At 38.7% G+C, this 288358-nt stretch overlaps 12 protein-coding genes and 2 pseudogenes across 16 annotated transcripts; 5 read left to right on the forward strand and 9 right to left on the reverse strand.

The window, feature by feature from the left end:
- Positions 1 to 10254: 10254 nt before the first annotated feature.
- On the forward strand, positions 10255 to 39215 carry lrrc52 (leucine rich repeat containing 52). Its single transcript, XM_028445487.1, has 2 exons — positions 10255 to 11358; positions 37708 to 39215. Exons 1-2 carry the CDS (start codon positions 10710 to 10712, stop codon positions 38031 to 38033), a joined length of 975 nt encoding a protein of 324 aa, XP_028301288.1. The 5' UTR covers positions 10255 to 10709; the 3' UTR covers positions 38034 to 39215.
- A 32801-nt stretch (positions 39216 to 72016) lies between these two features.
- mmachc (metabolism of cobalamin associated C) lies at positions 72017 to 82217 on the reverse strand. The gene is made up of 5 exons (XM_028444597.1): positions 82103 to 82217; positions 80458 to 80655; positions 78229 to 78381; positions 73507 to 73683; positions 72017 to 72773 (listed from the first exon to the last, which is right to left on the reverse strand). The coding sequence occupies exons 1-5, from the start codon at positions 82190 to 82192 to the stop codon at positions 72591 to 72593; spliced, it is 801 nt and encodes a 266-aa protein (XP_028300398.1). The 5' UTR covers positions 82193 to 82217; the 3' UTR covers positions 72017 to 72590.
- Positions 82218 to 85251: 3034 nt separating this feature from the next.
- LOC114461874 (THAP domain-containing protein 6-like) lies at positions 85252 to 88923 on the reverse strand. Its single transcript, XM_028444347.1, has 4 exons — positions 88772 to 88923; positions 87830 to 88022; positions 87570 to 87677; positions 85252 to 85977 (listed from the first exon to the last, which is right to left on the reverse strand). The coding sequence occupies exons 1-4, from the start codon at positions 88849 to 88851 to the stop codon at positions 85813 to 85815; spliced, it is 546 nt and encodes a 181-aa protein (XP_028300148.1). The 5' UTR covers positions 88852 to 88923; the 3' UTR covers positions 85252 to 85812.
- Positions 88901 to 104324, forward strand: LOC114461870 (GRIP and coiled-coil domain-containing protein 2). Of its 2 annotated transcripts, XM_028444341.1 has the most exons (12): positions 88901 to 89214; positions 89337 to 89523; positions 91658 to 91703; positions 91855 to 92015; positions 92105 to 92186; positions 94725 to 94908; positions 95609 to 95676; positions 95819 to 95895; positions 95977 to 96077; positions 99997 to 100088; positions 100172 to 100318; positions 103541 to 104324. In XM_028444341.1, the coding sequence occupies exons 2-12, from the start codon at positions 89458 to 89460 to the stop codon at positions 103726 to 103728; spliced, it is 1212 nt and encodes a 403-aa protein (XP_028300142.1). In that variant the 5' UTR covers positions 88901 to 89214; positions 89337 to 89457; the 3' UTR covers positions 103729 to 104324. The 2 variants fall into 2 exon arrangements, with proteins under 2 accessions (XP_028300142.1, XP_028300143.1); XM_028444342.1 differs by having other exon boundaries at positions 88901 to 89523; positions 100175 to 100318.
- A 5155-nt stretch (positions 104325 to 109479) lies between these two features.
- On the reverse strand, positions 109480 to 128736 carry LOC114461871 (DNA-directed RNA polymerase II subunit RPB1-like). The gene is made up of 5 exons (XM_028444343.1): positions 128486 to 128736; positions 122141 to 122341; positions 119301 to 119801; positions 117000 to 117157; positions 109480 to 112369 (listed from the first exon to the last, which is right to left on the reverse strand). The coding sequence occupies exons 1-5, from the start codon at positions 128553 to 128555 to the stop codon at positions 112325 to 112327; spliced, it is 975 nt and encodes a 324-aa protein (XP_028300144.1). The 5' UTR covers positions 128556 to 128736; the 3' UTR covers positions 109480 to 112324.
- A 4615-nt stretch (positions 128737 to 133351) lies between these two features.
- On the forward strand, positions 133352 to 171692 carry ipo13b (importin 13b). Of its 3 annotated transcripts, none has more exons than XM_028444325.1 (23): positions 133352 to 133553; positions 134327 to 134413; positions 146374 to 146499; positions 146584 to 146940; positions 147928 to 148181; positions 151480 to 151620; positions 152998 to 153139; positions 153869 to 154035; positions 155225 to 155345; positions 155537 to 155684; positions 155778 to 155959; positions 156111 to 156137; positions 156323 to 156457; positions 157895 to 158047; positions 159683 to 159763; positions 159839 to 159976; positions 161278 to 161374; positions 167724 to 167776; positions 169108 to 169174; positions 169286 to 169344; positions 169455 to 169544; positions 169631 to 169812; positions 170984 to 171692. In XM_028444325.1, the coding sequence occupies exons 1-23, from the start codon at positions 133551 to 133553 to the stop codon at positions 171078 to 171080; spliced, it is 2907 nt and encodes a 968-aa protein (XP_028300126.1). In that variant the 5' UTR covers positions 133352 to 133550; the 3' UTR covers positions 171081 to 171692. The 3 variants fall into 3 exon arrangements, 2 of the variants coding, with proteins under 2 accessions (XP_028300126.1, XP_028300127.1); XM_028444326.1 differs by having other exon boundaries at positions 133381 to 133491; XR_003673878.1 differs by lacking the exons at positions 167724 to 167776; positions 169631 to 169812; positions 170984 to 171692 and having other exon boundaries at positions 169455 to 169534.
- A 2233-nt stretch (positions 171693 to 173925) lies between these two features.
- Positions 173926 to 192452, forward strand: pfas (phosphoribosylformylglycinamidine synthase). Its single transcript, XM_028444324.1, has 28 exons — positions 173926 to 174100; positions 175314 to 175436; positions 175514 to 175649; positions 176960 to 177065; positions 177139 to 177337; positions 180087 to 180192; positions 180288 to 180428; positions 180499 to 180623; positions 181494 to 181622; positions 181809 to 181946; positions 182455 to 182583; positions 182710 to 182783; positions 182969 to 183125; positions 183207 to 183268; positions 183793 to 183954; positions 184086 to 184319; positions 184399 to 184629; positions 185265 to 185445; positions 186771 to 186854; positions 188464 to 188619; positions 189027 to 189146; positions 189244 to 189389; positions 189472 to 189679; positions 189875 to 189966; positions 190064 to 190178; positions 190254 to 190403; positions 191222 to 191362; positions 191494 to 192452. The coding sequence occupies exons 2-28, from the start codon at positions 175316 to 175318 to the stop codon at positions 191802 to 191804; spliced, it is 3954 nt and encodes a 1317-aa protein (XP_028300125.1). The 5' UTR covers positions 173926 to 174100; positions 175314 to 175315; the 3' UTR covers positions 191805 to 192452.
- Positions 192144 to 197435, reverse strand: LOC114461872 (E3 ubiquitin-protein ligase RNF170-like). Its single transcript, XM_028444345.1, has 5 exons — positions 197372 to 197435; positions 195871 to 195979; positions 194384 to 194457; positions 194186 to 194296; positions 192144 to 193170 (listed from the first exon to the last, which is right to left on the reverse strand). The coding sequence occupies exons 1-5, from the start codon at positions 197384 to 197386 to the stop codon at positions 192835 to 192837; spliced, it is 645 nt and encodes a 214-aa protein (XP_028300146.1). The 5' UTR covers positions 197387 to 197435; the 3' UTR covers positions 192144 to 192834.
- Positions 197436 to 202156: 4721 nt separating this feature from the next.
- LOC114461859 (protein Hook homolog 1-like) lies at positions 202157 to 221038 on the forward strand. Its single transcript, XM_028444328.1, has 22 exons — positions 202157 to 202288; positions 204298 to 204383; positions 205695 to 205767; positions 207125 to 207175; positions 207408 to 207540; positions 207714 to 207781; positions 211008 to 211070; positions 212335 to 212418; positions 213533 to 213696; positions 213773 to 213913; positions 215949 to 216150; positions 216219 to 216329; positions 217337 to 217424; positions 217501 to 217567; positions 217627 to 217767; positions 217840 to 217927; positions 218064 to 218095; positions 218193 to 218275; positions 218795 to 218895; positions 219066 to 219167; positions 220046 to 220114; positions 220196 to 221038. Exons 1-22 carry the CDS (start codon positions 202244 to 202246, stop codon positions 220352 to 220354), a joined length of 2151 nt encoding a protein of 716 aa, XP_028300129.1. The 5' UTR covers positions 202157 to 202243; the 3' UTR covers positions 220355 to 221038.
- Positions 221039 to 223320: 2282 nt separating this feature from the next.
- LOC114461869 (cytochrome P450 2J6-like) lies at positions 223321 to 230499 on the reverse strand (annotated as a pseudogene).
- A 3886-nt stretch (positions 230500 to 234385) lies between these two features.
- LOC114461864 (cytochrome P450 2J2-like) lies at positions 234386 to 237559 on the reverse strand. The gene is made up of 9 exons (XM_028444334.1): positions 237291 to 237559; positions 236515 to 236680; positions 236285 to 236437; positions 236044 to 236204; positions 235775 to 235951; positions 235555 to 235693; positions 235081 to 235268; positions 234870 to 235011; positions 234386 to 234771 (listed from the first exon to the last, which is right to left on the reverse strand). Exons 1-9 carry the CDS (start codon positions 237480 to 237482, stop codon positions 234596 to 234598), a joined length of 1494 nt encoding a protein of 497 aa, XP_028300135.1. The 5' UTR covers positions 237483 to 237559; the 3' UTR covers positions 234386 to 234595.
- Positions 237560 to 244282: 6723 nt separating this feature from the next.
- On the reverse strand, positions 244283 to 247690 carry LOC114461862 (cytochrome P450 2J6-like). Its single transcript, XM_028444332.1, has 9 exons — positions 247422 to 247690; positions 246648 to 246813; positions 246418 to 246570; positions 246177 to 246337; positions 245908 to 246084; positions 245688 to 245826; positions 244965 to 245152; positions 244754 to 244895; positions 244283 to 244670 (listed from the first exon to the last, which is right to left on the reverse strand). The coding sequence occupies exons 1-9, from the start codon at positions 247611 to 247613 to the stop codon at positions 244495 to 244497; spliced, it is 1494 nt and encodes a 497-aa protein (XP_028300133.1). The 5' UTR covers positions 247614 to 247690; the 3' UTR covers positions 244283 to 244494.
- A 10632-nt stretch (positions 247691 to 258322) lies between these two features.
- Positions 258323 to 261986, reverse strand: LOC114461865 (cytochrome P450 2J6-like). 2 transcript variants are annotated; one of them, XM_028444336.1, is made up of 9 exons: positions 261780 to 261986; positions 261006 to 261171; positions 260776 to 260928; positions 260535 to 260695; positions 260266 to 260442; positions 260046 to 260184; positions 259324 to 259511; positions 259113 to 259209; positions 258323 to 259014 (listed from the first exon to the last, which is right to left on the reverse strand). In XM_028444336.1, the coding sequence occupies exons 1-9, from the start codon at positions 261969 to 261971 to the stop codon at positions 258839 to 258841; spliced, it is 1449 nt and encodes a 482-aa protein (XP_028300137.1). In that variant the 5' UTR covers positions 261972 to 261986; the 3' UTR covers positions 258323 to 258838. The 2 variants fall into 2 exon arrangements, with proteins under 2 accessions (XP_028300137.1, XP_028300136.1); XM_028444335.1 differs by having other exon boundaries at positions 259113 to 259254.
- A 6649-nt stretch (positions 261987 to 268635) lies between these two features.
- On the reverse strand, positions 268636 to 275149 carry LOC114461866 (cytochrome P450 2J2-like; annotated as a pseudogene).
- Between the last annotated feature and the right edge of the window lie 13209 nt (positions 275150 to 288358).

Genomic DNA, 288358 nt, shown 5'->3' on the forward strand with positions numbered 1-288358 from the left:
ACCGCACCAAAACGAGTTGCTCTCAGAAGCACATCAGAAAAGGGGCCCGTGGAGCTATAATAATGAGGAATTCAGACCCAAGCATTGCAGTTCCGCTTTATATAGACCACAACTGTATGATTTATTTATTTATTTATTTTTTTTTTTTGGCTCTAGTGGCCTTTATATGACAGTTGCTAGACAGGAAGGGGGTTAGAGAGAGCAGGGAATGACACGCAGGAAAGGGTCCCAGGCCGGGAATCGAGCCTGGACCCGCTGCAGGTGAGGAGCTACAGCCTCCGTACATGGGGCGGGCGCTCTACCCACTGAGCTACACACCGCCCCACAACTGTATGATTTATATGTAAAAAGGAAGGATTTAAAACCATGATATGTCCCCTTTAAGTATGACTTAAACGAACCAGCATGGGGAATCCTGCATGTGTCATTGAACCATAGACTGTAGAAAGAATGCACAAATAAAACATGTGTTCTTTCACTTTGAAGACAAAAATAAACAAAATTGAATACATTTTTTTTACCAAAAAAATATTTTTTCGATTGTGCCCGCATGCGCATATATGCATGCGGGTACAATGTGAACTCAGACCATGACACCGGTGTCATGTACTGAGTTCGCATCATACTGCTTTGCGCATATATGTGAATGCGTGTACATGCACACTACCGGAAAAAAACATATATATATATATATATATATATATATATATATATACAGTCTATATATATTTATTTTTTGTTTGTTTTGTTTTCAAAGTGAACGGACACGGGTTTCATTAGTTTATTGGATTGGGTTAGGGTTATAATCTCAGTACGGAGATAAACTCAGTAGGCGAGACCGGATTAACGCAAAGGAAAACTAGGCATGTGCCTAGGGCCCAATTTGCAGGGGGCCCAGACAGAGGGACCAAAAAGGGGAGTTTTTTAGTGATGTGCAAACACAAGAAATCACAACAATGAAGTTAAGGAAGACAAAATGATTGTCTCCAGCAGCTTTAAGATATTAGTTAAATCAATCAGAAGGATGCATCAGGTGAAATGAGAAATGTTTGAAATATTAACATTCAGCATGCAGATCTGACCAGATCAGTTCATGGATTCACACTCGTCACTGCTTTTGTTGCAGTGGGGTGAAATATCACCTGATGGTTTTTGGTGAGCAGGTTTCAGTTTGAGAACTGGTTTGGTTTGCAGTCTCCTCTCATGTGAGCTTCCGTGTGGAAAATGAGCCTCGCGGTTTAGGGGTGGGTGGCAGAAACAGAGCCTTGGTGAACTCCTGCTGACGCAGACAAGTAGATACCTGACACGACTTTCAGCTGGATCAGACTGTGAGACAAACAGTCTGGGTCATCTCCATTATACTCGCAACAATTCTCATGAAGGGATGCCCACAACTTTTTCCCTCCAGTCCAGCAGGGGTCAGCATGGCATCAGATAGTTTTAACTGTTGCTTTCTTCTTCCAATGTTCTGTCCCTTTATTTCATTCTTTGTTGAATGCATCATGTCACAAATTTTCCCCCCCAGAAAATCCTCTCCTTAAAACATCACTCCTTATGTCAGAAGGTGAGGTGGATGTGTCAGACATGCATGCACTGATCAAAGCAGGGTTGAAGAGGCCTGCAGTGAGTCACAAACTGCCTCCGAATAGTCCCTCCTATCTCCTTTACTATCCCCTGTTCTTTCACCCAAGGAAGTGTTTAAGTGGTGGCCATGATAAAGAGCGTCCAAGTTCTCTATGAGCTCAGGAAAATAAGCTGAATGCTCCCTTTTTTACCTCCTTTAGCCTTGGAAACTCTGATGCATCCTTTACCAAAGGAGACGAGATAATGCTGACCCACAATTCCTTGCGGCGACAACATTTAAAGGGACACGCACACCCGAGCGCTTAAGGAAACTCACAATTACCGGCAAGGAACGGAGTCAGAGATCATGTAAGTTACCAATGCAATAATATGCTTTGAACAAGTTTAAATAAATAATTTAAAACCCATATCCTATTATACAGTGGGGCAAAAAAGTATTTAGTCAGCCACCAATTGTGCAAGTTCTCCCACTTAAAAAGATGAGGGAGGCCTGTAATTTTCATCAAAGATATACCTCAACTATGAGAGACAAAATGAGATTGTAGGATTTTTAATGAATTTATTTGCACATTTTGGTGGAAAATAAGTATTTGGTCAATAACAAAAGTTCATCTCAATACTTTGTACCCTTTGTTGGCAGTGACAGAGGTCAAATGTTTTTTGTAAGTCTTCATAAGGTTTTCACACACTGTTGCTGGTATTTTGGCCCATTCCTCCATGCAGATCTCCTCTAGAGCAGTGATGTTTTGCAGCTGTTGCTGGGCAACACGGACTTTCAACTCCCTTCAAAGATTTTCTATGGGGTTGAGATCTAGAGACTGGCTAGGCCCATCCAGGACCTTGAAATGCTTTTTACGAAGCAACTCCTTTGTTGCCCGGGTGGTATGTTTGGGATCATTGTCGTGCTGAAAGACCCAGCCACGTTTTACCTTCAATGCCCTTGCTGATGGAATGAGGTTTTCACTCAAAATCTGACGATACATGGCCCCATTCATTCTTTAGTTTACACGGAGCAGTCGTTCTGGTCCCTTTGCAGAGAAACAACCCAAAAGCATGATGGTACCACCCCCATGCTTTCCAGTAGGTATGGTGTTCTTTCTTCTCCAAACACAACGAGTTGATTTTTTACCAAAAAGTTCTATTTTGGTTTCATCTGACCATATGACATTCGCCCAATCCTCTTCTGGGTCATCCAGATGCTCTCTATAAACTTCAGATGGGCCCAGACATGTACTGGCTTAAGCAGGGGGACATGTCTGGCACTGCAGGATTTGGGTCCCTGGTGGCGTAGTGTGTTACTGATGGTAGCCTTTGTTACTTTGGTCCCAGCTCTCTGCAGGTTATTTAGTAGGTCCCCCGTGTGGTTCTGGGATTTTTGCTCACCATTCTTGTGATCATTTTGACCCCACGGGGTGAGATCTTGCGTGGAGCCCCAGATCGAGGGAGATAATCAGTGATCTTGTATGTCTTCCATTTTCTAATAATTGCTCCCACAGTTGATTTCTTCACACGAAGCTGCTTACCTATTGCAGATTCAGCCTTCCCCACCTAGTGCAGGTCTATAATTTTGTTTCTGGTGTCCTTTGACACCACGTTCTCTAAAATCTATGGAAAGGAGGGTCAATGCTTCCTTTATGACCTCCTTATGACACATACAATTTCATAAAATCATACTTATTTTAGATTGATGTTGATTTCTGAGTGAAAGGTGAGTGTGAGCAACCATTCTCAATTACGTTCTTTTAGTTTCACTTTTGTTTCTCGTAGCCTCTTTTCTTTTGATTTACATTAAAACATTGTGATATTTCAGAATATATCAGGGGTTAGAGGCACAGGGAAAAGTGTTATAAATGTGCTTTTAGTTGTCAGTTTTTGAAAATTTGTAGTTCAAGTTCAAGTTCAAGTTTCTTTATTGTCAAATATGCCCCATGTTAAACATACAGCACAGATGAAATTGCAATCCCCCCCCAACCCCCAGTGCAAACCTGCAGTGCATAAAAAGAGCACTTAAAACACAAAACACACAACAAACACACAAAAAAAACAACTAGCAATACTATACAACAAATAACTTAACTAAAGACATAGTATTTTTTGCCCAAGGCAGACGTCACTAACCTTTGCCGTCATCGGATTATTATGTCAACTTTTGTAAGTGTATCTGATAGTCAAAACCTTTCCTTAATATACAGTATTTAGGAAGTCTCCTAACACCTTTCCTTAACCTTGTGACGTCATCCACAGGGTTAAGGGAAAGTGGGTAGGATAGGAAAGGAGATAGGAGTGACTATTCGGACGCAGCCATCCACTCTGAGTTGCTCAAAGATCTCCATCATTACACACACTGCATTGTTTCACCAACTGATGTCTTGGGAAAACCAAACTAATAATTACTTGTAAAATTAAATCTGTAAAAAAAAAAATTATGATAATCAAGGATTTTTATGTCGACTTTAATCTACCAAAGAAGCTCTGCCATTTATTCTGGACTCATACACACACCTGGAGGAAGAGTGTGTTCTGGAAAAATATAATCACTTTGTTCTGTCCTTGAAAGATGTTGCTTTTGGCATCACTGAAATGGAATTAAACTCCAAACCGAACGTTAGTTTTGTTTTGTTACCTGGTGGAGTAACGGTTAAGGAAACAGGGCTTGTCAACGGTTTGAATCCAACCAGGGGTCATCACTGTGGGATGTTGAGCAAGTCACTTAACCATATTTGCTCATGTTCTACATCGCTTTGGATAAAACAAAATTAAAATGTAATCTTGCGATCTCAGTGGTCCCTCCCGCTTGGTCTAGAGAGGTGTTCTTCTCCAGGTACTTCCTGGTCTCCAAACTAGGGGGGTCCGGGATCCATCCCATCCTGGACCTACGGGCCCTGAACAAGTACCTCAGGAGGAAATACACCTTCAGGATGCTCGTACATTCCTCCCTCCAGCGTCTGGTGCGACAGGGCGATCGGTTCTCATCTGTCGACCTCAAGGATGCGTATTTCCACGTTCCAATACATCCCCCTCACAGAAAGTACCTAAGGTTTGCTTTCAAAGGAGTATGTTACGAATACCGCGTTCTCCCGCTCGGCCTCTCTTAGAGCCCGAGGATGTTTGTGTGCTGCATGGATGCTGCGATCGCTCCGCTGAGGAAGCGGGGCATTCGCCTGGCTACGTACCTGGACAATTGGCTGCTTTTGGCACAATCAGAATTGTAGGCTAGGGCGCACATGCACATTCTGCTGGATCACCTGTCAAATCTGGGATTTGTGGTGAATGCGGAAAAGAGCGTGTTGTCCCCTACACGGGGAATAATCTTCCTGCACTCGGTGCCGTTCACCCCGCGTCTTTCACTAGAGCGGGTGAAGTTTCGGTGAATTGTTTTGAACGGGGAGATCAGTTCAGATTGTGTCTTCACATGGCCTCACATGGGCTCAATCCTGTCTGTCATGGCGCACGGAGGGTCTTGGTTACGCCGGAGTTCGTTACGGATGGGCAGAGGTGGACCTGTTTGCAGTGGAAGAAAACACGCAGTGCTCAATGTTCTTCTCCCTGCACAACACGGAGGCTCCCCTCTGCGTAGACGCACTAGCACACGATTGGCCGTGCGTGCTTCTTTACGCGTTCCCCCCATTGGCTCTGATTCCTTCCACCCTGTCTGGGGTGAGGGAATGTGGACACACTGATCCTGGTGGCTCCACTGTGGCCAGCCATGCACTGGCTGGTGGAGGTTTACCAGCTGCTGTGTGAACGTCCCTGGCAGCTCCCGCTGCACAGGGGCCTGTTGTCACAGGGGAGGGGCACAGTTTAGTGGCTTAATCTGTCAACCGTGGAATTATCAGAGTGTGATCTCCACCATACAGAGTGCTCGAGCCCCCTCCACTAGGTTTCTTTATAATTGTAGGTGGAGGCTGTTCGAGGGGTGGTGCTTCCAGTGGAACCACATCCCTTTTCAGTGCCCGGTGGGAGTGATTTTGTCATTTCTGCAGGACCTGATTGACAAAAACAAAGCTTTTTCCACTGTGAAAGTGTATTTGGCTGCGATCGCCGCCTGTCACGTTGGTTTTGGGGATAAGTCGGCCAGTCAGCACCCACTGATCTGCCGGTGTATGAAGGGAGCACGAAGGCTCCTCCACGTGTCTAGACCACTGGTACCACCCAGGGATCTGGCGGTGGTTTTGGAGGGACTTAAACGTCCTCCTTTCGAACCACTGAAGAAGGCGGGCCTGAAGTTCGCCTCTCTTAAGGCTGTCTTGTTACTGGCTCTGGCTTCTGCCAAGAGGGTCACTGACATCTATGCGCTCTCGGTTCAACCTCAAGTTTTTTAGTTGTTTTTTTCAATATAACATTTTAATTAAAAGTAGAAGGTATCCATTCCCACTCATGTGAAGTAGCAGTTTGAGTGTGTTAAACTAAAGACGAGACCCTCCTTTTCTGTTTTTGTTAGAAGTGACCCTGGTGCTGTGCTAAGTGCCTGAGTGTGTGTGCATGGGGATTAAACGGGTAATGTTGCTTTGTTAATGTACTCTCTTATTTATGAGCACAGAGCAGGTTAGAGTGGATAAAAAGGCTCCTGTGATGCCTTAGATCAGGGCAAGAATTACCTTTACTGCAAAATTAACAGATCTCAGTGGGTTAAAGTACTGTAGATGCTAATTATCAATCACAAGCGGCTCAAACCAAGGCAATATGTTCAGTAATCGAATGCTAAACCCTTCCTTCAAGGCTACTAAAACAGAGATGAGCTGAACCTTCCTGATTAAAATTGATAAAACCATAAAGCTGTAATAGAAACACTAAATACCTCCAGAGGGTTTTACGAGCGTTTTGTTACCTTGGCATTGATGCATGATGAATTTCTACACCCTATTTCACAAGCACTTCACCCTTATTGTGTTCTTCATTTACAGGGCCTACCCCTGATAGGCCCAGAAAATATTGCAAGCAGTGTTTTAGTTTTACTTTAGAATTACTCACAATGTATACACATCAATAACTCAAATTTCAAGGTGAGGGCAGCCCAATAGCCTGTAGTCCTTGTCTGTAAAAATGAATAGATAAAAGAATATCAAGTGATTACGTTCACTCGGTGACACTTTCTGTTGATCTGAATATGATTTTGAGTGGAACCATGGGTTCATTGAGGTTGGGACTCTTAACAACTTTATGCTTCATAAATCACCACTGTGAGTTTTGAGCATGTGATTGTTTAAAGACTAAAATAGGCTTTTTTTTTTTTTTTTTTTTTCAAAACTAAATCAACAATAGCCAAATTAAATTAACAATATGGGAATAAACTACACACAAATGATCTTAAAAGCTAAAACTTTAAAAGCTAAAACTATATATATATATATATATATATTTAAAGTTCATTTTTAATTAAAGCTGATATCATACGTAAACATAGATTTCTCAGAAACTGTGTGAGGCCGGTTTCAGTCAACCTCTGGTTGAGGTGCCTCTCACCTTAGGTTGGGTATCAGTCTAACTGTCTGACATTTGACAGGCGATACTGAACACACCCCTATTAAAAAATAATGTGGTTTCACTGCTCAACCTGGCCAACACGCTTTACCCAGGCATGGTTTCACACAAGCATGAATCACACAACTCAAACATGCACACACAGAGCTACACTTCAGACGTCACTAAGGACATGCAGTGTTCATCAGATCAGCTCACAGGCTGCATCCCCTCCTGAAGGTCAAGTGTTTGGAGCCATTCAGGGAAAAGAAAGACATGAAAGCTGTGATGGTCAGGATTTATCCTGTCAGTTAGAAACCAACATAATCCAGCAGGTCATGCAGTGGAGAACGCTACACAGAGGGTGCAGACAGGCCTGGTCAAATAGGCTCATTTTTCTTCATGCTGCTGACTGGAGCTCTGCTTCCACAGAGGCATCAGACTGAGATAAATAGCAGGGCATGACCAAAGCACATCTGATGTAAAAGGATGTTGCGGTCAAAGTGGGAATACTGTATTGCCTATTGCACTGGTAACCCATTAAATCTCTACTGGCCACCAGTGGCAATTTTGGTATGGAAATTCTGGTGGGCCCACACAATATTTATGCAAGAAAATCATATTCAATTCAAACATATTATATATATATATACAAACAGTATTAAAGCTCTCCCAAGATCAAATACTTATGTTGCATTTCTTACTGATTTTTTTTTAAAATTGCAGTAATGTACTGATTTCAGGTCAGCAGTTTATGAAGGCACATTGAACATAATCTATTTGTTCTGAGTCGTACCATTTCTGATCAACATCCAGCCACGTTCTATGGTTCAGGTTGGGTTTTCCACCTATTACTGTATGTTGTCACCCACATTTGGCATGGCACTCTTTTAAGTTCATACATTTCACAACATTTTTAGAGCCTAATATTTTTTTTTAATTATTTTAATTGAATTAATTGGTGTTATTATATTTAAAAAAAGACAAACCTTTTATTGTATGCAGATGCCTTTGTAAAAAATAAAGTTACAATTGTGCAAGATTTTATACATGAAATGTTTACTGTACTCAAGGGAACCGTGGCAAGATTTATTACCAACAATAAACGTGGGGGGTTGAAAGTCATTACTTTTTACTTGTACTTGAGTATTTTAAGTATTTCTTCAGTGTACTTGTACTTGAGTATTTTAAGTATTTCTTCAGTGTACTTGTACTTGAGTACAATTTCAATCAAGTAACAGATAATTTTTATGAAAAGCCAAACAGGACCATTGGCTGTATACTTTGTGACTATGGCTACAGTTTTTGAGGTTTGTGCACCAATCATTTTTTATGGAGTTTGCATGTTCTCCTCAAGTGAGCATGCAACCCAATTCATCTCAGTCCAAAATCATCACTGTCAGGCTCTAAAAAGCCTATGAGTGAGGAGTTTAAATTGAGAATGCACAGAGTAATGGTCAGCTCAGACAGAAGGTTATTGGTTCTGGCCTTGTAAAGGCGTGAAAGTCTCCATCCTTTGACATAATAACTCCACTATTATCGCCCCACTTTGACTTTCTTCATTTAGAAAACAAATGGGCCTCATATTCCTCAACACAGTCAGAGGACTGATTTAATCTGCTTAAACCTCTTTAGGAAAAGCAGCAAAGTTCCAGAGGCAGTGCTCAACATCCTGTCCCTGTTAACGTCTATAATTAGACAAAAACAACAAAAAAAAACAATGACGAATGAAGACACGAATTAATGAATGCATGATGTCACTGGCTGTCCAAATGAAAAGTTGTCTGTGGGAAAACATGAACAGCATACACACTCTCCCACACAGACACACACACACACACACACAAATACACACAACTCAATGTGAGGGCATTATGTTGTCACCAAACAGCTGGGGGACAAAATGCTGAGAAATTAACCAGTGGACCAAATGAGATAAGGCCTGTTTAATCTGAGCACCGCTAACAGGCTTCTGCAGGCAAGATAAGGATTGAATTGTATTCACACACACGCACACACACACACAATTCAATTATGATTACATTCACCAGCATTTGTTTTCAAATTACAATAAAATTACGATTATGTCCCCCCCCTAAAAGTCAATTACAATTACGCTCTCAATTACTAAATGTCTTAACCATATCTTAAATCAGCTGTAAAAAAAAACACTAAAATAATTATCTATCATCTAATGTGTTTCTCATTTCTTGGGTACCTTGTTTGGCTTCTAATCAATGAAAATATTGGTTCTAATATTTTTGGTGTTGGCACCTGAGCCTTTTTTGTGTCAGCATACCCCTTGATTATTATTAAAAACAATTTAAATGGTAAAATGTGTACTTCATACTGTATATAGCATAACTTATGTCCTGATTGGACACAGCCTTCTTGGCCTGGTTGGAAGAGACCGTGTTGGTCACACATGTATTTAATTGTAGGACACAAAAATGTGATCTTCTGATCCGAGGACCACGTTATCAACATTCGTGTCAGCATTTAGAATAATGGCCGATCTGAGCATTAACACAGAGAAGAACAATATGTGTTGTCATTTCATGTGTTTTTGGTCATTGATTGTCTTGTTTTTTGTGGTCATTTTGTGTATTTTTCTGTTATTTTGCACTTTTTGTTATTGTCTTGTCTTTTTTACTCTCGCCTTTGTTGTTGTTGTTGTTGTTGTTGTTGTTGTTTCGTGTGTTATGAGTCAATTTGTGTATTTTTGTGTATTCATTTCCTCTGTTTTTGCTGTCATTTGGAATTTGCCTGTGTGATTTTGGAGTCATTTTGTGTATTCACTTTGGGGGCCTCTCAAAATTAGAGCGAGGGGCCACATGTGGTCCCTGCCCCGCCATTTGCCCATGCCTGCCACAGAGTAGTTTTTATTGGAAATCCATGCCAATTACAATTAGAAAGTAAACTTAACTCACTTACGATTACAACAGCGACACATTTTTTCCAAGTACAATTCCGATTACGCCATAATTGTAATTATCAATGATAATTGACCACAAGTCTGACACACACACACACACACACGCACGCACGCACACACACACACACACACACACACACACGCACACACGCACACACACACACACACAGCTGAGAGAGAGAGAGAGAGAGAGAGAGAGAGAGAGAGAGAGAGAGAGAGAGAGAGACGCACTTTGTGCCTCACTCATCAGAGCGTCTCACATCCACCAAGGACGCATGAGCGCAGATCGCAGTCCTGCTGCTGGGAAGATTTCAGGAAGTCTGCATCCTCAATAGTGGATTTGTGTTCATGTCATGTGTTTGGAGAGTCTACTATAGACAGGATTCCCTCTGTTGGAGACCAATAATAAGTGATAAAGATGAGGCACAGAGCGGGGGGTCGCCATCACCCAGAGCCTGAGGTCCTGTGGTCTTCTGAGGTGGGACAAAGTCCGGAGAACAGCGCGCGCCTCCTCCTCCTCCTCCTCACTCCGCGGGTCACCTTCTGATGTGATGTGATGTGTGTGTGAGTGAGTGACTGACAAATAGTCATTTAGAGAGAAAGAGAGAAGAGGAGGCTGGATCTTCTCACTGCTCCACCAGCTGCTCTGACCCATGCAGGATGCCCGGGGGGCGCCGGGGACTCCTGGTCCAGCTCAGCCCGACTTCATGACGCTCTGGGCGGTCTCGTCATGCGTCTCCTGCCCGAGCCCAGCGCACAGTCCCTCCGACTCCTCTTCCTCTTTATCTTCGTGATGGGGGTGGCTCCCTCCCCGGCGCTCACAGCCGGATGCCCGGACAGGTGTGTGTGTGACGACCAGCTGGTGGTCCAGTGCGCCGGGCAGGATCTCAGCCTGTTTCCCAGTGACCTCCCCCTGGCCACCAGGCAGCTCATCATCTCCAACAACCGCATCGGTGACCTGCCTGCTCTGCAGCTCAACTACCTGTCCGATCTGGTCTACCTGGATTGTAGCAACAACTCTCTGACTGAGATCTCAGAGTCCACCTTCGGAAACTTGCGTAAACTCGCCTACCTGGACCTGTCGTTCAACACCTTGCTGCAGATCGAGGACCGGACTTTCGGGCCCCTTCCGTCCCTGGTGATGCTCCGGATGACGGATAATCCCAGTTTGGCGGAGATCCATCCGGATGCCTTCGCGGAGAACATGGCTCTGCAGGTGCTGGATGTGAGCCGGAACAACCTGACGGTCCTGAACATCAGCAGCTTGATCGCCCTGCCTGCTCTGCGCTCTCTGGGGCTCAGTGGGAACCCCTGGAGGTGCGACTGTGACACGGAGGATCTGTGTCTGTGGGTGCAGATAGAAGGCTTCAAGTTCCAAGGTGAGGATCGGGCTCTCATCTACATCCACAAAGTTAACATGTGTTTATTGTTCCAACAGTCATTGTTATACAGTATATACATTTTATACTATTAGAGATGTTTTAAATTCAGTGGCGGATTTATCAGTTTGGGGGCCCAAGGCAAACTTTTTGAAGGGGGCCCTCCCACTGGTATGATCGTGAAATATTTGGCATTTTAGAGGTCAAGCAATCATTTGTTTTGTAATATTATTTTTATTTTTTAACACTTTCAGTGCTAAAAATAAAAATTCAAAGTCCTAGACTTTTAAATTTTGAAAACGGCTTTTTGAATATTGTTTAATTTTTTAATTATTATTGCCTTATTGCAAACAACAAAAACAACTGTGAGGTATCAAAAATAGGGAGTGGGCTTTTGGGGACCCCTACTGGTTTGGGGCCCAAGGCAAGTGCGACCCCTTGCTTAATGGTAAGTCAGCCTCTGCTTAAGTCGTATAATTTGTTGTCTGTGGGTACGAGGACTTTGTTTCTGATGGTTGACCGCTCACTCTGATGATTTGACCTTTATTACACAATTAATAAGGTTTTCCTCCTTTGTCTCTTGTGCAACAAACAGAATCATTCCTCAAAGTGCACCCAAGAGATTAGCAGGGTGACCTTGAGTTACCGCTACAGCAGCTGTAGCGATTCTCAAACTGGGTTCCTCAAGCCATAGCTTAGGGGTCCATGAAATATTAAAAAAAAAATCTATGGTCACGCTTTATTTGAAGTTTAATACATAAGGCTAACATTATGCTGTCATTATCTGTCATTAGCATGAATAAGGTGTCATGAAGGCTGTCATTAAGTGAGTGCTTGCTTAACTATGACACGTTTGGAGCTATGTTGGCATTTTTTGTTAGGTGGAGGAATCTAGTGGGGTTAATTAGGGTTAAGGTTAGGGTAACTAACAACACTTAATGACAGCCTTCATGACATCTTATTCATGCTAATGACAGGTGTCATGTCATAATAATGACAGCGTAATGTCAGCCTTATGTATAAAACTTCCAGTATTCATGTTGTGTCATTACAAAAGTGTATAACTATGGGGACGTGTACAGCATAATGCACTGCCGTACCTCTGAAGTGTGATGGCCGCCTCAATGGCTATAAAATTTTGCAAAAAAAAAAAAGTACAGTAGAACTTTTTTTTTTCAAATAAATGTAAACATATTTTGTTTATTGTTAAGATGTAAAAAACTTTAAAAAATGTTATATACAAGACTAGTGCATTTACTTTATAGGTTCATTGCTACTACAATGTTATTAAATAAGTTGAAACATTAAAAGAATAAATAATTCCGATGGCACTTAGGGCTACAAATGGCAGTAAATTGTGTTTAATTGACGTGAGGATATGAGGGGTCTTTGAAAAATGTTCTCTCCTGAACCGGTCCCTGGAAAAGTTTGAGAACGTCGGCCCCCAGCAGCACATTCCTCCAAACTGTAAAAAGCTTCGGTATTAAAAATGTTATAGGAGCAGTCAATACACTTTGTATTTATATCTCAACACGGCTTGGATCTTCAAAAATCAAGAAATTATCAAAAATTTAGAGGGACAGTGAACCGTGTTAGTTGCTGTAAGGCTACGTTCAGAGTGCGGGAAAATGCGACTCAAATCTGATTTTATTTGTCCATATGTGACCCGTATCCCATCTGGTAAAGACAGTTTGAACAGCACAAATATTATATATTTTTTTCAAATCTGACCCCGGCCACTTTCATATATGGTCCAAAATCAGATGTGTGTCTGATATTTTGCAATACAATTGCTGTCTGAACGGCCGCGTCACATTCTATCTGACTTTTACGCTATCAAAATGCGATAAACGTCACCATTCTGCATCCCAGGAGGACTAGAACGTAGACAGTGTAAGGAGAGTGAGGTCCTAGAATTAGTAAATATTTATTATATTATACACACATATTAACTTCCATAAACACAGAGCATGCTGTGTGGTCACGTAATACCTCAGGACCTCTTTTTGCTCATGTGGGTCACCTCAGGGTCACATTCAGTTCATACTCTAACTGATAGAAGACACATTTAACGTGTAATACTTTTCTAAAAAATTGAATTGTTCTCTTTGTTCCTCCCAATCATCATGCTGCATTGTTACATGTGAGGCCTGATAGCGCTAAGTGGTTGATTGTATCCTTTAGTAGCTGTGTGCGCACGCACCTAAATGAACACACACACACACACACACACGCTAACAGCATGCAATGCCTCTCCTGTTATTCTCTGGCCCTTCAGTCCAGATGGTTGTTAAAAAACCAAACTCTAGTGCCTCAACAGAGGACAAGGTGTGTGTGCGTGCGTGTGTGTGTGTGTGTGACTGAGGTGTTCGGGTGGGTGACATAAACACACACACACACACACAATTCCTCACAAGCTGCTCACACTCAGCTCCTCATCTCCCTCCAAGCACCGTGCTTGAGTGTAACACATTTCTCCAACCAAATCAGAGCACGGATTTTGACAGAAGGGCTTTTGGATTGCAAGTGACATGACGCAGCACCCACAGCCGTGCCACTGTGCGTTACAAAACTCACAGCTGCACTGCTTTAAATCACAACCACGTGAATTAACCATCTTTGTCAACACAACACAAGTTGAGAGCTACAGTCGTTGAGGAACAAACGACCCACACACGCAGACCCTCGATCTCTATTGTGTGCAAATGATGAACTAAAAAAGTCTGAATGGGCCTAATAAAGTGAGTATAGTGAAGTTTGTGTAAGTGCATCAGGGCACATAGTGTGTTTTTGTGGTGATGAAGGTCCACTGGAATGACTGCAGGGCTGTGAGTCCATACTGTAGCTGTCGCTACGTCTCAGAGCCAATGTGGACTGGGTGTGTGTTTGTGAGGGATCACATTCTGCACACATTAATAAATGTACAGCTCCTTTAGTGTGCCCGTTAGTACTTAAAGAAACTGTGGGACTTTACTTTGGTCTTATTGCTGTTAAATATTGGCGTATACTTTTAGTGGTGTCCCGATCCGATATCAGATATCGGTCCGATAAGCCTGAAAACGAATATCAGATAATTTTTTTTTCAATTTATTTATTATTTATTTTATTCAATTGTAGAATACTGTAGATATTATGTTGAAGTTTATAATGTATGTAACCAGTTGGTTCATAATAAATGGGTCAGTTTTTCTCATACCTACTGTTGCTGACTATTGTTCTCTGTTTGAGTAACATCACTTGATCAAGCCTTTTCTAACATTCTACACTACAAAATGAGTAATTAAATATATATATAAGTATGTATGATTCATGCTGATATCGAATCAATATCGGTATCGGCCGATATGCAAGGCTGCAATATCGGTATCATATCGGAAATGAAAAGGTTGTATTGGGACATCTCTAGTTACTTTCTGTTCCTGAGTTGGTTTTTCAGTCACTGGCTGTAGCTGCTGTCAGAGATTCATAAATACATATAAAAATATTTCATATAGATGTTAAATAAATAAAGAAGTAATAATTCAGTTAATTCATGTAGATATAATTTGTTTATTTGGGTAAAAGTACGGAGAGACACAGGGGGAGAACTTATGTTTTGTTCCGTTTTATTGGGTTGCTGGGGGTAATACCAGTAAGTAGCACATGGTAAAGGAGAGCCTACCTGAAGTGTCTGAGAGAAGTTGATAAAAAGGATATCAGAAGTTGTCATTTAAGAAGAAGACTTATGAAACGCGTAAAGTGTGTGCGTCTTTATGTGCGTTTTGTAGGGATGTAATGATTCACTCAACTCCCGATACGATTCGATTCACGATACTGGGTTCACGATACGATTCTCTCACGATTTTTTCATTTACAAAATAGGACTGTAGACAAATACTGTATTATTTTCCTTATATTTTTCATTGTCAAAAGAATTCCTTGATAAACTATTCAAAACAATGCAATTTAACTAAAAATAAATCTTGAATTAAATAAATAAAGGAATAATACAAATGAAAATGAAGCCTATTAATTTAAATTCTGGTTCTATAATAAACAATGCAAAACTGCGTAATAGTTCTTTTTCTTTTAAAAGTGCAACTGAAAATGTATTTTGTGCCTTAACAATTAGACTTGGACAAAAAACCGTCATTGCACTGATTACGTCATATTTGTTTGGACCAGCAGAGGGCGCTGGTAACCCAGTGGTCGGTTGGCATGCAGATATCTTGCAGTGAAGAAGAGATGCTATGCTAGCAGACAGAGCTAATAGAAAAACGTGACTTTTACAGATATTCAAGTAATATTACAGATATTCTTTCGGTGCTAAAGGGGTAATGAATCATTTATTAACATATTTAAGAGTAGAAGGCAGCCAGAAAGAAAGTATTAGCAGACTCCGCCCGCCGCCTACACTTCCGGTACTGCGATTCAATTGTCAGAAAATCAACCGTGATACCTATGAATCGATTTTTAACTGCCTTACGATTAATCGTTACATCCCTAGTGTTTTGTAATTTATTTTATTTTTAACTGAATATGAAAACTATGAATGGCATTTTACAAGAGAATCTCTAACGGCAGCTACTTGGGGCGTGTTAGTGAGAAACGCTGAAATGAACTGACTCTTGCAGCCATTAAAGTGAGTTCCTGTCCTCAGGAAAAGTGTAGGACTGGCTGCTACATTTAACCTGTCTTATTTCAATTAGGAGAGAGAAAGTCAAGTAATAGGGACATTGTGAATGGAGATCTCTACGGAATCCTAATACATAAAAGTCTATAAGTAAACCACACATAGTGTCACCTATTTACCCCAATCAAAACCAAACTTTACAAAATCTGAGCGAAATCTGTACCAGCGTGGGAAAATTACCAAAAGAAACTGTTGATGGTCATTCTTATTGACAAATACATGATATATAACTGTTATACATATGTAATAATGCACACAGAAAGTTAGGAAATAATAATTACTTAGCTGTACTAGTAATTACTATAGCTGCATAAAGATGGGAAAAATGCTTGACTGCTGTTCTGTTGTATTTACCATGTTTTTGGTGCCTTTGGGGGCTCAAAACAAACACAAAACCTATACAAAATAACTCCAAAACACAGAAGACGACTATACAATATACAATATACAAACCAAAAAGAAAAATACACCAACAATCCCCCAGAAAAGAACAACAAACACACATCAAATGAGAGAAAAACATACAAGACGACGACAGAAACAGAGTAAAACCGTTGTTCTTTCCTGTAATGACTGGTTTTAATGACACTGTAGATGTCTGAGAATATATAAATGAAAACTATTGGTAAAATATTATAATGTAATAACACTTTTATTGGTAGAATATCTGTAGTAATTTACTGATACATCCATTAGCAAAATGTGTCCTAAAAATAAGCTAATGTATAAATGTTGACATGAGTGACGTAAGTTTGAGGTGATAGCCAGTGACACCAGTCACCAATGATGTGTGAATATTAGTGTTAATGGGTAAATGGGACTGATTATGTAAAGCGCTTTGGGGCTAATTAGGTGATAATGAAAGCTCTGTATAAATCGAAACAATGTACGATTTATTTGCTCAGACAGATTTTAATGCTTGAATTAAAACACTGTCAAAGTTGTGTCACTTTAAGGAGTCTAATGCTGTGATTTTTTTTTTTTTTAATGCTCTTATACATTGTTAATTAATTTGTTTGAAAATTAATGAATTTAATTCAAGCTGATTCCCTAAAAACCTTGCAGTCCATAAACCTCATAACATTTAGAAAAAGTCATATGTACTTAGATTTTATGATAAATATAAACAAATACTTCATTTCTGCCACAAAGCCAAATGCCAGTCAGCAATTTAATAAGTCAAACATGTGTACATTTAATTCTGTGTATTTTTTTTTTTTAATTTGATCTTTATTTTAAACCAAGTAAATATATATCTCTAAAGAAATATTAAAATGGCTGTATTCCTAAATACAGCTGTATTCTAAATAATTTAAACCCTAATATGGCTGTGAACCACTTCAATAAATGGATGCATTTAATATTCATCCATTGTTTTTTTTTTTGGATCTACGGAGAAAGCTGCACATGAATAATGTCTCAAGCAGATACGCACACTTAAGCCAAAAGCACTTTTTTCTGCTGAAAAAGAAAAGTAGTTTTGTTGATTGATTCTTGTCCAACTCTTCACATTTTAGTCAAAACATTTGGTATATGTTTTTGTAGAAATATAAGTGACTGCCTTCTATGGATTGGAACTCAGCTATTACAATAAAATCAGCTATTGGCTGAGAATGGTGGTTGGTGTTGTTTTAGTGGTTTTTTATGTCACTAACGAGCACTTTTAACCCCACCCCTTTTTAAAGAACTAGTACCTGTGAACTCTTCAATCTGTGGTGAGTAGGTTGGATTGATATACTATATCTAGACTAGACATGGGCAACTGGAGGCCAAAGAGCATAAAAAAATGACTGAAAGATACAAACAAATAGTCTGAAAAACACACAAAATGAAACAAACAAATATATACAAAATGAGAGTAAAATATACAACATCCAATGACTCCAGCAACACATAAAACAACATAATAAAAATATACACAAAAAACCAAAAGCAAACAAAACATGAAAAAAAAACAAAACAAAAAAAAAAAACACCCAAAACCCTTTGATCTTCCCTGGATTATTGATTTCTCATTATTCTAAATGTTGATTATGACAATGACTATTGAGTAGCTTGTTAGCATAGCATAGATTGTTCTTTGGAGGCATTTTTTTGAATCTCCATCCTCGAGTCACATCAGGGTTTAGTTGCTCTTTAAGTAAGTTTGTGCCTATTTACATGACATGGAGGACTTAAAAATGAAATATATAATGTGTCATGAAATCAGTAGAATAACATAAGTTAACAACAACAGGCTTGCAGACCTCCAGCAGTACCATAAAGCCCAGTTTAAGAAAGTTAGAATTAGAGAACAAGCAGAAAAGCTGAATTACTTTAGTTAAGCTTTGGCTGTGAATGGTCCTGCGATGGAATGGCACAATATGTCCAGGGTGTATCGCTGCCTAGCACCCAATCACAGCGAGGCAACAGCAGACCCCCGCAACCATACAAAGGAGGAAGCAGGTTGGAAAATGGATGGATGAATAGTTGTGAATGTTAACTGGTAGGTCAAAAGAAGCTTTGTTGCCAAATCTGCAGTTTTTTCAGCCTGCTTTACCCATCAGCTGTATACAGACATTTAAGCCGATCCAAGATAAAATACTAAGTGTCATTTATACTTTTGCTCAGAGATGTCCAGATTTTTCATTAGAAGATGACGCAGCTGTTTATAGTTTAAATGCTAGAATTGTGTTGAGTCACACAAAAAAAGTCAACATAATGGGCAGTTTACAAGAGCAAACATCATCATTTGAGAGTAAAACACAGTTTAAGTGGATAAAACCTCCTAAAGGGAGCGTGGCCATCTGCCGCGATCTCATGCACCATGTTGGAGAAAGATGAGAAAATAATGCTGAAGAAACAACAAACAAACTAGAGTCGGCCAATTATTGAGCGAGATGGGACACTGCAGATTCCCAGTCCTCTACAGCGAGGTGCAGAGTGACAGAGGACAGGAAATGAACGAGACAACAGGCATGTTCTCCTTGTTTGTAGTAAATTCTGCTTTTTCAGGGGTTGATTGAGCCCTCTTTGTCCAGCGTCATACATAATAAATTTATATATTATTAGGGGTGTCCTGAGCCGATATTGATATTAGATATCGGTACAATATCAGCACAAAAAAAAAAAAAAAAAAAATCAAATGATATGAAACTGCATCTAACATCTTTGATATAAGCACTCCAATACATCATTTATTTTTACTGGATCTAATGAGGTTAGTTATTTTGCACTTACTGTAGTTTTTTGTTTTCATTGGATATATTGAAGTTATTTTTCACGGCTCTTATTACCTCCACCAAGGAGGTAATAAGACGTAGGGCTTAAGGCAGTAAAATGAGATACTGTACATCTTTTGCTAGTCCATCGCAAGGCTTGACAGAGGGGGCCACCTTTGGGTACTTGAACCCACAATGCCTTCACTGAGAGGCAGCAGTGCTCACCAGTGCGTTACAGAGAGACCAGCTATTAAAGTGTTAATGATCATTGTACCAAGATCAGGATCACTGGCTGAGGTTTTCACCCTCTGAGTGCTCTTGTTTTTTTTTTTATAAATCTATTTCATTCAATTGCAGTATATTCTTATGTTAAGTTTAAAATGTATACAACCCATTGGTTAATAATAAATGGATCAGTTTTTCTTATACCTCTCTCATAATAATAATAATAATGGCTTAGATATAGTTCTTTTTTCAAGGAGATTCAAAGCACATACATAAACCATTATTCATTCACATCAGTCACACCAGTGGTGGTTAGCCACAGCTAGCCTAGTGCATACTGACAGAAGCGTGGATGCCATTTTGCCCCTACGGCACATCTGACCACCACCAACATTCATGCCCAATTCAAACCCATTTATATGTGGGTAAAGTGCCTTGCCCAAGGACACAACGACTTGGATAGAGCAGAATTTGAACCCCCACAGTCAACTAGGCAGAAACAAGCAGTAGGACCCAGATGCAAGGACTCAATCAGACGTGGAATAGTGAGTAAAGCAGTCTTTATTTACAAAATCGTAAATGCAGGCAGTCTCCTGGTGTGTAATCCAGCTCTGTGCTGTAGCACCTCAACGGGCTCCTCTGAAGGAAAGGGAAGAGAGCTGAAACTCTCACTGAAAGCAATGGACAGACTGAAGAAACTAAACTTGACACTGACTGGATAACGCTACAGTGGGAACAAAGGCTGACTGACAAACCCTGGTGTAACAAAGAGGCGTCCTGACACCAGGCAGTGTCACTTGTCACTTGTTGCAATTAATACTAAACATCATCAAAACAAACAAGAATCCGCTGTGCATGGCAACATCTAACTAGGCACAGATCAGAGACAGAATACACATACACACAGACGAGGTACGCACGCAGACGCAGACAAGCAGGGAGACGCACAGATGATACGCACACAAGAACACACTTCCAACATCCAAGATCAGACAACACAACTAAACTAAAAGGAACAATAGAGAAGTAACTGGAACCAAGGCGAGAGACAGTAATCATGACAATACCTACGGTTGTTGACTAGTGTTCTCTGTTTGAGTAATATCACTTGATCCAACCTCTTCTAACATTCCACAGTTCAAAATTAAAAGTATGTACTGTATGATCCGAACGGATATCAGGGCAATATTGGTATCAGGATACTCAAGGCTGCAATATCAATATTGTAAGGCTGTGCAATTAATCAAAATTTGATTTTGATTATTACACTGAACGACTACAAAAATTACATAATCGAGAAAAAAACTATTTATTTAATATATATCTCTCTATTAAAGCAAGGAATCTCAGTCTGTCTGTCTGTCTGTCTGTCTGTGCCTCAAATATTTCTGGTGTTCAAAGACAGACAGAGCTCATACTTGCAACACGGCTGCAGCTTGGTTCAAAGCTGGACAACAACACACGTGACTCCACTAGAGTCACGTGTGCACCCAGAGCCATTCACTGTACAGCTCCGCTGCGGTGCATGCCAGTGCCAATCACAGTGGTGAACTAGAGTCTTGTGTGCGGCCAGAGCCAATCGCTGAAGAGCTTGAGTAGCTATGTGAGCACGCACCAGACGTGTGCGCACACAGCCAAGCAGACACACGAGTGAGAGAGAGGAAGATAGTTTAAGGCTCTTTCACAAGTTTTGAGCACCTATTGACTTCTGTTTTGAGAAAACATACTTTTTGACTGTTCCTTATTTGGTGGTTATAATTCAAAATGTTAATTTTCATTTTATTTTGAAATCACCGGAGAGGAGGGATGGCTGTCTGAGCAGTCGCACTCACAGTAGGAAAGCTCTCAAGTCTCACTCATTGGGCGTGAGACACACGCATTTCAACCTGATGTGAGTCACTGAGTGCGTGCATGTGCGCGGCTGAAGCGTGTCCGTGTGTGTGAGCCCACGGAGGAGTAGCGAGACACAAACACACACACACAACATATTTCCTCTGGAAGTGTGAGTCACACACATGACTTATAGATGAAGTTATTCTCAGTCTGCTCGCTAAGTTACATCTGTTTGTATATTAATTACTAACCTTGGATGATAAGCACCCTTGCACTAAGAAATATTAAATGCTAAATCAATAGTTTTGTTTGTACGAATTTATGTGTCTTTTATAAGACTCTACCTAAACAACAGCATTGGTGCAAACTTTATCAATTTATCATGCGCATGCCCGATAGAATTAAACCAGGGAAATCACACTCGGTATTTTACTTTGCACCCACAAATGTACCCCTTCATAACATTAGAGTATGTACACCTCTTTGTACATCCACCCTTCAAACACATACTCATTTGGCCATAATTGACAACTCTACTAAAGCTCCCACATGAATACATACTTCCGACGGGCACTGTACTAGTATATATGTATATATATATATATATATATATATATTTGTATTTGTTTTATTTGCTAAATAAAACCAACTTCCACGATTTAGGAGCATGGAGCATTGCCATTCCAAAACAAATCTAAGAAAGTACATTTTTAAGGTACTGACCACACCATTATCATGGAGACAAACAGTAAAAGAAAAAAACTGTGTTCAACCAGAAGAGCTTTTAAATGAGGACTACACAGCTTTTAGTGTGATTAAAGTTTAAGAACTGGGTGGGAAATGTCTTTCAGGGTGTAAAAGAAAAATATAATTTAAAGTGCAGACTGCTTCAGATCTGGTGATGTCTGAATGAATCCGATGGTACTTCATATAGCTCTTACTCTAAATGCCTGAAAGCTTGTCACCATCAGAATGTAAGAAACACTAAGCAGAACCTTTTCCTTTCATGTTAAATGGAATTCCAGTTTGCTGAACAGTATGTCTTACACAGTAAGTTGATTTTGAGAGTCACCTCAGGTAAAATCATAAAATGTAAGTAGCTTGTCCTGCTCAGGGTTAGCAGAAGTTTACCATGTCATGGCACTGTTACAGGAGGAGGGGAGGGAAAGATTTTTGGCTGCTCATCAGTGCCCTTGACAACTCACATAGTTTTGTACTCAAGACCACATGTTCGAGACCAAGACTGGCTCAAGACCAAATTGGATTGCGACCAAGTCAAGACCAAGACTTTTGGGAGTCGAAACCAAGACCATAAAAAACTATTTTAAAAACCATGACATGGTTGAACAGTTTAAGAGAATACTCTCCTTAATTAGTTTTCTTTTTAAATACATTTGACAGACTAAAACAAGGTGTCTGCAACTTTTTTATAGCACAACTTGAAAAATTTCAAACCCTGAAAATGTCTTCAACTAAAATCTTACAAAAAGTAAATGCTTATATATATTCAGAAGTCGTTGATATGTCTAGAATATTTTTGAATATCTGAAAATAAGATTTGTCAGGCGAATGAGGCCTAAAGTAAGTATTCAGAGGTATTTTTAAGTAGAAATAAGATGGACTGATGTGTGCAGGTTTCTGACACACAAGCACTCAATTAGTGAGCTAACGCTAAATGTTTGAAGTCAAACATGAATTAATCAGGAAGGGCTTTGCCTTATTATCACATCAATGGAGTTGAAGAATAGCAGATCAGAGATCAGTGCTGGTCCTGTAATTCAATTCAATTCATTTAAACTTTATTTGTATAGCGCAAAATACAACAAAGTCATCTCTATGCGATTATCAAAAGTGCATTGAGTAAGATTAGCTTTGTCTTCTTTTTGAATAGTATGTTTTGTTTATTCAGACTAGGTTTTTCAGGAAATTTTTAATCATTTTGTCAGACAAAATTAATCTTTCTAGAACTATTAAACTGAATTAATGTGAAATTTAATAGGAATCATCAAAGGCGATCAGCCCAACTCCTCTGACAAAGACTGGCAGTTGACAGTCGAAACATGTCAGAAGATAAAAAGTCTTGAAAAACCTTGTATAAATAAAGAAAACCTTTAAATCCAGAGACCGAGACAAGACGGAGTAAAAATGCTCTTGAGTCCAAGACAAGAGCACAAAATGTGGCCTCAAAACCGGTCTTGAGTGCCTTAACACTAAACTCACAGGCTCAAGGCAAAGGGCCAAAGCAGGGATCCATGCACTGGGCTAAAGAGTTAAATATTTATATAATAGAAAGCCAAAAAACAGGACAGTGAGCTCAAACTAAAGCAGAATGACAGGTCATACTTTATTTTAACAACCACTAGATTTGATTTATAATGGATGCAAAGAGATTTAAAAGAAAAAGTTAGGTGATAAAAAAACATCAGGATGGCCTCAGACTTTGAGCAAAGAAAACACCACGCAAGAGACCCAAGAGTTCCTAACCGTCTGCGCCCCAGATCTGTCATTCAAATCCATTAAAACATTCATTATGACAGGGAGGCATCGATTCAATTTAATACAGGTAGATGATAAATTATTTATCAGCTGGAAACATTCCCCAGACCCATCTGGTGTGGAGAAGCATATCAAATTCAGCTGGTCTCCTCGTGTTGTGTAGCCTCGATATGTTTCTATGTCTCTGTGTGTATTTTGCAGTCAGAGGATTGATAAGAAGCTATAGCGTGGGTGGGTGTACTTGTGATGTGATCACCTGAGGCACATAGCTAGCACAGATAGCTCAGGTGTGTGAGTTTGTGCGCACGAATGCGTGTGTGTGTGCGTGTGCCAACATCCAGGCCACGAGAACAAAATTGCAAAGGAGAGCCGAGAGTGTGAAAATGACTGAGCAAAACTCAGTGATAGGATGACACAGAGGAAGAGGGGAAGAGGAAGATAAAGGATGGAGGGAAGACACGAAGGGAAATAAATGCAAACGTGTCTGAGTGGGAGTGAAAAGTGGTATGTGATAAAGAGAGCAAGACTGATAAGACAAAGCGATACAGAGAGAGCGAGAGAGAGAGAGAGAGAGCTGACCTTCACACTCAGTCTTCACTCTGCAAGAGGAAATAGAGATCATATGGAGAAATGATGGAAAGGAGGGTGGTGGTAATCTGACTAATACTGCATTTGAGTGTGATGGCGTGGGTTATTCAGCCTAAATGGGTGTGAGGGAGAAAAGGTCAGCTATTCTTAGTCTCCACCAATCCCAGAATGATGCGTATAATTGGATAAAGAGTGAAAATACTCCAGCTTCCTCTTTGGAGATAAAGAGCTCCGACATGTCTTCCTCTGTAATACTTTGGCTTATATAAACACGTTCTTAGAAAATTAGAGGAGACACAATGACAAGCATCAGTTCTCTAGTTCTTCCGTGTCTGAGTAGGGTTTGCATTGCATTGACAAAACATGGGATTTTTACAAGCTGAAGTTGTTTGTCTTTGAATGTTTTTATTGTAGAATTAATGGGTTAAGCTCCATGACAGCACCCTTGGACTTTATCGTTACAGCTTTGTAGAGTTAATTCAAGTTCTCCCCTGTTTGAATAATAGAATCACAACTCCATGACTGTAAACTCTGACTGTCACAACACAACAAACAGGATTATCTGACCCTCCGGCATCTGTTTGTTTCTTAACACTCACTGGTGTCAATATATAAGTGTTTGGATTGTTGTTATGGTTTCTGCTCAGTTAGAGGGAAGTGTGGTGGAGACGTGACATGTTAAAGATGAGGTTCTTGCCTTAAGGCAACGCTGTATCAAAGCAGGTTTAAGTCCCTGTACTCGCCTGCATTTTAATCCAAGACTACGTAGCACTTTGTGATAGACTTCGTGAACATCTTATAATGCACTTGACTGCGTTTCTCATTCATGTTCACCTCTGTGGTTTATCAGTACTTAGATTGAATTTTGCCATTTTAAATATATATATATATATATATATATATATATATATATATATATATATATATATATACTGTATATATATATGTATATATATATATATATATATGTAAGAAGAAAATACACAAAAAAAGAAAGAAAAATGACAACAAAAATACACACAATTAATAGAAAATATTTAAAGTGACAATACAAACTCACAAAATGACAACAATTATACACAAAATTAGCAAATTTACCATTTCACTTAGCAGATGCTTTTATCCAAAGCGATAGCCCGCTTCCTTAACCGTTATGCCACGACTGCCAAAATGACTCATAAACACACAGAAACCCAAAAACACATTCATTTATTCTATAAACACACTAAACGATAACAAAAAGACACAAAATTATTATTATTTTTTACAAATACAAAGAAACAGAAAAACAAATACACAAAATAACAACAAAGCCTCACAAAACCCCTGTGTTTTTTCCTTAATGCTCGGATCTGTCATTATTTATGATGCCATCATGAATGTTGATATAGTGGCCCTCGGAGCAGACAGTCACATTTTTGTGGCCCCCATTCTAAATGATAACAGAATCACCTATGACAATGTCTGTTGACATTAATGAACTCTTGCCCTAAAAATGATTTGTTGAATGAAAAATGAACCCAACAACATGTTTGGTCCTACTTGTACATGTCACAGAGATATAAAAAATTCTAAACTTTAATGCACAGAAGTTACATTGCATTAACCTACCATGATATCGGTCAAATTTTTAGTAGCTCCACTCTCAAATAAATCTATTTTGGGCAGAGGTGTCAAACTCATTTTACAGTAGTTCAGGAACCAAATACGGAGCAGTTTATCTTAAGTGGGCCGCAAATTTTAGGTGAGAAAATCAGTAATTGAATCATTATTGTGCTCTAGTTTGCACTGCACATATAAATGAATGATAAGATATACTGTATATGGCACCAATAATATTAAAGCAATAAGTGACATAGATCAGGCCTTGCATGATCTTCACTTTCAATTTGTTTGATTTTGCAACCGATTTTTATGTAATTTGGGGAAATTTTGTGGTGTAATTTGAAGAAAATTGCAGGATTTAGGAAAAAATGAGAGTTCTTTTAACAATTTGTGATTAAAAATGGGGTAGCATGGGGAAAATGTGAGCCCTGCTAATATTGCAGAGTTTCATTGAATTTGTGTATTAACTTGGAGATATCTACAACTGAATTAGCTGCTAATTTACTCAAGGATTCATGGTTTCTCTGACTTTTTTTTGCTTTTTACTGCGGGGGCGAATTGAATCCTCTAAAGGGCCGGATTTGCCTCCTGGGCCTTGAGTTTGACACGTGTGATCTATGGAGTTGGCAATCGTAACCTTGTCATCTAGTTTGCATATTATTCTGACTGTGTTCAATCAGAAGATAAACAGTTGCCTCTAGTTAATTTTCTGTGATGAAGGTTTTTGAAGTTGCTTGTGTCTACAGCTTAAATCCTCCGCCTCTACATGAGACCACAACCATGGTGATGATTACCATATGCAATGGAATAATTAATCTGCTTATAAATCCCAGATCACAAGACTGGCTCTCTGCCCTGCAGGTTAAGTCCCCATATCTCTGATCCTGTGTGTGGATAATCAGAACTTTCTGCGCACACACACAAAAAGTAAACATACCCATGCAGCTAACACTCTAATGCTGCGTTCACAACGGATGCGTCACAAAATGTCCGTATGTCCAGATTACATGCAAAGTCAATGGATAGATGCATCCCAGATGCAAAATCTTTCCTGTGCGGCGGTGTGGTCCGTTCCGCACATTGAGTGTGTTGGCCGTGCGAGCGCGCTCCCAATTTTACACATATCCGCACATTTGCAAGAAAATATTGAACTCCTGCGACACTTTCGCATGATGAAAGCCAATAAGAGTCTTTGTTGACGATGACGTCAGGCCGTCAACACGGACACCGATCTGTTCACCCATTCAATTATGGAGTAGAAGCTGTGTGTGACCACCTGGAGCTGTATGACATGGCCTTTATAACCGGGACCGGACTAGGAAGGATTTGGTGTGGAGGAGAATCAGCGAGGAGGTGGTAATAGCAGCTAAAAGTTCTTTCTGTAGTTTTCATCTTTGAAAGTCGCCACTGAGCTAGGATAGCATTTTCACTGGTGGTTTATGTTTGTGAGAGGAGAAAAAGGAGCGCAGCTCCTCGCTTCAGCAGGCAGTGAAACTCACCAAGTTGGATGTGTTGCTGGTGGGCGGGGCTTCGCTTCAGACGTGCGAATGAAGCGACATTTTTTGATCCTGCGGACCCTGCGGTACGTTTCATGCGTCCGGTGCCACAGAAGACGCATTCGGTGTGACCATAGCATAAATACAACTTGTTTTTGTGTGTTTAGCTGCAGTTTAACACTGAGGTTTTAAATCCTGTGCTCATCGCTTTTCAACATGTGTGTGAGAGAGGATGGAAAAACAGTGTGAAGTTAATAAAAGAGTCAATACTCATGTTCAGGTGCGCCTCACCCTCCAGGGAGACGATGAGTCCTCCTCTGTCAACGTGTGAGCGCTCAGCTTGGAAACTGTCCAGCTTGAAGAACTGACACCAGGATTGTTCCACACAGTCACAGCAAGAGCCAATTCATATTAAGGATGTTTACACAAGCGCTTAAAAACCTCCATCATTCACCGGATTGTCAGTGTTAGATTGATTGTGTTCTTAATCGAAGGAAACAATAACAACTCCGCCTTCACCATCCTTGGGATGTACTTTGTTAAAGTGAAGGTTTAGATAAATGTTGGCTTGTGTCTTCAGAAGGGTGACCTTTGATGCTATGAGTAAGTAAGGCGCTGTGTGTATTATTCTAATTGCTTCTGCGTAAAGGACTATTTTTATGCTCTTAGCCGCTGGGGCTGCAGTGTCACAGAGCTGAGAGGTCGTGTGAAAAGATGGCCTGCGTCATGTCACAGTGACACCACTGACCATAAGCATCGTGTCACCACCCTGACACAGTGACATCAGTGAAGGAGGAGCACGAGTCATAGCTCAGAGGATGAACAGATGACCACCATGCTCTGACTCCTGCACTGCTACAAATGGACGAAAAGGTCACTCACACATACAGACATCTTACCAGCCACAGTATTACAGTCTAAATGCTGCATTGCCAAGATGAAATATAAAACAGGTTCACATCATAGGCAAAGTTTGAGATTCTTACCAGGGGAGGGGCAAAAGAAAAAATAGAATTAAATATATAGACCGTCTCGAGATTTGCGCCAAACACAATGTGTGTAGCATATACAATAATGCAAAAAATATTAGTAACATAATTGGTAATGTTGAAATCTGTGTCAACGCGTCGTTTAATGTTGTAAATCTATGATAAAATCAAGCCGGCGGCCAAAAAATTGACGAACAGAAGAAGACGATGGTCACATGACTCGAGCGTCAAAAAATAACTTGTATTTTTAAAAGAACAACAAATGAATTCATGTATATTTTGTACAGTCACTGTGTTTTATGACACTTAAAATATTTGTGTACTATGTACATTTTATTTTTTCGAATGAATTTTGTAAAACTGTAATGAAACCCTTGTAGCGGCTCTTCCTGTGATTGTGAAGAAGTTTTCACCAATCGTTGGATTGTTCACCCACTAATAGGTAACTTCACTATGAAACAGGTTAGCTTTACTGGTAACACTTTGCTTGAAGTTTGATACAAAAGGCTGACACTACGCTGTCATTATCTGTCATTAGCATGAATAAGGTGTCATGAAGGCTGTCATTAGGTGTTGTTTGCTAAATGATGACACCTTTGGAGCTATGTTGGCATTTTTTGTGTCAAAATGTTTAGTGGGGTTGGAGTTAGGGTTAGGGGATAGGGTAAAGGATTATTGGTTAGGGTATCAAACGACACTTAATGACAGCCTTCATGACACCTTATTCATGCAAATGACAGGTGTCATTCATAATATGACAGTGTGATGTCAGCCTCATGTATAAAGCTTCAAGCAAAGTGTTGCAGTTTTACCTTACTGATGATGTGTTGTTGAAATAGTAATCTTGTTTTGAGCTCATTAACCATCACCATCAACAATGGGGTTGTTGTGAGATGCTCATGTGACTTGAACTTCGGAAAAGTTTCACCGATTGCATTGTGGGATTTGGAGTCTTGTAAAAGAATTCAAAGACTGCGTAGAAGAAGTGATTTTGCTTCTTTCTTACGGTTACTTCTTGTGTTTCTTCGCTAGACACAACAATGCTTGGCTTGACCTAATCTATGTTCCGGCTTGTGTGTGCTGTTCGCTGCAATATGCGGCCACTCAAATTTTGGCCATATTTGGGCGTTTCCATGGAAACCAAATATCAACATCGGCCAGAAATTTCAGTTTAGTATTGTTTTGAGCATCAGTAGGGGATTGAAAATATTTTTGGATTAAATACATGGTCCAGTTTAAAAAGGTTATTTATCATTCATGGCCATACCAGCCTGTCATTGCCCGATCTCGTTAGATCTGGGAAGCTAAGCAGGTCTGGGCCTGGTTAGTAGTTGGATTGGAGACCACTGAGAATTCCAGGTGCCACAGTGGGGGACAGTCGCTCTAGTGCTATCTGTCATTGTGTCCTTGGGCAAGACACTTCACCCACATTGCCTGGTATGAATGTAGTGTGTGAGAGAGTGTTGGTAGCCTCCCTTCCATCAGTCTGCCCCAGGGTATCTGTGGCTACAATAGTAGCTTACCACCATTAAGTGTGGAGTGAAACAATAATGCCTTAATTCTGTAAAGCACTTTGAGTGTCCATGATAAAGTGCTATATAAAATCCAATGCATTATTATCATTATTATTATTATTCCCAGCAGCTTTAAGTCACATGCTGTTGTGTTATTTCCTCAGTAGATGCTGCTTGAAGTGAAGAAAAAAGGAAACTTGACAACCTACAAGGTAGGCTGTAGTATTACTGAAATAAAAATCTCTGCACACATTTGTACATACAGAAAAATAATCGGGGACTGTGAAATACAGCCACATCCAGTGAAATGTCAAGGGCATTCTGCCAGACTGATGCTTTCCCGGCTGAGTGACGGCGTGAGTGAGAAAACAGTGAGTGACAGAGAAACAGATGGTGAAGAAGGACTGAATCATCCCTTACCTCAGCTTCCTCTTCTTCTACTGTCCTCTGCACTGAGCTCTTTCTTTGACTACAGAAAGTGATTGTGTTAGAAGAACTGCTTTTTAGGTACGTCACAGTATAGTTTTGTCATATTTGAATTGGATCTAGAAGGTTTGTACATGCTGTCCGGGAGTTGAACAATGTCACAAGTCCAACATGGGCTTATAGACCAAATAGATTAGATCATGACCAAAGGCTGCCACAATGTGGTTATTGGAGGTTTATTCACAGTTTATATGTTATGTTGTTTTACATATCTCATACTCAAAGATTAACTTATAGAGAAAACCTATGGAATGCCCATAAACCATATTAGGAGGTTGTGACTCATGTTCTAAACCGAGATGCCTTCAGATCAGAAGGTTACAGTTCAATCCCAGGCTATGCCTTTCCATGTCCCTTTGTGACCTTGAGCTAGAATAGAATAGAATAGAATACACATTTATTGATCCCCAAAGGGGAAATTCACATTAAGAGCAGAGAGTAAGTCCAAAAATAAATACTACCATAGGATTATAGTCCAAAAAGTAGGACATACATAAATGACAAAAACAACAACAGCAGCAAGAAAAAGAGCAAACGTGCAAATGACAATTGGTTGTGTGTGTGTGTCAGTGTGCGTGCGTGCGTGTCAATGTGGTTACAGTTATAGTTAGACCGTGGAGTTAAACAGTCTGATGGCAGTGTCTTGCACCGTGGTGGTATGATACGTTGGCTGAAGGAGCTTCTCATGGACCACAGCTCCTCATAGAGAGGGTGAGAGGAGTTTTCCAAAATCGCTAGAATTTTGTCCCTTGTCCTCCTCTCAGCTACTGTCTCCAGGGAGTCCAGGTCCAGTCCAAGCACAGAGCGGGACTTCCTCACCAGTTTATTGAGTTTGTTTGCCTCACCAGCGCCCCTCTTAACCTCACCTGCAAGATGGATTCTCCTGGTGTTCACAAACACCAGAATCCATCTTGTGCTGTTCCCGCTTTTGCCTTTCAAATTCGAACCAATCATGAGGCAGTGTTGTGGTTTAGGACGGGATATCCGGGTGTTACGAAGGCAGAAGCACCGAAACAAAACTGGCGCATGCGCAGTTGCGGGGAGAGGAACCAGCTGGGCTACCGCTATTAGCATAGCTTCGAATCAAAACATATGTCGACGCAGGAGGATGAACATGTGGAAGCTGCTATAAACTCAGTTTTAGAAGAATCCAGCATTTTCTTTTTGAAAGAGCAACAGCGAGAGGCGCTTTGTGTGTTTTTGGATGGTACCTTGTTGTTGTTGTAGAAGCGTCTCTGCGACGCATGCCGATGACGACATCAACATTTGTTACAGTGTGACTGGCTAAAACAAATCATGGTGGACAGGCGCTACGCCCAATCAGCTTCAAGCATTCTGTTCATGTCCTTCCCTGGTTCCGAAAGGATTCGCCAGACACAGACCCAGATTGATGTGGAGAACTCGAGTTAGAGGGAGGGGCTACACATCAATCTGGCCCTTGCCAGGTTAATCCCCCCCCAGTACACTACTGTATAGAATAGTGCACTGGCCACCACAAACTGGTAGAAACTCTTCAGCAGTTTGTTGCAGACACTGAAGGATCTGAGTCTCCTCAGGAAAAACAGCATGCTCTGTCCTTTTCCTGAAGACGTCTTAGTGTTGTTCGACCAGTCCACTTTATTGTTGACGTGGACCCCAAGGTACTTATATGAGTCCCCCCTCTGGGTCAATTTGGGTAACATTGTAAAGTGCTTTGGGACTGCTATAGTAGTAATTATATAAATTAAATAAATTTACCATTTACAAATTAACACGTTGAAGGAAAGAGAAAAACATGGGTTGCACACTTTGAGAAATCTTTGGGAGAGATACCTAAAACTGAGCAATAACAAAGTGTGTCACGCAAACTGTATCAGTTGTGACTGAACAGCTCTGCACCAATGAAACATCACAGATCAATCAGTGTGAATGCTTACCTATAAACTGAACCTTCTGCAAAGGAGGCAAAGTCTTCCAGAAACATTGACAATCGTGTGACTCCTACTGTGCTAGGGAAATGGATGGCTTCCTTTCTTCAGGCCCAGCAGGCGTGACACTGCAGCACCGCTCTGATCGGCCTCATCGACCCCAGTCTGACATTTGAGGAGATGCTACAGTCAGCTTGATGCACGATTGAAACCAGTGACTATGTGGAGATTCACAAGTATTTCAGTGGTTACAGGAGGCTTTGGGCAGGCAAACTAAACTGGGCAGTATATGGTAACTTAGGACAGTGTAAAAATAATAACAATATACATTATTGATCACTTTACAGTGAAGCTCCATTTAAACCAAGTGGAGGAATAATACTGAATGCAGTTACAGTATTCTGCAGTAGGGTCATTCCATGACATTTCACAAATGGCCTATGCACTTCGGTCTAAAAAATTGTATTTCAAAAGATTGAATATTGAATAGCCACTCTTAACATTTTTAGTTTGATCAGATGAATACTTTTTGAATGAGGTGTGTATGTACTGTGTTCATTTTTGCTCATCCTTATTTTTTTCCCCCATTTTTAGCTTCCAATATCTCAGGAACTACATCACATTGGAAACTGAAATTTGGCATAATAATACTACTTCACCTACTCTCTCAGAATATACAAAACAATCTGCTATAAATCCTATCTGATGGACATGCCAGCTCCTCAAATTTGGAAAAAAGTTTGTTGGGGTTTGGGACTGGAACATGTTTGGGCCTTCAGTAAACAACTTTTCATATGTCTCAGCTTCCTGTATTGTGATCAGCTTTGAGCTATGTAGATAGACTGTTCACATCACTAATGATTAGTCACATATATGAATTGGTTCTTGGGTGACAGTCTCTTGAAATTTGAAATAAACACTTTTTTTTAAGATTTTCATTGGCCCATAACTGCATGTGGGAATGGAAGAAAAAAAATCTGATATCTGTTTTCATTTATAGTATAAAGAATAATCTTTTTTGCGATTTGAAACTATTTTTTTTTTATGTGACTTGTTCATTTTTATTTTGGAACCCAACTTTGATCGCTATTTCACCACTCGATATTGAAAATCCTTTACATGAGGCCATTGTAGCTTGCCTCTGTGTCTTATAAACATTTGTTGTTTATTCGTTTTTCAGTTTCCTATGTTGTGTATTTTTTGAGATGTTGGAAGCTGAAAATTGAAGAAAATGAAGAATGCATTAAAATCAACATATACTGTAGCCCCCTCACTAAATTGTGTATATCTCAAAAAGTGTTCATCCAATCAAACTAAAAATGTACAGTGTGCCAATTGGTAAACATTTCTGACTTTTTTGAAACTGAAGTGCATGGGAAGTCCTGAGAATGTGTTCTGTGGTGATGGAATGACCCAGAAATATTTATGTTAAAAAATCTCCTTGTTATATTAAAAGTCTACGTTAACCACAATTCAGTGTCTGTTTCTGAGCTTTGCATTTCTGTTCTAACCTGCCTGCTGTGGTAATAAAATAACTAATTTTAGTTATGTTAGAGGGGATCAGCACTAGTGATGTCTACAACCTGGAATTGTGTTTTATGTATTTCAAATAACTAAAAGACACACATTTGAGTACTTTTATTTGTTGAATTTCACCTGAGGGTTGAACCAATGGCGAGCAGCTTTTGTCCGCTGGAAGTCTCGAAAAGTCGATACTTCTGTTAGCTGGTGCGAGTACAGTGCACTGTATAGCTTGAGGTCCTACTGTATGCGACAGTGTTTGAGTGTTCAAGCCAGGAAGGGACAATGTTTGTGAGGACAGTGAGTCAAATCACATTCTAGTGATTCTGAGGAGGAGAATGCCTCCAGAGATGTGCATTTCAGCCAGATCCAAAGTGGCTATACTGTCACATGGTGCCAATGTGGGCACTGTTCCGTCCTGAGAACGAGACACGTCATAGGTAAAACAACATAAAACATGTGACCCCAGAGCTTAACAGAAAACTCTTCACAGTTTCCTCCCATAGTTTCTGGAGTAATTTTCACCTTTTAAATGGGCTTCACACAGAATTAAAGAGTACGTAAGGAGGTATTTGGGTCCATTAATGAGAGAAGGCAGGAGCTGCTCTCTTCTGCAATGTCCTGGAAAGCCGTGTGAATATAGATCAAATCCCATCATCAAAAGTACATGACTGCAGTTTAATTAATACTGCTAACAGCAATAACTTATCAGAGGAGCAAACTGTAGCCAAAAATCTAATTTTTTTAAGCTTACTCATTTTACTCCGCACTTCAGTGTTCTAATTATTCCTTCTGTATGTGTTTTTTTTTTTAAATCACGGGTGAATGGATGGATAGATATCTATCTTTCCATTCTCTCCTGACTAACATTTCTTTTGTTATCGCAGGCTGAGGCTGCCTATTTATCTCCTTTCAAGCTTTCTTATCTCACTCATTGTTCCCTAACCCTCTGCCCTTTCAGGAGAGTGCAAACCCAAATAGGAGAGCAGGGAGGATGGGAATGAAGGAGCATGGGAATTAGCAGCACTGGTAAAGGTAGATCAGCATAAAAACCTGCCCATACTGTTAGCTCACATCTTCTGCACTTTGCACTTTCACACTGGTTGAAACACAAATGGAGGTTGTTAAATCTAATGAAGCGATGTCACAGTAACAGACTAGAATAAAAAAGGACAAAAACTGTTCACCTTGTGTGTTTAACGTTGACCTTTGATAATTTTTTTTATTTATCTGACTGTGTGGCTCTTTTTGCCTGTCAGTGTTTGGCTGATTATCATATTCGTCATTATGATGAACAGATGTTTTGTCATAGAGCGCTCATCTCCTTATCTCTTAGCCGCTGCACTGGGATTTGTTTGTGTATGTAGGAGGAGGTGGCAGGGTGGACCATGCAGTCAGAGGCTTGCAGTATTGCGCCTGCACATGTGCATGGCATAATAATGTTTGCGTGTCCTCCAAACCACAGACTAACAACATATATTACACATGAAGGACCTACAGTGTCACTAGGCAGCCTTTAGCACAAAAGTGATCACTGGTTGGTCAAAAAGAAAGCGTGGTGTATGTGCAGCAGGGGTGCAGCACCACATTTTGGACCCTGGGTACAAACCATCTTGTTGGGCCCCTACTGTAAGTATGCGCACATAACTTATATATATATATATATCAACAGAGCAAATGTGTACAAAGAAGGTACATCACAAGTGTATTAACATGCATGAAAACAACCAAGTTACCATTATGAAATCTATTTGCTTGCTAATTGATCCAATATCTTTAAAAGTATATTGATCATATTGTTATATTTATCCTGCTAATAAAAGGTACATATAGAATGATTAGAATAATGGGGACACTCTGGCCACCTACTTAAAGCTGCAGTTTGTAAGGATTTTTTTGGCATCATTTGGTCAAAAATCCCTAATCATCTTTGAGCATATTGTAATTTTTTAAATTTATTTATTCAGTTTATTTCCGACATGGTTACATTCACTTTTTTTTTTGTACATACCAAAAAAGGAGACGAGAGAAGCAGTTTGCTTATCGAGGTCCCGTCCCCTGTTTTGTACACCGAAAATTTACATCAAAGCTTGTCTCTCTGGTTAAATTCAAAGTGGTCTGAGTGGACAGTGAATCTCATCTCCTTCTCCTGGCCCCGTAAAATGACATTTAGAAATCCAGGAGCGTGATGCTCCGGGAATCTGGATGTCAGCCAATCAGAGATCTTTCTACAAACATGTGTGCTCCATAAGCTGTTTTTTGGCGTTACTATTGGCTGCTTGACTGAAGTCAGGCGCGTTCACGGACCATCAGTAGTAAAAGTGTAATGACAGACATCCAAGCAGAAATCTCCATCTCAGCGTTAAGGTGTGTTCACACCAAATGTGACTGAAGTGACTGAAGCAACTAGATTACATTCAAGTTATCTCCCCTCAAGCGATGTGAATTGAGCGACTAGGTCAAGCTCAACCTCGTCACTCAGAGTTGAAAAATTGTAACTTTTTAAACGACTTCAAGAGACAACTCCACCAGCCTTTAATATCTGTAGAGAAGAGGCAGCAGCCCCTCCCTCCCGCTACAGTGCAGACAGCTGCAGCGGAGGGCTGTACTACACTTCCTCAATTTATCGGGGCAAAATTAAAGCGGTTAACTTCTTGAATAAGCCTACATTCACAGTGAACTCATCCATTAGTGACTCCGTAAGTTGATCATTTAAACCGTAAAAGCGGAGCTGTATATGATACATAAACATACGGCCGGAGAAGAAGGAAAAGAAGTGATCAGACATCTCTGTCTCTCCTCTGTCACCGCTTCTACACATACACTCACCCACCCACACACACACTGTTCCCTGGTCATTGCGTCAGTGGAGCGATGAAGTTATGGAGTGACCAAAAAGCACCAATATGTTCAAGCGACTCATCAGGGGCGATTGATGTGACTGCAGTCGCTATAGTCGTGTTCGGTGTGAACGCACCTTTAGACACAACAGTTACACAGCAAATCAAGCGAAAAAAGGCAGACTGAGGTGGAGAACCAACAGTTTAAAGGCACAAACACTGAGAAGGAATGGATCGCTTTGTGTTCTCATGGATCCCCTGCCCCACACACACAGGTGTTCAGTTTTACTTTTGGTTTCAAAACGGAGCGGAGAGAGGATTCTACAAACTGGTGGCAGCAAAATTTAGTCTTCAAATGATGAAATGTTTCAGCATTTAAATGCGCGACAGTGCACTTAGTTAATTTCAATCGGAAAAATATATTGCCGAAAAAAGCTCACCTCTGAAGAAGTGAGTAAGCAGTTCCTTCATTTCACCTTCTCGCCATCTCCTTTCTTTCCTTGTGTTTTTGACAACCTGGTTTGACTTCCTTGAGGAAAGACATGGTTTCCTGCTGCTGTCTATCTCCCGCTCCTTGTCACATCCACAGTTCTAGACCACCTGTCACAGCGTAGCAGCAGAAGCACATGCAGGTCCTACCATTTGCACTGTTTCAAAGGTGGTTGTAGCTGGGGCCCTGATGCAGCATGAATAATTGTTTTTAGTGCAAAACTGTGCTTCACAACCAGCTTATTTTCACACAGGGCCCTTTTCATTCCAATACAAATAATCTAAAAAGGTTTAAAATGCATTTCCGTACATAAACCGCCTTAGTCCTTGGGTACTCAGTACACTTCACCCCACCAGTTCGACGTCCATGACTTGCAGTTGTGTACATGTGTGGCCTGATACCCTTCATCTCTTTTCACATGTGCTGATTACCTTCTGTTACATCGTTCCCCATTAATCTCTATCTTTTTTATTTGCTTCTCCTATAGATGAAGGACTGACGGTTTGCCACAGTCCAGAGGAGCTGGCGGGCCAGCGGCTGGCAGAGGTGGGCATGCAGCTGCGGACGGACTGCCATCAGGGCCTGGGCTACTGGGACTACCTCTTCTTCATCGCCATTGGCTTTGTCATCTTTTCAGCGGGCACAGTGTCAGCCTGGGTGATGGGCGTGCTCATGGTGCTGTACGAACGCTACAGCAAGCGGAAGAGCGAGCAGCTGGACAGTGACGACGAGGACGATAGGGGAGGGATGGGCGAAGGAGGGGACGGGGACCATGGTAATGGGGATCTGAGTAAGCCCAACATGCAGGTGTGAAAAAACCTTAGGTGAGACGTGAGAAGAGGATGGACAAAAGGAGAAAAGACAGAGAGGAGGAAGCAAAAGTGAAGAGTGGTGTCTGAGAGTGAGTGCAAGAGTTCTGCCACGAACTCTGACCTCTGCACATCTCTGTTACTGGTTCAGAGAGAGAGAGAGAGACTATGACAGTAATAAGAATGACTATGCCTTCACTTTCGAAGAACAGAATGACCTCTGAAATATTTTAGAGCAATAACCATAGACACACGCAAACACACACACGCACATGCACACACACAGACACACAGTCACAAAGAGTGATGCTTTATCTCTGCTACAATCAAAAGCAGGAACTAGACCATCTGAGTTCTTAATGGGGTTTTCATCAATGCCTTGAGGCAGCTCACTGTAACGTAACGTACGCGTTTTTACTCCAAACAGAATCTTTGTGAATGTACACCTAAAAATAAACGTCAACAAAGATTGCTCCGAGTTAGGATTTGAATTTGTGCCCTATAGTGTTTTGCCATTGAGTGAGTGCTTGTTTTTGCAATATGCCATAAGCATCAACTCAGTATAGAAAATCTATTTACCTGCCGCCACAAGAAAATAAGCACCACCATTTGATGGACACTGCTACTTTGTGCCACCCATGTAAAACATAGAGCTATATAGAGAGAAACTCCACACACCCTCGTGATAGAAGATCATTTCTGCAGCAGCAGTATGTAAAACCTCCACTTCTTCCATATCACAAGAGTGGGAGAAGAGTGTCTGAAGGTTCCAAAACTAAACAAATTGCATACACAAATGTCTTTCATTTTAGTGTGCAGAAACTAAAGAATGAATTATAGATGGTAGGTTTTCAACGCTAGATGCACATGAAAGTAGCTGGTTTGTAAACAATTATTGCTTTTTTGTGGCGAAAAAATAGATTTTAACTGGACTCATCCATTTTGAATGTAAACTTAGCTGGTTCTGTAATAATCCATACTGTAAAAACAATACGAGCAGGGAGAAAAATAAATAGACACATTGATATCCATGCTTACATGGAAAATAAATTTGACTAAAACAGGGCACTGTGAAGATCACATTCATTGTGATAATTCTAGAGAGAGACTCAATGACTGCGCTGTGTTTAGTTTTATGATCTATCAGGTCAGGGGTTCTCAACCTTTGGGTACGGACCCCACTTAGGGTGGCAAGACATTGAGAGGGGGTCGCCAGATGCCTTTAAGAATCTAATAATTTCGAACAATTTGAGCCAATTTTTGCTTATTTTTACTCTTTTTTGTCATATTTTAACCTATTTTTATTACGTTTTCTTGCCATATTTTTGCTCCTTTTAATGTATTTTTTCTACATTACTCCCATTTCTGCCACTTCTCCATCAACATTTAATGACTGTTCTGCACATTTTTTCCAATTTTAAGATATTTTCAGCAACAGTTTCCAATACCTTTCCACCTAATGTCACATATGTTTACCCATTATTGTCACTTTTAACTTCTTTTCACCATAATTCCTGCTTATTTTTGCCAATTTAACCACATTTACGATTTGTCATGCCCATTATTTGCCAGTTTAAACTAATTGTTCCTACTTATTGTTCCAATATTGACAATTCGAACCCTGTCCATTTTTAACCAATTTCTGTGGTTTTTAAAATCCCATTTTACCACATTTTCCACCATTTTTGGTCACTTTTAACCCGTTTTATTTCTGATTAAGACAAGGATTTACATCTTTAAGATGAATATATACTGTGGCACACATAATACTAAACTTCCTGGATAACAGTGGATATTATTCAGATAAATAAATAAATGTGGTTATCACAGATTCATAGGACAATTGACCATCATTTTGCTGACTTTATGAATGGATCTTAAAAAGCTCTTGTCGTTATTCCCCCTTATTGGCCCTGTCTCCACATGACTGTTCTTCAATGTTCATGTCTGTGTTGAACCACCTTCAGGTTTCAGTGGGGGACCGGTCCCTGGGGGTTGCAGGCTGAAAAGGTTGAGAACCACTGTATTAGGTGACAGGGGAAAGTTACCTCCACAGAGACTAAATTAGAACATGATTATGCTTTTCTTGACATTTTTATGGACAACCATTTTTTCTTTATTAACCAGGGTAGTCCCATTGAGAATAAGAATCTCTTTCTCAACCCTTACATCTCACATTGTTGACCTCTTGTTATAGCAGTGCAAATCTTGCTGTGGTCTGTAACCCCACCAGTGAGGAAGGGTTGAGTCGTAGTAGTAGCAGCAGCAGTAGCAGTGCTGGTGTGTGCGTGACTGTGTGTGTGTTTAAGTGGGGCAGAGTGATCACAGAGCATCTCTTTGAGCAGCATAGATGAGTGATTCACGAGACAAGAACGATCCAAAGACTTCCTTCTCCACCCGTGCTCTGCTTCCGTCCTGTCAGTCTCAGCATGGATGGGCAGTTAGAGACGATACAAGACAAAAGTGCGAAAGAAAGTGAGGCTGGAGATAGAGTCAGGTCACCATCCCAGGGAGGACTTCTCTGTGATTGATGCACAGAGTTGCTTTAATAAAGCACTGATTTATAGCCAGGCTTTTATTCATGTTTGGAGCTGAGTGCATACAAATGCTGGTGATGAATGGTTAAATAATGACTCTCTAAAGAGCACGCCAAAGGGCGTCACTGTGTGCTTGTGTGTGTGTACAAGCGTGTGTGTTTATGGTTTTTGTCTGGCTTGCTTAAAATGGTCACGACTGTAATACCTAATGTGGATGCACAACAGCACCTTTCCACTTGTTAGAAAAGGGATACAGGTGATCAACACGAGCACACACACACACACGAACACGCATTATTACTAGAACACAGAAATCGACCTGCTACCTCGTCCTCCTGCACATACACACCATCCTGCACACATGCACAATGCATCTCAAGGGCAATGCTAAAGTCAGAGCCACGGGACACATTAACACTGATGTTTTGGTTTGTCTTACCATGCGTAACGACATCCTATCATCCTCCTCCTACTCCTGACTCCATTATCCACACATAACACACACACAAACGCACACACACGCACACATACAATAAGACACACAAAACCTGACATGCAATCTTACAAATGTTGAGGCTGTGCTTCAAAACTTCAAAGGGACACTCAACCTAACTTAATTAACTTCAATTAAATTCAACTTTATTTGTATAGCTCAATTCACAACAAAGTCATCTCAATGTGCTTATCAAAATATAAAATTCATAATAAGTAAGAGAAAACCCAACAAGATCCACATAAACAAGCATTTAGCGACAGTGGGAAGAATCAACTCCCTTTGAACAGGAAGAAATCTCCAGCAGAACCAGGCTCAGAGGTGGCAGCCATCTGCGTCGACTGGTTGGGGTTAGTGGACAGAACGACCATCAGAACAGGATAGAGAGATAGAACATCAGAGTGTCTCAGACTAGTTGAACCACAGATCAGGAACTGTCATCATCAGCTTCTCGACACCTGAAACAGAGCAGAGAGAGAAGGACGAGGAGAAGGCACTGACTGCAGAAAAACATGATACAGTATTATAAAGTCAGCCTGGCTTGGCCTTGGGCCTCACTCCCAGTGGCCTAGTCAACACTTATTATAAAAGTGACAAATCTATTGCCGTTTAATGGTAAGCTAACAGCGACTTCAAGATCTGTAAATGCGACCGTTCACAGACGAGCCGATGTCCGCTTTAGGTTATGTTATGATTCAGTCCTAACCACTTACAAAAACAGCTTCACTGAAAGACTATTATATGTAAACTTTACATGTAGGAATAAGAGGCAATTCAGAAGCTGCATATGCAATAAAAAGCACTTTAAACCATACGCAGAGTTTGTGGAATTCATTCAAAAAAATATATAAAACTGTTTTCTGCTGCTACTGTTAGTTTCATGTCACAGATGTTAGTTCTACCTCAGTTGTGTAGTATACTTTTTCAGTGAAATAGTCCCAAGCTTTTGAGACTTCTTCTGTTTTGCAATTCTTCTTCACAATGAAGTCTGTTTTTGGCTGTGCGCTATTCTCCCCCTTTACGTAAGTCAGTCGCTGCGCACCTCCATCCCAGTTACGCACTCTGGGTGGAGCGGTCCTGAAATGTGGATGTTCCCATTCAAATCTAGCCTTGCTCACATTCTCCCGTCTGCTTAAAGGAGAAACCCCTGACTGCAGCCTTCAGTCCGGGGTGATGCTCAACTTTCGGGGTGGCGCTCAATGTTCAATAAACCAATTGCGTTCAGACTTACTCTAACCCTAACCCTAACCCATATCTATTTTGTTTGCCTATAGAATTATGTAACACATACAATTATTTATATGGCACGATTTATTTATTTTGAGGTTGATTATTTTTAACTGTATAAAAATCACACAGCACAATAGCATGCCGCATTGAGCTCCGCCCCGAACTGCGGACTGCAGTCAGGGATACTTCGCTTAAGGAGTAAGTACACCCCTGCCTTCTGCTGGCCTACCACTAGGAGGGAAATTAAAAAAAAAATGCCTTGATTATGGGCGTTACTGCTGTAGCAGTAAGACACGCCCACTCAGATAGCCCGGTCAACGCTGTGCGCAGAGACAGACTGTAATGCACACAATGACGTGTCTGTGCACACATATAGTGCGTTCATAAGCTGAAATTTGTCATAACAACTACAGGCACACACAATCATGACGTGAAGCACACACACAGCCTTACAGGCACCACTGAGGGCCTTGCTCTCCCACCACCCCGCGCACACTGAGATAAGACGGACATGTCCGCGCACACGCAGTAGATGGGAAAGAAGGAAATACGCACACTGTGTCTGTAAATACATACATATCTTGATGAAGTCTCTGAGAAACGCGTAACTGCAGGTGCATAAAAAAGCACTTAAGTCCATATGGGAGAATAGACCCCAATGTAAATGGTGAAACAACACTGCACCCAGCAGGTCATGTATGGTGCTGCAGCAAAAAAAAAAAAAAATTATGCACATTTTTGTAGTCAACATTATCAAGTATGTTACTAATCATTTTTACATTATTGTATATGTTCCACACGTTGTGGTTGGCACAAATCCCGAGACGGTCTATATATTAAATTCAAACTATTCTTTTGCCTTCCCTGGCAAGAATCTCTGCCTAAGCCTTAATGCATGAGTAGGCAGTGTTTGACAAACTGTGACGTGAACGCGATTACTCAAGGACGGAATACAAAGTAGTTTCATGAGAGTCTTATACTTACTTAAAAGACGTATACACTCATTGTTCAACTGGAAGGCATGCATGAATCTGTAGTAAGATTGCTTATCGTGGCATTCGAATGCGGCATTGATCTGCACTTTTAAAGCCTGATTTCTTATTTCCTGGTCAGTGCAAAGCCAAAATCCATCCACTGTAATCCTCTTCTTGCGGTCTTCTTAAGAATAACATCATCACTACCACGGAACTGGATGACAAGTCACTAATCAATAAAAAGTCATTTAAATACTGAGGTATTTAAAGTAAAGTAATATCTGACATGTGAAGTGCACGAAATCAAACTGGTCATTTCAAGGAAGTTGCACAGGTGTAACAAATCTGTTAAATGAGCTGATTATGAACCACATACTTTTCACCTGATGGAGGTAATGAACAGGCTTGAATTGAAATGCAGAAATCAATAGATAGTTCAGGTGGATTAGTGTTCATTTTAATGATCCAATCAGGGTATTGATAAAAGAATGTATGTAGTTTGGAAAACATTTCAGCAGGTTCTTCAGAATGACTGGGGAACATAGACTGTTATGTGTGAAAATGAATGAAAGTAACAAAAGACCAAAAACACTCTAAGCACTTCTTAGATGGACACACTCAGGGTAATTAAAAACACCTGGTAAACACAGCAGGGCAAAGCAAAAGAGCAAATGTAAAGCACACATACTGTACAACCAAACCCCCAAAGAAGCTCCTCAGCCCACAGGAAAGGACCAACTAAGATGCAGAAGAAACCAGACTATAATCATATTCAAGGATTAGCGTAACATGGATAATACGAGCCCAAACACCTCGCTCCAATTTGATGACGCCTTCCTACTTTGATGACGAATTTGACGCAGCACTGAGCTGGAGAAGCCGCGCCTCCAGGAAGCTCTCTGCCGTGATTGACATGTAAACAGACACGCCCACAAAGGTGAGCATTTCAGCATCCTTCGCGCAGTGCTATGTATGTATTTTCTATGCTCTATGTATGTACCGGTGAACACCCCGCCCCCACACTCTCTCATGTTTATAAAGCAGCATGAGCTTGGCTATGGAGTGGGTGGGAGGAGGGTGGGCCGTCCTCTGCCCCTACGTCACCGTGCGGGGAGGAGGAAGTTAGTGTCGCGTCTACAGACACGCCCACTCAGCCTGTTTGTGTAGCGTTGCTCAGAAAGTGAGGCTAAAATTGTGCAAAACAGGCGAGTTTGGGAAAATAAACCTCAAATACTATGTTTTTGCGGTTCTTAGAACAAATGGAGATGGGTGAAAAATAGCATGATATGGGGCCTTAAATTACTCAGATGAAGAGCAGATAAATCATTGTTTCACCAAAATTCAGCACATAATGCAGAGAAAACCAATAAACATAGATAACAAATCAAATCATGGCAAACAAGTCCCAACAAACACAAACAAAAAATCAAAATAGAGAAGTCCAACAAAAGAACCCATATATTCATTTTAAATAGGAAAAGTGAAAAATTGCAAAAGACCAGGTTTTGACAAACTAAGGATACATTCAGACTGCAGGGAAATTTGCCTCAAATCCATCCATATACGACGCGTATCCAATCTAATCCAACCCAGGCCACATTCATATGTGCTCCTAAATCTGATACGTGTGTGATCATTTACAATGCGACCGCTGTCTCAAAAGCATTTTTCCAAACTTTCCGTTATTGAAATGCGATGAACATCATCCATTATGTTACGAATCATTTTTGCATTATTGTATAAGTTACACACATGTAGTTGGCACAAATCCCAAGACGGTATATATATGTAATTATTTTTTTTCTTTTGGCAAGAATCTCAAACTCCGCCTATGATTTTTTGTCAACAAATACAAAGTTGATGAAAATGTCCCTCAGGGGTCAGGTATCATGACGTGAAGTCAGCCAATGGGATTTGAACTTAGAATGATAAACAAACTGTAACAATTAAATCTTTAATTTTTTTTTCTCTGAAGACTTTGAAACTTTCTGCCAAAGTCAACACTGAGAACTTGTCCTCTGCGTCCGTCCTCTCACTCTGCTTCTACCTGCTTGGCTCAGTGCTCCATCCGTCTCCATCCGTCTCTTTCTTCTGACTGAGAACCAAATGTCAGTTGTGCTGCCAGCTGCTCAGCCATTCTTCTCACACTACTGGCTTTAGGCGAGCTCTAATCCTTCACTCAGTGCCCCAAACTCTGCCTGCTGAATCCTGCTGCTATGGTGCTCCTGAGAGCCCCCATGAGGGAGACTTTAAAGCTTTGCAGGAGGAGGATGTACAGTATGTGCAGGGAACGACGGATTGACAAGTGGACAAACCTGGAGAAATGGCGAATGTATACAAGACCGTGAACACAAAGCCCCAGTTGGACAAATTGTGATCCAACCATTAGTGTGTTTGTGTGGGTGGGTGTGTGCGCGTATGGCTTGTGTGCCCCGCCTGATCTGATCCCGTTATTTCTCTGAGGGCAAAGTTAGAGCATGAGCATAAAGCATGGAGACCATCTAATGCAATAAGTCAATAATACAGCCCATCATTGCACAACACACACACAAACACACAAACACACAAACAAAGCTAAGCAAACAGCCCGAAATAGCCTTCTGGAGAAAAACATAATATTTTCCTCTTTGTAAACTTCCTCTTTTTAACCAGTTCAAGTTTTTTTTTATTTTTTTTATGCTCTTAGATCTTTATCTTTACTTCCCGTTCATCATTAAAGGTCGTGCTGCTGCGCACAAAGCTGAAAAGATGAAATATTACTCTTTCTTATCTTATTCGTCCTGCATCAAATGTTGTAATAAAAGGCATAGAGTTAAATTCAGCAACTGTTCATGCATCACTTTCTGTGTGACCCTACTTGAAGACATTTTTTTATACACATGCACACACACACAGGCACACACACACACGCACACACACACACTCTGTTTCTATCATAAAATAATTTTTGCAGTTGACATTGTGAAGGAAACAGAGGAGAGTGTGTCTGTCAGCAGGATTCCCCCATACTTGCTTGTCCTTGCATCGTTGTAAAAAAAGAACATCCTAGAAACTACCGCCTCATCCCCACAGTTAGCATGAGCATTAGCATTAGCGTCAATTAAGTGCATTCCACTGATCAGTTCAGTCCCTCACATGATTTGATGTTCATTTTGGCTTTTGTTGGGAATTGTTTTCTGAGATAACACTATGTGTGACATTGAGAGACAAGCACATTGTGCTAATAAAGCACAAAGTTAAACCTGGTTTATCCTGTGACATGCTAGTGCAATTATAAAAAGCTGCAGCTCTGTAGTTGCTTTTTAATTTATAATAAGTTAGAAAAAGAGGATTTGATTGATTTTGTCGCAAGATCCAAATTGAAAACAAATCTTCAAATACTGCTCATCCTACAATGAGCATCATTTTCTGTCTTCAACATTTGAATTAATCCAATTAAAATGTCATGGAATTATCAATTATATACGGAGCCCCTAAAGTGACATGAACCATTTTTATTATATAAGTTTTACATGCTCACATAAGTCTGCTACGCAAGCACATGCACGGGTTTATGCAAGTTTTGTTCAATCGTTGTAAATACGTAGAATATGTTTCATGGACGTGATGTTGCAGTGTTGCACCCAAATCTTTGATCAGATTCTGTGACTGCTGGTGCCAAAATTTCACCATTTGAATTTTCCACCAGATTTGGCGCACGTAGAGGTGAAATTTACTCTTCACCGGAAATCACCGGAAGTCCACAAATGGTCTATAACAGTATGATTAATGCTACATACAAAAACACATGGGAATCGACAATTCCAGGGTAAACCTTTGATTTCCTTCAGCATCTCTGCGGCACATGCCGATGACGACATCATCATTTGTTTTTGTGTGATTGGCTAAAACAAATCATGGTGGTCAGGCGCTTCGCCCAATCAGCTTCAAGCATTCTGTTCATGTCCCTCCCTGGTTCCAAAAGGATTCGCCAGACACAGACCCAGATCGATGTGGAGATCTTGAGTTAGAGGGAAGGACTACACATCATTCTGGGTCTTGACAGGATACGTTCCAGACGCAGCATGTATAAACAAAAGAAACATGGCTGACCAAGATAATATTTAAGATAAAGACGCTAATGTTTGTGCAATTTCTGGCCCTCTAATACACTTTTCAATCAGGATGTCGGAAAATCCAGAGGTCCGAGTTGCCTTGAACCCAGCATTACTGCTCCATCAGGTATGGCTCTGTTTCCACACATTTACACGCCCTACTTACTCCACGCCCCCTACGCTAAAATCATGGCCACATTTTTAGCCTGACGTCATTCAATACAGTGTCCCTTTAATGTGTACGTGATCAACATCAGCCAAAGACAAGAAAGATCACTTTTATGGAACCGACTGTATTTACACACTGGCATGGAAAAAAAAAACAAAAAAAAAACACTTGCATAAAACATAAAACTGTAATTAGTTTTACACATTTAAGTAAAACTACTGTAATACACACGCACATCAAAATATTTCAAAAATATATTTAATGTCCCTTGAGAGGCTCCATAATTATAATATCATTATCTGTACTGTTAGACTGTTTATGTATTTACAGTTAAGTTTTTGTGGTTTTTACCAGTACTTTTGTTTTAAATATAATTTTAATTTCTGTTATATTTATTTCTGTATTTATTTTATGGTGTTATGAAACAAATGTTTAACTAATTTGACAAAAACATACAAACTGAAACATTGGATCTCGGCCCTTATTTTAGGAAGATTATGACGGAATGTGCTCATAATGGCAAAAAAAAGGTGTCTCAGTGAGAAGATGACGTGTAAGCAGTTGGTAGCTATATTATTACACATATCCACTGAGAAGAAGATTATATCAGATGTTTCTTTTTTTAGTATGAATAACAATTTGTGCAGTATTTTCTGAAACCGAACTACAGCTGTACTGCTGGAGGGTGAAGTGTGTGGACTTCACTAATAATCAACGCATCGGTGAGAAAAGCACAGCAAGCACCTTTTCTCTAGGTTGTCCGGATGCGGAGGTCAAAGGTCAAAAGATGGTTGAAGACAGATGATTTATAATTAGATCAACATGACACACTGCCTATACGTTAGACGCCCACCATGTGCGCTCACAGTCACAAAGAGACACACAAACCACACACTGCAGGATACACACACACACACACACACACACACCATCATTACTGACTTCAACAAATAATAATAGCTCTATAGTTGTGTCTTAGGTTCATAGACAAACACACACACACACACACACACACACACTGGAGCTCTTGTATGAATCTACACAGAACTTGCCTCTGTATGACTTGCAGTTCTGGCTATTTAAAATGCAGTAACTTATATTAAGTAACGTTTTATCTTTTACTGTTCATTAAAATGTAGACTGATGTTTAACTGATGCCTGTGTTTTGTGTCCTTTTCAAAGCATGCTTTTATTGGCTCTTGTGTTTCCAACAGTGACGAGAACGGCAAAAATGACTATGTCAGCATATCTGTAATGACAGTGATTGATTTAGCCTCTGCACTAGGACTTGGCAATGGTGTGAGCGAGCCATCGCTACACTATGTACTGTATGTCAACCTTTCCGCACACTTCTGTCTTATATTTCTTCCTTTTGCCACAGCTTTGGTGATTCTTCCTTATCTCTGCTTGACTTGTAGGCAGCAGCAGTGGAGATATACTGTACTCTCCAAACTCTACTCTTCCGGGATGCTTCCGATACTGCAGTGGAAACTTTTCACTTGGCATTTAATGTAGGGGAACGAGAGACAAAGACTCATGGGAAAGAAGTTGAGAGAGTGAAACGGAAGAGGAGAATTTACTCACCGTCGGTGTAAAGGTTCTGCCTGGGAGTCAACATTAACGCTGTAAAAAATTTGTGTTTGTGTGTTTTGTTGAGTCGACTGTGTGTGTGTGTGTGTGTGTGTGTGTGCTGTGAGAAGCGTGTGTTGCAGCTTCACTTGGTTCGCGATGCGTCACCGTGGCTGTGGGCTTTCTGTGAAAAGGGTTGGTAGACCAGACATGGCACGCTGATGCCAGGATGCCAGGCCTGGTCTCCGCTGCCAGCTTCGAGGAGCCTCAATCGATGCTGACAGCTCACTGTGTCGTCAGGTCACGCTGACACACTGGGGTAGAAATTTTAGATGTTTCTTTTAACATTGATTTATGCGAGCAGATTTTTTATTAGACGGTGGAATTAATGAGCTTTGCTGTGGTATGTTGCCTGGTGTTGATAACTTTCTTCTACGACAAAGGACTTTCTGATAGGATGGTGATTGTCAATCATCGTCATGTCTAAAAATTGACCTAATCAAACTTGAAATTAAGTTGAAAAATAAAGACTTGAGGCATTAAAAGGCTTGACATGTTCTGAATTGAATATTTTCAGACAGTTTTTCTGAATTGAAGAGTAAAATAAATGTAGAGTGACAGGTTCCACATGTGTGTTGAGTCACAAGAGAAGAAGCCAATAAAAAAGCGGATTTCTGACCATCATGAGTAAGATCAAGCTTAGAAATACAGTCATTTTATTTTTAATAAAATAAATTATATTTTTATTTCCAAACTTGAAGTAGTTGAAACTGCTTAAATGCAAAAAAGATTAAAGTTGTGTTACTTTGTTGATCCTGCAGTGGGGAAATTTACTGTCATGACAGCTCAAATAAAGTGCAAGAAAAAAACAAAAACAACAGAAGTCAACACACAAATACCCAAAAAATAGTGCAATGAAGGAGATAAAATAAAATAAGACAATACAATATTAATAGAGGCTACTGTATAAATAAAAATATAAATAGAAAAATAATATGAAGAATAAAAAATATAAATTATATATTCTTAACCTATAAGAATATAGATATATGCATAATTACAGGCTGGGGCAAGGAGAGATATATACATATTTACAGGTGGTGAGAGAGACCAACATCCTATAAGATCTGAGATGTGAGTAACAACCACTTTTCCTTCTTTCACTTTTACTGTTCCTTAGATTAAATGAGTTCAAATTAGATTAGAGTTGCACCGTCAGCTTCTTTATGTGGATTTCACTTAAATGGTGCTTAATGACCACCTGAGTAGTCTCAAAGCTCAAAGGATCCAGTGGGCAAACAGTTCCCTTAACCACCTGAGTCATGGTCCAGCTTTGGTGCTGGTGTTGATGTGGATTAAGGATGATCTAATTATACTGGAGGCCTTTTGGCAAACCATTACCCTGCTTTAGTAAAATCCATATTAGAATATGAAGATGTTTTTGTAAAAAAAAAAAAAAAACACTTATCAAAAATATTCATAGAAATATAACAGTAGAACCATGTAGGATTAAAACAAAAAAAGATGATGTAAAAGTCCCCTGGAGACAAATCACTCTTCAACCTGCTGAACGGTCATCAAATGGCAAATCTCCTTCAGAACTGAAACTTTGAACTTGTCAAGAAATAAGGGTGTGATGCGTTGGAGCTGCATAGAAATCCTACTAAACAGGATTAAAAGTATGAATTTACAGTAGAAAAACATTGAATGCTGAAAAATGCTGACGTACTGCACCCATAAATGTTGAGAAAAATCATCATATCCACTCATACACATGTAATTAAAATTTGTATAAAAATGTGACAATATTAGTATAAAACAGTGGTTCCCAAACAGGGGTATGTGCCCCCCGAGGGGTACAGCAGCACATTGCAGGGGGTACTCAGAAAGATTTCACAATTAATTAAAAAAATAACCGGGAAATGTTCCTAGTTCTTTTTTAGGCAAATTTTTGTACCAATTCACCACAAACTATCAGTACTATTGCTCGATAAAAAACTATGTTTTCTTCTAGTTTATTGAAACAGGATTATTTCATGCTGTAAAAGCCATTTTACCACACTTCTGACAATAAGAAACAATAAGCTACATTTTACAAAGGAGACGGTATTTACTTACTATTGAAGTAATCACATAAAAGTAATTTTTTATTATTATTTTTAATTTACACTTTAAATTACACTCATTATTTTGAATTTGTAGATGAAGCCTTAGGGAACCAATGTTCAAGACACAGTTAAGGATTTAGGAGAACCCGCTGTTCCATACAATTATGGAGAGGTTACTTAAGAGGGGTACACATGATTTGGCAAAAATGCAAAGGGGGTACACGAGACAAAAAAGATTGGGAACCACTGGTATAAAATTCTCTCTGATGCCTCAGGACCAGTGAGTTGTTCTGGTCTAAGAGTATTAATATATTTGCTGAAAGTTTTTATACCAGTTGTTTTGGACCAGGAAAAGAAGAATGAAATGACAAAGGCATCTTGCGGAAACAAAGCAGTTTGACAAAAAATATAATTCCCTGAGTGTCAGACTAGATCAGATTCAACACAATCTTCTGCCATGTTCTCCTGATCAGACTCACCAAACTCAGGCTGACATAGTCTGAATCTGTGCTGAGTGGCATTAGAAGGTGAACCAGCCAAATTAAACTCAGAATAGCAGCTCTTCAAATAAAACACGTCTTCCTCTGAGACTAACAGCTCATTACCACAGGACCGCCCCCAAGGACCCCCACTATCGTCAGCCACTTCTTTACCATGACCTCCACCATGATGGAGCCTCCATCTCTGGGTGGAGGAGAGAGCTCCCACGTCTCAGGATGGAGAAAGACGACCCACATTGTGACGCAGGACTGCGTAAATACCCACCTACCTCCTTTAATCTGCTATTCTTAGTGAAGTTAACGTAACACTCAATCCTGCCATTGGTGTATTTCATCGTCCTCTTCAGCACCCTAAGTGCCGTCCTCTTGTCAAACATGAAACTCTTCCGTTGTTAAAAAGATCTCCCCCTCCTTTGCCTGTGTTTGCCTCGGTCCCCTCGCAGCATGGCTCTGATCGACACCTTTCCTCATTTGGAAGTTTTTGATGAGAGTTTTCCACCTCAATCTTATCTGTTTCCCTACTTAACCTTCCCAAGAACTCTTTTCTCTCTCCCTCTCACTCTCTCTCTCTAGACTGCATCATGCTCACACAAACTCAGGCATTCGACTGCTGCAATGAAGCCTTAATGAGGTCTCACCATGTCAGCTTCTCTCCTCAGTGTTTGTCCTTTTTCTTGTTGCGAAGCGCCATGATTGTTATTCTCATAATCTGCTGATGCGTCCAATAAAAACAGCGAAGACAACTCAACACATTTTTGGTTTGTTTGAGTAAAACGTTATGTGTTCAGACTCTTCTAGGAATTTACCAAACAAAGCCTCTTTTGAGCATAGGTTGGTAAATACATGGAGGAAGAAAGACACGTTGAGTGTGTTTTGCGTATTGAGTGCACTATAGAAAGAACACCAGACTTTTATGCTTAGCTCAGCAGTGTTTCTTATTAAAATGTGAGTGTGATATAAATCTTCATCCCTCTGACTGTAGAAAGGGAACAATGTCAAAAATGTCAAACTGTGAGATTTATATTGTATGAAAAATAAAATGGGTGAGCATGACCAGCAAAAGTAATGCATTAACACCTACACAGTGCAGGGTCATAGCTACCGATCCATCATCTTCAACACACATTTGGGCTCATCTGGCCTACCTAAGCCTATCTAGGACACAATGTCAAGACAATGCAGGACCTTCCATCAATAAAGAGGCAACATTGAGATACGTTTTATCGAGATGGCGTGAAATAGGCCAACATAGAATAACATTTGAACTTTTACTGCAGTTCGACAGCTTGAAGGTTGAGCTCTACTGGACTTTGATGGTTCCCATGACCTTTGGTTTTCTGTTACAGTCCAAAAACATGAAAAAACATGTCTGTATGGTTGGATAGAGTTTCCACATCTTATATGTGTGGAGTGATAATGTCTATTTCTGTGATGGGTATCACCACTTTTTATTATTTTTCTTAACAGACAAAGATACCCCAAGCCTTTCCATCGTTGCTACATCCATCCCAAGTGAGCATTTCTTTTCAACTGAGGAAGACATTGTCAACTTCCAAAGGTCTCAATTGCTGCAAGAAATTGTAAACATGCTAATATTGTTGAAAAAGAACATGCCCTTATCTTAAATCCGGGCTGTGTAGACTGTTCTAGTTTGACTTGCACAGGTTGTGATATTTGTTAAAGAATGCCATAATGATGACATGATTTGGTTATAATTTTAGACTGGCATGAATATTCAGTCTCTGTTTTTAGGTTGTATTTGGAAAGTTGGGATTTTTTTTTTGCACTTTAAATAGGAACATGTTGTCTTCGGTCTGTTATTGTTTATTGCATATCTTATATTCACTTTAGTGGAAAAGGTCATACCCAGAGTGTATGTAAATATACCAAGAGTTTAAGTCAAATAATGGGGAGCTATAAACTGCTGTCATTAATATGGAGGAGGATCAGGGACTCAGAGAGGTGGGTGGAGCAGCTTCAAGGGACTCAGCTTATCATTTGCCCATGAAAAAGACAAAAGCAGTCCATATGTGGCACTAACATGCCATCTGTGTGTCCCGCATCTGAACTGAAAACTGGAGTCTGCAACCGTTTGCTTTGACAGTGAGTGAATCTAAAGAGTGTCACTATGTAGACGTCTGTGTACAACCCTTCCAGACTGTGAATAACAGGAATATTTATACAAAATTGTATTTATCATTAGCAGTAATTTAGAGAAAGAGAGCTGCTCTTTTCTGTAGTAGTGCTGTGCCTCGGCAGCAGAATGTAAAAGAGCAATAGTTTATGTCTGAACAGATTTGAATGTTCAAAGTTGAAATTCATTCTGCAGTTCTCTCATATTGACACTGGGATTTTCTAAACCAGCAAGTTTGATTTTTGTTGTGCAGTTTTTAATAGACTATCTTAGTTATTTGTAAATGTTTAATTATGTAATATGTTTAGTAATGACAAAATGGCGTTTAACAAAGACAAAACTTTTGAGATCTGAAAGTTCTGAAACACATTTCACTTTAATAAATGAAATGTTTCAGAATAAATACAAACCCTGTGCAATAGATGATTCACTATTTTGTTTACAAATTTGCATTACGCCATTAATCATGATTAACTATGGTCAGATACCCCTTTTATTTCATCTACTACTGACAACGTGTTGACTTGCTCTCATTTTAGGGACCACTAATAGTACTGAACGTCCTGAACATAAGTCAGGATAAAGCTGATGCTTATTGCAATGATGCTTATTGTAGTCCAGATAATGTTTGTTTTTTAATTGAAAGGGTAATTCTGCATTATTCAGAATATGCGGTATGGTACCTACTACCTCACCTGTCAGGAAATCAAGCAAAGAGTTTTTTCCTTTCCTTTGTTTCTTCCAGATGAAGCCAATGTTACAGTAACTCATCCTCTCTGTAAGTGCTTGCTCAGTGGTCTCTAAGTCCAGTTACTGTGTCTGTACCGTTAAGACAAACGGTCATGTGATACTGATACAGGTGGACATGAACCAAGTTGTAACTCACTTCGAACAAACAGGGCAGTAAAGGTCACTGACTGAGAGTGATGTTTATAGGACTTGGCCATATGGATAACATGAGCTACACCCCTCCGGAAGAGATTACTATTTTACTGGAAACAGTTTGAGAGCCACGAGAAACTCAAACACAGCAATCTGATGGCTTTGGCTTCAGTTTTAGCTTTTTTTTTAAAAAGAAAGAATATAATGCACTTTTTGTCATTGTCATCCATCTCCTAATAATAATAATAATAATGATAATGAAAACGACTTGCATTACAATACGGTCCTATGCACCATTGGTGCTCAAGCCCTAATAATAATAATAATAATATTTGTGTATAGTATGTGTGGACTCTAATCGATCAACACCATCCAGATTTGAACACTCGAAAAAAATAAAAAATAAAGCAATGCAACCCATTCTTTCAGCTTTGTATTCTCATTGGTCGTCATTATTATGATGAACTGTCACATTCTATTTGTACAGTATGAGGTGTTTGTGTATTGAATCCAATCATCAATGTCTTCAACTGTAGTCATGCAGTAATAGTTAAAAAGGCCACAGGTAGGCAGTGTTTGGAATAACGGCGTTTAAAATGTTTTTTTCAGTAAAGGGGTAATCTAACCAATTACTTTATACACCGTTACAACACCGTTAACGTTACTGAACGTTAAATGCGGTGCGTTACATGCATTGATTGAATAAACTGTTATCCGAAAGCACCCCTGGCTTCATACGCAGCTGTAGTGAGGAGGTGGGTTAAAAACGAGGTGAGCGATTATGATTGGCTAAGGCGGCGTCATGTTTCATGGTAGCCAATCATGTGCCAGCACAGGCGCCACACACAACCACTCCAGATTGGATGAAGCAGCAGAGAAGGCGAGCGTGGAGCAGTCTGATGAAAAGTTGTCATTTTTAAGGTGACGATACAAACACTACTTTAAATTAATTGTGGTCAAAGGCAAGAATGTGCATGTGAAGTGTTCATTATATCCAGGAGTGAAGACTTTGTCGACATCAGTTGTAAGCAACTCAAATTTAATGAAGCACCTCACAACACACGCATTTAAAAAATCAGAATTCTTTGACATATAGCAACTTTTTTTTTTAACAGTAACGCATATAGTTACTTTCCTTGGTAATGAGTTACTTTTATTATAGAGTAACTCAATTACTAACTCAGTTACTTTTTGGAACAAGTAGTGAGTAACTATAACTAATTACTTTCTTAAAGTAACGTTACCAACACTGCAAGTATGTGAAGTTTGGCAATCCATTGTTTCTGTTTACTGAAATGTTCCAGTCCAAATGTGAACTAAACCATGTCAAAAATGGTAAGAGACAACTGGGTGACGGAGGGTAAATTGATATGCCTGGAAGTAAGATTTCCGCTCTCATCAAAATTAACATGCATGAATTTTCTTAAACAGACAATCATGCCTTGAAGGAATGCGCAAAGTTACTTGAGTGACTGAGTTGATCAGAATACCCAATGACCCGGATCACTGATAAACTTCAGCAGTCATCACATCAACTGGGATAGTCTCTGAGGGAACCCAACAACCTGGACAGGATAAAAGGGGTTTAAGAAGATGAATAAAAGATCTGCAGTTCTACTGTCAGAGCTAGCCTTAGCCTTGCTCCTCTGAGAACACCAACATGTGAAGATTAGCAGCAAGAATATAAAGGTTCTGCAGTTTATCCATCAGTAGTTCCTCAAGCAGGTTTAAACTAGATCAACTTCCCCAGAAAGCAACAAAGTTGTCCTATACATTCTTCATCTTCGTGGGCGTTTAGGAGAATTTGCGCATTCAAATCTACTTTATTTGTGATTCCGCATTAGACTTTGGGTTTCAATTTCAACTGAAATCATCTTAGAGTAGGAGTCTTAAGGTCTTACTTTAACCCTCTTTTCTTGTTCACCACTCCACACCACCACAGCAATACAGCTCAGCATTAATCACTCGTACTTTTTCTTCTACTCCTTGCGGTTTGTTCTCTGAATTACATTCAAACCAGACCCCCTGAAACTGGTGTAAGTAGGAACCATAGTCTACAGCATGCATTAAAATAGTGCACTCATAAATAGTGCACATAGAAACAGCCATCCATCCATCTTCATACCCGCTTATTCCCCATTATCAGGGTCGCGGGGGTCTGCCGGTGCCAATCTCCGGCTCTCATAGGGCGCTGGGCGGGGGTACACCCTGGACAGGGTGCCAGTCACATAGAAACATAGTGACATAAAATAACAGTCACAATACTGAAGAATTCTAGAGCGGTTAAAATGCTATTTAGGCTTCTAGGCAGGATACCAAACAAATCATTAAAACCATCATAAGCACGGCAGCTTGTTGCTGTTCTATTTGTGAATGTTGTGAAAGAACAAGTGTAGAAAGCAGAATTTTTTGCATGCTCTTACGTGCTTAGTTGAGAACCTCTTCTTCTCATTTGTCTTTCTTGTTTGTCCGCCCAGAGAATTCTCTACTCGGATCAAAAAGTGTTGTGTGAAAGCTGCTCAACAGTGCTTCTCCCATTGGTTTTCCAAAGTGTGAGGATCGGGCCAAACAAGGTATCAGGGGAAAGGTCTACTCCGCCCGAGTCCGAATATTTGCATCTCTCCGGGTAGAACTGTGCCTGCTAGAGGCGAAACACACAAAAAGAAAAGTGCTCATTTCATGGAAAATGTGGCACCAGCGGACGCATTTTATTCCCTCGAGTCTGAATATGTGGTTTGTTTCTGGCTAGGGGCCGAATTGCACACCCTGGAAGTTTGGTGTGCTTCAGCAGCAGGGTTGGGTTTACGCTAATGACGGCTTCGTTACGTAACGTGACCCACCCATTAAATCCTGAACACAGAAATTTAAAACACAGTTTGTAAAGCCAAGCTCCACAATTACATTCTAAATGGTTGAATGGCTTTTTACATGTTTAAAGGAATACATTTGACCTATTTAATGTGTTTAAAAGAAAATGGCTGGATTAGCTTTTCGCAAACTTTAATGTGATACGGCAATAGTACGGCCGTGGCTCATGTGGTAGAGGGGTCGTCGTCTGATTGAGAGGTTGGAGTTTTGTTCACAGTGCTATACCTGTCTATGTGTCAAAGTGTCCTTGGCTTGGGCAAGACACTGAACCCTAAGTTGCTCCCATTGGTTGACTAGCCCCTTGCATGGCAGTTCTGTCCCATTGGTGCATGAATGTGAGTGTGAATGAGCTGATATTTTGAAGCGCTTTGGGACTACTTCGGTGGTTATAAAGCCCTATGTAAATCAAGTCAATTTACCATATGAGGAAACAATACAAGGTATCATGGTGGATTAGTGGTTAGCATGTCCGCCTCACAGCAAGAAAGTTCTGAGTTCAAGCCCTAGGATGGACACTTGGGTCCTTTCTTTGTGGAGTTTGCATGTTCTCCACGTGCTGCATGGGTTTCCTCCAGCTCCCTACCACAATCCAAAAACATGACTGTTAGGTTGACTAGGATCTTGAAAATGTGAGTTGTTGTTTCTCTGTGTGTTGCCCTGCGATGGACTGGCACCCTGTCCAGGGTATACCCTTGCCTAGTGTCGATTGAGAGCTGGAGATATGTACCAGAAGACCTCTGCAACCCTGAAAACAGGATCAAGCAGGTCACAAAATGGATGGATGATGGAAGCAATGCAACAAGAACTCCCACTGCTTCTTTCACACTTAACTCTGTTTTAAAGTTGTGCTTCATTGGAGCAAAACCTTAATTTATATATTCCGTTCCCTTCTAACGTGAAGAAATTAGGCAATGTGATAAGCCAAAAACCAAATCCTTTGAAAATCTTTGGGGACCATGTCCGTTTAAGTTGGTTTGGCTGCATCTATGATATCAAAGTCATCTGTTACTATTTTGAAAGGCCTTCCAGGTTAATGTAGGCGTAGTGGAGAGTGGTTTTCTCTGTGTTGTGTTAGGTTCAAGTGTACTCAGGAGGGTTCTTCAGCTGTTTTCAACACCAGCACTCTTTTTTATAAAAAGAGCAGTGAAGCGTGGGAGGACAGCATTATGTTGGGTCAATATTTCCAATGGTAGAAACCACAGAGATATGTTACTTGAAGCATTGGAGAGAAGAACTTCCTGTACATCCAGGCACACACACACACACACACACACACACACACACACACACACACACACACACACACACGCACACACACACACACACACACACACACACAGAGTAGCCTGTGCTGAAAGTGTTTCTATTTAAACTGATAATTTGCTCTCCCACAGGTGCCTCACTGTGTTCGGGGGCTACAATGCTCGGTCAGTGTGAGTGCGATGAGTATTTCTGTTCTCCCAGTGCACTTGTCAAAGCTGAATGCTGGATGACACCATCCATAACTATGCCACGTGAGCTAATTTGTGACATTAAGGTCAAACACTGAATACAAGCAGCACTCGCGCCATAAAAAGGATTTATTTCACTTTATGTGTGCCTGCACAACACATCGACCAAGTAAAGCTGGATAATAGCCATGCTGCTTTCATGGTGGAGATAATTTACATGCAAATACATCAAAAAGGCGCACACAGAGTTACTGTAGTGTAAATAAAAGCTTCTGATGCCTGCAGCTCATTTGGAGTAATACAGCAGGGGAAATACCAGATAAAATATGATGACGTAAACACGCAAACACAAACAAAACCATATGTTTCAGGTTTATTAACACTGAATATTAATTTCCGATTGTTAAAAATGAACACATTTTATCTTTACATATGTGATTATCAGTATAACGTCCCTCTTTTCTGACACAAACTGGCTATTACTGAAGTTGTTAAACAGTGATACATAAGAATTGAGAGACGAAAAGAGGAATACATTTAGGATCAAGCCAAAGGGAATGTAAATGTGGCTCCTATTTCTAGCTGGAAGAGTTGGGTGTAATCTCATATAAGTGGCAGATTTAGCCTTCATTGGCAGATGTGACGTAGCACTTAATGCATGGATCTAATGGAGCTCATACAGTTGTTAAGCCATATGAGGTTTTACTACAGAGGAAAAGGAAATTCATGAAGGATGAAGCTTTTTACATTTATTAAGAGAGCTGAGACACCCCTCCTCTATCCACCTTATATTGTTAGGGTCATGGTGGAGATTTGTAGGCCTAGTTTCAGTTTTGAGCCGTAACCAGAGTTTACACCATATTGGTGACTTAAAATTAAGCTGGGTTAGGTTTTTGTGCAATCATTATAAGTTGCTGGTTTAAAACAATCAAATTAAATTTAACTTTATTGATATTGCGCCACTTACAACAAAAGTCATCTCAAAGAGCTTTCAAAATATAAAATTCGTAATAAAAAGGAAAAACCCAACAAATCCACAAAATATTGTCCAGTGTCCTTTTCATTTAGTATATAATATTATTTTATGTCACTTGTTTACATTTTTATACTTTCTGTAAATATTATTCATGTAATAAAATATTGTTTAGCTTTTTATTTATTTTAAATGTGTTTTTTTATTATTCTATGTGTATTAGTTTTAGGTAACCATTTGGACTGAGTTCTTGTTTTCTAATAATAAAATAACTGGTTATTAAGTCATGTTTTATACCTATACAGTGTCACAATGGTTTACTGGAACATATCCAAACTGACATCAGATAATAATAATAATAATAATAATAATAATAATAATAATAATAATAATAATAATAATAATAGGCACCGGTACTTCTACTCAAGTAGAAGTACTATTACTTGATATACTCAATTACAAGTAGAAGCAAGTCATACATTAAATGCTCAAGTATAAGTAAAAAGTAGTTCAATTAAATAGTACTCAAAGTAAAAGTTACTAGTTACTTTCACCCCTTACGGTTCCCTCGTATACAGTAAACATCTCATGTATAAACTTTAAAAAGAAGAGACCAAATCTTGCACAATTGGAACTTCATTTATTTTCCACAAAGACATCTGCACAAAATAAAAGGTTTGTTACAATGCACAATTCTTTTTTAAATAAAATAACACTAATAAATTCAATTCAAAATTTAAAAAAAATATCTGGCTATAAGTACAGCTACATCTTTTAACTCTAAAACTGAAAAAATAAACTCCATTCAATGCTGTTTTTTGGCGCCATGCATTACGTTTAATCTGATTGGTCGGCTATGAGGTGATGCATTTCATTGTTGTCTGGTCATTTCATTTTTGTTGTTCCACAATATCCGTTGATCATTTTAAACAAAAAATATATAATTTACTCAGTAATGGTTGGGTGTAGAAATGTAATGAATCACTTTACTTATTTCAAAACGTACTTAAGTACAAGTAAAATGACTGATTTAGAAATATACTAAAGTACCCATAAAAGTAACTCAATTAAAGTAACGTGAGTACTTGTAATCAATTACTTTCACCTCTGATAATAAGACAGAGGAAGATGCAGCGAAGGAGACAGAACAGAAAGCTTAATCATAGCAGCGCAAGATCAAGCATTGAGGTCAAATTACAGGAAGGCCAGAATAGAAGAGTACCAACACGTCAACATGCAGACTATGCAAAGTTAATGACGAGACCGTGAGCCATTTGGTAAGTGAGAGCGGTAAAATCTCAAAAACAACACAAACGTCAGTATGACACAGTGGCAGCAGCGGTCCACTGGAGCACATGCAGGAAATATGACCTTCCCAGTACAGCAAAATGGTACGACCTGAGGGCAGAGCCGGTGTTAGAGAACAGAAAAGTAAAATTGTTGTGGGATTTCAACATCCAAACAGATAAGGTTATTGAGGCAAGATGAGCGCACCTACTGTTACTAAACAAAGAGACAAAACAATGTCAGATAATAGACGTGGCAATCCCTGGCGATTTCAGGGTTTTGATAAAAGAGGATTAGAATGTGGTGAAATACAGAGTGATATCTACCAAGGTAATACCGATAGCAAAAGGAGCGCTTGGTACAATAACAAAGAGATATGTATCATAGCTGGCAGAAGTCGGAGCCGATATGTACTTTGAGACAATACGGTAACACTTTATTTTAATTTTTATTCATAAAGGCTGACATTACAATGTCATTATTATGACATGACACCTGTCATTAGCATGAATATGGTGTCATGAAGGCTGTCATTAAGTGTTGTTCATTACCCTATCCCTAACCCTTCATAACCTAACCGCTAGCCATAACCCCTAACCCTACTTAATTCCAACTCCAACTAACCCAAAGATATGCCAACATAGCTCCAAAGGTGTCATAATTTAGCAGACAACACATAAAGGGCCCATGTTACTCTAAAACAATTTTTCTGTGCTTTAAACATCATAAAAGTGCTATTAGGGTTTCATACACGTGCCCAAAGTGTTTTTTTTCATTGATTCCCTCAATCGTTAGTTAGAGGGTGATTTGTTCCTTTCTTACTACAGGGTGAGCTCTAACACCTCGCTCCAATTTGATGACCCGTTCCCACTTTGATGACGAATTTGACACTGCACTGTGCTGGAGAAGCCACGCCTCCAGGAAGTTCTCTGCCGTGATTGACAAGTAAACAGACACGCCCATGAAGGTGAGTAAGTCAGCGTCCTTCGCCCAGTGCTATGTATGTATTTTCTACAGTTTCTACTTATATGTATAAGTAGGCCGCAAATCAGCCTGTTTGTGCAGAGTTGCTCAGAAAGTGACTTTTCAGAGGCTAAAACTCTGGAAAACAGGCAAGTTTGGGAAAATAAACCTCAAATACTATGTTTTTGGGGTTCTTTGAACAAATAGAGATTGGTGAAAAATAGCATGATATGGGACCTTAAAAGCTGATATCTGGAGTTTCTGAGAAATCTATGTTTATGTATCATTCTTTTGAAATGTAAAGAAATACCTAACTAATCTTTTACTATGGTCCACTGCTGGCGGTCATTCATATACATTGATGTACATACTGTAAGTCCCTCCTTCGTCCTATAGACACCTATACAAATGGAAACGATCGCCAAGTGCACCCAGCCAATAGGCTTTGACTTCCTGTTTTTGAAGCTGTCAATCAAAGTAAATGCGGAACTGTGCAAGGAAACTAGGCCGCGCGTCAGAACAGCAAACAGGTAAATATGATTTTAGCTCTTACCTGACCCATAGACCTATAGCAATGTGACGCAATGCGACCTTGATATGTTCCGCGATACGCGTGCAGAAAAGTAGAGGCGTGGCTTTTGGTAGATTGCAGAGGCAGTGGGAGGAAGTGGAGCTGTTGAGGGCGGGACATCGAGACATTTTTCAGAAACTCCGGATAGCAGCTTTAATGACAGCTTAACGACAGCCTTCAAGACACCTTATTCATGCTAATGACAGCTTAATAGGGATGTAACAATTAATCAAACGGCAGTTAAAAATCGATTCATAGGTATCACGATTGACATCGATACTTTGAAAATTGAATCGCAGTACTTTTTATATTTATATATTTATCCCTTCTCTTGTCCAGCAGTGTACGTGGTGGGCGGAATCTGCTACTATTTTCTTTCTGGCCGCCTTATATTCTTAAACATGTTCATAGATAATTCCTTACCCCTTTAACACCAAACGAATATCTGTAATATTACGTGAATATCTGTAAAAGTCACGTTTTTATATTAGCTTTGTCTGCTAGCATAGCATCTCTTCTTCACTACAAGAATATCTGCATGCCAACCGACCACTGGGTTACCAGCACCCTCTGCTGGTCCAAACAAATATCTGCCGTAAATCATTGCAATGACGGTTTTTTTTAAGTCCAATTGTTAAGGCACAAAATACATTTTCAGTTGCACTTTTAAAAAGAAAAAGAACTATTATGTAGTTTAAACCAGAATTTAAATTAATAGGCTTCTGCATTTGTATTATTCCTTTATTTATTTCATTCAAGATTTATTTTTAGTTAAATTGCATTGTTTTGAATAGTTTGTCAAGGGATTCTTTTGTCAATGAAAAATAAAAGGAAAATAATATCAATCAGTCATTCAATCAATCTTTTATTTGTATAGCGCCAAATCATAACCAATGGTATCTCAAGACACTTTACAGTAGAGCAGTCTTAAGGACGGACTCTTCATTTTATGGATACACACATATGCATATATACGTATATACACATACATATGTATCCCACACCCAACATGAATTCATCATGGCGGCAAGGCATAATACAGTATTTTCTACTTTTTTTTTCCAAAAAAAATAAAGGAATATTTTTCAGTCATTATTTGACTACAGTCCCATTTTGTAAAATAAATCGTGAGAGAATCGTATCGTCAAACCAGTATCGTGAACCGAATCGTATCGGGAGTTGAGTGAATCGTTACATCCCTACAGCGTAATGTCAGCCTTATGTATAAAACTTTACCCAATACATAAAACAGTGATTCTTGGGACAGCATATACTGTATACTGAGAAAAACGCTATGGTATCTAATGAAATAATCTCCTTTGGGTTTCAGAGAAGTCTCGGAATTATTTGTTGTTTTTATGGTTAATATCAGAACTGTGAAAATTCGATTTCAACCATAATAATAATAATAACAATAATGAATCACCAATGATTACAACAGAAGCCCAGTCAGCAGTACTTCTTTGTAGACAACATTTAAATACTAATTCCATAAGTGAAAATACAGATAGCCATGCTTCCTGTGAGGTTGCATATTGGCTCTGTATTTTGAACAGTTAAATATATCACCCTCAGCGGGGGATAAAGTTAATCTAAAAAGGTGGATTATGTATGATGAACCTTAGCTCAGGCTAATCCTTTCCTTTCCTCCAGTCAACCTGCCACACAGCTCTTTGATGGTGAGTTTTAAGTTATTATGATGATGCTCCCTGAGGAAGAACAGGAAGCAGTTCTAGCTCTCGCCAACCCTAAACAATCATAGTTGTGCTTGAGTGGTGTGGATTTCCTTCACTATTTCTTTCATAGAAGAAAACATCTCTAAAGAAATATTATTGTTAGATTCATCCACCATCCACATACTGTATGTAGATGTTCCATAGCTCTGAGGTCACTCGTAGCATTTACCACTCCGTGAACATCCATGATCATCCGCCGTGTTATTGTTACCTGTTACACTCTAGTGACTAGGCCTGCCTTTTAATGGGATGACTCCCATTTGCGCAGACACTCAGAAGCAAAGCTCTTTTAAACTTGCTCTAAGTGAATGTGAAGGTGAGGGGAGGAGAAGAAAAATTGTGGCGGATAGACTTTTCTGGCTGATCGCCATGCTTGCATCAAACTGCAGGAACATCACCAACAACTGTGTGGTTTGCTGCAGTCGACGCAGAGGAAGCAGGCTTGTTAATTATGCTAAGCCAAGAAAACTGATAAGGAAATGGGATAAAGATTCCAAAAGCTATGGAAACACAGGCGTATGCACTGGAGTGAGTTAATGAGTGTATATGGTCTGTGAGAAAATATAAGAAGAAAGGAAGTGAAGGAATTAATGGGATTTTTTTAGATTAAAGTAACACTGAACTTGAAGTTTTATATATAAGGCTGACATTACGCTGTCATTAGCATGAATAAGGTGCTAAATTATGACACCCTTGGAGCTATGTTGGCATTTTTTGGGGCAGGTGGAGGGATCTAGTGCAGTTAGGGGTAAGGGCAGGGGTGTCAAACTCATTTCAGTTCGGGGGCCAAATTCGAAGTGGGCCACAGATCTTAGGCTGGAAAACAAGCGATTTCCACAATAATGTCATACATAAAGTACCAGCATGTAAGGCGCCAACAATATCCAAGCAGTAAGTGACAGATGTCAGTCTCTGCAGGATTTTCTCTTTGAAATATCCATTGATTTTAGGACCAATTTTTATTTCCTTTGCAGAAATCATGTGATATAATTTCAGGAAAATTGAGTTCTTTGAACACATTTGAAATTTAAAACGACAGCAATCATGTGAAAATTGCGACCCTCCAAATATTGTGGAGTTTCATTGAATTTGTGTATTTTGATAACTGAGCTGATTTATCTCCAACTGAATTATTTGGTAATATGGACAATAATTTATGTTTTTTCTGTCTTTTTAACATTATCCTGCGGGCTGAATTTGATGGTCTAAAGCAGTGGTTCCCAAACTTTTCACAGTCCCGTACCCCTTCAGACATTTAACCTAAAGATATGTACCCCCTACTTCTTCACTTTAAAAACATAATAATGTGATGTCATGTACAATGTAGCCCTACAGTGAATTTTAGCCATCCTGTTGAGGAATAATATATAATAATAATAACTATAATATTTGCATTTCCTGAAGAAAATGCAAGCGAGGATGCAGGTGCTGGCCCATGTCACACTGCATTAGCTTAGCACTGGCATTAGCATTATCTAGCATTAGCATTAACCTAGCATCAACATTAACATTATCACAGCAAAAGCATTAGCCTAACATTATTATTCACCTAGTATTAGCTTTAACATAGCATTATCAGCACAGATTTTGCGAAGAGGCCTTTATGATCTTACTTGGACAGATATTCCTAAAGAGGCTCGTACTCAACCTATTTTCAACCCTGTTGAAAGCTGTTACTCTCGGAAGTCTTTGATATGTAGTCATTGTATTGGTAATTCTTTTTATAATCTCTTGTTATTTAATAACATTTACTCTTTATTCATGTGTTTTCGTCTTGTTTGTTTTTAGTTTTTTTTTTTTTCTTGTTTCTTGTTGGTTGTAGTTTTTGCTTTTTCTTGCCTGTATTGTTTAAAAAATGATAATTGATGTAAGTGTTTCTTGCTTGTCTTTAAATTTAAAAACAGTAAAGATAAATTTAAAAAAAAACATAGCATTGTCATTAGCCTAACATGTCATTAGCATTAACCTAGAATTAGCAAAAACCTAGCAATATCATCAACCTAGCGTTAATGTAAACATAGCAATACAATAAGCCTAGCATTAGCATTAGCCTAGCATTAACCTTGACCTAGCATTAGCCTAACAATAACATTAGCATTAACCTAGCATGAGCCTAGCAATAAAAATAACTTAGCATTAGCCTAGCAATAGCATTAGCCTAGCAATAGCAGTAGCATTAACCTAGGATTAGCAATAACCTCGCAATAGCATTGACCTAGTGTTAACATTAACATAGCAATAGAATTAGCCTAGCTTTTAGCATTAGCCAAGCATTAACATTGACCTAGCATTAACCTAACAATAGCACTAGCATTAACCTAGCATGAGCCTAGCAGTAAAAAATAACCTAGCAATAGCATTAGCCTAGCAATAGCATTAACCTCGTATTAACATTAACTGCTCTATTTATATTTTTTTATATTTATTCTATATATTTATATTCCAATGTTGTCATTGTTTTGAATTTTCATTCACGTACCCCCATGACAATTTTCGTACCCCAGGGGGTACCCGTACCCCACTTTGGGAACCACTGATCTAAAGTGATGGATTTGGCCTCCGGGCCTTGAGTTTGACACATGTGGGTTAGGGTAACGAATGATACTTATTGACTGTCTTCATAACATAAACACGTAATGTCAGCGTTTATGTATAAAACGTCAAGTAAAGTGTTGTCAAAAAGTCTTATTATTAATGCAACATGTCGAACACCAAAAGCCACATTAAATGAAATAATTCTGTAAAGTCTATGGATGCTGTGGTTCCTCTCTCCCTCCCCTCAGCTCCAGCTGCCTCCTCATGCTGCTGCTGCATGGTGCTGCTGCGCTGCTGGCCTTTCCCCTCTCTTCTAGTTAGCTGATGTGCGTGGGCTGAAAACCCTGCTTCACTGATCCACAACTCATGAAACGCAACTCATCTTTTTTTTCTCCCTTCATTTTCGGTCTTCTCCTTTTCATCTCAGCCCAAAACTATTGCAGCTTCATAAAAATCGTATCCTAAAACAGATGAATCGCAACTCTTTTTTTATTGATCATCCCACTCCATTGGCTTCACAGGCTTTGCTTCAGGAGCTTTGATGACAGAAATACGGATTCACTGCACATGCACGGTACGAATATTTGTTGAAATACTTTTGCAATTTTCATTCAGTATATTATAGAAACAGTCTTCAGCTTGTAGTTTACAGTCCACAGCAGTAAAATAGTCAATGTCAACATCAACCTCTGCAGTCCTGACGAACAAGAGCTGAGCGGTGCATCTCTGACTGCCAGAGCTCAAGCTGCACTGCTAAAGTGGACGCCTTCCAAGAAAATACAACACACGAGCATCGGGAATGTCCCCCTCTACTCCTGGCATCCTATTGTGTTCCCACAGTAAAACAGTCGTATTCCCAAACCATCAGACTTGATAGTGAAACTGTCCTCCTGCTTTAAAACAAACTTGTCCCATTAAGTAAAAGGAAAAACATGACAAGGACAGGTTGGTGTTGCTGCTGCCAAGGGTTTTTGGAGCAGCTAAAGTTCTTGTTATCAGGGTTAGTGCCAAATATATTTGATTTGCTAAAAAGCTCCTGGAAAATGCAGCAAAATATGTGAGTCACTCACCTTTTGGTTATGCAACGATGCCTCATTGACTTAATCTATGCATGCATCACATAAAACTGCAGTTTTTACATTATCTGACAGAGTTATTATTGGGATTCTGCAATTATGGTTAATGAAGGTCCTTCAGAAACTTCTACTAAAGTTAAGCATCGAACTGCAGAGTTTACTGACACATCAGAATAAGAGAGAGAGAAAGAGAGAAAGATGGGATGGAGAACAGAGGAGAGGACAGAGGAAAGACCAAGTGTCTGTGGGAGTGTAATTAACTTGGTGGTCTGGCTCTCTGCAGGCCTGCGGCACACGACTCTGAACTGCTGATTCAGTACAAGCATAGAATAGCACGGGAGGGAGAAACAGGGTGAGGGAAGGGATGCAATGAGTGAGAGAGGAATGAGGTGTTACAAAAGATTTAGTAGATTGTGCAATAATTAAATAATAATAATAATTAAACTGCACACACAAAAAAAAGAGTTACAGCTGAAAAAGGTTGTTAAACAAAGGCAGAGTCACAGACAGGGTTGGGGTCAATTCTATTTTTTGATTACAATTAAGTTTTCATTTATCCATGTTCGATTATAAATCACTTATGATTACGATAAACATAATTTTTTTCCCAATTACAAATTAATTAGAATTATTATTTTCCCCCTGAATGTCAATTACAATTATGTTTTCAATTACTAAAATTCAATTACAATTTTGCAAACTTTTATCCATATAGCGTTGTGATGATTGTTTGCGTTTTTTTGTTTTGTTTTTTGTGTGTACAGTTTTCATTTTTGCATCTTCCTTTTTTTTCCCTTGTCTGCACATGCTGTCAAAGGTCAACGTTACAAGAAGTGCAATCATTATGAGACAGCAACGCATGTTTTGTTATTGCAATTAAATAAATTAATTCATTTTATTGTGACCATCACCAGCCATGCCTAAGAAAGAGCAAGACACATTATATTATAGGGATGATATAAATAGGGAGAGCAGTGTTACACCTAGGTGGAGGGGGGGGGGGGGGGGGGGGGGGGGAAGGGAGCAGGGAGGAGAGACTCAAGGCAGGAAATAGAAAGGGTGGGGAATAATAGATTATTTTACAGTGAGTGTGAGATGTGAAGTTGTAGTAGAACATATTGTGCTTATTATGTTGTGTAATCAAGCCAGTCTGGTGTGAAGCTTAGGTTTAATGGTGGTGGCTGTGGACATAGGGAAGGAGTGAGTGGTAATACCTAAAGCTGGTATTTGGGATCAACGTGTCTAAAGTTAAGCCCAGTATGAGTTGTATCCCACATCCCAAGGCGTGCCAGTGCATCGTAGATCAGTGTATGTGCAAAAACCGCTACCGCAAACCCAGTAGCCGCCACAGGTCCGCAGATGCAGCCAGGCCAGCAGAAAGAGTGGGGGCCAAGGAGCCCCAGTCCCCCCCACGGCCGAGCAGCCCCCCAGATCCCAGGCCAAAAAGCAGCCAACGCCTCCCACACACACATTCGAGAAAGCCCCAAGGAGCCGAGCACCCAGCGCATCCAGCCACCGACCCCAACCCCCAACCCCAAGGCTCCCCGCACCCAACCCACCGAGGGGAGGGCCCAGAGAGCCCCCTGCCCGAGACCCCAGCAGAGGACCCAAGGCCCAAGTGCATTTATTATAACTAGTACAGTGCCCATCAGAAGTATGTATTCATATTGTGGGAGGAGCTTAAGTAGAGTTATCAATTATGGCCCAATGAGTATGTGTTTGAAGGTTGGATGTACAAAGAGGTGTACATACTCTGTACACTGTAGTGTTATAAAGGGGTTTATTTGTGGGTGCAAAGTAAAATAGTGACTGTGATTTCCCTGGTTTAATTCTATGGGACATAGAATTGCTGCGGTTTAGGTAGAATTGATAAAAGACTTAAATTCGTGCAAATAAAACTATTTATTTAGCATTTGAATTTTTTTAATACAGGGGTGCTTATCATCCAAGGTTAGTAATTAATATACGTACAGATGCACACACTCAGGCTATGTGGAAGCTGTTAAAAAAGTTTCAGGTCGAACAGACGCGTCACGCGTTGGGGACAAATTTGCTCCACAAACACACACACATGCACGCAGACCTTTCTTGCTTTATAGATAGATAGATAGATATCTAATGTAAGTAGGGACAAGAGCTGGAATTTAGCAATAGCTATAATAAACTATTTGTATAAAACATCAGCTATATTCATACTACTGTTCCTCTATAAAATTGTATCATCCCTATTAAAAAAAATATTAATAATAATTAAATATATCCTAACTTTTACCACTAACCCCTAACTCTTCTAACCCTTACCACCTGTATGAGTGTGAAAATTCACTGACTGGTAGTGGGAACTTAATACGAAACACATCTTTTTAGTTTAATGGTTTTATGTATAATTAATTGTAGTTTTAGTTATTTTCCATTGTAATTACAATTACAAAGTCAATTATCTTAACTCAATCACAATTCAATTATGATAAAAACGATGATAGGTTGTTAAAATTACAATTACGATTATAATTACGTCATAATTTTACTTCATTCAATTACGCGATTACGATTAATATTATTGACCACAACCCTGGTCACATAAACATTCAAGCAGTTGTTTGAGCTTTACTGAACAGATCCATTGTGATAGTGTTTTATTGTGCATAATGAGACACTTTTCCTGTCCTATCGCCCTGACAGTGCTGAACAATAACAGAATAATGCATCAGTCAGCATCAAAGGACAACAGTGACAGGCAGAGTTTGGTGGAAGTAAAACCTGCTTTCACATTGGAAAACTTTGGATGAAAGATTATTTAGAAAAAATGAAATAAAAATATTCACATTTAATTTATCATGTTTTCAACAGAGGTGAAAGTAACAGATTACAAGTACTCACGTTGCTGAAATAGTATATACAGTATATATTTCTAAATCTGTCATTTTACTTGGACTTAGATATATTTTTAAAGAAGTCATTTGTTACATTTCTACACCCAACCGTTACTGTGTAAATTATTGGGTTTTATCGCAAAACTGTTGTGTTATTTTGCAATAGTATTGCGTTATTTTAAAATAGTGATTGCATTTTATTGCAAATTATTGTGAAATAACACAATAATTAATTTCCTCGTGATGTCCCCAGGCGGGCTCCGTAAAATGCAACTATACTTAGTGCCTGAAAATTTTTAAAATTCTTATTGAATTAATTGGTGTCATTTTATTTATGAATAATTGTACATTTTGACAAACCTTTTATTTTATACAGATGTCTTTGTGCAAGATTTGATTTCTTCTTTTTAAAGTTTATACATGTTTACTGTATGCAACCGTGGCAAGATTTATTAGTAAAGTAAAGTAACTTTTACTTTGAGTTCTATTTAATTCAACTACTTTTTACTTGTACTTGAGTATTTTATGTATGACTTGTACTTTTGTTTCAATTTCAATCAAGTAACAGTACTTCTACTTAAGTATAATATCAGTACTCTTTACACTTCTGTTTTTTTAATGTTACTGGACTGCAACAGATAAAAAAGGGATAAATCCATAATTATGCCCAATTATGGTACATGTGCTTTTGTGGATTGCATGGTCTGGATGGTTCCAGATACTGCAGCACGCATCAGACGTGGAGTCGGATGGGTCAGGCCTGCTTTAGGGGGAAAAAGTAGGAAGTACATTATATTAGGCAGGGCAGCCGATTATCATCATTTTAAGTAAATTAAAAAACAATTAAAATTTCATGGTTTTATTGGAAAAAGGGGCACAGATGTTGATGCTTTTAAATGACAAGGACTGTCATTCTATTTGCATTTTTTCATCAGTCGTGAATAAAAACACCTTAAACAAAACATTAGGTCAAACAGGTATTTATTTAAAAAAATAAATATACAAAGTATGAAACCAATGAAAATATATTGCCGTATATAATATCTTCCAGCAGGCAGATAACAATAGTGTCTGTAAACTACTGCTAGCCTATGGCATTCGTAAAGTGAAGACAGATTTCCTGCTTCTCCTTTGAAAACTGTTGTATTTACTTTGTTCAGGTTTTAATTTGTCTAACAATCCATCCTTCAGCCCACACAGGGAGGCAAACCAGTGCTGCCATCCCATAAGTCAAAGAGTTAAGCTTTTGTATATTACTAGATGCATTTCTTTAGCTCATCCGACAGGAAGTTGCACTCATAATCAGGAAGTAGCGCCCCCAGCAATGAAATAGATAAGCTAGTGCGTTGAAAACAGACAAAAAAAGGATTGTAGGAGGGTGTACACAAAAAAGAAAAAAAATGTCTAAAATAAGTTCTAAGGTAAACTGTTTTTTTTTTTTTCTTAGGCCAAATTTTTTTCAAGCCTGATCCATCCATCAAAGAACAATCCCAGTGTGATTTTTACAGCTAGTAGAAGATGAAGAGTCCTCCCACAGGTCAGCCGTGCCCACTGAGGGGATTTTGTGAGTCTGCAGAAGAATCCAATTCGCCATTTTCCCATGTGAGTAAACCCCAAGTCCTTAGCAGATCAAAACGCTGGGCAGGTGGAGTGGAAAAGTAATCCATTTGTTTCTGTGAGTACGTCTGGACTGGACGAACAATGCCTCTGTAGCTCCAGTCCTGACGATATAAAATGGAAAGAAAATTTAACAATTACAATCTGATTCATAAGAACATTTAGTGCATGTTTTTAATCCGTGAACCCTTCGTTCTTTGGTTATTTAGTTTCAAAACCAAATGAAAAAAATAGAAAAAACTGATTTATTTTAATTTTATATATTATTTATTAATGTAGAACCAGAAACAGGAAAATGAAAAACCAACAACCAAACAAGCGGCGTTTTTCTGATTTAAAATGAAATCTGGTTCTGTTTGTGTGATATTTGGATATTTACAGGGAAACTAGGACGAGAGCTTCATTCATTTCACCACACAGAGGGGACACACAGATGTACTTTTACTCTTCTGTGTTTGATAAAAATTATCTTGTATCACGTTGTCCACCTCACACTGATGGCAGAGGTGTAATTTGTGTGTTGATGACGTTTTGTTAAAGAAGAATTATTGATGATGGAAGTCCGAATCTGTGAATATCTGCCAACTTTACCGAACAGTGTTACGGTCCAAACAAGTTTAAACGCAGCTTATCTGGTTTTTGGTTTTTCTGTATTTCTGTTTTGGTTTTAAAACAGTCAAAACTAAATAACCACACTTTTTATTTGTTATTTTGACTTGGTTTAAAAACAGAATAACCACAATCTGTGAATCAAAACGAGGAAACTGCAAAAGTGTATTTTAATTTCACAGTTGACAGATGACACAGCACAGCTGCCTCATATTATTGGTGCCGTACCTGCCAGTGAAAGTTGAACGCCTCCAGCAGCTGGATCCTGTCTTCTCTAGATGGCACACAGTCTGGAGGAACAGGCTTCACCAGCTCAGCACCGACCTCTACGTCTACGAACACCAACAGGGCTCTGATGGCAAACCAGCCCCCGAACCTCGGGTGCACACACACGCCAAACATTTTCTGCAGGCAAATAGATGGAGAAAAAAAATGACTGTGAAGGCACTTTAATCGCCTCTTTGCAGAATTGTTTTATCTCAGCCAGATTAGAGCCTTTTAGATGATGAACGATTAGTTATAGGCCATACCACACCTTCCTAAAGGCTTTTTAGTCTTTTAGAGCAGTGTTTCTCAGATGGGGGTACGTGTAGTCGTGTACCCCTAGAGCAGAGGTGGGAAACTTTTATCACAGCGGGGCCACAATAAAGTGATTTTCTGATCTGAGGGCCACATTATCAACATTCATGTCAGAATTTAAAATAATGACAAATCTGAGCATTAATACAAGGAAGAACAATACATTTGTGTTGTCATTTCATGCATTTTTTGTTTTGTTTCATCGTTTGTTGTCGTTTTGTTAATTTTTTTTCTCATTTTGCGCCTTCTGTTGTTGTCTTGTGTGTTTTTCTGTTGTTTCACGTGTGTTTTTAAAGTCATTTAGCGCAGTGTTTTTCAACCTTTTTTGAGCCAAGGCACATTTTTTTCATTGAAAAAATCACGAGGCACACCACCAGCCAAACATGTTAAAAAATGATACTCTGTAGCCTATATTAACAATATAGCCATTCTCATCAAAGTGTCTTGAATAGGAATCAAATAAACACAAAGAATAAAGGACTTTATCATCATTTGTATTTCTTCTTTCAAATAAAAAGTGCACTTAACATGTCCACTTCAAAAATACAGCTTGAACATAACAAATGAAACAACAATGTGGTCTTAAAGGTAGTAGAAAACGTCAAAGTGTTTTGCAAACTCTAATTCTGTCCAAAATTATTAATTACCAGGAATACAGAAATATCGTGCTTATTATGACAGAAGCAATAATATTTGGGAAAGATTTCACTGTTCTACACTGAGAATCCAAATGAAACATAACTCTCGCTGTATTGCCTCGAGCTCACCGTCTTTGCTTTCTTTCCTCCACTCATACTAGGGCCTTCTTCTGGGTCCGAATTTTGTCCAGGGCCCAGTTCGGAATTGGTATTTTTCCTCTTCAAAAACTTCTCCATCACTGTCACCGTAGTTTCGCTTACCCACAATGCTTTTACCGCCAGCTGTCACTTTCATGCCTCACTAATTCTCTTGTCTCAACGGACAATGCAATTCGCTACCTGCTGCCATCTAGTGTTATGGAAGAGTTTTACATGATTACGCTCTCAAGGTGGGTTCACACCGAACGCGACTGAAGTGACTGAAGCGATGCGATTACATTAAAAATCAATGTAAATGACGCAACGTCAATTTATCCCCCCCTCAGCGACGCGACTTGCATGATCAAAGTTGAAAAAATTTAACTTTTTAAGCGACGTGAAGCGATATCTCCCGTCCTCCACTGTCTGTAGAGCGGAGGCAGCAGCCCCTCCCTCCCTCCCGCTCCCGCTTCAGTGCTGACGGCTGCAGCGGAGGCTGTTCTACTTCCTCAAAGTATCAGGTTCAAAATTAAAGCGGTAAATTTCTTTAAAACCACAGTAACTACTGATCAAACACATTCTGAGTGAAGTCATCCTTTAATATCTCCGTTAAGTTGATCATTTAACCGTAGAAGCGGAGCAAGAAGGGAAAAAAAAGACGTCATCAACACACACTCTCTCTCTACCCTGTTACCGGGGCGCCACACACACACACACACACACAAACACACACAGACACACACACAGACACACACACACACACACACACACACACACACACACACACACACACACACACACACACACACACACACACACACACACACACACAGCTCCCTAGTGATCGCGTCGCTGGAGCGATGAAATGATGGACTGACAAAAAAGTACCACTATGTGCAAACTACCGATCAGGGACGATTTAAGGCAACGGCATCGCTTCCGTCGCGTTCGGTGTGCACGCACCTTTAGTCACTACTGCAACACGGACACTCGACAATGGTATATTATTTGCAGATAATAATTAATATGTTTTCAAATTTTTTTTTTAGACCAATTAGGTGAAATTGGATAATTTCCCACGGCACACCTGACGATCTCTCGCGGCACACTAGTGTGCCGCGGCACAGTGGTTGAAAAACACTGATTTAGCGTATTTTCCTCTCATTTTGTTATGCTGCTGACATTTTGTGCATCCGTTTTCTGTGTTTTTGTTGTCGTTTTGTAACTTTATAAATTTTCTCTCATTTGGTGTTTTTTTTTTTTTTTTGCCGTTGTGTGTTTTTGAAGTCATTTTATGAATGTATGTTGTCTAGTTTGTATTTCTATAATTCTACATGTGTTTTCAACTTATTTTGTGCATTTACTTTAAGGGCAGCTCAAAATTAGAGCGAGGGCCGCATGTGGCCCCCAAGCCACCAATTGCCCATGTCTACCCTAGAGGTACGCGATGGCACTAAAGGAGGTACTTGAGAGAGCGAAAGAGTGGAAAATTAACAAATGAAAGCATGAAAAAATATCGGGTTTTATAATGTTTATTTTTAGTTAAAAATAGGGATGTAACAATTAATCGTAAGGCAGTTAAAAATTGAGTCATAGGAAAATTGATTCGCAGTACTTTTTTTAAACAGCAGAGGGCGCTATCTATTAATCCTTCTCTTGTCCAGAAGCATAGGCGGCAGGCGGAATCTGCTACTACTCTCTTTCTGGCTACCTACTACTCTTAAACATGTTCATAAATGATTCCATACCCCTTTAGCACCGAAAGAATATCTGTAATAATACGTGAATATCGGTAAAAGTCAGGTTTTCCTATTAGCTCTGTGTGCTAGCACATAGCATCTCTTCTTCACTGCAAGAATATCTGCATGCCAACCGACCACTGAGTTACCAGCGCCCTCTGCTGGTCAAAACAAATATCTGATGTAAATACAGTGCAATGACGGTTTTTTTTAAAAGTCCAATTGTTAAGGCACAAAATACAGTTTCAGTTGCACTTTTAAAAATAAAAAGAACTACTATGCAGTTTTGCATTATTTACTATAGAACCAGAATTTAAATTAATAGGCGTCTTCTTCATTTGTATTATTCATTTATTTATTTCATTCAAGATTTATTTTTAGTTAAATTGCATTGTTTTGAATAGTTTGTCAAGGGATTCTTTTGACAATGAAAAATAAAAGGAAAATAGTACAGTATTTTCTATTTTTTTCCCAAAAAAAATAAAGGAATATTTTCAGTCATCATTTGTCTACAGTCCCATTTTGTAAAATAAATCGTGAGAGAATCGTATCGTGAATCGAATTGTATCGGGAGTTGATTGTTACATCCCTACTTAAAAATGATAATCAGAATAATGTTGATGGAAATGATCCCGATTATAACATGAACTGAAAATACATCCCACATGAGGCGGGAGATAAATCTATTCAGGAGGCACTAAATACTGTTTCATTCCACTTATTTACAAATTGAGATTCTTTAAAATGTGTTATCACTCATTCATCCCATCGTTATGCTGTATAGTTTTTTTTTTCATAATATTCTAAGTAAAATGTTGTAGTATAGGGGGTACTTGTGCCAAAAAAAAGTTTGAGAACCACTGTTTTAGAATCACTTGGAGATGTACTTGCTTGTGTGCTTTGCCTCCAACTGTGTCTGGCCTAAAGTCACAATATTTGTCTTTGAAAGTATCAAATAATAAAATAATACTTTAATAAAATGCTTTTTTAAATTATTATTCTTTTTACAAAATGCACATAGGTATTTTATTTATGTCCACAAGGTTCTTCTGAGATCTCACGGACGAGATGGTTGGATGCACAGCTGGAGGTGATTGGCTTGCATCTAGAAACAGTTTACTCCATGTTTTTCTCCATGTGAATAAAAAAATTGAGTTCATTGGAGCCTCAAAGAGGAGGAAAACACCTGATCCAAATGTAGAGATATCAGTGATTTTCTTCAGTGTGGCAGGTTGTGATGTTTGCAGATATTAAGCCTACTTTATGCTGTTAATGTTTTCCTATTTATGCATTTCTTGTTTATTTGGAAGGGACAATGCATATTAATGAATGTACAGGTATGTAAATACACCAGATTTAGTACATTAGCTGATCTCCATACGTAGCCCCCTTTAAGTCCAAATATATAAACATAGAAACATAGTTAGAATAAAATAAAAACAATCAATAAAATAAATACAAAGAGCTGCATGCAGCATGTAAAGTGCAGACGACTTAGCAGTATAAATGTAAAGTGCTTAGGAAGCAGCGGTATAAGTAATAAGTCATACATTTGCATCTAATGTAAAGTGTATAAATGAATGGCTTTAAACAAGTACAGTCCCCATTAGTGTGTACAGGTCTGACTCCTGACTCAGCATTCACCAAGGCAGTGTGTGGTAAGTTGATTCTTAATGATTTATTAATGAAATTAAACTCAGTTGCTGTTAGGTTGGGTGTGTTTTTTTAAACAGCAAGATCAGATGTGACCGGATTTAACCGACTCGCAGCACAAGCTTTATAGGTTGTGTATTAAAATGGAGATAAATGTGAACAGAAAAGCTCAAATTGAACGGAAGAAGCAAATGTGGTGTCACCTTTTCAGCCCAGGGCTGTTGTGTGACATCAGCCTGTTGGTAGTAGAAAGCAGCACCAGAGACGTGCGCTGCAGTCTGAGCCAAGAACTTAGGTTTCCTGCTGGGCAGCAGCTCAAAGTCGTACCTCACATCCACCGTCATTCCAGGAAACGACTGCAGGGACGACACGGAACACACAAATATATAAACGCTATCCTCAACTGACTGAGGAATGACTCAGTCATGCTAAACAAATAAAAGCTTACTGTACAAAAAATGACTTGCAGCAATAAAATTGCAGAAATAAAAGCTGAGGCCAGCTGTCGCTTTTCTTCCTTTCATCCTGTACATTGTCTGGTTGTTGTTGTTGTTTAGGTTTTGTGTGTCTACTTGTATTGTTTGACTTGCAATAAAAAATTCAAAACAAAACAAAACAAAAATTGATTTTCAAAGTTCATGAATCGATTCAGAATTGTGGATGATTAGAATAGTGATTCTTATGTGAATCGATTTTTCCCCCCCCTCTGGTCCTAATTTAAATGATAAGTTAAATTTTAATATTAAAAGCTTGTGTGGGTGTTATGATAGATTACTGAACTATTTTGGTTGGAAAATAGACAGAGTTCATGATATGATACGATAGCTGATAAAAAGCTCACAATAACAATACAATACTTAAGAAACACCTTCAGAAAAACACATTTTTTATGATGTGGACCAAGTGGATCAGATATGTTAACCCTTTACAGACAAAAGCAATGGATGGATGACTGTAATTCTGCATGTATACTCTTTATTGTCAGATGTCCTATTGGGCCTAATTATTGGTTTGAATTATATATATATATATATATATATATATATATATATACATATATATATATATATATTTTTTTTTTGTTTTCTAAAGTAATTCACTTGACCCTCTATATTTTGTTCCTTGTTTTGTAGCGTAAATCTTAATTGTGAGCGGCATAAGACGTACCAATGTATGTCTGAAAGTGTGCACTGTATTGTAATGTTCTTACAAAATGAAAATAAAAAATGTGAACAAAAAAAAAAAAAGAAAGGGAAAAAACAACAAAATTGCTGTTGGAAAAAATAACCATGCTTTTATTTGACTTTAATTCTGGGCAGTGGGAATACTTACATAAAAAAATATAGAGCAGCTAATGATAATGCTAGGTTAATGCTAATGCTATTGTAAGGCTAATGCTAGGTTAAAGCTAATGCTATTGTAAGGCTAATGCTAGGTTAAAGTTAATGCTAAGTGAATGCTAATGTTAAGCTAATGCTATTGCTAGGCTAATGCTAATGCTCAGTTAATGCTATTGCTAGGCTAATGTTAATGCTAGGTTAAAGTTAATGCTAGGTCAATGCTAATGTTAGGCTAATGCTATTGCAAGGCTGATGCTAGGTTAAAGCTAAAGCTAAATGAATGCTAATGTTAGGCTAAGGCTATTGCTAGGTTAAAGTTAATGCTAAGTCAATGCTAATGATAGGCTAATGCTTGGTTATTGTTATTGCTAGGCTAATGCTAGGTTGATGCTATTGCTAGGCTAATGCTACTGTTAGGTTAAAGTTAATCCTAGGTCAATGGTAATGCTAGGCTAATACTATTGCTAGGCTAATGTTAATGCTTGATTAATGCTAGCTAATGCTAAGCTAAGGCAGGACAATATGGGCCAGCACCTGCATCCTCACTTGCATTTTCTTCAGGCAATGCAAATATTCTAGTCATTATTATGTATTATTCCACAACAGGATCAGTACAATTCAGGGACAAATTTCACTGTAGTTCTAATATTGTATATGACATTATGTTTATTAAGTGTGCAGGAGTAGGGGGTACATGGCTTCAGGTTAAAGGTGTGAAGGGGTACGGGACTGTGAAAAGTTTGGGAACCACTGCTCTAGAGAACACTCTACACAGCCCAAATGTAACATATGAACCTGTTCCTTTTCAATCATTGTAGCAAATGGGACCTTTGCATATTGACGATGTCTCCTGCAGTTGAAAACATAGGCTGTTTAAGGGACAGATGTAGCAGCAATAGAAACGTATGCTTCGTACCATTGATGATAGCCTTTGTGAAGTTTTAAATATTGTCACAAGATATCGTGCCATCTTTACTCTACTCAAATCTTTGTTGTAAACTTCTGAACAATTCATCAACCATTTCATTGTAATGATGATGTCTTAACTCATACCTTCTAGTTGCAGACACAGATAGAGAAGTGCAGCCTCACCTGTGAGACAGCAGAGTGCACACAGTGCGTCACACACTGGTCTATGGGGTCCGTCAGACCCTGGCAGCCTCTCTGTTCTAAGAAGGGCAGGAAGGCCTGTTCAAACATGGCAGGAGTGCTGAGCACCAGCACAGCCAAGGTGTCATCTGGGTGAGACAGGTGGAGGGCAGGAGGCAGCACCGAGTTATACCAGCCCACCTACACCACAACGACAGATAGACAATCACAGAGCAGAGAGGTGAGAATGAGCCACTTTGGTTGAGCTTCATATCTGGGTTACTTTATGTAAGTAACCTGTGCGTAATGATAGCTATAGCTGATATCTACCAATCAAATCCAAGAAGAATCAAAAGCATTAGTCAGTGTTTAAGGCTCCACTGTAATAGGGAAATTATTTTAATATATAGTAACTTCCAATCCATATGAGGGCCTGAAGTGGTAACCACAGCAATATAAAACTATTAAAATAAAATAAAAAAACACCAACAAACATCAAAGTTTTGCTCTGTCGACATTCCTTTATTTTGTCTTTAATATATTTTATTATCATTTATTTTTTTCTCTTTAGTTAAAAGTTTAAATGTTAGGGATCAATCTTCTTCAAGCTAGGGCTGGGTAAAAAAAAAAAAAATCAATTTAATCGATTTATAGAATTGGAAGTAAAGACTATTTTTATTTTGCAAATTTGGGTTTAAAAAAAAAAGTTTTAATTAATTTATTTTTTTTTCCCCAACAGTTTTTTCCAGACTTTTTTGCGTTCCATCCTTGTGGGTTACCGTAGCGTGATGTGTTGTTTACCCATTGAGTAGGCTATGCGTGTGCCACAGGCACGTTTAATTTTTTTATTCTCACTATGCTGAGATGCTAAGAGATGAGTTTATTTTTTTTAATTGTAATGTTATATGTTGTAAAACATAACGTTATCTGATTTCTTAATCAGAAAATTGAAGCTACTGTGAAGGTGCTGTTGCACTTTTCCTTAAACCTGGGTTAAAGCTTGAAATTGTTGAACGACAGCCTCATTTACTTTTTATTTTAGAATTTTTCTATGCATTTTAACTCTTGAGGACAATCACAGCAATAAAGTCGTACTTTTGACATTATATCTGATGTCTTCGGTCATTTTTAAGTGCAATGAAAAAATAAAAAGAAATCGAAAATCGAATCAAAACTTGAATTTTACTTTAAAAAATTCAAGATTTTTTTTGTTTTTGTTTTAGGCAAAATCGCCCAGCCCTACTTTAAGCCCATGGAGGGTTTTTTGGGGGGTTTTCCATGGCATGCCTCTAAAGCGTATTGATTTCTGTTAATGTCTGTCCATTGTTGGTATTATTGTTTCACTGTATTTCAAACTGTGCCAAACAAAAAAAATAAATAAACAAAAACATAAATAAACACAAAATAATTACATATTAATACACAACATTTGAAGACTTTGTGTAAAAAAAAAATAAAAATAAAAATAAAAAAAAGTACAACAAAACATCCTTTTAAAAAACACACGCACGCACACATATATATATATATATGACCCTCAATGAATTCAGCTGTTAGTTACATTGTCTCAGTCCCGGTGTCAAAGCTAACATTAAAGTGTAAAACAAAGATTATTACGGCCTGAAACTACAGATAAATCTCACTCTACCTTCAGTGGATACACTTCAAATCCCAGCTTGGACAGGCAGCTGTCTAACTTCTCTGTAACACTCCCCACATTCACAGAGCATGTCGCCATAGTTGAATGTCAACATAGCGCATTGGATTGTGGGAAATTGTGGATCCGATTCTTCTACAAAAAACCTTCTAGTTGTTGCGATTGGGAATTTATTTTTTGCAGCCTGTAACAGAGTAACATTCAATTTTAATACAATAAAAAAGTGCAGTGCTTTTTTTATTTTTTAGTTTAAACTAAGGAAGACCGTTTAAGTATCCGGTTGACTACAATACCCAGAATGCATGTTGTAACTTTTACGTCACTGTTGTAGCTCTGACGTTGCCAGATAATAATAAATCCCGTTCCAATGGCGGTTTTAAAATTCGGGATTACGGGTGAAATTAAATTTGTTCTGAATTCAATAGTTGGTAATCTTGTAAAATTCAAGTGAACATGTAGTGTTAGTATTATTATTATTATCATTATTTGTTTATTTTGAGTGAACATCTAATTTAGCAGCAAGGGGTGTTAATATGCCGGATTAAATCAGAAATGCTTATTTTCAACCACAGTCCCAAGGCAAGAAATAGAATATATAATAAATAACAATGAAAATACATGACAGAACAGTACACAAATAAGTTAAAAATCAATGGAGCATTAGATTATGATACACATTATTTTGGGAAAATGACACAGTATGTGTGAGCAGACAGTACATTATTTTAATATCAATTTTAAAAGAGGCAGAATTGCTATTAATCTGTTTAATCTACTCCCTGAATTCTTCAAAATGTAATATTGTTAAATGTCTTGATTTGAGTAATTGATTTCATTACAATGACATATCTCCAGTACTGTTAGTAGCATCACAGCACAGCACAGTTGGATTTTAGTGTCTTGAAGTGTTTGACCTTATTTGGCAACCCATAGTGGGACGCTGGATGCTGATGCGTCCACAGACCAAATGAACAGAGCGGGTTGGTCCATTGCTAGGACACGTCTGCGTGGCCGCCATATTGGTAAAGGCAAAGCTTCCCTGTAAACTAATGCAAGTGAATGGACCGAAGTTAGTATAGTGCCTTTCTACAAAGACATCAAAGTTATTACTTTTTATACAACCTTTTTACACACACATTAATATATCTGGGAAACAAATATGCGTCAAAACAATGTATTTAACTTTGATTTTGATGATTATATTTAATGCTTACTCCTACTGTAGGTTTAGGACATAGGTAAGCAATAAACCACCTTATTTTTCTAATGTTTTTACACCTGCTAATGTAGGCAACACTCATTTTGTGGATAAATATTGAAATATTTACATTATTTATTCTGGAAATAATCTGGTTATAACTTGATCTTGGGGCGTGAATGTGATAGGTGGATTTTCTGAATAAAGAAGACAAATGTTTACATTTAACTGATTTTGATTTATCATTTTATTATTAATTGATTGCTAAAAATATTTACACACAGATGTCTGTACGGGGGCATTTATGAACATATATCTTCATCATTTATATATATACTTAAGTATACACCTAAACACACACACATATACAGTATATACAGTTGTGTGCGAAAGTCAGGGCACCCCTTTAAAAACAGCATATTTTATATATTTAAAAAGTTATATTCATATTTACTGTCTCTCTGGTATATGTGAAAAAAGACAATATTGTCAGGAAACATTAATGCATAGTTACATTTTATTTTATAAATTGAACAAAATTACAAAAATGAAAAACAATTTTGGCATGTGCAAAAGTCGGGGCACCCTACAGCATCAGTACCTTCAGTACTTAGTAACACCCCCTCTGGCAGATATCACAGCTTGTAAACGCTTCTTATAGCCAACAACAAGTCTCTGGATTCTATTATTTGGGATTTTTCCCCATTCTTCCTTGCAAAAGGCTTCCAGTTCTGCAATATTCCTAGGACGTCTTGCATGCACAGCTCTTTTAAGATCTACCCACAGATTTTCGATAATGTTTAAGTCGGGAGACTGTGAAGGCCATTCCAAAACCTTCAGCTTGCGTTTCTTGAAGTAGTCCATGGTGGATTTGGAGGTATGTTTAGGATCATTATCCTGTTGTAGAAGCCATCCTCTTTTCAGCTTTAGCTTTTTTACAGATGCTGTGATATTTGCCTCCAGAATTTGCTGGTATTTAATTGAATCCATTCTTCCCTCCACCCGAGCAATGTTTCCTGTCCCACTGGCTGCAACACAACCCCAAAGCATGATGGATCCACCCCCATATTTAACAGTTGGCAAGGTGTTCTTTTCATGAAATGCTGCTCCTTTTTTTTCTCCAAACATACCTTTGCTTATTGTGGCCAAAGAGTTCTATTTTAACTTCATCAGTCCACAGCACTTGTTTCCAAAAGTCATCAGGCTTCTGTAGATGTTCTGTTGCATATTTTTGACGTATTTTATCATGAGGTCGTAGATAAGGTTCTTCCATGAAGGTCTTGTTTGTGCAAGTATCGGCGCACAGTGGAAGGGTGCACCACCACTCCTGAGTCTGCTAAATCTTCCTGGAGGTCTTTTGAAGTCAAATGTGGGTTTTGGTTTACCTTTCTGACCAGACTACGAGCTGTTCTCTCCAAGAGTTTCCTTGGTCTTCCAGATCTCTTCTTGACCTCCACAGTTCCCCTCACCTGCCATCTCTTAATTATGCCTCGCACTGTGGAAACTGCAAGCTGAAAACGCTTTGCTATCTTCTTGTAGCCCTCCCCGGCATTGCGGGCATCAATTACTTTCCTTTTTTCTGTCTTACACAGCTTCTTAGAGGAACCCATGGTTGCTGAGTGTTTGTACAAGGTTTGTGGAGTCGCCGTATTTAAGAAACCCTCAAATTGGCACCAGCTGGCACTCCCTAATGACAATTGTTGACACATGCTTCAGGACCAATGAGCTGGTAGAGGTCTGAGCTTGTAAAAAGAATCTGACACTTTGAAACTGACTTTTGCACATGCCAAAATTATGTTTTTCATTTTTGTAATTTTGTTCAATTTATAAAATAAAATGTAACTATGCATTAATGTTTCCTGACAATATTGTCTTTTTTTCACATATACCAGAGAGACAGTAAATATGAATATAACTTTTTAAATATATAAAATATGCTGTTTTTAAAGGGGTGCCCTGACTTTCGCACACAACTGTATATATACACATATATTTATATTTACACATATACACAGTATAAGCTAAAAACCTTGAAAAAGAACGGTCTTGCACAGCTTTTTACGTGTGTTGCCATTCTTCAACTGAAGAGTGTTCAGTTTGGCGATGTGGTGCAGCCTCAGTTTGTGGAAGACAGACACAACTAGTGACATTTGTCAATCCCAAACTGTGTGTCTTGAATGTGCCCCCCAGAAAGAACACATTCTCGCAACCAATCTCAGCCCGAACAAACTGACAGATCCAGGCCACTTTGACAGCTTGCTCTGGCATTGACCGGCGAATAAACCGCTCAGCTGATCTGACCACTTTAACTGTATCCTTAGTGGTATCTTTGATCGAATGATGTGGGAAACGCCTCAGTCACCAAGCTACTCCGGCACACATCACAGGTGAATTTTTTCAGAATTTGGCACACAACAAACCCTGAAATGTACACCAGTGCATTGTCCACAAGACCACTGAAGAGTTGGTAGATAGTGATGGTCGCTCACTGAGGCAGAAATATTCACAAAAGGTGATGGAAGCTCCTCTGATTCTTCTTCTTCTTTGCCCTTCTCTCTCGGTCCTTCGCATTCCTTCTCTCTCTTTCCAGATTCTCCACCCTATCCAAGGCTTCCCTGAGTCTGGCCTTCAGATCATCATGTGATGAAGACAGAGCATAGGAGTGGTCCTAGTACAAACAAGCAGGAACATATTATAAGTCATGTTTATATAACATCACTACTCAAACAATGTGCAGCCATTTTTACTGCTGTATATGGTATTACCATGACTAATTAAACACACACCGAACGCAACTGTGTGTGTGTGTGTGTCGACAAAGCCGAGTGACAGGAGAGAGAGAAAACTGATTGCACTTATCATTAACAGCGCCGCTTTTACGGTTTAAATGGTCAACTTATGGAGTTATTAAGGGATGAGTTCACTCAGAATGTAGGCTTATGGCCCCAGTATTGAGGAAGTGTCTAGTGGCAGCCTCCCGCTGCAGCAGCCGTCTCACTATAGTGAGAAGGAGGGGCTGCTGCCGGAGACTCAATACTGACATGTTTCAATGTATGTGCACATGTTTATGTGATTCAGAAAGAGTGACAGAGAGTGGGAGGCATTTTGTTGAGGAGCCACAAAACACATTTGACCCTGTTTACTCTACATCAGCAATTCTCAACTGGTGGGTCGGGCCCCAAAAGTGGGTCGTGGACCTGTAGTGGGTGGGTCGCAGACAGCTGGTCAAAAATAAATAAATAATGTCTCTCATGTTGGACTTCTCTTTTATTTTGAAAGAAACTTTTCTATTGACAGGCATGCTGTGAAATGCATGTTGCACAGGAAAATACATAGATTTATGTTTTACAAAATATATCAGGGTTCCTACAGCTTCAGTCAAATTAAATTCAAGACTTTTTATTGCCATTTGAATTTAAATTTAAAACCAACTTCACAGTAAACACAATTAGGGGGGGGAAAAGCACCACATCAATTACTTATAGGGTTAGGGTCACTTTTTTCCAGTGTCTAGTGTAGAAGGGCAACTGTCGGCCTCCCAAAGTAAACACACAAAAATACACAAAATTACAGTAAAATACACAAAAAAACTTAGACTAAAATAATCAAAATCACTCCAAAAACACATAGGATGATGACAAAAATACAAAAAAAAAACTTGTGTTAAAAAGTAAGACTTTTGACACATTGATTTAAGACATTTTAATGACAATTAAAAAAAAACAAAAAGAAAAACTAAATTTGGTTGTTGAATTCTACAAAAAAAAATGATCTAATGACCGTGGCAAAATGTGGGTCACAGGGTGAGACCAGTTGAGAACCCCTGCTCTACATCACTATAATGCGATTAGATTTTCTATAATGAGTAGGGGTGTCCCAATCCAATATCGGTCCGATATCAGCCTGAAAAAGAATATTGGATTCAAATCTCCGATAAATTCTTTTTTTTTGCAATTCTTTTTTATTTTATTTTTTTCAATTGTAGAATACTGTAGATATTATGTTGACGGTTAAAATGTATGTAACCAATTGGTTAACAATAAATGGGTCAGTTTTTCTCATACCTACATATCAGATTAAAATTGGTATCGGCCAATATGCAAGGCTGCAATATCTGTATGATATCGTTAATGAAGAAGTTGTACCGCGACATCCCTAATAATGCGTCACATTCATTTTGCTGTTTCAACTTGGCAATATAACCAGGGTTTTAATGAATGCTTACAGGTGTTTCAGGCACAGCTAGCACTTATTACTTACAACATTGTTCTCAGGCAGAGGTTCAGTGTTTTGGACACATTGGGAAAAGTCCAAGGACGAGGTCTCCTGTGCCTTCTTTGAGGTCTGAGACTTCTTGGTAGCCACAGGCTAAAGTGAAGGATGAAATACAGAAACTGTCTCATAGTGAAAAACAAAATACATCGGTGACTCTTTTACTTTCACAAAGGGGAAAAAAAACAAAACATTTTCAGCAAAGTCTACCATTGAATGATGTAATCCTTACAGCCTGTTCACCTTACCCTGTGGAGATGAGGTGGGAACCTAAAGACTGAGGGAACAGCTCCAGGTCTGATCCGGACTTTCTGACCTGTCCTGTCAAAGTCCTCCTGTCTGAAGTGCTCACTGCAGATTATGGATGATGGACTGGCACAAAACCCCTCCTGTCTGATAGCTGTCTCCCACTGTTTTCTGAGCTCTCCGTCCCTGGGAAACCTACATAGAATATGAAAAGTTAGCTAAACAACTAACAACAATCAGTCAATAATCCAGTAAAATAGGAAATAAAGTGTCTGGAGGTACGTTAAACGTAGCCGTAGCCATGATGTGAGTTCACATCGTGCAGAGATTGTATATGCGCAAAAATTAATTTTTGATTAAAATAATGTTATTTTTGTTTCCAAAGTGAAAGCACACGTGTTTTATTTGTTTATTGGATTATGTTAGGCTAGGGTTATAATCTCAGCACGGAGGTAAACTCAGACCGTGACACCAGGATACTAGCTGAGTGGTGGCGCCGCACTCACCGCTAACATGGGTTCGAATCGCCCATTTGACTTTTTTTTTTAATTATTATTATTTGAACATATTTAACACAAATTCCACCTTTAAATTGTATATGGGATAGAGTTAGAGTTAGGGCTAAATCAAAAGGGTTAGCGGGGTAGCTAAAAATAAATATGAGCTCAAATACAAATTAGGGAACTTTAAGTCACGTGGTGCACCTATCACGTGACCTACACTCGCCAATGAGGGGCGCTGCTTATACATAGAGTAGCAGTCTACGGATACGTTTAACGTACCCGTAGCCATGGCCAATAGGATAGACTTCTTGGTTGTTTGGAGGCTGGATTCACCAAGGGATCTACGGTACTACATAAAATGAGCCACAAAGTCAACAAAATCTGCTCGTAAAGTAATTATATAATGGCCAAATACAAGCAAAGGTATTTTTTCAGTCATACCTGTGAAAGGTAATCCCATGAGATCTAGTTTGGACAGTAAATCGGCTGTTACAATTCAACGCAGCACAGGAACTAGGCATCTTCTTCGTTGGCTTTTGCCTTCTCCAATATGGCGGCGACGTTGACGTGTGGTCCAGCGTTCAATGAGGAGTCGAGTGTTCGTGCCTATGGCGATGGCTGGATGTGTTGGAGTTTATCCAATCGGTGCTCGACCTGCAGGTTGTGAGGAGTGATTGACACGGTGTAGAGCCAATCAGAGAGGAGCGGAGGTTCCCGGTCCCAGTATCGGTCCTGGATTTAAAAGTCGAGTCCGTCAGCTTTTCTGTAAACGGATGTAATCACTGTCACTGACTGAAAATGTGACTAATTTGAATACTACACGTGTTTTAACAGTCAGTTGTTACTTCATATTCATAAAGCAGACGTATTTTCCAGTTTTAAAGGTAAGGAGTAGGTTTTGTGCTCACTAAGAGAAGTCGGTAAAGCACAGCTGCTAACAAACATTAGCTCAGCTCGCTGCCTGTATCTATTAGCAGCTTTAGGTGTTTGTTTGCTCCCAGCACAGGTGTGTAAGTGAGCAGCCTCAGTCAGAGCAGGTCTACGGTTACTACTAGGTGTCATCCTGGTGGTTTTAGGTGTAACCTAATCTCTGCTGATTGAGTGATGCAGTGAGCCTGAGGTCAGACATGAACTGGGACCATCAGCTCAGCTCCGTCCTCTCACTGGCTGATGGCAGCGTGGCGAAGATGAGGGTGAGAATACTGATCAATACTCTTTGATTGACCGTCATCAGTATTAAGTGACTAAACGTGCATCTATTCAGTCGGAATAGATGCAATCATTTCCTTTATTTAGTGGTTCTCAACCTTGGGGTCGGGGCCCCATTTGGGTTCGCGAGATCATGCCTTTAAGAAAACCCTTTTTCTCAAACTACACCAAACTTGCCATATTTTAACCTGGTTTCATCACTTTTTGTTGACATATTTTTGCTCATTTTAATGCATTTTTGCTACATTATTCCTATTTCTGCCACTTCTCCATCAAATTTCGTAGCCTTTTCTGCACATTTTTTTTCCACTTTCAAGACATTTTCGGCACTTATAAACCCTTTCCACCACCTTTCCCACCTAATGTCACATATGTTGACCCATTATTGTCACTTTTAACTTCTTTTCATCATATTTCCTCCATATGTTTGCCAATTTAACCACATTCACAATTTGTCATTCCCAGTTTAAGCTAATTGTCCCTACATTCTTCTGCCACTTTTAAGGGAGATCAGGTACTAGAACCCGGCAACATTTTGGAGACATAAGGCTTTATTTACTGAGTAGTTTCTACTGCTAAATATTATTTTATTAGTGTGAATACTAGTTCCTGTTATGAACATATATGTAGGCTACATCTGAATGAGGAAACCTTTTAAACACTAATAATTAAAAAATACAACTGGTTTCCAATTGTTTCCGACCAGTAGGAACTATACTCGCTGGTAAATAAAGCCAAATAAAACTCTGTAAAACAATTAGAAGGATAACATATTTTCTCCCTGGTGAAAGTAGTATTTCTAAAAACTGGTACAATGTTAAACTTGGTGATATTACAGACTGTGCAGTGTGCAATGCAGTTCAGGGCAGAATTTACTCTGTCTCCAAAATGGTTCTGGATGTTTCCGGGTTTTAATATCTTCCCACATTTAAGCCAATATTGACACTTTGAACCCTTTTCACCACTTTTTCTGTCTGTTTTTGCCTACTCTAATGTGCAATTTTTAACCAATTTTTGTGGTTTTTAAAATCCTTTTTCACCATTTTTGTCCACATTTAATCAATTTTATTTCAGATTAAAACAAGGATTTACATCTTTAAGATGACTATATATAATGATAATAATAAATGATAATAATAAACTTCCTGGATAACAGTGGATATTATTCAGATGAATAAATAAATGTGGTTATCACAGATTCATAAAACAATGGACCATCATTTTGCTGACTTTATGGATGGGCCCCAAAAATCTCTCCCCTTTATCCCCCCTTATAGATGACCCTGTCTCCACATGATTGTTCTTCAATGTTCATGTCTGTGTTCAACCACCTTCAGGTACAGTGGGGGTCCCCGGTCTCTAGAACCTTTATTTTGGGGGTCGTAGACTGAAAAGGTTGAGAGCCACTGGACTATTTTATTATTCAATCTTGCTCGATGGCTTTTCAAAGCAAAGTAATTATCCTTATGGTCAGTAGATGGCAGTATTGTTTATTATTAATGATTTATCTGGTTATCTGTAAACCAGAGGTGGGCAACTGTTATCACAGCGGGGCAACAAAAATGGGATTTTCTGATCCGAGGGCCACATTATCAACATCCATGTCAGCATTTAGAATAATAAGCAATCTTAGCAGTAATACAGGGAAGAACAATATGTTTGTCTGGTCATTTCATGTGTTTTTGGTGTAATTTATTGTTTAGTTTCTTTTTTATCGTCATTTTTTGTAATTTCTTTTCTCATTTTATGTGTTATTGAAGTCATTTAGTGTATTTTCCTTTTTTTTTTCATTTATTTTTTTTATGTTATGAGCCAATTGGTGTTATTTTGGAGACATTTTTCATCTATTCATTTTGGTGTTTTTATAATGTTTCTCTCATTAGGTGTTGGGATTTTTTGTTGTTGGTGCCGTTGTGTGTTTTTGGAGTCATTTTGTGTATTTATGTTGTCTAGTGTATAGTTCTGTAACTTTGTATGTGTTTTTAACTCATTTTGTGCATTTAATTCATGGGCCGCTCAAAATGAGAGCAAGTTGCCCATGTCTGCCGTAAATGGTAAACTGGCAGTGTGGTAATAGCATTTTTTTAACTGCTATTTTTTGTTATTACACATTCACAGGAAAGACTGACTCCATCTGTGAATTTGCCCAAAGGAGGAGGACCAGGTGGGTTTATCAGTGAATGTTGTCATCTCTTTCTGACCCTGTCCAAACCATGGACCTATTTCCCAACTTTGCTCATTTTTAATCCGAGTTTCCAGTTGACGGTTATTGTGCAATTAGATGCAGTTGGTTAATTTATCACATTTATTCTCAGATTTATTCTCCGACAAAGACAGATTTCACGATTACGACCTCAAACCTCCGGCTCTGCCCCCGCGATCCCCACTTTTCCGACAGCCGACCCCATCTCTCAGTGAGTTTGTGCAATGGGCTGATCTGGCCTCCATCCAGTCTCAGCTCCGCCTACAGAACCAGGTGTGTGTTTAGTCGCTAAACATGAGAAGAAAAATATAGTGAAGCCTGTTTAAAAGATGTTAAACTGATATATTTCTTTCTCCCTCAAGATGATTGAATCCCTCACCCAGAGAGTCCACGATCTGGAGAAAGGGAAACAAACCCAACATTCTCACATTCAGACTCTTCAAGGTATGTACCACTGACGCACACTGATCTACCTCAGTTTATTAGAGTCAGTGTTGGGGTCAATTATAATTGTAATCAAGTAATTGATAATAATTGCAATTATGGCATAAATATAATCATAATTGTAATTTTAAGAATCTGTTGCCGTTGTAACCATAATTGTATTGGAATAGAGTTAAGATAATTGACTTTGGAAATTCAATAAAGAAATTTCGATTACAATTTAATTGAACGCAAAACAGTTCGTAAAATGTGTTTCATATTAAGTTTTCCCACTACCAGTCAGTGAATTTTCACACTCATACAGGTCGTAAGGGTTAGAAGAGTTTTATTTTAATAGGGATGATACAATTTTACAGAGTAACAATACTGTGATATTACATTTTTTGTACGAAGAGTTTATTTTAGCTATTGCTAAATTCCAAGTCGTGTCCCTAGTTGGGATTTTACATAAGACATTATAATAAATGCACTAAAATGTAAATGTACGGATGCTAAAATGTCTTTTCATTCATCTTGTTCTTTTTGTTTTTCAATGTAGAGAAAGGAATTTGTTTTATTGTCTGAAATGAAATATAAAAACAAACATCGTACACACAAAAAACACACACAATCATCACAGCACTATATGGATAAAAGTTAGTAAACTTTAGTAATTGAGTACATAATTGTAATTGACTTTCAGGGGAAAAATAATAATTGTAATTTATTTGTAATTGGAAAACACGCTGGTTATTGTTATTATAATTTAATTGTAGTTGAACATGGATAATTGAAAATATAATTGTAATTGAAAATAATTAATTGACCCCAACCTGGTTGAACCACTGACTAAAAAACAAGCATATAGGGTTAATTTTAGGGTGTGAATGTGTGCTTACACAATAGCATGTTGGCCTGTGATTTATTCCTATTCTACACAGTTAGTGAATGTTTCAGTCTAACCTCCTAAAATGTCTAATTGCCTTCGTCTTTGGTTTATTGATATTAACCTCACCTTGTTTGGCATTCTCTTATCAGTTTTCAATATTTTGTCAATATTGCAAATAATATTGGAACTACCATTCTCAAAATTTTATTTATGCTGAAGCGTCAAAAGTTCTTTTCACTGAAATAAAGGAACCAAGGCTGACCCTTCAATAATAACCTCAGACTATACTGACACCAAATTGGCACAATCCAGTGCTAATGCCTTAAAAGAAGTCTCCGATTTTTTTAAAGAAAATTTCTATTTTCGATTCAGCTTTCGATTTTTTTTTCTTTTTTTTCAGTGCACTTAAAAGTGACTGCAGACATCACATACATTGTCAAAAGTGCAACTTTATTGCTGTGATTGTCCTCAAGAGTTAAAATGTATAGAACAATCCCAAAATAAAAAGTAAATGAGGCTCTGTTATTCAACTATTTCAAGCTTTAACCCAGATTTAAGCAAAAGTGCGTCAGAACCTTCACAGTAGCTTAAATTTTCTGATTAAGAAATCATATTTTATAACGTATAACATTACAATTAAAAAATAATAAACTCTTCCCTTAGCATCTCAGCATAGTGTGAATAAAAAATGAAACATGCCTGTAGAACACATATAGCTACTCAAAGGGTAAACACATGTAAACAAAGAGGGGGCTGGCTCACATCGCACTACAGTAACCCACAAGGACGGAATGCAAAAAAGTCCGAAAAAACTGTGGTGGAAAAAATAAAAATAAATAGAAATAAAATTTAATTTTAAACTTGAATTTTCAAAATAAAAATTGTTTTTATCTACAAATTTGATCAATCGATTAAATCGATTTTTTTGCCCAGCCCTACTCTCACCTGTTTTAGAGGGCTGCCTAATCAAGAATACATTTTATTAATAACAAAAAGCTTTATTTAAAAGGGAATAAGTTCATGCAGCTCTAACTTTCTACCAATAGATGGCGACATTGTTCTCTGGGTTTTACAGACTGAAAATCTTAATTTGAGCCTTCCAAAACACTTCTCTGATGCTGTCAATCTATGATTTATATAAGACAGCTGAGTCTGACGTTACTGTACTATTATATAATCTTTAATATACTACTTTATTCATTTTTTAACTAAAGAGGGATATTTGAGCGTTAATGTGACCATTCTAGCTTCAATATTGCTGGACATTTTGATTTACCAACAAAGTGTTTCTATTTTATAGTCTTACTGTTACAGCTCATCTTGTCCCAGGTACAGGTTGCATCATATTTTTATCAAATGATTTACAAAGTAGAAAACTTTCCCTATTGTGCGTCATGACTTGTTTTTACCAGTTATAAACTGCTCCAGGAGCTGAACACAGTTATTTGGCAATGGAAAGCTACTCTTTGTGAGCCAATCTGAAGGCCATGTAAAGTCTTTTATATTTGTAGCTGCTGCTGTGCTTTCTGTTCATGTTCATTCCTACTATGTACATAGCTGAGTTGCTCTTTTCCTGAGTGGCGTCTCATTGATCAGGAAACATGAGATACAGTTGTTGGAACAACGAGCAACAACCTTAAAGCGAGTATGTTGTGGCTTTTCTTTACCAGAGGAGGTGCTGCGTCTGCGTGAGGAGCTGAGGGACAAGGAGCAGGTGTGGGATGAATCAGTGCAGGGACAACGTCCAGGTGTGGAGAGGAAGATGGAGCAGTGGAGGAGGGAGGTTGGACGTGAGCTGGGGAGTCTGCGCGGACACATCACCAGAGCCACATCGCTAGGCAACCTGGATGGGAGGTAAGCGCTGTAACTGCAGGTTAAAAACTGGATATGAAGTTTGATACGTCGAGATTGGGCTGGGCAATATATCGTGATTGAAGATATATCAAGTTTTTTTTTATTTTGGTGATATAGAAAATGACTATCGCCTATATTGACATATATAGTTTTTTTTAACTTGCTTTTATTTATACAATCACACAGTACAAATCACATTATACAAGTATTTAATATTATTCATAGAGTGCAATCAAACAGTGTCCTTATGTAGATATATATTTGTATAGCTTATTTTGTATTAAAATACTCGTTTTAGGAGTCACTCCTTTTGTTACTTCTCAGAACATAAAAAGCACAGTTGGATGGATTTCTCAGTGCGTCCTAACCCAGACCTTCCCCTAAACAAGCCACACTACAGAACTCAGTCACACGTGCTGTCCCTTACATGAGAAAAAGCCAAAAGTGGAAACATATTGTGCAATTGTTTGTTAATAAATGTGCCTGTGTGGCGTTTTGCATCAGAAAATTTAACTTAATTCAGACTTTGAATTAAAAATATTGAGATTAATATCCTATGTCGCCATTTTGAGAAAAAATATTAAGATATGAGATTTGGTCTATATTGCCCAGCCCTAGTTGAGAAATTGTGTACATGTTTGTGGTCATGACAAGATTGACAATAGCAGTAAAGATATTTTTCCTCTTGTTCTCCCTCCAGCTCCAGGCTCTGCAGAGAGGAGCTGGAACACCTGCGGAGGGCGTTGGATCAACTTAAAACACGTTTAAGTGAGTCACAAACACACAGCACGCACAGGGCCAACCGAGCGTCTCAACGGGACTGCACTTGTTCTCGCACACCGTTACTCTGTTTGGAGAAGGCATGCTGGATCTTGCTCACAGCATCTGCTCTTTAATTTCATTGTGACAGGGAGGCAGGAGGAGGACATGTTCCTTCAGCAGACGGAGGCAATGGAGAGCAGGAGGCAGTACGAGCGCAGCTGCAAGGTGCAGCACACACTTTATCAAGCCAATTATATGTTTACTTTCAGATTCCTTTTAAGCTTTTCTTTTATACGCGTTGTTTAGACGTTGGAGGAGCTGACAGAAACTTACCGAACTCTCAGCACTGACCTGACAAAGACTCTCTCCCAGTATTCTGACACTCAGCAACAGGTTCACCAAATCAGGTATTCACACGTATGCATGACCAGACACATGCTATAGCAGGGGTTCTCAACTTTTTCTTTATTTTTTTTTCTTTTTATTTCTTTTTCTTTTTTTTTTTCTTTTTCTCAGGGGTTCTCAGCTGGTCTCACCCTGGTACCCACATTTTTCACGGACATTAGATCACGACACACTTTTTTTTTTTTTTTTAAATTCAACCAACCAAATTTTAATTTTTCAAAAATAGCTGTTGAAAACACATACATATATAATCTTTTTTAAAAACATAAATCTAGATATTTTCCTGTGCAACATGCATTTCACAGCATGCCTGTCAAAAAAAAAGTTTCTTTCAAAATAAAAGGCAAGTCCAACATGAGAGACAGACAATAAGTATTTATTTATTTTTGACCAGCTGTCCTCGACCCACCCAGTACAGGTCCGCGACCCACCAGTTGAGAATCGCTGTGTTATATGTATACCGTAATGAGCTACAATCACACAAGTTTCTAGAAATAGTATAAAATCGTCAGTGTTAATTAATGATAATGATTAAACAGTTCAAAGCTCGTCTGTCATTTATTCCCTTCATTTTTTAAGCGATATCTGTCATTATGCCAAAGCCAACTCAGGCTTTTTGGATTAAAGGTTGGAGGTAACCATATAGCATTGTATCGTTTGATTTAGAATAGGTTCTTCAACTTACAGAAGTCAAAATGTCTTCAACATTTATTCCAGTTCTGCACAAGGTTTACAAAAACGTTAAAACTCTTATCCCAGTCACAGCAGTCCATCTGTGCCTGATCTATAATTACTGGGAGGCTGTTTGAGTTGAACCTGTGCGTAGTCTCTTGTTATAATGTCAGTGCTGATCGGTTTGGTGCCAAAGAACAGAAAGATAAACACCTGTTCTGAATGATGTGTACTGTAGTGAGTCAGAGATCACGATGTGAACTTGACACTCAGAAGAACCAGTGTTATGAAATTTGTTTCAGGGTTGGGGTCAATTACATTTTTAAATTACAATTACATCTTCAAATAATTTTGCTCAACTCAATTACAATTACGCTGACCAGCATTTTTTCCAATCACAATTCAAATTCGAATTATTATTTTCCCTCTGAAAGTCCATTCTCAGTTACTAAAGTTAAAATACAACTAGTCACAATTACTGAGCCTTTAATAAATACAAGCTCATGAAACTTAACGTTCCTTTTGTGTTAGCTTTCTGTTATCATATCTTATGATAGAAGTCAGCTGTAGAATACACTTAAAAATATGATTTAAATTCTTATTTGTTTTTCATCTCTTGGTTATGTTGTTAGGATTCCTTATACATGAATATATTGGATTTAATTATTTCGGTGTTGGCGTTTGAGCCCTTTTTGAGTCACTATACCCATCGATTTAATTTTTTTTCTAAATGGTAAAATGATCCTCAAGAGAACTGACAGGTAAACTTGATATTAATTTAATATTCTAATAATTGTTAACTACATACAGTGGGGCAAAAAATGTATTTAGTCAGCCACCAATTGTGCAAGTTCTCCCACTTAGAAAGATGAGAGATGCCTGTAATTTTCATCATAGATATACCTCAACTATGAGAGACAAAATGAGAAAAAAAAATCCAGGAAATCACATTGTAGGATTTTTAATGAATGAATTGGTAAATATCTTGGTAAAATAAGTATTTGGTCACCTACAAAGATGCAATATTTGTGGCTCTCACAGCCCTGTAACTTCTTCTTTAAGAGGCTCCTCTGTTCTCCACTCATTACCTGTATTAATGGAACCTGTTTGAACTCGTTAGTATAAAAGACACCTGTCCACAACCTCATACAGTCACACTCCAAACTCCACTATGGCCAAGACCAAAGAGCTATCAAAGGACACCAGAAACAAAATTGTAGACCTGCACCAGGTTGGGAAGGCTGAATCTACAATAGGTAAGCAGCTTGGTGTGAAGAAATCAACTGTGGGAGCAATTATTAGAAAATGGAAGACATACAAGACCACTGATTATCTCCCTCGATCTGGGGCTCCACGCAAGATCTCACCCCGTGGGGTCAAAATTATCACAAGAATAATGAACAAAAATCCCAGAACCACACGGGGGGACCTAGTGAATGACCTGCAGAGAACTGGGACCAAAGTAACAAAGGCTACCATCAAGGCCAGACTGCAGCGTATCATCCACTCTGCAGAGAAGGTCATCAGCTGCATCTGCCCTCCCTCCAGGACCTGTACGCCTCCAGGATTTTGAGGCGTGCAGGAAAGATTGTGGCCGACCCCTCCCACCCCGGTCATAAACTGTTTCAATCTCTCCCCTCTGGAAGGAGGTTTCGGTCCATCAGGACCAGAACCTCCAGACACAAAAACAGCTTCTTTCCCTCTGCCACCATCCACATGAACACTGTACATGGCCATTAAAAGCATTTCTGATTCTGATTCAGTAATACACTACGCCACCAGGGACACAAATCCTGCAGTACCAGACGTGTCCCCCTGCTTAAGCCAGTACATGTCAGGGATCATCTGAAGTTTGCTAGAGAGCATTTGGATGATCCAGAAGAGGATTGGGTCAATGTCATAAGGTCAGATGAAACCAAAATAAAACTTTTTGATAAAAACTCAACTCATCGTGTGTGGAGGAGAAAGAACACCATACCTTCTGTAAAGCATGGGGGTGGTAACATCATGCTTTGGAGCTGTTTCTCTGCAAAGGGACCAGGACTACTGATCTGTGTAAAGGAAAAAATGATGTATCGCGAGATTTTGAGTTAAAAACCTCCTTCCATCAGCAAGGGCATTGAAGATAAAACGTGGCTGGGTCTTTCAACACAACAATGATCCCAAACACACTGCCTGGGCAACAAAGGAGTGGCTTCATATGAAGCATTTCAAGGTTCTGGAGTGGCCTAGCCAGTCTTCAGATCTCAACCTCATAGAAAAACTTTGGAGTAGGATAGGGCACCGAGAACCGGTTCCGTACGTCCGGTTCCAGAACTGTTACGAAGATGTTTGCATTTCGATTCTTTTTTTCGATTTCTAAATACCCGCACTAGTTTGTTTCCGCGGCTTGCTCTGTTTGTTTCCGCAGGGTTTGTATAAGATGCGTTCAGAACGTGTGCGCGTTTGTGTGTGGATACGGTTTCAGTTTGGACCACGGAGTGCAAGGGAGATAGAAACTGATCACCGATAAAAAGCCCAGTAAAACTCCGGAAAACAGTCACCAGGAATAAATATTTGCTCCCTGGTAAAGATAGTAGCTCTAACAACAGGTAAAATGATAAACTTGTGATCATACAGTCTGTACATGCAGTATGGGGACGCATTTACCCCGCCTCTGCCGTCCGGTGAAGCCTGTTCCGTTTACCGAGGTCCGTGTGTGTCCGTGTGAAAGTCTGCATGTTTATGCTTCTATCCATCCACTCTTTTCATTTTATCCATGTCTTTTAAGGCTTTTATTAAATAGTGTCGGCTGTAGTCAGGGCCGCCGTCATCTTTGATTATGTCGTCACCAGCGCGTCATCGCCGCAAGTCCCGCAAGCGAAAATGACCCAAATAACTGTAAAGAGGTCTTATATCAGTCTATTTTCTATAACACGGTTCCCCAGTTTTGCGATTAATTAAAGTGTGACAGTTTTTAAATAATTGTCTTGCCAATTACAAGTACAAAGTAAATTATCTGAACTCAATAACAGTTCAATTATGATTACAACAAACATTATTTCAGTTACGATTACAATTATAATTACATCATAATTGTAATTAATTACAGATTACGCAATTATAATTGACCCCAACCCTGATATTTATTTGCAGTGTTTTAACAGTGGAATGCTTGATTAGTTTTTTGAATGGATGTTGTGCATACCTTTTATTGTTCAGCCGTTTTTAAGGTTTTATAAATCTGATTCAATCATTTTCTTACATCAGAGCAACTGTGTCTGATATAAAAGCGGAGTTGAGAAGTCTCACGCTCCGAGAGCGTGAAGCAACACCTTTCCTGTCAGCAGCACACTCATTGGGTAAGTTTAATTTCCCTGCTGCTCGTCTCTCACTAAAGCAAAGCTCAACATCCCAGTAAGTTATTTTCTGCGCTTTGATCCAGCAGCTTCTCCACCACAGCTCCCTCACTCTCCCAGCAGAGGGGTCAGAGTGGAAGAGGCAGACTCTGAGTCAGAGAGCTTCAGTCCTACTCCGAGCCTGGCTGAAATCAGCTCAGATGATCTGTCATGGCTGGATGACAACGACATTGGTAAGAATTAATCTTTTTTTTAATTATTTATTTATTTTATTTTTTTCAAGTTTCACTCTTCAAATATAGTTCTCTTCTGCTTGTGCAACACTCATTAAAACATGCACAGGTAGTTATAACAGAGGATTCAAACAATGGGTATATAAGAGAATCACTGCATGGTATACTATAGAGAAGGACAGGGAATTGGAGAGTTTCCAAAAGTTGAGAGAAAAATATAAGTTGGACCATGTGGTTGCCCAAATGTTACCTCAACTGAAAAGTCGTGGAGATTCTTGCACACTGTTCGTTTCCTCTTGCTTGGGTTGATACCGGTCACTGGATCAGCATCAGCAGCCGTACCTGGAGGAGCTGAGGTCCCACAGTGTGTCAAAGCCTTTTTTCTGTGCACAGTTTGATTTAATGTTCACTAGCATCACCGCTGTGTACAAGTCCAGATTTTTGGCTTGTAGTAGTCTGTTACGCGCACTAAATAAAATGACGTGACTTCCTTTTCGACTCGGCTGTTGCTGTGTAGGTTTACATCAATTAAATTAAAATCACACACAAACACTTTCTTTATATTTTTAATGATAATAATAAATGCAAACTTACAATAACAAAAAATAGCTATTATCATATTTAAAAAAAAAAAAAAAAAACGTGTCACAAGTCGTTGGGCACAATGCTTGCGCTGGGCGTTGGCGACGAGCTGAACTCCAGTGATGCGTGCATTCATGTCAGAGTCTATAAAACACCAGAAAAATCTCCACTAACACAAGATGAAGTCCATACACTTGTCACTATGTCTCTATTCTCAATAGAGAAAACAGTCACTAAAAGTGTTCACAAAATACAGTATACCTTTAAAGTTGTTTTAAAATGGAGCGGAGAGGATTTTTTTTTTCCCACACATTCAAAAAAATTACATAAAGGAATTAAGATTAACATCATATCTACATGTCAAACACTGGTTTTAAATAAGCATTCAACTCAATATATAAAAGAAAAGTGGGAGTTGGAATTTCATATAACAATCTCAGATGATGATTGGTAAGATGTGGAAAACACCTCAAACATCCACCAACTCACGGACATAGAAGGAATTCTCTTGGAAGAATTTGGTCCATTTTTTTTTTTTTATCACACCCCAAGTCAAGAGTAAATATGTCAATAAGAGTTTAACATGCTGGAGAGAACGTGGGGTTCATTCACACATTTTCTGGAAATGTAAAAATCATATCCTAGGATATGATATTCCATTGAGCTTCATGATACTTTATCTGGGTAATTTTAATTATCCTCATGGGTATATCAGAATAAAGACAGGTATTCCTCTGATATCTGCAAATAAATCTATCGTGAAGTGCTGCAGAGCGGATCCTCTTACCCACGACCAATGAATAGAAACGATGGAGAAATCTTCATCATGGAAAAACTGGGACATTGCTTGAGACTACAAGAAGTGCAGATGAAAATTCAATGGGAGAAGTAGATGTTATTCAAGGTTAAACAAAGCGACAAAGACTGAAAGAAGGAACTGGAAAGGACTCGTGTGGAAACTGACAGAATGCAGGAACTGAGACAAACTCTCAAACAGTATATCTGAATTGGTTCTTTTTGTTTGTGTATTAGTGTTCCAAATGTACCCAATAAAATTTTAAGTTACTAAAAAATCAAAACATGCACAGGTGCTTTAAACAAGATAAACACACCTAAGCATCATCCAAGTGCTGCACCTGCAGGAATATCAAAGCCATGTGTTTTTCTTTTTAATGAGCCCTTTGTCCGCCTACATCTATTCACCAACACCAAACATGAATTTTATGCACCACTCGGCAAAAACAAAGGACCACAAGGTGCTCGAGATTGCAAGATTGGGCATGTAGCTCACCCTGCTGGTCCTCCCCCACACATCGACCTCCACCTGTCTGAGTCATACAGAAGGAGAAGGCAATGAAAAGTGTGACAGTGTGGCCTTCTAAGCTCTAAAAGTTAAAGATAGGTTGATTTTTTTATTTTTTTTATTTTTATTTTTTTTTACTTTAAAAGAAAAGTGTGTTAATGTTAAAAGGGATCTGCTTCAATGGAAGTCACCACTAAAAGAATGAGGAATTCACCTTTTACTTTGGTTTAAGTCAGTGGTTTCTCAACTTTTTAAGCCCACGACCTTCAAAATAAAGGTGGCAGAGACCGGGGGATCCCCCCACTTTACCTGATCACAGACATAAACATTCAAGAACAGTCATGTGGAAACGGGGCCATTTATAAGGGGAAATAAAGGGGAGAGTGAAAGTGTCAATATTGGAATAATTAGTAGGAACAGTTGGTTAAAACTGCCTAATAATGGCCATGACAAATCAAAAATGAGGTTAAATTGGGAAAAATAAGCATCAAATATGGATAAAAGAGATTAAGTGGCAATAATGGGTCAATTTGCCATTAGGTGAGAAAAGTGGTGGAAAGGGTTATAAGTGCCGGAAAATGTCTTGAAAGTGGAACAAATGTGTAGAAAAGGTATTGAAGTTTAATGAAGAAGTTGCAGAAATGGGAGTAATGTAGCAAAATGAATTAAAAGGAGCAAAAAAATATGGCAAGAAAAGGTGATGAAAATCGGTAAAATATGGCAAGTTTGATGTAGTAGCAGAAAGAGTGAAAATAAACAGAAGTGTGCTCAAATTGTTCAAAAAATATTCTTAGTTTCTTCAAGGCATTTGGTGACCCCTTCCCAGTGTCTTGCAACCCCAGGGTTGAGAACCCCTGGTTTAAGTGATAAATGCAGAAATCAGCAGTAAAAAGAAAAAGGGCAACGTTAGAAAAAAGAAGTGAGGATCTGACTACGTCACCGTCAGCATGTTAGTTCTTTATCTGCAGATGAATAAAGATACTAACAAACACTCATTTCCTTTCAATAAGTGTCTGTAAACTAGTTTTTTTCCCATTCAAATCTGTAAGCTTGAGTGTGCGTGCATCTACACCTTACCCTCTGAGAATCACTGTAACAGAAGGTCAATGGTTCCGGAAGAGATTACAATCAGTGGTTTAATGTTTTCCCAGAGGAATGGAAGCCATTGAAGTCGGGATAATTTGACAAATGTGCTCCCACTGACGCACACACACTTTGGTTCACAGTTGTTGTGGGTTTTTTTTTAATGCTTTCCAACCTAATACCACATGGTAATGCAGCACACAGCCTTTGAGCCTCTCACAGGCTTTAATGACCGTGCTGTCTGTGATCCAAAGGTCTGCCTGATCGTCATCACAAACCACCTGCACGACTCAGCGTTCAGTCCAAAAGGAGCCACTTTGCTGTCTCAGACCTAGAGGAGGGAGATGATGATGACGACATAGATAACTGTGGTGACGAACGTCTTGATGACCTCAATCCAGACTCGGGATCTGATCAGGAGCTGAGTCTTGGTGACCTCTGACCTGCTGCCTACTTAAGTACTTCATGTACCTGGGAAGTATTACACAGGGAATGGACAGTTTTTGTTTTATTTTGACTCTTTAGTGGAATTTGAACTGTGCTCAGTGCTTTTGTGTAACTTACGAGATATGTTTTTTGTTTTTTTTACTTCTTCCGACATCATTTTCGAACAGAATCAGGTTTTGTAAGGATAAGCAGTAGTAGAAAATTGCTTACTATCATATTTTCTATTTTTGTTAATATGTATATATGTATACAGCGGTGTGAAAAAGTATTTCCCCTTCCTGATTTTTTTTGCTTTTTTGCATGTTTTCCCCTCTTAAATGTTTCAGATTATCAAACAAGTTTAAACATTAGTCAAAGATAACACAACTAAACACACAAAATGCAGATTTAAATGAAGGGTTTTATTAATGAGGAAGAAAAAAATCCAAAGCTATATGGCCCTGTGTGAAAAAGTGTTTGCCCCCAGGCTCCTGTTAAAACATAACTGTTGTTGATTACAACTGAGTTAAATTTCTGTAGCCACGCCCAGGCCTGATTACTCTCAATTTAGAAATCACTTAAATAGGACCTACCTGATAAAGTGAAGCCAACCAAAAGATCCTCGAAAGCTATAGACTTCATACCGAGATCCAAAGACATTCAGGAACAAATGAGGAAAAAAAAAGTAATTGAAATCTATCAGTCTGGGAAAGGTTATAAAGCCATTTCTAAAGCATTGGGACTCCAGTGAACCACTGTGAGAGTCATTATCCACAAATGGCACAACACTGAACAGTGGTGAACTTTTCCAGGAGTGGACGGCTGACCAAAATTACTCCAAGAGCGTAGTGACGACTCATCCAAGAGGTGACAAAAGACCCCACAACAACATCTAAAGAACTGCAGGCATCACTTGCCTCATTTAAGGTCAGTGTTCATGACTCCACCATAAGAAAGAGAATGAGCAAAAATGGCCTGCATGGCAGAGTTCCAAGACCAAAACCACTGCTAAGCAAAAAGAACATTAAGGCTCGTCTAATTTTTTCCAGAAAATATCTTGATCCCCAAGACTTTTGGGGGAAATGCTTTGTGGACTGACTATACGAAAGTTGAACTTTTTGGAAGGTCTGTGTCTCATTACATCTGGCGTAAAAGTAACACCACATTTCAGAAAAAGAACATCATACCAACAGTAAAATATGGTGGTAGCAGTGTGATGGTCTGGGGTTGTTTTGCTGCTTCAGGACCTGGAATACTTGCTGTGATAAATGGAAACATGAATTCTGCTGTCTACCAAAAAATCCTGAAGGAGAACGTCTGGCCATCTGTTCGTGACCTCAAGCTGAAGCGAACTTGGGTTCTACAGCAGGACAATGATTCAAAACACACCAGCAAGTCCATCTCTGAATGGCTGAAGAAAAACAAAATGAAGACTTTGGAGTGGCCTAGTCAAACACCTGACCTCAATCCTATTGAGATGCTGTGGCATGACTTTAAAAAGGCGGTTCATGCTCAAACCCTCCAATGTGGCTGAATAACAACAATTCTGCAACGATGAGTGGGTTAAAATTTCTCCACAGCGTTGTAAAAGACTCATTGCAAGTTATCGCAAACGCTTGATTGCAGTAGTTGCTCCTAAGGGTGACCCAAACAGTTATTAGGTTTAGGGGGCAAACACTTTTTCACACAGGGCCATGTAGCTTTTTTCTCCCTCATTAATAAAACCCTTCATTTAAAAACTGCATTTTGTGTTTACTTGTTTTGTCTTTGACTAATGTTTAAATTTGTTTGTTGATCTGAAACATTTTAGTGTGGAAAACGTGCAAAAATAAGAAATCAGGACAGCGGCAAACACTTTTTCACACCACTGTGTATATGAATGTTTTTTTTTTTCTTCTGTTTTTTCTTTTTTCTTTTCCTCATTCAAGTTTGAAATAAACACTATCTAAAATACCATTTGGTCTCTCACAGGCAATAGGCAGCGTTAAGCACCAGTATTCATTTCTCTATAAAATATCCTGTTGGGAACCTGAAAGGGCTCTATGGGTGATTTTTAGTTTGGTTTATCGTCATTTTATTTTTACTATTTGTTTCTAAATCTATATTTCTTTTTGTTTTATCTATAGATAATTTTAAATTACATCCCCTTTTTATGTTAATTGTTCGTCCATTTAGATTTTTCCATGAGACATTGTACAAAGACGGTTAATCCATCATAACAAATTAAGAGTTTTACATCAGTTTCATAAAGGCTGCTACTTAACACCCTTCAATTTTACTTGGTTGAACCAATGATGTGTTTTCAAGGTCATTATTGTAAATATTCTGCTTTATATTACAACACCATCAGTAACTTACTACTGCTCCATATCAATAGGTGGCAGTATGTAGGTAGCAACATGCTGAAGTATTGCATACCTTTTTTAAAGGTGTGCAATATGAAGTCTTAAAAGTACGAGACAAATTTTATTTTAGATCCATAATCCACTCCGAGGTTTATTTAGCCAATTTAATCGCCAGTTTTCCCCGAAACTCTGTTTATGCTACACTGAAGCCAGTCGATACATAATGCCAAGGGTGAAGGATGAAGTGTATTTCTATATCTACATTAGAGCTGGAAAGGTCCAGGATGTGGTGAGATTCCCCTAAAGATTAACAGAGCTGTGTGTGTGTGTTTAAGTAGGACTGTGGGAGATCACTGTACAGCATGTTGGAGCGACGCAGGACTTTGTACATTTATGGCTCCCGTGCGTGTGTATGGATAATGCAACAGCTGGATTATGATTGGCCTATCCCACAACAACACAGCAGCATCATGTACCAGGCTGCTGACAAGCCATCCAGCTACTCAAACACCGTGGAGAGAAACACAGATGCACTGGGTTAGAGAATTACTGTATTTTGGTATTAACAGGGCTACTGTAGTAGCTAAAAAGACAACTAACATGTTTTCTAACGCTAATTTTTTTTGCTGCAGGAATTCTATTGAAAGTATTGCAACTTTTTAGGTTGTATTGCTTCAGATTGGGAGTTTTGGTGCTGCCTGAGGAATTGATAAAGCTCTTCAGAGGCTGAGTACCATTATTTTTAGTTTGGACAGACAGACATCAAGTAAAGTGTTTTTAATAGCACTGTACAAAGTTTATACATCCGTCTTTAGCATAAATAAGGTGTCATGAAGGCTGTCGTTAAGTGTTGTTCGCTAAATTATGACACCTTTGGAGCTATGTTGGCATTTTTTTGGTTAGGTGGAGGGATCTAGTGGGGTTAGGGTAACAGACAACACTTAATGACAGCCTTCATCATGACACCTTATTCATGCTAATGACAGGTGTCATGTCATAATAAAGACAATGTAATGTCAGCCTCATGTATAAAACTTAGTGTTACTGTGTTTTTTTAAGACTAAAAATCATAAAACTATAAACAAATGCTGAGCTATACAGTATTATAAGGTATTTAGATCTTTAAAAAAAAAAAAAAATAGTATTGTTGCACTTCTGTTACGCTGCTCATACATTGGCATTTCAATGTTCAATGAGCCATGTGGCTTATTTCATATAATGTTCCCTGAGGGAGCAGGAGGAAAACAGACATGGCATTGCAGCCAAATCATTTATACATAACAGTAATTGACTTATCGTCATCATTAGTGTCATTAACACTGCTACACAGACCTGCTTGAATACAATAGTTCTTATATTGTAGAAAACATTTTTAATACTGTTTTTTTTTTTTTTTTTTTTTTTACGTTTGCTTGTGAGTGTAGCAGAATTTTTGGACTTTAGCCAGACCTTACATTGTGAAACTGCTTTAATTTGTTGTTCTGTTATTTATATTTGCGTAGTTAGTGTTTAAAAAAAATGCCTGTCCCTATGTGACACTCTTGTATGGTAACCCGGTAATGACTGTTTGAATTATAGATCATCAAAACATTAACCTCTCAGTGACTTTGGTGTTGTCTTCCCCATTTTGAATAATGCTCTTTAACTGCCTGCACATGTACAGACTGTTAGGAACAAACTGTGAGGTCAGGAAACTGTTTAAAGACTATTTTATAAGGACTCCTCTGTCAAAAGGCAGCTTGTTTAATGCTACTGGGGTTAATGCCTAACGTTTTTCCCCCTCCACACATCATTTGTTAATATATTCCAAACAAAGAAGTACAACTGCCGCACCCTCTGCTTAAAATGTGCGCACTGCTTACAATAAATGGCGGTTACTAAAAAAAAAAAAAGACTAAGAACAGCTACGCTAGCCTACTAATAGGTCGGTAAAACCACAAGGTTTGGTCCCAGGCAGGGGATTAAAATAGTTGTCTTTGGGTTTTTCTTATGATGACAGATTGTTGGGGTGAGTCGGTGTTTTGATGTGGTTAAGGGGTTGATTGGCCTTTCATCTTTTTCCACAGCCATAATAGACACAACTGATCACTTTGCTATTCAGAGCCGAGCGTAGGCTTAAGCAGTTTGTCTAAAATACTATTTTGGTAAAGAGGTATTGTAAGAAAACCTTTATTCTGAAACAATATGGGTGCAAATCTTCACAGTGACAAAGGGCTGTATATCTAGGGAGGTAATGATGCTGAAAGTTGCTTTGCCTTCTGAAGGGTAATGGTTCTGTGATAGATTTTCCCCTCCTGGCTTAATGCATTCTTCATTCCCGGTAATGCAGCTTGATGCATGAATCACAATCACAATTCAATAAGGAGAATGAGGCGCCAGTGCTGTGATCCTCCCTTACATCACCTGGTGTGGTGTTAAAACATTTGATAACACTTTACTTGAGGTTTAATACATAAGGCTAACATTATGTTGTCATTATTATAACATGACACTTGTCATTAGCATGAATAAGGTGTCATGAAGGCTGCAGCTGTCATTCAGTGTTAATAATAATAATGCATTGGATTTTATATAGCGCTTTACAGAATTAAGGCATTATTCTTTCACTCCACACTTAGTGGCGGTAAGCTACTATTGTAGCCACAGCTGCCCTGGGGCAGCCATAGTGCGCCATTGGCCCCTCTGACCACCACCAACACTCACTCACACACTACATTCATACTAGGCAATGTGGGTGAAGTGTCTTGCCCAAGGACACAATGACAGATCCCACTGGGGTGACTGCCACCCCACTGTGGCACCTGGAATTCTCAGTGGTCTCCCATCCAACTACTAACCAGGCCCTGCTTAGCTTCTGATGGGACAATGACAGGCTGGTATGGCCACGTGTTGTTCGTTACCCTAACCTTAACCACACTAAATCCCTCCATCGAACCCAAAAAATGCCAGCATAGCTCTAAAGGTGTCTTGATTTAGCAAATGGCACTTAATGACAGGATTCATGACATCTTATTCATGCTGATGACAGCGTAATGTCCGCTCAGCTTTATTTATAAAACTCTAAGTAAAGGGTTACCGAACATTTTAGTATTCAGATTGCAGCTCAAATATCCCAATCTGTTGTGTAATAGAGCTAGTGTGATGTGTAAAAGATAATAAAAATAAAGACCTCTTTTCATTCCACCACACCTAAATAGACCAATGTGACTAAAAGGCCCTACAGTGGTGTACAGATTGTAATAGTGCAGTTAATGGGACTTTTAATGAAGAAAAAAGCTCCTTTGTGTGTTTTTGTAGCCACATGAACTTGACTTGTTTTTTATTACCCAGTAATGGTCAGTTGTTTTGTCGCAAAGCAGGGCATTGTCTTGTTCACTGAGGGTAGTTGTTTTTTTTTTGTTGTTCAAAACAATAAAAGTCTGTATCTAAAGAGAGTTTTAATTGTGATTTGTCCAGCGCTGATGTCAAGAGTTGTTTACAACAAAGCTCTCAAATGGAAAACACAAAAAGCTCACATACAAAAAAAGTTCATTTGGCAGGACAGCCTCACTTCTTCAACAAAGAATACAGGACTTTCAAATTTCAACACAACATTTGAATCTTCATGGCTTTTACGTGAACCAGATCCCAAATGAAGCTTTGTATGTAGTGTCGTCCTAAGTATCTGCAAGTGCGTAGTTTTCTATTTGTTGAAAAGGGTATAACTGTTTTATCAATTTGAAGTGTGTTGTTTTAAAAATGAAAGGATTTGTTGTAGTTATGATCAAACAAAAATATTGTCAACAATAACAGATTTATTTTAAGGCACAGAATAAAGTCACAAAGCCAAGTACAGTATCCACCTTATTCTTATCTTAAGTGATTTCTGCTTTACTGAGCTACAGATAACATCTGAACCAAAAATGTAGAAAGATAAACATTATCCATGATGTATGTTTTACACTGATAAAGGGAGAACAATCTGAAGAAGAACACACACAATTAAATAGGTAACTACTGGAAAAGCCTCATCAGAATGTCACGGTATGGTCACCATAGCTCCACAAATACAACTATTTGGCTTCTTATGAACTTTTACCTCCCTTACTCCTGGTACTGCTGTTAATCCCTTTATATCCTCAGTGTCCATTTCCTCTGTCAACTCATGTAAAGTCTTCACCCACATTCCTCTGGCTTCTTTGACTGAAGGAAAGTATCCAATCTGTAATCAAGGTGACCCTCGTTTGCTATGGGAACAAGTTGAAAACGCTAAGCTACAAAGTTAGCTTCCACTGTGGTTGTTAGCAGAGCTTCAAACAACACAACAGCAGTCTAAAAAGAGGGTTTTCATTAAACTCGCTCAAAGAAAAAGATGGATACTGTGATTGTCACACTACTAATACTTGGAAGAATTGTGGCATATTCATACAAGGCAGAACCTAAGTCACATGTGTCAAACTCAAGGCCCAGGGGCCAAATCACGCCATTCAGAGCATCCGATTCGGCCCGCTGGTTAAAGTAAAAATGACAGAGAAACAAATAATTCAGTTTTAAATTGTTGTTGAAAGAACTCTAAATGTTTCCAAAAATACTGCAATTTGTCTCAAAATACTCCACAAACTCTCCCCAAATTAAAGTTGGTTAAAAAAAAAATCAATCAATCAAAGGGTGTTTAAGTATCTGTCACTTATTGCTCAGATAATGTTGATGCCTTCCATTTAAAACTGGAAGTGCAAACGGGCACATTATTGTTAAAATTGTTTGTTTTCCAGCCTAAAACCTGGGGCCCATTTGTGATCCAACTGGTCCTTATTTGGCCCTTGAACTAAAATGAGTCTGACACCCCTGACCTATGTAGATGACTGTGTGTACTTATAGACGTGATAAAATACCATCCTGAAAATGCCACATAGACAAAAGGAACGTATGGGAGACGTTTGCATCGTCTCAGATTTTGTAGCATTTATTTGCAAGAAAGCATGAAATCTGTTTGGCAGCTCACTGCGTCACAAAGGCAACTTTTTTTTTTACACTTTGCTACAAGCACAAACAAATGAAGCTAATAGCATAAAAGCCATGGATTTGAATGAGTTTAAAATCAATCAGTCCAACACTTGGGCTGTATTGCAAATACAGTGGTGCTGTATTTGTTTTCGAGTCATTTTGAGTGATTGTGCCTACTGCTACATACACAGTATAGTGAAAAGATTCATTAGTTCATCTTAATACTCACAGATACTGCATGTCTGTGTGTCAGTGGATACTAAAGCCAAATGTCAAACAATAACAATGAAGGGTCTCAAAAGACTTATTTTTTCTGCATGATGCAATCATCAGTAGTAGGACAATGGCAGCTCTGTGTGAGAGGGCCACTGGCCAACTCCGTCTGCAGCTGTCATTGTATGAAGCAGTGCCTCATGGTGAGCATGCTCCAAGCTAATCTCCAAACGTGGGGCAAGTCAGAGCAGCTACTTGGCCCTGACAGTGCATTTAAATGGGAATCCCACAAAGTCCCTGGAGTGAGTGGTAAATTTGTGGGTTAGTTTGCTTGGACTGTAATTACACTAAGAGCTCTTCCTCCACGGCATAAGGCACTCTCTCCTGGACTAAAGGAAAGAAAACAAACAAAACCCTAGCACACAGCAAAAAAAAACAGGCTTCAAGGCAGCAGGACCAGTGACAGAGAAGAACTTTAAATAGCCCCTCATTAGCACACATACACATAATACAAGCACACACAAAAACTTCTCACACGCACACACAAAAAGTTCTTCTATTTTCTGTGCAACCTTGTTAACACTATATTCAAGTTGTTTGTTTAGTCTGACCTCTCAGACTGCCAGCGTTATTTTTTGCCAGACTTTAAATTAGGAATAGTCCCAGTATGAGAGTCCATGAGGACCCAACTGCTGATGTCACCACTTTCCCCAACCCACTCACTCTCTTTAAACTCAAGAAAACTCTAAACACATGTCACGTCCACAAAGCCTTCAGATGGGCTGAACATCATCAACTGTGCAGCTTTGTACAAAGGACCACTTTAGCAAATAAACACACAAAACGTTGCCCGTCCTGGTCGTGGTCTTCATTGTCCTTTTGCAGTTTCCATCATGTCTTTCTTGACATTAATAATCTGGTTGAATGCAAGCAGTTCCGAAAATGTGCTTGCACCTACCCAGGGGTCTTTGTGTTTGCTGCTGCTCATTAAAAAGGGGGCGACAGCAGCCTGAGTCTGGATTGGAGGACGGGTTGGGCATACATGGGTCCAGAAATCACATGGGGCCTCCATCAGTAGCTGTACATAGTCAAGGATGTGTCCTCCATCATGTCATCCTAGAGAGGAAAAACAGATTCATATAATTATTCCCAGGCTTAAAGGCAGAAGGACAGTCTGTTTGCAACAAGAGGGAATGTAAGCGACAGCAGATCACATTAACTGTAATGTCAGCCTCCTGGATCCTGATTAGATCCTACTGGGTGTTTTTTAATGTCTCATCACGACAGAGCTGTTTGCATTAAGCATCTGTGTGTTTGTAGATAAGCTGACACAGTCAAAGAAAAAAATAGCCTGTTATTTATTGTCACTGTCATAAGCACGGTAATGGTTTTGTCCTCATATAGCTGTCTGATATATAGACAGTCTGATTTATTTTGAAGTGGATTTTCAAATAATTTTTACTAGAAAGTGTGATATAACGCTTAACAAATGATCAGACCTTATGGTACCAGCTTAGGTTAACCCTCCTATCATCCTTAGGGTCAATTTGACCCCATTCAATGTTTATCATTTGTTTTCTTTTGCTTCATATTTCATGACTTTTCCTAATTTGATGGGTGCAATTGATTAAGCATAAAATGATCATGATGATTTTTGTTCAATCTGCTGAACACATATTGCACGCATTGGTGTTCATCTGGGGTCAATTTGACCCCAAGCTGTTTTTTTAACTGTGTAAAATGTGTGTCTGTGCGTGACCTTACGTCCTCACACCTGTGGGTGCAGAGTTGATACTTTTGAGTTGATACATTGACAAAGTAGAACTGATATTTCCTGTGCTGTGGAGGGCAGGGCATTAAAAATAAGGAAATAAATATTTTTATGAGAGGAAGAGGGGGGTCACCAACATCAGTTAATATGGTCAATTATGTGAGCGCAATGAATGAATGTGCACCCCAAGTTAGAAAAGATTTGGATGAAAGATAACTCTAAAATTGAACGTTTGACCTGATGGTGGCGCTGCAGGAGAGGTCATTGTTCATTATGAATGGATTATTTATGTATTCAACAAATAAACAAAGTGTCTGAGACAAAAACAACAATTTTCTGGAAATCATTTTCTGGAGGCAAATATCCCTGGGGTCAGATTGACCCCAAGGGTAAAATGTGTTGGTAATATTTGAGGATAATAGGAGGGCTAATGACCCAGATGTCCCAAATCAATGTTGAATGTGGTTATTTTCTTGCATTCTGATAAAGAAAAAAAACCTTGATGTTTAATAAAGTGCTGCATGTGAACAATCCTTTTTCTATTCACCACTGTAGCCAGGGTAACCAAAAGTCACAGCTCTGTAGAACCTTCTATTTCCATTAACCGCCCCTGACCTTCTTCAATAATAACATTTCAACAAATACAGATAAAGCTAATGTCCTCTCTGCAGCAGTGATCAACGATGTCTTAAACACAGCAGCTCTGTAAATAACTCCAACACGCAGCTTTTATCTATAAAGTTTCACTCCTATTGTTCTGTCTGAGCTGACTTTAATAGTTACTGCTTCTATATCAACAACCTGATCCTGACTCCACTGTTTAAGAATGTTTATCCTCTGATCAGCACCAAAATGGGATCAACCTGTCCTTAGTAACAGGTTGTGTGCCACAGGCTTGTAAGACAGCTGTAATTAAACCTCTCCTTAAAAAACCTTCTCTTCTGAAGGACTTGGTAGGAAAGATGCCTCCCTCCTGAAAATAGTCAGAATAGCAAGTCAAAAAGCTATAACTAAGGAACACCCCCAACCTTAAGACTCTATATAAACATAAACTCCATCCGCAGCGTGGAGAAAATGACTTTCACATTGACCATGTTTTAATTCCTCTTTAAAGCATAATAAAAGTTAATTCCTCTTCAACCTGACCTTTGGAAACACTTCATTCCTAATGCTAGTTTAATTCCAAATTAAACTTAATTCCGAATTAGGTGGCTGGTTTATTCCGTTTTTAATTCTGAATTAAATAATTCCTTTTTCTTGTAAACAGTTAACAACACTTGATCCGCTTTAAGTTAATTCCCGTTGTTCTGTGCATGTGCGACTTGCGGCGATGACGCGCTGGGTGAAGACATAATTCAACATGGCGGGCCCGGAATGGAGCCGACACTATTTAATAAAAGCCTTTAAAGACACCGATATAATGAAAAAGGGGATGGACGGAGACATAAACATGCGCACATTAACACGGACACACAGACATATCACACACATGGAAAGCAAATGGAACAGGCTTCATCGGACGGGTGATACTAAGAGCCCATACTGCTGCACTGGCTTAATATCACCAAGTTTATCATTGTAACGGTTGTTAGAGCTACTATCTTTAACTGGGAGCAAATATTCATACCTGATTCTTGTTTTCCAGAGTTTTACTGGGCTTTATTTACCGGTGATTAGTTCCTATCTCTCTTCAGCTCCGCGGACCAAACTGAAACTGTGTGTTATTGTGGAGCTGTTGCTTCAAAACTAGAATGAAAATAAAGGTGAAAACAGTTCCCATGTGGTCTTCTGCGTTACAGCCGACAGTAAAACGTTTATTGTGTGTGTTTCATGTCCGCCCCCTGTCCAATCAGAGCCTTCTCAACCCCCAGACCTAAAGCGGAATTAACTAAAGCAGAATAAACCGGTTTTCCATGTAAACCTCAGATCGGGAATTACTATTACAATGTAAACACGAAGCAGAACTCTTTAATGCCAAATTCTAACTAAAAACATCATGTAATCGTGGCCATTGAGGCTTCAAATGAATAAAGGAGACGAATATTGGGAAAAATGGGATTGCCACAAAGACATGAACAATACCTGTGCCAAAAATTGTAATGTGATACCAAACCTTTGTGTTTATTTAATCTTTGTATCTATTTGTGTGCCTTTTTGTACAACCCAGTCCTTTGTTTGTTTAATATAATGTCACATATTACAAAATTAAAAAAAAAAGCCTCCTCTTCATCCAAGTAATTTAACCAATTGAAAAACAATATCCAACGTTCCTTTTGTTTCCAAAATTCTCGATAATAACCATTGCAAGTCGACTATGTGACCATCTTCACACAAATAATGTATATGAGAGCCCATCATAGCAACAATACTAATAAAGTTAACATGAACTGGATTGTAAGACTCGTGTCTTGTCCAATTTTTCCATGCATCTGCCCAAGATCATCGTGTTCAGGGTTGTCGTGTGTTGGAGCCTTTCCCTTGTTTTTTTAATACTCAGGGTTAAGTATCACAATGTGCGCTTGTAAAAGTGAAGACGTCCTGATTTTGTAGCTGTGATTCATAGCTTTGACCTAAGATTAAGAGAGTCACATAACAAGTGTACATGTCACAGTATACTCAGGCTTTAGATTCACAAACACCCCAGGATTTTTTTCCTGACTTTAAACCAGTTTGTTAGGGTTTGAAAGTGAGAGGATGGAAGGATTACTGCTCTGTGGGATGAACAGAAATAGAAGATGAATAAATGACTCACTGCATTTCAGTGCCAGAAAGGAAAGGATTCATTTCACAAACCTTGTACTGTATACCAGATCTTTGTACTTCAAATTGTATTGTCTAAAACAGTGTTTCTCAACTGGGGGTACGCGATGGTACGACAGGGGGTATTTGAGAGAGAGAGAGTGGAAAGTTAACAAATCAGCGTTAAAAATATGGGGTTTTACAATGTTTATTTTTAGTTAAAAATTACAATCATAATAATGATGATGGAAATTATTTTAATTAGAGCATGGACTGAAAATACAATGTCAGTCTTGGTCCCACACCTGGCAGGAGATGACCGGATACGATGAAAACTACAGAAATAAATCAAATCAGAAGCCACTAAATACTGTTTCATTCCACTTATTTAAAAATGTGATGAGTTAAAATGTGTGTTTTCACTTATTCATTCCATCATTATGCTCTATGGTTGTTTTTTCATAGTATTCTGAAGGGGGTACTTCAGCCAAAAACGTTTGAGAACCACTGCTCTAAAATATGTACAGTATGATGTAAATCTAATCAATTTATTTAAAAAAAAAATGTAATGTGATTTGTATTAGGGATGTCCTGATACAACTTTTTCATTTTCGATATGATGCCGATATTGCAGCCTTGCGTATCGGCCGATACCGATATTGATCTGATATCAGGATGAATCAGACATACTTTTCTCTCTCTCTCTCTCTCTCTCTCTCTCTCTCTCCCTCTCTTTTCTTTAATAAAAATAATTATGATTTATTTTGTAGTGTGGAATGTTAGAAAAGGCTTGATCAAGAAGTGATGTTACTGTAACAGTGAACAATAGTCAGCAACAGTAGGTATGAGAAAAACTGACCCATTTATTATTAACCAATTGCCTACATTAATGTTAACCTTCAATATAATATCTACAGTATTTTACAATTGAATAAAAATAAATAAGAAATAAATTGAAAAAAAAATAAAACAATTGAAAATAATTGGAAAATCCGGAAATTTGAATCCGATATTCGCTTTCAGGCTAATATTGGACCGATATTGACATCAGACGGGGACACCCCTTCAGTGTTATTGAATGCTGTCAACAAGTGGAGTAAATGTTCCATTGTCCAGATACAGCACATCTAACAGAAACGTTTCTCCTTGCATGACTGAACGTCTCCATGCCTGTGTAACATCACAAGACGAGCAGCAGAGAGTTTACACTTGAAGTGTGACTTAAAGCGCACTCACCATGGGAAGGTCCTGCAGCCTGCGGAACTCGGGCCTGTTGTCTCTTCGGCGCAGCTTGAGGAAGACGAGCAGAGTGAAGATGACAGCAGTGATGATGAAGGCCGACACCAGGCCTGCCAGGAGGGGATCTAACTTGGGAGAGTCGTGTCGCACTGTGGCTGCAAACAAAGGAAGCACATGAGAAAGCCAACGTGGACGCTGCCTGGACATAAACAGGCTCTGCCAACGCTGTCCACTACGATGGATGGTTGGGTTTAACACTGTGCAGCTCCCACAGATACATCTGCTTAAATGGTCTCTTACATGTTTGACTGGGACTAGAAATAGCAACATGTTTAGTGTTAATCATGGGGCTCGGGACAGAAATGTCAAACAAGTTGGTGATGTTTTATTTGTCTTTGTGGGTCCTAAAGTCAAAGATAAATCTGAGCATTTTATGCACTTCCATGTTAAAGTCTCTTGTCTCTGATTAGCGTCTTTGTTTTAAAAGCCTTTTTATAGGATTGTTGCAAATTCAAAATTGGGCCAAATACTACAACAGGCAACAACACAGTGAACACTCTGTTTGTCTTTGGCTAAAGAAAACACAGAAACAATATAGTTTTATATAAATGGTAGTTGGTCAGGGAGAATGACATATTCTTGTTGTTAACCCTACAATGCCATTGAAAAACCCAATGTATACAGTGATATACTGTACATGCAACTCTACAAGATGATCATTAATGAGGAAAGATGCACGTGTGGTTTTAGAGGAAAAACTTCTTCCAATTTTGAAAAAATTAATGTATGAAAGAAAATTAACATTTTTTGACTGAAATATCAATAGGGAGAGTTACTGGGTTGATGCAGTGTGATATTAGTTTATATTTCATCATCTCTGTTTTCGTAAAACCGTGTTAAAAATGGTGTGTATCAGATTTGATACAGCAGGTCTATGAGGTCATGTAACTCTAAATCAGTCATTTGTCATTTTATTGCATTTCACGCATTTTACATATCATCAAGCAACAATTTAAAAAAATATATCTTTCTAGTAAATTAAATAAATGTTTAAATAGCATAATTTATTATTATTATTATTATTATTATTATTATTATTTGGTCACTCCCTGCTCTCTAATGTTCTGTATGCATTATTGTTTAAAACTATAAAAACTCATAAATAAAGAATTAAAATAATAATAATAAATAGCATAATTTGGTAACCAGCATGGGAAACAGACAGAAATGTTATCCCTGTGCAGACCACTTTTCCCATGTGTACTGTGAGTGCATCTCTGTCTGAACAAGGACAGGAACTGTTTTCAGGCCTTACTACCGCCATGCAAAATAAAAAGTTTGTGATCCACAAAATGAGGAAAAATAAGTAAAACGTTATGTGTTATAGACTTCACTCTGATATCTCATTGTTGCATGAAAATAGCACTAAATAATGTTCTTATGTATGTATGGAATTACCAATCTGTTGTCATGTTGGTTATTTATTATGTTTTTGTTGATTAAAAAAATAATAATAATAATAATTTATATATATATATATATATATTTGAGCATTGAGACCAGATGTATCAAATATGATACAAATTATTAAAACTCATAAATGGAAATGGAAATTGATGATTGATTTTTTTCTCTTTTTTTGAAAGCATAAAAAATATGTGGTTTTATAATGTTTATTTTTAGTTAAAACATTATAATGATGAAAATTATCTTGATCAGAACATGCACTCACTGTTAACACAAGGCTCAGTCTTGGTCCCACACCAGGCAGGAAATGACCAGAAATTATAAAAACTATAGAAATAAATCTATTCAGAAGCCACCAAATACTGTTTCATTCCACCTATTTGCAAAATAACATTCTTTAAAATGTGTTATCACTCATTCATTCCATCATTGTTCTCTATAGTTGTTTTTCTCCACAGTATTCAGTTCATGTTTTGGTTGTTCATAGGGACCAATAAAGGCTCCAGTTTCAAAACGTTGTCATTTTCTGACAAAGATTTAATGATTCAGGCTTTACAAGGTTACATTGGTTGCCTTAGATCAGCCAAAACCACAGAGCTGCAGCTCCGTAAAATGTGGTGCAAACAAAGAGAAGAAACAGAAACTCTCTCTCTGTGGCTGTTCATAAACAAACCCATGACTGTGGAGTGCTTGGTGGTGACAGTGTTGTGGAAAGTGTGCGACTGTGTGTAGAAGCAGAGGCTGACTTGTTTTTAGAAAAACAAAGAACAGAATGGCCTTTGTAAAGCTCTGCTAATGTTCCAGCACAGTGAACCAAAGTCAAACACTTACGGTCCTCTCCCACGTTGAGCTGAGATGGGTTGTCGCCGTGGGTTTTGGCCTGTAAAGATGGACTGTTTGACAGGGTGCTGCTGGACCACGGCTGGGCATCACCTGTGACCTCAGTATGGAGGTCAGACGGGCTGGAGCTTGTGTGTGAGCCGCTGGGCTCTTGGGGGGAGATGGATCCTGATCCTGATGTTGAACGGGACTGGTTGCCTGATGTAGCGATGGGAGTCTCAGGTGCAGGAGCAGATGTGGGGGGGGCAGTTGGACCTGGATTACCTGTTTGTTTTCCCAGATTTATTGTAGAGTCGGAAAGAGGGGGCGTGGTGTTATGGGATACGTTGTAATCTGGAGAGGTTGGCGGGATGTTCGGTACATCTACCGAGGAGGTGTGAGCTACATCTGTGGTGCTGATAATAGCTGGGGGGTGAGAGGGGGAGGAGTGGCTTTCGGCAGTAACGACTGGCAGTTCTGACGGTGACTCATTTGTTGTGTGAGCGCTCTTCTCTGGAACAAGAGAGGCAGATGGAGGGAAAATAATCAGCAAAAATATTTCATTTATTATGAATAAAAGATGGGATGAATGGGGTTTTGAAGAACAAAAGAGGAAAATAGAAACTTACTATCAAAACGCTAACTGCTAACTCCCCCAGTAAAAGGGATTGTAAAGAGCTTTACTTAGAAATGTACAGTATGTTCTTGACGTATGGACACTTTTACACAATCATCTAACTAGTATAGAAAACAAATCAAACTGAAAAAGAATAATCTTATAATGTCCCACTTTTGTTTCTTTGCCAACTTATTAGTAACAGTGAATATTTAATAACTGCACAGAAACACCGAATACAATTAATTACAATTTTCCTCCACTGCTATGACTGAGAGGGAGATCTTTAATCATATTATTGTTGATTTAATGTTTTTATTACTGATTTGAATGTTTTTATTGATTTTTAAATTGTTAAATATTTTCTGTTGTACTTTTTAATCATGTAAAGCACAATGAATTGCCTTGTTTATGAAGTGCACTATACAAATACATTTGCCTTGCCTAAATAGCCTATAATTTACTATAGTTATTATATTATAATATTCACTGGCGTCTGAATACTGTAGATGGTGATCGATCTAAGTATTATTATGGAGAAATAAAACATTTTTGATTGGTGATCCTGATTTTAAATTAGGTATAATTTAAAAAGTTTAAACTTCTTCCTACTCCTTTTCATGCATGTAAACTTGATTGATGACTACTGTACTATCTCTGTTTTTGTCATTGTTGTTGATGTTTTCTCTTTTTTCTTTCATGTTTGAAATAAATACATTTTAATTCCATTCAAAAACATTACAGTACACGCCACAGTGCAGTTAGTAGGTTAGTGAAATGTTTCCATGTATTGTTATGTGATGCCAGCTCTGCTCTCACAGACAGTCTGCCACCTTTTGCACTTCCATGAGAAAAGTCACACTGCTTTTAATCACTTCTCTCCTCTTGTCAGCACCATCTGTGTTGTTCAACCACTTCCTACCTCGCTCACTTCTTCTTTCCAAGAATAACTTATCACCTTTTTATTTATGCGAGTCTTTTCCTTCTGTTGTGTGCATTGTTCCTGGTATGGTTGAAATCTCATGCTATCTTTGCACGCATTTAATACACAGCAGTAGCTGCATTACTTAAATTTAACAAATACAAGTTTATGATGGAAAAGATAACTAAGGTCACTCTGACACAACTTTTATGTGACATATGCGTATTTATTTACCCTTGCTTTGTCATAGTAAGTATGAGGCGCCGATTGTAAAGTTGTGCATGCTCAAATAAACAGCAACTTTTTGCAACAAACCACGTTTAAAAAAATCTGCGTGAATTTTTTTATATTACTTTTGACCAGATTTACAGCAATATTTGTGAAATTTCTTTTCTCATAAAAATATGTAATGTCAATGTTAGATCTAAATCTAAATTATAAATGTTAAATCTAAATGTTGAATCTAAATCTAAATATTAAATCAATCTAAATGTTAAATCTGAATGTAAAATCTAAATGTCACAGGTAAATATTTAGCTAATATGCAAATTCGGAGGTGACATTTAGTTTTAGATTTAAGATTTAGATTTAGATTTAACATTTATATTTAATATTGACATTATATTTTTATGAGAAAAAAAATCACAAATTTCACAAATACTGCTCTAAATCTGAACAAAAGTAACATGAAAAAAAATTGCGTACAGTTTTTAAACGTGGTTTGTTGCTGAATGTTGCAAAAAAATTACTGGTAATTTTAACACTCGCAACTTTATAATTGGTGTCCCATAAGTGAGGAGAAAATTGTTGGTTTTTTAAACTTGAAACCTACTTTATTGGATTCCTTCCCTGAGTCTATTTCCAATACAAAGAGTGATCTCACTTGTGTGTTAGGATGAATGTATTTGTATGACCCTAAGGTACTTCCATACCAAAGAGGACCTTTGCATCATGAGTTGAAGTCAAATGCCTTTGGGCTTAACCTCACTACTTGTATGGCGTAGAACTACTTTCACTGCACAGTTAAAGCAGACCCACTCTGTCCATGTGGTGAACCCTGAAATTAGGCTTCAGACCACTTCAGAACAAGGAAAAACAATGATAAAGTCTTGGTTAAAAATAGCTCATGTGCTATGAGCCTCCTGTTGTTGGGCTTCCGACTGAACTCTTCTAAAGAGAGTCAAAACTTCCTGTCTGGCAATCCTCAAACAGACAAAGAATAAGCCTGGTATCAGATTATCTCTGCGTGCATGTTTTCCAAAGATAACAGCTTTCTTTCACCTACAGTTACATGAGAGGGAGTTCCTTACTTACCATCGTTGGAGGTCATGATGGTGGTTTCCTCATCTGTTGAAGCATTGTTGGTTAAACCTTCCGTTCCATTAGTACTCGTAGCGGAGTCATTAAGATGAGCATTTACAGAGTCCAGGCTTAAATCAGGGACAGAGACTGCAGGACTGGCCTTAGTACTAACATCACTGTGTGCAGCAGCATGGACAGCACCATGGTCTCCATCTGAAAAGACAAAAAGTCATTATCATGAGAACACTTGGGGATCAGGTACACACCTGAGCATACTGAATACTCAAAACCAACCATGCAATTTGTAAATATGTACATTTTTAATGCTGAGCAAACAAAGTCAGGAGGCATTCATTCATTCCCTCTACCCATGCAGTGATCATGCTGGTGTAGTTAAGAGAGGGTAAGAGGCAAGCTACACTATGGATGAGTCAATAGGCCACATTTACATGGTAGCCTTAAAGCGGAATACAAGTTCATTCCTCTTTAACCTGACCTTGTAAACACTTAATTCCTAATGCTAATTTAATTCAGAATTGAACTTTATTCCGAATTAGGTGGCGGGTTTGTTCCGTTTTTAATTCCAAATTAAATAATTCCCAGTTAACAATGCTTGAATTTGCTTTAAGTGTATTCCAGTTGTTCTGCACATGTCAGATTGTCACACTTTATTGTTTGGCCAGAACGGGAAGTGTTACAGAAAGCCATGCCGCTTTCATTCAGACAGTCATTTGGGAATAAGGTTGCTGTCGTCATAGACTGCATTGAAGTGTTTATCGACCGTCCATCTACATTGTCAGCTAGAGCCAAGACATGATCAAATTACAAACACCATAACACTGCTAAATTTCTCATAGGGGTCACGCCACAAGGGTTGATTTCCTTCATCTCAAAAGCATGGGGCGGCCGTGTGAGTGACAAACATATTACGGAAAACTGTTCAATATTAAAGGTCCCATATCATGCTATTTTTCACCGATCTTCATTTCTTCTAACAACCCCAAAAACATAGTATTTGAGGTTTATTTTCCCAAACTTGCCTTTTTTGCAGAGTTTTAGCCTTTGCAAAGTGACTTTCTGACCAACTCTACACAAACAGGCTGATTTGCGGCCTACTTATGCATATTCACGAGTGGGCGCGTCTATAGACGGGACAATAACTTCCTCCTTCATGGGCGTGTCTGTTTACATGTCAATCATGGCAAAGAGCTTCCTGCAGGCGTGGCTTCTCCAACTCAGTGCCGCGTCAAATTTATCATCAAAGTGGGAACGCGTCATCAAATTGGAGCGAGGTGTTTGGGCTCACCCTGTAGTAAGAAAGAAGCAAATCACCCTCGAGGGAATCAATGTAAAAAAACACTTTGTGCATGTGTATGAAGCCCATATAGCACTTTTATGATGTTTAAAGCACAGAACTCCACTAGAACTCCAGCGGCGGGGAGAGGAGGGGCGTGGCGGCTGCTCCTCCAGCCCATAGACTGTAGCCACGGCACGAGCCCAGCCCCGCTTCGCACACCTGAGAGCCAATCCTTATCCCGAAGTTACAGGTCAACTACTGTCTGCATACACAATCAAAAGACAAGGGGGGCTGGCACAACTGACTGTTGATTTTTGCCACAGTGCTGCGGCGCTTGTGGCCACTAGGGCCGCTTGAGTGAAAGATACCGGTCTAGCGCCCCTAGTGGCCAAAAGTTACAGAGTTTGGCTTTAACTAAAGCCGAATAAACCGGTTTTCCATGTAAACCTCAGTAACGGGAAGTACGATTACCATGTAAACACGAACCTGAACACTTTAATTCCAAATGATTTAATTAGGAATAACTAATTCCGAATGAAAAAACATCATGCAACCGTGGTCACAGGCAATCACATCCACATTCATAGACAATTCAGAGAATCCACATGTTAATTTCATGTATTGTGAGAAGAAATAAAATACAGAGACGGACAAATATAAATAACAGGATTTGAACCAAGAACTCTCAAACTGTGATTTTTTTATATATGAACAGTGGAAAATCTAAATCACAGAAACATTTTAATTTTCACATTTCACGTGCATTAGTGAAGGACATAATGCACATTAAAAAATCTTTAGGATCTCCATCTTTTTATAACTATATATATTTTTTTAATCAAACACTCTCAAAGTTCTTCACATTCATTCATTTTCTGTGCCCACTGAGCCTGTAGAGATCAAAACATTCACTACAAAAGACCATTAAGAAACTTTTATCATTGTAAATGCTTTTGGGACGTTTATGTTTTAAGTTACAAAGCACTACATACACCAGCATGCTGCCCATACTACTAATAAATATAATCTTTAAAGTGATTTAGTTTTAATGAGCGCCTTATATCTAGGGCTGGGCGATATATCGATAATCAAGATATATTTTTGTTTTCCATTTTGGCCATATAGAAAATTACAATATCGCCTGTATCGATATACAGATTTTTTTATAGCTTATTTTGTATTTTATCTTCTTTTTTAACAGTATACATATGTTACAGCGTTCCTTTTGGGTCACAACAACATACTGTTCAAAAAGTGAAATGAAATGAATCTTGGTGGCGCTATTACATGAAAGTCAAGTGAAACTTCAAAGGAACCATCAAAGGCAATCAGCAGAACTCCTCTGATGAAGACTGGCAGTTGACAGTCGAAAAAAAACATCAGGATATAAACGTTTCCTGAAGAACCTTGTCTAAATAAATGAAACCTCAACCTAACATGCTATTCAAAAAGAAAACAAATTGAATTTTGCTGGAACTAAACCCAGAAGTGTCTTTCTAGTCAGACTTAATTTGAATAAAATGTATCAAGATTTACATCGTATATCGGCATTTTGAGGGAAAAATATCAAGATATGAGTTTTGGTCCATTTCACCCAGCCCTGCTTACAGCACTCTCTCTCTCTCTGTCCAAAGCTTGATGTCCATTTCTACCTGCTTCCCTCTGACCCACCAGTGCACTGATGCAATATAAAGTCATTACCGCTGTGTAACACAGTGCTCTGACGCCTTAAATAACCTCTGTAATCACTCACACAGCTCATCAGCACCAGCAGACGCTGTGAGGAGGAATCAGTCAAAGAGATAGAGAGAGTTACTCAATCAAACTCTAATAGACGTGCCCCTGAAGAAGACAAGATGTGCTGTGCCATAATACTGGCTTTGTTAGCTCCATTAGAGACGCTCAGGTCAACTGCTGAAGCACTTACTTCATAGTACCCGTAGCTGTTTTCTTATGTGCGTTTCTCACTGGGAGTGTGTGTAGAGTGGACTCATAAAGAGAGTCACTGTTTCCACTGCTGCTGCACGCTCCCCTAACCATATACATTAAAGGACTTCCAATCTGCCCGTGCACTGCAGCGTGTATACCTTAGAGCAGGGTTTCTGTTCAGTGCCTCTGTGATAGTCTGTTTCACAGCCACCGAATAATGTGCATCAGTGCTCCAGTCACTCCAGTGACTCTGCTGATACGTCACACAACAGCACAGTCTATTTTCAACTGGCAAATACCGGGCATGACAAATCGTGAATGTGATTGAATTGGCAAAAGCATAAAATATGGTGAAAAGACGTTAAAAGTGACAATAATGGGTCGACATATGCAACATTAGGTGGGAAAAGTGGTGGAAAGGGTTTATATGTGCCAAAAATGTCTTGAAAGTGGAAAAATGTGCAGAAAATGCATTAAAAATTGATACAGAAGTGGCAGAAAGCAGTAACTTGGCAAACAGCATTAAAAGGAGCAAAAAATATGACAAGAAAACGTGATGAAAATAGGTTAAAATATGGGATGTTTGGTGTAAAATGGTTAAAGAAAAATAAGCAAAATTGGGCTGAAATTGTAGAAAAAAATTATTTGTTTCTTAAAGACATCTGGCGACCCCCTCACAGTGTCTTGCAAACCCTAATGGGGTCCTGACCCCAAGGTTGAGAACATCTGGTCCAGTGATTAGAGCTGTCACGATACAACTTTTTCACTTCTGAAACAATAGCGATGTTGCATCCTTGGGTGTTGGCCAATACAAATATTGATATGATGTGATATCAGCACGGATCACACATACGTAAACTTATTTAGTAGTGTGGAATGTTAGAAAAGGTTTGATCAAGTGACATTACTCAGAGAACAATAGTAGCATTAGAAGATATGAGAAAAACTGACCCATTTATTATTAACCAATGGTTTAATTTTTTATTTTTTTTACCTGAAGCATTAGAATATTCTACAATTAAATTAAATAAATTGAAAAATAATTTAGACGACCCAGACAAATACCTCAATAAATCGAATAAAATTGCTTATATGAGAGATTTTTTTTGCTGATATCTCACCAATATCTGATTTCAAGATCAGATCAGGACACCGTCAGTGGTTATTATCACTGCGCCACGTAAAAATGTCCAATTTCATCAGTTCGATCCAAATATCTGTATCTCGCTGCAATTATTTTGCTAAAAATGTTCTTAATATTTTTACCATTAATGGGCAGTGCAAATAAATTCTATAGGTGGCAGTAAATACTAATACCAAGTGAGGGTCAGGTTTAAATGTGGTTTAAATGGTTTGATGGTCTTGGTTAGAAATTGAACAGGCTTATGTTTTCTTTTTTCAACCGTTGTTTATGGGATGACATCAAAATACCAATGAGATACACACACTGTACATTAAACAGTATTTCACAGAGTACGCTACACCGCTCCCATTTGACAACAATGTTATTATGATGTTAATAAATATATTATTTGGTCAGTTTAGATGTGACACACTTTCTGTGTGTAAAAGTCTCCAACGCCTAATGAAGGAAATACAAATGTAAAGAGGGGAGAGGAAACACAACAATGTTTTTTCTTTTTTAATCCAATTTTAACAAAATATTTATTACTCATGTAACAAAACATGACAACTTTGATCATGCCTATGTAATGTGGTGTACTGGCAGCTTAAATGTGTATGGCTGGGGTATATATATATATATATATATATATATATATATATATATATATATATATCAACTCAGTGCAGTAGTAGTCATAAACTGGCTGTTTATCTATGGCTGCACTCCACTCTGATGTGATGGCATGGAATGGAGAGGAAACATACCATACCATCCATTAGGGATGTCCCGATATAAGTTTTTCACTTCCGATACGATACCGATATTGCCGCTTTGAGTATTGCCCGCTACCGATATCAACCCGATACGATATCAGCACGAATCATACATACTTTTATTACTTATTTTCTAGTGTGGATTGTTAGAAAAGACTTGATCAAGTGATGTTATTCAAACAGAGAACAATAGTCAACCATTCAAGTTCACTTCAGTTATTATTTACTGTCAGTATATGGTGGGAACAGCTGAGGGCGGGGACAAAAACAACAAAAAATGATCAGAGCCTTATATCGGAGATTTTAGATGCTGTCTGATAAAATCCGATATTCATTTTCTGGCTGATATTTGTATTTTGCTTTGTTGTTTGCTTGCTCGTTGTGTCTTTGGCTGCTTTAGTGTGTGAATTTCCCCACTGTGGGATAAAATAAAGGATAATCTAATCTAATCTAATAGTTCTATACATAATACTATTATTACCATGCAACTGTATATGTAAGCTTATTTTTATTTTGCTGATTTTAGTAAATGAAAAGTAGAAAATCATAATTTTGTGGCACTCCAAATTAGCCTTAGACGTAGTAAAAACACAAGTGCTGGATGTTTCTATTGATCTCTCTCTACTTTGAAAATGTAGGGGTTAATTATTCCTAAAAACTGAAAGATGGCCACCGTGTCCTCACCTTTCTATCCACAAACATACGAATACATAGAGAAGTCTGTCATAAAGTCAACACACTGCACTGCAGAGGCAAACCCATTAGCAGCAGCTCTAAAGTGACAATGTGCTGCTGTCATGTATTACTATACTATATGTACTCCTCCACTTCTTTGCTCACCAGGGGCCCCTGGCCTTGATGTTTTCCATTAAACCATCTCTAGTCTGGAGGAGCTGATGGAACACATCACCACAACCAAATCTTTCCAAATGTCATCAGTGTCACTGGGCTCTATAGTGTGGGAGGTGCTGATGCAGGTAGAGAAAGACAGACAGTGGGTGAGTGGAACATACACAGCATTATATGTGAGAGGCTGTGAAAGAACAGAAGAGGAAGGATGTGGTGGTGGTGATGATGATGAGCTCTGAGAAAGAAAAGAAAACTATCTAGATGGAAAGTAATTCACTGACATGAAGTGAAGTGAACCCATGTTAGAACTCTAATAGAAAGGACATAGAGTGTGAGGTGTATTTTTTTTTTTTAAAAATGAACCTATAAAATGAACATCTTACCGTGTTCTGCAGATCCTGAATGAAAGAGAAGAAGCACACAGAGGTAAAGCCACAGTTTGGTCTCCATCATCTCTTTGGTTTACAGTGACAGTAAATAAACGTATGTCCTATTCTTATTCTTCTAATTCTAGAATCACTATTCCTAATCTATTTCCTACTCTTCACTAAGTAGAAGATTTTTCCCAGATTAGATGTCTTCTAGGTCCAGAGGCAGAGGACTATATAGGTCTGCTACTGTGTGCGTGGCTGAGGCAACTGAAGAAGGGAGTGGAGTGCTCTCTCTCTCTCTCTCTCTCTCTCTCTCTCTGTGCCACGTGTTTTCTCCCCTCCCTGTCTATTACCGTTACTGTTACTTTATATCCAGTGGGTAGACTGACACCTACTGTACCTACACAGCATAATAGGGCATCATTTGATGATTTTGAAAAATGTAATGCTTGGATAGTTCAAAGTTGTTTATCATTATTATTATTATTATTATTATTATTATTATTATTATTATTATTATACATTTTAAATAACATTATTTCATTTTATTTAAAAGCACCTTTCAGGCCACCCAAGGAAACTTTACAATGAAAACAGAATGATAAAAACAGTGCAATACAATGAATGATACAAAAATAAAATAAAATTAAATTAAAAAAGAACATTGTAGGATAAATTATACAATGAGATGAAATATTGAATTACATGGAATATGCAGTTTGATAAAGATGGGTTTTGAGTTTAGATTTTTGGGTTTTGTTGTTGTTTTTTTGTTTTGTTTAAATTATCATGGTAATTTTGAAAACTTTAGATTTAACATTGTTTTTATTTTAGCGTCTGAAATGAAATGTTTATATATATACATGTGGTTGAGTTGACAATAAAGAGCTTGAATCTTGAATGTATCTTGCATAGAAATCATTGTGTTTTATACACTACTCTAGCTTGTAAACAAAGTAGGATTCATTCATTCAATCATTCATTCATTCATCCATTCATTCATTTAACTGTACCTGTCTTACAGATTTGACATTGTAAAACAAAAAACACTTTTTCCACCAAAAAAAGGCGATCAAATCAGATTTATTGCATAATCAATTATTTATTTAATTGCAATAACAAAACATGCATTGCTATCATAAAAACATTGCACTTCATGTAATGTTGACCTTCGGCAGCATGTGCTGAAAAAGCAAAATAATAATAATAATAATAATAATAATAATAATAATAATAATAATAATAATAATAATAATAATAATAATAATAATAATAATAATTAATGTTATCAAAGTGTTGTATGTGGCAAGTGTAAACTTGACTCTTTGTATACTGCTACAAAATGGTATGTATCTGCTTCAAAATCTAATGTAAACCATGATTTTGGCTGTGGATGAGGTAAATAGGTTCAATTAGCAGCTAAACAAAGGAAAACTGTTCCTTTACCAAAATAGTGAGTACCCTGATGAATGTTGGTTGAGTTATAAATGAGCACAAACCCCGAAGCAGAAACGAAGCACAAACTAACCCCGAAACACAAATGAAGCTCAAACGAACCCCCGAAGCACAAACAAACCTCAAAGCACAAACGAAGCACAAAGCAGAGATGAACCCTGAAGCCGAAACAAAGCACAAACAAACCCTGAAGCAGAATTAAACCCCAAAAGAAGAGAAAAATATATAGAAACAAAAAAAAAGAACACAAATCTCCATAACATTGGGCCCAAGGTGTACAGGAGACAGACAATCTCACTCATATTCATGTAACATTTAATTATTTTTTATTTTTATTTTATTTTTTACTTTATCCCTCTTATTTTAGAACAGGAAACCCACAACATCCCACATGACATGACAGGTGAAGTTTGGGGAAAGTCTAGTTTGAAGATTCTGGCTTTGTGATGCAACATAAGATGGTTGGTTGAACATTTGTTAGGAGTAAAAAAAAAAAAAAATCATAATTCAATCCAGTTTTGTATCAAGTGTTCCACAACAACAGCTTCAAAACCTCACGGATTTAAAACGAATGGTCTGGAAAATAAATCAGTTGTGTTGTGTGATGCAGTCAGTCGTCCACAGGGAGGTGCTGTTGGTCCACTTACAATAATCGGTATTTCTATATTTTCATTAGGGGTGCAAAGAGTAAATGTCTGGATGAATGGTTAATGATGAAGAGGCACATCTGATCGGTTTGTTTTCATTTTGGTTTAACTTAATATCAAGGCTTAATTCAAGCATTTCAACTTCAAAAAACTCACATTGTTCTACAATGTAGGATCCCCCAGTGACTCATTCAGCAGCAGATTAAACATCTTACAAAATTGTTAAATTAAATTGGGCTTTTTGCCTTTATTGGTCATATATATATATATATATATATATATATATATATATATATGTTGGTACACATGCATTGAAATTTGTCCTCTGCATTTTAACCCATCCCTGGGGAGCAGTCAATCAAAATATAAATTAAGTTTCACCATCAATCAAGCATTTTGTTGAATTTTCTAGCCACCCAAGCGAGACATGTTTTATTATACAAAGCCACACAAAGATGAAATATCTACTGCAGGTGTCTTTGAAGCTAAATATCACAGCATGATAAGGACGTGTCTTGACAGGTAAGATTGTTTTCTGAGGCAAATGGCTTCCACACAATGCCATACAGAGGGACGATCATTAAGAATTAAACTGGGCTTTAAGCCTTTATTCGTCATGTATGTATGTTGTGTAACCCATCCCTGGGGAGCAGTCGGCAGCCATTTTGCGGCGCCTGGGGACCTGTTCGGGACTTGCTCAACATCCCGGGTGAGGCTTGAACCGGGATGTTGAGTTGTTGGATTACAAGGCCAGCGTCCATAACCACTAGGCCACCAAGTGCACCATGTGCACATGTTTACAGAGCGAATAAAAAAGGGGGGAAAAACCTGTAGTGAAAAATTTAAAAAGCCCCAAACAAAAAATGTTTCAGTAATATGTTAAGTTTAATTTATTCAGACAACTGTTCCTTAGGAAATCCACTTTGATCTCCTGACATATTTCAAAAGACAACAGCCAGTCTTTGTCAGAGGCGTCTGCTGATCGCTTTGATGTTTTCTTTGAAGTTACCTTGACTTCTGCGTAATAATTTTCAGCAAGATTCATTTTGTCTTTGTTGTCTTCAAATTTCCTTTGAAATTTCCTTGACTTCCACGTAAACATTAACACATTATTCGGAAACTTCACAAAAAGAATCTTGCTGTAAGCGGAAGTCAAGGAAACTTCAAAAGAAACATCAAAGCGATCACCAGATGCCTCGGACGAAGACTGGCAGTTGTCAGTCGAAACATGTCAGGAGCTCAAAGTGGATTTCCTGAGGAATAGTTGTCTGAATAAATAAAACCTTAACATTTTATTCAAAAAGAAGACAAAAAGAGTCTTGCTGGAATTAAAATATTTCAGGTAGGATAATGTATGGCTTTGTGACTTATTATCAGGGCTTTATGAACACATTAATCAATGTATTCTTATGTAATAGATATGTTTCTTAATCTCTCCATGGAAATAACAGATTAAAGCTACTTTTAATGTGATGCAAAATAAGAATACTAACTCAACTTTAGTAATTGAAAAAGTGCCATATTCATTTTGTTATGTTTTCTCAAACAACAGCATATATTGTTTTTTCATTATCTGTGGGAAAACCAACACCGATGTAGACCGATATTCCATTTTATGGCTAAAATCAGCCAATAATATCGGTGAGCCGAAAATATTGCACATCTTTAGTTTTAACAAAGCAAATACGTAAACGTGCTCATAATGTCAGACGAATAGAGGGCTGTAATTATGTTGTGAGCAGAGGTCATCATAGCCTGAAACACATGAGTATCATTACAATCAGTAGAAGTAAAAGCTCAATTAAATAGTACTCAAAGATCAAATCTTGCACAAATGGAACTTAATGTATTTCAGACAAAGGCATCTGTATGAAATAAAAGATAGAAAGAATAATTTAAAAAATAATATAAAATAACACCAATAACTTCAATTTAAAATATATATTTAAAAAAAAAAAAAAAAAAAGGCTGAATTAACCTGCATTCAATTATCTGGTTGGTTGGCTATGATGTGATGCGTTTGATTGTAGTCTCACAATATCCGCTGATTATTTTAAAACAATAAAATATGTAATTTACTCAGTAATGGTTGGGTGTGGAAATGTAACAAATTACTTTACTTCTTTTAAAACGTAAGTACAAGTAAAATGACTGATTTAGAAATATAATGAAAAAAAGTTCAAGTATTTGTAAATACAACTAAATTACAGTAACGTGAGTACTTGTAATCCGTTACTTTCACTTGTCTGCTAAAAACAAATGTCATCTAATTTCTTTCCTATCTATTGGTTACCTTGTTAGGCTTCCTAATCAAAGAAAATATAGGTTTTTAATATTTTTAGTGTTGGCGTCTGAGCCTTTGTTGTGTTTTTTTTTTTTTTTTTTTTTCAAATGGTAAAATGTGGGAAAGCTTGATATTAAATATATTTTAATAACTGTTAACTACATATGTGTAGAACTATACATCGAATACATGGTTCTCTAGTTTAGGGATAAATTATAATTGAGAATTTCTATAGAATTTTCTTGGTAATTACAATTACAAAGTAAATTGTCTAAAGTCAATTACAACTTAATTACGATCACTACAGCAACAAATTTTTAAAATTACAATTATTATTACGCCATAATTATATTATCCATTATACGATAACAATTATAATTGACCCCAACCCTGGTACCAGTACCAGTATTAGACAATAAAGGTTGGGAAGAACTGGCCTACATCACATCATCTTCTTCGTCCAGTCATGATTGTCATATTTCCCACAGCACTTGAACGTGTCGGCTCTGTGCAGACTCGAGACAGCCGCAGAACATCGGTGTCAGCTCGCAGCGTCCCCGGACTGGAAGGTGCTGACTCCCCGCTACTATCTGCTCTGGACCGCCTGCAAAACACAGCCAGGAGCGGCCCAGGTGCATCACTGCTGTCACTCCCTGAGAACCATTACTTTAACTGTGCAGCCGTCGGCTCAATGGTAAAGTTACATCATTGCGCTGGGCTGGTGTACTGTTAGCATAGCCGCGCTAGCCGCTACTATGGTGTTTACCAGTGTAATGTAGCAACGAGCTAACTTTAGCTTGCGTGTGTTAGGGTTCAACTGGGGACCAATCTATTTGTTGACTGACTTCTGATGGTTCAACGTGAAACGTTGATAAATATTTCTCGAAATTAGTTTGTTTTTATTGTTCAGCCATTAGGTTTAGATTAACTTAAGCAACGCCGATGCTTCATCTTTGCCATGTATGATGCTTGCTCATCTGGAAATGTTGGGTTTTTCCCATCACCATTTTCATTATAATTCTATATTTTGTTGAGTGCTATGAGATGACCTATTGTTGTATTTGGTGGTATATAATTGAAGTTGATTTGAATATTAAGTGGTTTAAAAGCTTCATCCCGTGTGAATGAGTCCGAAATACAGACACTGACTGAAACAATTTCTAATATAATAAGATTTCTGATTAGGACTTTTCTTTAAGCTGTATATTTTTGCTATATTTATTTATATTTCATTGTAGTTATTGTTGGATTGCTAGCAAACACTTATTTAATGTACGATGCTTATGAAGACTGGTGACCTTTCTTTAACCATTGACGCAGTCGGAAGCCTGTCACCAGTTACATTGTTGACCATTTGAAGCAGAGCACCGCTAACCTGTCACAGACTAAACCCTTTGGTCACTGCTGTGTAGTTGTGATTGAAACCTAAAATGAGGCTGTGGATGAACGTTGTGTGATGTTTTACAGCTCCGTGTCAGCGGTCAGATGGAGACACCGGGGAGAACAGCAACCGCTCCGGACGCCCTAGACTTCACCGTGGACAACGTAGAGAAGGTGAGTGTCTTCAGTTCTTGTCCGTGGTCCATCAGCTCCGATGTATGGAACACAAATGTGGATTTGTCTCTTTCTTTCGCTATTTTTTGTATTTGTTTATTAACCTAATCTTTACATAACTGATCTACAGAAGCGTATTGCATTCACTTGGGGAAAAAAAAAAATAATAATAATTTTTTTCTGAATAGTTAATTTTTTGGTTTTGTTTTTCAGGCTGTTTTTTCATGTTTTTTGTACTAATGTTTTTCTTCTGTTTTTTGGAGTAATTTTTTTCTGTTTTTCCGATTTTTTAAATTTTCATTTTTGCTGAGCTTCGACGGCATTTGAAACAACGGATGCATTTATTCCTTTATGGCTGTAGCTCTTGATACGAAAACGTATCAATAGACTGTCATTCTATGCATACGCAGCGCCTCTCATTGGCCAGTTTAGGTCATGTGATAGGTGCGCCACGTCACTTAAAGTTCCATCAGTTTTATTTTAGCTCATATTATTTTCAGCTAATCCCGCTAACCCTTTTATTTTATCCCTAACCCTAACCCAGGAAATACCCTAAAATGTTTTTTTTCTTCGTAAATGTATTATTAAAGGTGGAATTTTTAAATATGTTAAAATGAAAAAAAAAAAAGAAGAAAAAAAAAAAAAATATATATATATATATATATATATATATATATATATATATAATCCAAAGTGGGATTCAAAGCCACGTCAGCGGAAGGAAGAATTCTTGAATCAGACGCATAGATCACGCAGCCGTCCTGACACGGTGAAAATACAGGCACATTTTGCTTATGAAGAAAAGGTCCGGAAAACGTACCCATGGTCCCGGGGGCTATTATTGATATGTTTCTGTATCAACAGACACTTCCTTCATTTATTGTGAGCAAACGTTTCTCCAGGATCAGTTGGACAGATATGGCATGTTCCATAGATATAAAATGATGCCTTTGAAGTGCATTCAGGCTGGCTACATGGTATTTCAGTATATGATCAGGAGACTGAAGAACCTTCATAGTTGTAGTCTGGGTTTCCTCCGTGGAGAAAAAATTACTTAGGAAAACAGAAAGAAAATTACTTTGAAAAAAAATTGCATGAAAAACAGAAAAAAAATAGTCAGAAAAACAGAAAAAAATTAACCAAAAAACAAACAAACAAACAAAAAAATATTCAGAAAAAGCTGTTGTTTTTTTGGTTTTTAAAGTGAATGCAAAATGCCTCCGAATTGATCAGCTGAGTGAGTTCTAAAATAATTCAAGAGCATGTTGACATGTCTGTAATTTGTTTCATATCTGTCTGCATTTTCCTTTGGATACATTTGTCTGTGTGTATTTTTGTGAGTATATGGCACTGCTGGCTGCTAGGTCACTAGGATGAGTGTCCCTGCTGGAGGCATGCTGGGTGATGAAACAATAGAAATGATGGAGAGGGCCTGAGAAAGGTGCTTTTACTGAGGCACAGTCATGATGTGATGAGATTGATTTGAGGCTGTGGGAGGACGGGAAGAAGGGGTGGTTGCCCATGACTGTGTCTGTAAAGAGAGAAGAGGCAGTAGGAGGGGGTCGATGTTATGACACAAATGATTACAAGCAGATTTAAAGGAGAAAGGCACATTGTTGTGGGAGGGAGGATGGGCTTGATTTCAAGATTTCTGACATTGTAGAAGAAGAGGTTGAGCAATTATGGGATTGTAATTAAATAGTGACAAAGCACGCCCTATAATTGGACAGCTTTGTGACTTGGTGCTTCTCTCATTCAGTGTTTCACACCCTGAAGTCCTTTATCAACTGACTCAACCAGTAACACTTGAACTAAAGGTGGAACGTATATACAAAATATGAATTATATTTTTACCATTTATACTGTGCAATTAAATCCTACACATGCAAGATCTTTGGGTTTGACAATACATCAGGTTGTATTTGTATTCAAATGTGTACATATTCATTATTGGGACCATAATATTCCAAGTATGTTAAGGTTTCATTTATTTAGGCAACTGTTACTGAGGAAATCCACTTTGATCTCCTGACTTGTTTTGACTGTAGACTGCCAGTTTTCGTCAGAGGTGTCTGCTGGTCGCTTTGATGTTTTCTTTATAGTTTCCTTGACTTCCGTGTAGTAATTCCAGCAAGTTTATTTTTGTCTTCTTTTTGAATAGTATGTTAAGGTTTCATTTTTTCAGACAACTGTTACTGAGGAAATCCACTTTGATCTCCTGACATGTTTCGACTATAACTGCCAGTCTTTGTCAGAGGTGTCTGGTGATCGCTTTGATGTTTCCTTTAAATTAAACCATAACATGCTATTCAAAAAGTGGACAAAAATAATCTTGCTGGAATCATGATTTGAAAAGTTTATTGGGTATTTAATAGATTTTATTCGGCTTTAAGAGCCTTGCATGCAACTATTTTTTCATCCTTTTTTTCTAAATGCACATTTTCAAGCTCAGCACAAACTGAAAAGTAGCAAAAGGAGGTAAAATCAATGTGCTTAATGTGTTGTGACTTTTAATGTCTGTTAGGCTGTTTGTTCAGCAGTATAACCTCATTTAGCATTATGCTTAGGCACGCATTAGATACGATTGCGATAATGGGAGCTGCGATATGATTATCAATGCATTATTAGATTTTTCTCACCATGACCACTTTTATGAAATAAATGGCTTTGATGCAGGAGTCAAATTCACCTTTTTTTTTTAACCTTTTTCTTTTAAACAAGCAGAGGGTATTTGTAAATGGTTCAGTTGTAACTGCATGGCAAAGTGCCAAAGTACAAATTTACAATACAATGACCAACTACAAAACAAAAAGAGCAGCTGTTTCTATTAATATGATATATATAATTAACTTTGTATGTATGTGTGTGTATATATATATATATATATATATATATATATATATATATAAATAAGCAAGCAGCTCAACCATAGATTTTTTTTTAAAGGGGACATGTTATTGAATTTTTCACCCATCTCCATTTGTTCTAAGAACCCCAACAACACAGTATTTGAGGTTTACTTTGTTTTCTGGAGTTTTAGCCTCTGAAAAGTAACTTTCTGACCAATTCTAAAACCGGGCTGTTTGAGTGGGCGTGTCTATAGACGCAGACTCCACAAAACAGTTGATCACTAGCGACTTTCTTTTGCTATTCATGCACTCTTGTTATTGTTTTCAGCCAAAAAATTGCCCAGTACAGTAAAACACATGGCTATTTAAGCGGCTATTGTGGTTGTAAGTCAGAATAACACTGTTTGATGATGTGTATGAGCCGTGTAGCAACAGCAGCTTCAACAGCAAAAGCAGCTTCTTCAAACACTTACCGGAGCTGCTACTTTGCTTTATTGTCATCATTTCATGTAGAGATTACAGGAATAGTCCATTCAAGGTGATAGTCCACTGTTTTGTCTGAACAGCTGCTTTGTATTGTCACAAACAGTGTTGCCAGATTCGTGGTTCGTGTTTGAACTGTTTTTATTGGAATGGGCGGGTTCTAAGATGTAATTTGGCTGAAAATTGTCAATCTGATCTGGCAACACTGATTCCCATTTTCACTTGTGATGTCACAAATGTAGAAATATTGAAACGGAGCAATTTTCATTGTGTTTTAAAGGGGCCATATCATGGTTTTAAATCCTTCCTTTTTACATATAAATCATACAGTTGTGGTCTATATAAAGCGGAACTGCAATGCTTAGGTCTGAATTCCTCATTATTATAGCTCCACAGGCCCCTTTTCTACCCCTTTTCTGATGTGCTTCTGAGAGCAACTCGTTTTGGTGCGGTCTCGTTAAATGCAAATGAGACACTGCATACCCCGCCCCCTCTTCAGGTGACACTCTGTTCAACTCCACCCTGCTCGGCCATTTTTGTAGTTTGATAGAAGAGATACGGCTATGGAGCGGCGCATAAACTTTTTATTCAGAGGTTATTTACAAAATGTCAACAACGGAAGACTTGTCCATCCAGCCTTACATGTTCGAGCCAGAGTCGGACCCGGCGGAGCGAGATGAAAATGAAGATCATGAACCTGCAGAACCCTAACAAGTGAGCTAACACAAGCACCGAGCTAACGCTAGCGCCAAGCTAACGTCACGAAATGCATTTTAATAGTCTTTTCAAAGACAAAAACGGCAAAATGAAATGACTAATGAAAACTTTAGACTTAAATTAAATCACGTAGGCCATATCATCAAGGATCTAAAACGAGCCCACAACGCTAACATATGAAGTCTGAAGATGGTGCAACTGCTAATGCTAACAAAACAATGACAGAGACGTCTTATCATTACACTTTTTAGCGTTATTTACAGCTTTCCGAGGTGCTCTGTTCGTCGTCTCCAAAGATAGAAGGAATTGACCCCTCAATCAGACAAAGTCTTTCGGCAAATCCTTCTTTATACTGGCGAAGCGCTCATCCTTGAAGTGCTTTGCGCACACAAAAATGACCTTACCCACAGATGTGGGTACATTTCTGTAAAAAATAAAACTCAACCAGGCACTTCGAAAAGGTTCTGATGCTGGGAAACGGTGTAATGAAGCGTGTGGGTTACTACATCCAACAACCAAACATTTTGACTTATCCTCTCGTAACTTCGACATCGTTGAGCTTGGACTACAAAATAAAAGTGAGAAATAAAAATGGCGGATTGCTTGAAGTGTTGGACCTGGAGTTGATGTTGATGGCAGTTCCGCTGCAAATACTGTGATGTAATAGTTCATAAAACGTAATAGAGAATAGAAAAATCGAAACAGATTGAAAAATATGAGCTAAACAGAATATAAAGATATCTACGGAGCACCTGAAGAGACTAATTTGATTTTTTCTGTACTTCTAAGCACTCTAAATATACAACAAAATGCATTTAAGGGCTAAAAAAGTGGATTTAGCATGATATGTCGCCTTTAAGACTTACACTGACCACAAACAAATGACTGGATGGTTTTATTTCACATTTTGTGTGCTGGTGGACACAGAAGTTACCTCATGTGATTTAAAAAAAAAAAACTGCAAAAGTAGATTTTTCATAATATGTCCCCTTTAAAATATCCATTACCATTCCTTCTACAGTAGTCTCCCACCACTAACTATGACCCGTTTTTCAACAAACAGTGAAGGCAGCAATGAAAAGTCACCTTGCAATGGTAATAGTTATAAAAATAGATCATGTATCATTTCATACCCATCCATGCAAAGGCAATAACTGCAGCTGCTGAAAGAGTGACAATAAACATAGATTAGGAACACTGCCCTATCTTTTCAGTAGGTCAGGAATTGTGTTGTTTTCGTATATTGTGGGGCAGATGAGAGTTCCTGGTCCAGTGTGAGTGTCCAATATAACCCTCTTTATGCGCAATCTCTTCAATGAAACAAAGTACAATGTTTTCACTGTCTTTCAGTATAATGAATGGCCTCGTATACGGCTTCATGTAGCCATCTATTTATAGATGGCTATTATATCATGAGGAACAAGATTGTACTGAAAATTCCCTTTTTATTAAAAAAAAAAACAGTTTTTTTTACTTCATTTCTTTCATTTTTATAAACCATACTTTCTATGAGAAAAAAGGCGCAGCAGATCAGCAGCGTGCTTAAAGGCACTCTCATAAGGTCTGTTCTCTATAAGAAACATTCAAAAACTAGAGACTTATAGTCTTTTGTGACTCTGCCAACTGAACTATATGACATAAGAAAGGTCTATTTTCAATTTATCTTGTCGGGGTTGAATGTTCCTAACAAAAGAAAAGTGAAATTCGAAACAAATCTTTCATCTTGCTGCATGACATATCAAAGAAAACCAAGGAACATCAAAATCTATCAACTATTATACAGGGTGTGTTCAGTAGTTTTTATAGTCAGAGAATATTCTGGGTCACTTCAAAGAATATCATTAGTTTAAAGTACAAGACTGTTCATATTGCTTTCAGAAATCCATCATGTTCCCGTGCGTGTGGTATTTTCACTTTTTACATTGAACGGGTTATAATACCATGTCCATCGACCTGATTTCTGCAGTGGTGCGAGGGAAGCATTTATTTATTTATTTTTCCTCTCTGTGCTGGGATTTCATTGCTATTGGCAACGTGAACTTTTTCACCTTTTGTCTTGACTCAAAACTGTCATCAACCACACACACACACACACACACACACACACATGCACACATGCATTCACACTGAAACGGACAACATACATTCACAATCTATCATTCTTTGTTCTCATTAGCCATCATGCCTCTGCACAGTGTCACGATGGGACTAACTAGTATTACTATAGCTTAGTGAAATTGTATTTATTTATTTGTTCATTGGATCCCCATTAGCTTCCACTGTGGTGGTTGCTAGTCTTGGTAAAAAATGTTGGTAAAATATGATTTTTAAAGCATTTTTGGATATTCAATTCAAATCAACTTTATTTGTATAGCGCAATTTACAACAAAGTCATCTCAATGCACTTATCAAAATATAAAATTCATAATAAGAAAGAAAAAACCCAACAAGATCCACATGAACAAGCATTTAGCGACAGTGGGAAGAAACTACTCCCTTTTAACAGGAAGAAATCTCCAGCAGAACCAGGCTCAGAGGTGGCAGCCATCTGCCTCGACTAGTTGGGGTTAGTGGACAGAACGACCATCAGAACAGGATAGAGAGATAGAACATCAGAGTGTCCCAGACTAGTTGAACCACAGATCAGGAACTGCCATCATCAGCTTCACGACACCTGAAACAGAGCAGAGAGAGAAGGGTGAGGAGAAGGCACTGACTGCAGAAAAACATGATACAGTATTATCAAGTCAGCCTGGCTTGGCCTTGGGTCTCACTCCCAGTGGCCTAGTCAATACTTATTGTAAAGTTGACAAATCTATTTCCATTTATTGATAAGCTAACAGCGACTCCAAGGTCTGTAAATGATTCAGTCCTGTTTATGCGGACTGTAAATCATAACAGCGACATCAGAATTTGAATCTCTTCCTGTTTATTTGAAACCTAACAGCGACTCCAAGGACTGTAAAATGCAACCGTTTACGGATGAGCCCATGTCCGCTCTAGCAGTTAAGTTAATGCTATTATACGGTATACGCTTCAGCATATAAGTAGGTTTTGAGTTTAGCCTTAAAGGTGGAGAGAGTAGCAGCCTCCCATACTGAGACTGGAAGCTGGATCCAAAGGCGAGGGGCCTGATAGCTGAAAGCTCTTCCTCCTGTTCTACTTCTAGACACGTTAGGAACTTTGTAAATAGTTGGTATTAGGACATTGGTGACTAAGTTGGAGTTTGAAGCAAGTCGAGTATTTTACAAGTGGATATGAATATGATGGGAGTATTTGATTTTATCTTGAAATAATCTCGGTTGGCCTGTCAAAATAATAATTTTTAAATATTAATAAATTACAGTGTGAAGGTCATCATACAGCAAGACTTATTTTAGGAAACAATCAGTCATGTTCATTTTTAGCATCTTTTAATTAAAAAATGGTACTTGGCTTTAAGTAGACGCTGGTAATTTGTCTGACTTTAATGGTGAGTGTTAAATGGGGTATACATTAATATGATTTGATACATGTTGGGAGCAGATGATGAGGCTGTCTGACGGAGTTATATTTTTTCCTTCTTCAATCCCACCTCTCAATGGAAAGCACTCCACAGAAGATTAATAACCTTTGACAGTTTTTGCCAGAAGCCTGCTATTCTCAGGTGAAGGCAGGCAGTATAGACAGTTTCCCACAATCTGGATTTACAATCGGCTGCCTCAGTGCAAGGTTATGGTTAGGAGACTATATGTTTTTCTCAGCTGGGATCTTTTAAATTGAAAAAACATTTTTTTTTATACAGCCCCGCAAGCAGGTCAGAAAATGGGTGGATGGAAATTTTATACAGGCTGGTTTTAAGTAGTGGCCAACTGGTATTTTATTATGTCATCTTATCTTTTTTAATAGATTTTTTCAGTTTTTGAAAAGGGCTGTGCAAATTAATGTTAATTAATAGATTGTAAATTAGAAGTGGATTGTTGTATTTTTTGGAGATGCAATTAAAAGATTTATGTTGAGATGTGTCATATGACTTTAAGGAAAACTCTGGTGTTTTTCTGGGAAAACGTAAAAGCAGAGAAACGAACGGATTGTTTTGCGCCCTGTGCTTTGATAATGAGCTTCACAAAGGAGCCAGACATGCTGGCATACAGCTCTGGTTAAAAAAGACTGGAATGGGAAAGGTCTGCAATCACAGTGGACCTGCAGTAATGATCAGCTGCAGCTTTGAACTGCGATATCACAGCCTTGTTAACGGAGAAGACGGTGCAGAGCCAAGTACAGCCCCGGCCTCCTGTCCTGCATATGCCTTTCTCAAAGAGAAGGAATAATAATAATGATACAGAGGAGGATGGAATCACACCCTCACAAAGACCTTTTATATTATTCGTTATGTTTTTATCTAGAACAAGCTGATAAAAAAAACAAAAAAACCCTCATGAATAATATTTTGTTTTTGTTTTTTTTATCAAAATGTCCTTGGTTGGAAATTAAACACACACAGAATCGAGTCAAAGCAGCCAACGCTGTGATTTCCCGCTCCACTAATATGAAGCTAAAGCTCAATTTCCTCTCTTAAGAAATATTTCCTGATTTCCACAGCAACCAGCTTGTTAGCGGAGAACCAGTCATGTTCACAGCCTTAAACAGGCAGTGGAAACAGAAATGTTTCAAGGATGGCAGGGATAACAAGAACACCACCAAAGGCTAGGCTTCCTTTTTTTTTTCAGCCTGTTGCTTTTCAGAGGTTTTTTTTTGTAATTGTTCATCTAGAAATACACGTGATTTAAAGAAAGAAAGGACTTATGAACGCTGATGGATATGATAACATATGAGATCTGAAGAAGCGCGTTGCATCAGTATTAGATAAATTATGTGTAACTCTGGGGGGGAAAGAGTCAAGACTCTCATACCACTCATTAGTATAATTGGGGTTATATGCAGTATATAACTCTATAGATAGAGATGGGCAATGTAATCTGCAGATATTTGCCATAATATATATAATCGATCAACATTGGTATCAGTTTTTTCACAGTAAAAAAAAAAAAAAAGGCCGTTCTGCCTCAAGCATTGTGCTCGTGAATTTCCTTTATTTATGGTGTCAGTGCTATTTAGTAGTCAAATAGAAAATTGTTTGAGTTTCAGCCACAACTTTTCTGCACAGGTCATTTCCAGTCAAAACTAGAAGTACCGACACGGTAGGGGTGTTGAAAAAAATCGATTAGGCAATATACCGCGATATTACGTGGCGCGAATCTCGTATCGATTCTAAATCCATCCATATTGATTTTTTTTTTATTTAAAAAAAAATAAAACGATAGTCTTTTTTTTTTTTTTTAAAACCTTTATTTAACCAGGAAAGTATTTTCCACTGCAGGAGACATTATAACTGCACAAAGAAGTGCTGAAACCTGGGCATGTTGACCAGCTTGTGTTTTTTCAAAAAAATCTAAAAAGAAAGTACTAACTTTCTGCATTTATTTGTTGTTTTAGTCATATACCTCAGTTAAGTTGCACTAAAGTCAAAGTTGGTTTAAAAGCCACAGGCAGATTGTATTTTAGTTTTTTTATTTTAAGTTGTTAGCACATGGCATGTTAACGCCAATGTTTTGAGTGTAAAATTTGCCAATAAAATATATTTCATACATAATGTTCTCATGAAGGTGTACACCTTTACAGATTAGTTGTTTCTTAAGTTCAATTCAATTTCAATTCAACTTTATTTGTATAGAGCAATTTACCACAAAATAATCTCAATGCGCTTATCAAAATATCAAATCCATAATAAGAAAGAATTTAGCGACAGTGAAAAGAAACAACTCCCTTTTAACAGGAATAAATCTCCAGCAGAACCAGGTTCAGAGGTGGAAGCCATCTGCTGCGACTGGTTTGGGTTATTGAACAGAAGGACCAACAGACCAGGATAGAGAGATAGAACATCAGAGTGTCTCAGACGAGTTGAGCCGTGAACCACTAATGAGGAACTCCTATCATCAGCTTCACGACACCTGAAACAGAGAAGAGAGAGACGGACGAGGAGAAGGCACTGACTGCAGAAAAATGATACATTATTATCAAGCCAGCCTGCCTTGGCCTTGGGCCTCACTCCTAGTGGCCTAGTCAGCACTTTTTGTAAAGGTGACAAATCTATTCCCGTTTATTGATAAGCTAACAGAGACTCCAAGATCTGTAAATGCGACTGTTCACAGATGAGCCCATGTCACTCTAGTGGTTGTTATGTTATGATTCAGTCCTGTTTATGCGGACTGTAAATCATAGCAGCGACATCAGAATTTGAATCTCTTCCCGTTTATTGAACCAGTAAATCCGATCGTTTACAGATGAGCCCATGTCTGCTCTAGCGATTAGATTATGTTATGATTCAGTCATATATTGAAAAAAAATCCCAATAATCACCTTATACTTTAATATCAGGATATATTGTATCGTAACGTGACCTATGTATTCGGATACAAATCGTATCGCCAGATGCCAGGCAATACACACCCCTATGATACGGTCATATATTCTAGAAATGTCTTGTTAACCTCCATTTTCTGTGTGATACAGCAGTCTCTGTAGTTTTTTTCAGTTGTTAGACAGTCATTTCAGTCATTTTACATGGTAATATTAATAGTTGTTTCCTGTTTGGTACATGTTTAATTAGCTCACCGGCTAACTGCTAATGATAACTTGCTAGCTATCAATTTCCCCCATCGTATACAAACTATATAACAAATGCTACATCTGTAATATTTGTTGTACACTATTTAAATGTTGTAATATACATTAACAGATAATAGATATATTATCTATATCAGTGTTTCTCAAATGGGAGTACGTGTACCCCTGGGGTACACGATGGTACTACAGAGGGTGCTTGAGAGAGAGAAAGTGAAAAATTTACAAATGAAGATGTTGAAAATATGGGGTTTTGTAATGTTAATTTTTTTTTTTTTTAGTTTAAAATGATAATCAGAATAATAATGGTGATTGGAATTATCTTAATTAAAACGTGAACTGAATATACAAGGGTCAGTCTTGGTCCCACACCAGGCAAGAGATGACCAGAAATGCTAAAAACTAGAAATATATTAATTTAGGAGACACTAAATACTGTTTCATTCCACTTATTTACAAAATGAGATTCATTAAATTGTGTGTTATCACTCATTATTTCTATCATTATGCTCTGTAGTCTATAGTTGTTTTTTCATAGAATTTTGAGCAAAATGTTGAAGGGGGTACTTGAGCTAAAAGAGTTTGAGAACCACTGATCTATATCATTATTATCTATATATTATAATAGATAATGTAAATGGTTGTTTCCAGTTTGGTCCATGTTTAATTAGCTTACAAGCTAACTGATAATGCTAACTTGCTAGCTATCAATTTCCCCCACCATATACAAACTATATAACAAATGTTACATCTGTAATGATTGTTGCACACTAATTAAATGTTATTTTATTCTGTTTTGTTTATTATTTATTTGTTTATTGTGGACTTCTTACAACTGTGTAACCATTACTTTGGACTGAGAAAGTTGTTGTTTGAGACAAACAATTACAAATGAATGTGGCACTAGTTCCATTACTGAATTTCATAAAAATTAATGTATTGCACAGATTTAAAAGTAGGCTTAACTTGTCATTTCCATGGAGATATGGAGATGGTTGTGTTGATATCAGTATCTGTAATTTAGTGTTGGACAACATGGGAGTCTTGGACATTGCCAAAAAAGTAAATATGGAACATCTCTAATATTAAGATATTGTCAATACTTAACAGTTTTCTCCACCCAGTTATTGATATGTTACGTTGTTCCTGTTTTTTGCCTTTTGTTATACTCTGTTAATTAGTCCCTTAAGGTTCCAATTTATGGTCTTATTTGTCTTTTATTTTGTCTCTCTCCTTTTTATTTTCCAGGCCCTACATCAGTTGTATTACGATCCTAATATAGACAACAAAAACCTGGCTCAGAAATGGCTGATGCAGGCACAGGTCTCTCCCCAGGCCTGGCAGTTTTGCTGGGTTTTACTAAGCCCGGAGAAGGTACCGTAGCCACTCTCACTTAAATAGCAGCAACAGACACATCTTATGTCAGTCATATAAAATAATTATGTAACCTCCTCACAGGTTCCAGAAATCCAATACTTTGGTGCGAGTGCACTTCACACAAAGATTTCCCGATACTGGTCGGATATCCCCACTGACCAGTACGAGTCTCTGAAGAGCCAGCTGTTCTCCCAGATTGCCTGCTTCTCCTCTGGCTCCAAGATGGTGCTCACCCGTTTGTGTGTGGCTCTGGCCTCTTTGGCACTCAACACAATGCCTGAGGCTTGGCCTGGTGCCGTTCCAGAGATGGTGCGGGTGTTTCAGGAAGAGGGAGGAGGGGTGGATGGGAGAGCTCGTTGCCTGGCCTTACTGGAACTGCTCACAGTCCTGCCTGAGGAATTCCAGACCAGCCGCCTGCCACAGTACCGCAAAGGACAGGTACTGGACATCAACATTCACCACACTCTTCCTGCTTAATTAGTTCAATGTCTGATTCTAACAGGTTATCTTTGATTAGTTAATTCATTTAAATGCATTAAACAAATGCAGGCAATAATGTGTTTTACTATTAAGGCCAGTCTATTACTAAAGCATTTGTACATTTTATATTTGTACAATAAAGACACATTTTAATTGTGATTCAAAGAATGAATGAAAAGCATGAAATTCAGTTTTCTAGATGACTCTGCCATTTACATTTGTTGCAGTTTTGTTCATGCTTCAGGCAGCATGCACAATTTATTTTATAATTTATTATTAATGATAATAATAACACATTTTATTTAAAAGTGCCTTTCAAGCCACTCAAGGAAATTTTACAATAAAAACAGAATCACAAAAACAGTGTAATACAATATAAAACAGAATAATAGAAAAAAAGATGAAAAGATGAGAATGTGCAATAAGTTTCTCCCCAGATTTTTTTTATGATTTATTGGCTAATTTTATTGATCCACATATCAATCATTAGAGGGTGAGGTTAAATATTTATTATTGTATGTTAAGTATAAATAAAATACAATATGTAAAATGTAAGTAATGTGTCTTTTATTATGGCTAAATGCTACACCGCTGCCAGCTTGTTAACAAAAATGAAAAAAAAAAAAGCATTGCAAATAAAAATGTCTGCATATAGTTTTTATTCAATGTTTCTCAGCTGCAAAATGTTTGCTTAATTTTTTACAAACTTTCTAGAATCTCCCATTAATCTGCATAGCTGCATGTTATTATTTTGCCTGTTATATTTTACAATTAGGTCATTTTAAAGGACCAAAAATTTCTTGTGGCTCCAGATGAATATTAGATCAGAAAGGGGCAAATGATTTTTTAACTGTAGAGGTCAACAACCCTTGGGCTTTAGCCCTTGTCATCAAACAAACATTAGCCATTCTCCGACAGCAACTCTCATTATCTTCTTCCCTTTAGGTCCGGGGTGCCCTGGGTCGTGAATGGGGGTCAGTCTGTCCGTTACTGCAACAACTGCTGCGCAGGACGGACAGCCCGGGGGCAGTGAAAGCTCGCGTGCTGCGCTGCTTGTCATCATGGGTGCTGCTGGATGTGCCCCTCAGCGAGAGCGAAGCCCTGGTGCACGACTGCTTCAGTGCCCTGCCTGACCCAGAGCTCTTTGATACAGCGGTGGAGGCAATAGTTAATGCCATCTCGCAACCTGATTCCCAAAGGTAGGAGTCGTGTGTGTGTGTGCTCAAAAACATCTGGGCATAAAGGCCGTAGCACTGTTGGCAATGTTAAGACTTGGGTGCCAGTTAAAGTAGAAGAGAAATGCATTTGTCAGATCAAGGAAGCAGACAGGGGTGGGCACCTGGGGGCCATCCAGGAATGATAAAGAAGAAAAAATGAGAGTAATGATTTATACAGGGCTAGTTTGACGGGCAGGAAGAACAGCATTTTTCGGTTGGCTGGCGTTGCTATGGTAACAGAGATTAGAAGAAATGTCATCATGGCCTGGTTGTTTCAGACATGGCTGAGAGAGGACGGTGCAACGGCATGCTGCAAAGACCAGGGAGAAGGAAGGGGGAGGTGTGAAAGTATGCATGAATTAAGAAAAAAAAGCTTCATACCTCTGTGGGGGGTAGACTATTAAAGATGCTGCTGACAAGTCAATTTAAGCTCATTGACAAGAGGAGCAGATGGTAGAATGAATTCAAACCAGTTGAGGATCAGGTGGAGCATCATCAGCAAAACACACAAGCAATAGTTTCAGGGCTTAAGAAGATCCGTTCCTTTGCTTTTATTAAGGAAGCATGGATTGGTGGAATTTCTGCTCCTGAGGTGCAAAGAGTACTGAATTATGCTACTCAAGTAGAAGTATTGTTACTTGATTTAAATTGTACTCAAGTACAAGTAAGACATACATAAAATACTCAAGTAAAAGTAAAAAATAGCTCAATTAAATAGTACTCAAAGTAAAAGTTATTAGTTACTTTCACCCCCACAATGTTTATTCTTGGTAATAAATCTTGCCACGGTTCCCTTATAAACAGTAAACATCTCATGTATAAACTTAAAAAGGAAGAGATCAAATCTTACACAATTGAAACTTAATTTATTTTCAAAAAATGCATCTGTATAAAATAAAGGTTTGTCAACATGTAATGAAAAATAAATAAATAACACCAATAAATTCAATTCAGAATTTAAAAAAATCTCAGGCTCTATGTATAACTAAACTCTAACTTTAACTCTAAAACTGAAAAAATAACCTCCATTTAGTGCTGTTTTGGCATGGTGCATTATGTTTAAGCTGTCTGGTCATTTCATTTTTTTGTAGTTTCACAATGTCCGTTGATCATTTAAAAACAAAAAATAATAATTTCCTCAGTAATGGTTGGGTGCAGAAATGTAACAAATTACTTTACGTCTTTTAACACATACATAAGTACAAGGAAAATGACTAATTTAGAAATATATTCAAAAAAGTACAAGTACCCATAAAAGCAACTCGACGACAGTAACGTGAGTATTTGTAATCCATTACTTTCACATTTGTCATTTACTCAGCGTATACAGGCAAGGTAAATGATAAAAAGCCATTAAGTCAAATAATAGATAGGAATAAAGATAAAATTAATGCAAGTATTTATGTTGTTTATATATTGTAATATAATAGAAATCTATAAAGAATTTGGTGAGAGGTTGTGTGTGTGGTGTTGAAGGCGCTAAAGAAATCGATACCAAGAATTTTCACTGCTCCGATTCCCTGTGGAGAAATGTGAGGGCACATTGCTGCACGTACAACAGCGTGTCCTCTACTCCGCCACTCCTCCCATAGCCCAACTGAAGGAAGGGTCTGGGTAGCCACTAGTGCTGTGTATGGGTTAAAATGTGTGAAGTCCACAGAGGTCTAATGCTCTCATTAGTGGCATGCTGAAATCACTCGTGGCTTCTGTTTTTGTCACTGGTTGCTCATTAGCACCTGCAGCATACTGTGTGCATCTTGTGAATGGTAATGAAGGATGGGAGAAAACAACAATTGCTCTAATCAAAGATTTGCATTCTGATTATTTTCCCTCAAAGCTCAATTTATCAATGTGTTGCTGTTAAGCCCCTTTGTTTACCTTTTGTACAGCTCCAGTCCCCTTTTTATATCTCTCACTGTTGGCACCAAGCCCACCTCTCTCTCTCTCTCTCTCTCCTCTCACTGTTTAAACACATTACATTCAACTTATTTGGGGCAATGCTATTGGTCCAGCTGGATCCTGTTGCTATGCAACCCATTTCCCCTGTCTCCAAGTGTTGCAGTAATTGCAGCGGGGCTCAGAGGTAGGGAGAGGGATGTATGTGGGGGAGGGAGGCGGTGGAAAGAGAAGAAAGGAGGAGTCATGACGGAGGCAGGAGGGCAGAAACAAACGGCTGATGTTGGACAACTGAGTTCAAAGTGAGTGAAAGGAAATGGGTAAAAACTGAACTCAGGGTGCATGACCTGCATCAGCAGAGAACCTGATTAAAAATACATGTTTTCCTGAGTGCGGTACACACATTAAGTCTATAACACTTGTACCGCTGCCACAGACGGCCTCACACAGGGGATGGAAACCAACAGACGTATAAGCATCAGCTTATTTCATGGAGGCCAGACTTGAACACATCAGCAGGATGTTTTCAGAGCCGTCAGAAAGGGCTGAATCAGCTCGAGATGCCTGAATTTTTACCTCGTAACTGTAGCCTGCGGGAAAATATAATAAGAAAAAATTTCCAGGACAGCAGGAAGAGGTCATGCATTTAAACTGCACTACTTTTTAATATCTGACCCGAAAGAACCCGTCAGGAACTGATGAGTCGTAAACGGCTGGGAATGTCACACCAACTTTATTATCCTTTTACATTAATCTCCGTGCAATAATGTGCATTCTAATGAACGATGAAGCAATGCATATATACTGTAAACCCCCAGATACACACACAAGATGATTTCCTTCTATTCCATTCACACATTCATGTTACCATCTCCATGACATTCAAATGTTCGCACACATGCCCTTCATCTCCAAATGTCAGTTGTCCTCTTGCTGTCATTAAGGCTGACACACGAGCGCTAATATTATCTGATGTCGTCACTCCGGCTCATCTGAGGAGTGCGTACACGTCTGTGTGCGACTGAACGCCTGTCAGTCCATGTGTGTGTTTTTCAGCCAGAGGGATGGATAGTGGTAGAAAAGGCTGAAACAGCAGGAAGAAAGCACAATAACAACAGCAGGGGAACTGTGAGGATGGAGTTTTGAATAATTTTTCTGTTTCTCTAAAATAATTGTGGGGGTGTTCAGCAAATGTGGTGTTGATTATATAGGCTGGGCCAACTCAAACTGGAATTTGATTTGAAATAAAGACCTTTCTTTGAGATGTAGCAATAAATGTGTCGACCCAGCTTTGTAGCTTATTTTAGTGCTGTATTAAGCGATTTGGAATCATTTTAAGTCTAATCTGAAACCTCTGTGGATGTTTGTGGTTGTGGATTCACAGATATGTTAACACTTTGCTGAAACTCGTTCCTCAAGTGCTGGCCCTCCAAGAGCAGCTCCAAGAGGCTGTGCAGAATGGAGACATGGAGACATGCCACGGGATCTGCAGGATTGCCGTCACATTAGGAGAAAACCACTCCAGGTGAGTTTTTTTTTTTCCTGTATTTTTTGTTTGGACAAACACACAAAGTTTACAAAGGGTGGCATACAACACAATTAGGCAGATAAAATAATAAAGTACATAAATGCTTGTGGTCTTTACAAGTCCTCTTTCTTAAAAAAAACAAAGAAAGAATTATTGATGCTTGAAGTCCGAATCTGTGAATATCTGCCAACTTTACCAAGCAGTGTTACGGTCCAAATAGTATCCAGATAAACTGGTGACTGGGTGGACTTTCTTTCCTGGACATAAAAAGAAGCAATGCATAAGTCACATTACTGGTGTATTGAAACATTATTAATACATAAATAAATCAAAACCAAAAATGAATGTTACACAATGTGGAACCAGAGGTGGTGTAATGAATCTACTGGTGCTCCTCGTTTCTTCTGATCAACTTCCGTGTTTGCTGACGACTGCTGTTAGCTGTATTTATAACGTGCAAAATAAACATTTTTACTGCCCTCAAAAAAGCTGTAATTGTTTTTGCAAAAGTGTCAAACGGTTGAATTTCTAACTTCTATTGTTCCTCACACCAGCCTCACAGTTGATAGTCAGTCACCAGTTTATTTGGATACTATTTGGATCGTCACACCGTGAAACAAAACTTAAACTTGAGCAGCTTTATATGAGCTAAAACATCCGAAGACTGAATGAAAACAGGACCAGAAAACTGCTGAAATAAATCCTAAACAGGAGGAGACCTGGGGAGGGAACCCAGGTGCAGTGGACTTCAGTACTCGCTCTAATTTCCCCGTAAATATAAAAATATCACACAAACAGAAGTTAAAAGAAACGACGACTAAAAACCAACAGAAAAACAGAAGTGCTGCTTATATGGTTTTTCTGTATTTCTGTTTTTGTTTTAAATTAGTAAAACAAAATAACCACACTGTTTGTTATTTTGATTTGGTCTTAAAACGAAATAACCAAAGAACGAAGGGTACACGGATTAAACTGGCCAGTGTGGGTCATGTCTTGTTTTTATCTTATATCAGTCCAGTCATCAAACCCTTTGAATTATTATTTTTTTCAATGGAATAAAGCACTGTAATTGCATTAGTTTGCCTAAAAGGTATTGTACAAGTAAAATTGGATTTATCGTAGGTTGTCATCTGTGTTGCTGTATTATCAATTGATTGTGCATTTCTACTTGTTCATCAGTTAACATTGGCAGAAAATTATATTCGGAAGTACAAAAAACATTTCATACACTTGATTCACATTATTCTGTAACATCAATTCATGTTAAGCAGTTCAAAAGATAAAACTAAATAATACTTATCCTGTCTAATAATATGAGTGTCTGTATAAATCACACTTTTTTTCCATCTCTCATCCTCCCCCTTTCTTCCCAAGGACCTTGTTGGAGCAGGTGGATCACTGGCAGAGCTTCCTGGCCTTGGTCAACATGATCATGTTTTGTACTGGCATCCCAGGTCACTACCCAGTCAACGAGACCACCAGCTCTCTCACCCTCACCTTCTGGTACACACTACAAGTAAGCGAAGTTGAACCACATCTGTAAAGTAACAACAAAAAGCTCTTTTAGGACTATCGAAAGCACCAGCCTCAAACCCGAGGCCCGGGGGCCTAATCCGGCCCTTTGGAGCATCCAATTCGGCCCGCAGGAGAAAGTAAAAATGACAAGAAAAATGACAACTTATGCAGTTGTAGATTTCTTAGTCCCATCCAATTACATGAATTCAATGAAACTCTACAACATTTGCAGGGCTCACAGCGTAATTGCTACTATATCACATGATGGCAGTCATTTCAAATGGCAAACTATTGAAATATATCTACATTTTTCAAAATTTCTACAATTTCTTTAGAAACTTCCTCTAAATTACACAGAAATTGGCTACTAAATCAAATAATTATGATCAATATGATCATGCAGGGACTGATATCTGTCATATATTGCTAGGATTTTGTTAGTGTCTTATATACTGGATTTTTAATTTTAACCTGGAAATGGAACTACGGCACAATAATGTTGAAATTGTGAATTTTTCCACCTAAATTCTGTGGCCCACTTTAGATCAAACTAATCCATATCCAGCCCTTGAAATGAAAACAAGTTTGACACCCCTGATCTAAAGGATGGGGTAGCTATAGAGACGTATTTGTTCATAAAAACATTAACATAGTTGTTTGAGGGGGGTTAATGTTTTTGTTAACAAGGGTATTATGGCGATTAAATATCTTCATGGATGTGTTTGTTTAGGATGAAATCATGTCCTTTGAGTCGGAAAAGCAGGCGGTGTATCTACAGGTCTACAGGCCAGTGTATTTCCAGTTGGTGGATGTCCTGCTGCACAAAGCACAGTTCCCCTCTGATCAGGAGTATGAATCCTGGTCCTGCGATGAGAAGGAGCAGTTCAGGATTTACAGGTGCTCGCATTTTCGTTTTTTTATTTAAATGACAATTTGCAGTTATATTATTTACGAGTAAAAAGATGGCTGCACCAGTTTAGCACCATGCTAATTTCTATCTGTAGTCCTTTATACATTTGTGAACATCCATGTACACAAATGTATAGTGAAATGTGAAGTTTTTTTTGTGGTGCATTGTTGTGTGTTTCAGAAGTACCTCACTGACAGAGCGATATGTAGGGCCTTATAAAATCAATTTTATTTTTCCCAAATTCTGTTTTATTTTTTTCCCAAATTCCGTGTTTTCCACTTTAATTTTAAAAAATTTATTTTTTAAATTTTTTTTTTTTTTTTTTTTTTTTTTTTTTAAAAATATTAGTTTTTGACTCCTTTGAGGAAACAAAATAAATACTAATAAAAAAAAAAAACATACTTCAACAAAAATGTTTGTAAAAAATAAAGTAAGATACTATTAAAAGGGAGATTATTCTGACTGCTCTTTTTTTTAAATTATTTATGTCATATAAAAAAGTGTGAGAACAGCATTAATTTCAGCCAATTTCCCCTCAGGGATCACTGGTTTACTGAATCTGAGCAGGTTTATTGTTTAAGTTTCAAACTCTACAATCCCTGGCATCCATGGTCTCGTCCACAACAACAGAACAATTTTTTCCAATGGATTTTCTGTAGCTCTGATGAGATGCTTTTCAAACGCTCTGAGCAGGTGAAGCTGATTAAAGCTGATCACGTTTCACGGAACGATGCAGTGCTACACGAGAATCGGACAGAGTTTTACAGGCACAGCAAAGTTAAACGGGCATTGGTGGCTCTGTATTTTAGGAGTCAGTGATGATTTGCGTAGTTTTTTTTACAGTTTAGACGGTGTTTGTGGTGGTTTAGGCAGTGCTTATTGGAGTCAGGACAGGAGGGGGGAGGGCGGTGCACATAATGAGCACTCCGCATAAAAAAACGTTCCTTGTTTCACGGTGACGGCGTTTCATGTTGATTCTGTCCATTTTTCTGCGTTTAACCGTTTTCATTGGTTGATTCCGTCCACAATAACGTTAACGCAGATTTTATAGGGCCCTACGATAGCTCAGCAAATAAGGGTGTTAGACTTGCTGATCCAATACCTGTCACGCAGTGAATGAGTGAAGAAGGTTTTTAAAATGCACTCTCCTGAAACGTGTGTTTTGTTACCTGGCAGGGTTGATATCTCCGACACTCTCATGTACGTGTATGAGATGCTGGGATCAGAGCTGCTGAGTAATCTCTATGATAAACTGGGAAGGCTTTTGACCAATACTGAGCAGCCTACGTCATGGCAGGTGGGCGACAAACAAACGGAAATCTGCTATTTTTAAAATGAAATTGATGAAGAGATTACTTGTTTAAGTTTCACTTCTTACTTTTTGTGTAATTTGTCAAAACCTTAAAACTCTTTATCTTTTGTTTTTAAATACAAGCCTTTTTGAGAATATTACTGTGCTGTTTACTGATGTGTTCACTCTCCTTACAGCACACAGAAGCTCTGCTGTATGGCTTTCAATCCATAGCGGAGACAATAGATGTAAATTACTCTGACGTCATCCCAGGACTGATAGGACTCATCCCCAGGATCAGCATTAACAACGTCCAGTTAGCAGACACAGTCATGTTTACAATAGGTGAGATATTCACAAATTGGAACAAAAATTGAAGTATATTTGGGCCTGGGGGGATCTTTTTTGTGTGTGTCTAAATGTGTGAATGCTCTCTAGGTGCTTTGGCTGAATGGTTGGCGGACCATCCAGTGATGCTGAGCAGCGTCTTGCCGTTGGTGCTCCAAGCTTTAGGAAACCCAGACCTTTCTGTGTCTTCTGTCTCCACGCTCAAGAAAATCTGTCGGGAGTGCAAATATGACCTGCCCCCCTACGCCACCAACATTGTAGCTGTCTCACAGGTGCTGCCACGTTTACCTCTATCTGGATTTTTCTAATCCATTCTTTCATCCTTTTCAATGTTGCTATGGAGAGGCAGACTTTAAATTTGTATTTGCAGTTATTTCGTTTCAGAAAATTAAAACATAATTTGTTTCCCCCCCATTTCTGAAGGAGGTGCTAATAAAGCAGATCCACAAGGTCAGTGTGTCCACATTCCACATTTTGTTCAGTCGCAGCACTCTTCCTTGCTATATTTTTCCACTGACAACCTATAATTTATTCTGAAGAATGAAGTTGGCAGTGTCTGTGTATAGCATATTTGTTGATTGATGTTTCCTGTGACTTCAGCAAAAATGTAACCATCCAATTGTGTTCGTTTACAGACGAGTCAGTGTATGTGGCTGATGCAGGCGCTCGGCTTCCTGCTCTCTGCTCTCCCGGTGGAGGAGATCTTACGAAACCTTCACTCTCTAATCACCCCCTATATTCAGCAACTGGAGAAGCTCGCTGATGAGACGGTGCGTGAGCAAATCAGCATCCAGCAGTGTACACACACACAAACACACACTCGCACAAAGCAGTCTCAGCTGGACTCTGGCCAATAGAAACAGTCCTTGTGTCTGCATGGTGTCACTGCAGTAGAACATATCTCTGCAGGACCAGATTGGATGTGACCCTGCCACATGGGCTAGTGACACACACACACACACACACACACACACACACACACACACACACACACACACACACACACACACACACACACACACACACACACACACACACACACACACTTCTGTGTCCACTTAGGTTAATCTATAGTCATTGAGACGGTGTTTCATCAAAAGGCAATTCATTCAGTATGAATTTCATCTGTATGCCTGGAACTATAAATACAGAACTGGTCTTTATCTAAGAATAGTTTTTTATTTCCTTTATTTAGAAGAAAATAATATCTCTGAACATCTTTTGTTTTCATGTTAGTGAATAAAGAAGTTGGAAGTGTTTTTATGCCCGTCACACTCTGATTCATCTACCCTCACTTCCTGGCTTTCTCACTTTTTCATCGTCTTCTGCCCGTTTTTTCGACGTACTGGCATTACATCAGACTAGGAAATCAAGTTCTCTGACTGAATAAACAGTGGCACCTAGTGTTGAGACCTTTGACTTAACTCACATCAGGGAGCAACAATCAGTGTCTGAAGGGGTTGGCTAAAAATAATCCAAAATTAATTTGGCTATGCCATTGAGTGGCACATGCACCACTTTTATCACCGAGATGTTGTTATTGTCTGAGAGAGATGTTGGCTTCAAGCAGAAGGTTCGTGGCTTTCCAAGGGTGTGGCTGCTACATTGTTTTGTTTTTTTTTGAAGACTTTCAGTGGTTTTACATCACCATGGAAACAAAGCAGCAGCTTAAATCATTGTTTTATGGAGAAGAGGCTGATGTGTGCTCCTGAACCATTTGCCTATTTGGTTCATTTATAATAAAGGAAATCTACCATGTAGATATGTTTTTGGTGATGGTCGATTAAACTTTTCTTAATGTTTTTACTTAGTTTAGTAGCAATGAGAGGCAACTCCAAGATAATTTTACCAACAACTGTACAATTGAGTCATACAATAATGTGCTGTGAAATTTCAATGTATTTTTCCTTCATGTTGAATAGATTTTTGTTTTTTAACCAAAAAAACAATAATAATCAGGTTTAATTTAATTATTGAAGCATTTCTTCCTTGTTTTAACGGTGCCTATTCAACAATGCATGCCTAATACATGAGAGCGTAGCAACTAATGTAAATTAATCTAATCCAATTTACCATATTTAGTTTTTTGATCCTAATTAGAAGATAATGCTTTTCCAAGATGTACATTACTAGGCTTATTTTTTTTGATGGACTAAATATTTAAGATTTCCACCCAAAAATCCCTCTGTATTCTTTTTCTCCTTCAGCCCAATCCTTCCAACAAGTTAGCCATCATCCACATCCTGGGTCTGCTGTCCAACCTGTTCACAACACTCGACATCAGCAAGCAAGATGATGAGTCAGCAGATGGATCTGCTCCACCAATCAAAACAACTCCACCCACACCTGGACCAAACCCGGTCAGTCACTCACAGCACATGTGTTCCTTTCTGATCAAGAATCTTAAGTGACAGTATTTTGGTGATCAGAAATAGAGGGAAGCTAATGTACGATTATTAGACAGGACAATAGTCGCTGCAGTTTTGAACGTATTCACTGCAGTGGGGAGTATACTCTCACAGCCAGTGGAGCACTGCCCCGTCAGCCCCAATGAGTGCAGTGGCTTTACTGGTCGGAGGCGTCAGCGTAGCCAACAGGAAGGTTTTTGCTCATTCACTGAACCATAGTGATCAGTAATCCCACTGACACATGCATTCATGTATAAATCCTTAAAGCTGCACTACCTGATTTTTGAACCATGACAGAGGGGCATGGCTGAATTTGAACCGTAAATCCCGTCCCCCACTCTGATAATCCCTTTCAGTCTCCTCCTTTCACGATAGTGCACGAAATCGCGCACGAGAGCTGAACGTGCACGTCGCCACGCAAAAGGATGCGCACAAAATACTGTATAGGAAAAGGGAACATTAGATTACCTGTCTAGAAGGAAAACAGTCACATGTGTATCCAAAGTTAGTCCAAGACTGAAAACAAGTTCGCACCGTACACACGCTTCACTATATATCGCAGCAGCCAATGAGGAGGCTCCTTCGTGGGCTCTGCTCACCCCTCCTTTCTCTAGATCCTGTGATTGGAGCTGGAGGGGGTGACCGCCGAGATTTTGTTAACTAAAATAATTAAATATAAGGCGCAGAAATACAATTTTTTCAGAAATGATTACTTTTTCGATATACTATATGATGCTAATAAGAATTTTTTTTTAATCAAAGAAAATAAATCGAGTAACCCAGCTTTAAGACTTATGTATCAAACTCAAATCCGGCCCATTGGAGCATCCAATTCGGCCTGGAGGATAATGTCAAAATTACAGGAAACATGAATAATTGTGTGAAAATACCACGTAATTTAATTGTAGATATCTCAGCCCTTCCAAATACGTAAATTCAATGAAAATCCACATTATTTGCCAGGGAATTTTGTGATTTTTTTTTTTTATTATGTTTTTTTCTCGTTTTATGTGGGGTTTTTGTTGTTTTGTGTATTTTTATTGTCATTTTGTGTTTTTGTTGTCGTTTTGTTGAAATTATGTGCATTTTTTTTGTATGTTTTTGTTGTTGTTTTGTGTGTTTTTACTGTCATATTTTGCGTTTTTCCTTTCTCATTTTATGTGTGTTTTTTGTGTTTGTCGTTTGTTAATTTCGTATATTTTTCTTAATTTTTTTGTGTTTTTGATGTCATTGTGTTTCTCGTGTAATTTTTTGTGTTCTTGTTCTTTGTTTTTGGGTTGTTGTCAACTGTCAGTGCACAGTTTTCCCACACTTATATCACTTGATAGCAGTCATTTTTAATCGCAAATTTTTGAAAATTATTCCAAGATTGAATATTGTGTGTAACTTCTATTACTTTGCGTATATTTATTTGCCAGAATATTGTTGAAATTGCTTGTTTCCTGCCCAAAATTTGCGGCCCACTTGAGATCAAAGTTGTCCATATTTGGCCCTTGAACAACAATGCTTTTTAACACCCCTGCCTTAAGAAGTGTTACAAAATGGAAAGTTTTTTCTGATGTTATGTTCTCTTTTTTTCTGCGTTAGGTGGTGGTTGTTTTGCAGCAAGTGTTTGCTCTGATACAAACTGTTCTAAGCAAATGGCTCAACGATTCACAAGTTGTAGAGGTGGGTCTTTTCTATGTTTATCAAAAACAGTCAAACTAAAACTCTGTTCCTAAATCTGACAATGATGACCCTCAGGCGGTGTGTGCAATCTTTGAGAAGTCGGTGAAGACTCTCCTTCACGAGTTTGCTCCAATGATTTCTCAACTTAGTGAGATGCTCGGGCAGATGTACAGTACGATTCCCCAGGCCTCAGCCCTGGACCTCACACGACAGGTACACACAAACTTACACAGTCTAGCTAAAATAGATTTTAGTGTTTGGTTAGCAGGAAATTTATATCTGGAATTAGCACTCAGAACTTCCTCACTATTTCGTGTACAATTCCAAACTTACACAAAGTAAACTCAACTCTCTAACTAATATTATAATATGGACTGAACATGAGTTTTTTTTTTTTTTAGATCAAAGTCTGTCTTCAAGCCCGATTCAAAATACATGTTATATGATTTATTTTGTATTTAAGCCGTTTCCTACTAACTAATTATATTAAAGTGAAATTTCTCTGTCAAATCAATTGATTAATCAAAATTGTATGAATCAAAATTGCTTATTCCTACTTGAATATTAAGCATGATGAAAAATATTGAGATTTTTTTATTTTTTTATTTTTTAAAATTTGTTTCTTCCCAGAATCAATTTTATTTTATTTTATTTTGTGTGTGTTTTTTTTTTTAAAGAAACATTTACCATGTCTGCATATGTAGTCAGGTTAATACATAGGTTCTTCTTTGCACCCAAATAACTTGAATATTATTGTCCTACATTTTTAACTGATTTTGTTGAAATGTAGTTATGATGGTGGGGCCTGAAAGTTTTTCATTCTTCAAAGGGGGGCGCAACAGGAAACGTTTTGGAACCAGTGGGTAAACACAACATAGAGGGTAGTGCACTTTTATGTGCAGTTGAAATAAATGTCAGACTGACTTGTGATGTGCATTGTTTTTTAGAACTATGACTCGTATATTGTTTCTTGAAGCATATGATTCAACTCTAGATTTTGGACAAAGGAAAATAAGGAATTTAAAATAGCAATAATCATTACTAACAAATCGCACTATTTGTAGAATGGCAATAAATCAGAATCACTATATACAGTAAATCGAATCGGCACCCAAGCGTCTTGATAAAATTGAATCTGGACAAAAGCATATTGTCCCAGCTCTGATATATACACAACTATAACTCAATAGTATCGATGAACAAATAGTAAACATAACATGCTAAATATATCATAACTAGTTATAGGTAAATAAAACTAGTGAACTGGTCTGACTTTTGCTAAAGAAACAAAGCTGAGATGCCTCAGATCATAAGAATTATCAAGATTTAAGAATGAAAGAATTAACTTTTTTAGAAATGTTTGTTTAATCTGTGCATTATCAGAAAGCAACTTTTTACTCTGTGTAAATGAATGAAGTTGTTCTTTTTGTCTTTTTTTTTTTTTTTCAGTAATAACTTCATTGTGTTGTGCAAAAACCAAAATGGTGCCTAAAATTCACACCCTGCTGTTTCAGATGGTGCATATCTTTGCCAGCGAAACAGAACACTTTCCTCCCATCAAGGCTCTTTTTGAGCTGGTTACCTCGGTAACTTTGTCCATCTTCCAGCAAGGTAGGGGGTCCAGTAGGGGGCGGGAGTGTCTGAACTGTGAACTTTCTTGCAGTAGATGAGAAAGACATGTTTGTGGTTATTAGTGAATTCACAAGAATACAAAATTGTATCTTGGTGCAAAAAAAAGACAAGTGTGAAGAAATGAACAAATTCTAACATTGAAATCTGCTTTGCCAATGAGGCCAATTACTCGCAACTTTTTTTTAATCAAAATGTCAGTATGAAGTATTTATGTAGTGTTCATTGCTGGTCCAAAAAGCACCAGTTTAGTGATCGAGGCACCTCTGTTTTCACTGGAGTCGACGCTCACTTTTTTAATAATATAAACGGAATGAACTGTGTCTTTCTTCTTTTTGTGTCGAGTATGAACTGTGTCCTACATGTAGACTTAATCTTTTCTGACCTCAGTTTACATTTAACTAAAATTTTTATTTTAACATTTAAAACAAAACCATGTTCTCATTTTTTGTGTTTACAGGTTTGTTTATAATCTTTTGTTGCCTTCATCAATTTTGTCTGAAAATATCTATATATTCTTTGCAGGTTTTTGTTCATGTCTGACTCTGGGGTCTGGTTAAAATACTGTTTTGCCAAATGTATTGGGACATCTTCTTGAATGCACACAAACTGATTTATCCCAATTGTACCCTACCAATATGAAGTTGGGCAAGGAATAGTGTAGTTCTTCCACAACAAGCTTGCTTTTGTTTGTTTTTTTTTTGGATTTCACTTTGTGCACTGGTGCAGAGACATACCATACCACGCCCAACATTTGGAGCATGAATTGAACCCCTCACTAATATACTCCCTCTAACAGACTTTTATATCACTATATTTGGAACCAAGTGACACCAGGAGGTATTTCATCAAAGTACGATTAAAATAACCTGTTTAGCCGAGCTGTCTCTGACCACACTGGCTTTATACTCTAAGTGCACATCTTCAGAAGACCTGCAAAGTTGATCACAGAGTTAATGATCAGACAAATGAGGTTGAGTGACAATTTATACCTTCGACATTTGTTTGAGTAAACCCTATCAGTTAGTCTAAGAGAACTTTTGGGTGACATAGAGGTAAATTTTTCAAAATGTGCATTAGGGTCATTCACAAAATTAAAATGATCCCCAAATTTTGCCAGATTACTTTTTGCCTTGTGTACTTTTTTCTACTTTCATAAATGGTGTTTCAACTGATCAAATGTTCTTACTCGTTTAGTATAAATACAGGGAGAGACTATTAATAAGTTGAGCAATAAAAATAGTGAAAAAGTGTGCCACCCTTTACTGACATTATATTGGCTCAACTTTTGATGCGGATGCTCAAAATGTCAATAGGAACGAAGCAAACTGCGCATCATATTGTGAACCACCCTAATGCATTATGTGGTTAAATAGCTTTAAAATATTCTGAAGGCCAGTTTTTGATTCATGCACCTATGCAACCACAAATGATTAAATACTGTATCAGTGTTGCAGAATGTCATGGCTGGGCATATTGCAAAGGGGGTGACTTTTCCTGAATATGCTCACGTTTACAAATGTCTGCATACTAAGGGTTTGATGTGTCTGTAGCTGAAGGGGTGATAGGATTGGACTCCAACTGTTTGGAGGGTGTCCCAATACTTTGGCAATACAGTGCAATACGCATCAGTGAGATATGAACCAATCTCTTAACAACTAGCTCTGTCTAATGCTATTTTTATTTTTTGGTTCCCCCCACATTGTTTCTCCCTTTTTTTCTGCTTTGCTTGATCAAATCATGGCTGCCTCTTCTCCTGCCTTTAAAATCTTTTCTTTTCTGCCGCCCATTATTAGACGTTCCACAGTCACAGCTCAGGGGTTATAAGCTAGTGCAGTGTGCTGACAAAGAGGAAAGCATTAGAGTTTGGAGTCAGCCTCTCCTTCACAGCCCTTTAAATAACTGTGTATCCTTTAAATCAGTGGTCTCCAACCTTTTCAAGCCCAAGATCCCTGACCTCCACCCTGGTGACTGGTGACGGCAAGATCAACCCAATGAAGTGTAAAAAAAAACAAAAAAAAAACGGATTTTACTTCCACTTTCTTGCTTTTTATTCAGGCTAACTTTTTCGAATTACATGAAATGCTTTGGTCCAACATTCAAAAATAATGAACCCAAAATGCTATCTGTAACTAACATATTAAACTAGCCATATCATTTGATCCTATTGGTCAAATTAATCTGCCTGTTATGCTGAAAAAATACAAGGACTGGATCAACAGAAACATTAATCAGCCATAACGGTTTTTTTTTTTTGTTGTTTTTTTGCGATTATTATACATTTCCTATGTTTCAGTTGTGTTCCGGTGGTTTTGTTCAGGCATCTAAACAGGCAGCTATTGTTTTTTACACCTTTGTATTTTGGATCGACAGAAACTGAGAAAAAAGGTGCGCTCGCAATAGTGAACATTAAATAGCGATAATGTATATGTGTGATGTTTTTATTTATTTTTTACGATTATTATAAATTTCCTATGTTTCGTTTGTGTTCCCGTGGTTTTGGCATCTAAACGAGCAGTTATTGTTTTTTTACACTGTTGTGTTTGGCCGCTAAGGGGTCCTGACCTGTTGCGTAACTGCACTGTAACTGCTGCGAAACAGCAACGCAGCTGATAGGTTTCCATTAAAGTCAATGTGTCCATTTCCACCACATGGTAATCTGCTCCAGCACAGCACCGTCACTGCTGAGTCATGCTGCTGCCCTCTGCAGCAAATACGCAGCACTTATATTTTTGCTGGACGCTGGAGCTGTGCTGCTGCAAGTTAACAAAAATAAACCCGTGTCTGACAAGAAGTTGTACATAGACACAGAATAAAATATCTGTGTTCAAGGGGGAAAACGCCAACCTTCCGGGAACTCCGCGGGGCCCATTTTGGACTTCATCCAAAAATCGAGCACATATTCGGACTTGGGAATGAAACCTGTCCGCTGATACCACATTTTCGAAAAAGTTAACACTTTTTTTTTTTTGCATTGAAATTGTGCGTTTCGGCTCTAGCGGACGCAATTCAGACTCCAACTAAAAACGCCATATTCGGAACGGGGGGACAAGACCTATCCGTTGTTACCAGGGTTGGCACGATCCAAGCACTTTTAAAATCGTATTTCACATATACATTGGGGCAAAAAAGTATTAAGTCAGCCACCAATTGTGCAAGTTCTCCCTCTTAAAAAGATTAGAGGCCTGTAATTTTCATAATAGGTATACCTCAACTATGAGAGACAAAATAAGAAAAAAAATCCAGAAAATCACTTTGTAGGATTTTTAATGAATAAGTATTTAGTCAATAACAAAAGTTCATCTCAATACTTTATAATGTACCCTTTGTTGGCAATGACAGAGGTCAAATGTTTTCTGTAAGTCTTCACAAGGTTTTCACACATTGTTGCTGGTATTTTGGCCCATTCCTCCATGCAGATCTCCTCTAGAGCAGTGATGTTTTGGGGCTGTCGCTGGGCAACACGGACTTTCAACTTCCTCCAAAGATTTTCTATGGGGTTGAGATCTGGAGACTGGCTAGACCACTCCAGGACCTTGAAATGCTTCTTATGAAGCCACCTCTTCATTGCCTGGGCGGTGTGTTTGAGATCATTGTCGTGCTGAAAGACTTAGCCACGTTTTATCTTCAATGCCCTTGCTGATGGAAGGAGGTTTTCACTCAAAATCTGACAATACATGGCTCCATTCATTCTTTCCTTTACACGGATCAGTCATCCTGGTCCCTTTGCAGAGAAACAGCCCCAAAGCATGATGTTACCACCCCCATGCTATACAGTAGGTATAGTGTTCTTTCTCCTCCAAACACAACAAGTTGAGCTTTTACCAAAAAGTTCTATTTTGGTTTCATCTGACCATATGACATTCACCCAATCCTCATCTGGATCATCCAAATGCTCTCTAGCAAACTTCAGACGGGCCCGGACATGTACTGGCTTAAGCAGGGGGACACGTCTGGTACTGCAGGATTTGAGTCCCTGGCAGCGTAGTGTGTTACTGATGGTCGCCTTTGTTACTTTGGTCCCAGTTCTCTGCATGTCATTCAGTAGGTCCCCCCGTGTGGTTCTGGGATTTTTGCTCACCGTTCTTATGATCATTTTGACCCCACGAGCCCCAGATCGAGGGAGATAATCAGTGGTTGTGTATGTCTTCCATTTTCTAATAATTGCTCCCAAAGTTGATTTCTTACCTATTGCAGATTCAGTCTTCCCAACCTGGTGCAGGTCTACAATTTTGTTTCTGGTGTTCTTTGACAGCTCTTTGGTCTTGGCCATAGTGGAGTTTGGAGTGTGACTGTATGAGGTTGTGGACAGGTATCTTTTATACTGATAACGAGTTCAAACAGGTGCAATTAATACAGGTAATGAGTGGAGAACAGAGGCGCCTCTTAAAGAAGAAGTTACAGGTCTGTGAGAGCCAGAAATCTTGCTTGTTTGTAGGTTACCAAATACTTATTTTACCAAGATATTTACCAATTAATTCATTAAAAATCCTACAATGTGATTTCCTGGACTTTTTTTTCTCATTTTGTCTCTTATAGTTGAGGTATATCTATGATGAAAATTACAGGCCTTTCTCATCTTTTTAAGTGGGAGTACTTGCACAATTGGTGGCTGACTAAATCCACATACACGTGAATTAGCGGGATCTCCTGAGTCCTTGCTGCCCTCTGCTTGCTGCAACAGATGCGCAGCATACAGAAGCAGTGGGGATTGTTAGACTGCAGATTGCACTAGAGTCATGCAGCGGAGCAGTTTTGGTGCAGATACGCATCCAGTGGAAATCTAGGGTCACACCCCGCAAATGTTTGGCGCTCATGAGGAAAATACCATTTCACCATATGGTTTATCCTTTACATCAGTGAACTAATGAACAGTTCATCACCGTTGTCATGCTGTGGCTGTGTGCTCTCTGACTGGAGCAACTGTGTGGATAAGGTGTCCCAGCAATCACACACTTTCATACATGGGAGATGCGATCTACAAGGAATGTTTCAAAGATTGACCCATCGATCTTGATCGACGGGTTGGCGACCACTGCTTTAAAGGCTGGTGTGTGAGTGGGTTATTGAGTCAGAATCTAGGTTGGAGTCTGGGAACGACTTAATGATGGCTGCTCAGTGCTCACCTTGGACAATTGTTTGGTCTTATTCCAAGTTTTCAGATAAGAGAGGTTTTAGATTATTCAGCCATCCAAATTATCCAGAAAAAACTGAAGTTGTCAACTCTACTTTTCAGCGCACGCTTGGGTGGTTCACAAAATACATTTTTACCAAATTTTGCCAGATTGCTTGTTATCTTGTTCCTTTTGACGTTGCAAGCATCTGTACAGAAAATGCAGTCAATTGCTGCACCTTTAGGGGAGGCGAACGTTTTTCCTATTTTCAGGAATATTGTTTCAACTATTCTAATGTTCTTACTCATTTAGTGTCAATACAGGAGGAGACTATTAATGACCGGACTTGCCTTTATATCTTTTAAGGTTCTGATATCTGTTAAAGTTGTGCATTCTTTCGATGAGCTGAGCAATAAACATAGTGAAAAAGTGTGCCACCCTTTACTGACGTTATATTGGCTCAATTTTTGGTGCATATGTTCAAAATGTCAATAGAAACAAGGTGAAATGCAATATGGCATTTTGCTTTTACTTATACCATCATATTGTGAACCACCCTCGCGCATGTCTTTTCATTATGTGCACCATTTGTTGTTTATTTGAATTTCTCAAGTCGAGCATAAAGGACGCAGTAATATCAGAACCTGGTGCTGATTGATCCTATAATATGGATGCTGATGCCCTTAAACTGCATAGGGGATCTCTCTGACCCGTGCTGAATGAACCCTTTAATGTAAAGCCTCCATCTCTGAGTGACACCTTAAATGTGCTGCTTTATTCAAAGACGATAACACAGGCGGTGCCTCCTGAGATGGAGATATCACAGAGGGTTCATTCAGGTTTGGTGCCTCTCCTCCTCCAAACTGTGACAGTAATAGAGGTGCCTCCTCTGTTCCCACTTTAAGTTATTTAGGTTGGTTCCTTTTTTTGCTTGGTACTTCTTTCTTTGATTCTCTCCAAACGGACTCATGTCTTTGTCTTCTGCCTGTTTTTGTGTTTTCAGTTGTTGTTGTTTTTTTTTCCTTCCAAGACTGCCAAAATTTCATGTACCTTCCCCTTCTTCCCCTTTGTTCCTTACTCACATATGAATTATTTCAATGAAAATATTTTTACGTTCTCTTTTCTTTCCACATGACTGTTGAAACTATTAAGTTGCTGTTTGTATCTTATTATTCTTCTCTTATGATTTGTTAAGTTTCATCTTTATTATATTTTAGGACCCAGGGATCATCCTGATATTGTTGATTCATTTATGCAACTCCAAGCTCAGGTGTGTTTTTGTTTTCTTATTTCATTCACTTTGGGTTTCTCTGCTCTCCTCCTCTTCCTCTCTCTATTTCTCTATCTTCTCTCTCTCTCTCTCTCTCTCTCTGTGCCTCATCCTATTCTCTCTTACTGGGTCCTAAGGTGACCCATCACATAGACGAGGCAGTGGAATGAAACCCATGAAGGCCGGAGTTCTAACAGTCACCTGATTAATTCATACAAAACAGAATTAATTACAATGCAGGAGCCCCTTTAAAAACATAAAATAAAATAAAAATAATTTAATAAATGCATTCGGGAAAAATTAACGCGTTCTCTTTACAGGAGTTTTGATATTTACATTCATTTTTATTATTATTAATTTATTATTGTTATTGTTGTGCTATCAAAACAGTAATTTCGGTGAATAGGAATCATTATTATTGTGTGAAAACCAGTTTGGAGATGACAAAATAAGCTGCTAGATTTAGATTGAGGCTTTATATATATATATTATTTATTTATTTTAATTTTTTTATTAACTTAAAGCTGACCAAATATTTCACCTTTTCTTCTGTGATGTTAGTGCTAAAGCAGTTTCCCATAAAAAAAATAAATAAAAAATACATATAAGCATTTTCAGCCTTTCTTAATCCAGTGCTTCAGGGAGGTATGAGCCATGTGGTCTCAGGTGACTGCTTAGTCTCTGCACTCCGTCCTCCTTTGAAGTCATTCCAGCCCAGAGCCAATCAATGCCCGAATGAATTAATATTCAACTAATATTAATCAGTTTGCAAAAATTGGCTGATGGCTCTCCTGTATTATATTTTTGTCTTTTGTCTTCATTCTTCCTCCTTTGTTTTCTATCTTTGGATAGAGCTGACCTTCATCTCTCTCCCTCTCTCCTTCCATCCTGAATGAGTTCATTATTATGAGGAGTTGTATTTATCTGCACATGTTAATTACTTGCACACTTTTTTTTGCATATTCAATCCAGTCAACCAAAAGCAAATAAAATGTAATATTTTTTTTTATACAATTAATTTCACAAAAATTAAAAATCACCATTACCTTTAGTTTGACTTGAGTTTCAAATGATTTTTACAGTTTAATTTGTTTGTTATACCTGCTGAGTTCTGCATCGGAGCATCTCTTTATGAGTTTGGAAAGAGCACAACAGCCTGGTAGGGGGATCTGGTTCCAGTCCTGTGTTGCAGTCGGATCCAGCTACCAGGCTTAGCGGGTATTGTTGATAGTAGTATTTTAAAGAAGCGTAGGCAGAGGAATTTTGGTGAAACAGTGCCGGACAAGCTGCACCAACACAAACACACTGCGAATAATGCTTTTATCTTTTAGGCTCTCAAACGGAAACCTGCTTTGTTCTTGTCTGAGAATCTGGACGTGAAAGCAGTGTTTCACTGTGGTAAGTCATCATCACCGCACAGCCTTCACAGTCCTGTTCTGTTGTTAATGTATTAAATGAAAGCCAGGTTGTCAGATGCTTTAAGCTTTTGTTTCTCTCTTCTACTTGTAGGAGTTCTGTCACTCAAATTCCCAGAAGCTCCGACAGTCAAGTCAACGTGTTTGTTCTTTGTAAGCAGACATGCTTGCTTTTTTTTTTTTTCAAATAAAAACAAAAAAAACCTGCCTCTTACTTTTCTGAATAACATATTTTAATTCAGCTCTGTTTCTTCCTGCCACAGACTGAACTGTTGCCACACTGCTCTGATGTGCCGCCATTAGCCAGGGTAGTGCAGGAGGACGGAAAGCTGTTGGTGCAGGCTGTGCTGGAGGTCAGAGGATCCAACATTCAAACCTTCTCTTATCTTCCCATTGCAATCCATTCTGTCATCTAAACATTGCTTTTTACACTTCTCAGGGTATTGGAGGCGGGGCCTCGCGGAGTCTAATGGACCAGTTTGCAGAAGTGCTTTTCTCCATGAACAAGCACTGCTTCTCACTGCTCGCCATGTGGCTGAAAGAGTCCCTGCAGCCTCCAGGATTCCCCTCGTCACGGGTCACTGCCGACCAGAAAGACAACTTCTCACAACAGATACTCAGGTAAAGTATTTGACATTCACTGATCCATCTTCAACGCCATATACTGTATTTTTGTACTGTAGATCAGTATACCTGCAGCTTTTTGATCAGGAAGTGCACTTTTTGAGTTTATTTACTTCTGCTGTGAATCTTTCCCTGTGCAGAGAATGTTAGGGCTGTCACTTCATTGTGTTAATTGTGATTAATTACAGTTAAAATAACGCACAAAAAAAACAACACATTAAGAAAAATAACGCTGTTTTGCACTCCAAACAGTGTGGATTCTTTCTCATTCCACGAGTTCTTGGTGTACCCATAATACCCATTTGTGTGCAATTTGTGCAAGAAAGAGTTTGCCAATCACCGGAGCTTTTGCAGCCTCCGCTACCACCTCAATGCTAAACACGTAGCAGCTAGTGCGGACACTCGGACAGTGCTAGTTACAACATGCTGCGAGCACGCGGTGTCTCTAATCCACACTGAACAAGATGACAGGGTTCTGAGCCAGAAGGAATAAGTCCATGAGTGACAAATGACCAGTCACTGGTGTTCAATAATTGTATTGTTCATAAATGAGTTATTTTCTATCTTTACAGCACTACATATGGACCTGATGTTTTTTACATTATTTTTGTATTTTCTATTATTTAGAGATTGATAAAAGTACACATCAATATTCCCCCTGATAGTCAATACTAAAGGTGTCAGCAGCCCTTGGGACGAGTCTCACATAATGTAATAAATATGAATAAAAATACCTCAAGTTTAGGGCTTTTCTCAGCAATTTTTAGGTGAGATTAAAAAATAGGTTAATTAGAACATATTTAATTAATAGCTACATTTTTTAAATCTCTTAACAGCACGAGACAATAATAATAATAATAATAATAGTAATAATAATAATACATTTTATTTGTAATGCACTTTACATTTGATACCAATCCCAAAGTGCTACAAGATTAAAACAATACAACATAACATATATTAAAAGATATGAAAACAAGCATTTGCTGTTAAAAAGAGACAGGACTAAAAAGAGGCATTAATGTCCTTATCATCTGCAAACAAAAACAACTTCAGTCCTTCTAATATTTGGAATTGATTAATAAGAAAGTAAGTTTTAACTGTCAAATAATGGATAATTGTCTCTTATTGCTGCTGTTCTTTGTTGTCACCATGTTCCTCGGTGCAGAGAGCGAGTGAACAAGAGGCGGATGAAGGACATTGTGAAGGAGTTCACGTTGCTGTGCAGAGGGCTCCATGGGACAGAGTACACCGCTGAATACTGACACTTTACTCACCCCAAATCTCACCAAATCATGACCCCTGTACTCAGTGCGAAACAGCAGGGTCACATGAAGGGCGGTGGTCTCTGAGACCCAGATCAGTAAAGACATCATAAAATGATTGTAATGACTACCCAACCTGCCACAAGACAAGACGACCTTCCAGCTCAGATCTGCCATCGGAGTGACAGAAAATCACGACTTCACTGGACAATATGGAGGAGCATCTCTGCTCCTCTCCTCCATCTTCTCTCGCTCTCTCTCTCTCTCTCTCTCTCTCTCTCTCTGTCTCTCTCTCTCTCTCTCTCTCTCTCTCTCCTGCTCGGCCCCTTCGTCGCTCTTTACTAATTCAAAGTGTTTTTGTTGGAAGAGCTGTGAGCAGCCCTTTAGCATGCTGCCTCATGTCTCCTCTCTGTCTCGTTCTGCCTTTCTAGATCTTTCTGTGGTTTGGAGGTGGTTTCCTGGTGATTAGCATCCATATGAAATAATAGTGTATCATACGTAGCTACTTGGACACTTTTTCCAAATTAATCAGAGTACTTATGTCTATGTATGCACATACAGAGAATGGCTTTCAGTCCTGCTGCTGCTAACAATGAGAGCCAAGGACCAATGGTGGGGTGGGGTGGGTGGGTGGGGGAGAGACTGCAGGAAGAAGGAAGAGAAACACATAATCACATGGATCTGTATTTGTACTCCTATTGAAATCAGTTTAATTTCATTCAAACCATTTTTTTTTTTTACAAAGCTGTACCTCATGTACATACTGTTCTAGCCGGTTACACTGCAGTCTCCTCAGGGAGAAGAGAGGTTTTATGTTGTGTTGTTCTGGGGAGGGGGTGGTGGTTTAAAAATTGATAATGAGAAGAAGGCTGGACGATGAAACCGATTTATAATCCAGATTATGGACGCTAAAGTCACTGTAATAGTGCAAAAATATTCATCTAAGTTGTGCATACTAACAGTTATTGCTGTGTGTGTGTGTGTGTGTGAGCGCGCGTGTGTGTGCGTGCGTGTGTGTGTGAGCGCGCGTGTGAGAGTGTGTGTGTGAGCGCGCGTGTGAGAGCGCGCGTGTGTGTGTGAGAGCATGTGTGTGAGCGCGTGTGTGAGAGTGCGTGCGTGTCCCACCTGTTCAGTGCACTTATATTGGACCTACTGTACACACGTGCATTTTTTTTCCTTCTGTATTTCAAAGATCTCGTTCATCTTTTTATTAATTCAGGTTACTTTTTATAAAGACTGCTAAGAAACATATGCTTTGTTCAAAGCTGCTGCTCACAGACACAACCACACCCATTCACCTATCTCATCATCATCATCATCTGGATGGTTGCTGACCAGGATCATCCATCCATTTGTCATCATCACCAACTATTGCTATTAATAACACACTTGTGAGCAAAACTACCCAGAGTCCTTACATTAGCTCTGGGTCAGCGCTCATGAAGGATTAGACAACCCAGTACCAATATTATGTACACATCCTGTGCTCGCCCCCTCATGGTGAAGGCTGTATCATACACTGTCTAGTGAAACAGCTGAAATTTAGGGAAAAAAAACGCAGCATCAAAATGTACTGTGTGGTTGCTAATGAATCTTATCTCAGTCTAATCCTTCTGTCTTATCTGAGGTGCCTGCAGACATGTAGCATGTGTGTTTTCGGAGGGTATTGTGTGTCCTGGAGACAAATGTAACCAGAGTAGGGGAATAGTCTGCAGGACAAAATGTGCTTGTGACTGGAATCCGATGTGGTATCAGCTGTTGGTGTGAGCGGTGCTGCTTCAGTGTCAGTAATGACTTGATTTGATGTTGAACACTGATCCTAGATCGTTGTCGTGGTCTTGTTCTTGAGGTGTTAACATGAACATTGCTCGTCACAGGTAAATGAAAGAGTTGGAGCTGAAGGAGGGAAAGAAGTGTGAAATGTAAATTGTCTTTTTTGTACCTTGGCTTTAATTTATTAAATATATCTAAGACTGAAGCTGTGTTGTGTGCCAGAGTTTTATTTCTGTTATTGTATTTCATTAATCAGTCCAGACCTCAAAGAAATGTATTGTCTGGTCATAAATATTTGGACTATAAAAAATGTAATTCTGCACCACCACTAATGCATCTTTAAAAAATTAAATGTGTGCTTGAAAAGATGATTTTTCTGACATCTACACACACCACATAAATTGGTTAAAAGTTGCAAATTAGAGTGGCCAAAAACGGACAGAAAAAGTGGTAAAAAGGGTTGAAAGTGTCAATAATAGAACAATTAGTTTAAAATGGCAAATAATGGGCAAGACAGATGGTTAAAAGTTACAATAATGGGTCAACATTTGTGACTTTAAGTGGGAAAACTGGTGGAAAGGGTTTATAAGTGCTGAAAATGTCATGAAAGTGGAAACAATGCAGAAAAGGCATTGAAAATGATGGAGAAGTGGCAGAAATGGGAATAATGTAGCAAAAGTGATGAAAATAGGTTAAAATACGGCAAGATTGGTGTAGTTGCAGAAAACGGGCAAAAAATAGCTAAAATTGTTAAATAAAAATAAATTAAAAAAATCTTAGTTTTTTGCAGGCATCTGGAAACCCCCTCTCGGTGTCCCGACCCCAAGGTTGAGAATTCCTGCCTTAACCAACCAGAATCACTTGTTTCATTGACAGATTATAATTTATTTATTTCTATAATTCAATTTCTTATAGAACTAGACAGAGTGGAGGTTCTACACAACTGAAAACAAAACTAAGTTAAAAAAAAAAAAATGTTATATAGCGCCCCCTAGAGTCTCATAGCCGCTGTTTTGAAGACTTCCTGAAAAGTGTTACTTTCGCGCATGCGTGGTTCTGTGTGAAAGGCTCCCACGTGGGTGCTGAGGTCCATGCATCCCTGTGCAGTCAGTCAGTCAGTCAATATTCAGTCTGTAGCTCAGACAGACAGACAGAGGAACCACTTCAGTGTGTCTGTGGACAGGACGGCCCAGCACAAGAGGAACAGCTGATATTTATCCTTCATTTAACTTCCGAAGCTGCTGCATGTGAGTTTAATTCGAGCTGCTGTGTAACTTTAGCATTTAGCTTCAGCTTCAACATGAAGAACTGCAGCAGAATCATCACAGCGCACAGCAAATGATGTTTAGCTAATTAAGAACGTGCATTATTAGTTATCATGTGTATAGTAAATAATATGTCATCTGCGTGCACGTGTGTATACAGTGCATGGAGAAGCTCGTGACTATGTGATGTGGTGTTTAGTGTGACCTGCATTGTGCACACAATCAATGAGATGTTTGACCATAGTCTGGAGGTCATTTAAAGCTAAACTCTATAGCTGGTTATTTAAAATATATAGTAAAACAAAAAAACAAACTGAGTGTTTCATGTATTCTGTACCAGCCACCATGACCACAGTGACAGATGAAGCTTTTATTTTATTCTGTGTTTTTTTCTTCTGTTGGTGAACATTTTATGCTTAGGATTATTAATATCATCCCAAATCTGAGCTGTGTACAAGTTGTTGCAGTGAATGATGTACAGTGAAAATCAAGAGTCATTGTTGATGCAAAAGCCTATCAATGTGGATCCAGTAATGTATGGAATTAAAATCTTGCCTAAACCATAAACACACAGGCTCACACAATAAAAATAAAAAATAAATAAATCACATTTTACTCGGGGCCCAACAAATCACAAACAAACTCAGTGTGGTTTGCATATTCAAAACATTATTTTCAAACTAATGCATTTGTTTTTGCAAATCAGAAACATACCTATCAAACATAAATAACTCATTTTTCACATAGGAAGAAACATCAGAATTAGAAAAAAAAACTTCATTAATACCCGAGGGGTCATTGGTCAAAAAGTGGCATATTAAAGAAAAAAATTTTTTTTAAAAACAGTACTAATATTAATAATACATACACGCAGAAAACTAGGAGCAAGACTACACAAAGACAATAACGACGTGCAATATGAATGACAAGGTGCATCGATGGCCATGAGAGTGGCAAATGCTTATGTATAAGTTAGAAATAATAAAAATATAATACATTTGTAAACAGATTATTTACATTTTAAATTTTAAACACGCCTTCAATTACAAAAAATAACCCTCAGTACAAAAAATGTCAACATTATGGTGCCCTAGTCTGCACTTCACTGTATAAATGATATACTGTACGCGACATCTAAGGCACCAACAATATCGAAGTTATGAATGAAGACTTGTGTCTATCTTTTCACCCTCAGTCATGGCCGTGGTGAGGTTCTACAGTAATGAAGCTCTGACCAGCCGGGCCTTCCACAGGGCCATCAAGCTCTACCCACATCTGCTGATCACCACTGAGCTGTGCTACAATGTGGAGCTGACAGGTGCGTGTGCACCAGCATCCAACGTGCTGACGTAAATGCTGAACCATTATAATGACTGTCCTGGCTTTATGGTGCAGGGTGTGAGAGCCTCAGTGCGGAGGAGAAGGAGGTTCTCCGGTGGCTGTTCAGACGTCCTCTGCAGACGGAGCCGCTGACTGATAAACCAAACCTCTCAGAAGGCAGCGGGAGGAAACTGGTAGAGATTGGACCCAGGTACCAATGAAGCGGGCTGACTGGTTATTACCATAATTTCCGGGTATAAAGCGCACTGTGTTATTGGCTGCATTACGATAATTTAGCAGTTTTCAAAGAAAAATCCACACCGCAGCCTAACGTAGGCCACACACTATTGGCTGATGAGGGTGCCCGTCAGACGTCTCAAGCAGGTAGGCGGGCTGCTGTACTCAAGTTAGGTTTTACGAAAACGTCCGTGTTTCAACTGATGTTTCCTTTACTCCTTGAAGTCTCCTCCTCACTGCCCCACGTCTACATATCAGTCCATTTACAGCTTCTTATGCTCACTTTTTACTGGAACCAGACTGATGCACCGCTTTGTCCGCTTCTTACCGTGAACTACCGCGGAGCGATCACAGCGAGTCGGACTCAGTCAGAATACGGACGCGATCGCTTGTGAACAAATCCTATGTGGTGATTTGGTAACTTCATGCTGTTCTGCTACTATTACAAACTGGCTGACTTCTACTGTAGCGTCTCCATTAGCCTCAGAGTCCAGAACACCGATCAATCCTGAACAAACCTAACGCTGTGATTTAACAACTTTATGCTCTTTATCTTTCTGTTACAAACTGACTGACTTTTACTTCATTTACGCTGCTGCTGCTTTTCTCTCTCTCTCTCTCTCTCTCTCTCTCTCTCTCTCTCTCTCTCTCTCAACATTTCTCCACGTTGTTGCTATGATGAGGGAATGTGCATCATGACAAAATGAGTGATCAGAATAATTGAGTGCGAGCAAGAACAATTTAATGTTAACAATTTCATTGTTCCGTCTAGTCTAATGTGACGGAGCTCAATTTTGTGGTGGCATGAAGCTTATAAAACCGGGAAAAATCCACAATTTAGTCGCGTCTTTGTTTAAGCCGCAGGGTACAAAACGTGAGAAAAAAGTAGATAAATAGTTTTACTTTAAAGTAAGTTCATATGTTTAATAGCACGGCTAAAAAAGCAGATAATTAACGTGTGCTCGATAAATAATTATTGATTATGCCTGTAGTAGTGGTCAGTACAAAAAAAAAGATTAAAAAGAGAGTTTAAACAAGCCGTGCACGCCTGGAAGTCCCTTTTGTGTCCAAGTTTGCCACAATTATTATAACGGTACTGAATAAAAAAGGAAAAAAAAACAGAAAAGCCCCCCTACGCTGCTGAAAACACACCGTAGGGGGCGACACCGCACCATAGGGGATACAAATTACAACGTCTGGAGCCCCTACGCTCAACAGCGCTGGCGAGAACTCTGCACTGAAAGAAGTTTGATGGAGGTTCTCTTCATGTTGTTGCGTTTTCAGGTTGAACTTCTCCACTGCCTGGTCCACTAATGCCGTGTCCATCTGCCAGAGTGCCGGCCTCTCCACCGTCACCAGAGTGGAGCTGTCTCGCAGGTTTCTTATCGAGGTATTACCACACACACACATGAACACGCACACCTCTTAATGCCCCTGATGTGACCTGTGTGTGTTTTGCTCAGCCCAAGGATGGAGAAAGCATGAACAAACTGAATGGAGACATAAACAAACTGACTGACTGCCTGTATGACAGCATGACCGAGTGCATCTACCAGCAGCCCATCAGCTCGTTCACCGTGGAAACCAAAGCCCAGGAGGTGTTTGAGGTGGACATCCTGGGAGAAGGTCGTAGTGCACTGGAGAAAGCCAACAGTGACCTGGGTGAGGACGGCTTTTCTCAGAGCTCTGATCAGTTCCAGGTCTGACTCTCAGAGTCCTGTAGAGTTGACCTGTGTCCTTCTCTATCTCTTTGTTCTTTTCCTCTCTGCGCTCTCAGTCCTTCAGCTGTCTGTGAGTACACTGTGTGTGTGTGTGTGTGTGTGTGTGTAAGAGCGTCACATGATGCATGATTGTTTGGATGCCTAAAGTCACATGATGGCAGTGATGTTACTGATTTTCTCCTGTGTCTGTGATGTCTGCTTTAAGAAATGCAGTTACAGACTCTTAACTTAACTCTGCACATGTAAACTGGAGATACAGTGTTTAAAAAAGACTTGAAGTTCCCTTGACATTGTTATGTAAATGACACAGTTCTGTGGCAATTCATTAGTGTCCGTAGCAGTTCAGCTGCAGTGCACTGCATTTGTTTACTAAAGGGAGCACACTTGAATAATATTTTCATTAATAGTTTGCGCCTTTTTGTTTATTTGCATTCAAATAATATAACTTTTTAATATTTTGTGTTGTGCAAACATAGTTGATTTCAGTGTTTGAATTATTTTATTTACAGTGCATACGGAAAGTATTCACAGTGCTTTGCTTTTCCCACATTTCATCATGTTACAGCCTTATTCCAAAAGGGATTAAATTCACTTTTTTCCTCAATATTCTACAGATAAGACCCCATAATGACAACTTAAAAACGTTTGTTTGAGATTTTTGGCAAATTTATTAAAGATAAAAAATGAAGAAATCACTTGTACATAAGTATTCACACCTGAACTCCGCTTTAATGTACCTTGACTCTTATCTGACCACACATTTAACATACACACCACAGATGTGCTCACATCATTACTAATGTTGTCACTTTACTTTTTTTTTTTTGCAAACTAGTTTTCTTTCTTTAGGGAAAGACACTGAGAGGTTGATCTGTATTAAAACGCCTACTAACGTCTTTTGTGAAGTTCCCTGGATACAAACCTGTGGCAAATTGCTCTTGTGAGCATAGGGTCGGGGGTTCAATCCCAGGCTCAGTTTTTTTTTTTTGGACGTCGATGTGACTCTGGCGACTATATTACATTAAAAATCAATATAAATGATGCAATGTCAAGCTGCCTTCACTGTCTTTATAGCCATTGTAATGGGAGGGCTCTCTTTGCATGAGCCCTCTTCTGCTGCCACGTCTCAGACACATTTTATTAATATTATTAAACGGTCGTCATGTCCCTGGCGTGATGAAACGACCAAAAAGCGGGACTAATCACAGGTGATTTAAGCGACTATAGTCACTGAAGAACGGGCTCATATTCTACAAACGCTGGCTTATTTCACCCATCAGGGTGAGCTCTTCTGGGTGGTTGTCATGGTAGCTCGAGTAATCTCTGCTCCATTGATGATGGCTTTTTATCGCGCGGGTGCACTAAAGTAACCCAAGGTTTACATACTCGGGGTTGATTGACCCTCTTCGTACCAGCTGTAATGGAATCAGATACCCAGAGTTTTCCATTGTATGTGGACCCAGAGTTTGTGGATAAACTCAGAGTTTGTTAACCCTCCTTTATGGAATACCCCCAGTGCAGTGAGGTCAGTAATCACTCAGTCAACATTGCATGACTGTATTCAAATAGTTTTTGATTGACTGCAACATGCATCTTCACCTCTCACAGTCCTAATGATTTTTGTGCAGACTGCTGCAAATTCTGCCTGACTACAGTAGAGATTGTGTTCAAAATGGGGGAACAAAATCTAGTGGTACCCTGGCCTAAAAAGCCTCTAGTCAACCCAGTTGGCTCAGTGACAGATAATTTAAGGTTTTATTTATTTAAAAGAAGTTTCCTGAGTGTTAAAACTAGGTTATAATCAGACACATCTCAGTAAATCAGCTGATTTCCTTCATCAATGTAGACAAACAATTGGCCTTTTTACCTAATGTCACAGTTACATCACATGACCTAATGAAAGGCCTCAAATCAATACAATCACTGTCACAAGACCAGGTAAGTTATTATGTTTGTGTCTAATCAGAGGATTGAGTGTCCATCTAATGACTGAGGTCTACAGTGCAGGGAGTTGTAGTTTATTTAATAATTGCCTGGAAAAAAGCTTTTAAAGTGACTCTAGCATCAGTGATGAAGTGTGAATTGTTCTCTGTGAACCTAAAGACTTAGTCTTATTTAAAAAGGGACTAACACTCAATGTTTGACACAGTTTTACAATTAGAATTCACACTGTGGACTTTTCATTATTATTATTTGATTTTTTTTCCCATTTATTTATATTTTGGTCTGTTTATTATATACCATCTGTATTTATTAATGGTGCGTGTAGATTTTACTGTGTTTCCAAGAGAAGATTGTGCATTTTTGCGTAGTGTTACTAAATATTATATTCCATTATGTTAAAGTGTGTATAACAACTAGTTCATGTTAATGCTGCATAGGTTATGTGAGTACCAAAGCTAACTTGGTTATGTTTGTGTGATATGGTTTTTGTGGTGCTTGTGCATTTACTGTTGATTCACTGTGTTTTTTTTTTTTTTTTCTTTTTTGCAAATGTTTGGTTCCTGCTAAAGTTTTTTCATGTGGTTAATATTGATCAGCAGAATATTTTACATACCTCTACATATCCAAAGGGAGCAAGAAGGAGGACAATAATGCTGAGTATAATGAAGTTGAAACTAACATATTGGACAACACGAGTAAGAGGTTGTTTTCTAATAGTTAAGCATGTCCTTGTTGGTTTATGACAGGATTGGCCTTTGACTCCTGGGATCTGGACTATTACACATCAATGTTCCAGAGAGTCAGAAGAAACCCCACCAGTGTGGAGTGTTTCGACCTGGCCCAGTCCAACAGGTAAGGCTTCCTGTTTGCAGCAGTCTGTGGTTGGTTTGTCCGATGCTGTTCAGCTCCACAGTTAAGTTTTTTTGTGTGTCTCCTCTGGTTCCAAGCGAGCACAGTCGTCACTGGTTCTTCCGAGGCCGGATGGTGATTGATGGGCAGGAGCAGAAGGAGACGCTGTTCAGCCTGATAATGGACACGCAGCTGCACAGCAACCAGAACAACGTCATCAAGTTCTGTGACAACAGCAGGTACAGCAGACACACACATGTTGTGAAGCTGTGTTTGTAGACTCGCTGTGAAAAGTGTGTGTGTGTGTAGTGGCATCGAAGGAGTAGAGCTCCAGTGTGTCTACCCCAAAGACCCGACCCAAGCAAGCGTGTACGAGACACGCCGCTCACTACGACACGTCATCTTTACCGCAGAGACGCACAACTTCCCCACAGGTACGGACGCACTAAACATAATGGCCCTCATTTATCAACCTTGCTTGAAAACAGGTGCAAATCTGAGTGCACATTGTGTCGTACGACAGGATCAACGTGGGATTTATGAAACATTTATATCTGACCAATCCCAGCGTACAAATGATCAGGTGTTGATAAATGCGACGGATGAATTTGATCGTCATTAACATGTTACACCCTCAAATATTCCTAGTTCGGAGACACCGCCCACTGAGGGCAAACAAACATTTATACAAAATGTAAAATAAACGTTCCACAGATGAAAGACAGCATCCTCACAGCTGAGGTGAAGAAAAACAAAGATGTGCTTTTTGGTAGTGTGAAAACTGGATTTTAAGGAGCTCTTTTTAAACGCTCTATGGAAGATTGAAACAGCGTTTCCATATTGGAATGGACTCGGGCTGAGGTTTGAATTTTATTCTCAATAACTAACGTAATCAACACCTAATGATGATTTAAATGAACATTTACTCACCCACAGCCTAAAAGCGTTAATCCCTGCTATTTGATTGAGACAATTTTTTACATTTTGGTCAACAAAAGGTAGACGAGTCAGGCTAGGTAGCACCTGTTTAATACTTTATTTTCAGAATCAGATTTTGCTCTGCTACAACACAAATCCACTCACTCATGTTTGTGGACACGAGGTCAGACCTGTCGAGAGATCTGATCGTAGCGTACGTTCACATCAGAATTGATAAATACAAAAGCTTGCGTGAATTTGGTCGAAAGCACGTCGTACGCTCAGATCTGAACGTACGAACTGTTGATAAATGAAGGCTGATGTGAGCACTTCAGACTCTGTTGGTGGAAATACAGATTTTCACTCTGGTGCGATTTTATCTTCAGGTGTAGCACCGTTCAGTGGTGCCACCACAGGAACCGGAGGTCGAATCCGTGATGTCCAGAGTGCTGGAAAAGGAGGACACGTCATTGCTGGAACTGCAGGATACTGCTTTGGAAATTTGCACATTCCAGGTTTTTTTTTAATTTTACAGTAAAAAGCTCCCATTCATAAATCCATGGGAATGTTTCAAGGTTAAGGTTTTTGACAGGGTTTTAATTTGATGGGCAAATCCTGCTAACTTCATAGTCAGTGCAAAAGTAAAAAGACTTTAAATTCAACAAATGAATCACTTCACTTGACACATCCCTTGTTCCCAGGCTACTCCCTGCCATGGGAGTGTGAAGGGGACGGGTGGGAGTATCCATCCAGCTTCGCTCCTCCTCTGCAGGTGGCCATCGAAGCCAGCGATGGAGCGTCAGATTACGGCAACAAGTTTGGAGAACCTGTGCTTTCAGGTGGGAATCCTGTTGGTGTTTATAAGTTAAACGCAATAAATGGAGTAAATATTAATTATAAGGGATGACTCATGTTTTAAACAAAGGATTAAAAGTAATGTTACCAGATTTATGTCAAACGTTTTTGTTTAAATTACATCAAATGATCAAGATCAATTAATATGTTCAAAAAGAATGTGAACTGTATTGAGACAGAAGTGTAACTGTGTTGTGATTTTAAATTGTTTGTGGCAATGACCGCTTTGCAGTTTGCCTTGGTTTAATGTAATCATTTTTTTATAGTGGAGGCAGGTGTTATACGTTTTACTTCTTTCTGCTCCTTTTCATTCATATTGAATTTTTTTTTTTCAATGTGGAGGAGAAAGAAATTTGTTTTAATGTCTTGAATTAAATAAATAAACAAATATGGAAAACGATTAAATCACTTTTTATTCCTTAACTTGCTTTTTGTAAAATTGTGAGGCTGGTAAAATTCCGGCCTCTTAAAATCTCTCCTACATTTTGTCAGGCTTTGCTCGATCCTTTGGGATGCGACTAGCTAACGGCGAGCGGCGCGAGTGGATTAAGCCAATCATGTTCAGTGGTGGCCTGGGATCAATCGAAGACACGCATGTGAAGAAGGACGAGGCCAAATCTGGTAATGAATTTACACTCCGTGTGAGATACAAGTTAAATTAATTCAGCCGTTATTTATAAACCCAAATCAATTGCTGAATCAGAGCTTCTCACAGTCTCTTTGCTCCTTTATCTCTTTGGTCGATAGGAATGGAGGTGGTGAAAATTGGAGGGCCGGTGTACAGGATTGGAGTCGGAGGTGGAGCGGCGTCTTCTGTTCAAGTACGGAGATAAAATAAAACACTTGCCTGAGCCTAAGGAAATGTGAAAGTAACTGTACAGACCAAAGGGAATAAAAAAAACATGTTTTTGGAAATTCAAAAAATGTAACCATCAATCATTATTTTAAAAAAATGTTTCTGTTGACATTTTTATGCAACTATGATTTTTTTTTTTTTTGCTTGTAGGTGCAGGGTGACAACTCCAGTGACAGGGATCTGGGTGCCGTTCAGAGAGGAGACGCTGAGATGGAGCAGAAAATGAATCGAGCTCTGAGGGCGTGTCTGGAGAGGAGTGATGGAAACCCAATCTGCAGCATACATGATCAGGGGGCGGGAGGAAACGGTACAACAATATATTTTTCAGTTGTGCAACAGGACTTTAAATGAGTCAAAACTGAAAGGATTGAATCTTTCTGGTTTTTAGGAAACGTCTTGAAGGAGCTGAGTGAGCCAGCAGGAGCTGTCATCTACTGCAGCAGATTTAAGGTAAATTAGCAAGTAGGGCTGGTTGATATATTGAGACTCTAGATATATCAAATTTTCTGTTTTGACGACATAGAAAATGACAATATTGCCTATATTGATGTTTTTTTTTTGTAGCTTATTTTGTAAAAAAAAAAAAAATACTCTCATATCAGCATGAAAAGCTCAGTTAGATGAATTTTTGAGTGCATTCTCACCCAGAGCTTCCCCTAAACAGGCCACGCTACAGAACTCACTCACACGTACTGTCCCTTAGAGGAGAAATAGCCAAAAGTGGAACATATTGTGCAACTGTTGGTTAATAAATGTGCCTGTGTGGAGTTATTCTTTAGCAAATTTAACCCTGAATTGTCTTTCTGTTAAGACTTCATTTGAATTAAAGTTATTTAGATTTATATCGTATATCACCATTTTGAGTAAAACTATGGATATATGATTTTTGCTCCATATTACCCAGCAATAGCTGCAAGACATGTAAAATGGAGCCTGAGTGAAAGTTCTCTCTGTGTTTCTTTCTTGGCATTTAGAAAGGCGACCCCACCCTGAGTGTGTTAGAGCTGTGGGGGGCCGAGTATCAAGAAAGCAACGCTCTACTGCTCCAGCCGTCAGACCGGTCCTTCCTGCAGAGAGTGTGTCAGCGGGAGAAGTGTCCCGTTGACTTTGTTGGGAACATCACAGGAGATGGCAAGGCGAGTTCCCACCCATGTTCTACTGACATGCACAGCTCCTTATTGATCAGTTCTCTGTAGTGACAGTTGTTGGTGACAGAGTTCCAAAGGTAGAGCCTTGAGTTTTATTCTCCATCTGAATCCTCACACAGATCGTGCTGGTGGATGATGAGGCGAGCCGTGGCGAGCAGGTAGAAGGACGTCATCCAGTTGACCTGCAGCTGGAGTGGGTTCTTGGGAAGATGCCGCAGAAGGAATTTAGGATGGAACGACTGTCCCGAGCTCCTGAGCCGCTGACTCTCCCTGCAGGGCTGACTGTGAGGGACGCTCTGCACAGAGTTCTACGTTTGCCTGCTGTGGCGTCCAAGCGTTACCTCACCAACAAGGTCTGCACCTGCCATCCATTCACTGTCATATGGTTTAAAGTGAATCATGACTGTTTGATTTCATCTGTCCTGCTGTTAGGTGGACCGATCTGTGACAGGTTTGGTCGCCCAGCAGCAGTGTGTGGGTCCTCTCCACACCCCGCTGGCTGATGTGGCCGTCGTCGCTTTGTCACCTTTCAGCCTGCAGGGGGCGGCCACCGCCATTGGAGAGCAGCCAATCAAAGGGCTGGTGTGTCCCGCTGCTGGAGCTCGCATGGCAGTCGGAGAGGCTCTGACCAATCTGGTATTTGCAAAAGTCACTGCGCTGAAGGTGAGCCGTTAACAGAGACGTACTGTATGACAATATGAACCACTGACTGGCAAATCACTCTCACGTTTTGCACGAAACCCAGCACAGCTGTGTGATTGGAGGTGCAAAGCTTCTGCTGTGATGTGATGTCATCACCATTTTTATCAAAACTCATAACAGATAAACTTGTCTTTGTTCTAGTCCATCTTTACATTTGAAAGCGGTCATGATAATCTAAACCACTTTTCCACACAACACATTTAAAATACCGTTCTCTGCATCTTTTTCAATCACATGATAACATGATCACTACTGGAAACATAACACGTAGTGCGAGAACTTGACAGTGTTATGGGTAGAATTGCACATTTTTGTCCTTTTGTTACTTTTTCTAGACATTCAATCACCTGTTATGCGTGAGAATGTCCCACACATGCAAGTCGTGCATTTCCGTGTCATGTTAAGACGTGATTTTAAATAAAGAGAAATGAATAAAAAAGTTGTTTGATTGCTTTCTCCGATTCAGATTGTTTTTTTCTGTTTAAAATTGCCAATTCCGCTTTTCCGTCCATTTTTCACGATCACAGAAAATCTCAGGCCCACACTGGCTACTTGTGTTGTGTTTGGATTTAATTGTGTGTTGTTGTGTGTTTCAGGATGTAAAGTGTAGCGGTAACTGGATGTGGGCTGCCAAGCTGCCGGGAGAGGGGGCGTGCCTATGGGAGGCCTGTAAAGCCATGTGTGAGGTGATGGGTGAGATGGGAGTGGCCATCGATGGAGGAAAGGACTCACTGAGCATGGCTGCAAGGGTGGGCAAAGAGACGGTCAAAGCTCCAGGTACGCTCACACAGTAAGAAGCACATTATTAACACGTCTCATATACAGTGTTTGGTTCTTAATGCTTAAAACTGAGCCATCGCTCACAAAAGGTCTAACCATGTTTAATAGTTTTCACGCACCATCCTGTGATTAGTGTTTATCCTCAGTGAGTAACATTATGGGGTTGGATATGGTGAAAACTTTAATTCAATCAATTCAAATGTGTCACTGTTCACATCAATACTCTGAAATTTAAGCGCAGTAAAAAAAAATAATAATAATAAAATATAAATATATATATTTATATTTATTTACAGCAAAGGGCGCATTCTATTTCGAATTTGAAATTCAAGACGCACCACCGTGTTTTAAATCAGAAGTGTGGAAGCATTTTGGCTTCCCCAAGACAAAATGAAAGAGGTGAGAAAGAAAGAACATGTGAAATCCAAGGTAAGAGGGGCTCAGAGAGGAAAGAGAGAGAATGAAAGCCATAGTTTGTTTATTTATATTATTTGTTTGATGCAGGATTTGTTTTAAAGTCCAATTGTTAAGACACAAAATACATTTTCAGTTGCACTTTTAAAAAGAAAAGGAACTATTATGTCGTTTTGCATTGTTTACTGTAGAGGCAGAATTTAAATGAATAGGCTTCTTCTTCATTTGTAATATTTCTTTCTTTATTTCATTCAGGATTTATTTTTAATTAAATTTCATTGTTTTGCATAGTTTATCAAGGAATTATTTTGACAATGAAAGATAAAAGAAAGTAGTACAGTATTTTTATTTAAGAAAAAAGAAATGAATATTTTTATATATCGAATATTGAATCATATCGGGAGTTGAGTGAATCGTTACATCTCTAGTTACAACAGATGTATAAGACTGTGCTGTGGTGTACTAAATACTGTCACAGATTATCAGTGAAAAACTGTGTATATTGTACTCTGTTGTTCCAGAGATGTGCAGTTGTAATTACTTTGCTGTAGATTACAGTCGCAGCTTTTCATCAGTGATTAGTGTCAGAGGGTGTCAGAAGGAAGCACATTAAAATTTCTCTTATTTTGTGCTTTTCTTTCATGTAGAATGTGTGCAGTGGCTCAAATACGGTCAGAAAAAGGCTGAGTCAAATACTCTATCAGTCATATCAATATAATGTCACCTAATGGCAACAATTAAGGATTACAGGACATCAAATAATACTGCAGCTTGCACACTGCTGGTCTAATTTTTCTTTTTTTGCCTACCAATATTTAAAATGTATTTGTCATATTCTATGACGCATTGGAGAAATGGAGCTAAGATGGTGTGTGTTCACTGGTGACCTCTTCTCTGCTTTTGTTTAGGAGCTCTGGTGATCTCAGCCTATGCAGTTTGTCCTGACATCACTGCCACTGTGACTCCTGATCTGGAGGATCCAGGTGGCGAAGGTACCGTCTCTTATCAGAGAAAACTACGTTCTAGGCCTGAAATGATTCTTCCAATAAACCGATTAGGAAAGTGAGTCGATACAAATGATCTGAGTCGACGCATTGTTTAATTAGTGTTGCTGGGCTTGATTTTTGCACTCCGCCTTGATCGCTGCCCTTGCTTGCGCTATTGAACCATTGCCTTATTACTCAAAGAAATGTGGTGCAGTGAGCTTATGTTTATGGAAAAGAAAAAGACACCAACTCTGAGGGACCACTACACACTGAACAAAAAGACAGCTCTGTGCAGCGTGTTCATTGTAATGCAGCATTTGCTTCAGCAGCACCTGAACAGTAAGCATCCATTAAAAGCATTGGACTAAAGTGACCAACTTACCAACAGGTCAGGTTTATTTTCTCTGCAGAACACCTTTACTCTAAATCAAGGCAGAATTCAACAGGTTTCAGTGCATTTAACCAGGGACAGTTCAACCGTATAAAATCCCACACAATCGCTGTAATTTTAAACATTTCAAAACAATGTTTTATATGCTGATATATTGAAAAAACATTTTTTTAATACAAAAATGGAAACCTAATTGCATAAATCTTGATAAAACTCTTAGAAATTGATAGCAAGAACTGTTACGAACTGTTATTTGTGCCTAATGTTTAAAGGAAGCTCTGTTTGTGATTGAAACATTTTGTGGTTATACACGCCCCTATTTGATATTGGTGTTAAAACTCTAGCTTCAAACATTGCATGTTATCACAGCCAAAAAAAATGTCAAATTTAAGTTGTGTTTTACTGCAAGATAAATGTCAAATTTCAGAATGGAAAACAAAGCGTGGCATATTAAAAAAACAGCAATAATAAACACGCAGAAAACTAGCAAGACTACACAAAGAGGTTGTTAGGCAAATTTAAAGCTGATATCCGGAGATTCTTTTGAAATGCGAAAAAATACCTATCTAGTCTTTTACTATGGTCTACTGCCAGTGGTCATTCATATACATTAATGTATATAAGTCCCTTCGTCGTCCTGTAGACCCTATACAAATTAAAACGAGCGCTGTGATCATCCAGCTAATAGGCTTCGACTTCCTGTTTTTGAGACTGTCAATCAAAGTGAATGCGGAACTGTGCACGGAAACAAGGTGTCACAACAGCAAACAGGTGAATATGATTTTGGCTCTTACCTGACTCATAGACCTATATCAATGTGACCCGATGCAACCTTGTTATGTTCCGTGATGCGCTTGCAGAAAAGTAGAGGCGTGGCTTCTGGTAGATTGGGAGAGGCAGTGGGTGGAAGTGGAGCTTTAATGTTGCTTATTAGGAATTAAAAGTAATACAATTTAAAATGTTGTGAAATTAATTTGTTAGATTGTTGTTTATTTGTTTTGTGCAGTAAAAAGAGCTCAAAATAAAATTTGTGTCATGTTAATCTGTTAGTTATGGAAGAACTGCAAAAACTGTGATTTCTCTTACATGATTAATTAGTTAGAAAAATGGATGGATTAGTTGATTACTAAACTTACCTTTCCCTCCTACCTGAACTGCTTTCATCCTAAGGTGTAACACTCAGTAATGGACAGTCTGACACTGGCTTTGCGTCCTCACCTGCAGGTGTGTTACTGTGGGTTCCTCTCAGTCCAGGACGTCATCGTCTTGGAGGATCTGCCCTGGCTCAGTGTTACAGCCAGCTGGGAGACTGTTCTCCTGACCTGGAGCTGCCAGGACTGCTGACGGCTGCCTTCAACACCACACAGGGACTCATACAAGGTCAGATTGTGCTACATCATGCCCTGTAACTGGTTCTTTAACTGTTATCAGTCTAATGTCCTGATGCACAGCCATGTTTTTGTATGTTGAGAGCCACCTTGTGGTTAAACCAGGGTTTTTCAACCTTGGGGTCTGACCCCATGTGGGGTCGCCTGAAATTTAAATTAGATCGCCTGGAAAACTGTATTATATACTTTTACTTTCTCAAATATAAATTTAGTTAAAATGAAATGAAGAAAAAGAAAAAAATCAGGTATAAAAATATCTGAGCTGGTGCATCTTGTCGCTTTGTGTGCTAATCCTGGCTAATCTGTATTTGTTACACAGTATAACAAATGTGATAAAAACTAATTATAGATAAACATTTGTGATATAAAAATGGTTTGGCTTGGTTTTTGTCCTTTCAGATGGTCTTCTGAGTGCAGGGCATGACATCAGTGATGGAGGACTTATCTCTTGTCTCCTGGAGATGGCATTTGCGGGAAATCGAGGAGTTAAAGTTGAGCTTGCATCAGGAGGAGCTGGAGGTTTGTGCTGTTGTCGTTATAATGTAATTAGCGCAAGCAAAGAATTCATTCTAGAGTTTGATGTGTGAACACGTGCTGCTTTTTGTATGTTGTGCAGTGATGGAGCTGCTGTTCAGCGAGGAGCTGGGATTGGTCCTTGAGGTTTCTCAGTCTGACTTTAAAACTGTGAATCAGAGATACAGCGATGCAGGCGTGCAGTGCCATCGCATCGGTTCCACCTGCGGCTTTGGACCCCAGTCTATGGTGGGACATTTTATTCAGCACAGATTGTCTTTCTTCTTCTTTTTACCTGACCGTTGTCCTCTGTTTTTTTCTATTTTCTCAGGTTAGTGTCCATGTGGATGGTGAGGAGGTGCTGAGGGAGCCACTGCCCGATCTCCGAGCTCTGTGGGAGGCCACCAGCTTCCAATTGGAGCGTCTCCAAGCTAATGAGCTCTGTGTAATAGAGGAAGAGGAGGGGCTGGCCCACAGGATGCAGCCCTTCTTCAAACTAACATTTGACTCCTCTGAAATGACCGCAGTCAAAGACCTCAGTAAGAAAAACGCATTATTGTGTTTTCTGTATAATTGTTTTTATATACCAATTATTTCTATCAGTTAGCTGCCTTATACAGTATTTACTTCTAAAATCATACATAAGTGTTCCACAGGTTTTTCTCCACACTGTACTTGTTGCTTGCGATTGTTTTATTTCTCTTTAATTTTTTGGACCTCATTTCTGGTTTCAGTTGCAAAGCAGCCTCGTGTGGCCGTAGTCAGAGAGGAAGGCAGCAACGGAGATCGAGAGATGTCCGTCTCTCTGTTCATGGCTGGCTTTGAGGTCAATTAAGCAAAATTCAGACTGTCTCACATTAGTTTATTTTATTTGTCGTTGTTAATCCATTTCTATTATTCACCTTTAATAAACGTGTGTGTAGGTCTGGGACGTCACCATGCAGGACTTGTGCACTGGTTCCCTCTCCCTGGAAACGTTCAAAGCTGTCGTGTTTGTCGGTGGATTCAGCTACGCAGACGTGCTGGGATCAGCTAAAGGTATTCAAACTAACACCTAAACACACAGAGAGAAGCAGATCATTCTCTTGCCTGACACCATCATGTGTCCCTAAGGTTGGGCTGCTACTGTCGCCTACAACCCAAAGGCCAAAGCTGAATTCGAGCATTTCCGGCAACGAGACGACACTTTGAGCTTGGGTGTGTGTAACGGTTGCCAGCTGCTCGCACTGCTGGGCTGGGTGGGCGACGGTGAAGATGGTGGAGGCAAGTATTGATTTGATATTGTATTTTGGTTCTATTGACTAGCAGCAGTGGTTCCCTAACTTTTGTACACTTAAAAACATAATATGTCATACACAATGTAGTCTTACAGTGAAATTTGTCTCTGAATTTTACCTATCCTGTTGAGAAATAATGTATAATAATAATTAAAAAAAAAGATTAATAATAAATAAAACGTCTTATTCAGTAATTAACCTACTGGGATTTTTTGTGAGAAACCAATCCTTTTTTTTTGGGTAAAATAAATCTATTAAACGTTTGTTGTTCATTACTTTAAAACTGTGAAATACAACTCACTGAGAAGGGTGAGGTTTGGAGGATGCACAGAACTCTGCAATGTTTGGCTGAATTTGAGAGTCTGAGTTTGAAATCATTCTCCACGTGAAGTCTTGTTCTCTATTTTGTTTTCATGTTTGTCAAAGGTGAAAATTCTCTTTCACACAAGTACGTGGTGGCAACTGGAACCAAAGTCCTGACAGCACGTTTGGCTCGTGCAAAGCAATGCACCTCGTCATATTTGTGCTTTTGTGATGAGATTGCCTCTCTGTCACCACTAGAGGGTAGTCTTACAAAGTCAATGTGTAATTTGTGGCAATGCATGGAGGCTCCTGACTACTGCTCTATTTATATTCTAGTTTCCAGTTGTCATGCCGTTTTTAATTTAAATTTAAGCACCCCATGACAATTTGTGTACCCCTGGGGGTACCCGTAACCCACTTTGGGAACCTAGGTTGATGGACTTTTGGAAATCTTTTTTTCTCTTGCTCATCTAATTTTGTCTTGTTGCTTGATCACCTCAGAGTCTGAAGTAGTGCTGACTCACAACAAATCGGGCAGATTTGAGTCGAGGTTTGTCAGCGTTGGGATCCAGAGTTCCCCGTCGGTGTGGCTCAAAGGAATGGAGGGCTCAGCTTTGGGTGTCTGGGTGGCACATGGAGAAGGTGAAGTCCAAACAGCCCTTTTGTAGTGTCAAACTGTGCACGTGATCAGTGTCACCCTGTGCACGTTTCACTTGAGAAAGGTTACTCTGCTGAACGTGTAGGTCACCTTGTTTCATCCCTACCTCCTGCAGGTCAGATGCTATTCCGTAGCGCTGAGGCCAGGGATGCGGTTATTTCGGGTGGGCTTGCCCCTCTTTGTTACCTTGACGACCAGGGCCATCCAACTGAGCAGTACCCTCTGAATCCCAACGGCTCCCCTCAGGGCATTGCCGGCCTCTGCTCCAGGGATGGGAGACACCTGGCCATGATGCCTCACCCTGAGCGCTGCACTCTGGGATGGCAGTGGCCGTGGGCACCGAGGGACATGAGACGGTCCCTCACACCATCGCCGTGGTTACGTATGTTCAGCAATGCAGCCTCCTGGTGCAGCAGCACTGAGTGACAGACACTAGCTACTTTATAAGTGTCGTTCACAGCCAGATGTAACTGTCAGCCATGTTTACAATGAGAAGAAAGCATTGTCCCTGTTACAGAGAAACTTTCTACACTTCCCATTGGCTAATTTATGTATGTAACAATTGTTTAAATTTAACATATAAACCAACTGTCACATTTGAGCATCATCAATGTTTTACTGAGACATTTGAAGCTGAGCTCGCCAATGAACTAATGAACAAATTAAACGTAACAATTAAACAAAATAAGGAATAAATATTCCATCATGTATTTACAGATGTTGCAGTACTGACGTGTCATATTTGCTTAATAAATGTTTGTAACCGTTTTCTATTTCAGAGATTATACTGTTGTCCACATGAGTCAAACTCAAGGCCCGGGGGCCAAAAACGGCCCTTTGGAGCATCAAATTTGGCCCGCAGGAGAACGTGAAAATGACAGAAAAACACGAACCATCGTGTAAACGAAACTCAACAATATGTGCAGGGGGTCTCACAGTTTTCCCGGTGCTAATATTGCATGATGGCAGTCAATTTTAATGTTAAAGTGTTAAAAAAAACATAATTTTTTTACAAAATCCTACATACATAACATTGTCCTTATTTAAATAGAATCTGGTCGCAGATCAAGGAAATTTAAAGTCAAGACCCTGTTGGAACTGATATCCGTCACTTATTGCTTGGATGTTATTGATTTCCTACATATTTTTTATTTTATAGATACGTACAAGTGCAAACTAGGGCACAATAATGTTGGAAGTACTGGTACTTGTTTTCCTGCAAAAATCTGTGGCCCTCTTAAGATCAAAATGCTCTGTATTTGGCCCCTGAACTAAAAGGAGTTTGACACCTTAAAGTTCCTATCGTGTGTGATACAATATCTGAACCACATATTGTCATTTAGACAGATAACTATTGACATCTTCTCTGTGTCAAACAGAGCAAGTGTCAATAGTTTGCATCAACTGAGAGAACAATCCAATAAAAGTCCATGTCACACAGCGTGTACAGCATGTCTCAGGCTGCGTCTGTCTGTAGAGGAATCCCTCCCGCTCCCTCCATCTCTGGTGCCATTTGCTGATTGACATTGATCACACAGATGAGCAGCAGGATTACAACCACCAGGTCGTCCAGAAGCCCGAGCAGCCCCCACAGGGAAGGGTGTGGGTGTGATTCTCTGTGAGTGGATGATGAAGACAGATTCTCCAGGGTAGGGGAAGAGATGGACACCACCGTCCCCACGCAGCAGAGAGCCACCCTGAACAGGAACATCCACACCAGCCCTCTCCTGGTGCCCAGGCCTCGAGCCAACAGGAGGAGGAGGAAGGGGGCGTCGCAGAGGTAGTCTGTTATCTAGAGAGGTCAGTGAGCATTTTTATATTTGTCATTGGGAAACAAAATCGGTAAAGAAACTTTTACCCAAATCAAACTTTGTTCAAACGACTGGTTGATAAAAGATAGATTTCAATTTACCATTAGATCTAAATAATTACTGTATAATTTCAGCTGATGTAGACTATTTGTTTTTTGCATCTCTCGATAACAGGTTTGCATGTTTATTTAATAATGCAGATAAAAAGTAGCATGTTTGGGCTCAAAAACTGAACAAAATAAAAAAGTGAATTTTAAAGCAGAACTAAGTAACTTTTTCGTAGTCCCTATGAGGGTAATACAAGTGTTTATGGGGTGCTTTGGGGGGGTTTCATCTCTCCCTGCTGTCTGACTAGAAAACAGCACTTGCAACTTTCCCTGCCTCCGACCCGGTGGCAAGACGTACTGCTTTACGGCAGCCCAATACAAACTAATGCTAGATTATGACCAGCCCCGTGGCTGCACACGGTTGTCTACAAATTCACTTGAGCCAGCAAAAAAAAAAGGCAGAAAAGACCTTTGTCCGAGGAACGGAGCAACTCCATGCAGTGACAGCTCAGAAGCAACACTATGCAATCACTCACACTGTAGTCGCGGCAACAGGCATGCACACACTAGCAAACCAGTGCCCCATCAGGCAGCACACACACAAATATCCATCCATCCATTTTCAGAGCCGCTTTGCCAGCACACACATTTCCACACTCCCTTTCGTATTACTCCTACATCATTTATTTTACTTGTCTCTCTTCCTCATACTGTTCACATGGTCACATGGGTCTATATGTGTGAAAGCACCCTTAGTGTCACTGTTGTATTAGGATTTTTCAGTGATCGGTTGCTACTGTGGGGTAGGGCAGGTGTCGGGGGTGTGGAGTGTTTACGACAGTGACATAACCAAAAGGGACCTTTAGGGGGAGCTCTAAGCACAAGTTACTTAGCAATGCTTTAAAGAAATCTAACTGATCTTAAGAGTTAGACACAATGAAGCACTGACCCCTCTTGGAGCTCCAGAATAACGTTTGTTGTAATCCGTGATTTCCCCGAGAACTATTTCTGACTGCTGATCTGATCGACTGTCGTTAAAAAGAGGACAGAGCAGGCTGACCTGCCAAAAATCACAGCCAGGTTCATTAATGGCAGCATTGAAACCAAGTCAGGTATAGAGTGAAGAGTCTTCCAGCTGCAGCTGTACCTTCTGTCTGCAGAGAGGACAGCTGATGGCGTCCAACCAAGACCCATGTCTCCAGTAGGTCATCAGACATGGAGCTGCAGATACAAACACACTTTAGTTTTTAGTTTTTTCTGACAGAATATCTGCTGAAAACTACTATTAACAAACAAGTCTTAAACATTAATGGGTAATACTTTATTTAAATTTTAATACATACGGCTGACATTACACTGTCATTATCTGTCATTAGCGTGAATAGGGTGTCTTGAAGGCTATCGTTAAGTATTGTTCAATAAATATGACACCTTTGGAGCTATGTTGGCATTTTTGGGTTAGGTGGAAGGATCTAGTGGGGTTAGGTAGGGGTTAGGCCAGAGGTGTCGAGCTGATTTTAGTTCAGGGGCCAAATATGGACCAGTTTCATCTCAAGTGGACCGCAGATTTTTTGATGGGGAAAAATAATAATTTTAACATGAATTTTGCACTAGTTTGTAATATCTGTCCCTGCAGGATCTTCACTTTAAAAAAACTATTGATTTTGTAACCAATTGTTGTGTAGAGAAATTTCATGAAATTGATTTGACGAAATTACAAGAATTTAGGAAAAAATTAAGAGTTCTTTCCACAATTTGCAATTAAAAATGACTGTATTCATGTGATATAAACAAAGGAAAATTGCAAATTGGTGAAGTTGAGATATCTACAACTGGATTATTTGGTCATTTACACAATAATTCATGTTTTCTCATTTTTACTTTCTCCTGCGGGCTGGATTGGATGCTCTAGGGCCAGATTTGGCCCTCGGGCCTAGAGTTTGACATGTGGGTAGGGTAAAGAACAACACTGAATGACAGCCTTCATGACACCTTATTCATGCTGATGACAGGTGTCATGTCATAATAATGGCGACGTAATGCCAGCCTTACGTATAAAACTTCAAGTAAAGTTACAGATTAATGGTCTGGTCTCAGTGTTAGCAGTGGTAAACTGGGTCAAGGGTTAAAGCAGGTAGTTTATAATATGGTGTGTGTTGACTGTGTTTATTGTGTGTTGTGTTTTAGGGCACAATGAGTTCACGCTGCATTTGAAAGATGCAAATCTTTAACAGATGTCCGGGTCAAATAGAGTTTGTACCCTAAAGTCAATCCTATCTGAAGTGGGTCTGATTACAGCTCAAAGGGAAGGTGTGTGTTTGGAGGTTCAATCTATTCAAAGGTAAATAGTTTGTAAAAGCACAACTACACTGTTTACCATCTACACATTGGTATAATGTGTTCTTTAGAAATGCACCAGGAATTTATGAGGTTAAGTTTGGATTAGTTCAGTTAAACTTAAAGACCTGATGTTTTCTTGTGCATGTGTGAAGAACTAACAATCATAGATCAGTCTGATCGTTTGGTTGGCTATATGCAACCTGGGTTACCATGGCAATAGTTAATGATTGAATGACATTTTGCCTTAAGGCTTTATTTACACTGATATTAGTGTGTGTGTGTGTGTGTTCGTACCACAGAACACATGCCCACAGTTGGTTTGAACTGGGAAACTAGCCATCTGCAGACACACTGGGCAGTGCATGGCTGTCCTGCTTGTGGACAGACACGACTGCAGTGACTCCTGAACAGATAAATAGAATAAAAAGACATGAGAGCAAACTTAGAAACCAACACTGCACAAATCACAGACAGCAGTTTGAATAGATGGGATGTTACAACAGTGCTATATATGCTGCTATATATAATGTGCAGAAATGCATCTATTCGGGTTCACCACTTACTTTGTAGTCCCAAACAATGTGGCCATTACTATTTGTTGGTGACAGTAACGAGCCTCAATTCAACAATAATCCTGACATTCGTTATATTTATTGCTATTGTGTTCTTTTTGGATCAAGAATCATCACTTAGCACACACCTGAAATTGGTTTACCCTTATCAAGATAGATTTTAATGTCAATAGAAGGATTTGACCCAGATTTAATTTCAGCTGACTTTCAATAATGATTAGTAGAGGCTTATCAGACAACGCTGATATAGCACGTATCAAAGACACTCTAGTGTGTTTTGATGTGCATGTGACTGTTTAACAGTGTTGGGGTCAATTGTATTTTTCAATTACAATTACATCTTTGATTATTCATGTTCAATTACAACTGAATTACAATTATAGTGAACTGCCTTCTTTCCAATTATAATTAAAATTACAATCATTTTTCTATAAAAATATTGTCATAAATATTTTTTGTGGTGAGCGTTTGTGTACCCCTCAATTTCAATTATTTAAAAAATGGTAAAATGACCCTCGAGAGATCTGACGGATGAAGGAAAACTTGATATGAAATGTTTTAATAATTAACTACGTATGTGTACGCCATAGACTTATAACATGGTTACCCAGTTTTGTGTTGATTTAAATTGTAATTAACGGTTTTTATAGAATTCCCATGCCAATTACAAAGTCAATTATCTTAACTCAATTACGATTCCAACAGTTACAGATTTTTCCATTAAAATTAGAAGTATAATTATGTTATAATTGTAAAAAATGATCAATTACATGATTACAATATAATTTACCCCCAACCTTGGTCGTGTAAACTGCATTTTAACCATTTAAACACAAACGTTTCAATTAATTTACACTAGGATAGTAAAATTGTCATTGTTTGATTAGAATAAGACATTTTTTTTTTTTTTTTGGGATAAAACAATCCTTTAGTCATTCTTTTTTTTAATATACTTTTTATTTCCAATTTTATGTTACATGAACAACAAAGAGAAAAAAAAAACAAAAAACACACAAAAAAATAAATATATAAGTGAATAAATAAATAAAGAAAAAGAAAAACATTAGGGGGATAGTGCTCCTTGTGAATATTCAGTCCTTCAGGACCAAAATATATAACATTTTTAAGTAGATAAATAAATAATAAACAATTAAAAAGCTAAATGTCAGTCAATAAAGACCTTCATTCATTTTCATAAACATCTACATTTGATATGAACTCACCTGGTGACAGCTCATGGATGTGTGTGTGTACTGTTGACGTTTTTTCCTTTCGATGACCTTATCTGACTCTGAAATTTGCAGTGTGACACAACGCGATGAATATTATTGTAAACGGATGAATATTATTATAAACAGATGAATATTATTATAAACAGGATCGCTGGTCAGCTTTTAGGTAATCAAATGACAGTAATTAGATACCATTGAATAAAAAAACACTTTTTTCTGAAATACTGATTGCCAGAATTTGAAAATGTATCTAAATTTAATAGTTGTCATTAATCTTCTTAATCCTGGAAAAACAAAACAAATCTGCATTGTGAAACAGCAGTGAATTAACTTATTAGAAACCTTACACTTCAATAAGATCAAATAAAACCAAAAGACACTTTAGTTGAAATAGTTTTAACAAATGAAATGATTTCTAGAGACAATAGAGACTCACCTGCAGAGGCACACGTGGTAAAGTGATGAAACCCTTCTCACTGCAGCTGTTTCAGAAGCAGATGCAGTAGAAGTAGAAGTGCTGCCTGAACAACATAAATGATCTACCTGTCAATGATCAACTCAAACCCACAACATCAGCTGCTCTGGGAGGCTCTGGTTGAAGGGAGCAGGGTTTTTTTTTTTTTTTTTTTTTTTTTTTTCAATAAATGTTTGCTTTCTACACCCACTCAGGTGGCAGGAGGACACAATGAGGTCGTGCCACCACTGGAGTAAACTTTTAAGGTCGAAACTTCATAACGTGTGTTTACATTGGCCGCATCTGACCTCGTCAATAATTGACTCAAAGTTGCCTCATTTTTCTCATCCTAATATGGTAGTCAAATTATAAACATTAAATACTAGTGCTGATATGGCGAAGAATACAGAAATATTGAAGTATTTGCATTAGCTTCTCATTAATTTTTGACGTACACAGCCAACATGTTTGCTCTTCAGCCTTTGGTTATCAAGAAATAGCCCAGGGAGAGTTTGTCAGACATGCACGAACTAGGAGACGAAACATAGGACAGGTTAGTACTAGTCAGTGACTTATTTATTTATCTGATAGGGACAATGCACATTAATGAGCATCTGCATTGAAACAACAAAACAGACGTAAACATGCCGGATTATAGCCACAGGGCTAAATTACATCCGTAGTCCCGAGGTCAGACATTGGCGGTTGGCAGCCCAGGGGCCATATTTGGCCCTCAGTCTAATTTTTATGGGCCCCAAAGAAAATCACAAGTTGGAAGGAATATACAGCCTGACATTATACACTGAATAACTCCCAAAATGCAACAAAGTACACACAAAATACATAAAATGTCTCAAAAAATAGGACAACAAAGACAGACAAAGCTACCACTTAAGATGACTACAAAAACATTACAGAATAGCTGCAAAGACAAACTGTCAACCCAATTACACAAAATGACAGGAAAATACAGAAAACAACAACGAAAATACTGAAAGTGACCCCAAAAATGCACAAATTGGCAGCTACAATGTAGGAAATGACAGAAAAATACTGAAAATTACGACAAGAACACAAAAAAATTACAAAAATACGCATGACAAATGACCAAAATAGACAAAACACTGTATTAATGCTCTGAATGGTCATTATTCTAAATGCTGACATGAATGTGGATCATGTGGCCCTCGAATCAGATACAATCACATTTATGTGGCCCCAGCTGTGACAGAGTTGCCCAACCCTGCCCCAGGCAGATTACAGAAAATACAACAAACAGTGTAACAGAAATGAATAAGTACAAGAAAAGTAAAATAAGTGTCACTTAATGTGCTTTAAGCCACACTTTGACTGCTATTTCAGTCCATAAAGTTAAGGTCTCGTGACTTCATTGCAACCCTGGGTAATAGTTTATGTGAGGAGTGTTTGTTTCTCTCTTTCACATCTTAATGCTTTAGCCACTTTTCCATTTGGAGTTAACCTGAATGGAACGTCTCTTATCATGGATTTGGCAACAGTGCACACACCCAATCTCACGCCAGGCATATTAATGGATAACGTGGCATGTAATACATTCATGAGAAATGATTTACCTTCAGACAATTGTCATAAAAAAAAGCTTTTTTTAAAAATTGAGTCAGTGAGTGAGCAGTTAGTTTTAAATAATAAAAACAAAGACATATTTTCAGGAGCAATGGTTTGAGCTAAGCGGATTATATGACCATTTAAAACATTGTATCTGAGACACTGTAACTGTATTAAGCCTCATACAACACTAACTGAAATATTTCAACTCTCTTTTCTCTGTTGAATTACATTATGTTATGGGTTTGCTCTTATTTTTCTGTATATCCTGACTTCCTAAATATTGTCCCTCTGTTGGCTACGCTATTACAGATCATAAAACTAGAATCTTAGCATTTACCAAACAAAACAAGACTAAAAGAGTGTTTCGAAGCAGATTTGGTGATTTTCATGCCAGCTTTGTCATTTCTCAAATCCATATTTCTTACATAAGTTTAAAAAGAAGACAATGGCTTTAGGATAGTATGAACTTTGTCATAATTAATTTTCACACCAAAAAAATCACATACTCTTGGACTGGTTGCATTTAGAGTTCAGTTGCGTTATTTTGTTTTATGATTATAATTTCCATTTTTGATAATCAGTCATTCTGATTATTTAATTATACTATTATCCACGCAACATGACTACACCAAGGATTTGTTTTTGCTATTTTGTATCGATAAAATATATATATAAAAAAAAATACTTTATACAAATATTCTTGAAACACATTTTGAATAGACAGGCACTAAAGTATAAATATGGCACAACTTTAAATCAACAAAGATCTTTTTCATGAATTCTGAGGTTTGTATTTGAAAATAATTGTAGATTAAAGTACGACAGAGACAATTTGGTTCTGTCCAACTACATTTCTTTCAGTTAAAAAGGGTTTAAATGCATAAAAACATAACATATATACAGTACATTAGTATAAATGCACTCACCTTGCTTATAAAAAACAACAACAAATAAAAATACTTATCTGTAATTTATTCTGTTTAAGTGTCAAAATATGTGGTGTGACTGTCTGGCCATGACTGCTGTTTTAAAAACATCTTTCAGATTACGCTAAATCTATTCAAATTTATTTCACTATGTTGTATGATTTCCTAAGTGTTTTGTAGTCCTGTATGGAAATTAAAAGTATTTCTATTGTAATTCTATAATAATCTTCATACAAACTTAATTCATAGTACAAAATTTTAACCACATGAAATTTAGTTTGTGTAATATAATTTCACGTCATTGAACCTGATGCAGAAGTTATAGAGAAATCACAAAGAGAGGCTCCCAAGCGTTAGACATCAGGGTTGGGGTAAATTACATTTTTCAGGGTTTTCAATTACCCATTTTCAATTACGATAACATTTGCCAGCATTTTTTCCAATTACAATTAAATGACAATTATTTTGTATCCTCAAAGTCAATTACAATTACATTCTCAACTACTAAAGTTCAGTTACAGTTAATCACAATTACTGAGCCTGAAATAAATAACCGAACAAGTTAACATTTCTCTTGTTAGCTTTCTGTTAGCATCTCTTATGATAACAGGTTTTAAATCAGCTGTAAAATACACTAAATACAAATATCATCTAAATTCTTCAATATTGGTTACCTTGTTAGGCTGTCTAATCAATGAAAAAACAGGTTTTATAAAAAAAAAATTTAAATGTGGGAAAGCTTGATATGAAACATATTTTAATAATTAACTACATATGTGTAGAACTGTACATAGAAATGTAACATGGTTCCCCAGTTTTGCGTTAAATTACAAATAACAATTTTTGTAGAATTTTAATGGAAATTACAATTACAAAGTCTATTATCTGAACTCAATTACAATTTAATTACAGTTACGACAGCAACAGATTTTCAAAATTAGAATTACAATTATAATTACACCATAATTGTAAGTAATTATCAATTACACATTTACAATTATAATTAGTAGACATTAAAAAACATTGACAATGCTCAAACAAAAATAATATGTCAAAATTGTTTACGTCCAGTGTTGGGTAAGTTACTCTAAACTTGTTAATATATTTAAATTACTAGTTACTGGGATAAAAATGTTATATATTTGTTTTACAATATTACTGTTTTTTAGTGTTTTTTTTTTTTTTTTTTTTTTTTTTTTTTTGGGTAATGTAACTGAGTTACACTACTTTGAGTTACTTTTGGTCCAGAACGCTAATTCTAACTGTTTCAGGAGCAGAAAGCTCTTTTTTGTTCCCTATAATTTATGTATATTTAACTATAATGATTTTTTTTTTTCCTCAAATAATTGAAAACAGTGAAAAAACAAAGCACTTAAATTAAATTTGCATGTAACTTGAGTTACTTTAATTGTAACTACAAAAGTGGTAATAAATTACTAATGAGTTACTGAGTTACTTCAAAAAGGGATATATTACAAAAATAACTAGTTACTCCTGACACTGTTTATGTCTCACTCATGAATCACAACTCTGTTTTTATGGTGAAAAACATGTACACGTTTGCCTGATATTAAAAATGTACATGTAGCAGTCAGCTGCTTTCTGATTGGTTCATTCCTACTATTCTACCCGTCAATCTTCAACGATCTCAACGCTGATTGGTCTAGCTGCACCAATACTGCTCTGACGTCACGACACTAAGAAGATGTGGTATTCACGTACAGTTAACGTCATTTCTCGACGTGAATGCGTGTAGTCCTCCTTGGACTACGCATTGGTCGTTAGAGGTTTACCTTTGGCAGCAGGTGAGGTCAATGAAGAGGAAGGGGAGCGGAGGAGCGTCATTGGCAGGTGGAGGAATAAACTTAGCATTTTTTTTTTGCTAAAAGTGGACCGATGGACGACAATAAGACGGAGCTGGTTGAGAGTCTGATCATATGGGTGAGTTTAGTTGGTGTTTATTGAGCACTGCGGACTGTGTCAGTGTAATGGAGCTGTTATAGTCGGTTCTGGCGGTGAAAACCAGATGAATGCTAACATAACTAATGCTGAAGCAGGTGGAACAGCCTGAGGAATGATCAATGCACAGATACACAAACAGCACAATAATATATATCTGTTTATCTGATCACTGAGATTAGACCTCAAATCCTATTACAGGGGAGTTATTTACGGAATGTGGCTCTTTGGAGGGTTTATTTGATGACGTTATGTAAAGTGATTAAACTGTGATCTCACAGTAATAATAATGGTTAAGTATTGTTGAGTTCCTGAATAATGATCATGTATTGTTTATTGTCTTGTTACTCTGTGTCCTGTCTGGCCCATTCAATCTCTGCTTATTTTGGAACTACAGTCAAATTACATATATAGATAAATCCTCATTTAGTAGGGCTGGGTCTATACACTGAGTTCATAATATGATACGATACATACCAGGGTTTGTGGACAAACCCTGGTATGTAACCCATTACTTGATAATAAATTGATTAGTTTTTCTCAACATTCCACACAACAAAATTAGTATAGATACACCGAAATTAAAATTCTTGGCCGAAACCAAAATCTGAAAATGAAAAACAGAAATTATTGTGCAAATTTCGATTCCCTTTGCATTTACGGGTATAAATGTTACGGGTGTCCCGACCCGATATTGATATCGGATATTGGTTCGATATCATCCAGAAAAGGAATATCAGATTTTATCGGACTGCATCTAAAATCTCCGATATATATTATATTATATTTATTCAATTGTAGAATACTGTAGATATTATGTTGAAGGTTAAAACGTATGTAACCAATTGGTTAATGATAAATGGATCAGTTTTCTCATACCTACTAATGTTCTCTGTTTGAGTAACATCACTTGAGCAAGGCTTTTCTAACATTCCGCACTACAAAACAAGTAATAAAAGTATATACGATTCGTGCTGATACTACATCGTATCGGTATTGACCAATAGGCAAGGCCGCAATATCGGTATCTTATCGGAAGTGAAAAAGTTGTATCGGGACATCCCTAATAAATGTGTACTAACTTCACTAAAATTAAAACCTTGCAATTGCAAATTAATATTAATGCTTCAATTAATAAATCAATTCAAAATATGAAAATATTCATTTAGCACTGACTGTCATGGACCAAACAGCAAGAAGGCCTCCACACTGACATTCCAACAATGCACAATATTAAATAAAAAAAAAAAAAAATGTTTAACTTGTCCCCACTCTCACATGAAATAATATTGTATAGACCTATAACAGACTGAGCTGCTGAAAGAGAGTCACATGATATATGTTCCCTCATTAAAAACACAAAGTGCATTGTCGTACCATGCATCTGCGTGTGCTTTGAATACACTGCATAATTTCTTGTGCACGCTGCTTTAAACCCATCCAAGTAATGATACATTTATAACACGGACCAAGTACCGTTGTGATGTAGTCAAGAGCATCTCTGGTCACGTTCACACTGCAAGCCTTAATTTTCATTTATGATTTTTACATTAAGGAGTCCTCAGTATGCAGTGTTTCTAGTTTAACGTACATTACACTAAACCACTGCCCACATATCAGAAAAACAGAAGTCAAATATTTATAGTAATGTTGGAAGACTATGATAGTCTTTATTGGAGGCTAGATTCGAGGTAAATCATATCCCTTACAAATGAAAAAGGTGGTGTTTTTCTCCGGGACAATATATTACCAAATGGGCCATGTTAAAAAATAAAATAAAATAAAAATCACTAGAAAAGTAACAAGATACATTTTGAATCAACTTAGATTTAGTACTCATTAACTTAATGTTTCTTTAAAATCATTCTGAGGGCCTGATTGCACATTCTGATGGGATAAATTTGGCCCATGAGCCTTAAAAATGCTGTTTTTTCTATAGATGACTGACTAGTCTTCTCAGTGGTGCTGTTCTTTCTCTCTGCCTTCCACAGCTTCAGACCTTCAACACTCCTGCAGCCTGCAGAACAGTGGAGGAGCTGACCACTGGAGCTGCCATGTCACAGGCCCTGCATCAGATGTGAGAAAGACGTTGCATCCTTTAGTTAAATGTTTTTGGGTCGGATTGACTGCATCTAAAATCTCCCATATTTATATTGGTTTTTTGGATTTATTTCTTCAATATCTTCTATTTTATTTTTTTTTAATTTATTTTATTCAATCATAGAATATTCTTATTTTAAAAGGTTAATTATATGTAATTCATTGGTTTATAAAAATCTGGTCTGTTTTTTTAATAATCAAGCATTTTCTAACATTCCATACTACAAAATAAGTAATAAAAGTATGTATGATTTGTGCTGATATCGCATCGATATCGGTATATATGCAAAGTTCAAAGTTGTATTGGGACATCCCTACTCTCCACTAAGGCTGGACGATTAATTGCATTTGCGATATTATCGCAATATCATAAAACACAATTTTCTAATCGCAAAGGCTGCAATTTATGTATTTTTTTTATTATTATTGATTTTTTTTTTTTTTTGGAGTTTGATTTACCTAAAAAACGTCCAATTGGTTGAAGCAGATATTAGTTCTTACTTTTCCTTTAGTATGTGTGATGTCACTGACTGGATATTAGTAAGCTTTTCATATATATATATATATTTTATTTATTTATTTATAGCCTGTCCCGTTAAGTTCAGAGAGTGTTTAAGAAGTGCAGTCCACATGTTACATGTTTAATGAAAGATGAAGTTAGTTAGATATGTTGAAGAGGTAAAGCCACAGATTTGTTTGTTTTATTGTTGTAATCTGTGCTTTAAAATGTACATCTTATATTTCTTTAAAGTTTAAATAAGTCTGAAATTGTTTATTATAAAACAGATTGATTTATCGCTTGTGTTCATTGAAAAATACATGACAAGAGGCCCTTGAATAAATAATCGCATATTAAATCACAATCGCAATATTAAGAAAAAAAAATCACAATTACATTATTTTTCAAAATCGTTCAGCCCTAATATGCACCAAACTTATTAATAAATAAATGGAGGTTGGGAAGAATTAGACAGTCACCTATATAAGTTTGTGTGGAAATGTTTGATTGACAGGGCTAAAATGTATTTACTGTTACACAGTATGTGTTGTTTAATATACAATATTTATTATATCCAACGGTGCCTTTGATGTGGTTTTGTTTTTATTTATCTATTGTATGCAACAGTGCCTGTTTCTCCAAAGTACATTATTCTACTTGGAGACAAATAAAGGTTAGGGTTAGGGTTAAAACTGGAGTTTTACCAACATTGAAATATTTACGAAACCCTTAAGCCAAAACATGTACTGTAATCGAATTCTGATTAAAGTTGGTATCTTTCTGCTGCAGAGACCCAGCATGGTTCACAGAGGGATGGCTCAGCCGCATCAAAGCCGATGTAGAAGACAATTGGAGATTAAAGGTAGAGAGCACAAGTCCTTTCCTGTTTCAGTTATTATCATTATTTACATTATTTCTTTTTCCCACTTCTTTCTCCTGAACTCACTCCAGCCAAACATCTTCTGTGTAACCTTTGACCTTGTGCTCTGACTTCTCTGGTGCAATGACTTCAGTCTTTTTGCTCAAACTAAACATGCATAGTTGTTGCAAAAATATTCAATTACGTATGGTGTTAACCTTTGACAACATAAGTAGACATTGGAGGAAGCAAAAAATTAAGATAAAAAACATAAGAAATGACTCCCTTTCCATTGCCAGTCACAGAAAACTCAAAACAACCCCGAGTACTTTAATGTAAATCCTACAGTGCTGATAGTTATCTTGTTAGATTTTCCTCTTTGATTTATCAAAGATGGAGCAGGAAATCTAATGTGGAGTCTAATCATGTAGAAATGTCTCACATTTGACCAATGAACCAATCCAATCCCCATTTTTTGGCATCTCCTACACTCTCTTCATCATAATATGTTTGTGGGCATCACTCCACCTCAGGTTTTGGGGTCACCTTTCTATCAGATGTTGTGTGCTGTAAAGTAACCTGAACATTAGTGTCAGCATAGTTACATCAATTTGAAATAAATTGAGCTATTGGAGCAATAAAGATGTCTGCACGGCTTGTTGAGTTCAATGTAGATGATGTAATTATTTGCTGCATGTTATTTCCTCTTGGGATTTGATGATTTAAAGGTCAAAATAGCCGTATATTCCTCTGACTGAGGCAGGGGATGAAATAAAGAAAATATTATGGGGGTGATTAAGGCCCTCGTAGTTTAAAAAATGGGGGCATTTTAAAAATTATTTGAGGTCATGGAAAAAAACGTAGAGCTTTGATATTTTGATAGATTAAAATGCACTATGCAAATAGAGGAAAAGCTCACCCTTTAATATCGTATTATGGTAGCTGTTACTGAAAGTAGACAGATGTAGGGAAACTATAGGTTATTTAGCTTTTAACAGCCTGTCAATATTATACAAAAGAAAACCTTAAAAACAAAACAGAAGTGTAATGGGAGTCTAATAGACCTACAGTTTCTGAAGGAATTGATACATACATTATATCTGGAGAATACTAAGTTGTTGATAAAAACTTGAGGTCCATTTTAGCCCATGGAACAAGGTTTTTGGGGGCACTCTTGGCTAAATTAAGGGCATAATTACCCGTGGCCCTTGCTAATTTCTGACACCGGACTGAGGTCACTCACATCATATATCATATTTTCTAAGCATATATTATCATTAATGGTCCAGCGGACCAATTTATGTCAATTAATTGAAACATTATTGTATTTAATTTGACGTTTCATAATCTGTCCCCCCAGATGAACAACCTGAAGAAGATCCTTCAAATGGTGGTTGATTATTATAATGAGGTATGATGTGCAGCTTTCATCAGAGGGTGTTACTCTATCACTTCTGTAGCATGGCTCTGTGACTGATTAAAACACACAAGTCAACAGGCTGTTTTACATGGAAACAACATGCAAAACTCTATTATCATGAATTATTTAGGCATAAGAAATGTATTTAGTTTGGTTACTGCGTATATTACTCCATCTTCACGTGTGCCATTCAATTTATGAATACTTTTTTGTGCTTTTCAAGGTTTTAAACCAGGAAATCTCAGACTTCCCGTTGCCAGACGTGTCCCTGGTGGCGGAGCATTCCAACTCAGGGGAGCTGGGGAGGCTGCTGCAGCTCATCCTGGGCTGTGCTGTCAGATGTGAGCGCAAACAAGGTACACTCACACCTACTGTGTAAATAAAGGGGAGACTTACTGCAGTAATTTAAGGCCTCACAATGTTTACTGATATCAGTCAAAACACTGAAGCCTGCCTGGCTTAATGTTACATTTAAAACTGATGATAACAAAGCATTTCTGTGTGACTCTGTCTGTCATTACACCAACAGAGTATATTCAGATCATCATGACTTTGGAAGAATCAGTCCAACATGTTGTCATGATGGCCATCCAGGAGGTCAGTCTATTCACTATTATTCATAGCACTGGTATGGTGCATGTAAGGGTAAAACAGAGGGACTCCAGTAAACGCTGAACAGGAGAAGATAACATGTGATGTCTTTATCAATGCAATTCTCTGGACAAAAGTTGGCATGCATGCAGGTTTATTCTTAATTCTATTTACTGACCTGTGCAGTCTAACTGTGTGCTTGGTATTTTACTATTATTTAGTAGTGTTGTGGTGGTCAAGACCGGTCTTGGTCTCGAGACCGGTCTCGAGACCAAATTTTAAAGGTCTTGGTCTTGTCTCGGACTCTGAAGCATTTTGACTCGGTCTTGTCTCGGACTCGGGCTGCCCGGACTCGGGATTTTCCGTCAAGACCGTTCGAGACCAGCACTAATTCCTGCTATTTTTAAGCTTTCTTATAATGTGATAATAACACGGAGAAGAACGGGATAAAACAATCCTTTATTCATTATTTAATCCACACCGTATAATGACCACAACCTTCCTTAATGTGACTGAGTGACGTGTGTGTGGCTACGGTGTCAGTTTGGACCGCGGAGCGCAAGGGAGAAATGAACTAATCACCGGTAAAAATCCCAGTAAAACTCCAGAAAACAATCACCAGTAATAAATATTATCTCCCTGGTAAAGACAGTAGCTCTAACAACAGGTAAAATGATAAACTGATGATATTACAGCCTGTGAAGGCTGGATAGGGGACGCACTTACTCTGCTTCTGGGTCCTAGTGCCAGCCGAGCGGTGAAGCCTGTTCCGTTTACCGTGTTGACTGAGGTCCGTGTGTGTTTAATAAGTCCGTGTGTGTTTAATAAGTCTGTGTGTGTTTAATAAGTCCGTGTGTGTTTAATAAGTCTGTGTGTGTTTAATAAGTCCGTGTGTGTCCGTGTGAAAGTCTGCATGTTTATGCATCTGTCCATCCACTCTTTTCATTATATCCATGTCTTTTAAGGCTTTATTACATAATGTCGGCTGTAGTCCGGGCCGCCGCCATCTTGGATTATGTCGTCACCAGCGCGTCATCGCCGCAGAGTTGCACAAGCCAGAATGAGTCAAATAACTGTAAACAGGTCTTATATTAGTCTATTTTCTTTTTAAAGTGGTGTTTTTTTTTGTGGCTTTAGACTCCAATTACATGTTGTGTATATAATATGTTCCCCACAATATGAACAGGTTCACAATATAATTATTTTTATAGTTTCTGTTTCCACTGTATCCAGAATAATAATAATATTTCTCAACAATAACTATTGATTGATTTGTCACATGACTGTTCCAGGGTTTGAGTTTGTTTTATTTAGTTTCACATCTACCTGTAGCTCTATGTTTTTTACACTGCTGACAACTTGTTTGTAGTTTTATTTCAGAAAGTTTCACTTTTACAGTTACAGTTGGAAACCTTTGTTAATTGAATATCCTAGTTACATTACAGAAACCAAATTAAACTATATCAACTAAGTGAATTAATAAAAATAACCTGTGTAAAGGCTTTTTCAAATAAAAAAATATCTTATGAAATCTGTGACCTGTTGACCTGCACAACTCAAAGAATCAGAATCAAGAATCATTATTTCTTGGCAGAAATACTTTTAAACACTTGCTGTACATTCAGCTGACATAAAAATATTGTTTTTAAATATGTAGAATAATTGTGAATTTATCAGTAGCAGTAGTAGTTTTAATATTTTAGTTAATTTTTTGCAGGCACCTTTTTTTTGTCCGTCAAATGTATTTAAAATAAACTAAAATTAAAGAGAGAATCTTATTTAACTGTTGAACCTTGCCATAATTTTATTCATTTATTTATTTTTTTAAATTGAAAAAAAAATGTTTATGGTCTTGGTCTTGGTCTCGGTCTCGGCTTGTCTCGGTCTTGGTCTTGACTCGGTCTCGGCTCCCGAAAGTCTTGGTCTTGTCTTGGTCTCGGTGCATTCTGGTCTCGGGCAAGTCTTGGTCTCGGATAGTGCGGTCTTGAACACAACACTATTATTTAGATTTAAGCACTGACAACTTCTCATTCATAATTCTGACATTTCCATCTTCTTTTGTCTGACGGCTCATAGGTCAATGCTCTAATAAAACTTCTTTGTTAACGGATGATTTTCTGATCTTGGATCACAGTTTTGTAGTGTACGTATATCTGTGGATGACTGAATACTGTCAGTTCTATACTGTTCTTTTCATGCTGCAGCCATCGTGTTTAAAGCTATTCTCACAGAAAAACATTTTTAATCTGAGTAAGGTTTGGCCACATACAGTTTTTTTTTTTTTTTTTAAATGATGCAATAAATAGGGGAGCGCAAACATCCGCCAAACTCCAAATCTCCTCTTTGCCAGATATTCAGTTATCTGGATCAGTGATCCTAATCATGTTACCATGATCATTCACACTTAAAGAGTTAAAAGAAACTCATTAGTAACAATACAGTAGGTCCAATTGTATGGACACTTACATCCATCCATCCATCCATCCATCTTCAGACCCACTTATTCCTGTTTGTCAGGGTCGTGGGGGTCTGCCGGTGCCAATCTCCGGCTCTCATTGGGTGCTGGGTGGGGGTACACCATGGACAGGGAGCCACTCCATCGCAGGGCAACACAGACAGACAACCACTGACACTTACATTTAAATAATAATAAATAATCATAATTGTGATTCAGATCTAATCTGGATGAAACTTGTTGGGGTAATTGAGGAACCAACCTCACATAACTGGATCAAATTTATTAAAGATTAGTCAGTAATGAACCGAGATATGGATTTTTTTTTAAATTTGGCCAATGATGAGAGATAGGGATTTTCTATTTTTCAAACTGATCCAGAATCAGTATATTGATATTGAAATGTAATGTAATCTTTCATGGCGTAAAGTCTATTTTTGGTTAAACTTTTGTCAAACTCCGTTAATTATTTTTGACATAATCCTGCTAAAAGACAAATAGATAAACACCAGTGAAAACATTAGCTCCTTGGCAGAGGAAGGAATAAGATATTTTCAGTGGTGCAGACATGACTGAATATCTATAATTGATTTTGACGCATCTTCTTATATACAGTATACAGTAACTAATCAATTTCATGGCTTTTTAACAATTATTCTGGACGGAATTCAGAAAACAATCAAACACAAATGTACAGTCAAACCTTTTCAGACTTCATTAGTTACATCTGATTATAGGAGTTGGTTTAACAAACCTTGTGGTTTTTGTCTTTTTCAGCTTATGAGTAAAGAGATCATGGCTCCGTTTGGAGCTGAGCTGTCAGAGAACACGGAGCAGCAGGTCAGTGTTGTCACTACAGGGGCTTGCAGCATGTTACACTCATTCATGCATTCATTAATACATTTTTTAAGTCTTCATTTTGTCTGTGTCAATTATTTTTAGCCAACTATTCGATCTGTGAACCATTAAACGTGTGTAAAACTTGATTACCAAAATATTCAATAACTGCAGCCCTATTTAAGAGTTAACATTTACACATGAGCTAACACAAGTAACCATGGAGAAGTTAAAAAAAAAAACAGAGACAGAGACCGTCAGACAGAGAACATCTGTCTGACGGTAGTGTTGATGGTATAAGGAGAACAAAAATTGCAGAGAGAGAAAACATCAGAGTGTCACAGGCTGCCTAAACTGTGAACCAGAGGTCAGGAACCAACAGTTCTAAAGCTAGTTCATGTACAGTAATAAAGCAAGAGAAGACGGGAGAGGAAGTTGACTGCAGATGAGAGAAACATGGTTAAAGCATCACAAATTAAGATCTTAGTGCACTTGAAAAGGTTCCCCGGCAGCTTAAAGGTCCAGTATTATGCTATTTTTCATCCAACTCCAATTGTTCTAAGAACCCCAACAACATAGTGTTTGAGATTTATTTTCCCAAACGCTTCTAAAAACAGGTGGTTTTGGGGCCTTCATGCATATGCATGAGTGGGCGTATTTGTAGACGCAGACTCTAGCCTCGCTCTTGGAGAGGACTTGGCTTGCACTAATATTATACTGCGTCTGTGTTTGATGTGTTGGAGTCCAGCAACTCATCACCATAGCGGTTGTCTTTTGCTATCCACACATTGCACATTACAGTAAAACTCATGGCTATTTATGATTGTGAGTTTGACAAACACTGCTTCAGGGTGTGTGTGCGCGTGCGCGGCAGTAGCAGCAGGCGTAAACTGTTGTCTGGGTGACCTCTTTAAAACACTCAACGGAGTGTTAGGTTGCTAAGTCCCTTGCTCGTCCTCTTCACCTCTTCTGACCACAGGAATAGTGCTTTTAAGGTGATTGTCGACTGTTTTGTCGAACCGCTGCATCGCATTGGATAAAGGACAGTGGTGGCCTATTGGCTAAGGGAGCGGGCGTGTAATAACAAGGGAAGGAGGAAACTGAACATTTTCAACTTTTACCCTCTCAATGAGGCCAAAGCAAAACCATTATAAAGTGATTTTTTCATAATACTGCCCATTTACAGCTAATGATTAATTGATAAGAGTGAAAGCATCATGACACAGGTTAGTTTTGCCCTATGATGATGTGCTGTTCCTCTTTTTAGCTAAAAAAAGCTCTGCAGGACTGCTCTGAACTTCTGGCAGAAAAGGAATCTCTGGCTCAGCGCTGTCAAGAACTAGACTTACAGGTAAGTAAAGACCTTATAGGCACGCAAACAGACACACAATTACAGCTGGGCTCACTGCGTCTGTACGCACACACGCGCACACACCATTTGGTGCAGCCTAAACAAGAGCTGTGTAATTCGCTGTAATGCTGGGCTCCATTGTGCGGAGCCGCTGTGGCAGAAACACTGCAGGCTTCCAGTGGGAGCTCTGCTGGTCTGCATGTGGTACGCAGCACTGCACAGGCAGATAACAGTTTAGCACAGGCACTGATCAGCTCTTCCACTGGACTCTCGACAGATTGATTCATTTCCACACTCTTCATCGCTCACTGCAGCGAGGTAAGTCCCACATGTCCGAGTGCTGGAAAGAACTAAACCCGTCTGAAACTACTGCTCACCACCTTCTAACTCAGAAAGCCTGTCAGTGTGGGACAATTACTTATTACTTATTATTTCTTATTATTCAGGCTGTCTTATTAACCATTTTAATTTTTTTTGTTTTACTGAGAATTTATAAAGATATACCTTGTCTTTTAGAGAAATTTAAATTGGAAATGTTTCATTTTAGAAGGAATTGAAAGTGAAAGAAAGGAGTGACTCATCCATACATTTACAATTGGAAATGCAGCCAATGTCAGTGGAAGGATGTTCATAATTCACTCACACACACGCACACACACACACACACACACACACACACACACACACACACACACACACACACACACACACACACACACACACACACACACTGTTTCTAGTAGTTTTAACTTTTTATTGTGTTGTGAAGCTGCATTTTAAAGTACATGCATCCCTCTGGTGATCTGCTGTTAAACTAAAGAATCATTTTAAAAGAGGAAAGAACTAACTATGTATTAACCAGTGTGCTTTAAGTGCACATTCTATGTGCTCTTCTTCCAGCATGGATTAACTGCACTGCTTTAACAGCTTGGAGGGGAGGAGTTGTTTTTAAAGGACAGGGCGTTTCATTCCCTGTGTGACTTTTCTGCTGCGCATGCAATAATTGACCAAGAATGTCAATCTAACGCCTCACATTTTCCTGCCTACTTCTAATAAACCCAGATTTTAAAGGCTCTATGGTAATTGTATGAATGGCTTGATATTCCCTGGACAGGTGGCAGTCCTTCAGGAAGAACGAAACTGCCTATTGGTTGAGAACGATGTCCTAACGGACCGGGCCAATCAGCTCGACACATTTGACGATCCAAACACACCATCAGGGAAGAAGCACAGCCAGCTACAGCTGCAGCTAGAGGCTCTGCAGGAAGATAACTTCAGGTCTGTGTTTTTGCTCCTGATGGATTTGGCTCGCTTTCATCTTGTTTAAAAGGTCATGTACACTGTGTCGTTTCAGGCTGGAGGCTGCTAAAGATGACTACCGCATTCACTGTGAGGAGCTGGAGAAGCAGCTGATTGAAGTTCAGCATCGTAATGATGAGCTCACCAGTTTGGCGGAGGAATCCAGGGCTCTCAAGGATGAACTGGATGTTCTGAGGTACTGGTGTCAGAGGGGACAAATACATGTTCTCCTCCATCAACATACACACAAGGTCGGGAAGGTTACTTTAAAAATGTAATCCTATACATTTACAAGTTACCTGCTAAAAATGGAATCAGTAACTTATTTTAAGTATCACTATATTAAAGTAATGTAACTGATTACTTTTTGTTACTTTTGGACTATTTCAATAGCATTATATTATATCTTTATACAAATAAAGACAAAAAGATAGAATACATGTAACCTGCTCACTGTATTATTTTAGATAAACATGAAATCACCTTTTACAGACACACTACATGAAAGGAAATGATGTTTTAGTTTACCACAGACTGGGAGAACCCACAGTAGTTTGAATAAAAGGTGTCAAAAGATTATTAATCAATTTACTCATTAATCATTGGCCCCTAGACCACAGATCATACAATAATGATTTTTGTATGGTATATAATAATTGTTATGATTACAGTTTAGTAATACATGCAAAACAAAAAAGCACCACCTGAAAGTGGCATTTCAGGTTTTAATAAATTCTATAGTTATAGCTACAAAGGTCACATACATAACATAGCAACAATTGTCATTTGTATTAGAAAAAAGCACCAGCTGAAGTAGGTGTTTTAGGTATTAACATGCTACAAAGGTAACTATAAGTCATTTCTCCTACACTGGTGTCAGCATTGTCTTTCATGTGTCATGTAATGCAAAATGTAATCCTCCTAAGTAATCCCTGTTTTCATAAAATGTACTTGTAATCTGATTACACGTTTTTAAAAATACTGTAATCCAGATTACGTAACGGCGTTACTTCCCCAAGTCTGCATACACAAGACATCTGATGGTGTGCACAGAGAGGAAATGTACAGTATATATTGGTGGCAAAAGAAATTTGGACACTTTCAAAATTATTGAAGTAAATTTGGTTGAATATACATGGAACACTCTCCCCTGGGCAAGTAAGTGATAAATGCTCTAAATATGTATAGAATAGAACATAATTGTCACTGTACACATGTACGATGAGATTAAAAAAAAGCTAACTCCAGAAACAGTGCAAAACAGTGTAAGAAATAAACAATATATACAATATAAACATAGGACAAGAAAGGAGGTAAAGTGAACATTCATGGGGAGTATGTACATTATGCATAACAAATAATAAACTTGGTATCATGGACAGTGTCATGTTTAACCATATTTATGTCATTTTTGTGTTTCTTGGTGTAACTATGTCACCTAGTGGCACAGGGTAATGCTACAGTGGGTTTGAGCTAAGTTTCACTTTCTTTTATTCAAAAACAGCATGTCAGAGCTGCTGTGCACTCTCTTCCCTTTTGTCGTGTAGAAGGAGGATTTTTCTGTTTCTGAAACTATCGAAGGTCATATCTGTAAGTTATATGATGGTCATTTATTTTTTCATTAGTAAAGACTGGCATGTTATGTTTAAATGCAGAACAAATACATTGAGACTTGTGTGTTTGTGTTACAGATAGTTTGTATCATTAGCCTGAAAATGTACAGGATTCTATTGTTTGTTTATGCATACTTGAGCATTTATTTGACACTTCTGTGGTATATTTTGTGCAGAATGATTGTGTGCAAGGTAAATTTGGTATAAGTAGAATCTAAGCTCTTCTATTTGTCAGTCAGAAATGTGAATAAAACTTGTACATTCTTTTAAGAACTGTTAACAAACAATGGGCATATTCATTTTTATGTCATTTAGAAATATGGTGACAAATCCATGTCTTGATCTATGTGTTCAGATCAAAGGTGCAGGATATATTTACATTATATGCAGTTATTGAAGCTGCAGTCACTAAAGGGAATAAGTTAAAACTACTAAACTAGGAAACAGTAAGTGGGACAGGCCAGATAAAGGATAATGGGGTAGGTGTGTATAAGCTTTTGCGTCAACTTACAATGTTTCGGCTGAGGAGTGTTGTTTGTTCTGTGTTTGTTTTTCTAAAGCCTGCCGAAATAAATTCAAATTCAAACCCAACAGAGTTCTTGTGTCTGTTCCATGCAGGAACTGCTCGGACCGGGTGGTGATGCTGGAGGCGTCTGTGGAAACGTACAAGCGAAAGCTGGAGAATCTGGGTGATTTAAAAAGGCAGATGAAGCTGTTGGAGGAGAACAACATGACCTACATGCAAAACACGGTCAGTCTAGAGGAAGAACTGCGCAAAGCCAACGCTGCACGTGCACAGCTGGAAACGTACAAAAGACAGGTGAGCAAAGAGTGGCTGCAAATCAAAGTAAAATCTTTCCTTTTTTAATCATTTCTTTGCCGCTTCAGGTCCAGGAGCTACACAACAAGTTGTCTGAGGAGACGAGACGTGCTGACAATCTGACTTTTGAGATGACAAAGTTAAAGGAGAAGCATGAAACTGTCATGAAGGAGAGAGAGGTGGAGCAGCTTTTAAGTTGTAAACATTCAACATAGAGCTGGGCAATATATCAAGATTCAAGATATATCGAGTTTTCTATTTTGGCGATATAGAAAATTATAATATCGCCTATATTAATATATACAGTATATTTTTAAAGCATATTTTATTTTAAAATACTTGTTTTAGGAGTCGCTGCTGTCACTACTTCTCAGAACAATATGAAATGCACAGTTAGATGGAGTTCTGAGTGTGTTCTAACCCAGATCTTCCCCTAAAAAGGCCGCACTACAGAACTCACTCACACGTGCTGTCCCTTAGAAGAGAAAAGGCCAAAAGTGGCACAAATTATGCAGCTGTTTGGTTAATAAATGTCCCAGTCTTATTGTGTGTTTTTTGTCCTTTTGTGTCGGTTGTTGTCTTTTTGTTTGTTTATGTTCTTTTATGTATTTTTGTTGTCCCATTGTGTATTTTTTCCTCTTTGTGGCTTTTTGTTTATCTTTTGTGTATTTCTCTATTTATTTGTTTGTTTTTTTGTGTATTTTTTGTTCTTCTTTTATGTGTTTATTTTGTCCCATTGTGCATTTTTTCCCTTTTGTGTATTTTGTTGTCCTATTAACTATTAGTGTTGTTCTTTTGTGTATTTCTCAGTTCATTTGTGTGTTTTTGTAGTAATTTTGTGCATTTACTTTTGGGGTCGCTAGTTGCCCATGTTTGTGATACACGCACCAGTTTTTTTTAAATGTATTTATTTAAAGCACTGTGATGTTATTTTAGCCTGTGTGGTATTTTGCATCAGCAAATTTAAAGGTTAAATTTAACACTGATTTGTCTTTCTGGTAAGACTTCATTTGAATAAAAATGATCGAAATTTGTATCGTACATCACCATTTTGAGAAAAAATATCAAAATATGAATTTTGCTCCATATTGCTCAGCTCTAATTCAACATGATGCAATGCTTTTGGTTTGAGCGCTGATGAGACTGATGTGGAGGAAGTATCATGTTCTCTCCTCTGTGACATCAGAGAATCATCATTGAGAGAGATTCACTGAAGGAGGTCAACGAGGATCTGCGATGCAGTCAGGCTCAGGAGCACCAGCTGTCCCGAGCAGGTCTCGTTTAGATGTTTATAACAGACTGATGTGACGCTGCAGCTTTGAATCAATAATGGTTTCCTCTTTCCTGCAGGGATGCTTCCATCCGGCAGCCCCAGCCATGACAACCTGGCTGCTGAGTTGATGCCTGTTGAATACAGGTAATAAATGGCTGTTGGTTTTTCAGTGCTCTCATGTTTTATAACTTGTGTGTCTTTAGGGAAAAGTTCATCAGGTTGCAGCATGAGAACAAGATGCTGAGGGTGCAGCAGGAGGAATATGAGCAGGGGAAGATCGCAGCTCTGCAGACTCAGCTGGAGGAGGCTCATAAGAGCCGCAGTGAACTGGACACTGACAACAGGTTGGGATTTTCTCTTTAAAATCACATCAAGCTACATTTTCTCGAAGCTCAATATTTCCTCATGACCTGCAGACTGAGCCGAGAGCGGATCAGTGAGCTGCAGCAGCAGGTCGAGGACCTTCAGAAGGCTCTGCAGAGTCAAGCAGCAAAACCTGACGATGTAAGAGTCCCAGCTTCCTCTTATTTGACAGTTTTTCTTACACTTTGATTAGAAGCTGAAACCTGCACCGATCCATTCGTGTTGCTTCCACATTTTAAAAAATGCACCAACTTTTTTTTACCTTATAATCTTGCAGTCAAACCTGAAGCGGAAACTGGATGCACATATGTAAGTTTGATTACTAGGTGCTTGGAATGGTAAACTGCAGAGTAATGTTGCGGGTTGTCCACTGGAGGGAAGTAAAGAGGTATTATTTCTTTCCCAGGGTCCAGCTGAACGAGGCTCAGGATGAAATCATGAAGAAAAAAGAGCTGCTGGAGGACCTTCAGCCTGATCACACTCAAACCTGTAGGTCTCGTTTTTTTTTTTTTTTTTTTGTTACAGCTAATACAGTCCCTCAGTGAGCTCCGGTGATGATAAAGCAGATGCTGGGAAAATTAAATCATTCTTTATATGTTGCTGGGATAATGCAGGGATGAGCTCAGTGTACATTCTGGTAATTAGTAACACTCAGAGAGATTATATTTAGACGAGATATCCTCAGATGTCTGTGTGCTAATAATGATTAAATGATGTTGCAATGCCTTAACTGTTACTTGACTAAACTTGTCACAGCTGTCTGTTTAATGGCTACATCTTTGATAGACTATGAAGGTTGACCAAAAGTGCAAAATTATTTTTACCAGGAGATGTAAAAAAAAAAAAAACCTGATTCTTCTTGACTTGTCAAGGTTTTGCTGAACTTTCTGTGATTTTTGTTCCATCCTTGTAAAGAGCATTCAGTTTACACTAACATTTTCAACAGTATTTTTCCTTTCGTGTCAACACCTGAGCCCATTATGCATTTTGTTTTTTCATGTGTGTCAGCTCTGAAGCTGGACGAGCTGATGGCTGCTCTGAAAAAGAAGGATGATGACATGCGTGCCATGGAGGAAAGGTACAAGATGTACCTTGAGAAAGCCCGTAATGTGAGTAGTTTACTCTTATTTCATCTGGTAATGTTTTACCTTCTAGGTTCAACTTGAATTGCCTTTTCTGGCTAAGCAAGCATTCCCCTATTGTTCTTTCTTTGTCTCTCTCTCTCTCTCTCTCTCTCTCTCTCTCTCTCTCTCTCTCTCTCTCTCTCTCATGCTTGTAGGTGATTAAAGCTCTGGATCCAAAGCTGAATCCAGCCACTGCTGAGATTCAGGCCCTGAGAAACCAGCTGGCAGATCGGGACAAACAGATTCTTAGTCTAGAAGTAAGTGTTCACTGTTATTTCTAGAGATGTAACGATTCACTCAACTCCCTATACAATTCGATTCACGATACTGGGATCACGATACGATTCTCTCACGATTTATTTTACAAAATGGGACTGTAGACAAATGATGACTGAAAAATATTCCTTTATTTTTTTTTGGGAAAAAAATAGAAAATACTGTACTATTTTTCTTTTATTTTTCATTGTCAAAAGAATCCCTTGATAATCTATTCAAAACAATGCAATTTAACTAAAAATAAATCTTGAATGAAATAAAGGAATAATACAAATGAAGAAGCCTATTAATTAAAATTCTGGTTCTATAGTAAACAGTGCAACAATGCTTTTAAAAGTGCAACTGAAAATGTATTTTGTGCTTTAACAATTGCGCTTAAGAGTGCAATGACATAACAGTCATTGCACTGTATTTACGTCAGATATTTGTTTGGACCAGCAGAGGTCTGGTAACCCAGTGGTTGGTTGGCATGCAGTTATTCTAGCAGTGAAGAAGAGATGCTATGCGCTAGCAGACAGAGCTAATAGAAAAACGTGACTTTTACAGATATTCACGTAATATTACAGACATTATTTTGGTGCTAAAGGGGTAAGGAATCATTTATGAACATGTTTAAGAATAGAAGGCCAGAAAGAAAGTAGTACCAGATTCCGCTTGCAGCCTAAGCCTAAAAGAGAAGGATAAATATAGCGCCCTTTGCTGTTTAAAAAAAGTACTGTGAATCAATTTTCAGAGAATTGATGTGAACCGTGATACCTATGAATCGATTTTTAACTGCCTTACGATTAATCGTTACATCCCTAGTTATTTCACTGGATGTTTGTAACTAAACCTTTGAAACTTGTGCTTGTGCTCCCAGCGTCAGTGTGAGCAGGCCAGGCTGAAGGAGTATGAGGAGAAGCTGATAGTCACTGCATGGTATAACAAGGTAGCAGAAACCTTCTTTGAGTTATGCTTTATTTCATCCTCTACACTAAACACTAAAATGTGTTCTTTCTTTACTTTAAAGAGTCTGAACTTTCAAAAGCTGGCCATTGACTCTCGTCTGGCAGGACGCAGCGTCTCCATGTTGGCCCCAGGCCAGTCCTTCCTGTCCCAGCAGCGACAGGTCTCTAACGACCCCCGCAGGACACTCTCTGTCAACGTTCCGGCTGCAACCTCCAAGTAAACCATGTGACAGCCCCAAACGTCATTTCAACTAAGACTCAAACACACAAACATGCACTCACTCCTATAGAGAAGCTCCTAAGTGACCTTAAACACAACCGCTGTCGGCTCCAGTCATGGGCACTGCTATTGACTCTCAGGTTAGAGCATTGTGCTCCACTGGACGCCAACCTGATTTCTGACTCTACATAACAGGTCAACCCCAAACGGAGGCCATTAGTAAGAATAAATGTGAGTTTACAAATGCTAAAGCCATCTGAAGGTAAGGACGAGTCCTTCAATAATCCTATATGCTGTAAACAAACAAACAAACAAAAAAACCTGGGCCTATTCTCATGATCTCATACTTGGTGCTGGACACCAACTGTATCACGTGAAGCTTTAAAAATCCATAACAATACCTTTAAGGCCTGAGACGATGCAGCAACAAATATGAATGAACTACCGTATATTCAGGAAAAGAGCAGACACCAGTTATTTTCTGTATTCAGGTTCATTCAGTGGTGACTCCTGCCAGCAGAAGTGTAAAGAGTACTGATGTATCCTACTCACCAAGTACTGTCACCTGAAATTGTACTCGAGTACAAGTAAGTCATACATAAAATACTCAAGTACAAGTAAAAAGTAGCTTAATTAAATAGTACTCAAAGTAAAAGTTACTCGTTACTTTCACACCTCATGTTTATTTTTGGTCATAAATCTTGCCATGGTTCCCTTGCATACATTAAACATCTCATGTATGAACTTAAAAAGGAAGAGACCAAATCTGGCACAAATGGAACTGAATTTATTTTCCACAAAGGCATCTGTAGAAAATAAAAGGTTTGTCAAAATGTACAATTATTTTTAAATAAAATAATACCAATTAATTCAATTAAAATTTTAAAATAAATGTTCATGCTCTAACTATAGATACATTTATGAACTCTAACACAAGTGGGTAACAACATAATATGTAGAAATCACAACCTGAACTGAAGAAAGTGGCTGAGCATTGATCAGAAATGACACAAAGAACATATAGATTATGTTCAATGTGCCAAGAGACCATGAAACATAAATTAAAAAAAAATATCACAAAAAAGATTAATTTACTCAGTAATGGTTGGGTATAGAAATGTAACGAATTACTTTACTTATTTTAAAATGTACTTAAGTACAAGTAAAATGACTGATTTAGAAATATACTCAAAAAAGTACAAGTACCCATAAAAGGAACTCAATTACAGTAATGTGAGTACTTGTCATCCATTACTTATACCTCTGCTGTTAGGATACATGTGCTCTGCGTTGACTGGCTGACTGTATTTTTCCACAGCTTAATTAAGGCTATGTTAATATAAAGCTAGCAAAGTAGACACGATTTAACACCAGGTTATATTTTATATGAAAGAGAGACAAGTGATGCGTCTGTGTTGTAGGGTAGAGTAATAACTAAAGAAATAAGAATGGCTTTAATCAGAGTGGATCAGTCGTTCAGTCTGTTGTTGGAGCAACATCAGGTGTGTCACAGGCCAGATGTGGATTTTATTTGATTGTCCTAATCATAAAAAATAATGGATTTGTTTAACTCGGTATGCAACTGTGATTAAGGATGTTAGAGAGATAAGGTTTTAAAACAAAAAGCGAAATAAATGATTTAAGGAAAAATATTTGTTTTGTATTTTTAGAATAATATTCTTAAATGAATTTGGAATAATAATATTTATGGTTTGAAGGAGTTACTATTAGTGTCTTAAAGTTGTTTTTCATGGCCCTGGATGAGGATGGATGGGTCCTATGTTAGTGGGTTTCTGTTGTACGTGTTTCCACTTTTGTAAGTTAGGGTCTGACTGTGGGATTTGTTGATGTCTATTACTAAGTCACGGGTTTGTGTTCATTTTAATTTTTTTCTTATTTGTGTAAAAATCTCTGCAATTCCTCATTGGATGTGTGGATTGTGTGATTTCAGAAATCGTTAACTTTTGGTAACACTTTAGTTTAGGGAACACCTACTGTATTAACCATTAATTAGTTAGCATTAGTAACATATTGACTCTCCATTAGTCATTATTATGTACTTATTAAGGCTTTATTCTGCATGGCCTTATTATACAACCAGTAAGCCATTAACTAAGAGTTTTCCCTCAATTACCTCAGAATTATTACTTAAGGAAGTTGTTGTATATGAATTATGATCTCAACATGACCCTGTTTGGACTGTGAGACTGCCATTAAGTTTATGTTAAGGCATTAATATGAATAAGGCCTTAATAAATACTTAATGATGACTAATTATAAGACAATATGATACTAATGCTAATAAGCACCTAGTTAATGGTTAATAGGTGTTCCCTAAACCAGGGTTCTCAACTGGTCTCACCCTGGGACCCACATTTTGCCACGGTCATTCAAACTTTTTAAAAAATTTTATTCAACCAACCAAATTTAGTTTTTCAAAGATGGCTGTTGAAAACGCACATATATAATCTTTTTAAAAGCATAAATCTACATATTTTCCTGTACAACATGCATTTCACAGCATGCCTGTCAAAAGAAATGTTTCTTTCAAAATAAAAAACAAGTCCAACATCAGGTATTTATTCATTTTTGACCAGCTGTCCGCGACCCACCCAGTACAGGTCCGCGACCCACTTTTGGGTCTCGACCCACCAGTTGAGAATCTCTGCCCTAAACTAAAGTGTTACCTAACTTTTTATTTTATTTTTTTACAGAACTGAAGTTTGTATTTAAAAGCGTTTTTTCATTGAATGAACAAAATCAATAAATACGATAAATAGTAGCTTTTATTCTGCTGTTTTTTATTTATTTAGAAAGAGCGATCTCAGGAAAACATTTTACTGTTATTAATAAATACGCAGCTCTCGTCCTGTGCCTGTACTACAGCCACTGTGAGTTCTGAATCAAACTATATCTGCTCTGTTTAGCTGCTAATAGTTGAGCGAGGGGAGATGTTGGCGTCGGGATTCATCGAGGTTTGGCAAAAACTTTAAACGGACACGGCGTCCGTGTGGCTCCGGTTATTCCTTCTGTGCTCAGCTCAACTCCTTCCACTGTGGAAAAGTGAAACTTTTGCAGCAAGCTGACAAAAAACAAAAACAGCTCCATTCTTGCCAGACCTTCACCGAGACAAGCGCGCTTTCCTGCAGGAAAGAAAGTCCTGCTGTCATTAATATGTTAGCGTTAGATATTTTATTTTAATTAACTCTATTAATCCTTTACTAGAGGAAAATAAGGTGCGTTAAAAGAAGTGTTACCTGCAGAGAAAGGGAGGAATGCCTCCCTTTTCACAAACTTTCCCTCAGTATCTAAAAAGTGTTCAGGGTAGAAGGTGTGCGGGTTCTCCCACTCATTCTTATCAAACAGCACAGACGTCAGGTTTGGCATTACAGTTGTCCCCTGCACAAACACAGGATCATCAAAAACGAGAGGAAATATACGGGGCGGAAATCAAAAATACATTTTAAACATTACATCCAGGTGCCAAATATCTAAAAACATATCACTCGGTTTCACATCAGTAGTGGATCACAATTAAAATATTGCAATGATATTTTTTGGCATCTCATTGTAATTAGGTGAGCAGGTTTGTTCTCTAGCTCCAGCCGAAATCCAGATTTTTGATTTAGATTTTTTTTTCCCCCTGTAAAAACAAAAGACACTGAAGTAAATTATTTCAAGTATTTTTATGTAATTAAAGTGAAAACACATTTCCGTGTTGGGAATAAAGTGCAGCTGTAAAGCTTTAACAAAGAATGCTAAATCCCCAGTGGGATCAATAAAGTAAAATCCTGCCCAACCAAAAACTAATCTTTTGGGATTTTTTTAAAGAGAACCTTGCTTTAGAAAAAAAAAAAAAAAAAAACCTCACATTTAAAAAGTTTCCTTTCGTGGGAATACAACAAAAATTTAGGAAGCAAACAAAAAATATTCCTCCTGGGATAAAGACATATTCTTTATGGTCTTTCTATCTTTTTGAACAAAAATTACAAAATAAAATACAAAACACTAACCTTTTGTGGAATAAATGATGAAAAAAAAAAATCTATCCTACATAAATTTTGTTTCTGTCTCACATTTGATTTGTTCATGTACTTCCAAGTGTCTGGCAGTCGTTACAGTAGCTCAGCCTTGGTAAATTGTCTGCATGTTTGGGGTCCGGATAGAGAGACTTGTGCCGTGGTTACCGTTGTATGAACGAGAAAATCGATTTTCCAAATTAGACTTTTCAAAAATCGCCCTCAATAAATAATCCGATTTTTATTTTATACCGATTAATTGCGCAGCCTTACCTTGGGTATTATGTAACTACCCAGCTTTGAGTCCTTGGCGGCCATCCGGAGTCCATTCAGAGGAACGATGTTTCCCATCCTTTGGATCTCGTGGATAACGGCGTCGGTGTAAGGCAGGTTGGCTTTGTCAACCATGGTGGGCTGACGGACCTGTCCGATCACACCATCTATCTCTGCCTGGACTTTCTCTGGAAGGACATATGGCATCATCAAAATATGTTTTCCATATTGTTACTCATTGCACTGTTTTTAGTGCTGATTGTTTCCAAATCCATGATGTAGACTCACCCTGAATATTTGGGCTTTTGATCAGGTAGATGAGCCCCCACTGCAGAGTCTTAGAAGTGGTTTCACTGCCAGCCAGGAAAAGATCCAGACAGCACAGAGCCAGGTTTTCTTCCTCAAAGCCCACGTCATGTACTTCTGTTGTGCTGCCAAACAGCATCAAACACATAGTGAGCTTCACACAAGTCAACATCAATAAGACAAACGTGCTGCTTTCACTACTTTCTCCTCCAAAAGGAAGCAGTCAATGTAATCTCGTGGGTTGCTGGGGTCCAGATCCAACTTGTGTCTTTCAATCTCTGTTCTGATAAAAGCCTCCAGAGATCTGGAGCTGGTGAAGATGTCATTGTGAGGACCTGGGAGGTGTTTCATCAGAGCTGGGAATGCATCGTAAAGCTGTCCGAGGAGAAAACAATAAAACTCATGCATATTTGTAGTGATAATGTTAACACGATAATGTACTGCCTTTATCTGTGTTGTTCTGTGAGTTTTAAACATCCTCCCTAAAAAACAAGTGCTCATGAGACCCCTAAATAACACAAAGCAAAAAGCCTGAGTCCCAATAAAGGTCAGGTGACATTTAGGGCTGAGCGATATGGACCAAAGCTCATATCTTGATATTTTTACACAAACTGGTGATATACGATATAAAGTCTTACCAGAAAGACAATTCTGGTTCAATTTATTTATTACACATTTATTAACAAACAGCTGCACATGGGACAGCACGTGTGAGTGAGTTCTGTAGTGTGGCTTGTTTAGTGGTAGGTCTGGATATGGATGCACTCAGAAATTCTTCAAACTGTGCTTTTCATGCTGTTCTGAGAAGTAGCAAAAGCAGCGACTCCTAAAACAAGTGTTTTAATACAAAGTAAACTATAAAATAAAGATATATTGATATACTAGGCGAGATTGTAATTTTCCATGTCGCCAAAATAGAAAACTCAACATATCTTGTATCTCGATATATTGCCTTGGCCTATGACATTGTACCCAAACAAAATATCGAAGACATTTTACATGAAATGTATTAATTAATCGGTGGTGTCGTGGTTAACACGTCTGTCTGACAGCAGGAAGTTCAAGCCCTGGGCTGGACACTTGTTCTCCCCATGCTTGTGTGGGTTTTCTCCAGGTACTCTGGCTTCCTCTCACAATTCAAAAACATGACTGCTTGGTTGAATGGTATCTCTAAACTGCCCAAAGGAGTGAATGTGAGTGGTTGTCTATGTGTGTTGTTGTGTGATGATGCCCTGTCCAGGGTGTACCCCCGCCCAACACCTATTGTGCGCTGGAGCACCAGCAGCCCCCGAGACCCTGGAAAAAAGGACCAAGTGGGTCAGAAAATCGATGGATGGATATTTTTAAAAGTGAGAATGAGCGTATTTGACCTTAGTTCCCCTATAACAGTGGTTCCCAAACTTTTCACAGTCATGTACCCCTTCAGACATTTAACCTGAAGCCATGTAGCCCCTACTCCTGCACACTTAAAAACATGATGATGTACTGTCATATACAATGTAGCCCTAGTGGCTACAGTGAATTTCACCTATCCAGTTGAGGAATAATATATAATAATAATAACTAGAATATTTGCATTTGAGGATGCTAAGAGGATGCAGGTGCTGGCCTGCATCCTCTTAGCATTTTGATGCGTGATAGATTTTGTAAATCTATCACGCATAGCTGTCCAAAAGCTCCGACTACCAGCAGACCTTAATGTTGGACAGAGGTGGTAAAAGAACTCGTCTTCAGTACTTTGAATGAAAAATAAAGTATTGAAGTTGCTCCCTTACTTGAGTAAAAGTAAAAAAGTACATGCTACTAAATAAAAGTAAAACAAATGTCCTTTCAATAATAAGACGGGGTTTTTAAACCAGCAAATTCCATATCATTTATTTTTTTAAGAACTTGTAGAAAACTGATACATGGAAATTAAATCTGTTTATCCCTTTATGAACAACTGGAGAATTTGTAAATAAAATGTTTCAAGAAAAAAAAAGCAAATGCTCAACTAAACCAAAGCAGCTTTGAGATTAAAATTTTTAAAAACTTGAAAATGTTCACCATAAAACTAATGGACCTGTCTAACAGAAAAAAGCAACATTTTTCCTTTAGCCTCAAGGGAATCATGTTCTCCAGGTTTGTGGAATGGAGACGTGAACTTTTTAGTCCCGATGAGCTGAAAAGCCTTTCACAAGCAGCAGAAGGGCTTGTTGGTTTTGCGCCTTTGTACGTCGTGACATCATCTTCAAAGGTCTTAAAAGTAACGAGCTCATTTTTAAAATTGAAGGAGTGGAAAGTACAGATATTTGTTTAAAAAAGTAAGGAGAAAAAGTAAAAAGTCGCCACTGTAAGTGTTACCCCTGACGTTGGATGCATGCAGACTTGGGCTAACTTTCCCAATTGTCTCCTCAGTGGTCAGTTAAGTTCATGTTCTGGATGTGGACCTTCATAATGTGTCTAAGCTGTGTTTGCATCCTACCAGAGCCCATATGGAACCTTCCAGATACGCCACGTCAGTCAGCTTCTTCAGCATGTTCTGGAAGTACTGGTCATTGTAGTCAAAGCGCCTTCTGAACACGATCATGCAGATGATGTTGGCCACAGCGTTGTTCAGTAGAGGCACTGGGTCAAAAGGCTGACCTGAACACAACAATGACTTCAGTCTGCAGAATCAGGAAAGAACCGATATTCATTATATTCAGTCATTTGTCTTCACCTTCCTCCTTCTCCATGGCCTCCTGCAGATGGAGACTCTCACTGCAGATGTTCTGCTCCATGGAACTGTTGGCCAAAGCAAAGGTACGTATAGTGGCCATGGCAAAGCGCCGCTGTCTCCTCCACACCTTCCCGTTGCTGAAGAAAAGACCTGCTGATGCAGACGAGTGACATCATTGATAAGTTCTTTCTTTGTGAGAATTAGTAACAAAAATAATCTGTGACACACTGTCAGATCCTTCTCAGAACATCCTGATTCATTCAAGTCAGTCAGATTCTGTCATTTCCTACATTAAATAACAATATGACCATTAATGTGCTCATATCAACTTTTAGGATATAAGAGGGCTACGTAGGGATTCAAACCTAAAAGCTGTCAACGTCGTATTATTTTCTTTGTTCAATTTTGCACAATTGTACTTATTAAATGGCTTATTTATTTATTCATTCATTCATTCATTCATTCAAATACATAAAGCTTACCAGAATATTATTTTTCAAATATTGAATATTCAAATGTCTGTTTGTTCTCCAGGTAATAATATTGTTTTTGTTTAAATATCTGTCCCGTTTTTATTATTGTGATGAACTGACAAAAGAAAAAATGATATATAAAAATAAATAATGGCTATAAAGACCCACATCGCCACCACCTAAGCAAACCCAGTTTCTGGTGACGTCTGTCTACTGATTACTTCTGTCATCTCGTATCTTAGATCATATAGTTTCCAATTCCCACCTTAAATATATAAGTTAGTTGGTTAAAGGATAAAGGAGACACCGCCAAAGACCAAAAGGTGTAAAAGAGTGCATTTGTGCCTATTTATTAAATCAGAATGTCTTCTTTTTAATAATAAACAATACTAAACAACACTTTTATGTGATTTATATTTTTATGTTGGATTTATTACAAGCAAAAAAGTGTAAAATATTAACAACAGAACATCAATAAAGTTATTTTTTTGTAGTGGCAGATATTTGTTTTGTTTGCAAATTTAATTTGGAGTAAATTACTTAAATTTTTATCTAAAAAATGCTTCCTTTAAACAACTACTTTAATGTCATGTCATGACTTATTCAACGTGAAATATTTAAAAAATAATTGCATGATCATTTTTCTAATTAGATTTAAATTTCTTGGTTTTAACTTTGTTAATTATAACGCATTGCTCTTTGTTCCCTGTATTTAATCAGTGTATTGACAGTTTTATTGATCTATACCGATATTGCTCGACTTATTTTTCAGTGTTTACTGACTTTTTGGTTTCACCTGAGTTTCCAGAGTAAATCCTGGTCACCATTGGGCTGTAGGGTCGGTCAACAAAGGTTTCAGCCTGTGTTACAATAGCTTCCTTCACCATCTTCCACCCAGACACAAACACAGTCTTGTGTCTTCCCAGACGTACGCAGAAGACATTCCCATAAATATCAGCAAGCTGGATACACAAGCAGGCAGACAATAAGTGGATTGTTCTCTATAGCAGTGGTTCCCAACCTTTCTTGTCTTGTGTACCCCTTGAGCCTTTTTGTCATACCATACCTCACTCATATACGTGTTCATGATTCTACGAAAGTAGAACATAACACAACTGAGTATTCAACGCGTCATTTTATTTCATTTTCTTAAATTTAAAAATTAATTATCAGACACTCAAGTTAAACATAAAATTATGTTGCCTTCAAGGCAATAAAAAAAATAAATCTAAAAGATAATATTATAGTAAATGTTTGTAATATTGTTACTAATATACTATGATTATATTGTTATTAAAGAAAATAATAGATCAAATTAGGAAAAGTAAAAAGAAATAAAAAATAATAGGTAATATAAATAAATAAATACAAAACAAATAATTTACCTGCCTGTGTTATATATATAACTTTTAAGACATTTACCACAAAAGGAGCTTCTTTGAATATGTCCCCTTTAAACAGGCATATAAACTTTAAAAACAAGTCATTGCGCACACGTACTATTTTTATTATGTAATGACTTATGAAATGACTGAGAATATTTTTTATTCTTGGAAATAAATTTGTATTTTTTCCACGTACCCCGTGCAATGTGCTCACGTACCCCTAGGGGTAGCGTACCCCTGGTTGGGAAACACTGCTCTATAGCACAAAGTGAAGATCAAACCACTGACATAAAATGCTTGAATTTCACACAAAATGTTCTGTACTGTGCATCATTTAGTCCAGGGGTCTGCAACCTTTACCCTCAAAAGAGCCATTTTGTCTAATATCAAGCATGCGTATTAAACTAAATTAGCTATATTAAAAAAATCTTTCCCTGCACAAATAAACAGTCAACTTTCTTCTAGAATATTCTTTTCGTTAGTTATCTTACCAGACATTTAAAACCTGGTAAGTTGATGGTCTGTAGAGGTTTCAGGAGGTGACGTATGTGATTTATTTTTAGGTTAACAAAATGTTTTATCATAATTCTATTTGAAGTTAATGTCATTAGTCATCAATGCCCTCTGTAAGAAATAACAATTAGTTTATTTATTTTTTTACGCTATAGGGAGCCATTGCAAATGAGTCAAAGAGCCACATGAGGCTCTAGAGCCGCAGGTTGCAGACCCCTGATTTAGTCATTTTCCATACAAGTTAAGATGTTTTAAGTCAGAAAACAAACTCATCACAAACTTACCTTGGTAAGGTAAATGTGAGGCTGATTGGACTCAATGCTGAAGATGTTTCCTAAAAAGGGGAGTCCTGGTGGTCCTGGAGGAAAGTGTGGTGGATCTTTTTCACAAAGAAAACAAACCGCAATTAGACAGGCTAAGATCAGTGTAAGGATTACTCGTAGATTGAGCCACAGAAACAGTTCACACAGACACATCATGGAGCAGGAGATGAGAAAATGCTGGAGTGATCACTAGTAGGGACACTTTACATCTCTAATTCATTTAAAGATGGCTGACACAGCTTCTTTAGGACTGATCCTCAGTGTGTGACACTGAGTCAGTGCTGCTGACAGAGTGCAGATTGTTGAGAGCACTGAGAGGAGCCTGCAAGAAACATTACACAAATAAATATTTTAAAGTTTAATCAATATTTTAAAGGTAAATGCTACATTTGAAACTAAAGTGAAATCAATGACATTGGATACATACACCATATTTGAATAAAGGTGCAGTTGATTTAAAAATTCTATTAATATAATTGATTTCATATGGAGGTAGATTTGTGTCTTTATTATTCAATTAAAAAAAAAAGTTTACTTCAATCAAAAGTGAATATTTTCATTCAAAGAAAAAATGTGCTCTAATGCAAAAACATTTGAGCCCCAAATAATTGCAATTGAATACTTTTTTCTTTGTTTGAAAATCATGTTTTATTGAAAAGGTTTTTTTTATTGAAAGTTTTTTGTTGTTGTTGAAGTAATCTTTTTTATATTTGGGCCATAGTATAGTTAGTACGTTTGTGTCTTGATTATTCAATCCAAAAATACAACATTTCAATCAAAGAAAAAAAAAGTGCTTTAATGCAAAAAAATAAATTTAGCCCCAAAAAATTGCATTTGAAAACTTTTTTCTTTGATTGAAGTGATTTTTTTTTTTGATTGAAAAGTTTTTATTTTTTTTATTTTTTATTTGAATAATAAAGACAATTTCACAGATACAGATAGAATGTCACTTTTCCAGCTGATGACCCATTTGTAAGCAAAGTTGGAATTAGTCAGTTCAGTGGTACTCGGGAAGCAGCCTTGTAATTGCAGGGTCACGGGTTTGATTCCACCCTGGGTCATCACTGTAGGATGTTGAGCAAGTCGCTTAACTGCTGGTGTTGTACGTCGCTTTGGATAAAAATGTCTGCTAAATGAAGTTGTAATTGTAATAGTTGTTGAAACCAGTCACAAGCAGTCAGTGGAACATCATTAGAGAAAATCTGTGTACACTTAACTGCTCTATAAATATTTTTAGGTCAAAATCACTGAATTTATGCATTGCCTGTTTAAATGAATGTGTGTGACATATTTATATTATTTGTAATGCTTATTATATTATTTGTGACTAGGGATGGAACGATTCACTCAACTCCCGATACGATTCGATTCACGATACTGGGTTCACGATACGATTTATTTTACAAAATGGGACTGTAGACAAATGATGACTGAAAAATATTCCTTTTTTTTGGAGGGGGGGGATACTGTACTATTTTCCTTTTATTTTTCATTGTCAAAAGAATCCCTTGATAAACTATTCAAAACAATGCAATTTAACTAAAAATAAATCTTGAATGAAATAAATAAAGGAATAATACAAATGAAGAAGAAGCCTATTAATTTAAATTCTGGTTCAATTCAAAACTGCATAATAGTTCTTTTTCTTTTTAAAAGTGCAACTGAAAATGTATTTTGTGCCTTAACAATTAAACTTTAAAAAACAAAACAAAAAAAAAAAAAACAGTCATTTTACTGTGTTGAGGTCAAATATTTGTTTAGACCAGCAGAGGGCGCTGGTAACCCAGTGGTCGGTTGGCATGCAGATATTCCACCAGTGAAGAAGAGATGCTATGCTAGCAGACAGAGTTAATAGAAAAACGTGATTTTTACAGATATTCATGTAATATTACAGATATTCTTTCGGTGCTAAAGATGTAAAGAATCATTTATGAGAATGTTTAACAGTAAATGGCGGCCAGAAAGAAAGTAGTAGCAGATTCCGCCCGTCATGTCCGCTTCTGGAAGGATTAATATATAGCGCCCTCTGCTGTTTAAAAAAAGTACTGCGATTCAATTTTCAGCGCATCGATGTGAACCGTGGTACCTATGAATCGATTTTTAACTGCCTTACGATTAATCGTTACATCTCTATTTGTGACACATAAAAGTGTAGTTCAAAGTCACAGCATTGGGAAAAAAGTACCACTGATAGAAGAGGGCAGCACACTTCAGTTCAGAGGAGTGGTGCCTAGTTGTTGGAGGACTGTGGGTTTCGTGTTAGAATCCAGCAGTGAGAAAGCATAGCCACCCCCACCATCAAGACTCCCTGAGCTAAGACCTTAATCCCCAAACTTGCTCCCCGGGCGCCTCCAAATGGACAGTCAACTGCTATTTCTCTGGGAAAATGAGGAAAATACAGATAATAATCTTACTAAGGTAATTAATGAAGGTTAATGTTATTATTAATTCAACAAAAAGTCTGTATGGTGCACTCATTGAAATAGGATAGAGTAGGGCAAGGTAAGATGATATGTAGCTTGAATACAGGCTCTAATTATTGTTCCTAAATGGGTTTGTCCAGGGGTTCCACGGCCCAGGTTTTGTTTGACAACAATCTGAGTTGGATCTACCTACAGTATGTGTTCAGCGGGGCCTAACTGGACAATTTACATGACACCCATATAAATAATTTGGAATAAATAATACAGTTTCAAGGAACAATTTAGTTTCAACCTAGATTCAAATTAGAATCTATGATTTAAATGTAGATCAATTATTTTAACATGTGCTAAGACCAAGTGAGAAGGCCTTGTTGGTCATGACCGCTCTGCGAAGATAGAAGAATCCAGAATTTGGGATTTGCTTAATATGAGAGTTAAAGGCAGAGTTGATATCAAAGATAACAATTAGGTTTTTCAATGTGGTATTGGGTGACAAAGTAATGCCTTTCAAAGATGCTATTTGCTCTGATAATATTGGTCTCTGAGGTGCTTAACTGGGAGTTTCCACTGGATACGTCTCCGCTGCGCCACGGCACCGATCCGGTTTCCGCTGTCCGGTAATCCTCACCGGTTGCCTTTTGAGTGCGCCACGTTGCACTCCAGTTGGACGACTGTGACGTCACGAGACAGAGCAGTTCTCACGATATTTACATAATCGTGCGAGAACGCAGTTAAATGTATGTGTTATAAACACAACAATAAACAGATAAACAGGTCAGTGTTCCTAATGAAGGAGAACATGAAGGTTGGACTCTGGATTTGTCATAGCCACATTTTTTATCAACAGCCAACAGAGAAGAGATAAAACTGCACCAGTAAAACATGAACTAAATCAAAGGTGCTGCAGTTTACAGTGCAGTTACGGTATGAGAGGAAACAATATAGTGAATGTGAATTTGTTTTTACGCAATATGATGTTTTGGTGATGTAGTTACTTGAAATATAATCTGAGGTGTTTTATTTTGAAAAGTAACCTGATATTTTATTGTGGAATAAGTGCTTAATTTCCTGTTTAGCTCAATTTGCTCTGTGGTGATTGATGTGTCGTGCTCCGGTGTCCGCCAAAAATAGAAGTCGTATATCTGGCAGAGGGCACCGAACTACCGCAGCTGGGAAGGAGCAGCGGACCCGGTGAGAATTAACACAAAGACTGAAGTGGAAACAGCTCCAGTGGCGCGGCGGTGATGTAATGCAGAGGAGCCGCATCCAGTGGAATTGGAGGTAAGACAGACTTGATGCTTTTATAGCTAGAGTGTTGCCTCTGATTTTATATGGACAAATACAGCTGTGCATCATCTGCGTAACAGTGACGGTATATATTATATTTCCTGATAATGTTGCCCAGTGGAAGCATATATCAGGAGTATTGGTCCTAAAACTCAACCTCCAGTAAGCACTGAGGAGAAAATAAAATGAACAAAGTGGGTAAAAAGGACCAGTTTTCTGCTCTGCTCTTTTCAGTGTTTGCAGCAATAAGAAGGCTGCACTGAGATCTAACAGAACCAGAAATATTATGTGACTCCGAGCACTATCCAAGAAATGACAACAAAGGTGTGTTGATATTGATGTTATAGATTTATTTGTCATAACTTCACACAACACAATAATTTAGATTTTGTGTTGTCTAAAGTTTTTATTGATTTCGTTCAAAACAAGAACATGAGTTAAAAACAGCAGCAAGTGTTGGAAGTTCGGGACAAACATGCCCAGATTGTGGTTCATCCTGTTTGTCCATTGAAGGTCACATGGGTGCAAGGTTGCATCGTTTAACGAGCTTTGGCCTGAACTTTGTAGGGGTGAGGAATACGTGTAGCCCCAGTGATTCCCTCAGTACTCAGCTCTACACCATCAGGTACAGAAAATAAGAATTTCTGCAATAAGCCCACCAAAAACAAGAAGAGCTCCATTTTGGCAAGGCCTTCTCCAAGACACACACGTTTCCCTGAAGAGGCAGCAAACACAAATTTAAAAGCTGAAGAAGCTGAAGTCTTACATTTTCAACACACTGGTTTATCTGCAACCAAAGTGTTGGGACTATACCTGCAGAAAAAGGCATGAATGCTTCTCTCTTGACAAACTTTCCCTCAGCATCCAGGAAGTGTCCAGGGTTGAACTCGTCAGGACTTTCCCATTCCGTCTTATCAAACAGCACAGAGGTCAGCATGGGCATCAACGATGTACCCTAAAAAAGAAACATCCATACAATAACTAACACAAAAGATAACACTCGACAAAACTCGTGATAATTCACCTTAGGTATGAAGTAACCACCCAGTGTGGTGTCCTTGGAAGCCACCCGGAATCCATTCAGAGGAACGATGTTTCCCATTCTCTGGACCTCATGGATAACAGCATCAGTGTAGGGCAAGTTGGGTCTGTCGGCCATGGCAGGCTGACGAGATTGTCCAATTACTTGGTCAATTTCTGCCTGAACTTTCTCTGATGGAGGAGGAAGAAATATCTTTACAGTTTTGGCTTTCCAATGTGGACTTTTGTAGTCTCTGCTTTGTTGATAATATTATCATTTATTTGTTTTTATCAACGCTAAAATATCCACTTTTTACAGAACTGTCCAGAGATGTTATTTAGCTCTACTTTAATGCACTTTTTTAAGGCAATGGTCGGAGATATAACCTCTGACAGTCAATGGTCAGTCAACCAATGGTCACACGCTCACTCATCCTGATCTAAATACCAGTTTTCATTGTGATTTTTCGTCACTTACTCTGAATATCAGGGTGTTTGATGAGGTAAATCAAAGCCCACAATAAAGTGGTAGATGTTGTTTCTGTTCCAGCCAGGAACAGATCCAGTGAACACATGGCCAGATTTGTTTCTGTAAAGCCCAGCTCAGAATCCTTGTGCTTTGAGAAAAAGCAGACCAGATGTTATGACTGCTAAGTTATATATAAAAACTTCTAACATTTCAAACTACATTTATTTACATTCTGCAACTCAGTTAGGTAGACGTCAATGTAGTCACGTGGATTCTTGGGGTCGAGGTCCTTCTTGTGCTTTTCCACCTCCTCATTCATGAAAATATGCAGGATTTCCCAGATTTTGAAGAGTTTGTTGTGTGGGCCTGGCAGGTGCTTCATCAGTCCAGGAAGTGAATCATAGAGCTGGACATGAAAAAGCAAAAGATGAGAGAGATGATGTACAAAATACAAGTGCTGTCTCACTGGAAGTGACTGATTGGGAGAGGGAAACTTACTAGACTCCATATGCTGCCTTCTAGCTGAACAGACTCGGACAAATACTTCAGCATCATTTGAAAGTGATGATCATCATAGTCGTACCTTTTTCCCATGACCAGTTGGCAAATTATGTTGGATACAGCGTTGTTAAAGAGGCCTGCTGGTTGGAACATTCCACCTACAGAGAAACAGATCACTGTAAGAAAAAGGCCTTTTCTGCTTCTTTAAAAAAAACTTTTTAAAAAATGTGTAAGTCACCGTTCTCCTTCTCTATTGCCTCCTGCAGGTTTCGGAGCTCCTCGCAAATAGAAAGCTCCATTGTGTTTTTGCCCAGGCCGAATGTGCGTAAAGTTGACAATGCAAAGCGTCGCTGGGTTTTCCATCTCATTCCATTGCTTATAAACAGACCATCTTAACACAAGCATGAATAAGTTATAATTATTCTACTGAGTGAAATTAGATATGAAAACACTGAGAGCTCTGTAGACCTGATTTTCCCGTGATAATCCGATCAACCAGTGCACTGTGTGGACGATCCACAAAATTCTCTGCTTGTTTCACGATGGCTTCTTTCACCATCTTGAGGCCGCACACGAATACTATCTTATCCTTGCCAAGGCGGACGCTGAAGATATTACCATACTCTTTAGAAAGCTGTGGATACAAACACAGAAACTATTACTTAAAAAGCACAACTCAATACTTATTTACTTGATTTATTGAGGTTAGACTCAAAGCGTTTTATAGAAACTACTAGTTTTTCTCTCAAGTTCTCCACATAAAATTATTATTTAAGATGTAGGAGATTCTTTAATGAGGTTTAAGGAAATCATGCACAATTTAAAGGTTGTAATAGCCTTTTAGTGTTTGTGCCTAAAAGCACATTTTATTACTAAATGTCTGATAATTTTGTATCAAATGTGTTTTATGTAGGCTGATTGTGATATAATATGATATGATACCTACCTGTATTACACCTGTGGATGTATTGAAAGTAGTCAACATGTATGAAATTCATACATGAAAACTCATATTGTTTAATCTACTTTATTTACGCGCTTTGACTCTCGTGTACAGCCATTGTTCACATCAGTTTGTTGCACTCAAGCCATTAGATTTACAAGAATATCCATTAACTTAATTGTTAATATATGAAATTTGATGGTGTCTGTATTTAATCATATCAGAAAAGTTATCTTTTGTAGCAATAAACACCAATATCTCCTAAAAACCTACTAAAATGAAATGTACTGCATGACTGTACCTTGGTAAAGTAACGATATGGATGTTTGCTGTCCACACTTAGGATGTTTCCCACAACCGGTAACGCCAATGGTCCAGGAGGGTAATTTGCTGGTTTCCTGTATTTGATGAAATCTGCTAACAAAAGGAAGAGGAAAACAAACAAAAGAAGCCCCTTGAGGTCAAAACTCAGCAATATGTCGTAGAGCCACATGACTAAAGAGAGTGAAAACAAGATGCGGTTGTCTTTCTCCTGTGAGTGAACCCACACAGTGAGGGCAAACAACTGTAAAAACAATATTACAGCCGGTCTTAAGGTTGTTGCATAACAAGCTGCAAACCACACCTACTTCACCCTTCACTGACTTATTACCAGGACCTGCTCTGTTGGGAAATGTAACCTTATCCAACATAAGCTAGTATTATATTAGTATATACTGTGCATGTAGTAGTATATTAATATATATTATAATCCTAGTATATAGGACAGAAACCAAGCTGAGTAATGATGCACTTTTAGTCTATAACCTTTGAAAAAAAACCTTTAAAGACAAATAATTATCATTGTGTGAATAAAGTCAACCTCAAAACTGGCACGTTATGCGTCAGTGTGCTGGAGTTTGGACTGTTTTGCAGCCGACATGATGACTTGCAAAATAAATGCAAAAAAAAAAAAAGGCTTGAATAAAGCTTGAGTTGCTGCTCATTCTGTACATGATCATTAATGCTGTCCTAGAGGATACAGAATGCATGTTAGAGCTAAGTGTTAAAACTAAGAACATTAGTGAATACAGAAAAAAGAAATCACTGTTGAGCCTTGTCTGCCATTGTTTTTCAATACAGCCTAAGCCTGTTGGGGATTGGATATCACCTCACCTTTGTCCACCTTTTGGAGGTGTACTATATCGTGTGGCTGTAAACCAACTGAAATACTAGAAATTCAGGTAAAATCTTTAAAGTAAGCTTTCAAAATCTACTACATTTCACTGGCTTCCTCCTTTGCTTCCAACAACCGACAGAATGACGTTAGATATTTAGATGATAACAAAAATAAAGTGTGTTTTGACATCTTTCTATTTGCATCAGTGATAAAATCCCCTTGTATTTTAGACACAGTGTCTCCTCTGCTGGATCAGACCACACTCGCCAACCTTGACCTAGAGATAGTGGCTGTCACCTCTATTATCAAATAGGTATGTTTTTGCTTAATGGTGTACACGGTTAGTGTTCTCGGAACAAGCAATGTACAATCAAACACTTAATGTGTTACATGCGCTTCTTACTATTGAGCAATGTGTATCTAATAAAGAAGGCTGACGTCCAGTGTTTTTCAGTGAGACAGATATGCTACTGCAATAAAATGAAAGATGAATATGAATTGATAACTGTATTTGAATGATTACCCTACATGTTTTTATTAGAGTTAATTGGACTTAATTCGAAGCAAATTGTGGCACAAACATATGAGGTTGATATTACAATAATAAGTGAGTTTGAAGAGAACTTTTGTTACTGCCTCATTAAGGCAAAAAGTTTGTTTATAACTGTTGCGTGTGTATTTGTGGGCAGGTGATTCAGGGATGGGCTTTTCAAGGCAAATTTGTGGTTGATCTTATTTGGAGACATTATTTTTGCCCTGGTTGAATAATGGAGTCCAGTCAGAGCATGATGATTTTATAAAAAAAGATTTATTATAAACTATATGAAAAAGAGTACAAAAAAGGAGAGTGTCCCATCCTGTATTAGGAAGGGCTAAATGAAAAAGAGTACAGGATTGTCCAGTGGAAGTGGAGGAAGGCTGGCGCCACTGGTATCTGTCCTTGATAGTGTGTGTGCGTGTATATCTGCATGTGAGTTTGAGTTTGGCCTTCAGCAGAGACTGTGAGTTGCTGGCACTGTGGATACAATACAATCTGTACTGCTAACCGAACATGACTCAGCTGTTCAAAAGTGGAAAGAGTAATGCAGTCATCATGTATTAAAACGACAAATTGTAGACATGAACACACATTTAACGAGATGATGATGAATATAATAATTGCCATAACAGGCTGATTAAAGGGTAATTACAGTTAATTTTAATTGGAAGCTCCTGGACCAGCAGGATACTGCTAAATTTTTCATGACACTGGGTTCAATCAAGGGCTACTAGTTCAGCCTTCTCACTATAGTGTCTTATTTCTGGCGTCTAATGGACTGGGTTTTGCGCCCACGTGCTATACCTTGATGACATAATCATCCACATTAACACCAGGGAGGAAAATGTCTGTCGTGTGGCAGCTGTGGGTTCATTAAGGCAGGAGGGACTCACGGCCAGCCTGAACTGTGCAGTTCGACAAAAGGAGGTACGCAGGGCCGGCGCGGCCATAAAGGCAAACTAGGCAATTGCCTAGAGCGGTACTCTCTCAATGGCAGCAAAACGGGACATTGGACAAGTGACGTGAGTATTTTCTTGGGGAAACACAGATGGGAAGGCTCGATCATTTTGTGAGCACACTGATAGGCTGAAGAATGTGTCACTCAAACACACACATTCATGCTACACCCCAGCTCTCAAGAGCCAATGGCAGCATGGCTTACTGACATGAAGTTTGAGTGCCTGAAAAAAGAAGAAAAGATGTATGATCCAAAGATGTAAGCCAGCATCGGTGACATTTGTTGCAAGTAGCATGTGTAAACGACCAAAATTATCCTGTTGTGAAAACAAAAAGAGAAAACTTTTAAAGGAGCAAGCATTACAAAAGTAGAGGGATTCATTATTTAGATATATTGATTTCACTTTAAGGTGTGATTTAATTGCTTATTAGTTGCTGTTGATATGTGCTTGCTCATATTTAATGCATGTGTTCGCTTCACACAAGAAAGTGGTGTAAAGGCTGGGTTGGGTTGGCCAATGTGCTGTCAGAATTCTGCTATAAATATGTTTAAAACAAGCTTATTGCCTTTTTTGGATGCACCAAAATGAAGATTTTTGACCAAACCTCTGATTTCCGTCTCCTGCTCACTGTGCTGCATGTATAATTTATTGTACATTTTGTTTATAATTTATTGTACATACTTTGTTTATTCCCACATTCAAGTGATGATCTTTCATCGCAGATCTCAGTGAAATGTGCGCTAATAGACTCTTATGCTGAATTTATGCTTCTGATAAGTAGTTAGGAGGTCCACGTCAGACGTCGACTGACGCTAATATGCCTGCACAATGCATCCTGTTGACACTTTAAGAACACTTGTTGGGGTCACGTGGGCACGGCAAGCAGGATGGCTGCTGGTTAGGGCCTCTCTGCTTTCCGACACATAATTTTGCAAAATACTTAAAGCGTGGGGCTTCCATTCGATGCAGTTCTCCTCCAAATGTGTCGTGTAAAAACTTCTGCCTCTTTTTTTGATGAAAAATGTTGCGCTGTAATGGCTGCCTCGAGACATTCCAACAGCTTAGGTTGCAGCATGGCCACTTGCAGCAGCTCTCCACATGGGGATGAGCATGACGCAGCATCTCCTAACCTGGCAGATTTGTTTAACAAAGTTGTCAAAATGAGCGAAACGCTTCAAGGCGTAGCTACTGATGTTTCTACGATAAAGCAGACAACGACTGAACTAAATACGTCTGTAGTTGCGATGCAGGAGAGGCTAACGGAGGCCGAGTCACGTATTTCCCGCTTGGAGGACACCTCGGAGCGGCTTCATACTGCTGATGGTGAATGGAGTAAGGTGGTGAATTCTATGTGGGATCGCAACTATGCGCTCAAAAACCAAAGTAAGAGGAACAACGTAAGAGTTATTGGGCTGAAAGAGGCTATCGGAACTGGTGGGTCACTTTTGAGCTGTGTTTGGAGGATGCTGGCTGAGGGGCTTGGAATGCATGATGATGCCGAGTTTTAGATTGAGCGAGCCCTCCGGGACCTCGCGCCGCTTCCTGACCCTAACCAAGCTTCGAGGCCAGTGCTTGTTCATTTCCTGAAGCAGTCAGCGTCTGACAAAATTATAATGGAAGCTAAAGAGAAACGTGGCTTTGAGTGGGAAGGATGCCGACTGTCTGTGTTTCCTGATATGACTAAAGAGCTGGCAGACAAGATGAAGGCTTTTACAGCGGTGAAACCTAATCTGCAGAAGCGCAACGTTAAACACACCCTGGCGTTCCCAGCGACGCTACGGGTAAAATGGAAGGGCAAAAATGTGAGCTTTAACTCAGCAAGGGCGGTGGAGAAGTTTTTTATCGATAACTAGGAGGAGGACAAACAAGAGACCTCAAATACGACTGACTGATGTTATTTCCAGCAGCCTCATAGCAAATTCTGTGTTTGACTGTCAGGGAGAGGGCGGATCCTGTCACCTGTCATCCTGGATGGAGTGAAGAGGAGCGTAGCAGCGTCTCATGGAACTGATAAGGTTTTTCTTTAGGCTTTTCTATTTCCCAGGCTGCATTAGGCAGCTCTAACAGGGTAAGATCTAAGTTGTCTATTTTCTTTTATTTTGTATATAGTTCTTTGTTGTTGTTGTTTTTGCACAATGGAAATGTTATTTTTCCATGTAAAATGGTTTTACATTGGCTGAATGTACTCACATGTTAGGCTCTTCTCCAGGGGTCAGGAATATGGTTGTCGAAAATGCATGGTTACGTTACAGGTTTAAATATATTGTAAAGTGTAATCTGTAATTACTGGGAAATATTCAAAATGTATATCTTGGAATATTAATGGGTGTGGGAATCTAACCAAGAGGTGTAAAATATTGGCACATTTAAAAACAAATGAAGCAGATAAAGTATTTCCTCACATAAATGAGGGGAAAGAGTTGAGGTTTAAAATGGGATGGGTAAGTCAGATTTTTTACAGTTTCCATTCAAGCGCCCTCAATGGTGTACTCATTCTCATTAAAAAAAAATAGTATTATTAACGTTAATTTTTCATTGTTAAAATAAATTGTCTAAAAAATGCTTCCTTTAAACAATTACTTTAATGTCATGTCATGACTTATTCAACTTGAAATATTTAAAAAATAATTGCATGATCATTTTCCTAATTAGATTTAAATTTCTTGGTTTTAACTTTGTTAATTATAACGCATTGCTCTTTGTTCCCTGTATTTAATCAGTGTATTGACAGTTTTATTGATCTATACCGATATTGCTCGACTTATTTTTTAGTGTTTACTGACTTTTTGGTTTCACCTGAGTTTCCAGAGTAAATCCTGGTCACCATTGGGCTGTAGGGTCGGTCAACAAAGGTTTCAGCCTGTGTTACAATAGCTTCCTTCACCATCTTCCACCCAGACACAAACACAGTCATGTGTCTTCCCAGACGTACGCAGAAGACATTCCCATAAATATCAGCAAGCTGGATACACAAGCAGGCAGACAACACGTGGATTGTTCTCTATAGCAGTGGTTCCCAACCTTTCTTGTCTTGTGTACCCCTTGAGCCTTTTTGTCATACCATACCTCACTCATGTACGTGTTCATGATTCTCCAGACCCGAGCTGCAGCGTTCTGAACCAGCTGTAGCTGTTTGATGATCTTTTGGGGGATTCCTGTCAGAAGACCATTACAATAGTCCAGTCTGCTGGAGATAAAAGCATGGACCAGTTTCTCCTGATCTTTCTGAGTCATTAAACCTTTCACTCTGGAGATGTTCTTTAGGTGGTAGAAGGTTGTTTTTGTGATAGACTTGATCTGACTGCTGAATGTAAGATCTGAGTTAATCAGAACACCAAGGTTTTTGACTTTTAGACTCAAGATAATTGCTGACAGCAGTCCCCAAACTTGCTCCCCAGGTGCCTCCATCTGAGTTGGATCTACCTACAGTATGTGTTCAGCGGTGCCCAACTGGACAATTTACATGACACCCATATAGATAATTTGGAATAAATAATACAGTTTCAAGGTACTGGGTGACAGAGTAATGCCTTTCAAAGATGCTATTTGCTCTGATAATATTGGTCTCTGAGGTGCTTAACTGGGAGTTTCCACTGGATACGTCTCCGCTGCGCCACGGCACCGATCCGGTTTCCGCTGTCCGGTAATCCCCACCGGTTGCCTTTTGAGTGCGCCACGATGCACTCCAGTTGGACGACTGTGACTTCACGACATGATATTTATATAATCGTGCGAGAACGCAGTTAAATGTATGTGTTATAAACACAAATATAAACAGATAAACAGGTCAGTGTTCCTAATGAAGGAGAACATGAAGGTTGGACTCTGGATTTGTCATAGCCACATTTTTTAGCAACAGCCAACAGAGAAGAGATAAAACTGCACCAGTAAAACATGAACTAAATCAAAGGTGCTGCAGTTTACAGTGCAGTTACGGTATGAGAGGAAACAATATAGTGAATGTGAATTTGTTTTTACACTTTATGACGTTTTGGTGATGTAGTTACTTGAAATATAATCTGAAGTGTTTTATTTTGAAAAGTAACCTGATATTTTATTGTGGAATAAGTGCTTAATTTCCTGTTTAGCTCAATTTGCTCTGTGGTGATTGATGTGTCGTGCTCCGGTGTCCACCAAAAATAGAAGTCCTGCGTATATCTGGCAGAGGGCACCGAACTACCGCAGCTGGGAAGGAGCAGCGGACCCGGTGGGAATTAACACAAAGACTGAAGTGGAAACAGCTCCAGTGGCGCGGCGGTGATGTAATGCAGCGGAGCCGCATCCAGTGGAATTGGAGGTAAGACAGACTTGATGCTTTTATAGCTAGAGTGTTGCCTCTGATTTTATATGGACAAATACAGCTGTGCATCATCTGCGTAACAGTGACGGTATATATTATATTTCCTGATAATGTTGCCCAGTGGAAGCATATATCAGGAGTATTGGTCCTAAAACTCAACCTCCAGTAAGCACTGAGGAGAAAAAAAAATGAACAAAGTGGGTGAAACGGATTGAAACCAGTTTTCTCCTCTGCTCTTTCCAGTGTTTGCAGCAATAAGAAGGCTACACTGAGATCTAACAGGACCAGAAATATTATGTGACTCCGAGCACCTATCCAAGAAATGACAACAAAGGTGTGTTGATATTGATGTTATAGTTTTATTTGTCATAACTTCACACAACACAATAATTTAGATTTTGTGTTGTCTAAACCTTTTATTGATTTCTTTCAAAACAAGAACATGAGTTAAAAACAGCAGCAAGTGTTGGAAGTTCAGGACAAACATGCCCAGATTGTGGTTCATCCTGTTTGTCCATTGAAGGTCACATGGGTGCAAGGTTGCATCGTTTAACGAGCTTTGGCCTGAACTTTGTAGGGGTGAGGAATACGTGTAGTCCCAGTGATTCCCTCAGTACTCAGCTCTACACCATCAGGTACAGAAAATGAGAATTTCTGCAATAAGCCCACCAAAAACAAGAAGAGCTCCATTTTGGCAAGGCCTTCTCCAAGACACACACGTTTCCCTGAAGAGGCAGCAAACACAAATTTAAAAGCTGAAGAAGCTGAAGGCTTACATTTAGATGCAACCAAAGTGTTGGGACTATACCTGCAGAAAAAGGCATGAATGCTTCTCTCTTGACAAACTTTCCCTCAGCATCCAGGAAGTGTCCAGGGTTGAACTCGTCAGGACTTTCCCATTCCGTCTTATCAAACAGCACAGAGGTCAGCATGGGCATCAACGATGTACCCTAAAAAAGAAACATCCATACAATAACTAACACAAAAGATAACACTCCTAAAAACTCGTGATAATTCACCTTAGGTATGAAGTAACCACCCAGTGTGGTGTCCTTGGAAGCCACCCGGAATCCATTCAGAGGAACGATGTTTCCCATTCTCTGGACCTCATGGATAACAGCATCAGTGTAGGGCAAGTTGGGTCTGTCGGCCATGGCTGGCTGACGAGATTGTCCAATTACTTGGTCAATTTCTGCCTGAACTTTCTCTGATGGAGGAGGAAGAAATATCTTTACAGTTTTGGCTTTCCAGTGTGGACTTTTGTAGTCTCTGCTTTGTTGATAATATTATCATTTATTTGTTTTTATCAATGCTAAAATATCCACTTTTTACAGAACTGTCCAGAGATGTTATTTAGCTCTGCTTTAATGCACTTTTTTATGGCAATGGTCGGAGATATAACCTCTGACAGTCTGTAGATATTGGTTGAATTATTGGGTTTTAAGAGATGAGTGAGCTGCATCTCTGTTCAGTTTGTGTTTTCTCCGCTAAGAAGCTTTCAAAGCACAGAAATTTCTGCATTTCCTGCTTTAAAAAAAAAACATTCTTTCTTTCAGTTGAATCTTCAGTTGTTTGATTTTGTGATTTGCAGATTTTTTTTATGGATTTATGGAATTTGGTGTCTGAGATACAATCAAATAAAAAAAAAAACATTGCATCAGAAATCAGCATCTGACCAATGGTCACACGCTCACTCATCCTGATCTAAATACCAGTTTTCATTGTGATATTTCGTCACTTACTCTGAATATCAGGGTGTTTGATGAGGTAAATCAAAGCCCACATTAAAGTGGTAGATGTTGTTTCTGTTCCAGCCAGGAACAGATCCAGCGAACACATGGCCAGATTTGTTTCTGTAAAGCCCAGCTCAGAATCCTTGTGCTTTGAGAAAAAGCAGACAAGATGTTATGACTGCTAAGTTATATATAAAAACTTCTAACATTTCAAACTACATTTATTTACATTCTGCAACTCAGTTAGGTAGACGTCAATGTAGTCACGTGGATTCTTGGGATCGAGGTCCTTCTTGTGCTTTTCCACCTCCTCATTCATGAAAATCTGCAGGATTTCCCAGATTCTGAAGAGTTTGTTGTGTGGGCCTGGCAGGTGCTTCATCAGTCCAGGAAGTGAATCATAGAGCTGGACATGAAAAAGCAAAAGATGAGAGAGATGATGTACAAAATACAAGTGCTGTCTCTCTGGAAGTGACTGATTGGGAGAGGGAAACTTACTAGACTCCATATGCTGCCTTCTAGCTGAATAGACTCGGACAAATACTTCAGCATCATTTGAAAGTGATGATCATCATAGTCGTACCTTTTTCCCATGACCAGTTGGCAAATTATGTTGGATACAGCATTGTTAAAGAGGCCTGCTGGTTGGAACATTCCACCTACAGAGAAACAGATCACTGTAAGAAAAAGGCCTTTTCTGCTTCTTTAAAAATAACTTTTTAAAAAATGTGTAAGTCACCGTTCTCCTTCTCTATCGCCTCCTGCAGGTTTCGGAGCTCCTCGCAAATAGAAAGCTCCATTGTGTTTTTGCCCAGGCCGAATGTGCGTAAAGTTGACAATGCAAAGCGTCGCTGGGTTTTCCATGTCATTCCATTGCTTATAAACAGACCATCTAAACACAAGCATGAATAAGTTATAATTATTCTACTGACTGAAATGAGATAAGAGAATACTGAGAACTCTGTAGACCTGAATTTCCCATGATATACCGATCAAACAGTGCACTGTGTGGACGATCCACAAAATTCTCTGCTTGTTTCACGATGGCTTCTTTCACCATCTTGAGGCCGCACACGAATACTATCTTATCCTTGCCGAGGCGGACGCTGAAGATATTACCATACTCTTTAGAAAGCTGTGGATACAAACACAGAAACTATTACTTAAAAAGCACAACTCAGTACTTATGTACTTGATTTATTGAGCTTAGACTCAAAGTGTTTTATAGAAACTACTAGTTTTTGATAAGTTCTCCACATAAAATTATTATTTAAGATGTAGGAGATTCTTTAATGAGGTTTAAGGAAACCATGCACAATTTAAAGGTTGTAATAGTCTTTTAGTGTTTGTGTCTAAAAGCACATTTTATTACTAAATATCTGATCATTTTGTATCAAATGTGTCTTATGTAGGCTGGTTGTGATATCATATGATATGATACCTACCTGTATTACACCTGTGGATGTATTGAAAGTAGTCAACATGTATGAAATTCATACATGAAAACTCATATTGTTTAAGCTACTTTATTTACGCGCTTTGACTCTCGTGTACAGCCATTGTTCACATGAGTTTGTTGCACTCAAGCCATTAAATTTACAAGAATATCCATTAACCTAATTGTTAATATATGAAATTTGATGGTGTCTGTATTTAATCATATCAGAAAAGTTATCTTTTGTAGCAATAAACACCAATATCTCCTAAAAACCTACTAAAATGAAATGCACTGCATGACTGTACCTTGGTAAAGTAACGATATGGATGTTTGCTGTCCACACTTAGGATGTTTCCCACAACCGGTAACGCCAATGGTCCAGGAGGGTAATTTGCTGGTTTCCTGTATTTGATGAAATCTGCTAACAAAAGGAAAAGGAAAAGAAACAAAAGAAGCCCCTTGAGGTCAAAACTCAGCAATATGTCGTAGAGCCACATGACTAAAGAGAGTGAAAACAAGATGCGGTTGTCTTTCTCCTGTGAGTGAACCCACACAGTGAGGGCAAACAACTGTAAAAACAATATAACAGCCAGTCTAAAGGTTGTTGCATAACAAGCTGCAAACCACACCTACTTCACCCTTCACTGACTTATTACCAGGACCTGCTCTGTTGGGAAATGTAACCTTATCCAACAATGTAATAGGCTAGTATTATATTAGTATATACTGTGCATGTAGTAGTATATTAATATATATTATAATCCTAGTATATAGGACAGAAACCAAGCTGAGTAATGATGCACTTTTAGTCTATAACCTTTGAAAAAAAACCTTTAAAGACAAATAATTATCATTGTGTGGATAAAGTCAACCTCAAAACTGGCACGTTATGCGTCAGTGTGCTGGAGTTTGGACCGTTTTGCAGCCGACATGATGACATGATCATAAATGCAAAAAAAAAAAAGGCTTGAATAAAGCTTGAGTTGCTGCTCATTCTGTACATGATCATTAATGCTGTCCTAGAGGATACAGACTGCATGTTAGAGCTCAGTGTTAAAACTAAGAACATTAGTGAATACAGAAAAAAGAAATCACTGTTGAGCCTTGTCTGCCATTGTTTTTCAATACAGCCTAAGCCTGTTGGGGATTGGATATCACCTCACCTTTGTCCACCTTTTGGAGGTGTACTATATCATGTGGCTGTAAACCAACTGAAATACTAGAAATTCAGGTAAAATCTTTAAAGTAAGCTTTCAAAATCTACTACATTTCACTGGCTTCCTCCTTTGCTTCCAACAACCGACAGAATGACGTTAGATATTTAGATGATAACAAAAATAAATAAATTAATGAACAAGCAACAAACTGACAGTGTGTTTTGACATCTTTCTATTTGCATCAGTGATAAAATCCCCTTGTATTTTAGACACAGTGTCTCCTCTGCTGGATCAGACCACACTCACCAACCTTGACCTAGAGATAGTGGCTGTCACCTCTATTATCAAATAGGTATGTTTTTGCTTAATGGTGTACACGGTTAGTGTTTTCGGAACAAGCAATGTACAATCAAACACATAATGTGTTACATGCGCTTCTTACTATTGAGCAATGTGTATCTAATAAAGAAGGCTGACGTCCAGTGTTTTTCAGTGAGACAGATATGCTACTGCAATAAAATGAAAGATGAATATGAATTGATAACTATATTTGAATGATTACCCTACATGGTTTTATTAGAGTTAATTGGACTTACTTTGAAGCAAATTGTGGCACAAACATATGAGGTTGATATTACATTAATAAGTGAGGTTGATGTGAACTATTGTTAATTGCCTCATAAAGGCAAAAAGTTTGTTTATAACTGTTGCGTGTGTATTTGTGGGCAGGTGATTCAGGGATGGGCTTTTCAAGGCAAATTTGTGGTTGATCTCATTTGGAGACATTATTTTTGCCCTGGTTGAATGATGGAGTCCAGTCAGAGCATGATGATTTTATAAAAAAAGATTTATTATAAACTATATGAAAAAGAGTACAAAAAAGGAGAGTGTCCCATCCTGTATTAGGAAGGGCTAAATGAAAAAGAGTACAGGATTGTCCAAAAAGGTTCTTCCCTGGCTCCGGATATACAGGACAAACCAACAGTTTCACAGCTTAATCTTTATACAGATATGAGAAAAAGTCCCAACCCTGAAGGGAGAAAAAGGAGGGGGTCAGATGCCCAACAGTGGAAGTATAGGAAGGCTGGCGCCACTGGTATCTGTCCTTGATAGTGTGTGTGCGTGTATATCTGCATGTGAGTTTGAGTTTGGCCTTCAGCAGAGACTGTGAGTTGCTGGCACTGTGGATACAATACAATCTGTACTGCTAACCGAACATGACTCAGCTGTTCAAAAGTGGAAAGAGTAATGCAGTCATCATGTATTAAAACATGACAAATTGTAGACATGAACACACATTTAACGAGATGATGATGAATATAATAATTGCCATAACAGGCTGATTAAAGGGTAATTACAGTTCCTTTTAATTGTAAGCTCCTGGACCAGCAGGATACTGCTAAATTTTTCATGACACTGGGTTCAATCAAGGGCTACTAGTTCAGCCTTCTCACTATAGTGTCTTATTTCTGGCGTCTAATGGACTGGGTTTTGCGCCCACGCGCTATACCTTGATGACATAATCATCCACATTAACACCAGGGAGGAACATGTCTGTCGTGTGGCAGCTGTGGGTTCATTAAGGCAGGAAGGACTCACGGCCAGCCTGAACTGTGCAGTTCGACAAAAGGAGGTACGCAGGGCCGGCGCGGCCATAAAGGCAAACTAGGCAATTGCCTAGAGCGGTACTCTCTCAATGGCAGCAAAACGGGACATTGGACAAGTGACGTGAATATTTTCTTGGGGAAACACAGATGGGAAGGCTCGATCATTTTGTGAGCACACTGATAGGCTGAAGAATGTGTCACTCAAACACACACATTCACGCTACACCCCAGCTCTCAAGAGCCAATGGCAGCATGGCTTACTGACATGAAGTTTGAGTGCCTGAAAAAAGAAGAAAAGATGTAAGATCCAAAGATGTAAGCCAGCATCAGTGACATTTGTTGCAAGTAGCATGTGTAAACGACCAAAATTATCCTGTTGTGAAAACAAAAAGAGAAAACTTTTAAAGGAGCAAGCATTACAAAAGTAGAGGGATTCGTCATTTAGATATATTGATTTCACTTTAAGGTGTGATTTAATTGCTTATTAGTTGCTGTTGATATGTGCTTGCTCATATTTAATGCATGTGTTTGCTTCACACAAGAAAGTGGTGTAAAGACTGGGTTGGGTTGGCCAATGTGCTGTCAGAATTCTGCTATAAATATGTTTAAAACAAGCTTATTGCCTTTTTTGGATGCACCAAAATGAAAATTTTTGACCAAACCTCTGATTTCCGTCTCCTGCTCACTGTGCTGCATGTATAATTTATTGTACATTTTTTTTATAATTTATTGTACATACTTTGTTTATTCCCACATTCAAGTGATGATCTTTCATCGCAGATCTCAGTGAAACGTGCGCTGATAGACTCTTATGCTGAATTAATGCTTCTGATAAGTAGTTAGGAGGTCCACGTTCGACGTCGACTGACGTTTGATCGTTTCCAAACAAGCGCATGTTGACCACGGTGTTTGATTACAACATCCTGTTACAGTGTTTTGGTGTTAAGTGTTTATGGTGGCTGCATTTTCGGTGCATCACTACAATTTGTATGATATGAATCGCTAATATGCCTGCACAATGCATCCTGTTGACACATAAAGAACACTTGTTGGGGTCACGTGGGCACGGCAAGCAGGATGGCTGCTGGTTAGGGCCTCTCTGCTGTCTGACACATAATTTTGCTAAATACTTAAAGCGTGGGGCTTCCATTCGATGCAGTTCTCCTCCAACTGTGTCGTGTAAAAACTACTGCCTCTTTTTTTGAAGAAAAATTTTGCGCTGTAATGGCTGCCTCGAGACATTCCAACAGCTTAGGTTGCAGCATGGCCACTTGCAGCAGCTCTCCACATGGGGATGGGCATGACGCAGCATCTCCTAACCTGGCAGATTTGTTTAACAAAGTTGTCAAAATGAGCGAAATGCTTCAAGGCGTAGCTACTGATGTTTCTACGATAAAGCAGACAATGACTGAACTGAATATGTCTGTAGTTGCGATGCAGGAGAGGCTAACGGAGGCCGAGTCACGTATTTCCCGCTTGGAGGACACCTCGGAGCGGCTTCATACTGCTGATGGTGAATGGAGTAAGGTGGTGAATTCTATGTGGGATCGCAACTATGCGCTCAAAAACCAAAGTAAGAGGAACAACGTAAGAGTTATTGGGCTGAAAGAGGCTATCGGAACTGGTGGGTCACTTTTGAGCTGTGTTTGGAGGATGCTGGCTGAGGGGCTTGGAATGCATGATGATGCCGAGTTTTAGATTGAGCGAGCCCACCGGGACCTCGCGCCGCTTCCTGACCCTAACCGAGCTCCGAGGCCAGTGCTTGTTCATTTCCTGAAGCAGTCAGCGTCTGACAAAATTATAATGGAAGCTAAAGAGAAACGTGGCTTTGAGTGGGAAGGATGTCGACTGTCTGTGTTTCCTGATATGACGAAAGAGCTGGCAGACAAGATGAAGGCTTTTACAGCGGTGAAACGTAATCTGCAGGAGCGCAACGTTAAACACACCCTGGCGTTCCCAGCGACGCTACGGGTAAAATGGAAGGGCAAAAATGTGAGCTTCAACTCAGCAAGGGCGGTGGAGAAGTTTTTTATCGATAACTAGGAGGAGGACGAACAAGAGACCTCAAATACGACTGACTGATGTAGGGGAACAAGGAATGATTAATATTCAAAAATATTAATTATTAAATTTTAATATGTTCGTTGCCAGAGGTGCCATCTAGAATTGAGTTTTAAGTGTCCTAGATCACTTTATTTTAATTAATTGTTACAGTTCCCTGTTTTGTAGTGGGTTCTTGACGTCAGAATAGAGGTTTAATAAAGGTTTAAATGTCAATAAAAACACAGCGTTTACAATATGTACATGTTTATTTTACAGGCTATTACCACGATGATAAATTAGGCAGTTTCACAATTATTCACAGTTATTTTGACTCATTGGTATCACACAAAATGTACATTTTAACACAGCTGTATGGTATCTACACATTCTGAGTGTTTTAGATGTTTGCGTGAATTTGGGATTTATAGGGATTTCTTAATGCTCTGAGGAAGAGGAAGAAGGAAAATGGAAAGTTAAAGTAATGAAATTAATAAAACTTTACCAAAATGAAAAATATGGACTATGAATCTAGAATTTTCGATTGAGAGAATTTGTTAAGTTATAAACCACCTTTTTGCCAGAATTGTGTGTGCGTGCAGTTTTACCCTCCTTCGAACAGGCGTGATGATGACAGCTCCTTCTGCGTAACCAGCAGTGTGTGGGGAAAAAGCTTTTCCTGCGTTTTTCGAAGACGTTTTCCGCTCATTCACTGTACGGGCCCGCGGGATACTGTCGGCCTGGCTGGGGTTCTGGTTCTCCTACACGGCACCACTCCTGGACGTCGATGGGTAGTTTAACTAACATGTTCTCCAATCAAAGATGCTAGAGTTCGTTAAAGCTTACTCATGGGAGGCTATAAAAATTGATTTGTTCCAAAAATTAAAAACTGCTTGGTTAATTTCAAAAATGGAGAAAAAAAACTTAAAGTTAGTCATTATGGAAGTGGCTGGTAGCCACTTCCTGACTGGAGAGAAGTTCAATCAATATCTCAAAAATTCAGCATCACTAAACTGAATAACATCTAACGGTTAAGTCAGATGCAAAGAGGAGGACAAGAGAGAAGTAAGAGCGGAGCAAGAGCGTGGAGCAAGAGAGTGTGATGGGGGAAGCGAGGCCTTTTATAAACATGTCAAGAGGTTATCTGATTGGTCACAACACATCTGCAGTGTGGGAATGAGTGAAACCTGATTGGCTGGCAGAAAGAAGCGGGAGGCTTAACTTTCCTGTAAAGAAGACAAAATGGTGTGGCTATCCCCACATGTGCTTCTTAAACAAAGAGTCATAAAACTAGATAGGGTGTTACCATGTTAGGTCTAAAATGGAGCATGGGTGTGTGCCAATTGCATGAACCCTTGAAAAATGACTTTCAACTGATTATCCCTTAAATGACTGATTTGAATTATTTCTAGCTTTAAGCATAACAAAGGAGGACAAATACACTTTTGATCAATGATCATGGAATATGAAGTTATAAACATTTCCCTTGAAATGTGATTGCATTAGTGCTTAAACATATCAGATGGAGGCACACGATGAGTCTCTTTCCTGTAGACAAATGGTTAAAATCGAGGTCCCATGTCTGAAATTCGTTTAAATCACAGTTCTGCCTTTAAAGCATCAGATGGTGTATAGGTTTTATTTTTATTTCTTCCTTTTTAATCTTCATGTTGAAGAGGATGTCTCTGGTGTAGGGTGTCAGGTTACATCCCTGTTATCTCTGTGGGGTGTCTGTTCTTTGGGGAGGATGGGTGTCAGCAAAAAGTCTGCAGGCAGAAGGGCTGGGATTTGAAGAAATGTTCCTTGGTCCATTTTTCCATTGTCTGTTTTTGAGTCATAAAAGTGTAATAAAATTCCAAACGTGCGACAGTGTTTTTACCGCCTTTTGACCATCGACCAGGGTTCCTACACTGATGTTATTTCCAGCAGCCTCATAGCAAATTCTGTGTTTGACTGTCAAGGAGAGGGCGGATCCTGTCACCTGTCATCCTGGATGGAGTGAAGAGGAGCGTAGCAGCGTCTCATGGAACTGATAAGGTTTTTTTTTAGGCTTTTCTATTTCCCAGGCTGCATTAGGCAGCTCTAACAGGGTAAGATCTAAGTTGTCTATTTTCTTTTATTTTGTATATAGTTCTTTGTTGTTGTTGTTTTTGCACAATGGAAATGTTATTTTTCCATGTAAAATGGTTTTACATTGGCTGAATGTACTCACATGTTAGGCTCTTCTCCAGGGGTCAGGAATATGGTTGTCGAAAATGCATGGTTACGTTACAGGTTTAAATATATTGTAAAGTGTAATCTGTAATTACTGGGAAATATTCAAAATGTATATCTTGGAATATTAATGGGTGTGGGAATTCAACCAAGAGGTGTAAAATATTGGCACATTTAAAAACAAATGAAGCAGATAAAGTATTTCCTCACATAAATGAGGGGAAAGAGTTGAGGTTTAAAATGGGATGGGTAAGTCAGATTTTTTGCAGTTTCCATTCAAGCGCCCTCAATGATGTACTCATTCTCATTAAAAAAAAAATGATAATATAAACGTTAATTTTTCATTGTTAAAATAAATTGTCTAAAAAATGCTTCCTTTAAACAATTACTTTAATGTCATGTCATGACTTATTCAACTTGAAATATTTAAAAAATAATTGCATGATCATTTTTCTAATTAGATTTAAATTTCTTGATTTTAACTTTGTTAATTATAACGCATTGCTCTTTGTTCCCTGTATTTAATCAGTGTATTGACAGTTTTATTGATCTATACCGATATTGCTCGACTTATTTTTTAGTGTTTACTGACTTTTTGGTTTCACCTGAGTTTCCAGAGTAAATCCTGGTCACCATTGGGCTGTAGGGTCGGTCAACAAAGGTTTCAGCCTGTGTTACAATAGCTTCCTTCACCATCTTCCACCCAGACACAAACACAGTCTTGTGTCTTCCCAGACGTACGCAGAAGACATTCCCATAAATATCAGCAAGCTGGATACACAAGCAGGCAGACAATAAGTGGATTGTTCTCTATAGCAGTGGTTCCCAACCTTTCTTGTCTTGTGTACCCCTTGAGCCTTTTTGTCATACCATACCTCACTCATATACGTGTTCATGATTCTACGAAAGTAGAACATAACACAACTGAGTATTCAACGCGTCATTTTATTTCATTTTCTTAAATTGAACAATAAATATTCAGGCATTGTCTTCTTATTTAACTCAGATAAACATAAAATGATGTTGCCTTCAAGGCAATAAAAATGATAAATATAACAAATAATATTATAGGCAAGGCAAATTTATTTGGATAGTGCATTTCATACACAAGGCAACTCAATGTGCTTTACATGATAAAACATTCAACTGTTTAAAATCAATAAGAACATTCAAAATCATCAGTAAAATCAATTCAAATCATCAACAAACACATGACATCAACAACATGACTAAAAATCTCTCTCTCATTCATACGCAGTAGAGAAAAAAAGTGCCTTTAACTATGATTTAAAAATGTTCACATTAGATGCTGACTTCAGCTCTGCTGGCAGTTTGTTCCACTTCTTTGCAGCATAACAACTAAAAGCAGCATCACCATGTTTACTGTGAGCTCTGGGCTCCACTATCTGACCTGTGTCCATAGATCTGAGAGACCTGCTGGGTTCATACCTGACTAAGATGTCACTGATGTATTCTGGACCAAACCCATTCACAGATTTATACACCAGCAGCAGAACTTTAAAGTCTATTCTGAGGCTGACTGGGAGCCAGTGTAAAGACTTGGAGTAATGTGTTCTGACCTCTTTGTTCTGGTTCAGACCCGAGCTGCAGCGTTCTGAATCAGCTGTAGCTGTTTGATGATCTTTTGGGGGATTCCTGTCAGAAGACCATTACAATAGTCCAGTCTGCAGGAGATAAAAGCATGGACCAGTTTCTCCTGATCTTTCTGAGCCATTAAACCTTTCCCTCTGGAGATGTTCTTTAGGTGGTAGAAGGTTGTTTTTGTGATAGATTTGATCTGACTGCTGAATGTAAGATCTGAGTCAATCAGAACACCAAGGTTTTTGACTTTTAGACTCAAGATAATAGCTGACAGCAGTCCCCAAACTCGGGCGCCTCCATCTGAGTTGAATCTACCTATGTGTTCAGCGGTGCCCAACTGGACAATTTACATGACACCCATATAGATAATTTGGAATAAATAATACAGTTTTAAGGAACAATTTAGATTTAACCTAGATTCAAATTAGAATCTAGGTTTAAATGTAGATCAATTATTTTAACATGTGTTAAGACCAGGCGAGAAGGCCTTGTTGGTCATGACCGCTCTACGAAGATGGAAGAATCCAGAATTTGGGATTTGCTTTATATGAGAGTTAAAGGCAGAGTTGATATCAAAGATAACAATTAGGTTTTTCAATGTGGTACTGCGTGACAGAGTAATGCCTTTCAAAGATGCTATTTGCTCTGATAATATTGGTCTCTGAGGTGCTTAACTGGGAGTTTCCACTGGATACGTCTCCGCTGCGCCACGGCACCGATCCGGTTTCCGCTGTCCGGTAATTCCCACCGGTTGCCTTTTGAGTGCGCCACGATGCACTCCAGTTGGACGACTGTGACTTTACGAGACGATATTTATATAATCGTGCGAGAACGCAGTTAAATGTATGTGTTATAAACACAACAATAAACAGATAAACAGGTCAGTGTTCCTAATGAAGGAGAACATGAAGGTTGGACTCTGGATTTGTCATAGCCACATTTTTTATCAACAGCCAACAGAGAAGAGATAAAACTGCACCAGTAAAACATGAACTAAATAAAAGGTGCTGCAGTTTATAGTGCAGTTACGGTATTAGAGGAAACAATATAGTGAATGTGAATTTGTTTTTACACTTTATGACGTTTTGGTGATGTAGTTACTTGAAATATAATCTGAAGTGTTCTATTTTGAAAAGTAACCTGATATTTTATTGTGGAATAAGTGCTTAATATCCTGTTTAGCTCAATTTGCTCTGTGGTGATTGATGTGTCGTGCTCCGGTGTCCGCCAAAAATAGAAGTCCTGCGTATATCTGGCAGAGGGCACCGAACTACCGCAGCTGGGAAGGAGCAGCGGACCCGGTGGGAATTAACACAAAGACTGAAGTGGAAACAGCTCCAGTGGCGCGGCGGTGATGTAATGCAGAGGAGCCACATCCAGTGGAATTGGAGGTAAGACAGACTTGATGCTTTTATAGCTAGAGTGTTGCCTCTGATTTTATATGGACAAATACAGCTGTGCATCATCTGCGTAACAGTGACGGTATATATTATATTTCCTGATAATGTTGCCCAGTGGAAGCATATATCAGGAGTATTGGTCCTAAAACTCAACCTCCAGTAAGCACTGAGGAGCAGTGTTGGGAACGTTAATTTAAAAAAGTATTTAGTTATAGTTACTCACTACTTGTTCAAAAAAGTAACTGCGTTAGTAACTAAATTACTCTATAATAAAAATAACTCATTACCAAGAAAAGTAACTATTTGCATTACTATTACAAAAAAAGAAGAAAAAAATGTTGCTATATGTCAAAGAATTCACATTTTTTAGATGCGTGTATTGTGAGGTGCTTCATTAAATTTGAGTTGCTTACAACGGATGTAGACAAAGTCTTCTCTCCTGGATATAATGTACACTTCTCATATATGTTCTTGCCTTTGACCATAATTAATATAAAGTAGTGTTTGTATCGTCACCTTAAAAATGTCAACTTTTCATCAGACTGCTCCACGCTCACCATCTCTGCTAATTCATCAAGTGTGTGTGTGTGTGTGTGTGTGTGTGTGTGCTTTCGGATAAAAGTTTGTTACTGAAAAACAAACGCCGTTACATAACACCGTTACATAACGCCGTTACATAACGCCGTTATTTTAAATGCCGTTATTCCAAACACTGCTGAGGAGAAACTAAAATTAACAAAGTGGGTAAGGATAATTTAAACCATTTTTCTGCTCTGCTCTTTCCAGTGTTTGCAGCAATAAGAAGGCTGCACTGAGATCTAAGAGGACCAGAAATATTATGTGACTCCGAGCACTATCCAAGAAATGACAACAAAGGTGTGTTGATATTGATGTTATAGTTTTATTTGTCATAACTTCACACAACGCAATAATTTGGATTTTGTGTTGTCTAAACCTTTTATTGATTTCTTTCAAAACAAGAACATTAGTTAAAAACAGCAGCAAGTGTTGGAAGTTCAGGACAAACTTGCCCAGATTGTGGTTCGTCCTGTTTGTCCATTGAAGGTCACATGGGTGCAAGGTTGCATCGTTTAATGAGCTTTGGCCTGAACTTTGAAGGGGTGAGGAATACTTGACCTTTTTTATTTTATCAGGTTGTGCAGGAAGCAGTGCAATGCGAGATCTCGGGCTCAACCACACCCTTCTAAGAAAGACACCTAGAACCGAGTCTGAGCAAAATCCAAGAGGAAGAGCCCCAAACTTAATGTGCAGGGCTGATTTATGCTTTTCACTTACGTCATCCATTTCTCAGTCACTGTGATAGTGTGTAACTTGACTCCAATAACTAATACAAACATAAAGTGTGGTTGAGCCGTTATAATCTTTTTAACATGTTATTCAACAACGTCACAATGTTACAAATGACATCTCAAGTAATTCAGAAAGTGAGTTTTTAACTGTTTACACCAAGATTTCAATAATGCCATATATGGCATTGACCTTCACCATTCCAAGGAAAGGGGTGAGTGGCTGCAGTAGCTGCGAGTGGAAAATGACAACAAAATGTTGAAACAGGACATGTTTACCTGCTGCACTTGTCTTTGCCTTAAGCAATGGTTTTAGCAATGATTATATGGTTAGATCAACACCCGATTGATTATTTAGAACCTTCAAAGGTCACATGGGTGCAAGGTTGCATCGTTTAACGAGCTTTGGCCTGAACTTTGTAGGGGTGAGGACTACGTATAGTCCCAATGATTCCCTCAGTACTCAGCTCTACACCATCAGGTACAGAAAATGAGAATTTCTGCAATAAGCCCACCAAAAACAAGAAGAGCTCCATTTTGGCAAGGCCTTCTCCAAGACACACACGTTTCCCTGAAGAGGCAGCAAACACAAATTTAATAGCTGAAGAAGCTGAAGTCTTACATTTTCAACCCACTGGTTTATCTGCAACCAAAGTGTTGGGACTATACCTGCAGAAAAAGGCATGAATGCTTCTCTCTTGACAAAATTTCCCTCAGCATCCAGGAAGTGTCCAGGGTTGAACTCGTCAGGACTTTCCCATTCCGTCTTATCAAACAGCACAGAGGTCAGCATGGGCATCAATGATGTACCCTAAAAAAGAAACATTCATACAATAACTAACACAAAAGATAACACTCCTAAAAACTCGTGATAATTCACCTTAGGTATGAAGTAACCACCCAGTGTGGTGTCCTTGGAAGCCACCCGGAATCCATTCAGAGGAACAATGTTTCCCATTCTCTGGACCTCATGGATAACAGCATCAGTGTAGGGCAAGTTGGGTCTGTCGGCCATGGCAGGCTGACGAGATTGTCCAATTACTTTGTCAATTTCTGCCTGAACTTTCTCTGATGGAGGAGGAAGAAATATCTTTACAGTTTTGGCTTTCCAATGTGGACTTTTGTAGTCTCTGCTTTGTTGATAATATTATCATTTATTTGTTTTTATCAACGCTAAAATATCCACTTTTTACAGAACTGTCCAGAGATGTTATTTAGCTCTGCTTTAATGCACTTTTTTATGGCAATGGTCGGAGATATAACCTCTGACAGTCTGTAGATATTGGTTGAATTATTGGGTTTTAAGAGATGAGTGAGCTGCATCTCTGTTCAGTTTGTACTTTCTCCGCTAAGAAGCTTTCAAAGCACAGAAATTTCTGCATTTCCTGCTTTGAAAAAAAAACATTCTTTCTTTCAGTTGAATCTTCAATTGTTTGATTTTGTGATTTTCAGATTTTTTTTATGGATTTATGGAATTTGGTGTCTGAGATACAATCAAATAAAAAAAAAACATTGCATCAGAAATCAGCATCTGACCAATGGTCACACGCTCACTCATCCTGATCTAAATACCAGTTTTCATTGTGATATTTCGTCACTTACTCTGAATATCAGGGTGTTTGATGAGGTAAATCAAAGCCCACAATAAAGTGGTAGATGTTGTTTCTGTTCCACCCAGGAACAGATCCAGCGAACACATGGCCAGATTTGTTTCTGTAAAGCCCAGCTCAGAATCCTTGTGCTTTGAGAAAAAGCAGACCAGATGTTATGACTGCTAAGTTATATATAAAAACTTCTAACATTTCAAACTACATTTATTTACATTCTGCAACTCAGTTAGGTAGACGTCAATGTAGTCACGTGGATTCTTGGGGTCGAGGTCCTTCTTGTGCTTTTCCACCTCCTCATTCATGAAAATCTGCAGGATTTCCCAGATTCTGAAGAGTTTGTTGTGTGGGCCTGGCAGGTGCTTCATCAGTCCAGGAAGTGAATCATAGAGCTGGACATGAAAAAGCAAAAGATGAGAGAGATGATGTACAAAATACAAGTGCTGTCTCTCTGGAAGTGACTGATTGGGAGAGGGAAACTTACTAGACTCCATATGCTGCCTTCTAGCTGAATAGACTCGGACAAATACTTCAGCATCTCTTGAAAGTGATGATCATCATAGTCGTACCTTTTTCCCATGACCAGTTGGCAAATTATGTTGGATACAGCGTTGTTAAAGAGGCCTGCTGGTTGGAACATTCCACCTACAGAGAAACAGATCACTGTAAGAAAAAGGCCTTTTCTGCTTCTTTAAAAATAACTTTTTAAAAAATGTGTAAGTCACCGTTCTCCTTCTCTATTGCCTCCTGCAGGTTTCGGAGCTCCTCGCAAATAGAAAGCTCCATTGTGTTTTTGCCCAGGCCGAATGTGCGTAAAGTTGACAATGCAAAGCGTCGCTGGGTTTTCCATGTCATTCCATTGCTTATAAACAGACCATCTTAACACAAGCATGAATAAGTTATAATTATTCTACTGAGTGAAATGAGATAAGAGAACACTGAGAACTCTGTAGACCTGAATTTCCCATGATATACCGATCAAACAGTGCACTGTGTGGACGATCCACAAAATTCTCTGCTTGTTTCACGATGGCTTCTTTCACCATCTTGAGGCCGCACACGAATACTATCTTATCCTTGCCAAGGCGGACGCTGAAGATATTACCATACTCTTTAGAAAGCTGTGGATACAAACACAGAAACTATTACTTAAAAAGCACAACTCAGTACTTATTTACTTGATTTATTGAGCTTAGACTCAAAGCGTTTTATAGAAACTACTAGTTTTTGCTAAGTTTTCCACATAAAATGATTATTTAAGATGTAGGAGATTCTTAATGAGGTTTAAGGAAATCATGCACCATTTAAAGGTTGTAATAGCCTATTGGGATTTATGCCTAAAATGACATTTTATTACTAAATGTCTGATAATTTTGTATCAAATGTGTCTTATGTAGGCTGGTTGTGATATCATATGATATGATACCTACCTGTATTACACCTGTGGATGTATTGAAAGTCGTCATGTATGAAATGCATTCATACATGAAAACTCATATTGTTTAAGCTAATTTATTTGCGCGCTTTGACTCTCGTGTACAGCCATTGTTCACATCAGTTTGTTGCACTCAAGCCATTAAATTTACAAGAATATCCATGAACCTAATTGTTAATATATAAAATTTGATGGTGTCTGTATTTAATCATATCAGAAAAGTTATCTTTTGTAGCAATAAACACCAATATCTCCTAAAAACCTACTAAAATGAAATGCACTGCATGACTGTACCTTGGTAAAGTAACGATATGGATGTTTGCTGTCCACACTTAGGATGTTTCCCACAACCGGTAACGCCAATGGTCCAGGAGGGTAATTTGCTGGTTTCCTGTATTTGATGAAATCTGCTAACAAAAGGAAGAGGAAAACAAACAAAAGAAGCCCCTTGACGTCAAAACTCAGCAATATGTCGTAGAGCCACATGACTAAAGAGAGTGAAAACAAAATGTTGGTGCAGTTGTCTTTCTCCTGTGAGTGAACCCACACAGTGAAGACAAACAACTGTAAAAACAATATTACAGCCAGTCTAAAGGTTGTTGCTTAACAAACTGCAAACCACACCTACTTCACCCTTCACTGACTTATTACCAGGACCTGCTCTGTTGGGAAATGTAACCTTATCCAACAATGTAATAGGCTAGTATTATATTAGTATATACTGTGCATGTAGTAGTATATTAATATATATTATAATCCTAGTATATAGGACAGAAACCAAGCTGAGTAATGATGCACTTTTAGTCTATAACCTTTGAAAAAACCTTTGAAGACCAAATTATCATTGTGTGAATAAAGTCAACCTCAAAACTGGCAGACTGTGCGTCAGTGTGCTGGAGTTTGGACCGTTTTGCAGCCGACATGATGACTTGCAAAATAAATGCAAAAAAAAAAAAGGCTTGAATAAAGCTTGTGAATCCGTGCCTCATTCGTTTTTCATTATGTAACAAAAACATGAAAAACGAAAAAAAAAAAACACTCATTATTTGATATTTGTTTCCAAAACCAAAATGAAAAAACGGAAAACGCCTTGTTTTTCAAATTGAAGCTCTTTTGCTTCGGTATAGAAAATGAAAAACGTAAAACGAATACCTTTATTCATTTTCTGCATTACCGATTTGCCGAAGTACATGACCCGGAAGTGTACTGTCATCCGACGCTAACGGCTATGCTAATGGCAGAGCTAAAGATATCGCGGAATGTGTAACGCTTCTCTTCTGGGTCACGTACTTTGGCAAATCGGTAATGGAGAAAACAAATAAAGGTGTTCGTTTTCCATTTTTTGTTTTCTGTACCGACCCAAAAGAGCTTGAGTTTGAAAAACAAGACATTTTCCGTTTTTTCATTTTGGTTTTGGAAACAAATATCAAATGAGTGTTTCTTCTGTTTTTCGTGTTTTTGTTACATAATGAAAAACGAATGAACAAATGATACACGGATTCTTGAGTTGCTGCTCATTCTGTACATGATCATTAATGCTGTCCTAGACGATACAGAATGCATGTTAGAGCTAAGTGTTAAAACTAAGAACATCAGTGAATGCAGAAAAAAGAAATCACTGTTGAGCCTTGTCTGCCATTGTTTTTCAATGGCAGACAAAAGGTTGTCCACCTTTTGGAGGTGTACTATATCATGTGGCTGTAAACCAACTGAAATACTAGAAATTCAGGTAAAATCTTTAAAGTAAGCTTTCAAAATCTACTACATTTCACTGGCTTCCTCCTTTGCTTCCAACAACTGACAGAATGACGTTAGATATTTAGATAACAAAAATAGATAATTTTTTATTTATTTATTTATTTTTGTCTGCACATGCTGTCAAAGGTCAACACTACAAGAAGTGCAATCTTTTAGACAGCAATGCATTTTTAAAAATTTTTTTTGTTATTGCAATTAAATAAATTGCATTATTTTATTGCATGATTGTGACCATCACCAGCCCTCCCTAAGGAAGGGTAAGAAACACTTTATTAAAGTGAGAATATAAAAAGAGAGGGCAGTGTTACACCTAGGTGAGGGGGTGGGGGGAGGTGGAGGGGGAAGAGAGCAGGGAGGAGCGATTCATGGTAGAGAAGTGGAAGGGTGGGGAAGAGTTGATTACTGTAAAGTGAAAGTGAGATGTGAAGTTGTAGACGTGAGGCTTAACTATAATGGTGGTTGTTGTGGGCAGAGGGAAGGAGTGAGTGGTAATATCTGAAACAGGTATTTTGGATCAACGTGTCTAAAGTTAAGCCCACTGCAAGTTTTATCCCACATTACAAGGCATGCTAGTGCATCATAGACCGACGTATGTGCAAGAAACTGCCACTGCAAACCCAAGTGCCGCCCCGGACTCGAGGACGCAGCCAGAATAGCAGAAAGAGAGGGGGCCAGGGAGGCCAGGCAGGCCAGGCAACCCCCCCCCCGGCCGAGCAGCCCCCCCACCGCCCCCCACATACACACCCGAGAAAGCACCCAGAAGCCGAGGAGCCAGCGCACTCCGCCACCGCCCCCAACCCCCAACCCCAAGGCCCCCCACCGACATCCACCCCACCACCCCAACCCCCACACCCAATCCCCCGAGGAGAGGGCCCAGAGAGCCCCCCGCCCAAGACCCCAGCAGAGGGGCCAAGGCCCACGCCCAGCAGGCGGCCAGAACCGCGACGAACGGGCAGCCGGCGGGCACTCGTCAGTGGGCCCAGAGCCAGCAGGGACCGGACCCCAGGCCAGAAGGACCCGGAATAGAAGCAGCACCGGGAGCAGCACGCCCGAGGACAACTACCACACCCCCGGCCGCCCTGGGCAACGAGGGGACGCTGCACGCCGCACCGCCAGCCCCCAGGCGCACCAACCCAGCGCCCCAGGTCACCCTTTTTTGACACCACCAGCACGATGCGCCTCAGTTGTTGCTAAAGTCCCCCCCGCCACCCCAACTACCCCCAAGGGCCCAGCCAGATCGCCACACCGGCATGTGGCGCGCGCAAACCAGAGGCGGTTCTTTGGGTACCGCCCAAGCAGGAGCCACCCCACATCGCACCCACTGGTATGCAAGAGCGCGGCCCGCACCCCCAACCCCGGAAGACCCCCACCAGGACCGGCCAAGCCCGTCGGTCCCCAAGAGCACCCCCCCGGGACCGGGAACCGGAAAGTGAGTGAGCCAGACCAGCTGGGAGTGAAGTGAGGTGTTTATTTTAGGAGGCCTGTCTGGTGCAAGCCCGGCCCGTCCACAATGGCGGGCCACCTGAGAGGGTCGATGGCGCAGACGGGCACGCGGCACAGCGGACCCCAGGGACGCGCCGAGGAGCACGGCCGGAGAATAAATTAATGAACAAGCAACAAAAGGACAAGTGTGTTTTGACATCTTTCTATTTGCATCAGTGATAAAATCCCCTTGTATTTTAGACAGTGTCTCCTCTGCTGGATCAGACCACACTCACCAACTTTGACCTAGAGATAGTGGCTGTCACCTCTATTATCAAATAGGTATGTTTTTGCTTAATGGTGTACACAGTTAGTATTCTCGGAACAAGCAATGTACAATCAAACACTTAATGTGTTACATGCGCTTCTTACTATTGAGCAATGTGTATCTAATAAAGAAGGCTGACGTCCGGTGTTTTTCAGTGAGACAGATATGCTACTGCAATAAAATGAAAGATGAATATGAATTGATAACTATATTTGAATGATTACCCTACATGGTTTTATTAGAGTTAATTGGACTTACTTTCAAGCAAATTGTGGCACAAACATATGAGGTTGATATTACATTAATAAGTGAGGTTGATGAGAACTTTTGTTACTGCCTCATAAAGGCAAAAAGTTTGTTTATAACTGTGGTGTGTGTATTTGTGGGCAAGTGATTCAGGGATGGGCTGATTAAAGGGTAATTAAAGTTCATTTTAATTGGAAGCTGAATACTGCTCAATTTTTCATGACACTGGGTTCAATCAAGGGCTATTAGTTCAGCCTTCTCACTATAGTGTCTTATTTCTGGCGTCTAATGGACTGGGTTTTGCGCCCACATGCTATACCTTGATGACATAATTATCCACATTAACACCAGGGAGGTTCATGTCTGTCGTGTGGCAGCTGTGGGTTCATTAAGGCAGGAGGGACTCACGGCCAGCCTGAACTGTGCAGTTAAACAGAAGGAGGTACGCAGGGCCGGCGCGGCCATATAGGCAAACTAGGCAATTGCCTAGAGCGGTAATCTCTCAATGGCAGCAAAACGGGACATTGGACAAGTGACGTGAGTATTTTCTTGGGGAAACACAGATGGGAAGGCTCGATCATTTTGTGAGCACACTGATAGGCTGAAGAATGTGTCACTGCAACACACACATTCACGCTACACCCCAGCTCTCAAGAGCCAATGGCAGCATGGCTTACTGACATGAAGTTTGAGTGCCTGAAAAAAGAAGAAAAGATGTAAGATCCAAAGATGTAAGCCAGCATCGGAGTCAAAGAGCCACATGAAGCTCTAGAGCCGCAGGTTGCAGACCCCTGATTGTCATTTTCCATACAAGTTGAGATGTTTTAAATCAAAAAACAAACTCATCACAAACTTACCTTGGTAAGGTAAATGTGAGGCTGATTGGACTCAATGCTGAAGATGTTTCCTAAAAAGGGGAGTCCTGGTGGTCCTGGAGGAAAGTGTGGTGGATCTTTTTCACAAAGAAAACAAACCGCAATTAGACAGGCTAAGATCAGTGTAAGGATTACTCGTAGATTGAGCCACAGAAACAGTTCACACAGACACATCATGGAGCAGGAGATTAGAAAATGCTGGAGTGATCACTAGTAGGGACACTTTACATCTCTAATTCATTTAAAGATGGCTGACACAGCTTCTTTAGGACTGATCAGCAGTGTGTGACACTGAGTCAGTGCTGCTGACAGAGTGCAGATTGTTGAGAGCACTGAGAGGAGCCTGCAAGAAACATTACACAAATAAACGTTTTAAAGTTTAATCAGTATTTTAAAGGTAAATGCTACATTTGAAACTAAAGTGAAATCAATGACATTGGATACATACACCATATTTGAATAAAGGTGTAGTTGATTTAAAAATTCTATTAATATAATTGATTTCATATGGAGGTAGATTTGTGTCTTTATTATTCAATCAAAAAAAAAAAGTTTACTTCAATCAAAAGTGAATATTTTCAATCAAAGAAAAAATGTGCTCTAATGCAAAAACATTTGAGCCCCAAATAATTGCATTTGAACACTTTTTTCTTTGTTTGAAAATCATGTTTTATTGAAAAGGTTTTTTTTATTGAAAGTTTTTTGTTGTTGTTGAAGTAATCTTTTTTATATTTGGGCCATAGTATGGTTAGTACGTTTGTGTCTTGATTATTCAATCCAAAAATACAACATTTCAATCAAAGAAAAAAAAAGTGCTTTAATGCAAAAAAATAAATTTAGCCCCAAAAAATTGCATTTGAAAACTTTTTTCTTTGATTGAAGTGACTGTTTTTTTTGATTGAAAAGTTTTCATTTTATTTATTTGAATAATAAAGACAATTTCACAGATACAGATAGAATGTCACTTTTCCAGCTGATGATCCATTTGTAAGCAAAGTTGGAATTAGTCAGTTCAGTGGTACTCGGGAAGCAGCCTTGTAATTGCAGGGTCACGGGTTTGATTCCACCCTGGGTCATCACTGTAGGATGTTGAGCAAGTCGCTTAACTGCTGGTGTTGTACGTCGCTAAATGAAGTTGTAATTGTAATAGTTGTTGAAACCAGTCACAAGCAGTCAGCGGAACATCATTAGAGAAAATCTGTGTACACTTAACTGCTCTATAAATATTTTTCGGTCAAAATCACTGAATTTATGCATTGCCTGTTTAAATGAATGTGTGTGACATATTTATATTATTTCTAATGCTTATATTATTTGTGACATAAAAGTGTAGTTCAAAGTCACAGCATTGGGAAAAAAGTACCACTGATAGAAGAGGGCAGCACACTTCAGTGCAGAGGAGTGGTGCCTAGTTGTTGGAGGACTGAGGGTTTCGTGTTAGAATCCAGCAGTGAGAAAGCATAGCCACCCCCACCATCAAGACTCCCTGAGCTAAGACCTTAATCCCCAAACTTGCTCCCCGGGCACCTCCAAATGGACAGTCAACTGCTAATTCTCTGGGAAAATGAGGAAAATACAGATAATAATCTTACTAAGGTGATTAATGAAGGTTAATGTTATTATTAATTCAGCAAAAAGTCTGTATGGTGCACTCATTGAAATAGGATAGGGTAGGGCAAGGTAAGATGATATGTAGCTTGAATACAGGCTCTAATTATTGTTCCTAAATGGGTTTGTCCAGGGGTTCCACGGCCCAGGTTTTGTTTGACAACAATCTGAGTTGGATCTACCTACCTGTGTGTAAATTTACATGAAACCCTTAGTTAATTTGGAATAAATAATAGTTTCAAGTAACAAATATTAGAATCTAGGTTTTAAATGTAGATCAATTATTTTAACATGTGTTAAGACCAGGCGAGAAGGCCTTGTTGGTCCTGACTGCCCTGCGAAGATAGAAGAATCCAGGACTTGGGATTTGCTTAATATGAGAATTAAAGGCAGATTTAATATCAAAGATAACACTTTGGTTTTTCATTGTGGCACTGGGTGACAGAGTAATGCCTTTTAAAGATGCTATTTGCGCAGATACAATTGGTCTCTGAGGTGCTTAAGACAGACTTGATGCTTTAATAGCTAGAGTTACCTCTGATTTCATTTGGACAAATAGGGCTGTGCATCATCTGCGTAACAGTGATGGTTTATAATATGTTTCCTGATAATGTTACCCAGCGGAAGTATATATCAGGAGTATTGGTCCTAAAACTCAACCTCCGGCATGCTCTGAGAAGAAACTAAAATTAACAAAGTGGGTAAGGAGGATTGAAACCAGTTTTCTGCTCTTCCTTTTTTCACAATAACACTTTCCAGTGTTTGCAGCAATAAGAAGGATGCACTGAGATCTTAGAGGACCAGAAATACTATGTGACTCCAAGGACCTATCCAAGAAATGACATCAATATTGATCAATATGTTGATATTCATGTTATAGTTTTATTTGTCATAACTTCACACAACACAATAATTTAGATTTTGTGTCTAAAACTTTTATTGATTTTTTTCAAAACAAGAACATTAGTTAAAAACAGCAGCAAGTGTTGGAAGTTCAGGACAAACATGCCCAGATTGTGGTTCGTCCTGTTTGTCCATTGAAGGTCACATGGGTGCAAGGTTGCATCGTTTAACGAGCTTTGGCCTGAACTTTGAAGGGGTGAGGAATACTTGACCTTTTTTATTTTATCAGGTTGTGCAGGAAGCAGTGCAATGCGAGATCTCGGGCTCAACCACACCCTTCTAAGAAAGACACCTAGAACCGAGTCTGAGCAAAATCCAAGAGGAAGAGCCCCAAACTTAATGTGCAGGGCTGATTTATGCTTTTCACTTACGTCATCCATTTCTCAGTCACTGTGATAGTGTGTAACTTGACTCCAAAAACTAATACAAACATAAAGTGTGGTTGAGCCGTTATAATCTTTTTAACATGTTATTCAACAACGTCACAATGATACAAATGACATCTCAAGTAATTCAGAAAGTGAGTTTTTAACTGTTTACACAAAGATTTCAATAATGCCATATATGGCATTGACCTTCACCATTCCAAGGAAAGGGGTGAGTGGCTGCAGTAGCTGCGAGTGGAAAATGACAACAAAATGTTGAAACAGGACATGTTTACCTGCTGCACTTGTCTTTGCCTTAAGCAATGGTTTTAGCAATGATTATATGGTTAGATCAACACCCAATTGATTATTTAGAACCTTCAAAGGTCACATGGGTGCAAGGTTGCATCGTTTAACGAGCTTTGGCCTGAACTTTGTAGGGGTGAGGACTACGTGTAGTCCCAGTGATTCCCTCAGTACTCAGCTCTACACCATCAGGTACAGAAAATGAGAATTTCTGCAATAAGCCCACCAAAAACAAGAAGAGCTCCATTTTGGCAAGGCCTTCTCCAAGACACACACGTTTCCCTGAAGAGGCAGCAAACACAAATTTAAAAGCTGAAGAAGCTGAAGAAGCTGAAGTCTTACATTTTCAACCCACTGGTTTAGATGCAACCAAAGTGTTGGGACTATACCTGCAGAAAAAGGCATGAATGCTTCTCTCTTGACAAAATTTCCCTCAGCATCCAGGAAGTGTCCAGGGTTGAACTCGTCAGGACTTTCCCATTCCGTCTTATCAAACAGCACAGAGGTCAGCATGGGCATCAACGATGTACCCTAAAAAAGAAACATTCATACAATTTTTTATTTATTTTTTTTTATTTATTCAGTTTATTTCCGACATGGTTACATTCACTTTTTTTTTTTTTTCACATTTTTTTTTTCTTTTTGTACACGCCGAAAAAGGAGACGAGAGAAGCAGTTTGCTTATCCGGGTCCCGTCCCCTGTTTTACCATCGCAAATTTACATGGGTTTACATGTCTCTCTGGTCAAACATTCTTGAGTTGTTCTGAACCGTCCTTTTTCGTGTATTCTCATCTGTAGTCAGTGTTGTCCTCCTCCTCTCTATCGTTGTTCGTGTTGGCCTTGTTCCCTGCCAGACGTTGTTAGCATTCCTCCAGTTCAAGAACAGTTCCTCTTTCGAAGGTGTTTGGAAGGTTTTTCCCTTTTCATCCATAATGTCACCACTCGGGAATGTCTCTTTTGGACACACAAGTTTGCAGCTTGTTTTGTCTCTACATCAAGGCTAATCCAGCTGTTGTCAGCTCTATTGGCAGTGTTGTATTCTCCACTGTCAGATCCAACTTGTAAAAACACATTATTATATCCTAGTTCACAAGCAAGGTAGTATTTTAATGTATTATATCTTAGTTCATAAGCGTGTTTCTATCTGCTGCTGTTAGTTCTATTGGCAGTGTTGTATTTTCCACTGTTAGATTTAACTTGTATAAACACATTATTATATCTTAGTTCATAAGCAAGGTAGTAATTTCATTGTACAAGAAAATGTGTTTCTAACTGCACATATGACAATAAACACTTTGAATTTAAATTTAATGTAATCCTTAATCACCCCACCACCTAGCAATTGAAATTAATAAATGACAGACCTTTTTTACTCTTGGTTTCCACATTTAATTCAGTCTCCGTAAAATAATCACAGTCTGAGTTTTGTTTCCAGTGTTTATATAGTTGATGTTGTCAGGGTTCAGGACAATGTCCTTCGACTCCAGGTAGTCAATGACCTGTTGTTCAATCGATTTTGTTTCTTCGTCACTCGCGTAACTCCTGCGTTTTATCTTTAGGCCTGTGATGATGACATCTTTCTCTCTTTCCTTTTGTTCCAGCTGTTCAATCCTGCCGTTCAACAATTTTATCTCTTCAGCATTTCTTTCATTCTTTTCTTTCAGTACCTTTGCTTCGCTTTGTAGGTTTTCCAGTGAGTTTTCCAGCGTCTTTTCCAACGACTTTATCTCGGCAGATAGGTTTCATAGACCCTCGCATATCATCTCCTTGACCTCTTCCAAACCCGAATTTGGTTCTGAAGGGCCTCCCTGCGGTTTTTTCACCATTTTCCTTCAGTCTTTGGCCCAGTTTTTCAGGCTGTTCAGCTGTAGCCAGCTGTAGCCAAGTTCGTGTTATCGGAGCGAATGAGAAACACGTCTGCTCTCTCCAAAGACCAGAGATTAATCATGATTATAATAATTACTAACACAAAAGACAACACTCGTCAACACTCGTGATAATTCACCTTAGGTATGAAGTAACCACCCAGTGTGGTGTCCTTGGAAGCCACCCGGTGTCCATTCAGAGGAACAACGTTTCCCATTCTCTGGACCTCATGGATAACAGCATCAGTGTAGGGCAAGTTGGGTCTGTCGGCCATGGCTGGCTGACGAGATTGTCCAATTACTTGGTCAATTTCTGCCTGAACTTTCTCTGGAGGAGGAAGAAATATCTTTACAGTTTTGGCTTTCCAATGTAGACTTTTGTAGTCTCTGCTTTGTTGATAATATTATCATTTATTTGTTTTTATCAACGCTAGAAAAAATCCACTTTTTACAGAACTGTCCAGAGACGTTAATTAGCTCTGCTTTAATGCACTTTTTTAGGGCAATGGTCGGAGATATAACCTCTGACAGTCAGTAGATATTGGTTGAATTATTGGGTTTTAAGAGATGAGTGAGCTGCATCTCTGTTCAGTTTGTACTTTCTCTGCGAAGAAGCTTTCAAAGCACAGAAATTTCTGCATTTCCTGCTTTAAAAATAAAACATTCTTTCTTTCAGTTGAATCTTCAATTGTTTGATTTTGTGATTTGCAGATTTTTTATGGATTTATGGAATTTGATGTGTGAGATACAATCAAATAAAAAAAATTGCATTGCATCAAAAATCAGCATTTGACCAATGGTCACAAGTTTTCATTGTGATACTTTATCACTTACTCTGAATATCAGGGTGTTTGATGAGGTAAATCAAAGCCCACAATAAAGTGGTAGATGTTGTTTCTGTCGCAGCAAGGAACATATCCAGCGAACACATGGCCAGATTTGTTTCTGTGAAGCCCAGCTCAGAATCCTTGTGCTTTGAGAAAAAGCAGACCAGATGTTATGACTGCTAAGTTATATATAAAAACTTCCAACATTTCAAAGTGCATTTATTTACATTCTGCAACTCAGTTAGGTAGACGTCAATGTAGTCACGTAGATTCTTGGGGTCGAGGTCCTTCTTGTGCTTTTCCACCTCCTCATTCATGAAAATCTGCAGGATTTCCCAGATTCTGAAGAGTTTGTTGTGTGGGCCTGGCAGGTGCTTCATCAGTCCAGGAAGTGAATCATAGAGCTGGACATGAAAAAGCAAAAGATGAGAGAGATGATGTACAAAATACGAGTGCTGTCTCTCTGGAAGTGACTGATTGGGAGAGGGAAACTTACTAGACTCCATATGCTGCCTTCTAGCTGAATAGACTCGGACAAATACTTCAGCATCATTTGAAAGTGATGATCATCATAGTCGTACCTTTTTCCCATGACCAGTTGGCAAATTATGTTGGATACAGCGTTGATAAAGAGGCCTGCTGGTTGGAACATTCCACCTACAGAGAAACAGATCACTGTAAGAAAAAGGCCTTTTCTGCTTCTTTAAAAATAACTTTTTAAAATATGTGTAAGTCACCGTTCTCCTTCTCTATCGCCTCCTGCAGGTTTCGGAGCTCCTCGCAAATAGAAAGCTCCATTGTGTTTTTGCCCAGGCCGAATGTGCGTAAAGTTGACAATGCAAAGCGTCGCTGGGTTTTCCATCTCATTCCATTGCTCATAACCAGACCATCTTAACACAACCATGAATAAGTTATAATTAATCTACTGATTGAAATTAGATAAGAGAACACTGAGAACTCTGTAGACCTGAATTTCCCATGATAATCCGATCAACCAGTGCACTCTGTGGACGATCCACAAAATTCTCTGCTTGTTTCACGATGGCTTCTTTCACCATCTTGAGGCCGCACACGAAAACTATCTTATCCTTGCCGAGGCGGACGCTGAAGATATTACCATACTCTTTAGAAAGCTGTGGATACAAATACAGAAACTATTACTTAAAAAGCACAACTCAATACTTATTTACTTGATTTATTGAGCTTAGACTCAATGTAACTCCTTTCGATACACGGCAACACAGGAAAGTTCTTTTTTGGAAAACGGGCGTTTATTGATGCCTCCTTCTTGCTTATCCACACCATCCACGCTGTGAGAACTTAGAAAAATACAGTACAATACAGTACGTCAGACATTGTTTTGCATCAATAAACACTTAGAAAGAAATCAAATTACAAAATACAATACTTCGTTGGCTGCTTGTAACAAAAGGAGGTTCTAACAGGGATTTGCTTGAAGTTTCACACAACTCAATGAACTAATTTAAATCTTTAGAGGAGCTGAAGACAACGTGCTCATACCTCCTCCTTTCATGCATGTTCTCCCCTCTTATCAGTCCGTGGGGGGTGCAACATTACATCACTCGTTCCGCCGGAGCTCCGCAAAACAGAACCGAGATCCGCGAAGACAGAACCAAGCTCGGTGTTTGAGACCATGCGTAATAAACAATCGGTAAACAACAAATAAACAGAGAGCAGCTGATGCAGCGCGGAGACACGAGCTGCATTCAGGAACGGCCCGGAAAACGCGGCACTGTCAGAGGAGGAATTTACACTCACATTTTGTAATAATATTTTATAACTTTGCTCATCATGAACTTATTTATTGATATTTATTTATTCCACATATTTAAAGCATTTATATGACATGTACCCTATTTAAAGTACTCTCCTTTTCAGCAGCAGTTACACTCAAAGTGTTTTATAGAAACTACTAGTTTTTGATAAGTTCTCCACATAAAATTATTATTTAAGATGTAGGAGATTCTTAAAGAGGTTTAAGGAAACCATGCATTATAACTAAATGTCTGATAATTTTGTATCAAATGTGTCTTATGTAGGCAGATTGTGATATCATATGATATGATACCTACCTGTGTTACACCTGTGGATGTATTGAAAGTAGGCAACATGTATGAAATTCATTCATACTTGAAAACTCATATTGTTTAAGCTACTTTATTTGCGTGCTTTGACTCTCATGTCAAGCTATTGTTCACATCAGTTTGTTGCACTCAAGCCATTAAATTCGCAAGAACAGACATTAAATTAATTGTTAATATATGAAAGTTGATGGTGTGTGTATTGGATTATATCAGAAGAGTTTGTAGCAACAAACACCAATATCTCCTAAAAACCTACTAAAATGAAATGCACTGCATGACTGTTCTGTTATGCAACATAAGCATAGTTTTTAGTTTAAAATGTGTATTTTGCCCTATTTTTCATTTCAGTTAGTTTATAGTGCTATCCGGTGGATAAGGACGTTAGTGCACTTATTGTTTTGAATAAAACTTTATTCAAATGTGTATTAACAAAAGCAAAAGTTAAGATGGCAGCTAGCAGTTCTAACCGTCTTTTGAGACTGCAAATATTACAAGGTTGCATCGCCGGTATGTACTTTTACACTTGTTTTACAAGTTCATGTTTCTTTTTATTTGTAAAATACAGTAAAATGTGTAGTAGTAACGCCAATTGTATTGTTAATTTCACTTGAACTATGCAGCTCTCTAAAATGTCAGCTCGCTTTCCGTGTGTTAATTAGTGGACTTGTTACATGTCATATTATTTACTGTGTTGTGTATTTTGTGTATTATTGTAGGCATATGGTAATTGTACATTGGTTATCCTTTTAGTTTCACCTTTTCGAACATCATTAAACCTGCTTAAAAACACACGTCTGTAGAGTCATTGACGTGAAAGAGGGGTTAAACGCCATAGCTGCCAGTAACAGCACAATGACAGTACCTTGGTAAAGTAACGATATGGATGTTTGCTGTCCACACTTAGGATGTTTCCCACAACCAGGAAACGCCAATGGTCCAGGAGGGTAATTTGCTGGTTTCCTGTATTTGATGAAATCTGCTATCAAAAGGAAGAGGAAAACAAACAAAAGAAGCCCCTTGACGTCAAAACTCAGCAATATGTCGTAGAGCCACATGACTAAGAGAGTGAAAACAAGATGTTGGTGCAGTTGTCTTTCTCCTGTGAGTGAACCCACACAGTGAAGACAAACAATGTAAAACAATATTACAGCCAGTCTAAAGGTTGTTGCTTAACAAACTGCAAACCCACACCTACTCCACCCTTCACTGACTTATTACCAGGACCTGCTCTGTTGGGAAATGTAACCTTATCCAACAATGTAATAGGCTAGTATTATATTAGTATATACTGTGCATGTAGTAGTATATTAATATATATTATAATTCTAGTATATAGGACAGAAACCAAGCTGAGTAATGATGCACTTTTAGTCTATAACCTTTTAAAAAACCTTTGAAGACCAAATTATCATTGTGTGAATAAAGTCAACCTCAAAACTGGCACGTTATGCGTCAGTGTGCTGGAGTTTGGACCGTTTGCAGCCGACATGATGACTTGCAAAAGAAATGCAAAAAAAAAAGCCTTGAATAAAGCTTGAGTTGCTGCTCATTCTGTACATGATCATTAATGCTGTCCTAGATGATACAGAATGCATGTTAGAGCTAAGTGTTTAAAACTAAGAACATTAGGATTATTATCAAATAGGTATGTTTTTGCTTAATGGTGTACACGGTTAGTATTCTCGGAACAAGCAATGTACAATCAAACACTTAATGTGTTACATGCGCTTCTTACTATTGAGCAATGTGTATCTAATAAAGAAGGCTGACGTCCAGTGTTTTTCAGTGAGACAGATATGCTACTGCAATAAAATGAAAGATGAATATGAATTGATAACTATATTTGAATGATTACCCTACATGGTTTTATTAGAGTTAATTGGACTTAATTTGAAGCAAATTGTGGCACAAACATATGAGGTTGATATTACATTAATAAGTGAGGTTGATGTGAACTATTTTTAATTGCCTCATAAAGGCAAAAAGTTTGTTTATAACTGTGGCGTGTGTATTTGTGGGCAGGTGATTCAGGGATGGGCTGATTAAAGGGTAATTACAGTTCATTTTAATTGGAAGCTCCTGGACCAGCAGGATACTGCTCAATTTTTATGAGACTGGGTTCAATCAAGGGCTACTAGTTCAGTCTTCTCACTATAGTGTCTTATTTCTGGCGTCTAATGGACTGGGGTTTTTGTGCCCACATGCTATACCTTGATGACATAATCATCCACATTAACACCAGGGAGGAACATGTCTGTCGTGTGGCAGCTGTGGGTTTATTAAAGGGGACATATCATGCTAAATCCACTTTTTTTACCCCTTAAATGCATTTTGTTGTATATTTAGAGTGTTTAGAAGTACAGAAAAGTTCAAATTAGTCTCTTCAGGTGCTCTGTAGATATCTTTATATTCTGTTTTGGTCATATTTTTTCAATCTGTTTTGATTTTTTCTATTCTCTATTATGTTTTTTGAACTATTACGTCACAGTAATTGCAGCGGAACTGCCAAATTAGTACATGGACTCCAGGCCCAACACTTTGAGCAATCCGCCATTTTTATTTCTCGCTTTTATTTGTAGTCCAATGTCAAGGATGCCGAAGTTACGAGAGGATAAGTCAAAATGTTCGGTTGTTGGATGTAGTAACCCACACGCTTCATTACACCGTCTCCCAGCATCAGAACCTTTTCAAAGTGCCTGGTTGAGTTTTATTTTTCACGGAAATGTACCCACATCTGTGGGTAAGGTCATTTTTGTGTGCGCAAAGCACTTCAAGGATGACTGCTTCTGCAACCTCCGCCAGTTTCAAGAAGGATTTGCCGAAAGCCTTTGTCTGATTGAGGGTTCAATTCCTTCTATCTTTGGAGACGACGAACAGAGCACTTCGGTAAGCTGTAAATAACGCTAAAAAGTGTGATGATAAGACGTCCCTGTCATTGTTTTGTTAGCATTAGCAGTTGCACCGTCTTCAGACTTCATATGTTTGCGCTGTGTGCTCTTTTTAGATCCTTGATGATATGGCCTACGTGATTTAATTTAAGTCTAAAGTTTTCATTAGTCATTTCATTTTGCCGTTTTTGTCTCCGAAAAGACTGTATTAAAATGCATTTTGTGACGTTAGCTTGGTGCTAGCGCTAGCTCGGTGCTTGTGTTAGCTCACTTGTTAGGGTTCTGCAGGTTCATTATCTTCATTTTCATCTCGCTCCGCTGGGTCCGACTCTGGCTCGAACATGTAAGGCTGGATGGACAAGTCTTCCGTTGTTGACATTTTGTAAATAACGTGTAAATAAACATTTTCTGCGCCGCTAAATAATTGTATCTCTTCTATCAACTACAAACATGGCCGAGCAGGGTGGAGTTGAACCGAGTGTCATCTCTGCAACCTCAGATTGAGCGGGGTATGGAGTGTCTCATTTGCATTTAAAGAGACCGCACCAAAACGAGTTGCTCTCAGAAGCACATCAGAAAAGGGGTAGAAAAGGGGCCTGTGGAGCTATAATAATGAGGAATTCAGACCCAAGCATTGCAGTTCCACTTTATATACACCACAACTGTATGATTTATATGTAAAAAAGGAAGGACTTAAATGCATGATATGCCTCCTTTAAGGCAGGAAGGACTCACGGCCAGCCTGAACTGTTCAGTTAGACAGAAGGAGGTACGCAGGGCTGGCGCGGCCATATAGGCAAACTAGGCAATTGCCTAGAGCGGGTACTCTCTCAATGGCAGCAAACGGGACATTGGACAAGTGACGTGAGCATTTTCTTGGGGAAACACAGATGGGAAGGCTCGATCATTTTGTGAGCACACTGATAGGCTGAAGAATGTGTCACTCAAACACACACATTCACGCTACACCCCAGCTCTCAAGAGCCAATGGCAGCATGGCTTACTGACATGAAGTTTGAGTGCCTGAAAAAAGAAGAAAAGATGTAAGATCCAAAGATATAAGCCAGCATCGGGGACATTTGTTGCAAGTAGCATGTGTATACGACCAAAATTATCCTGTTGTGAAAACAAAAAGAGAAAACTTTTAAAAGAGCAAGCATTACAAAAGTAGAGGGATTCGTTATTTAGATATATTGATTTGCAAAGATGGAGGCCCACTGCAAACACTTTAAGGTGTGATTTAATTGCTTATTAGTTGCTGTTGATATGTGCTTGCTCATATTTAATGCATGTGTTCGCTTCACACAAGAAAGTGGTGGTAAAGACTGGGTTGGGTTGGCCAATGTGCTGTCAGAATTCTGCTATAAATATGTTTAAAACAAGCTTATTGCCTTTTTTTGGATGCACCAAAATGAAAATTTTTGACCAAACCGATTCCCGTCTCCTGCTCACTGTGCTGCATGTATAATTTATTGTGCACACTGCTTTGTTTATTCCCACATTCAAGTGATGATCTTAATAACGCGGGTAAAGTACAGTCGCAATGAAGTGTTGAAGATCTCAGTGAAACGTGCGCTGATACTCTTATGCTGAATTAATGCTTCTTGATAAGTAGTTAGGAGGTCCACGTTAGACGTCGAGTGACGTTTGATCGTTTCCAAACAGCGCATGTTGACCACGGTGTTTGATTACAACATCCTGTTACAGCCGAGTTGTTTTGGTGTTGAGTGTTTATGGTGGCAGCATTTTCGGTGCATCACTACAATTTGTATGATATGAATTGCTAATATGCCTGCACAATGCATCCTGTTGACACTTTAAGAACACTTGTTGGGGTCAGGTGGGCACGGCAAGCAGGATGGCTGCTGGTTAGGGCCTCTCTGCTTTCCGACACTTAATTTGCTAATACTTAAAGCGTGGGGCTTCCATTCGATGCAGTTCTCCTCCAAACTGTGTTGTGTAAGAACTTCTGCCTCTTTTTTTGATGAAAAATGTTGCGCTGTAATGGCCGCCTCGAGACATTTCAAAGGCTTGGGTTACAGCATGGCCGCTTGCAGCAGCCCTCCACATGGGGATGGGCCATGACGCAGCATCTCCTAACCTGGCAGATTTTGTTTAATAAAGTTGTCAAAATGAGCAAAACGCTTCAAGGCGTAGCTACCGAGTGTTTCTACAATAAAGCAGACAACGACTGAACTGAATATGTCTGTAGTTGCGATACAGGAGAGGCTAACGGAGGCCGAGTCACGTATTTCCCGCTCGGAGGACACCTCGGAGCGGCTTCATACTGCTGATGGTGAATGAGTAAGGTGGTGAATTCTATGTGGGATCGCAACTATGCTGCTCAAAAATCAAAGTAAGAGGAACAACGTAAGAGTTATTGGGCTGAAAGAGGCTATCGGATCTGGTGGGTCACTTTTGAGCTGTGTTTGGAGGATGCTGGCTGAGGGCTTGGAATGCATGATGATGCCGAGTTTGAGATTGAGCGAGCCCACCGGGACCTCGTGCCACTTCCTGACCCTAACCGAGCTCCGGGGCCAGTGCTTGTTTGTTTCCTGAAGCAGTCAGCGTCTGACAAATTATAATGGAAGCTAAAGAGAAACGTGGCTTTGAGTGGGAAGGATGCCGACTGTCTGTGTTTCCTGATATGACTAAAGAGCTGGCAGACAAGATGAAGGCTTTTACAGCGGTGAAAACCTAATCTGCAGGAGTGCAACGTTAACAACATCCTGGCGTTCCCAGCGAATCTACGGGTAAAATGGAAGGGCAAAAATGTGAGCTTTAACTCGGCAAGGGCGGTGGAGAAGTTTTTATTATCGATAACTAGGAGAGGACAAACAAGAGACCTCAAATACGACTGACTGATGTTATTTTCCAGCAGCCTCGTAGGAAATGCTGTGTTTGCCTGTCGGGGAGAGGGCGGGATCCTGTCACCTGTCATCCTGGAGGGAGGGAAGAGGAGCGTAGCAGCGTCTCATGGAACTGATAAGGTTTTTCTTTAGGCTTTTCTTTTTCCCAGGCTGCATCAGGCAGCTCTAACAGGGTGAGATCTAAGTTTGTCTATTTTCTTTTATTTTGTATATACAGTAGTTTTTGTTGTTGTTGTTGTTGTTTTTGCACAATGTTAATGTTCTTTTTTCCATGTAAATGGTTTTACTTTGGCTGAATGTACTCACATGTTCGGTTCTTCTCCAGGGGGTCAGGAATATGGTTGTCGAAAATGCATGGTTACAGGTTTAAATATATTGTAAAGTGTAATGACTGGGAAATATTCCAAATGTTTATTTTGGAATATTAATGGGTGTGGGAATCTAACCAAGAGGCGTAAAATATTGGGTTAGGGTTAGACTCACAGAGACTCACATAAATGAGGGGAAGAGTTAAGGTTTAAAATGGACCAGTTTGATACACACTTAAATAAATAAAGCGGGGGGGGGGGGGGGGAGGGTGGTAGTAGGTTTGCTTTTTAAAGAGAAAATGAATAATTCAATTTCACAGTGTTCTTTTATTTGAAAAACACATATAACGTAAAGAACAATTCCACAGTACCCGTGCAAATGGTAAATGGTGGTAGTAGTAGAATAAATAAAATAAATAACATAAAATTAAACAAAAAAGGCATACATTGCATAAATTATCCATCAATCTATGCAATGTATGCTTGAAATAAAAATAATCAACAAAAGGCAAAATTAAACATACCTATACAACAACGGCTATAACCATAACAGAAACACTTCCCTACACATGGTTGGATTTGATTTCTCTCCCGATTTCCTCACTGACATTGTCCGGGCGGACCATCCTTCACTGAGCGTCGTTCCGGCCGGACAATAATAACGATACACCTCTTCTTATGCGGTGTAATCGTTATTATTATTACAACAATATTATTATTACATAATATAATTACACCGCATAAGAAGAGGAAGATGTTACGGCCGGTATTCAGAGGCTCAAGTGCAGGACAACAAGACAGACAACCAAGATCTTTTGCAGTATTTAATTCAACTTAGATATAAACTCCAAACAGAAACTGGGGCATCTAATCTTAACGTGCCAAACTCAACTAAACTACTTTCTCTGCACCCGCAGAGAATAGGGAACAGAGCTGGCGGTTTGGGTGATGGAGAGATGGTGACAGAGGATCAGGAAACAGGCTGACTGAGGTAGTGGAGGATGATGGCTGAGCAGAGCCGTGTGAGGAAATCCAGTCCCAGAGGAGAAGCAGAGGCAGATGGTGGAGTTGATCCTGGGAGATGTGAAGCAGTGGTTACTCTGGCAGATGATCTTGCAGTTTCAGGCAAGTGGGGGTAGAGAAGAACAAAACTGGAGACACAGAGAATGAGGTGAGAGGCTGGCAGCAGAAAGCGGCGCGGCAGAACAGCAATCGTACTGACTCTATAGTTTGTTAACATGTCTGACACCAGAAAACACACTGCCTGCAGCTTTTATGTGAGGACCAATGACTCCTGCTGCAGCTCACTCCCAGGTGTGTCTCATCCACTGATTAAGGATCTGCAGCAGCCAAGGTAAACGCCCACCTAAGGAGAAGGGAGGGGAAGGAAAAAAAAAGGAAGAGGGGGAAAGTACTGCCACTACTTGGTGCTCCCTGTAGTGGCTGTGACAGTACCCCCCCTCCTAGATGCACCACCTGGTGCACAAGGCATCCGGTCCGGCCGACGGCGGTGGAAGTCTCTAACAAGAGTGTCATCCAGAATGGACCGTCGCGGGTACCCAGCTGCGTTCTTCCGGACCATACCCTTCCCAGTCGACCAGATATTGGAGGCCACGTCCCGCCGACGAACATCAATCAGACGTCGGACAGTGTACACCGGGGCCTCATCCACCATCCTTGGAGGAGGAGGGGGACGGACTGGGGGGGCCAAGGGACTCTCCCTAGTAGGCTTTATCTGTGACACGTGAAAAGTAGGGTGGATCCTCATAGAGGAGGGAAGATTAAGACGGACGGCACTGGGACCAACTAAACGTTCAATAGAAAAGGGTCCAACAAAACGGGGAGCCAACTTCTAGATTCAACCCTTAAAGGCAGGGTCCTTAGCCCGAAGCCAAACTCTCTGACCTGGTACGTAGACTGGGGCAGGAGAGCGATGGCGATTGGCCTGTTGTGCCATTCTACGACCAGCCTTTAATAAAGAGGTTCTCGCTCTCTTCCAGGTCCTCTCACAGCGTCTCAGGAAGGATTGCAAAGAAGGGATGGCAATCTCCCCTTCCTGAGATGGGAACAAGGGTGCTTGGTAGCCCATGGAACACTGACAGGGAGAGAGGCCGGAAGAAGAATTAGTCAGGGAGTTATGCGCATATTCGACCCAGGGCAAGACGTTACTCCATGCAGTGGGGTTGTTCAGAGGTCATGCATCTTAGATAGGTCTCAAGGGACTGATTAGCTCTCTCCCGTCTGGCCATTGGACTGGGGATGAATCCAGAGGAGGAGACTGACCTTAACTCCCAACGCAGAACAGAATGACCGCCAAACCTCCGAAGTAAAACTGGGGCCCACGATCCGAAACAATATCCACTGGAATGCCATGGAGTCTGAAGACATGCAGGATGAGAGATCCGCTGTCTCCCTAGCAGAAGGAAGCTTGGGGATGGCAACAAATGAGCAGCCTTTGAAAAACGATCAACAATTGTAAGAATGGTTGTGTTACCTTGGGACGGTGGTAGACCAGTAACAAAGTCAATGGCAATATGGGACCAGGGCCGATGAGGCACAGGCAGGGGCTGGAGCAACCCCGCCGTAGGCTTATTGGAGGTTTTATTAGCAGAACAAACAGAGCAGGCGGCAACAAACTCACGGGTGTCTTTGTCCAAGGACGGCCACCAGAACTTCTTTTTCAACACCTCCAGAGTGCGTGCGGTACCAGGGTGACATGTAAGCAGAGAGGAATGGGCCCAGACGAGAACCTGAGAACGAACAGAGTCAGGTACGTACAGTAGATTTGGTGGTCCGTTACCTGGATCAGGGTGAAGCTCCAGCGCCTCTTGCACCCTTGACTCAATCTCCCATGTCCAGGATGCCACCCACACAATACTTGGGGAGAATCGGCTCGGGTTCACCAGCAGATTCCCCTGCCGCAAACTGTAGGGACAGGGCATCCGGCGTGATATTTCTGGATCCAGGACGGTATGACAGAGTAAACTTAAACCTTCCAAGAAGAGAGTCCAGCGGGCTTGACGGGCGTTGAGTCTCTTAGCGGAGCGAATGTACTCTAAATTTCTGTGGTCAGTCCAAACGATGAATGGTTGTTCCGTCGATGTTGTCTCTCCTGAAGGGAAAGCAGGGTGCGGCCAAGCTGCATGGCTTCTGGTTCAGGTAAAAGACGGGGCAGAGCTGGGGGGTCCTGACGTCCCCAAGAACGGATCAGACTGATTCGGGTCGAGAGCCCTTCTCTCTGCGGCGTTCTCTCATTCTGTTGTCTATCCGGATGGCAAGAGCGATGGTCTCATCCAGACTGCGGGTTTCGCCGCGTGTGGCTAACTCATCCTTAATGAGTCCTGGAGCGCCGTATAGAATGCTCCCTGAAGGGCCTCACCATTCCAACCACTAGCTGCTGCCAGGTGCGGAACTCCACAGAGAACGCTGACACGCTTCGGTTACCCTGGCGGATAGACAATAGACGGTGACCTGCATCCCTTCCCTGAACTGGTTGGTCAAAAACCTTCTTCATCTCCTCTACGAATGCCGAGTATGCGTTGCAGACAGGCTCCTGTCGGCTCCACACAGCCGTTCCCCATTCTCGTGCTGGACCAGAAAGCAGACTAATTAGGAATGCTACCCTAGCCCCTTTCTGAGGAGTACGAGAGTGGTTGTAGGTCAAAAATGAGCGATACTTGCGTAGAAAGGCCTGACATGAGCTACCATCACCGTTATAACGTTCCGGTAATGGAACGTGAGGTTCGCGTACTGGCTGGGGCAAGGCAGGGTCAATGTTGGCCAAAGTACTTGCAGCAGGAGTAGAAACAGCCGCTGCTGCGGCAGGCGAAGCAATTGAAGTGGCTATTTGATTAACTTTGCTGGTTAAAGAGGAAACTTGTCTCAGTAAGGCATTATTACTCTCCACTAGACTTTGTAGTAACGCCGCGTGTTGCTCAAGAGTAGAACCTTGATTAACAACGGCTTGTTGCAAAGAAATTTCACCTGGCGCTGTATTAATGCCGGTCTCATTGCCTGCTGAGCTCATGTTGGTCAGACTGTACTGTCACGGCCGGTATTCAGAGGCTCAAGTGCAGGACAACAAGACACGACAACCAATGATCTTTTGCAGTATTTAATTCAACTTAGATATAAACTCACAAACAGAACTGGGGCACTAATCTTAACGTGCCAAACTCAACTAAAACTACTTCTCTGCACCCGCAGAGAATAGGGAACAGAGCTGGCGGTTTGGGTGATGGAGAGATGGTGACAGAGGATCAGCAAACAGGCTGACTGAGGTAGTGGAGGATGATGGCTGAGCAGAGCCGTGTGAGGAAATCCAGTCCAGAGGAGAAGCAGAGGCAGATGGTGGAGTTGATCCTGGGAGATGTGAAGCAGTGGTTACTCTGGCAGATGATCTTGCAGTTTCCAGGCAAGTGGGTAGAGAAACAAAACTGGAGACACAGAGAATGAGGTGAGAGGCTGGCAGCAGAAAGCGGCGCGGCAGAACAGCAATCGTACTGACTCTATAGTTTGTTAACAGTCTGACACCAGAAAACACACTGCTGCAGCTTTTATGTGAGGACCAATGACTCCTGCTGCAGCTCACTCCCAGGTGTGTCTCATCCACTGATTAAGGATCTGCAGCAGCCAAGGTAAATGCCCACCTAAGGAGAAGGGAGGGGAAGGAAAAAAAAGGAAGAGGGGGAAAAGTACTGCCACTACTTGGTGCTCCCTGTAGTGGCTGTGACAGAAGAAGAGTCTTCTTCCTGTTCTTATGCGGTGTAAGCGTTATTATTGTCCGGCTGGAACGACGCTCAGTGAAGGATGGTCCGCCCGGACAAGTCGGGCAGAAATCAGGAGAAAATCGGGAGAATGGTGGCCCCGGGAGATTTTTCGGGAGATACACTGAAATTCGGGAGTTTCCCGGAATATCGGGAGGTTTGGCAAGTATGTATTAAACACAAAAAACACTTTACATTTTAAGTGTTTATATGTATGTATTGTCATTTCTAAGTTACATGTAAGTGTGATTTAAACAAGAATAGCTAAATAAATAAATCCATATATATATAAAAGCTCACTGGTAAGTGCTGCTATTTGAGCTATTTTTAGAACAGGCCAGTGGGCGACTCATCTGTTCCTTACGGGCGACCTGGTGCCCGCGGGCACCGCGTTGGTGACCCCTGGTCTAAAGGGTCACTTAGCTCTAAGGGAAGTACTGCAGTTCACGTGTTTAAGGAAGATATGGGCCTCATCGATGTATGGAGGTTAATTAACCCTCCCAGAAGGGAATATACATTCTCCTCTCATTGTCATAAATCTTATTCTCGGATTGATGTGTTTTTAATTTCAAAACTCCTGTTACACAATGTGATAAGTTGCAAATAAAAACTATTGCACTTACTGACCATGCAGCTATTGAACTCTGTATAAAGTTAGGACTGGGGTAAAGGTTCTAGGTGGAGAATGAATGTCTCACTTTTACAAGATGCATCCTTTAAGGAATTGACTTAAAGCATTTTTTAAATATTATTTTTTATAATAACATTGGAAGCACAGAGTACTGTATATTCAAAATGTCTGGGAGTCATCTAAGTCTCATGTGAGAGGTAAACTAATAGCACATGCTTCAAAAAAGAAAAAGGAAACTATATTTAAAATCCAAGAATTAGAAAGAGAAATCAATTGAACATTATCTGAGCAGTATGACGATTTACTGTCTCGGGATATTTGTGGGCTTTTATTTCAGTTGAATGAATATTATAAAAAGGGTGGAATATTCCTTGTGAAGGTTTAAAAACAACATTTTATGGAGGAGGGGAAAAAACTGGTGAAGTGTTAGCAAGACAGTTAAAAGGAGGAATTTCTAAACATAATTCCTGCCATTAAACAAGGGGATACTCTGGTAACATCAGCTAAAGATAGAAATTGTACGTTCAAACAATACTATGGAACATTATATACTCCACAATGTCTTATGATGAAACAGAGAGAGCATGAGGTCTTCTTCTCCAAACTCAATCTCCCTAGGTTATCTCAGGAACTTGCAGAGTGTTTGGAAGTGCCAATAACAGAGGCAGAGTTTAGAAAGGCAATTTCAGTGATGAAGACAGACATTTTTGCCTCTGTTGGAAAGAATCTGTCTCAACCAGGGGGTGCCAATTATAAAACATTCTTGGGGAATAATTATCCTAGCTCTTACTACTTCAGATCTATCTGAAAAATAGAAGTTACTAACATTATTAATAAAATGAAATGTTCATACACAGCTGGTGCTGAGGGAGTGTGTAGTATGATCCTCAAAGCCATAGTGAACGAAATAGCTGAGCCATTTGCCTATATAATTAATTTGTCATTACAGCATGGCATATTTCCTGAACAAACTAAGGTGGCAAAGATATTACCAGTATACAAGTCTGGTGACAAAAGTGATCTTCAAAACTATAGACCCATATCCATCCTGCCAACATTATCTAATGTACTAGAGAGGGTGGTTTATTTACGTCTTGTAGATTACTTAGATAAACATAACATACGATAATCTTCCCAATATGGCTTTAGGAAAATAGCAGCACAAGTATGGCCATTTTAGATCTTGTAGAGAAAATAAATGATGCTTTTGAAAGAAAAGCAGTTGGTCATTGGTGTCTTTCTCAACCTTTCAAAAGCATTCAACACGATTGAATTTCAAATCAATTGTGTACTTTGAAAGCTGTCGCACTACAGAGTCAGGGGTGTGGCTCTCCAGTGGTTCAGGGACTATGTTTATGTTTATGCGAACTTAAATGGAATAGACTCTGGATTGGAAAATATAGAATCTGGGGTTCCCCAGGGATCCATTCTGGGGCCTCTTAATTGTTCATATTAACAATTTTGGTACATTGTTCCTGTGATATTCATAAAACACTCTTCGCTGATGACACAAATTTTGTTTGTATCTAACAAACACTTGGGTCATCTTTAGAAAATCTTAATGACAGACTAGTGGAAATAGATACCTGGTTTAAATGTAACAAACTATCGCTAAAACATTAGTAAAAAGTCGTGTTCAGATTCTACACTTGCTAATCTTTTACAGTGTTGTGTTTGGAGCCAGTGCCAGCTACATGTTTTACGACGGTGGGAGAAAAGCATAATTTTTGGTATCTGGAAAGATAAACAGCTGTGGACATTAGTTCAGTTCAGTTCAGTTATTAGCCATTGCAGCATGAAAACCACATTGGAAAAAAAATGTACAAGGAGCTCAAAGTGCACCATCAACATTTAAAAATACATTTCACAATATAAATACTAAAAATACTATAAGGTAAAATATGGTACAATAAAAAGTCCATACAAATAAAGTGTATTGTTTAGAGGTCATCACAGCTTGTGGAAAGAAACTGTTCAAATGGCAAAACAGTAGAACATTTGATAGAGCGATACCTTTTCCCTGAAGGAAGCATTTCAAAAATGTCCCTGGCAGGGTGGCCTTAGGCATCATTCACAATTTGTAAAGCTCGATTTAAGAGTCTGGCTTTATGTTTTCTTGTTTGTTTTTCTTTGTTTTTTGTTTCGTTCACCAACTACCAAGACAATTCCTTGCACTGTCCTTAAACTGTACTTGGCCATTAAAACATTTCTGATTCTGATGTATGGCCTCCAGGAGCGACAAAGTACAGCCAATGGTCCTGCTGGCTGAGACAACCACTTTGTTAAAAGCATTTTTTTTTTTCTTTCAGAGTCAGATTATCAAACCACACAGTAATACAATTGTTAAGACACTCTCAATTACGCAATAGTAGAACTTTAAAGAATCTTAGCATTTTGGGGGAAGTAACAAAGCTTGCAAAACAGAAGAAGCTCCGTCTTGATTTCTTAGCAGTGTTACTGGTATTAGAGCTCCAGTTCAAGTCATGAAAAAGAGTCAATCTGCAATCTGCACATCAAAATCATTGATAGTAATAGGCAACTGATTCTATTGTGACAAAAGTAAATAACAATTTAATCTGTTTTTGAATGTGTTCGAAAGCAAGTTGTTTTCCTACTCCATTGAACTACATTTTCGACCTCCTCACAATATTGTGATTCATCTTTGAGCTGATAAGATGGTTGTATCATCTGCGTATTTAATTAGTGGGTCAGCATTGGAGAAAAAATAGCTAAAGGTGATTATGGTGCAAAACATAAATAACCTTGTATATTGCACAATAATTGCCATTACAACAATAGGT

This window comes from Gouania willdenowi, chromosome 4, assembly GCF_900634775.1.
Source record: "Gouania willdenowi chromosome 4, fGouWil2.1, whole genome shotgun sequence".
NCBI lineage: Eukaryota > Metazoa > Chordata > Actinopteri > Blenniiformes > Gobiesocidae > Gouania > Gouania willdenowi.

Coding starts and splice junctions, on each gene's coding strand:
- LOC114461862 (XM_028444332.1), bottom strand. CDS start 247,613: ATGTGGCTCTACGACATATTGCTGAGTTTTGACCTCAAGGGGCTTCTT. Junction 246,571..246,647: donor GTATATCATGGGAAATTCAG/GTCTACAGAGTT, acceptor GCTTGTGTTTAG/ATGGTCTGTTTATAAGCAAT. Junction 245,827..245,907: donor ACCTAACTGAGTTGCAGAAT/GTAAATAAATGT, acceptor TTTTTCTCAAAG/CACAAGGATTCTGAGCTGGG.
- lrrc52 (XM_028445487.1), top strand. CDS start 10,710: ATGCGTCTCCTGCCCGAGCCCAGCGCACAGTCCCTCCGACTCCTCTTC. Junction 11,359..37,707: donor AGAAGGCTTCAAGTTCCAAG/GTGAGGATCGGG, acceptor CTTCTCCTATAG/ATGAAGGACTGACGGTTTGC.
- LOC114461872 (XM_028444345.1), bottom strand. Junction 194,297..194,383: donor GTCCTCTCTGCAGACAGAAG/GTACAGCTGCAG, acceptor GATTTTTGGCAG/GTCAGCCTGCTCTGTCCTCT. Junction 193,171..194,185: donor ATTCTGGAGCTCCAAGAGGG/GTCAGTGCTTCA, acceptor TGACCTCTCTAG/ATAACAGACTACCTCTGCGA.
- LOC114461865 (XM_028444335.1), bottom strand. CDS start 261,971: ATGTGGCTCTACGACATATTGCTGAGTTTTGACGTCAAGGGGCTTCTT. Junction 261,172..261,779: donor CATATCGTTACTTTACCAAG/GTACAGTCATGC, acceptor TTGTATCCACAG/CTTTCTAAAGAGTATGGTAA. Junction 260,185..260,265: donor ACCTAACTGAGTTGCAGAAT/GTAAATAAATGT, acceptor TTTTTCTCAAAG/CACAAGGATTCTGAGCTGGG.
- LOC114461864 (XM_028444334.1), bottom strand. CDS start 237,482: ATGTGGCTCTACGACATATTGCTGAGTTTTGACCTCAAGGGGCTTCTT. Junction 236,438..236,514: donor GATTATCACGGGAAAATCAG/GTCTACAGAGCT, acceptor GCTTGTGTTAAG/ATGGTCTGTTTATAAGCAAT. Junction 235,952..236,043: donor AAGGCAGCATATGGAGTCTA/GTAAGTTTCCCT, acceptor TTTCATGTCCAG/CTCTATGATTCACTTCCTGG.
- LOC114461859 (XM_028444328.1), top strand. CDS start 202,244: ATGGACGACAATAAGACGGAGCTGGTTGAGAGTCTGATCATATGG. Junction 216,330..217,336: donor CTGTCATGAAGGAGAGAGAG/GTGGAGCAGCTT, acceptor CTGTGACATCAG/AGAATCATCATTGAGAGAGA. Junction 218,096..218,192: donor CGGAAACTGGATGCACATAT/GTAAGTTTGATT, acceptor TTTCTTTCCCAG/GGTCCAGCTGAACGAGGCTC.
- LOC114461874 (XM_028444347.1), bottom strand. CDS start 88,851: ATGCCTAGTTCCTGTGCTGCGTTGAATTGTAACAGCCGATTTACTGTC. Junction 88,023..88,771: donor CATGGGATTACCTTTCACAG/GTATGACTGAAA, acceptor TATTCTATGTAG/GTTTCCCAGGGACGGAGAGC. Junction 85,978..87,569: donor CTCTGCCTGAGAACAATGTT/GTAAGTAATAAG, acceptor TGTTTGTACTAG/GACCACTCCTATGCTCTGTC.
- LOC114461870 (XM_028444341.1), top strand. CDS start 89,458: ATGAACTGGGACCATCAGCTCAGCTCCGTCCTCTCACTGGCTGATGGC. Junction 92,187..94,724: donor TCACATTCAGACTCTTCAAG/GTATGTACCACT, acceptor TTTCTTTACCAG/AGGAGGTGCTGCGTCTGCGT. Junction 95,677..95,818: donor TCAACTTAAAACACGTTTAA/GTGAGTCACAAA, acceptor TCATTGTGACAG/GGAGGCAGGAGGAGGACATG.
- ipo13b (XM_028444325.1), top strand. Junction 155,960..156,110: donor ACATTGTAGCTGTCTCACAG/GTGCTGCCACGT, acceptor CCATTTCTGAAG/GAGGTGCTAATAAAGCAGAT. Junction 169,175..169,285: donor GAAAGCAGTGTTTCACTGTG/GTAAGTCATCAT, acceptor TTCTACTTGTAG/GAGTTCTGTCACTCAAATTC.
- mmachc (XM_028444597.1), bottom strand. CDS start 82,192: ATGGCGACATGCTCTGTGAATGTGGGGAGTGTTACAGAGAAGTTAGAC. Junction 80,656..82,102: donor TTGAAGTGTATCCACTGAAG/GTAGAGTGAGAT, acceptor GTTGTGGTGTAG/GTGGGCTGGTATAACTCGGT. Junction 73,684..78,228: donor AACAGCCCTGGGCTGAAAAG/GTGACACCACAT, acceptor ATTTGCCTGCAG/AAAATGTTTGGCGTGTGTGT.
- LOC114461871 (XM_028444343.1), bottom strand. CDS start 128,555: ATGATGGAGACCAAACTGTGGCTTTACCTCTGTGTGCTTCTTCTCTTT. Junction 119,802..122,140: donor CATCATGACCTCCAACGATG/GTAAGTAAGGAA, acceptor CTCTTGTTCCAG/AGAAGAGCGCTCACACAACA. Junction 117,158..119,300: donor GCTCAACGTGGGAGAGGACC/GTAAGTGTTTGA, acceptor CTTTGTTTGCAG/CCACAGTGCGACACGACTCT.
- pfas (XM_028444324.1), top strand. CDS start 175,316: ATGGCCGTGGTGAGGTTCTACAGTAATGAAGCTCTGACCAGCCGGGCC. Junction 175,437..175,513: donor CTACAATGTGGAGCTGACAG/GTGCGTGTGCAC, acceptor TTTATGGTGCAG/GGTGTGAGAGCCTCAGTGCG. Junction 175,650..176,959: donor CTGGTAGAGATTGGACCCAG/GTACCAATGAAG, acceptor TTGCGTTTTCAG/GTTGAACTTCTCCACTGCCT.